This window comes from Macrotis lagotis, chromosome 1 (genome assembly GCF_037893015.1).
Source record: "Macrotis lagotis isolate mMagLag1 chromosome 1, bilby.v1.9.chrom.fasta, whole genome shotgun sequence".
NCBI classification, from domain to species: domain Eukaryota; kingdom Metazoa; phylum Chordata; class Mammalia; order Peramelemorphia; family Peramelidae; genus Macrotis; species Macrotis lagotis.
In genome coordinates, this window is record NC_133658.1 from 347,000,467 (window position 1) to 347,288,824 (window position 288,358).

The 288,358-nt window shown below is 36.9% G+C and overlaps 1 protein-coding gene across 3 annotated transcripts; it reads right to left on the reverse strand.

Annotated features, from left to right (window-relative positions):
- Window positions 1-2,600: 2,600 nt before the first annotated feature.
- On the reverse strand, window positions 2,601-222,167 carry CTNNBL1 (catenin beta like 1). Of its 3 annotated transcripts, none has more exons than XM_074211917.1 (16): window positions 222,099-222,167; window positions 176,286-176,480; window positions 170,397-170,503; window positions 167,340-167,481; window positions 142,730-142,825; window positions 136,170-136,263; window positions 133,770-133,861; window positions 118,802-118,874; window positions 118,465-118,523; window positions 117,142-117,290; window positions 95,248-95,429; window positions 49,504-49,601; window positions 48,018-48,098; window positions 16,435-16,572; window positions 15,960-16,032; window positions 2,601-2,825 (listed from the first exon to the last, which is right to left on the reverse strand). In XM_074211917.1, exons 1-16 carry the CDS (start codon window positions 222,126-222,128, stop codon window positions 2,737-2,739), a joined length of 1,698 nt encoding a protein of 565 aa, XP_074068018.1. In that variant the 5' UTR covers window positions 222,129-222,167; the 3' UTR covers window positions 2,601-2,736. The 3 variants fall into 3 exon arrangements, with proteins under 3 accessions (XP_074068018.1, XP_074068019.1, XP_074068020.1); XM_074211918.1 differs by having other exon boundaries at window positions 2,603-2,825; window positions 176,292-176,480; XM_074211919.1 differs by having other exon boundaries at window positions 2,604-2,825; window positions 222,092-222,123.
- Window positions 222,168-288,358: the final 66,191 nt, after the last annotated feature.

A 288,358-nucleotide genomic window follows, 5' to 3' on the forward strand; every position in this document is an offset into this window, starting at 1 on the left:
CAAGTGAGCAGTACCCCATGCATAACAAATGTTTAACAAATATTTGAAGTCTTCTAGAGACAAAGAATGCCATATTGGGATTTTGCCCCCCTATATACAGGACCTTTGGAAACCAAAGAACATGCAGGGCCAACCTTGAAGTTGTTTTTCAATTGGTGTGCTCCAATGTGAAGAGCTTCCCAGGGTAGAGTAGCAACTATTCAACCCAGGAGGACAGGCTTCTGGGTCTGTGTAATAATGGACTACTCTGTGGTAGAAAGCCATGGTCCCTCTCCTGGCAGTAGATTATCAGAATCAGTGCATTCTCCCTGTGGTAGATAGAGAGTTGAAGGCATTACAATAGAAACTTTTTTTGTTCTGTACTGGTGTAAAGAGATTCCTCAATTTGGAGTCCTGGGCTGAAGGGCAGGAGAGATTAGAAATTATAATAAATAGCAACTCATATTTTCTCTCCTTATAGAGAATTTATTAAGTTTATCAAATTCTTTCAGTTTCCATTCAAAATAATACTGTCTTCAATACACTAAAAGGCCTATTTTCACAATGCTCTTCTCATAAGAATCCCATGATGGATTTATGCATAGTAGGTGGATAAAGTTTATCATATTGAATTAAGGCAGTAGTACAAGTGCTGTCATCATCTCCATTATATAAATGAGGAAAGATTCACATAAGTGAATTCACATAAGTCACACATCTGATAGATTCAGCATTAAGGGATTTGGACCCAAGGCTACTACACCAAACTATCTCTCCAGTACAGAGAATTGCCACCTTTATTACCTGACCCAAGGGGTAAGCAGAGTGAGAAAACTGTGTTAGGGATTTTTGCCTTTAAGGAAAGTTAGCAAACTGTCATGAAGTTGCTCTTCTAATAGTAGAAAATGCTAGCCAGGTCACTGGAGCCTACTTGTGCCCTATTTGAATGAAGCCTTTAAGCTCCCCTGATGATACTTTTTTCTCAGAGATAAAAAGTGCAAACCTGACCTGCACGCAAATCTCTATAAATGAGACAAGGGTTATCTTGCTCTTACAGTATTAGGTAGGGTGGGCTCACTGCTACTAAATCCAGAGGGAAGATCTAGAGATAACCATTCTTCACTCCCTCTGAAGTCAGTGCACAAAGAAAGCCATGGATATTTTGGGCTCTCCCAATTCTCTGAACAACAAAATAAAGGGATTGGTCTCCCAGAGAAGTGAGGCTGAAAAATAAAGGTATCATTTACTATGAAAAAGAAGTGCTGGGTGAATAAGTTTATAGCAGGCCATGGACACTAAGACATTAACTCAATTCAACAAATGTTTATCAAGGGTTTACTATGTGCAAGGCAATAAATGTTTCCATTTCGAGACTAGTGATCTAATGGACAACTCAGAAAATAATGCAAGGATGACCTTTGTTGGAAAAAATCAATAAGCACTCTTTCCCTGACAAAAGAGGTAATTATAAAAGGAAGTGCTCACTGGGTTGAAGGGAGGAGGGGAAGAAAGTGTTAATGAGGTAATTAACATTTCTCCTACTATGAGGAGCTATGAACACAATCAGCAGCTTTGAAGAAATCCTAAAAAAGACCATCAAGTGGTAGAAACATGCTGATTAAAATTTAGTGACAAGGGTACTTAAATTATACTTAGGAGTTTCTATTTCTTTGCTTCTAACTTACATTTCCTGTTTTTAAAATTCAACAATAAATGTCTGAACGATATGTATTTTCATTATAGGAAAAACCCACAAAAACCTCTTTTATATAGAGAAAAGGCAAAAACAAATGACCCAGGATGAATTAAAACTAGAATGCCATTCACCCACAAAAACCCATGGTTTCAGGAAAATATCCATATTAAGTTATTAGACAGGGATGACAGGACTTTCTAGAAGAGAACTATATTTGAGAAATGCCTCTAGTTCTTCACATTCCCCACCCCTCAGGTAACTCTTCTCTTTAGTCATCTCAAAATATGAAGTACGTTTTACCACTCCTGGATCTGAAGTAATCATACCCTCAGAATAGATATTCATTTATCCTTAGGATGGTGCTTTTACTCAAAATATTTTTGCATCTTCATCTTGGAATTGCCCTCAAAGTCTATATATAGGATATTATATTTAAACTCAACAGCAAATTTTTTTTTTCATCTGTTAATGATGATGGATTTAATTTTTGGAACTAGATGATATAAAGTCACAGCTAGTGAGTAAGGAAAGTAGTCAAATTGGAGCTTATTTTAAGTGAAGAACAAAGTTATGACTATAAATCTTGGAAGCTAATTTTCTCACATAGGTCACAAATGGGCTCTGAAGGTAATTTCCAAAAATGTTTCTGAGCAATGACAACCTTGCTGGAAAAAGCATGAAGTCACTAAGGGTGACTATTTTGATTGATAACACTTAGTTGAATGTCTTCTTTTTTATATACTAATTAAATTAGTGTCAGAATCACATTCTATATTCTGAATGTTACAAGAATTAGATGGTTAGAACTCTAGGAAACATTACAGGTTTAGTCCAATCCTCTCATTTTACAGATGGTATTGTGAGACAGCATAAAAACTCACCATTCTTTTGATGAAAGGTAATCACACACAAACAACAACACAAGACCAGTAATTCCAAAACTAACTTTAATGAATCCAAAAGCCAAATTAAAATTCGTGTCCTGGAAAAGGCAAATCAGGCTGAAGGGACCGGAAGCAGCCATGGAACTCCAGGCTGAGGGGTATAAGAAAAGAGTGGGACTAAAAATTCTCCAGCAATTCCAGAATACGCTTCTGTTCATTCTCCTGGAATTCTTGGTTCTTCCCATCACCAATGTTTTCTGCATATTCTGAGAAAACAAAAGGAAGAAGAATAGTAATTAGTACATGGTGGACTTTGGGGGGGGGGGGGTAGGGGAGGAAGGTGTAAGGAAAGGTTTAAAACTTGGTTGCCTGTTTATGTGTCAGAACTCGCCATGGGCAGTGTGCTGGCTATGTTTCATTTTGGCCCTGAGTGGGATGTATCTAAAAAGTGAGCAATGGATTTCTCTCTCTCAGGTGGTGAAAAGCTTTTGCACCATTAAAGCATCTACTGATCCTCAGTGGAAAAGCACTTGGAAAAGAGAAAAGAGAAAAAATAACCTTATTACAATTTGGAAACAATTCTGCTACTGCCACTTTCTGTAATTCCTCCTCTTACTCTATATTACTACAGACATCTGCAGGAAAACATGATCTAGGCTGCAGACTTAGTCCAGCTGTGCATTTTCCACCTGAAACCATCATTCCCTTATTACAGACTTTTGCCACCTCAATGGCAAACAAATGTGATACTTGATATTAAAGAACCTTCAGGAACTACAGAGGCAATAGGAAGCAAGGAATGAAATGGTTAGAAGAGAGAATCAGTGAGTGATATATCATCCTCATCTGCCAAGAATGCTGTCACATCCCCAGGAGAGAAAGAACCATTAAGAAATAGTGTGGTGTTAATAGCCTTGGGGTACTTTCTTATGGCAAGAGTCTTAATGAAATAAACTAATACTTTGTTCCTTTAATGCTTTGTGAACTATGAGGGAAGGGAGGGAGAAGAGGCTGCCCCTCTGATGTGGCCTTCCCATAAGGAAGCTGACTTTCCTCTAGGACCCTATCACTTCCAGGGTAAGTGCAAAAGAAAAGGAAAACCAAAGTCTGAGACAATTTATTTGCTGAATAATCTCCACTAAGATTTTTAAGAAAACACTGAGCACCCTAAAAGAGAGGAAGGAGAAAAAGAGACAGATCTAGACTTGCTCAAAATTGGAGGTACCTCCTTGAAGGCAATGATTGTAGGATCTGTGCCTTTTGACAAATAGGCTTTAGGCTTGTTTTTAAACACAGGGCCAGAATAATTCCTCTTTTCTTTAAAGAGCATCCCAAAGCTAGAAGATTCTACTTTGTCTAAATATTCCTGTAAATATTGCTGAAAAGAAAAATCAACTTTAATAGATTTTTTAAATTTTATTTTAGAGTTAGGAGAACACTGCCCTTGATGGTTCTAGATGGCTACCCCAGTGAGTCCTTGTAAAGTACACCCTCTGACAAATCAAAGTCCTTCAGTATGATAACCATCTTGAAGAGGGACTTCTTAGGTTCTCTTAGTTAAAGTGCATTGAGTGTTTAAAAGAAGCAAAACTCTTTCAGGCTCGCTAGATGCAATGTCCTGATAAAGGGACAAACATGTAACAAGAATAGTTCTGAGCAAAGTTGCTCCAAGCATCAAGGGAGTTTTAAGTTGCAAAGTCCTTCCTTGGCAATCACCCTAAAATAAGCCCCATCCTGTCCACTGCTGTGGACACCAACCTGATTCAAGGCTTCATTATCTTTCTCCTGGAATATTAGAATAGCCTTCTACCATTATTCTTGACTACAGAGTCAACTCATCCAATCCATTCTGAACAGCTTACTATGTAAGCTTCCCTAAAGCAGTGATTCAGTAAACAATTATGAACCATTTATTTGTGAAAGGCATTATGATAAGCACAGTGGAATGAAAAGAAAGACAAAAGATAATCCTTGTTCTCAAGGAGTGCACAGTCTAATGAGGAAAACAACTAGCAAAAGACTATGTACAAGGAAACTACTTACAGGATAAATTGGGAATAAATCAATAGAGTAAAGAGGAATTGGGAAATGCTTTCTATAGAAAATGGTATTTTAGCAGGGACCTGAAGGATACTAGTAGGCAGAAATGAGAGTGGTGTAGGCATGAGGCGAAACCAGTGCAAACATTGAAGAGTGGTGGTGGTAGATGTGATATAATTGTAAAAAGACTGGAAAGGTGTTAGTTCGGGGGAAGATTATGAATGTCAAGCAGAAGATATTCATATCTGATCCTGGAAGCAGTAGAGGCCAATGGAGTTCACTAAGAGGTGGCACGGTTAGTTTTAGGAAAATCATTCTGGCATCTGAGTGGAGAGTAGTCTGGAGTAAGAAGGTGCTTGTGGTAGGGAGACTAAGCATGAAGTGATAAGAACTTGCACCAGGTCAGTGGAAAGAAGGGAGTGTATATGAGAGATGTTATGATAAAAAAAAATCAATAGGCCTTATCAAGATATTAAATATGGGGAATGAGAGAAAGCAAAGTCAAGGATGACACTTAAGTTATGAGTCTGGGTAAATGGGAGGATGATAGAGACCCCAACGATAACAGCACAGTTAAGTAGGTGGTTGGGAGAAAGGTGATGAGTTAACTTTTGGAAATGCTGAGTTTAAGATGTTTATGGGATATTTGGTTCAAGATGTTTAGCAGGAATTCAAAGGAGTGGTTAAGGCTGGATAAATAAATAGATTTAAAAATCATCATCAGTATGATGAAAGTTGATGAAAGTTGATGAAATCACAAGATGAAATATTATAAAGGTGGAAGAGAAGAGAGCTCAGTATTAAACTGTAGTGTGGACACCCATACTTAGTAAGTGTAAATCTGGATGTGAGTGGTGATGGGGAAGAAGAACCAGAGATAACTCTAAGGTTTTATGACAGGTGACCAGAAGATTAGTGATGTCAAAAAAAAAAAGACAAAAAAATCCCCCAAAGTTAGAATGAGGGACAAGTTTAGAGAAGTTAAGTCACAGATATGGTCTGAAGTTCAGGGGAGGTCTAGGTTGGAGACTTGGAAGTTATCCACAGAAAGGTGCTGCTTCTTCAAATGGCATCCCTTATAGGTAGAAATGACCTCTTAGGCACTGCACACACATTCACAGACTATCTGAACAGACTTTATTTCAGGTTCTAACACTGCTGCCAGAACTTAAATGGAGCTTTGTCATCTTTAAACAAAGATATATAATAATGTCAAAATGTGAGCTAACATTTATATGGTGCTTACTAAAGGCCAGACACTATATTAAGTGTTTTAGATATGTTATCTCATTTGGGCCTCAAAACTATGCTGGAAGGTAGGTGTTATTATTATTAGCACTATACAGATGAGGAAACAGGCAAACAAGTTAAAAAGAAACTTGTTCAGGGTCACACAGTTACACAGTGTTCTGGCTCCAGCCCCAGTGCTCTCTCCTCCATATCACCCACGTGCCTATGACAGAGACTCAGTGCGTGCCTGTTGAAAATAACTCCATCATTTGGTCATTGCACAGATGGCTGAGGATTTCTTAAGTCTCTCTGTGACCAGTCTTCTCTGTATCCTATTTCCTTCCCCATGGAAATAGGAGAAAGTACCGGTTTTCCATTTTATCCATCATCACCCTTTGTTTCCACAGTACAATCTTATTTGCAGCAAATCTTGGTGGTGCCAGCTAGCTCTGGTTATTATAGCTACAGTAGCAGTTTATAAATATTAAACAGATTTCTCCCAGAGGTCTTGGGGAAAGAGTTCTCTTTGCTTTCTGTGTGTGTTGGGAGGAGGGAGGAAAGGAGGGAGGAGAGATGACTCGAGGAGAGGGGAAAAGGGGAGAGAGGGAGGTGGTGGTAAGGCAGGATGAGTCGGGTGGAGAGAGAATGTAAGAGATGGCATACACATCAGCAGCTTCTCTACTTCCCCAGCCTTTTCAAATGCTCTTATAATAAAAGCTTTGATGGAGCTCAAAACATGTAGCAGTGCTGAACGCATAAATATTAAAGCAAACTTTCGACAGCAGGTTTACTATTCAGACACTGAATACAAGCTGTTCTGTTTATGTTAAGAAAGAGGGAGGAGGGAGAGATGAAGATGGTGGATGGGAAAATGCTTTCTTCCCAGCCAAACATTTACAAGAAGATCTCACAAATCTTCCTCAGATCCTTGGGACTTCTAGATCCAAATTCCTACTCTCTAAAGGGGCACAGTGGGAAAGGAAAGCAATAATATTTTTGCTTACAAACTACTAATGATTATGGAAGAACCCTGAAGGAGCCAAAGCTATCTTTCTCCCAAAGCTATAAAGAAGACACTCTAACCTTAAGGAAAGTTAGAAAAATTTCTACTGAAAAAACAAAACAAAACAAAACAAAGTTTTAGATCATGGAGTAGAGAAGTCTTAAGGATTTTGTCAAACAGAAAGTACATTAAAAAAAATTCTTAGAAATTACATATCTTAAGAAAGAGAATATTTTAGTCTGAATAAGAACAAGTGAAATAGCAAGGAACAGAATGAAAATTCAATGGAAATTTCATGAAAACAAATCACTCAACTCACTGAAACTGGAGTTGTGGTTACCACTATGCTGGTGTTTGTGTGACCTTGGTCATGGCAGCAAAGAAATAATCCTGAAGGTCTGTTGTGGGGTTTTGGAGGTGCCTGTGTGTTGGGAGAACAGCAGGAGGAGGAGGAGGAGGGAGAGAATTTAGCTTGTGACAAAACATTTTAAAACCAAAGTCATAAGATTTTTTTTTTTTTTTGATACTGGCTTGTTAATGGAGGCAACACAAAGAAACCCAGACCCTTGTCCTAACTTCTGAATTGAGATCTAGGACGAGCTGACAAGACTCCTTGACTTGTTTTAAGACTTGACTGCTTCCAAATGCAGATATGAGCATTTCCTTCTCTGAAGTTTAAAGAAGAGGCACTGTGCTACAGTAGTGTCATCTTCAGGCTGAGGATGATTGGTATTTAAGGATGAGTTGGGATTCTAACTGGCTGCCTTTTCTCTTTCCTGGCTCCTTTTCAGTGGTCAAATATTCAAGAGAGTTTGCCTGAAGCAGCTGTTCCTTGCAGCTCCCTAAGCTGTGTATGTTGCGTACACAACAAAGGATAAACCTATTGGCTTCTGTAGCATTAAAAACCCAGAGGAAACACACTGGTTACCAAGTGGACAAAAATCAATATGAAAATGCTTGTTTACAGGGATCTAGGAGGATATTTCAAACCACAAAGAGCACAAGCAAATTAAAGGGCGAAGGGCCAATTTCTAAAATAATTTTACAGTCCTTATATCTTTCTGGCTCACTACTGATTATATTTGCTTCAAAAATCTTCAGTATTCTCTGCAAAATCACCTAGACCCCCTTTATACAATAGTTGTTTCCTCCTAATAATATCTGGGGATAGATTCCATCTGTAATTTTCACTTGAGATTTAAAAGTTTTTAAGAAATTCCTCCATGTCAACAGTTCAGTGGAAAGAGTCTCAGAAGTCAGAAAATCTGAGTTTTGGTTTCATTTGCACCACTACTAAATGTGCAATTTTGGCTAGTTCACCTGATCTGCCAAGGCTGAGCCTCCTCATCTGTAAAATTCTGTTAACATATTTGCCATGAGCATTACCTATTCAGAAAATACTTACTGATGACCTACTATGCACAAAGCACTGTTTAAGCAATGCTGGGGATATAATGAGGTGATCCTACCCTTAAGGAGTTTCAGACTGCCAGGAAGAATGACACATGTACTCAACTATTAATAGAATGAAGGGTTCAAATAAAAAATTAGGAAAGTACTGTAGAAGGGGAGAGGGGAGGGGCAGGCCACAGTGAGTAGTAGGCAGTCAGAAAAGGCTATGAAAAAGACAGTGATAAACAAATCTAAGGAATCATCATTAACTTTTGCTAGCAACATTTTAAAACTTTAAAAAATTCTGAAGAAGTAATTCACAGAATCCTAGAGTTGTACAAAACCTTATAGTGTGGTTCATCTATCCCCAAACACAACTGAACAGTGCAACTTTTTTTACAAAAAGACAACCACTAAATAGAAGCAGTTATCTCTTCTCCAGTGATGAGAAATCTAAGGATGAGGAACTAGTTCTTAAGGTAGCCTATTCTTTTTAACAGCTCTAATTATTGGAAACTTTTTGTTATAATTTGCCCCACTGTAACTTCCATTTCTCTAAGTTCTGCCAAACAAAAAAAAAAGTCTAAACCTCTTTGAGCCCTTGCTCTCCTAAATTTTCATTTTCCATAAATCTTGGGATTCTCTTCCATTTTTTTCCCCCTTATGGCTTATAATGATGAAATAACTAATCAAAATGACTTTCCTTGTTGCAAGATGACAATTAAACATGGCAACACATGGCTCTCAATCTACAATTATATAAACACTGTGAATATGTACAGAGATGCCACCATGTCAGCACCTGGCCCCTGATTAAGATAGGCAAATAAACTAGTACTAATTCTCAATTAGTCTAGGTAAGTACCATTCATTCCTCTGAACCTACCAGACATCCAGCAAGAAGGGAAGCTGTTCTCTGGGCACATAAGAAGCTGTCTGCAGAAAGGGGCTTTAATGAGCCATCAATTATTCCCAGTTTGCTTGGCAACCCCAATGTAGGGAGGGAGGAACCAAAAAATAAAGGAAAAAAGGACCCTGCTGTGTTTGCATCATCAGCGCTTTTCTGAAACCTCAAGGGATACATCAGCTGTCATGCTGCCAGCAAACCTTAGAAAATATGTAGGCCATAAAATCAAAGTCAAAAGCTCACATCTAATTAGTATGCAAACAAAATGAAATAAGAAAGCAACCCGAACTGAAAAACAAAATTAAATGTGAAGGACAGACTGATAAGCTGGTTCTCTTTATGAGCTTTTGTTTTCAGTTGGATTTTTGGAGGAGGGAAGGAACAACAGATGGGTGCTACACTTCAGGAGCTGAGCATGCTGCTAAGGCCCCTGGCTCCCCCAAGTATATCACTATCACCTTTTATTTACCACCTCAATACACTCACCCACTCAGTCCCATTACATTTACATTTGTTTCCTTGGCAGTATTCTATGCAAATATACCAAGTTGTCCAGATACAACTTGCATTGGACTGTATGGTAGAGACTGTAGACCACTGACATCACCCATCAAGGTGGATGAGATGAGCCTCCACTGTGCTCAGAGCTTCACCTGACTTTTCATCTGTAGCTTATTAGGGTATAGAAAAGCAGAAAATTCTAAGATGCTATCTTGAGGTTAGGATACCAGCAATGTGGTACTTCTAGCACCTAGTTTAAACATTCATGCATCAATAAACATTTATTAAGCATTCTCTAATGTACCCAGTATCTAGGAGGAAGAGAACAAGAAATGGACAAGATGACTATAATAAAAACTAGGATGTTAAGCATATAAAAAGAGTTAAGTCTGATAAGATGGCAGCTGGGAAGAATGAAGTATGTCTTCTGCAAGATATTCAGCTTAGGAAGAGGAGGTGAAACAGAGTCTGCTAGGCAGAAGTAATGGTATGAGCAAAAGCATGATGGCATGATATTTGGTGAACTCAGACTGGCCAATATGACCAGAAAAGACAATGATCATTGTTGGAAGCGTTGTGGGAAATCTGGGACACTAATACATTGATGGTGGAGCTTTGAACTCATGCAACATTTCTGGAGAGCAGTCTGAAACTACACCCAAAGGGCAACAAAAATGTGCATATTCTTTAATCCAGCAATACCACTACTGGGTCTATACCCTGAAGAGATCATGAACAAGGGTAAAAACATCACTTGTACAAAATATTCATAGCAGCCCTGTCTATGGTGGCAAAGAATTAGAAAGCAAGTAAATGTCTCTCAAATGGGGAATGGGTTAGCAAACTATGGTTTATGTGTGTCATGGAACACTATTGTTCTATTAGAAACCAGGAGGGATGGGAATTCAGGGAAGTCTGGAGGGATTTGCATGAACTGATGTTCAATGAGATGTGCAGAACCAGAAAAACATTGTACACCCTAACAGCATCATGGGGGTGATGATCAACCTTGATGGATTTGCTCATTCCATTAGTGCAACAATCAGGGACAATTTGGGGCTCTCTGCAATGGAGAATACTATCTGTATCCAGAGAAAGAACTGTTTAAACAAAGACCAAGGGCTATTACCTTTAATTTAGAAAAAAAAAAAAAAACCTGATATCTTATTGTCTGATCTTGCTATCTCTTATACTTTGTTTTTTCCTTAAGGAAATGATTTCTCTCTCATCACATTCAATTTGGATCAATGTATAACATGGAAACAAAGTAAAGACTGACAGATTGCTTTCCATGGCGGGGGGAAGTAAGATTGGGGGGAAAATTGTAAAACTCAAAATAAATAAAATCTTTAAAAAAATGTTTGGTGAATTGTTTAGTTTAGTTGGAATACGCAGAATATCAGTGGATGCAGTATGAGATAAGGTGACCCATCCTTCTCCCTCCTTTTACTTATTAGCATTTTGCACTTTGAGAACTTATCACACAGAGGCCATGTAGACCTTTTAATGAATGTTTGTTGAAATGAAATGAAAAGAAAGGCAATTTGGAGTAAACTGTGGAGGGCCTTGAATGTCAAGTCATTGAGGATAGACTTTACATGACAGGCAATGGAAAGTCACTTGAGTTTTAAATAAGGGAATGGTGTGATCAGTCATGTAGCAGGAGGGGACTGTCCACCATGCAGGATGGTCTGAAGGAATAAGATGCTAGGCAGAACAGTTAGGACGATTACAGTTGTCTGGAGGAGAGTTCCTTCTTTATTCTACTCTCAGAGGAAGAGAAGCTTCTTCTACTTGCCCAGTCCAATGATTTTTACTTGTATTCTCAACTCCATCTCCACCATGTCTCATCTAGTAGCTGATGCTCACAATGGTTTCTTTTCTCTCATCTGCAGTCTCTCCCTACAAGCATGCTCAAGTCTACCCCCATCATATCACATCTTTTTGTCTCTCTTTCTCTCTTTTCTGTTTCCTTGACAAACTCCTAGAAAGAACAGAACCACATTCATTGTTTCTAATTTCTTCATCATCTTCTCATTTTTCACTCATGGCATTTTGGCTTCTAACCTTCATCACTCTACTGAAATGATCTCTATGAGGTTATCATTGATTTAACTGCTAAATCCAATATTTGGATCCCTTTTCAGTTTCTCTCTTGCTTCACCTCTCAGTAGCTTCGGATACTGCCGATCACTTGCTTTCTTCTTCCTTGGCTTCTACAGCACTGCTCTCTCCTATTTTCCTTTTACTGATTGCTTTTTTTCAGTTTCCTTTCTGGGATCATCTTCTATCTCCTGCTCTCTTACCATGAATTTTCCCCAATGCTATATCTTGGGTCTTTTTCTATCTCTATAGTTCTATGTCTATCACCTTCTGCTCTCATGGGTTCAAATATCAACTCTATACACATAATCCCCAAATTTGTAAACATAAACATAATCCTAATCTCTCTCCTAAACTCCAGATCTGAATCAACAAAAACCTGCTGGATATCTCCTTCTAGAAGTCCTGTATTATCTCAAACCTAACATATTCAACCTGGTCTCTTACAACTGGCTCCCTCTAAATTATCCCATTTGTGTCGAGGGCACCACCATCTTCTCAGACATTCAGATTTATAACTTTGATCATCCTTGACTTTTTACCAACACTACCTGTTCACAACCAGAGAATTATCTTGTCAATTCTAGCTCCACATTATTTTTCATATGCATCCTCTTTCTACTCATATAGAGTAAGGAGACTAGTTCAGGCTCTCTTCATCTGGACTACAGTAAAAGCCTCATTAGACTGCTTTTAGTCTCTTCCTTCTTCCATCCACCCATCTCCAAAAAGCTGTCAAAATCATCTTTTTTCAGGTTCTTCACAATCTTACTCCTGGCTTCGACTCCCATGTGTGAACCCTACTATTTGCCAGCCAAACTGGACTACTAGCTTTACCCTGAACTTGATGTACTATCAACCACACTTGTACATTCACCCTAAGACCTTTCCATGTCTATCAACAGTCAATCAACCAGCATCTTTAAACACTTACTTTGTGCCAGGGTCTGTTCTGGACTGTGGAGAAACAAAGAAAAGTCTTCAAGGAACTTACAACTCTAACAAGGGAGATAACAGGTAAGTTACTGTCTAAACACAAGATAAAAACAGTATAAATGAAATATAATCTTAGATGGAAGGGATCAGGATCTTGAAAATGCCTCTTGCTGAAAGTGGTGCTTGAGGTGAGTTTTAAAGAAAGCCAGGGAAATCAGGAAGCAGAGGTAAAGAGGAAGAACATTCCAAAATGAGAAGCAAAAGCATGTAGTCAATGGATGTCAAATGCAGAGAAGGGGACATATGTGAGAGCTATTATGAAGACAGAAACAATAAGATGTGGCAATAATTTGGAGAAGTGAGGGGATTGAGAGAGCAAAAGAGGCTCTGAGGATGATGCTGAGGGTGCAAACCTGAGTGAGAACAATGGTGCTCCCGATAGTAACAGGGAAACTGAGATGCTTGGAAAGATAAGAGATCTCTGCTTCGGATGTGCTTAGTTTGAGATGTCTTCAGAATCTCCAGCTCAAGATGCGCCAAAAGCATTTGGTGAGATGATAACTAAATCTAGGGGGGCTAATGACACCATCAAGTAAATGAACACCCACAGTGAACAGGACCTAGATAAAGGTTCAGCAAAGCAGACTAACAAGGAACAGTCAGTCACATAGGGGAAAAAAACCAGGAAAGAAACCTAAAAAGAACAGTCAGATAAAGAGGGTGATTGAGCAGTGTTAACAATGACCTCAGACACTTAATAATTGCCTAGCTGTATGACCTTGGGCAAGTCACTTAACCCATTGCCTTAAATAAATAAAATTAAAAAAAACTGAAAAAAAAAACAATTGCAGAGGCAGCTAGGTGTACAATGAATAGAGCACTGGTTCAAATCTGGTCTCAGACACTTGACAGCAAGTTGTGTGATCTTAGGCAAGTCATTTAACCCTGACTACCTCACAAAAAACAATGATAACAATTTTAAAAAACCACATTTGAAGATTGCAGAGAGTTTAAAAGGTCAGGATGAGAATTGAGAAACCCATTATTCTGACAATTAAGATATCATTGCTAATTTTTGGGTGGAACAGTTTCATTTGAATGATGAGGATAGAGGCTAGACTTCAGAGAGTTTAGAGGAAAGTGAGAGATGTGGATGGCTTTCTTGAGTTTAGCCATGAAAAAGAGAGACCTATAAGATGACAGTTTATAGGGACTGTCAAATTAAGTGAGGGTTTTCTTAAGGAAGAGGAGAGTCATGGGTACTTTTGTAGAAAGTAGGAAAATAACTTGTAAATAGGGAGAGAACAAAGATTTATGAGAGATTGGGGAGGATTGGGGGGAGAAGGGATAGTTTGGATTCCAAAGTTAATTTTGATTATTAGGATATAGAGACTAGTAAAAGAAAAGATAGGTGGGGTGGAATGGGATTGCTTGTGTGTAGAAAGGTTTGTTTTGCAAGAGAAAAGAATGAGATGGGAAGGTGAAGGAAGAGAAGGGAGAAGAAATCTGTGTGATGTGACAAGAAGTGGACAGAAGAAAAATGGAGCTCTTGGCAAATGCTCTTAATTTTTTTGGTGAAACATGAGGCAAAGTCCTCATCAGAAAAAGTAAAGAGTTAGTATGTGATTAGATGGGGGAGACAGAAGGGAGGAAAGAGTAAAACATTTTGCCTTTTCCACTCACCCATCAGCTAGAAGAAACCTTTATCTCTTTTATAGATACCATATCTAAAGTAAATAGGCCAGGGTTGGTTTTAACATCAAATACAACCCCCTTTTATTATCTAAAATGCACCACAGAGTAGTTGGCATTAACTTTTTTAACTTATTACCCTAGGATACTTTAGAACACTGAGAACTGGCCCAGATAAGGACCTGGGGGCTCAAATATCTACCATGTATTCAGAACACTACTAGGGGTTATAAGATACAGAAAGATAAAAGTTACTGCCTTACAGGAACTTTCAATATAGTGGGGGAAAGTCAGTCACATTAAGCCAAGAATATCATAGAACAATCATGTTTAGAAGTTTAGTCTTCAAGTACTTCAGATCAGGGAAGTCTGCAAGGTAGATGCTGTTGTTTTTGTTGTTTGTCCTTCTTTCTGGAAAAAGACCATGACATCAGAGAGGTGATGCCATGACAAGCACATGAACTGAATTTGAGTGAGGGGGGACTGTGCTCCAGTTACCTGCCTCACTTTCTCCTCTGGAGTCATCTGGGTTCAGTGGCCAGATATAAATAAGAATGACTGGAGATGGCCCTGGATGTGAGGCAATCAAGATTAAGTGATTTGACCAAGGTTACACAGCTAGTTACACAGCCAGAGTTGAACTCAGGTCCTTCTGACTTCAGGGCTTGTGCTCTGTTCACAGCTGAGCCTTGAAGACTTCATGGTAGGATTTGGATAGCAAGAGGGGAAAGGTGTTCTGGGCTAAGAATAAAACTGAAAATGACCTTGGCAAATGTATGAGGCAGTGGAAGCCAAGATAATTAATGTTAGAGAAAAGTAGGGGTTCCATATACTGGTTTAAAACTGAGTACTTTTAGAAGTTAAGGATATCTATCCAATGAAGGGAATGAGGAATTCAGAAAAGGAAAAACATCCTGCCTATTTTGTGATAACTTCTCTTAAATATACTCATTTCTTTCCTGGCAGATCACCAAATCCATTCTTGCTATTCTGACTACAAGGGTGGAGGTGCAGGGAAAAAAACGACTACATGAAGAGGGAGCTGAGGATAATAAAAATTCTAATTGAACATGTGGGCATTAAAGGTAAATGCCATTTAAAAGATAAAATTGCAAATCACAATAGCTACAATTTCAAACTGAAGAATAGTATTTTAATGCAATAATCCACATTCATCTAGTATAGGAGAAAGATGAATACTCAGTGGACAGGAATGTGCTACAGGTGGTCTTGAATCAGGCTATGATGATGGAGGACCATTTGGGTTTAAACATACACTACACTTCTTCCCCAAATCTGATTTATGTGAACTAGAGCTGGTGTTACTTTTCAGTGTATATTTTGTTTCTTACAAAGGAGACTGCATTTTAAGAGTGTGGCCTACATTTAGGTCAATATAATGGCTACACTTTTCTGTTTGGCACTGTGAAGAAGGTGTTAGAAGCAGGCAAAGACAAGAGACAGGCAAAGACAAGAGACAGGGACACCAATTAGAAGGCTCTCGGGATATTCCAGTTGAGGGGTGATTAAAATTTAAACCCAGTGCTAAATTGGAAGTGTAGCCCTGTTCTCCACTGATGATTGTAAAGAGCTCACCTTTGATGATGTGTCGAACAATCTTGATGGAGCTTCCACGCATGTTTAAGATCTGATGTACCCTTTGGCGAATCTGACAGAGAAGGAAAAAAAGAAAAAGAGATTAAATTAACTTGGTAAACTATCTTTCTCTTCCAGTCAAAGTGTTAAGGATGGTGCCTATGGGAAAGTAAGAGTAGTACAAGGATGAAGAAAGGATGGGAGTAGTCTCAGTATTCTTCTTCTTCTTCTTCTTCTTCTTCTTCTTCTTCTTCTTCTTCTTCTTCTTTTTAGGATTTTGCAAGGCAAATGGGTGACTTGCCCCAGGCCACACAGCTAGGTAATTATTAAGTGTCTGAGGCCAGATTTGAACTCAGGTACTCTTGACTCCAGGGCTGGTGCTCTATCCACTGCACCACCTAGCCGCCCCATCAGTATTATTCTTTTGAGATGATCTACACAAGTCAAAAAGTAAAAAGCACAGAAAAGACTTTACCTGAGGAACATTGGCATTACAGATCTCTGCCATGATGTAACAGATATGCTGCAGAACAAAGAGTCCAGCATCTAAGCGACGGAGATAGAATTCATCTTCTATGTCATCATCTATGATCTCTCCTCGTCGTACCATGTCCTGGAAACAAATTAAAGTCCAAGAATAAGCACAGGGATGGAAACAGGAACAAAAAATAATTCTCCTACAAACAAACCATTCATTCCCCTCTCCCCAATACCAAAACAGCTAATCTTTAGGTCATTTCTGATGTTCTTTGACAATTAATTTTCAACTGTATGCATAGAGTCCCTAGTACTGTGTTTAACAACAGTTATCAAACCTTTTTGGTCTCATGATCCTTATACTCTTAAAAATTATAATTAACCCTAACCCTAACCCAACCCAAGAGCTTTTATTTATATTATATCCATTGATACTTCCTGCATTAAAAATTGAAACATAGTATTATTATGAAAAGTTTTTACTTCAAGACCATATTGTGAGAACTGTTGATGTTTGTTATTATTTTACTTAAAACATCTAGGTGAAGTCATTCACTCCTATGGGTTCAATGACCAACCACACAGACAAATTTAATTATTCCAAAGTTATCATTATTCTTTCTCCACTCAAATTCATCCTGCATAATAGTCTCTGATAAGATACCCTACTGTGTCACAGTAGCTAAAAGACAACAACTGAGACAAGAAAAGGACTTAACAAAAAGGTTATATGGGCTTAGGTTTAAGATGGAAAAAAGTTAAGTCCCTAAAAGAATGTCCATTTAGGCCAGCTCATATTCAAAATGTGTGTCATCTTTAGCTTATAAAGAGAAAAGGGTCGATAACAGATCACATTTATTTAGCATTTTCATGTTTGCCCAGTAGTTAAACATATTCTCTCATTTAATCCTCACAACAAGCCCATAAGTATTTATCATCATCATCATCATCATCATCAACATCATCATCATCATCATACTGGCATTTCTAGTACCTAGACAGTGCCTGAACAAAGTACAAATTTAGATATACTTATTGATAGACTTACTGACTGATTTCCATCTTACAGAGAAGTAAACAAAGGCTCAGAGAGATTAAGTGATTTGTTTAGGGTCATGGGGTTATTAAGTATCTTGGACAGAATTTGAACTCAGAATTTCTTGTCTCTAAATTCAAGGCTTCCAGTCACTAAACCTCTTGAAAAATGAAATGAATTGCAGACTACCTTCCAGAAAATAGCCATAAGAAAAGGCCTTAAGAATGTAGTATCAGTAAAACCCAGGACCCAAAGACAAACCCAAGATGAATAAAAAATGAACTAAGACTCCTTTCAAAGTCCACTTTTATTTCAAACTTTTCATCAAGTTTCTTCCCAAGTTGAGGTGAGAAACTCATATCTCACAATGAGAAAACTGAGGTCATTTGCTGTTAGCTTCCTCTTCCCTTTAACTTCTTAAAACTCCCTAACATTATCCTAGGCTCTTTTTCTTTTCCTTCAATCTTTTTTAAAAACAATATTTAATTTCCTTTCCCAGTTATATGTAAAGACAATTTTTTTAACATTCATTTTGAAATGAAATTGAGTTCTAAATTTTCTTTCTCCTTCCCTCATCTTCCCCTTTCCTGAGATGGTTCAATCATGTGAATATTAACATATCAGTCATGAAAAACAGACATAAATTAAAAAAAAAAACCCAGAAAAAATGCAGAAAGTGAAAAATAGCAGGCTTTGATATTCATTCAGATTCTATTAGTCCTTTCTCTGGAGGTAGATAGCATTTTTCATTGTGAGTCCTTTGGAAATGTCTTTGATCACTGTATTGTGAGAATTGCCAAGTTATTCACAGTTGATCATCATTCAGTAGGGCTGTCCAACCTTACTTTTAAAAGGTTTTGTTGAAAAAAATAGACAATCTATTTTGATTTGCCATTTTAGTGAGAGCCCTGCAGTAGCTCAGCTTCATTCACTAAAAGCATTTAGTAAACTCACAGGGAGTAGGTAGCATAAAATTCCACTGTAGGTCACATGCATTTTGGACAGCCCTGCTGTTACTGTGTACAATGTTATCTTGGTACTGTTTACTTCATTTGTATCATTTCATATAAATCTTTGCAAGTTTTTCTGAAATCAGTCTGTTCATCATTTTTTATAGCACAGTAATATCCCATTACAATCAAATACAACTTGTTCAGTCATGCCCCAATTGATGGGCATCCTCTCAATCTCCAATTTTTTGCTACTATGAAAAGAGCTACTATAAATGTTTTTGTACAAAGATTGTCCCACTTGCCTCAAACAATCTTTCTATAAATGTCATTGATTCCATATTCTCTCCCCTCCTGGCCTCTAATAGACTATTCCCTCTTTCACTTCTCCCTATTTTCTCATTAATCCCTTCCTTCTCTATTGCCTTCAAACCAACCTAAATCCTTTATTCTGACAATCCCTTCTCTCTACTCATATAGTCATTACTTTATTAGCACTGACCTTCATCACTTCTCTCTTAAATTACTGAAATAACCTGTTAAATGTTTCCCTACATATCAAGTCTCTTCTCATTCCAATTTATTCTCCACAGAACTGTCAATATGATTTTCCTTAAGTGAAAATCTGAACATGTCACTCCTCTATTCAAATTCCAATGGCTCCCTATTGCTTTTAGTATAAACTTTACTTTTTGTACTTTAGTGTCTTTACACATTATTTTCTGAACTCCACAATCCAGAAAAACTGCCTTTCTTTTTGCTTCTTACACTATGCTCCAATTCCTATCTCTGAATCTTTGTCCTAACAACCCTCCATGTCCGGAAATGATCACCTTGTCTCCTCCCCAATCTCCTCATTTCCATTTTACAGAATCTTTTTCCTTCAAGATTTAGCTCAAGTAACTTTTATATTGCAGCCTTTTCTACAGTGCGCAACTACTACTACATTTTCTCTCTAATTACCAAGTATTGAAATGCCTTGTATTTATTCTATCTATACTTATGAACATGTCATCTCATTCACTAGGATTGAAATTTCCTGTGAGGAAGAATTGTTTCATTTTTTTTTGTCTTTATATCACCAGTACCTCTCACAGTGCCTTAAACTTAGGAGATGATGAGAAATGCTTGCTTACTATACTGGTGCAGTAGGAAGATTACAAAAAAAAAGTGATCATGGACTCATAGTTGGGTCAGCAAATGCAGTAAATAATCAAGGAGAAATGGCATCAAGGAAAAGGAGAGAGAGGACAGACTTTTTAAACTGATACCTTTTATTTTTTAATTTCGTATTCATTTCTATATATATCTTCTCTCTTCCCTCCCCCCCCCAAACCCCAAACAACTAGGTGGCACAGTAGATAAAGCACTAGGTTTAAATTCATGAAGACTCACCTTCCTGAGTTAAAATCTGGCCTCAGATGCTTATTAACTGTAACACCGGGCAAGTCACTTAGGCCTGTTTGCCTCATCTTTAAAATGAGCTCAAGAAAGAAATGACAAACTACTTAGTATCTCTGCCCCATGAAAACTTCAAAATGGATCACATATGACTGAAAAACAACAAACACCAAACAACCCAGTGAGCTATCTCTTCTAATAAAGATCAAAAAGGAGGGAATAAAAAATATACTTTAGCAAATCAGTCTGACTACAGACAACATTCAATGCCTAGATTCCCTTCCTCCTCCCCTGAACTTTCTGGCTTCCTTCAAGTTGAGCTAAAATCTTGCCTTTTTTCAAGGAGTTTTTCTCAGTCCTCCTTAATGTTACTTTCTATCCTTTAAGAGTATCTTCAATTTAGTTTATATATAGTGTTTTGAGAGTTTCCAAACCTGATTCATTAGAAACCCAGGGAAAATTTTACCCATTATATTATAAAATTGGGGATCAAAAATACATAAGATTAAAAACATACATTTATTAGTACACTAAAGAAGACTGCTTGGGCTGGTAGCAGCTTCAACTTTTTAATAGTACAGATTGGATTTTTATGCCTTTTTAGGCTTGCTTAGAGTACAGTGCCACTTAGTGGCATTCTGTGGCAGAAGTGGGGAAACATGCAAGTCTTGAGGTCATGAGAGCTGTTAAAGGTCAAGTTTGTTCCTGTGGGAACATATCTCTTGAGGTGAGTCTCATCAGAAATCCCTATATAGGCAGGAAATCTCTAAGATGGTGGAGGCCTCTTTTAAAATCTACTCATTCTGTCATTAACAATAAGAAAAGAAGTACAAATCCTAGAGCTCAGTTTCTTTGGTCTCAGAGGTTACTCTATCTACTATAAACAATTTTGGTTTTTTTTCCAAACTCACACACCCAGGTTTATTCATTTCCTCCATAACATCTTTCCCTCATTGGAATGTGAGGTCGAGGGTAGGAACTATTTCTGTTTTTCTGGCATATTAATGAAGGCTTAATAAATAATTAGTGCCTTGAATATTTCATTTTTTGGGGCTCTAGCTTCTGCAATGAGAGGATGAAAGTACATCTTCTCAACTCCTCTCCAAGGTCAACTTTGGTTAAATGATGTTCAGTTTTATTTACATAATTGTAGTCATTGTATATATACTGTTGTCCTGGTTCTGTTTATGTCAGACTGCATCAATCTATGTAAGCCTCCATATTTTCCCCTAAGGATAATATTCTATTATATTCATGCATCACTTTTTCTTTAGATATTTCCTAATCCATGGGCACTTTGTTTAAAATTCTTTGCTACCACAAAAATCCTCCTATATTTTGCTGTAAATGAGACCTTTCTTTCTGTTTTTCACTTCCTTAGAATATATACCTAGCAGTAGGATTTCTGAGTCAAAGAGCATGAACATTTTAATCATCTTTTAAGCAAAATTCAAATTGTCTTTAGAATGGTTGGACAAATTCATAGTTTTACCAATAATGCAATAGTTTGCCTATCTTCCCACAGCCTCTCTAATATTCTTTCCATCTTCTGACCTCTGTGCCAACTTGTTGGGTTTGTGGTGAAATTTCAGTGCTGTGTTGATTACTTTTATTATTAGTGATACAGAATAATCTTATAGGCTATTTATAGTTTGTAATTCTTTATCCACTGGGAATGACTCTTGTTCTTATGGATTTATGTTGATTTTCTATGTAATAGTGGGCATCAGATCCTTGCTGGAAATATTTAATGTACTGGTTTTAATCATGTGAAAGAAAGTTTTTCAATTTCATTAAATTGAAATTATCTATCATTCTCTTTTTGATATCAAGGATTTAAATTTTCTTATATGATGAGATCAGTCAATAGAAAGTAGCTTCATATATAAGAGCATCTATCCAGAAGAGGAGAAAACCCGAACAATCCATGCACATAAAAGTCATTCTTCATACATATTAACTAAAACTATGCAGGCTCATTAAACCATTTGTTTAAATCCAGGTTATATCCTAAGTTCCTCTTTACTGTTAGAAGACCATGTGAGGTGCCAGAATAGCCTAGCTGTCCCACTGATAACTCTATTCAAATTATATATGGTGATAAATCATCTGATTATCCTATCACTCCTCACAAGCAATTAAAGTGAACTTTGACTTGTCAAAATAGTTTATATACATATATTTATTTAGCTGCAAAACAGAATGGGGGGGAGCAGCTAGGTGGCGCAGTGGATAGAGCACTGGCCTTGGAGTCAGGAGTACCTGAGTTCAAATCCAGTCTCAGACACTTAATAATTACCTAGCTGTGTGGCCTTGGGCAAGCCACTTAACCCCATTGCCTTGAAAAATCTAACCCGCCCCCCAAAAAACCCAGAATCAGGGCCTTTCACAATCTATGGACACTAATTTTATGGACTAACTTCATATTAGTTATATATGTCCACATAATTTTCATTTTTTCTTAGCATTCTGTCTTGGTGCCTTTGTTCACAATTTTACCAGTCCTGAGAATATCCTCTCTCCCCTCTTTTACTTACTGAATTTCTACTTATCCTTCAAAGGAAATGAAATATCAGCTCCTTCCCTGTTGATTGTCTTATTCTTTTACCTTACATCATAATTTGATTTGTACTTCTCTAATGTGCTTATCAACTTACATTGTTAAACAGGTAACTGTGTCTGTGAATCTTTTACCTACTAAACTTTAAATACAATGGCAAGAAATTGTTTAATCTAAAATTCCTATCACCTAAGAATAAGCATTATAGTAGGTACTTAAAGTCTATTGAATAAATTAATGAAATCACAGAATTTCAGAGGTAAGGGAAGACTTAGACTGCCAAGGTCAACTAGCCCATTCTGTACTTGAATAGGAATGTCAACCTGTCAGCAGACAGAGCCGGTCTCTGTCTGCTGGGAAAGGAGAACCCATGATTTTTGGACAATGCTAATTATTTTTAACTTTTTCCTAAATTGAACCTAAATCTGTTACTTTCCAGTTTCTACACACTCTAGTGACTCTTGTTTATGACTGTACAAATTTAGTCATTCCTTTTTCTTTAAACCAGGGCCCATACAGAACAATGGTAATAAAGAATCTCTTTCCTAAATTAATAGAACTTCTTCCCATGTACTCTGTCTTATCATCATTCTCCTTTAGTTTATACCAAAGCCAAAATTATCTTTTCCTAGAATCCTTGAACTATACCACTTTTCTGCCTTAGAATTCTGGAAGGTAGGGTACCTATCACTATATTATTAAATCCCAGAGGATTGCTCATTTATATGTCACTTCATTCATGAAATATTTCCTGTATCCCTGCAAACTCTTACTCTTCCAATTTCTTGTAACTATTTATTTATAGCTCCCCTATAGCACTTATTACACAGCCCTGTGTTGTAATAATGTGCCTCTTTCTCCCTAGACTCTAAGTTTCTTGGGGGAAGGAAATATGGCTGCTAATTCATTTTGTATAGTAATCAGCACAGTGGTCTGAGAAGACAGGCTCTTAATAAATACTATCTTAAAATAAATACTACCTCAGAATTCAATTTAGTTCACATATATTTGCTGTCTATTAGGTGCAAGACTGTTGAGTACAGGAATAAATAAGATATGAGATAATGATAAAGAAGAGATATGTCTCTACATATAAGAAAGGCAGTATGGCAAGGGAGACAAGGCATGTATATTAACACAAATAATTGATACATTCAATAACAGGTGTATAGAAGGGGCACAAAGTGCCATTAGAGATATGAAGAAGAAACAACTAATGACTAGGAAAGAAGGAAGGCAGGTTGGTTCTCATCAATTGGCATAAATTGATATAAGTGAGGATGGTAAACAAGGGTTAGGAAGATGACATTCTAAGCATAAGGAACAAATATACATAGCTGGAAGGTAGGTCAACTTTGGGAAATGTGTTGTCACCAATTTCTTAATTCTAGACTGTTTTTCTTTCCTCTTCTTCAATGTGGTCTTTTATGAAGAAACCTCTCTCTTGGGGATCCTATTATTTCCCTTTGCTTCCTATTCTCCAAACATTCCAACGAACAGATATCATAGCCATCAGTCATCAACAAGGAGTCCTGGGAGGCTGTTAAGAAGCAGATAGTGCTGTTCTTTATTTGCCCAGGGGGGCAGCCCATAGCAATTCAAGTTGTTACTTTACTTTTCCTTCCTAAAAGACTTTACTCTGCTGCTCCTAGTCTTAAAAAGCAAGAGATTTGCCAAACTTCTGGGCCCTGGACTGCCTTGCAGATCACCAACACTAATTCCCAGCTTCATTTAGTAGCAAATTGTATGATCATTTTGTAATAGCAGTAACACTCACATGGCAGTCTTATAGTATAGTTCTTGAGATCCAAAATATTTAAAAATAAGAGGGCCTCTTTTGTTTCTCATTTATGTATAATCACAGCTTCCTGCTTCAGGACCCCTAAGAGTCCATAAGCATGGGGAATTGACAGGAAAATATCTCATTTTCAGTGTCTATTTCTAAGAACCTAGTTATAGAAAGGGATAACTAGGTGCTAGAGTGTTATGGGGGAACAGGAGGAAGTACCTCAAAGAACTGGAAAACTCTGTCTTTGTCCTAGAGTAGTTTGCAATCTATCTGGGGTGACCATGAATGTACATAATACAAGAACAATAAAATACAACATATCCTTAAATAAAAGTGAACTTCCTAGGTCCCACAGGATCCAAGTAGCTATAAAATCAGTATGAATTAATCTTCCGGAGCTTTTTGGAAGAAATGTTTTGATTTAGTTATTGATCTGATATTCACAGGCATGGACAAGAAATTAGTGAACTGTGTTCAAATTAGTTTGGATGGGACAGAGCTACCACACTAAGGAGTAATTAACTATGATGTCTGATAAGTGGAGAAGAGTCAATTGATAAGGATACTTTGAGGAATTTATATTTGAAATAATCTTCCAAAAAGGTTTATGATCTGGAGAGAAAGGGATGGAATCACAAGAAAAGCATTATCAGAGCAAGAATATTTATACCAGTCGTTGGAAGCAAGTAGAGGTAGGGAAATAAGCTAGAAAGTAGCTCTACAAGTTTGGATATTAGGATCTAGTTATAAGGTTGTGGCTGCGAGATTTGTAGCCAGAGGGTAGAATTCAGAAACATGAAAAAAAAAAAAACAAAAACAACTGGTAGGACAAAGAATCAAAATCTTAACAGCTTGGAGGGACCTAAAAGATTATCTAGTTCAATCTTTCTTGTTTTTTTATTTGAGGAAACCCAGGTAGAGACACAGTTATAGTAGATGTGGGAAAGAAAACGAAATGAGGAAAATAAAAAAAGACCCTCCAGGTAAACACAAGGGCTGGTAGATAGTTAAGCCACTAACAAAAACAGATTTTGGGATGGGATACAATTTTGGAGTAAGCTCCGATTTTGATATGTTAAATATCAGTTATCAAAAAGACTGGAGTTATCAAGTAAGTAAATGGGGAAAAAAGGGCCCAAGGTCAGAGCTGGACTTAGAAGTCAATTAAGCATTTATTAAGTACGTAACTATTACATGTTAATGCTGATGATATAAGTATAAAAACCAAGCAATTTCACCTCACCAACAACTTAGATTCTAATGGTGAAGACACGCCACACGTGTAATATAAAGTAAATATCAAAAAATTAAAAAAAGGTATTTTGATGGGGCAGCTAGGTGGTGTAGTGGATAAAGCACCAGCCCTGGAGTCAGGGGTACCTGAGTTCAAATCCGGTCTCAGACACTTAATAATTACCTAGCTGTGTGGCCTTGGGCAAGCCACTTAACCCCATTTGCCTTGCAAAAAAAACCTAAAAAAAAAAGGTATTTTGGGAGACAGGACACTAGTAGTTTGAAGGGCAACAAGAAAGTTTCTGTGTGAGTTTCAAAGGTGATTTTGTTGTGCAGAAATTCATCTTTCTGAAAGATGAAATCAATGCTGAAACTCACAGCTTCCCAGAGGCCTGCTTCCCTCCCTGCAGTTGGAAAAGATGGAGGGTGGACATCAGAGAGTTCCAGCATTTAAGAATAGTGCTGTGGACATTCCCCTCATTGTTTCCTACCCCAGCTGAGCCCCTGGACTTCATGATCTCCAAAAATTCATCTTTCTGGAAGATGACAACCACTCTATAACTCACACCTGCTCAGGTAATCTCACCCCCACTGAAGGACTTCATCACTCCTGAAACAAGTAATCATCACCTACTTCACCCTTTCATCTTATTTTTTGTGTTGTCTTCCCCATTAAACTGTGAGCTTCTTGTAGATGGGAAATTGTCTTGTGCTTCTTGTATCCCCATTACGTAGCACATGGCAACTATCTACTGACTAGTTGACTCACACAGAAGAGTAGTGTCTGAGTCTGTCGTCCCTTGTTCCTGAGAAGACTGAAGCTGGTGGATCCCTTGGCAGTTCTGAGCTGCTCTGGGACATGATGATTGGGTGTCCTTCTAAGATAGGGATCAGTATGGGGAGTTCCTGGGAAGGAGGAGCCAATGGGTCATGCCAGCAAGAGAGCAGGTCAAAAAAAATTTTTTAACCCAAAAGAGAGACATTGTTTGAGTCTGAGTTGAGGAGGGAATGTACTCCAGTGTGGTCAGCATAAAGGCAAAGATCTAGGAGATGGAGTCTGGGATGATTCATCCCAGGAAGGGAAGAAGCCTGGAAAGATCTGGGTGGGGGTCAGATTATGAAAGACTTTAAAAGCTGAACAAAGTAGTTTATATGTAATGCTTCAAGCAATAGGAAGTCAAAGAGAGTTGATTAGAGTAGGAAGCCAAGGAGTCTGATTTAAAGACTCCAATAATATAGTCAAGGTAATAATACCTGATTTTAATTTTTAGCTGTCTAAGTATAAGGAAAGATATGAATGTGAATTGTGGTAGAAATGGCAAGATTTGGTAATTGGATATGTAGGCTGAGAGAAAACAAAGAGTTGAGGATAGTGACAAACATGAGAGACAAATTATTGTGGTATGGTCAATAGATGTAGAGAAGTCTGGAAAAGGGGAATATCTTGGGGAAAAGATAATGCATTCAGTTTTGGACATGATAGAGTTGTTATGTGACTAGAACACTGAGTCTGAAAGGACTAATGGGTAATTGGTGATGTGAGGCAGAGTTATCTACATAGAAATGATAGTTAAAACCATGGGAGGGAGAGAAAGGGAGATAGAAGAAAAGAGAAGGAGCAAGAGTGAGAGAAGAAAGAGAAAGGACTAAGGAGAGAGGAGAAAAGGGTCTAAGGCAGAATTTTAGAAATCACCTGGAGTGAGGGAGCTTGATACAGATGATGAACCATCAAAGAAGAAGTTAGACAAGTAAAAGACAAATCAGGAGAAGATAGAATCATGAAAACTGAAGATAGAAAAAAGTATCCAAAAGGAAAGGAAATATAAAGACTGAAAAAAAAAAGACTATCATATTTTGCAAATAAGCAATTGATCAATCATGACTTTGGAGAGAGCAGTTTCAATTGAGTGATCAGATCAAAGTCAGATCACAAAGGGTTAAGGAAGTGGGCCAAAAGACAAAGTAGAGGCAGCAGGAGTAGATGGCTTTCTCTATAGACTGAAAGTTCAAGGATAGGGACTGGACATTTTTAAGAAAGGTGTTTAGAAGGTTTTAAAACATTTTAAGAATTGTTTAAAAGTCATATAGAAGGAATCATCAGAGAGTAAAAAGACAAAGATTTTCTAGAAGGGATGAGATTGTAAACATAAAATAAAAAAACTGGAGAAGATGTATGTATAGGATATATGTATAGGAACTAGATTAGGCAATGAGAAGAACCACTTAGGGAGTGAGAGAGAGGAAAAAAAGAACAGGATGGTATAAAGGATTTTTGAGATGAAAAGAATGGAAGAGGAGGACACTCATGTCAAATGGCTCAAATCCCTCAGTAAAATAGGAATCTAAGTTCTTAGCTGACAGAAAGGTGACAAAGGGAGGGTAGGGGAGAAGTGAGGAGGAAAGAAGAGAAGATTTAGAATGGCTTTTGTGGGAAGTGAGATACATAGTTAGGGAGGAATAAAATGACTACCTTGCTGTAATGAGTGCCCAGTAAAGTTGGATAACATGAATTAATGATGGAATCTGTGAGTATGGAAGTCCACCAAGAGAATAAAAAAGGGAGAGCAAGAGACTAAATCTAGCTAAATTAAATTAAGTTTCTTCAATTAGGTCAAAAGTGTCCCTGGTGGCTTTTTCTTTCACACAATTTGATCTTTCCCACAACAAGGCAACTGAGAACTGTTCTCTAGGATCTTTCTAAATATGGACCTTGAAAATCAATAAGGTAAAGTCAAAAGTGTAGGGCTAGACTCTACCAGGTTTCTTTTTCTTCATAACTTCTAAACTCTGACAAAGCACAAGCAGACATACTGCTTTTAGACACATGGCAGTGAGTGTGTATTCAAAGGCTACATTTTAAAATGCATATCTCAGCTATGACTACAAATCATCATCAAGAAAAAGATCACTGGAGGCACATTAAGCACAGAGAAAGATGAAACAGATATTGGCTGCTGACAGCTCAAATTCAATGCTAACACTTGCAGAAGAGCCCCAGAAACTGACATGAAATACAACCTGCTTTTGTCACAAAAGCAACTTATCTACCCTGTTATAACTCTGCAGCTTAAGATGCTTATTTTTGAAGGGCCTCAAGGGTGTTGAGCACATTGCTATACTGAGTGCTTGGAGTAAAGGAAAAAAAAGAAGTGGGATGGTTTATGTATTATTTCAATGAGAGAAAAATGGAAAGGTTTACATAATCATTTTCAGCAATTCCTCAAAAGGAAAGGGCGGGATAATGATTATAATAACAGGTCACATTTATTTAACATTTTAACATTTATACAACACTTATGTTTACTCATTAATCTGATGCTTATAACAACTCTGGGTGGAAGTTAGAGAAGGTATTTTTATCTCCATTTTATAGCTGAGAAAGTTGAGTTAAAAAGAATTGAAAAAAAATTATCCAAGGTCACAAATGGTTGGCAAATAGCATATTATACTCAAACCCAAGTCTTCTCACTTCTACCTTTTACAACTTGATGGTTTCAGATACTTTAAAAAAAAGTGAGATAAGTATCTATCTCATTTCCAGAAAGATCTGAGTTGAACAATACTGGCTTCATCAAGCAAAGGTCATGCCAGTCTACCTCATTTTTTCTATCTCACTGGATTACTATACTTGCAAATCAAGAGAATGCCAGAGATATAGTTAACCTAGATTTTCATGATGTCTTTGACAACATCTCTCATGTTGACAATGTAGAAAAGGTGGAAAGATGTGGGATAGATGGAAAAATGACAGTTCAGTTAAGTATATATGGAGCTGATTGGATGACTGAACCAAAAAAAAAGTTTACAACTTTGATAGCAATTTGGAAAGAGTTTTCAAGTGGAATACCTGAGAGATCTGGGTTTGGCTCTGTGCTATCATTTTTATCAATGATTTAGATTCCACATTTGTCAAAGGTGTGGATGACACAAAGCAATGTTACCTAATACAATGAATAATATATAGTTGTGATTCAAAGAGGTCTCAAATTCAGGTTCTATGATAAGTACTGGGGATAGTAAGAAAAGTTAAAAAAAAAAACACAAGTCCAATGACTCAGTCCAAAGGGGGGAAACAAAATGCAAACAACTATGTACAAACAAGACAGATACAGGATACGTAGGGGGTTATTTCAGAAGGAAGACACTGAGATTAAGACTGGGAAAAGACTTCTTGGAAAAGGTGGGTTGTCAGGAAAGCCAGGAAGCAGAAATGAGGAGACAGAATGTTTCAGGCCAGTGAAAAATGCTCAGAGTCAGGAAATAAAGTGCTCCAGAACCTATGGAGGGGAATAAGTTATAGGAAGATGGGAAGGTAAGGACAGGGTCAGGTTCTGAAAGGCACTAAAAGTCAGAGGATCTTATGTTTGATTCCAGAAATGATAAGAGAGCCACTGAATAGGAGGATGACAATTAGATATGCATTTTAAGAACATTGGTTTGCCAGCTGAGTGGAGGATGGTGGCAGGGAGAACAACCAAAAGTCTATTGGAATAGTCCAGGCTTGAAGTGAAGAGTTTGCAGTAAAGGGGTGACTGCTTCAGAGGGGAACACATATGAGAAATATCACAAAAGATAGATACAACAGTATTTGACCACTGGGGTTGGACGTGGTGGATAAGGGAAGGCAGAGGTGCTATTATCTAGATTCTAAGCCTGGTGACTAGGTGGATAGTGGTAACCTCAATAGAAATTGAAAAATGGAGAATTTGTAGGTAATGAGTTCAGTTTCAGATATGTTGAGTTTAAGATGTATACGGAACATCCAGCTTGAAATGTTCAATGGGCAGTTGGAGATTCAAGTTTAGAAATCAGCAGAGAAGTTAGGAATGGATAAATGGATTTGAGGATGAATCCATGGGAGTTGATGAGATCATCAAGTAAAACAACAATAGAAAAAGAGAAGATGGTCCAGGACGGAGCCCTCTGGAACACCCAAAATTAGTAGGCATGACTCAAATGAAGATCAAGCAAAGGAAACTGAAGATTGGTCAATTATCAGCAAAATCAGGAGAGAGTAGTATCACTAAAACTTAAGATGAGAAGAGCGTGTCAAGAAGAAGGTGATCAACTGTGTCAAAGGATGAAGAGAAGTCAAGAAGGATGAGGATAGTAAAAAGGCCATTAGATAAGGCAATTAAGAGATCATCAATTTTGGAGAGAGTAATTTTGGAGCCTTCACAAAGGTTAAAAATAAGAGACAAAATAATAAAAGACAAAAATACCTTGACAGGCTAAAACATTAATAGAGATCATTGTCAAGTCATATATTTGGGAAATATTAGAAGAGGTGCTGCTGGGTAACAGTTCTTCTGAAAAAGAACTAGGTGTTTTAGTGGACCATAGGCTCAATAAATCTACAGAGTGGATGTCAGGAAAATTAATATAATCTCAGATTTTTTTCAGAGGCATAGTTTTCAGGATTGAGGAAGTGATAGAATAGGATTCTATTCTATTCTTCCTCTGATCAGACCATATCTAAAATATTGTTTTCAATCCTGAGAACATTTTAGAAAGGATAATGACAAATTAGAGAGTGCCCAGGGCAGGGCAAATAGAATGGAGAAGAACTTCTAATTCAACGAACAAGTCTTTCAAAGGTACTGGGATGTGAAACCTAGAGAAGATTTAGGAGGGACACATTTGTCTTCAATTATCTGAAAACACTTTTTAAAAATTAGGGTTCTGTAGAAACCAGGAGGGATGAGAATTCAGGGAAGCCTGGAGGGATTTGCATGAACTGCTGCTGAGTGAGATGAGCAGAACCAGAAAAAAACACTGTACACCCTAACAGCAACATGGGGGTGATGATCAACCTTGACGGATTCGCTCATTCTATCAGTGCAACAATCAGAGACAATTTGGGACTGTCTGCAATGGAGAATACCATCTGTATCCAGAGAAAAGAACTGTGGAGTTTGAACAAATATCAAGGACTATTAACTTTTTTTTCTTTTGCAAGGCAAACGGGGTTAAGTGGCTTGCCCAAGGCCACACAGCTAGGTAATTATTAAGTGTCTGAGACTGGATTTGAACCCAGGTACTCCTGACTCCAAGGCTGGTGCTTTATCCACTACGCCACCTAGCCACCCCTACTATTAACTTTAATTAAAAAAAAAACCTGGTATTTTATTGTCTGATTGTGCTATCTCTTATACTTTATGTTTCTTCCTTAAGGATATAATTTCTCTCTCATCACATTCAATCTGGATCAATGTACACCATGGAAACCATGTAAATATTGGCAAATTGCCTTCTGTGGGGGGGATGGGGGAGGGAAGTAAGATTAGGGGAAAAATTGTAAAACTCAAAATAAATATAATCTTAAAGAAGTCAAAAAAAATAAAGTCATTTCCAACTCTCAAAAAAGAAAAAAGAATTAGGGTTCTAGGGTGGCTAGGTGGTGGAGTAGAAAGAGCACTGGCCCTGGAATCAGGAGGACCGGAGTTCAAATCCAACCTCACTTAATGATTACCTAGCTGTGTGGCCTTGGGCAAGTCACTTAACCCCATTACCTTGCAAAAACGAAAAAAAAAAAATTAGGGTTCTATGTATTTTGCCAAGATGGCTACATGAATGGGAGACAGTCTATCTTGCTCCTACATACCCATTCCTGTAAAGCTCTAGTCTAAAGTCTGCACCAGACCTAAGAAATCCAATGAGAAGCTACAATAAATGACTTCTTAAATCCCAAAAGTCAGTTAGGTGCTTAAGGGCAATAAGAAAAGGAGCCACTTAAGCAAAGCCCCAGTGACTAGTGTTGGCCAGGGGCATATATACCAACCCATCCAAAAGCTCAACAGAGAGCAAACCTGGTCCTAACACACAGCTTCAACTCAGGAACTAAAATTGTAGTGATGAATGAAATCAAAGAAAACAAAGAAAGTACCAAAAATTATTACAAATCTGATTCCATAAGAACTGCAATCAAGAGACCCAAATGAAATACATTAAAACCTAGAAGAAATTAAATAAAAGAAAAGAATTAAAGAAAAATATGTAACTTTGAAGAAATAGTAAGCCTTACCCAAGAAATGAAATTTCTGAAAATTAAAAGAGATCAAATAGAAATAAATTATTCCATCAATATTATAACAAAAGATTAAGTAAAAATATCTGAAATAAAAAACAATTGATTTGAAAAAAGGTTAAGGAAAAAACTTAATTGAATTTTTCCAAAACAACAATAAGAAAATAACAAAAGATTAGACACAATACTTAGGAGGAAAAAAGGAGTATAGGGTGAGGTGTTTGGTGGTGAAAGTGGAATACAATAGTATAGAAGGGATGAAGAAAGGGTCAGAATTTCCTTCTCCTATTTTGGAACTTCTAATAGCAAGAATATACAAACATGGAAGGGTCAGAGGAGTTGGCATCAGATCAATCTTACTATTATTATCTGACATGGACAAAGTTGGTATTCTACACAGTTTCGTGTACAAATATATAAAACCAACAGGACAAAAAACCGTGTAAACGAGAGAGGGGATTAAGAGAGAGCATATATATTGGGGAGGAGAACCAAAGCAGAACATACTTTCTGTTCCTGAATGGGATCAAAAGGGATAGAAAAGAAAAAGAAATAGAAGCAAAGAGGGAGAATCTTTAATTTCCTTTAAGATAACTAGGGAATGTCTGAATAAATTGTAATATGTGAATGCAACAATATTATTTCACTGTAAGAGATGATTTCAAAGAATCTAGGGAATATGAACTAACATAGAGGAAAGTAATCAGAAACAGGAGGGCAATACACACACACACACACACACATATACACAACATTATAAAGACAAACAACTTTGAAAGACTTTCTCAAGAATTTGGATCAATACAGTTACCAAACTTGCATCCAGAGAACCTATGATGAAGCATGTAATTCACCTCCTGGCAGAGAGATGAAGGGGGGAAAAAAGGGTTTAAGATTTTTTCTAAACATGACCACAGTATGGATTTACTTTGCCTAACTACATTTTCTTGTAGTAAGGTGTTTTTCTTCCTATAAATGTTATTTTTGAAGTTATTTCTCCTTATTGGAGATACTGAGTGGAAAAAGGGAGAAGGAGAAAGGGCAATAGTTATGTGAAAACACTTTTTAAAATGCATAAAAGAGCTAAGCCCATAGGGAAATAAAATTGTGCATTATCTTTTGATCCACTACTAGGTCTACATCCCAAAGAGATCATAAAAAAGGGAAAAAGACCCACATGTATAAGAATATTTATAGCAGTTCTTTTTACAGTGTCAAAGAATTGGAAAATTAAGAGATGACCATCAAAGGAAATGGTCAAACAAATTGTGGTATATGAATATGATGGAATACTATTGTTCTCTAAGAAATCATGAGTGACCAGACTTCAGAGAAGTCTGGAAAGACTTGTATGAACTGATGCTGAGCAAAGTGAGTAGAACCAGGAGAATACCGAACAAATCAGGAGCAAAGCTATGTGAAGATCAACTTGGCTCCTCTCAGTAATAAAATAATCAAAGACAATTCTAAAGGATTTGTGATGGAAAATGCCATCCACATCAAAAGGAAAAACTATGTAGTCTGAAGGCAGACTAAAGCATACTATTTTCACTTTTTAAAACTTGTTTTATGGTTTTGTTTTCTCATGGTTTTCTCTCCCTTTAATTCAGATTCTTCTTTCACGACATAACTAATATGGAAAAAAGTTAAACATAATTGTACATGTATAACCTATATCAGGTTACTCACTGTCATGGGGAAGAAGGGAGAGGGGTAGAAAAATGTGGAACTTTAGAGCTTACAAAAAATAGGAATATTGAAAACTATGTTTGCATATAATTGGAAAAAATAAAATAACATTCAAAAAATTTTAAATACATAGAAGAGAAAGATGTTCTGAAGCAGCAGATAGGATGTTTTGAAAGCAATATGTAGAATTACATACTTTTTAAAGCAAAAGATGAAATGAAGATTGTGATTTCATATAGAATCAAATTGTGTTCTGCTGTTATAGAACTATTATTTCACTTTTTAAGTATTTAAATTCAGAACAAAAAAATCAGAGCAATAAACAAGTAGAATGTGCTGCTTGCTTTGATCTTAATAATAATAATAACAATAATAATAATCTTAATCTCTTCACTAGTAGAGATCTTCAAAGAAAAGCCAAGGACCACTTGTCAAGCATGTTGTATAAAGGAGTGTGATTCAGGCATGAGCTAAGTTACAAAGCTTTGGTAAATTCTTCCAACTCATAGATTATATGATATCTTTTCTCCCATTTAATTTCAAACATTTCTGGTACTGTAGATCAAGAAGTCCAGATTCCTATAATTCTGCTACATATATCCAAAACACAAAGTCCATGGTCCTATCTGCAGCAAAGAAAGTCAATAAACATACTCATTTACATTCTTGCCCCTGACATTACAGGCAGTGTTCTTTAGTGGTTCCTAAGCAACTTATCAACATCACTAATGTCAACTAAATACTATAGGCATGATACTGAAATGAAAGCAAATTCATAATCAAACTCTTGGCCTGAAAGGACTGGAACTAGTTTCTGTTACTGCATCCTAATAACATTTTTTCTAAGTACCAAAATTGTACACATGGTCTAAAGCTGTTGGCTGATAAATCACAAGGAGGGTTGTTTGATGCAAAAACAATTCCAGCCTGGAGCTGTTCACAGATGTCATGCTAGGAATCTACAGGCCACAATGATAATCAACTTACCTTCTCATCAAAAAACTGAATTTCCCTTTGGCAAGGAGATCTAGCCTTGGATGTGTTTCATCATCCTCACTGTTTCACAATGACCTGAGAATCTAAATCAACCCCAATTCGTCAAGAACAGAAATTACCTTAAGTAAAACAAAGTCCAAGAGTCAAGTGGGCTGCTTTTTTTTTACACAACATTTCCATGAAAATTTAAGATGCGCAGGAAGTCAGCAATGCAATAACAAAATTGTGCATCAATTTGGGAAGAGTGAAGCTGAACAATCATCTTTACATCATGTAACAAGTTACGTTTATATAATACATTTTATTTTTCATAATATTTTCCATGTAGTAATTTCTGAATTCTGAATCGGAACCTCACAATAGCTTTGGTTGAGGCAGATACAGACAATCACTAATATTCTCATTTTACAGATGGAGGAAGTGAGACACAATGAACTTTGGTCACTGAACTGATGTCACACTATGAGTCATTGAAGGTATTAGGATCTGAATGCAGACCTCTTATCTGCAAGTCTAATTGTTTTTTCCACTACATAATCTTACCTCAATCCTTCACTATGCCAAGAATCGTAGAATCTTAGAGATGAAAAGAACTAAAAAGCTATAGAGGAGATTGTTGGCATTCTGCTATTTTAAAGAAACACTTAAGAAGCATATAGTCAGGGGATGGGGGAAGGGAGATGAAAGTACAAATGCTTTTAGGGATATTAGTTTTTTCCTTAAATATGATTCTTTCATTTCTATTCTTGAAGCTTAGGAAAATAAAGATGAGATTTTCTTATCACATATACAACTATGAGCAAAGCAAAAACATAATATGTAAAGTCATCTGGATTTCACTATATATTATTCCCAATGAATTAATACTTAAAAAAAAATCTAAAATGAAAATCTAGTACAGGATGGGAAAATGTCTTGGTGAAAGAGGAAAGCAAATGGATAAACACTTATGATAGGTTTGGTTTTGTAGATTCCACAAGAAAAGATAATTGAATAAAACCTTAGCTGATAATTCTATGATGGTAAATAGACTGCAGTTCACAACAAGAGAAGCCAACTTGGGTCTGGTAAAATAAAGAAAACTCCCAATATGCTTAAGGAGGAGGTATGAGCAACATCAAAATGCCATTTTTGCAGTGAGGTCCCCCCAATCACATCCAGATCTAAAATGTTGATAGAACATCTTTTGAAGCAATATCAAATAGTCACCTTTATGTTTGCCTCTGTTTCTAAGCTGTCAAGTTGTGAACTTCCAAACAAGTACTCAAATGCTATTTTTAATATACCATGCTGTCCCCTTACTAATGGAAGGAGACAACTCTAAGATGGGTTGTTATGGAGGTAGCATGAATTTTTCTTGCATTAATGAAGTGGGACATGATTCAGAAACTAAAGATGAAGACCAATCTGTGTTCATCACATAATTTTGTCTTCAATCATGTAAGAAAATGACATTTTTGGCAAGCTACTCAACATTCTGAAATTTTCTGGTTACTCCTCTCCCAGAGAGGAACTGATGCAACTTGTGAAAGTTATGAATGATGGCATCAGTTTACTTGATGTGTAAAGTTTGATCTCAAACATAGGCCATAAAATCCACCCCCCCAAATATATACCTTACCTCCTAAATCATTTAAATGTCTCTAGTAACAAACATAATAATGCCCAGAACAATGTTATTTATTGACAGAAATATTAATAAATTGTCATCAACCCCAAAACTACACATAACTCTGCTAAAATTGTTTCTAAGAAACTCAGTGCCCATTGTGAAGTTATATTGCACATTTCGGCATTTTTTAGTAACCAATTAATAACATTGGGAAGAGGAGTTGTGTACTGATTTTACTATCATAAGGTTTACCATTATGTAATCTAAATTTAAAGTCCAATGTAGTCGCAAATATCTTCTTCCAATTGGATATATAACCTGAATCCATATAAAGATATAGCCCCAACCCTTAAGATAACATCATTCTTATTCCACAAATGCAGATCCATATAGATGCTTATACTAAAAAAAAAAAAAAAGAATTATTTCATTATCTTTTCTTTTGAGCCTGAATTTGAACAGCATTACTATAAGGAGAGAGTTATTTTATAAAATACTATCTTTAGGGGCAGCTAGGTGGCAAAGTGGATAGAGCACCAGCCCCGGAGTTAGGAGTACCTGAGTTCAAATCCAGCCTCAGACACTTAATAATTGCCTAGCAGTGTGACCTTAGGCAAGGCACTTAACCTCATTGCCTTAAATAAAAAAATAAAGAAAAAAAAATTTCTGTCTTTGCTAAGTTGGGTGAAAGAGACAGAAGGGTAAATGAGACTCTCAGTAAGTTTAAGTGACTTGTCTGTGATAATTTAACTATTAAGTATTTAGGACAGAATTTGAACCTGGTTCTCCTGTTCAAAGTACATCTCTCTAACCCTTCTGCCATGTTGCCATTCATCTTTAGTGACTCCCTGTTTATGTCCAGAACATAATATAAACCCTGCATTTGATATTTAAAGACATTCACAGTTTGAATCTAGCTTAACTTTCCAGGCTTATTTCAATTTACTACCCTTCACAGTCAAATAGAACAACAAACTCAGCATTCCACCTCCCATCCCCATGTCTCCAAACTGACTAACTTCCATTCCTTAAATGGATTATTCTTTTCACAACTATCTCTTTGAATTCTTCTCTTTATATAAAACAGAGAACTCAGGTACCACTTGCTATAAAAGGAATCTTTTATTTGTAGTTTCTCTTTCCTTAAATTATCTATTTATTAAACTATAATATTTTCCTTCTCAGTAGAATCTAAGTATCTTGAAGATTGTTAATTTTTCATTTTTGTATTTTGAGGAATCAACACAGTGCTTGGCATAAAGTAGGAGCTTCATAAAGGTTTGCTGAACAGCAATGAAAAAAGATTAGGGAGCCTAGAGGTTTACATGGTCTTGAAATGAACCAATAACTAAAGGAAAGTATAAACCATGAATCTCACATCCTATTTTAATTCAACTGATAAGGAAGAATAAGTGTACAATTTCATTAACTATACTATCAGGGATGGAGAAAAAAATAGGGAAGGAGGAAGCTACCAAGAGAATACTGAGATTGAAAATTAGACAATAATCAATTTATTTCAGATCCTAAATTAGCATAAGGTGATTTCAAGCCCATCACAATGGCTCTTAAAGAGTCATGATGAGGTAGGTTATAATAATGACAGGGCACTGTTACAACTAAATTAAAAAAAACTAAAATTCAGGATGTTATAAATGAAGTATTCTGTTGCATTATTAAAATCTGACTTTCTTAATAGGTAGCAGAGTGATGGTTTAGGAGGAATAAGGGGAGCAAATGGAGAATTAATGGAAAGAATTAGCAAAATCTCCTATAACACAGAAACAGAGTTCCAAAAGGATTTCACCAAACCATAAGGAAGGTTCTGGTAAATTCATGTTGAGGCCAGAAAGGAGCATTAGACCCCATATGGTGTTAATAGGAGAAATGTGGCAACTCCTACTTAATTGAAACCATGATGCTCTAAGGATATGACAAGATGTGCAAAGACTGAGCACATGGACAAAATGAGGAGATGCCTTTTTAAAAAAAATTCAGAAGTCTTTCAGTCAGGCTGACACAAAAGATACACATCATGCCGTATATTAACAAAGGAACTTTGGAGAAACATGTGGGAAGACTGAGAAAGCTCAAGATGCCCTACTCTAGACAGAACATCAGGAATACATCTAGGTTTTGTCAACAGTGGCTTAGTGCTCAAAAATACGCACAAGTTAAAAATGACCTAATTATTCTGAATAATTATGTCTGTTTCTTAGATGTTCAGGCAGACTTATGCTTCTGTTATGAGGTGGACAGATCATTTTGTGATAGCTAAATATTATGTGATTAGTCATAATATCCAACTTTCTCAATTAGGAAACAGAAACTAAATGTTATATACCTTATACCTTAATAAGAGTAAAGAGGGAAATTGTTCAGGAGTTTCTGGGTTTAAACTTGGGCAGGGCTACTAAAGGTAGAGCTGTTTTAACTAAGTCTTCTCCAAGAGCGAGGTAAATAGAACAGAAGATGAACTTTATATGAGGAAGGATGGCACATGCTATAAAACGCATATTAGTATTATCATGATATTCTTGGTGGGTTGCATGTTCTCTTAGATTATATGGATAGATGTGTATGTTAGACCACACATACACACACACACACACACACACACACACACACGCTGGAAGTTAGGAAAGGAGGACAAACATGAATGTGTGGTTGGAGGGAGGCAGGAAAAAGGCTGCTAGTGACCTGGCCGGCCATGGGGGTCCCAGTTAGGTCACAGATAAACCACACTCTGAAATTCACTTGGAAATACTGGGTTAAAGAATGGATGAATCTCACTAACAGCAGGATGCTCTTTGAAAGTTTGCTTCAGAAGCATTGAGAGCAGTTAGCAAAAGAATTGATGATAGCCTACACTTATATCAGTCTACATCCTATCTAAGTGCTCCCAAATCAGTCTCTCCACTCATTAATTCCCTTGCTCCACCTCTTTTCATAAAAATCAAACCATTTTAAACTAGTTTCAAATGTCAGGAAAATATTAAAAGGCTGTTTAAGACATCAAGTTCTGTGGACATCATTTCAATACAAGGAGTCCATCTTTCCTTTTCAAGGATAAAGCCTGAAACGATTTAACTGTAGCACAATTAGCATGTAATTTGTAAGTCATTACAGTGCAAAGTATGTGGTGAGAACACTTTATTGAATAAACCTGCTGAGCATAATTTTCTCAGGAACTAAAAAAAGGAAAATCTTTTTCTTGGCCTTTCCTCCCCTTTTTAGAAATTGCTGCCAGTATCTCTATAATTGTGTCTCCTTTCAGACAGTTAGGAGCCAGGGGTGATCTGTACCTCTGCCTAAAAGGAGCATTAAAGGGCAAAACATCTTCCCTGCAATGTAGGGTGTATATTCTGGGTTTCATTTTGCTGAGCATTTGGATGAAATCTGCTGAGACAAGCACCCCTGAATATTTACAGACTGAAAGAGACCACTCAGTACAAGAGTCTTAAGAAATACAAGCCCTTTAAAAGTTTGGGTCAAGTTCCTTTAACAAAAAAGCGTAGGGGGACTTGTCCAGATTCTTCTGTGACTCTGGGCTTTGGCTGAGATGGAATGACTTTAAATTTGATTAAAAGAAGTGGGCTATTACCTATGACATGAAAATCTTTGTTAGCCAAAGATTTTTTTCAACAATTTTGACACTAACGTATAAAATGATTTGCCAGTTATGTTTTATAAGCTCCAGATTAAGATGGATTTTCCTCCTCAACATGCATCCTTACAGAAATTTACCCTCATAGGCCAGGACTGTGTTGGATTTGTTTTAACAATGCCACTACCAGGGTGGCTAGGTGGTGCAGTGGATAGAGCACCAGCCCTGGAGTCAGGAGTACCTGAGTTCAAATCCGGCCTCAGACACTTAATAATTACCTAGCTGTGTGGACTTGGGCAAGTCATTTAACCCCATTACCTTGCAAAAAAAAAAAAAATGCCACTACCATAACAGAGAAGAAAACTACGGGGTGGGAAAGAAAGTAGAACTTTTCACATAAAACATGCACATCCAGTTATTCATATACACTATTCTTCCACCTCTACTCCAGTACAAATATCTAACTTATATGAATGACCCAAGTTTAAAGGAACCAGAAACAGGGCTAACATTACTGGAGTAAACCCTCTGCTCAATTGAGCTATTTGTAATTGTACTCTCCACTTTTCCATCTATATGCTCTGGCTGTGAATGTCAAATTCTCATGTGCCATCCTTCCTTATTTATCTCCAGACTGCATATTAGACTTTCTCTACCCTGCCCTCTTCATCTTAGAAGCTTATTTTAGCCATGGAAATCACAAATTCCAATCAACCTCTAATCCTGTCATCTGTCTTTCTGATTGGATGACTCCTCCCATGATATCAATTTAAGGAGGTTGCCCAAGTAGTCATGTCTCATTCTTCTCAAGGACTGCCTCATAAGCTAGGACCCTTAACCCACTTCCCACTTCTTTCAGCTTCCTTTTGGGCAAGTACTATCTTTATTTCAGTTTTATTCCAAAACTTAGAATAGTATTTGTCACCTGGTTAAGTGCTTAATAAATTCTTATTGACTGACTGACTCTAACTTCAAAATCCTCTTTATACTTTTCAACTCAATTTAGATCCAATCAATTTCATAGACATTTCCTTAAAACCATATGTTTACAACCTTTCAAACTTTGGTTGAAAATGAGCTCTTTCTCCTCTGAATTTCTGTGGTACTTGGCAATTAGGTAGTAGATAGTGCTCTGGGCTTTAGTCAGAAAAACCTGAGGTCAAATCTGGTCTCCAATATTTACTAGTTGTGTGACCCTGGGCAAGTCATTTCCCAGAGATCAGTTTCCTGCCACTGGATTGTTGAGAGAAGGGATAAGTTTTGTAAAGCACTTAGTAAAGGATCTGGCTCAAAGTAGGCTCTCCACAAAAATTTATTCCCTCCTAATATGGCACTGAACACTTTCTGACTTGGTTTGTAGTTACATGTGTACAAATCTTATCTGCCTAGACTCTAAACTACAAGAAGGACTGTGCTCCTTCCAGAGCAAACCCAGGGTTCTTCTATAAATATTTGCTGAATGATGACAATCTCACTCAAGTTTTCTACCATAATTTTAATCAACTTCAAAATATGGATACTGACATCATATTTGTGAAGAGATCAAAAATGGAAAATTATGCATGGTTCAATGAAACTTGACTTTGGATATGCTCTAGCAATGACTGATCTGAGTCTGATTATGGTTTACTTACACTGAAAATTTCATAAGGGATAAAGAAAAAGAAACCTGTGCCTAATTTTATAGTTAATCACATCTGTTCTTTTACAAACAGCTACTACAAATACAAATACAAATGTAATGAGAAAATTCTGATCAGAAGGGGGTAAGGTGGAGACAAAGACAGCAGGGTCAAGTCGTTTTGCTCTAAGCCATGCTACATTTGTGAAGCAGCAGCCGTCCATATGGAGTCTGAATGCTGGCGGCGAACTCAACTCACAAATTCATCCCTCACCCATGTGTCTCTTTGAGCAGCAGTGAAGCTGCTGAGTACTAATGGTCTTGGAATGTTTGCCAGTGCCCAACAAAATGGCCTTGGCATCAAAGAGACAGATGTTGTCAGAAAATGGCAGGGGCATTGGAGCCCATGGCACATGGGGGCTCCTTGTATGCTGGGGAGAGTGGCTGTAGTGATTACTTCCCGTCAGTGCTAATCAATTTCATACCCTCTTCAATGCTGATACAGATAATCTTGTGGGAAGTGGGCCAAGCTTACAAACAGTTCAGCAAGCTGCTTCCTGATTCCCAACAGCTTACTTATTCTCTCCTCAAAACTCTATTCCAGCTTTACCTCAAAGAAAATGTTAGTTAGTTTCAGAACTCAAAACTCCCAGACTTGAAGTTAGGGGTTCTAATGCATGAGAGCTCAACTCCAGGTTCAGTATTATCTAGTTAATCTGAAAAATGTCTCCCCTTCAATGAAATAGACTTCCCAAAGGAAGGTGAGAAAGATGAGAAATCAGTCACCAATTGCCAATCACTGAATGTTACATTGTTTTCACTTTTTTTAAAACAAAATTAAAAAAAAAACACAGAAAAAAATGTTAAAGATTAACTACAGCCTTATCCAACAGAAAGTGCCAATTGTGCTAGTCCCATTCAGCTTACTGCTAGAACCTTGCATAATTCAATGAACAATTTAATTTGTTTGTAATTATGGAATCACTATAAGGGAATACAAAGGACATACAGTTTGCCCTCCTACCTTAAAAATGAATATCCTCTCAGAATATGAGACAAGTAAGTAGGCATAATTCTGAAAACATAATTCCTCTTTCACATAAATTTTTCAGGTACTTGAAGGTGTTGCACCTTGGAAATGCTAGACAGAAAGTAAATGGTTAACTTCTGTGTCTTTCTATGATTACTGTATAGCCTGAGAAAATATGTTCTTGTAACATTTCTTAATACCATTTCTTTCTTTTTTTTTAGGTTTTTTTTTTTTTGCAAGGCAAATGGGGTTAAGTGGCTTGCTCAAGGCCACACAGCTAGGTAATTATTAAGTGTCTGAGACCGGATTTGAACCCAGGTACTCCTGAATCCAGGGCCAGTGCTTTATCCACTACACCACCTAGCCGCCCCTTCTTACTACCATTTCTGAGAATAATCCTTCTCTATAACCAGACCTTAAATTGATAACAGACACCTGTGTACCCTGTTTCTGCCAACTACTTGGGACCCATCTCTGGGAGGAGTCTACAAAGCCAGGGAAACAGAGGCAAAAGCCCAACATGATGATAAACTGTTACTGCTTTGTTTCCTAAAATGAGCCTTTGTTATCCCTGAATACCCTGACATAATCCTTTGTACTACACCTGCGTCTACTCTTCTACTTTTTCCAGTAGGTAAGCCAATTTTAGCTTTTCTCCTCCTAGGGACTCTTTATCTAAGGGATAAGCCTACATGCAATAACCTTGCACCCACAAAATAAAAACTTATCTGTCCTTTATCATCCTGAATCATGAGTCTTTGTGAATTATTTTCACTATTTAAATTCTAGTTCATCACCTGAACCCCAAACTCCATCAAAGGTAATGCCAGTCTCTCTCCACTCTCAGTCCCCTTTTCAGGCTAAAATATCTCCAGTTCCTTCAATTATGCCTCATCTGACATCTCCTCCAATTTCCTTACTCTCTGGTTTACCCCATAGGGGATGTGCCCCCTTTGCTGATATCCCTCTTAAAATAAAGTAGCCAAAAATGAAAGCAAACCAACAGGAGTGATCCAACCATGGAAAGAATTTTCAAAATGATGCAATATATCATTTCAGATTTTAAACAACCCTTAAGTGTTTAACCATTTATTAAATAAGAATATGTAGAATATAGATACAGATATACATAAAAGTAATGTAGAAAATGAGTCTGAGATTTACAGTTCAGATGGTGGAATGAATGATAGTGAAACAGTTTAGTTTCTAACCTACTTCAGCAAGGACCAAAAAAGAACACCAGAAGGAGTAATAATCAAGAAATCCAAGTAGAAACAATTCTAAGTGCCTTTTTCTAGTCTAAGTCTGCACAAAAGCATAACTAGAAATCTGCAGGCACTAGGGAAAGGGTACAGGCAGCAATATCTGGAGACTGTAAGTACCTAGAAGGCAGATAGAAGCCCAGGCTAGGGATGAATGAGAGAAAACTAAAGTCTGCAGTTATGTCGCATTGATATCACTCAGTGTTTGGGAAACTGCAGAACTTAGAGCTGAGGGGAGCTACTATCAGAAAATGCTCTAGATGAAATTATGCCTTAGAGTTCTACAAGGATAGCTTGATGACCTGAGTTCCTTGAAGAATATCAGTGTCCAAAAAGAGGAACTTATATCAGGACCAAATAAGGTAAACATTCCTTTTAGAAATGTGCAGAGTCTAACTCTGACACAAAGTTCCAATTAAGGAAGTAAGATTGGAATTGCGAATAAGCAGAAGGCATTAATGATCTAGACACAATCCCAGAAGTAAAGATTAATTCTATAAAAAAATCATGAGGGACAGCTAGGTGGTGCAGTGGATAAGAGCATGGCCCTGGAGTCAGGAGGACCTGAGTTCAAATACAGCCTCAGATACTTGATAATTATGTAGCTGTGTGACCTTGGCCAAGTCACTTAACCTCACAGCCTAGCAAAAAAACCAGAAAATAAATTTAAAAAATAAAATCATGAGCAACAGCACAAATGAAAATGAATCTGACCAAAATATAAGAAATAAGATCAGAAGAAAATATCTGAATAGTATCTAAAGTTCAATTTTAGAATTTGTAGTCTTATATAGTTTATAGCAGATTAGAACTTTTTTTCTTAAGACATTTTTAGGAGTAGCTTAGGTGAAGAATGAACAGAAAACAGATGCACCAATCCAATTTGAAGGAGGTATCTCATAAGACTACCCTCAAATGAGAGGCCAAAAATTCCGTATAACAAGAAAAAGATATGGTTATTCTGACAGAAGAAGAAACAATGAACATAAGGCAATATATACTGGTATTTGGTGGCTCTATGTTCTTACTGTGTCAAGTACTGACAGGTATAAATCAATGAAAAAAAGAAGAAAAAGATCAGAGCATAAAAATCATTGTTAGTCAAAAATGAATAAATCATCATTTGAAGACTCACTAAGTATGAGTACAATAGGGACATTTAAAAGATTATAATCAATGGGCAGCTAGGTGGCACAGTGGACAGAGAACCAGCCCTGGAGTCAGAAGGATCTGTGTTCAAATACAGCCTCACACATTTAATAATTATGCAGCTGTGTGACTTTGGACACATCACTTAACCCCACTGCCTTGCAAAAACCCCCCCAAAAAAATAGTGCATATGACAAAAATACCACTGGAGCTATTACTGGATTGTAAGTTCAATGAGTCATGTGTGATAAAGAAACCCCTAAAACTGATCCAATCTTGAGATATATTAATATTAGTTTTACATCAATTTAGTTCCATTTTATTTTGTCCTGGTCAAATCACATCTGGAATACTATGTTCAGTTTTGGGAATCATATTTTAAAAAAGACCTTGACAAGCTAAAATACATCCCAAGAGAGGGTTACCAGGATGGCTAAGGGCTTTCAAAATCATATTTTATGAGCATCACCTTGAGGAACTTAAAGTCAGGAGTTGGTCACATGAAAAAGAATTTGACTTATTTCACATCATCCTGATGAGTAGAACTGGAAGTAGTGGAAGTTAATTGTAGGGAGGCAGACTTTGGTTCAATATGAGAAACTACCTAACAATTAAAGCTGTTCAAAAATGGCATGAGATTTCCCTGTAGAGAGTCAGTTCCTTATGACTAATCTTTAGCGACAAGTCATGAGGGATGATATGGATGATAATGATGATAACAACAACAATAACTATATAGCATCTCTCTATCATGATTTGGGCACTGGACTAAGCATTTACATAATCTCATTTGAATTGTACAACAGTCCTGGGAATGGTGTGGTTTTTTTAATCCCTATTTTATAGTGAAAGAAACTGAGGCATGGCTAGGAAGTGTTTGTTTTCCTGACTCTGGCCCAGGGCTCTATAACTGCATCATCTAGCTACCTCAATGCTAAAGAAAAGATTAAGGTGAAGACCTGAAGATCATTCCAAGCCTGCAATTCTATAATTTTAAGTTACAAAATGAAAAGGGTCTAACAAAATAGAGACAGTGTAAGATGCAGGACAAAATTGTGGTTGGAGATAAAAAAGACAAGTGATTTGACAGTACCCCAAATGCTTCATCATCTGCCTATGTAGCAACTTGTACCTTCCTTTTGCTTTTAAAATCTCTGCTATACTACCGTTATTATATTTCCCAATAGACTATAAGCTCCATTAAGGTAGAGATTATGTCTTAACTATCTTCCTAACTCCCCAAGTACCTAGACAGTGCTTTGCACATAGTATGTGCTTAATAAATGGTTGCTAAACCTGTTTAATGAAATATGGCATACAAAGTGGCTCAGAGAAGCAAAGTATGTAATAGGCTTGTTGGATGAATTATTCATTTATTGCTTGCCCCCCCCACAACACACACACACACACACACACACACACACACACACACACACACACGTCTACTTCAAGCACGTGTAACAGCAAATTGGACTACTCCTGCTAATCAAAAGCTTACAACCAGGGGTCAAAAAGACTGATTCCAAAGACTCAGACACAAGACCTTGAAGTGTACACTTAAGAGATAGCAAATGACAAATGGGATGATGCAGCTATGAGAATGACAGTTTAAAAGTACAACCAATGATTAGAATAAGGAATTTCATAGAAGTCATACTATATGTGAAACACAAGAGATGAAAAAAATCTAATCCTAGTTACAGCAAGAGAAGAAGAAAATGACAGAAGTCAGTAATCAATAAGGAAGACCTAAATACCCATGATATAGATTTGCAAGTTATGAGATAGCCAAGAAAGGCAATCAGAAAGATTTTTACCTTTCTCATAACAATCTGTATCTTTCAGCAATTGAACAAATCTAAGCCATATAAGCTATGTAGCCTTGATCTCACTTTATTTTTTGAGGCTCAGTCCCTTGTCTGTAAAATGAAGGAATGGACTAAATGATCTTTAAGTTGTTCAGGGATTCTAGGGGAGAGATGCAGGGCAAATGTAAACAAATTGCAACACACATAAATAAGAAACTATAAAGAAGAGCCACAATAAAGGATAAAGATATCCTCAAAGAAATGTATGATCATATAAGAATATGAGCTGAACACATGGAAAGAGGTGAGGTCCAGTGTGTGTGTTCTACTGGTATCCTTCAGATATAAGAACAAGAGGAAGTCCTTTAATACATTGGGTGGATCCCTTGTGATGGACTAGTAGGATGACAGACAGAAATAAATACAGGCTCTTTTTCATATAAAGAAACATCCACAATTATTCCCCTATCAATTGATTCTATGTTTCAGTGAAAAACAATGGCAATGAAGGCCTGAGTAATATATAGAAACCAATATGGCACAAAGACACTGACCATAATTTTTATAATAGTATTTAAACTTAAATTCCACTATATTTTGACCTCTAATATTCATATATGTATAATCCATAACTAGCCTAGATCAATGACAAAGATTGAAATTCCTATCAGAAGAACAATGAAAACATCACAAAAATCTATTAAGTGCTCCTCAAATCATACCCAAAGTACTTCTTCCCCTTTCTATCCCAAAGTATGGAGTAAAGAATTAAAGTCAATATAGCAGTAAAAAGTCAGTAAAAAATGCTTACATGTTTTTCTCCTTCGATTTTCTTGTCAGCCACCTGCATTGCATCCAGATATTTAAAATGCAACTCCATTAGTCTGTCAACCTATGAGAGAAAGAAAGATACACAGACATGAGTGAGAGGGAAAGAAAACACCAAGAGAAAGGAGCAATTCATTTCCTAGTCATTTCTAGAAATTTCTTGTATCCTAGAAGGCCTGTTCTCACAAAGGAAACCATGCACTTTAACTCCTCACATCCATGAAATTCTCTGATTGGTAACACCTTAGAGAAAAATTAAAGAAAATGGACAATGAAGAACAATGTGAACACTATACATACATACATAATATGTATCTATATAGATATATCTATATATAAATATATCTATATAATATATGTATGTGAAAAGAGCCCCTGCCCCTCTCTGCAAAGAAGAGGAGCTTGAAGCCATATACTTGGTTTTCACTTAGCACTTTCCAGAGGTTTCTCCTTTCAAATGGAAACCTTCCATATTTGGGAATTTGCCCCAAGGCTGATCTTGTTTTTTTTAAAGTATGAGAAAAATTGCTTTCGTTGATTTTTGATTCAGGAGAATAAAAGAAAAATCCTATGGCAGCTTAAAAAAAAAGAACCCTGACTTTTGCTCAGCAATAACTCAAATATCAGTTTTCAAATCTGGAAAAGCAATGCTTCAAACTTGGCCCTGAGGAACCCTCTGGAGGTTTGAAAAAGAAAAAGTTTCATTTTCTCTAAGAAATCTAAATGATTGAAAAATCATTTTGAAGAGTGCCCAGAATACTGACCTGTCTGTTTATTAGGTTAGTATCATCAGACTCTTGACTGCTCTGGTATTTATCCAAGAGTTGAATGAATAAGGCTAACCTCAGATGTGATTTTTAAAACACCTACACCCAGCCCCTGGGAATGTTGTTTAAAGTTATAGCCTTTCCAGCCTAAGTCATGGCCAATGTGAGTCAAAAGAGAGGGCCTCTTTTCTCTTTGGAAGATGAAGACAAATGGCATAACTATGTGCTCTGTCATAACATGGGCAGAAAATGTAATCCCAAAAAGCCTACCTGGGGTGCTCTGACCCTGAGTGATACATACGGCAATCATGGATAAAAGGCTGTCTATGCCTAATCTACATAAATCTTTTATTCTGTTTTTCAGATAAGAATATACTGCTTGATCATACTTATATCTTATACCACAGTTCATAAGCAGCTGGCCCAATGCAATATTATGAAGTAGTTAGTGATATCTACTTTCATTAAGGGTTAAGCTCCCTTGTCCTGACTGTTTTCCCCTCTCAGGGCTCCAAAATATTATTCCCACAACACCTCATCTTTTGATTTCCTCGTAAGGAATGAACTGCTTATTGAATTTCAGGAATTAGGCAACCTCCTATTCAGCATGTCCTTATTTACACCAAAGGACTCAGTTCCATTCTGGGTCCTAAACTGGTCACCTATCCTGGAATCACAGCCCAAAAATACTGAAGTACTCACCTTTTCACTATCATTTTCAGTGAATTTGTTTAGCAATCGAGTTCGTTGCTGTCCTCTCAAATTCCTCAGAAGGGAGGCCAGGATTGAACAGACATGTTCTGGGTTGGGAAGAAGAAAGAGAACATGTTGAGATCAGAAGTTAGATTATTACTCTCCTTATTTTTGGTCTGATCCTTCCAAAGGAAACTAAGAGGTCTTTTTTTGACTCCTATTATTGACTAAGTAAGAACCCAATTGTTTATCACTTGGGAACCAAGGATCTTTATTTAATGAACAAGAAATATTAATTCCAAGAGAAAACTCTTTCCAAGAGCACCTTCAGAATCAAAATGAGTTCAAACCCAATTCTGCCTCACATTGATAGTCAATTTTCCTACAGCATAACTTCAAATAAAAAAACCCTTATTTACAGAAATGATCTATGAATAGACTATAATCCCATCCATTAAATATGAAAATAATGAATAAATAAGATTGATTTTACCAAATTCTTAATTCATTTCATAAGTTTTCTAGGTAAATATCCAAGAACTGAAAAAAAAAACATGTCAGGGTACCATTTCGACAAGTTAGAATGATTATTCATACACAACTAAAATCCTAATTTCAAGTCAGAAAGCATTTGGACCATTTATAAACCTCAAAATCATAGGAACAGGGATTAGAACCATGATTTGGATCTAGTACAGGACTCTTGATAAGAAAACTTCCTCTACCAAACCAAATCAGCACCTTTTCTGCAATTTATAATCTTAGAGTACTACCTATGTCTCTGAGAAGTTAAATGATTTGTCTAGAACACAAAGAAAGTATATGTCAGAAGTAAAAGATGAACTTAGTTCTTCTTGGCACAGAGGCTAGCTCTCCATCTCTGCCAAGCTGCTTCACAAGTGCATCATATCAACTGGGCTTTAAGAATGAATCATTATTTTTCTTTTAGGCAGATAGGTGGTACAATGCAAAAGTCCCCAAGACCTGAATTTGAATCCTGTCTCACACACACTAGCTGTGTGACCCTGTGTCTCCGTTTTCTCATCTATAAAATAGGTATAACACGTTTCTTCAATGGGGTTGAATATATTGTCAGCTGTTATCTGGTTAAAGGTGAAAAATTAGAGCAAAATTTATTTTAAACACACGCTAGTTTAAAGGCATTGGGGCAGCAAGATGGCACAGTGAATAGGGCACTGATTTTTGAGTCAAGAGGACCTGAGACAATGACCTGAGGTCACAAATGTGACCTCGGACACCTTATATTTACTAGCTGTGTGACCTTGGGCAACCTGAGAACACCCCTTTGGAATACTCCAAAATTACCCTTAGTTTCCTTTATAGTCATTCATTCAACAGTACTAAGGAAATCACAATTAGGCAGCTTCTCTCCTTGAAATGGCTCCTTTTACCTTCATTTTAGCATAACTTCATTTCATAAACTGAAAATGTGCATACACAACAACTTTGCTCTCCAAGGCAAAGGTACTCAAATCGATTTTTGTAAATTCTATGTTTCATTAGGCAGGGATAGAGAACTTAGTTTTAAGCACCTTGTAGAAATCTTTTTTTTTAAGTATCTTGTAGAAATAGACCCATTGCCTAGGAGGGGACTTAGAAGTAAGTCATCAATCCAATCTCTCTATTTCATAGATAACTGAAGAAAATGTGGTCAAGTTTATTCATGAAAGTATTCAAATGCATATCTTCTGACTACAAATCTATGGTTTGTTTTTACTACATTCTATTACATTCTTCATAAATCCTTCTTAACAAAGATGTGCCTGTGCATAAATGCATTGAATGGTCCTGTGTCCATGTGACTAAGATGGTTAGTTCTTTAAATATGATAAAAACCTAAAACAATCTTCCAGACTTAATGGAAATTTGTTTTCTTTACTTTTCCTTTTCTCTAATTTTAAAGGCAGGATGACACATCTGAATGTCAGGATGACACAAGGATCTTCTATTGGATGTTATTATGTTTATTATAAAATGCTTATTATAAAAAACAGGCAAGGTCAGTTGCCTTTCTTACCAATGGTGTGGATGTGTCAGTAGGGTGTGAATGGTTCTTAACAATTTTCTATATTTGAATTGGATATATGTATAGGGATTCTATGTTGATAAAAATGACTTAGGTGTTAACCAACTGGTTTTCTCCAGCAAACTTTTGATTGATAGAAGAAAGGGAATATGACATTCTTTGCTGGATATGTAATGTATTCCAAGACTGACCTCTAAGCAAATAATTTAGATGTAAACCACAGTGTCATATGGAAACCAGAGTTTTTCCCTTAAGTAAAAAAAAAAATAAGACAATGTGAGTTATTTCTTGCTTATATAGATTACATAAGCACGCAAGATTTTCAAATCTTGGGTTTGACTATGCTGTTTCCATTTAAAACCAGATAATAATTCATTAAGTATGAAGAACTTAATATCCGGAGTCAGAGGAACTAGGTGTAAAAACCCTAGCTTTTTTATTTACTACATAGGTAATCCTAGGTAAGAAACTGCCTCTCCAAGCATGCCAGTTTTCTTAGGGGTAAAGTAATAAGACTAGTTTGGAAGATCAAAGCACTGTCTATAAGATCCTATGAAACTGTTAAAGATAGGGAAACAACTAGCCAGAATTATAAAAGGTTTGAAAATGGAAAACAGCATAGCCAAAATAGGCAGTGGATAAATGTGCAATTTTTATCAAAAAATAAGTTTTAATAAGATTTTAAATGAGGCAATTAAAAGAAACATATGGAAACTGCATTAACTTTCCCCTTTTATAGAATCATCCTTTCCAAATTAAGAAAAAACTTCAGATTCTAGGCAGTTCAACAGACACTGAACTGGAACTTTTCAATGACTTCTTTTCACTAATCTACAAGATTAAGATTGATAACAAAAAGCTGCAATAAGGCTTTCCTCTTGTATCTCACCAAGGAATGGGGAGAACAGGGCAAAGAATTTGTTACTGTCACCAAGGAAAATGTAACATATATATATATATGAATCATCTTTTCTGGCATCAAACTATATTAGCATGTACTTCCTCAGTTCCTCCTAGCCTCAGGCATGAGACACCTTGATCAACTGTAGTGGTATACTAAGAACAAATGACATTTCCCTATTTATTTTGGACTTTAAGTAGAGGACAAGTTGTCAATTTACAGTATGCTGAAGCTACCTATATATCTGTCATATATTCTACTAGGGATGTTATTCCTTTTTAACTTACAGGTTACCTATCTGCCAAATGGAAAAGAGGCTATTTTAACCACCAAAATAACATGCACACAATTTCATTAACTACTAATAAATGTAGCTTCCTCAGGAACAGATTTCAGCCCAAGGTGGTGTCAATTTTTCATGCACCAAGGAGATGAGGAGAGCTGCTGGCAGGAAGAGCAGGGCAGATAACAGGTTTATCTGGTGGCCAACACGATTCAGCTGCTCTGTCATTTCGACAGAATAAAATGGAGGTGAAGGATGACTATGGATGTGTCAATGCAGACTGAGTGAATACGGCTTGCACTGCAACCTCTAAGAGAGTGGCAGTATACACAAACATTACCTGTTCCTTTCATTAAATAAGTTAATGTAAAGGAATTAACATGGTTTCAGGGAAGTGAAATCAAATCACATCTATACTTGCCAGTCACTAGTAACTTACTAGAGTCATGGCATGCCAAGTTATTTTCACTGTGCCAGTGCAAATCCCTGCCATGCCCAGATGAGCTATCAGATCACTGGCTATTCCAGATTCTAATTATTGAAAGTTGTATGAAAGGGTAATCTGATCATACTCCCTCAAAAATAGATTAATGGATATTTAAGTCTTTGAAGAGGGCTACTCTTTCAGATTTACCATATTTCCCCATGTATAAAATGCATCTTAATTTTGGGGCCCAAAATTTGAAAAAATATAATTACATAAAGGTATTGAACTCAAGTTTTATTCATTATAAAATTCATACAACTCCTCATCATTGTCAAAACTCCCATCCATTAGCTCATCCTCATCTGTGTTTGATGAAAATCACTGTCTTAGAGAGGCTCTGACTCCTCTCCTGCCTGTGCTCTGATCTGGGGTTGACCACAAGCACTCCCTGGGCAAGTCTGGTGCGTGGACCCATACTTAGTCCATTCCATTTCAAGAACCCAAAGCACCAATTGTGTCCTCCTTTGAAACCAGTCACTTCTTTTTCATCAGCAATTCTTCTTGCCTCCTGCTGAACGGACACAGGAATTCCACTTGCCCTTTGCTCTTGAATTCATAGCTTCAATTCCCTCTCTACATCAGGCCATTTTACTGACTTGCCTCTCATGACTTTCTTCTCCCTCAGCATTTTCATTAGGCTTTCTTCTTCCCCTAGCCAATCTTGGATTGTTTTCTCAGTTGGAGGAGGACCAAACTGACTAGGCAGAAGGATTTCTATTCACTTTTGAAAACTGGATCACTATGAACTTGAATTCAACATAAGAACATCTTTTCTGAGTCATTTCTGGGTAGAATATGGCAAATTTTTCAAAAGAAAAAGGTATGTCTTATACATGGACAAATATGATATTTTAGATATGTGGCATTAGTTGGATCAATAGGTAGAAGGTCAGTACTAAGAAGAAGCCCACTGGACTTATTCCACAAACATTAAGCATCTCCTGTGCATCAGGTGTTGGCAGAGGTGAAAAGCTTAAAAAGGACATGATTCTTATCCTGTGAACTTTGCTCTCTTTTTTACGGTCACAGAGAGTAATCCCAAACTTTGGTTGCCTTCTTAACTGATGCATGCTGTTTGTGGGGCATATAAAGGGAGAAAGAATGTGACCAGATTAATATAACCTATCCCCACCACTCAGTAAACACCAAAATATTAGATTTGGGTTTTGCTGTTGTAGTTGTTTTTGAATATCAAAGAGTTACTCTCCCAAGAAGTCAGGCCAGGTTCAGCTATTTCTTAGCATCTCTGTTTCATAAACACTGGTGGGTAGAGAAAATAATTCCATTTTCTGTATAATTAGTGTCTTCACAGCTATTCTCACACACATATATGTAAAATATCTATAGCATTTGCTATCATTTTTCAAATATGACTTTTTTAATTAAATAGTCAATCCTATTATGTACATGTTCCTATAAACTCATTTATGTTTACCTGGTCCCTACAGATAAAAACTGGTGTTCAGACCACTGAATGTTCTCCTCTGGTGGCTTCACTTTTTGTCACTGAGGATTTGTTGTTACCCTAAGATAGAGCAAGGCCAATTCCATTCTTACTCTTTAATCTCTTAATATATTAAACTAAAGGGTCTGTGTGACAGCCAATAAAAGCAAGATACCAGACTCAACATCAACTAGCCCTGGGGGCAGAAGTGGCAATTTACTAGCAACCAGAGGGTCACTGCAAATCTACACAGAAATAACCCTATTGTTTAATAAAAATAAATGTATCTGACTATGGTAATCACCTGCCCTTTGATCCTGCAACAAAACAGAAGCTGCACTTCATGATCAGTACAGAAAAAGAAAAGTATCTTGAACTTTAGACTACAGTACCTAGTCAATAACAGAATAACCCAAGGCCATAATGCTGGAGGTGGAGAAAAGTAAGCTGATTTTTGAGGTATGACTCTTATTCACAACCCTAAAATGTAAAATCCATGGAATAAAGTCTAGAACTATTTACAGGATTCCAAACAGTTCACATTTTCATAATACTTTAATATTTTCAAAACGTTTTTTTCACAATAACCTCGTGAGATAATTAGTCTCATTTTAAGATGGACAGACATAAGTTCTAAGCACTAGGTCTTATGAACTAAAAAAATTATAATAACCATTTCGATATTTGTTTCATGTGTAATTCTATGTTTTTTATATAAACATGTATGAGAAAGGCTGGTTTCACCAGTCAAAGAGCAGGACGCCAAAAAGGCTAACGACTTCTAAAAGATAGCCCATGGTCTATCAACTAGTAGGTATTGGAAACAAGATGCAAACTGTTATTCTTCTTCTGAGTCTAATGATTTTCTAAAAATACACTGTTTTGACACAAAGTCACCTTTCAATAAAGGCCCTAATGTTCTTTCTAATAAACTACACCGCAGTAAAACAGCAGCTCCTTAATTCATCGAACATTAACCCCACTCTGTTCTTAGGTACTACCTTCCTCTTCTCACCAATTGAAATTTTCCTTGAACACTTTTTGCCTGAATCAGTCTTTTGCCCCAATATGCCCCTATCTTATATTATATTATTCTATGTATAAACTGCTTTCCTGTCTATTTCCACCAGGAGAATGTCAGTCAGCTCCTTGATGGCATAGATGATTACATCCAGAGTGCAAGATTAAATGTCTGCTAATATGGGGAGCATTCAACAAGTGCTCATTGAAAGAATGCATGCATGCCTACATGAAAGCTTCCTACAAATGTGTACCCAAGAAGATACACAAATTCTAGAAACTCCATCTTCTTCTTCCCTTTTAGAATTATCTAAATTCTCAACATACTTTTCTCACCATAACATACCAACATGATGCCTCCTAATCCCTGAAGAGAGCTATTTACATCACTGAGTGAATTTCTATTCACTATCTAATGTGAAAGCTGAATTCCAAGGGAAGGAATTGTGGTAGAAAGCACTAGAAACTACATCCCTGACAAAAGGAGAGGACATCCAATTAGCAGAGTGGAACAAGATGGCATTGACAAGTGATTATGGGATGTTCTATACTTAACCAAGAAGGTGGAAAGTAACCAGGAAGGAACACTAAGACCTGAGCCCCTGGAACCTAGCTTGTGTTTCTTGAGACCTCGGTTAATTGCTCTGTGAAGGGGTATAACCATACAAGTTAGGAAAGCAAAGTTTAGCTTTCTTTTCCTACCCTGGCTTTATATAATAGACCTGCCAGCTTCTAGGAGTTTGGAAGGACAAAGTGATGGGGTGTATATGGAGAAATGGGGTGTATATGGAGAAATAGAGTCAACAAAAGTTCCAAACTTCACAGAGCACTCAATTCCATCATGTTGGCAAGCTAGACTGTATCCACCTTAAAAGTCAAAGTAATGTTGCAAAATTGCCTTTGTTTCTGTGAATATTCAAGTCATTAGCTCTTTTATTCTAAGGAAATCATACATTTATACAGCTCTGGCGCCAAAATCTTTCATTCTTCAAATTTAAGTGATTTCTTTATTATTTCTGAACCTTGCTGCCTTTCCCACTGCTTCCCCAGATGGACAGACATCCTGATTTCTGGGAAGACTTTTGGATGCAAACAGGGTGTTTAAAATACCCTAATTAGATCGATCTTGACTTCAGCAGTGGCGTGCTGGAATACAGATTAATCTGTTCCATGCTTGGCACTGGCAGCTGTAGCAGCAGGAGGTCCTGTCAAATCAAGCCATAACATTACACTCCTCTGCCTTTTTTATTATTTTTTTCCTTTTTTACATTTCATTATAATGGACATCTGCCTAGCAGGGTACACAGCAACCCAAGCAGAGTCACACATGTGAGTGCTGGCACTCTAGGTGAATACTGATGTGAGTCAAGCCAAACACTGTCCCAAAAAAGAATGAATGAATGAATGAATAAATGAGTGTGTGTGTGTGTGTGTGTGTTGTTTCTGACTGGACCTGTGATTGTTATCAATATGGGGAGGGACCAATAAAGACCTCTCTCTACCCATGCAGATCAATACTTGCTCTGAAACTTAAAGGTTTAGAGCCTAAGAAGTTAAGTGATTTGCCCAGAGTCACAAAACTGGTATGTGTCAGAAGAATACCTGCTGTTCAAGTATCTATTGCCTCTCATATACAAATACTCTCACTTATATAATAGCATGCATGTTATATGCACACACCATACCACATATGATCATAATGTATACATGTGTGTGTTCACATTTAGATCTCACAAGGGTCATGATTCACTAATAATGTCACTGTGGTGACCCCGGACTTGAAACTTTTGCCAGTGAAGCTCAACTTCTGCCTGAACCTACTAAGCCAAAGAAGCTTCAAAGTCCAGCCCAGTGATGGATGGGCTATGCAAATGTCTCTGAGGACTGGCCTCTAAGCTCAGAGATGTTTATCATCAAAAGACTGGCTACAAAACCAATCCTTAGTGTGTTTTGTTTTTTTAAGTCACAGCAATTCATGAATATCCTCTTAATTAAGTAGTAGAGTAAAATTGTGATCCTCATCTGGAGAAAGAGCATCCAAACTGAAAAAGAAAAAAACAAAAATTCTTGAAATAATGTTGTTAGTATCTTTGGATATTCTCTCAGGATTCTAAATGATTTCTAAGTAACCTGAAAAAGTTAATGATCCTTCAACAAATAATTCATTTGCTTCCTTTCTCAGCTGTATGAGTCATGCAAGCATCTGAATCTGACGCCATTCTCTACCTAGCCATTATACCAAGTTGGAATCTTAAACATACAGACAGGGGCGGCTAGGTGGCATAGTGGATAGAGCACCGGCCCTGGAGTCAGGAGTACCTGGGTTCATATCAGGTCTCAGACACTTAATAATTACCTAGCTGTGTGGCTTTGGGCAAGCCACTTAACCCCATTTGCCTTGCAAAAAAAACCATACAGAGAATCAGGGGCAGCTAGGATAAAGCACCGGCCTTGGAGTCAGGAGTACCTGGGTTCAAATCTGGTCTCAGACACTTAATAATTACCTAGCTGTGTGGCCTTGGGCAAGCCACTTAACCTCATTTGCCTTGCAAAAACCTAAAAAAAAAAAATACAGAGAATCTTCAAGTAGTCAATTTGGAACTCAGATGTATGTTCTCATGTTACAAATATTAACTAGGGTTAATATTAACAAGGCAAGGCAAGGCAAGGCTAAGGCAAGGCGAGGCAAGGCTAAGGCAAAGCAAGGCAAAGAAAGCCTAAGGCAAGGCAAGGCAAGCCAAGGCAAGGCTAAGTGAAGGCAAGGCAAGGAAAGACAAGGCAAGGCACCAATGAAAGACTTGTGACTTCCAATGATATATTGGAATCTCTTTTTTAATCTCTTATGAGTTGTCTTTTTGGTGTTGGCCAACCAGAGAGGAGACTCCAGAGAAAGGATTCAAGCTAGTTTTCAGATAAAAACAGCACAAAACTCATGCTTGTGAACACTTAATAGAGAGAAGCTATCATAGGACTAAAGATCACTACTCTAAGGTAACTGACTATACTGGAGGATTTAATCTGATTTTAAAAATCTCTTGCTCCTTCTCTTTCATTCAACGACTTTTATTGGACACCTGCTGTGCTCAAGGGTCTGATCTCTCTACTGTCACTGACTTAACATGATCTTTTTCTTCCTTTTGCCATAATACTTTGGGTTTTGTTATGGGTTTAAAGGGCAGCCTGGGAATTAAGATTCCACTTATGACAATGAAAAGTTATATTAGAAAAATGTGTTCTTCCAAAGCAGATGCTCAGGGAATATTCCTCTCTCTAGGGTGGAGAAGGGGTGAGCAAAGAAGAGCTGATAGAGCCTAGTCAATGATGCATTATGAATATATGTAACTCAAGGGGTTTCTGGTATTTATTAACCTGCCTCTGGGCAATATAAAAAATTAACCTGTGAAGAGCTTTGAGATTAAAGGAATAAGGCAAGAAAGTGAGAGGTTATAGCATCTTTGACTTTAGCATTAAACTACTGGAAGTGTACACCTAAGCAGTACTCTAGGGGGCTGTGAAGAACAAGTGTCAGAAAACATGGAAAAGGTTTTTTTTTTTTTTGACTTTTTGCCAGATTGATTTCTTTAAGTAAGTACTCATTGAAGAGGACAGTTTTACGACACAATGTGGCTGGTTCACAGGGTTAGTTTCCTATAGAAGATCATTTCTAGATGCCATGAGAATTCTGTTAATAGAAATTCATTTCAACAGACTCCTTGGTGTTTGGTATATCTTGTAGTGCCCAAGACAAACTTGAAAAATGCAAATATCTTTAAAGAAAATCAAATCAACAATAATTTTATTTTTCAAAGCAATTTCTATTGCTTGCTTCTTTCTATCTTTACAACCAGAAACACATAGCACAGAGTAACACTCTGCTTATAACAGCATACCAGGATTTTGATAAGTCATATATCAAAACTTATATCCACAGCATATGCATACGATGCTTTTACCATTTTTCAAATTCAAGTCAATTCAACAAACATTTATAAAATATTAACTATATATAAGGAGGTAAGAGAATTAGAAAAGTAATTGGCACCTTGTCCCTTCCTTCAAGGACTTTGTGGTCTAGCAGAGGAAATTAGACATATAAAGAAGTCTGGGAAAAATACTGCTTAAAAGGAGGGAAAAGACCATTTCTGGCCAGGGATGGGGTGCAAGGAAGGTTTCATGGAGGAGATAGTATCTAAGATAGACTCTGAAAGATAGGAGGGATTTTCTACAAGCAGAGTTTTTGAGGAGTGATCATAGGTAATATGAATAGTCAAATCTGACCATCATATGAAGTCCATAAAGAGAAGCAGTAGGAAAGAAAGCTGGAAAGGTTGACCAGTACCAGAGTGTGAATGAGACTTTGCATACTAGGCTCAGAAATTTGAACTTCACTGGACTATGTGTAATAAAAAGATTTTGAGCAATAGAGCAATAATATGATAACAAATACATATTAAGAAGATTAAAATGACTGCTATTGTGGGAGTGAGAAGCAACTGGTAGAAAACTATTTATAGTAATCCAAATGAGAGGAAATAATGACTTAAATTAGTGTTACAGCAATGAGAATAGTAAGGATAACATATTTGTAAGGGGTTATTACAAAAGCAGAATCAAAAGGATTTGGTAATTGATTAAGTGGGAAAGAGAAAAGAGCAAAAAATTATTCATACCTGAATGACTGGTGCTATTAACAGGAAGAGGAAAGATGTAAAAAAACAACAGGTTTGGGGGAGAAAGATCATGAGTTTTGTTATAAATATGCTGAGTATGAAATATGGTTAGAACATGTAGTTGGAAAAGCCCAGCAGACATTTGGAAAAATTGATCTAAAGTTCAAGAGATAATTAGAAATAGAAATTTAGGAGTCATTCCAGCAAAATGTAAACTCTTTGAAGGTAGAGACTGTTTATTTTCTATCTTTACAATTCCAAGACTTAGGTACAGTGTCTTGCATGGAGAAGTGCTTAATAAATATGAGTTAAATTGAATCAAGGTGAAGGAGGACAGAGTGAAGTCAAATGAGTGTATTAGATTGGCAAGTGACACTATAGAGCAGAGAGGAAAGCTAAGACTAAAGTAGGGAAAAATGCAAAAGTGACAGTACAAGAGAATCAAGAGGGTATAAAGTAATGAAATTCTGAGAAAGAAAAGATAAAAAAATAAAGAACATCAGATGCAGTTGGAGCTTTTCCATCTATTTTTATATACTATTTTGTTTTATTTGTTTATTTCTTTTATTTTATATACTATTTCTTTTATTTTCATAAACATCCTGTGAGGTTGACTAATGCAAGGCAATGATGCATGATGTCACATGTCACAGAACAAATCAGGAATCAGAACTCAGGTCATATGGCTTTTTTCTACTTATTCATGATGTTTCTATTCACAAAAAAGAACTTGATAAAACATGATCATTCTATAAGCGATTATAAGGAACATAGCTATGATGATGATGCTTGTTCCTTCATTCTTTTTTTTTAGATTTTTTTTTTCAAGGCAGTGGGGTTAAGTGGCTTGCCCAAGGCCACACAGCTAGGTAATTATGAAGTGTCTGAGACTAGATTTGAACCCAGGTACTCCTGACTCCAAGGTCGGTGCTCTATCTACCCCTGTGCCCCTTCATTCTCAAAAAAGACCATGTCATGAGGGAGATGATGCCATGACAAGCATATGAGTTGGATTTGAGTGAGGGGGAGCTGTGTTAAGTCATCAGTCTTACTTTCTCCTCCAGACCAATCTGGATCCAGTGGTCAAATATGAATCAGGATGACTGGAGATGATACTGGATGAGAGGTAATTAGGGTTAAGTGACTTGTCCAAGATCACCCAGCCAGTAAATTGAGTTTGAGGTTGGATTCAAACTCCTGTCCTCCTGACCCTAAGGTCTGTGCTCTATTCACTGCAACACCTAGTTGCCCCAAGGGACATAATATTTAGGACCCAAAGGACCTTTAGATATCATCTAGTTCAAGGAATTAGATCTAGACCTGTGATTTCACTGATATGGAGAGACTTTGGTGAAGAGATTCGTTTAACAATACAGGTCCAGAACTTCTTAGAAACTTAGGAGTCTGAAAGAGTTGCCTACAAAACTACACTGAGAAGTGAAATGACCTTATGAGCTACCAAGGTCACATAGTCCATACAAATTGGAGGTGGGGCTTCAGCAATTTTTTCTGACTCTGAGGCTAGCTCTATTTACTTTAACCATGCTACCTTTCTCATCTAGTCCAAATCTTCCATTTTTATAGATGAGAAAATTGAAACTCAGAGACTATTAAATAGAAGAGGCTGGATCCAAACTCGGGTCCTCTGAACTACAAATCTAGAACTCTTCAGTTTTAAATAGTAGGAAAGTTAAAAAGAAAAACACCATACATAGCTAAAATCTCCCATTCATTTGCTCCCAAATGACTTTAGAATACAAAATTGTCAGCCTTAGAATACAAAGTCCTCAGTTTGGAAGCCCTTCAAAGTCAGGCTTTTTTTTTTAAGGTTTTTGCAAGGCAAATGGAGTTAACTGGCTTGTCCAACGCCACACAGCCAGGTAATTATTAAGTGTCTGAGACCGGATTTGAACCCAGGTACTCCTGACTCCAGGGCCGATGCTTTATCCACTAGGCCACCTAGCTGCCCCTAAAGTCTGGCTTTGACTAACCTTTCCATCTATAATTCACACAATACAGTACTTGATGTTCTAGTCAAGGTGCTTTACCCTTTCAATGTACTGCCCCTGTTTCAGGGCAATGATAGGGATGGATTTTCTCCTCCTCTCCATTTTTCAGAATCCTTAGCTTCCTTCAAGGCTCAGATTAGGCTCCAGTTTCAATGATTCCCTTAAATGGGAATGCTCTCCTCAAATGTATTTCAAAACAGTGAAATCTCTTTGAAGTTGGGACTATTTTTTGATTGAGTCTTTGTTTCTCAATGCCCAGTATGGGACATTACATGTTGTATGTATTAAGAGCTAATGCACAGTCTCTTATGAGTTGGAAGGAAGCTGGAAGATCATCTCAACTAATAAATGGACATTTGTCAAGTGCCTATTATGTATCAAGTACTACAATGCTAAGCAATGAGGATAGTCAGTCAATAGATGTTCCTACTATAAGCCAGAGCTTGTGGTAAATTCTGGGGTAACAAATAAAGGCCTGCTCTCCAAAGAGTTTACAGTCTAAGACCTACAGAGGAATGATCTAGGCAGGGATGCCAAACCAAAGGGAACCCTGTAGGCCTGTCAGTCTGAACCAGCAGAACTTCTAACAGGCTCTAATAGCTGAAGCTGGCACTACTCAGACCCACACCAATGTCATGGAGGAAGGAGAGGGAGGGGAGGAACTAGTACATAACTCAGATCACTTTTGGGAGCACTAGAATGTTGAAGGTCACCAGTCTGAGCTGTACGGGAGATCCTAGACCAACAAAACACTCAATACCCCAAGAAAGTAGCAAAAGTATTAGCCAAGTCCCTCTCTCCAGAAATGCACAAAGCCTGACCCTAATATCAAGTCTGAAGTCAAGAAGTAAGATGGAAGAACAAGAAAACAAAAAAAGATGCCTATTATAAAAACGTATTATGGTGGCAGGAAAACTCAAAACCAAAAAAAAAGAAGAAGAAAATTTCTCCCAACTACAAGGAAAACCTCAAAAACAAATATAGAGGGTAAAAATTCAACAGGAATTCCAAGAAGAAAAAAAGCAAGTCTTAAAAAAATGTTTTTAATTAAAAAAATGAGTGCTAGAAGAAAAATATGGAAAAGAAATGAGGGCAATGGGGGTGGCTAGGTGGCGCAGTGGATAGAGCACCAGCCCTGGAGTCAGGAGTACTGGAGTTCAAATCCAGCCTCAGACACTTAATAATTACCTAGCTGTGTGGCCTTGGGCAAGCCACTTAAGCCCACTGCTTTGCAAAAAAACCTAAAAAAGAAAAAAAGAAATGGGGGCCATGAAAGAAAAAACTGGAAAGGGAATTAACAATTTGCCAGAAGTACAAAACCTTGCCTAAGCCACAAACTCCCTGAAGTTTAGAAGAGACCAAATAGAAGTCAATGATTTCACGAGACAATAAGAAGTACTAAAACAATATCAAACAACTGAAAAGATGAAAGAAATCATTGGACTAGGGAGCAGCTAAATGGCAAAATCAAAGACAGAGCACTGACCATGGAATCAGGTGGACCTCAGATATTTATCAGTTGTGTGATCCTGGGCAAGTCAATGGCCTCAAAAAAAAAGAATTATTTTACTATCTGAATGCCATACCCACCCTCACATCCCACCCACCCCCCCACGCCCGGCCACAAAAGAGCCTAGAATAATATTTCAAGAAATCTTATAAGGAAACTGTTTAGACTTCTTAGAATCAGAGGACAAAATATAAACAGAAAGAACCCAACAGACTTACTTTTCCTGAATCTTCAAATTAAAAACTCCCAGGGACATTAGGACAAAAATCTCGAGTTTACAGGTCAAAGAAAAAAATTACACAAGCAAACAGAAAAAAAAAATCAAATACTAAGGAATCACAGGATACACATGATTTAGCAACTACAACTATAAAGAAGCAGACAACCTGAAATAAAATAATCCAGAAAGCAAAAGATATAGAGGATTACAAACAAAGCAACACACCAATCAAAACTAAATATAATCTTAAGGTGGGAAAACAGATCTTAAATGAACTTCCAAGGGCTTCCAAGTATTTCTGATGAAAAAACTAGAGCTGTGTAGAGACTCTGACGTTCATAAATAGCAGTTAAGAGAAACATAAAAAGATAAATGCAAATGAATAATCCTAAGGGACTAACCAGGGATAAACTGATTACATTCAAATATGGGGAGATGATACATGCATTCCCTCTGAAGTCTATCATTATCTGGAGTCACAGAGGGAGTCTAAAAAAGAAAAGAGAGAGAAAGAGGACATTCTAGACAACTAGACAAACAAAAAGGAAATAGGGATGGGGGGAAAGAAGCTAACACTTGAGCCTCTTTCTTATTTGAACTGGTCAAAGGAAACACAAACACACGTAGAAGTGGTATGGAAATACATTTCATTTAACAGGGAAAAAGAAGATGCAATGTTCCTCAGACATTAAGGGAGAGATTAGTCCTAAGTAAAACAAACTCTAACTATGAGTGGACAAAAACATTTGTAGTGTCTCTTTGAAGTGACAAAAAATGGAAATCTAAGGGGGTGCCCATCAACTGGAGAATGGCTGAACAAGTCATATTATATGAATATGATGGGATATTATGCTGTAAAAAATGAAGAGAAGGGAAGACCAAAGGAACTGATGGGCAGTGAAGTGAACAAAACCAGGATAACATTTTACACAATGACAACAATATGATAAAGACAATTTTTAAAGAATAAGGAATTCTGATCAGAGAAAGGACCTATCATTCTAAAGTTAATGATAAAACATGCTATCCACCCTCCTGACAAGGAGGTAAGACCAGTGTCCGAAAAAACTCAGAGAGACTTAGAGAATCAAGGAGAAAAGATTGATTAATAGTGTCAAAAGTTGCAGAGAAGCCAAGAAGGATGAGGATTTACAAGAAAATGGCTACTGGATTTTGTAATTAAATAAGGGATTATAAATGAAAAGCATAGCCAGGCAAGCTGTGTCATTATGAAGAGGTCAGGTCTTAGTAAGTGAAAGAAGATGGAGGGAGCAAAAAAGAAAAAGGTTTTTAAGATGAAACTTAGGTTGTTACCTAAATAGCAGAGCTAGGGTTTGAGTAGCTAATTTAAAGAGTGATGCTGGGGCTGGAGGGTGTGGGGGTGAGTGAAAGAGATGGAAATAAAGGAAATATTGGGGGAGATGGAGAACTGGTTTTCTTTTCTTTTTTGTTTTTGCAAGGCATTGGGGTTAAGTGACTTATCCAAGGTCACACAGCTAGGTAATTATTAAGGCCACATTTGAACTCAGGTCCTCTTGACTCCCAGACTGGTGCTCTATCCACTGCACCATCTAGTTGCCCAGAGAACTGGGTTTTTACAATGGTAGTGGCCACTGGGAAGTCACAAACATTGAACTGGATTGAGTACAATAGGGTAGAAGTATGTTTGGATAGGTCATCATTATCCACAAGGGTTCATCTTCAAGTGGAGCTGTACTAGGGAATTTTTGGAAAATAGTAATCAAATCAAAACAGCATCTCTGGAAGGCAAGTATTAGTTAAATGATTCCAACCCCCCATTCCACTGACTTGCTGGGTCAAAACACCATTCCCTGACCTTTACTCTCCTATATGTTTTCTTCCAAATTAGAAAGTAAGCTCCTTAAGGACAGGGACTGTCTGGTCTGTTTATATTTGTATCTCCTCCAGCACAAGTAAATATTTAATAAAAGTTTATTAACTGATATTTTTTCACTCACTCTCTTAGCCATTCATATTCCTAAAATTACAGGTGTGAACATACTTTGTATTCTCTAAGATAAAATATAAATTATTTTGTTTAGTTTATAAAGCCTAGGATTCCAGGTTTCATTTCCAACCATATTATTTGCAAATGCGAGCATATCAAAATTCTCTCTCTCTCTCTCTCTCTCTCTCTCTCTCTCTCTCTCTCTCTGTGACTTCACAATGTTTGTCCCACTCATCTAGAATCCCATCTTTTAAATCCTGTGATTTTTTTCAAAATCTTCTCAAGCAATACCTGTTCCATGAAGCCTTTCCAAATCATCTAAGTTGCAGAATTCCCTCATCCTCGCTGCAAAGTTCAGAAATATAGAACAAAGGGGACCCAAAGATTTTGTCTCAAAAATTCATCTGTAATGAGGGGTGGTTTGGAACTTGGAATATATGTTTTTACAGAAACAATATATGATCAGTCATAAAATTCTCAATAATTAAGTCTAGAATAAGCTTAAGTGTATTGCAAGTAGTCTAGACTCCATGTGAAAAATTTGTTGACATAAAGCAAAACACAACAAAATACATATGTATCATGATCCTAATCATCCTGTCTTTTCTCCAACAAAATATGCAGCATGATTCAGTAAAATAAATATACTTCCTATAGATTCAAACGTATCTCATATGCATGTACTATTTTTCATCACTACAATATTGCTGTTACTGTGTACAATGTTCTCCTTTGTTAAATGTATAAAGATGATATAATGGAATATAAATTTGTTTAAAAGTGTTAGTGAGTCCCAGGGTCTAGCTCTGCCACTGATGCCTGTGTTAGTCTTGTGTAAGTCCCTGAACTTTATGAAATGCCTTCTGATGGCTCTTCTGGCTGATGAGGGAGGAGGGGTAAAAGGTCGATGAAACCTTTGGCTGAGAACCACTGCTTGAGAGTATAACTGTCAAAGGGCTGATGAGGAATGCCAGGATGTATCTTTGATCTCCCTCCCCTTCCCTATCCACAATGAAGGATCCCCTACCCCCCACCCACACTCTCTACCTTTGAACTTGGAACAGCAGCAACAAGGGACACAAAGAGCAGGGAATGGGGGAATAAAGGGAGAATAAGAGAGGAATACAAGAAGAATCAACAGGGGTTGTAGTCAAGGACCTATAGGGAGCCTAGTCTACTTTTTTTTCTTTCTGCAGTCATACCCTGATACTTTAGAATAGAATTTCTCTCTTTTCCTGGACTGTAACAATAATATTAGCTGACATTTAAAATTTAAAAGGTATTTTGCATGAGTCATTTTAGTTAGTTGTCAAAAAGACTCATTAAGATAGACAGAGAAGTTGAAGAAACTGAGGACAGAAATAACTAAATGCTCATGTTTGATTGTTTCCCTCTTAGGAATGGCAGAAATTTTTTAGCTGATGACTGAATTCAGGACTGTTATGTATGTCATTTGGAGTTAGAATTTGAGATCCTTTGCTTTCTTATTATATTATGCCTTTTCCTTCTGCAGCTTTTCAGGGATGCAAAATGATCTTGGGTTATTTGAATTTCCATTTCTTCATATTTGAAAGTCTTTTGGTGACTTGCAGAATTTGTTGCTGAAATTGTTAAATTTAACAATTATGTAACTTGGAGCTTTAAGGGCAAGAGCTTAATGTGTTTTAATTTTTGTTCATTTGTTTTTAACATTAATTTTTAAGTTTGGAATTCTCTATCTTCCCTCTCACCCTTTCCCTATTTATTGAAAAGGAAAGGGGAGGCTAGGTGGCATAGTGGATAAAGCACCGGCCCTGGAGTCAGGAGTACCTGGGTTCAAATCCGGTCTCAGACACTTAATAATTACTTAGCTGTGTGGCCTTGGGCAAGCCACTTAACCCCATTTGCCTTACAAAAAAAAAACCCTAAAAAAAAACAAGAAAAGGAAAGCTATATGATATGAATGAATACATGTAATGAATGATCATGTAAAACGTATTTCCATATCTACCATGCTTCAAAAAACAAAAAAGAAAAAAATGAAAGTGTGCTTCTATCAGTTCTCTCTCTGGAAGTAGACAGCATTTTTTTTTTTTTATCACAGATCCTTTGCAATTGTCTTGGATCATTGTCCTGGTCTGAGTAGCTTAGTCTTTCCTTCTTTTTTAAAATTTTTATTTATTTAAGGCAATGGGATTAAGTGACTTTCCAATGTCACACAGCTAGGCAATTATGAACTTTATGAGTTTGGATTTGAACTCAGATCTTCCTGACTCCAGCGTTGGTGCTCTATCCACTGTACCATCTAGCTGCCCTTAGAGTAGCTTAGTCTTTCACAACTGATCATCACTACAATATTGCTGTTACTGTGTACAATGTTCTCCTTTGTTAAATTCATTTCACTTTGCTTCAGTTCTTATGGTTCTTCTCAGAGTTTTCTCAAAACAATTACTGAGTTATTTTCTCTTATGAATTATGGTATCCAGTTTGTAATTTTATTTTTTTAACTTGATATAATATTCTGGGAAACATATGATTCTTAAACTGTCTCCATACCTATCTCTGAGGGTCAATACTTTGGCTTGTATAGAGTTTATATCTTTGTTTAATTTTGTTGCTATTTTTCTTTTGCTTCTCCTTTGCTGGATTTTTCTCTTCTTCAGCATTTCTGTTTCTAATCTGTTAATTTCTTTTTTTGATTCTTTAGAGAAATTCTCCATTATGCATTACATTTCTTCTCATTTGCTAACTAACCTTTTAATTCTGCAGAGAGCTATAAATTCTGACCTATATGTTCTGTTAATTTCTTAATTTCTCTTCTAGGGTTTCTTGTCGTTCCACATTCTCTTGGAAGACTACAGGATTTCATCAGGCAGTTCACTTTCCTTTGTCCTACAGTATTTAAGAAGAGTTTGAATTATGTTTAAGGATTTATTATTCATCCTTTCCACTATTTTGTGTTCTCTTTCTTTCTTCTCTAGGTTTTGAAATCTTTACCCCTTTTGTGTGTGTGTGTGTGTGTGTGTTATCTGATCATTTTTTTGTATTACCTCCCTCTTTCGCTGGCTTCAAACATTTCATACTGGGGAATATAGGATTCACCAGTTTGTATTCCCAAACTTGAGGGTATCTTTTTTTTTTTCAGACAAGACCAGGAATTATTAAATGGTAGCAAGATATACTGCACCTCATTCTAAGGCCTCATACTGACCTCATATTCTCTTAACCCTTTGTGTTATAGTACTACTGGCAAAAGTGGGTAATTTTGAGAATTGAAGCATTTAAATTAACATTTCAGGTGTTCTTTGGTAACTAAACTTGTTGGAGATCAAATTTAAAATAAACTTAATTCCTGTTGAAACTAATATGCTTCTGATATCATTAGGGGAAGTCAACATATAGGCAAAGAACTTGTTGGAAGAAAAGTATAAGGAATTATTATCTGAGGTACCCAACTTCGAGGGACAAAGTCATTAAGAAAAAAGTCAACATAGCAATTTTATTGTTCTTCAGTAATTTCATTTGTGTCTGAATTTTTTGTGATCCCATCTGGGTTTTTTTTCTGGCAAAAACATTAGAGTGGTTTACTATTTTCTTCTCCAGCTCATTTTACAGATGAGGAAACTGAGGTAAACAAATGACTTGCCTAGGGTCTCATGGTAAGCATATGAATCAGACTAGAGCTCAGGAAGATGAATCTTTCTGACTCCAGACCTAGGGCTCTACCCACCGACAATGAAGTATGGACAAAATAACCATAACTGACTTTACTATAATGTGACCTTATTCTTCAACTTCATATAAAAGTCATCTTACCTAAAATATTATATATGAATACACACAAATACATAACCCAAACATATAGATATGTAGCTTCCACATAAGGCAGATTTTAGTTCTTTCCTAACATTAATATTATACTTCATCAAAAATATGAAGTTACTGAATTATGGTAGGTTTTTAAAAACTAATTAGCTTTATGGTCTTTCCTATCTAACTCTAGATGATTTATCATCTAGATGGCTGCTAACTAGGTTTGTGAATATTGTTTTTCCAGATTTACTTGCCACTAGGCATACTTATGAGGGACATGATTTATAAGTAATCAATATATTTAAGAAAGTCACAGGCATTTTTATTATTAATTATCAAAAGAATATATATAGTTTGATTTCAAGATTTTGTTTCATAAAAATATTAATCCTTTTCTTTCCATTTTCTGACCAAGGGAGTGAAAACAATTGTATACTTACTAAAAAAAAATTAGCTTGAACCCATGTTTAATTTTAAATGGGAGAAGAAGATGGAAGTGTAGGTCAAGAAATGGAAGTAGATTAAGAGAGATTTAACAAAAAAGGATCTGGGTAACTTACAATCAGAATCATAGTTGCTGGGATGCAAGTCTTACCCTATGACTCCTCCAAAGCATGTACTTTTTTTAAAATGAATATTTACCTAGAACTTTAAAATCATTATAGAACATACATATTGTAACAATCTGAAATATAAGATGGTTGCTATATAAAAAAAAATCTATTTCTTTTAAATGATAGCACCCAAGAATGATTTTTACTTGAGGATTTTTTGACAATATGGAAAGGCTGTTCAGTTTCTTTCCACTGCTATGCTATTTGCAGCTATTAATATCTGGATACCGAGAAACAAATGCAAGTCATAGTGATGTGGTTTGCTTGTGTCTGCATATATATGTAATATGTAAGCATATACACGTCATTAAAAATGTAACTAACTACATGAATTTGAACCTAGAGTATTTCCCTAATATCCCGAAACCTACAATGTTATATAAAAAAATCTTCTTTAGTATTAAATAGTCCAAAAGGTAAAAGAAAATTATTCCAATTTTTAATCATATTGTTTAAAAGCAGCAGATAAATTTTATTCATCCTATTCTTTTCTTCCTATCTGAAATCAAGAAATTAAACACCTACTATTCTCAAGATATCATATTGTTGGTAATCAAAATTTTAAAGCTAAAAGGACTTAAGACCATCTTCTTAGTTCAACATCTCATGTTATGTGTAAAGATATTGAGGCCCTAAAAAAGTTAACTAGTAGAGATCTAATATCCTGACTATTGGGTTATTATTGTGTTACCTTTTATTCCTATATACAACCAAATATTTTCACATTTAAAAAGAATCCTTTAAAAAACATGTCTCCTTGACCCCTTTTGCTCAATAATCTAACCCAAGAGGGTTTTCTTTCTCTCAATCCAGTATTTACTCCATGATCTCATTATTCAATTTAGAAATCATTATGGTTTCCCACTATGCCATCTTCTGTAGTCTTTCAGGGGTGTTTTTTCCCCCCTTATCTATGCTGATAATCCTCTTCTTCCTTAAGGATCTCAGACTACAAAAGATACAAAAAAGGAATTACTGGATTTCCTGTTCTTGGATCCTGTTCACTTCACTCTACTGTGAAAAAGAAATAGAATGGAGTTGTACTTAGTTTCACAACTGAATGTATATATACATAAATCAAATTTATTAAATTCAATCAGGTTTTAAATTTATTAGGGCATAACTATTTAAAGGAAGTCCCCTGTGAAAACATTTGTGAAGAGAAAAATCCTTTAGTGATGCAAGTACCTATCAGCTAATTTAGTGATTCCAGACTTCTCATAGATTCAGTATCCTTAAAGTTTGCCTCACTTATTACCATGCCCAAACAAACCCTGAGCTTTTCTCATAACCTAAAATGAATGGATTAATAAACCAAGGGGTAAGAGAATTTAAAGATATCTGGAAATTGTTTCAACAGAGCTTGTAACTTTTATACAGAGACATATTTTCCTACATTGCACAAACTATTTCTTTCTTTTTTTTTGGTCTTTTTTTTTAGGTTTTTTTTTTTTGCAAGGCAAACGGGGTTAAGTGGCTTGCCCAAGGCCACACTGCTAGGTAATTATTAAGTGTCTGAGACCGGATTTGAACCCAGGTACTCCTGACTCCTGGGCCGGTGCTTTATCCACTACGCCACCTAGCCGCCCCTGCACAAACTATTTCTATACAATTCAACCTAAGTTTTAAATGAAAATCATTCATCCTGATAAAATGATAAAAATATTAGTAGAAATTTTTATAATCAAAGTAAGAATTCTACCTCTGAACAGAGAGAGCACATCTTATACAATGAGAAACCACAAACACTAAATATGAATCAAGTTTCATTAATCAAAATACTTAAATAATTAAACTGGTATTACAGAAATGATTTAAGAAAAACTTCGGTAACTTGTTTGGTTCCTCTTTTGAAGCACACAAATAAAATGGAATTTGAGGAAGTTGTCAGGAGGAAGAAACTTTTAGATAGAGGAGATTTGGGACACCATTCAGGCAGAGAGGAATTTTAACAAGGTTGGCATTTAAGTGTTTATGATTTAGCTTCAAAGTTAACAACTCATCAAGATAAACAGTATCCTTTCATTTGGTTGCTATTGTTTTTAGTCCTATTGACCCAATTAGGTCATGCTTCATAGACTAATTTCATAAACATAAGAATAAAGTCATTAATATTTCACACTTAAAGACTACTGTTGAAAGAGTTCTGTTGCATGTGGAATAGCTGGGGAAAGAATGTTTGGTATGGAAGTTGGAAGTTCTGATTTGTTCTAACATAGGTGTCTGCCCTATGTGAATTAGAAAAGTCATTTGATTTATTCATTCAACAAATATTATGTGCCTACCATATGAAAGCCACTGGAAATGTACAGAAAAGGACACATTCATTGCCAGGAGCTTAATGAAAAAAAGTACAAAAGAAGGTGGCTTAGCCCTACCTGATCTAAAATTATATTATAAAGTATCAGTCATCAGACCTGTTTGGTATTGGCTAAGAAATAGAGTGGTGGACCAGTGGAATAGACTAGGTGTAAAAGCAAGAGATGATTATAGTAATCTGCTGTTCGATAAACCCAAAGAGTCCAGCCATTGGGATAAAAACTCCCTCTTTGATAAAAACTGCTGGGATAATTGGAAGTTAGTATGGAAGAAACTTAGATTAGACCAACACCTAACACCCTTTACCAAGATAAGATCCAAATGTCAGGACTTAGACATAAAAAACAATTCTATAAGCAAATTAGAAGATCAAGGACTAATTTACCTGTCAGATCTATGGAAAGGGGAGCAGTTTATGACTAAGGAAGAGTTGGAGAACATCACTAAAAACCAATTAGATGATTTCGATTACATTAAATTAAAAAGCTTTTGCATAGATAAAACCAATGTAACCAAGATCAAAAGAAATGTAGTAAATTGGGAAACAATCTTTACAACTAATGATTCTGACAAAGGACTCATTTCTAAAAGATATAGAGAACTGAGTCATATTTTTAAAACAAAAACCCATTCCCCAATTGACAAATGGTCAAAGGATATGCAAAGGCAATTTATAGATGAGGAGATAAAAGCAATCCATAGCCATATGAAGAAAATGCTCTAAATCATTAATTATTAGAGAAATGCAAATTAAAGCTTCTCTGAGGTACCACCTCACACCTCTCAGACTGGCCAATATGACCAGAAAAGATAATGATCATTGCTGGAAGGATTGTGGGAAATCTGGGACACTATTACACTGGTGGTGGACCTGTGAACTCATCCAACCTTTCTGGAGAGCTATTTGGAACTATGCCCAAAGGGCAACAAAAATGTGCATACCCTTTGACCCAGCAATACCACTACTGGGTCTATACCCTGAAGAGATGAGGAAAAAGGGTAAAAACATTACTTGTACAAAAATATTTATAGCAGCCCTGTTTGTGGTGGCAAAGAATTGGAAATCAAGTAAATATCCTTCACTTGGGGAATGGCTTAGCAAGCTGTGGTATATGTATGTCATGGAACACTACTGTTCTATTAGAAACCAGGAGGGATAGGATTTCAGGGAAGCCTGGAGGGATTTGCATGAACTGATGCTGAGTGACATGAGCAGAACCAGAGAAACACTGTACACCCTAACAGCAACATGGGGGTGATGATCAACCTTGATGGACTCGCTCATTCCATCAGTGCAACAATCAGGAACAATTTTGGGCTGTCTGCAAAGGAGAGTGCCATCTGTATCCAGATAAGGAGCTGTGGAGTTTGAACAAAGTTCAAGGACTATTCCCTTTAATTTAGAAAAAAAAATTTATCTTATTGTCCGATCTTGTTACCTCTTGGACTTCTTGTCTCTTCTTTAAAGATATGATTGCTCACTCATCACACCCAATTTGGATCAAGGTACAACATGGAAACAAAGTAAAGACTGACAGACTGCTTTTCGTGGGGGGTGGGGGTGGGGGGGGGAAATTGTAAAACTCAAATAATATCTTTAATAAAAATAAATTAAAAAAAGAAAAGGACACATTCTCTGCCTTCAGAGAGCTTACAGATCAATTGGGATACATAAGACATGCATACAAATGACTCTAGTACAAGACAGAATGTGAAAATGGAACAAAAAAAAAAGGACAAAGTTCTTTCTGTATTTCAGTGTCCTTTTTTTTGCAAAATGATGGCCAGGAACCAGATGATCTCTAGAATCTCTTTTAGATCTATGATTAAAGAAGGTAAAAGAAGTGGTTGGAATATCCTTCTGAAAAAACATTTCTTTTTGACAATAAAAAGTTCTACTGCTGAAATGCATTCCTCATTTACAAATAAACAAGAGTGAAGAAATTTCTCCCTGTAAAGTATATGTGGATTAATCCTTTCCAAGACTTTAACCAATTAGCAAGCCAGATCTCCTCTAGCCTGAATTTTGACAAAAGTTTCCAAATTCAAATACAGTGTGCATTTCAATATCCTTGTATTTCTATCATCCTGAGTCAAAAAATAAGGGGGGGGGAGGAATTGATCCAGAAACAGTTCATTTATAAGGTTTTCAAATAGCAACAAAAACAACAGCAAGACATTTTAATCCTTGTTTTAACATAGTGTCTGCTAGTAAATGGCTTAATGCTATTCTTAAACTTAAATACCATTCACTCTTTACACAATTCATTGTTCCAGCTTCTGCTGCCAAAATCCCCTTTGTAATTTTGAAGGTTTAAGAAAATGAAAATAGAAAAAATATCATTGGTGTTCTTGGGTAGGTTATGGTAAAAAGGGTCAGGGAGGATAAAAGGATACACTAGGGACTCCCTGCTAACCAAGGATTGCCATTACTTATAGCAAAAGAAATATATGTAGGAAAATGACCATGAAACATCTATTATAAATGGTAAATACAGGGGCGGCTAGGTGGCATAGTGGATAAAGCACCGGCCTTGGAGTCAGGAGTACCTGGGTTCAAATCCGGTCTCAGACACTTAATAATTACCTAGCTGTGTGGCCTTGGGCAAGCCACTTAACCCCATTTGCCTTGTAAAAATAAACAAACAAAAAAACTAAAAAAAAAAAAAAAATAATAAATGGTAAATACAAGGATGATCATCCTGCACTACAGCAATAGCCCTTCCTGGGAAAGCAGGGAGTATAAAGCACTTTAACAACTCACTAGTGTTTGAGACAGTATGGCTTTGATTTATAAACTTTAAGATCATACAAGGCAGAAAGGAAAAGCTAATGTTTGTGATGATGTAAATATTATTATTATTCTAGCCAATTAGTCAATTCCTGTCATCTACATTGTTAACTCCTCTAGATAAACTTGATTCCAGTCACCTTAGAGAATTAGGCTTTATGACAAAAATATAGCACAAGATATGAGCACTTAGCAGTTAAAGTGGGCATCTAAAAATCTGAGAACTTCTTTATTTTACCTTCTTCCATTATACCCAAATTCTTAACTTAACAAATATCATTTTGCATTTGTAATATTTCTTTTAAGTGTTCTCAGGTTGCTTTCATTTATATATATGCCTGTTCTAATTAGAGTAAATATTCTCAGAGCAGGAATCTTGCTATTTTTTTCTGATGCCCTCTGGGTATTTGGTATATGACTACTTATTTCATATCTTCTAGGAAATCTGACTGAATTTTGCTCATTGTGTGTTTTATTTAGGCTATGCTTGAAGATCCTTTGGAATCATTTGCTTCTGAGTTAATGCTAGTACCTCTGTGTAACAAGACTGCTGAGACCTTTGCTGGGTTCCTCATTTACCTTTGGTGTCTACCTATCACTCACCTGTGTCTCCAAGAAGTTTAGCATGTGGTTACACCCTGATAAAATCATCTTGACAGATGGGCTAAATAAACCAGGTTGAGGAAACCTGAAGGGGCTTAAATCTGTCAGACATGTGAAGACTCTCCCCACAGAATGGTTTACCTCCTACTTAGAATTTGATCAGATCTCAAAGATGCCCTAGTCATACACCACATTCTAGGTCATTGCCAACCATCTTGACTTTTGTCTTGCCACTGGACTTCGATGACTCTGGAAAGAGTGAAACTAACAACTCTGCAGAACTCTGCCACACTTAAATCTAAATGGTGCACAAGTAAGACATCACTAGTAAATGTGACACGTGCAACTTTAAAGAAAGAAACCTCCATTCCAACTGTTCAAACTATGTGTCCTCAGCCTGTGAGTGAGCTTCTAAGTTCACATTGGGCAGATCAGCCACACCTGAACACACTGTATTGTGACCCCAACAGTGTGATATCATTGATCCTTTTCGAGTACAAAGGGCAAACAGCCTTCTACATAGCAATGTGTAAGTTTCTAAAAAGTTGTTAAGTAGATACTTTTGAAGTTAAGAAAATCACTACCTTATATCTTATCTTCTTTTCTCTCTACCCCCCCCCCCCCTTTCTACTTGGAAAAAGGGCTAAAGAGTTTTCTTTCTGTGTTCCTAGTTAGGTAATAAGGGGAAATGTACAGTCTTTTGGGCATAATTTGGTATCAGAACTATCATTTAAGAGTTCTTTGAAGACAGAAAGAGTGAGAACCCACAATGGTCATTCAATAACTTCTGAAGGGATTTTTAACAAGACAAAAGGTGCAATGAACCACATTTGCACACTTTGCATACTCTTCTCAGCTTCGTCATTCACAGAGTTAAAGCTCTTAACAGCCTCCAGGGAAACCATGTTAAAACAGCTCAATTAACTTGAACTGCTACAAGCTCAATAACTCACCTACCTAATGAAGCAATACAAGGAAAATTGGACTTATTTTAATAAGATTTTTTTTTTAGGAGAGACAAGAAATAAAGGTCAAATACAATTTCTGGATTCCATATCTTTGCTTCCCTCCTATTCTGAACTAACACTAAGGAGACAATATATTCTTTATAAAACCAAGGAAGTAATCAATCATAATACCATATCCAATGACAAACTATTTCTCTCTGACCCAACCCAAATTCAAGTATCTCCTCTGATATATTTCTAACAGTTTTATTTTGCCAACCTGAAAGGATTTCAATTTCAACATTCCTTTGATAACCAGCTCCCAAACAATCACATATATAACCCTGGAATATGTGGGCTATTTGTTTTCCTCTCCCCCTTTAGTTATACCACAACTACTACAAGTTTTCTCCCTCCACAATCTATCTTTTTAGTTCAAGAACCACTATTCCTTCATAATCTAAAATATAGCACACTCTTCAGAACACTTCTATATGACAGTAAATGGTTTATCCTCTTCATTAGATAATTTGTTTGCTTGTTTTTGTTTTTTTGCAAGGCAATGAGTGTCAGTGACTTGTCCAAGGTTACATAGCTATGTAATTATTAAGTGTTTGAATTTGGATTGAACTCAGGTCCTCCTGACTCCAGGGCTGGTGGTGCTCTAACCACTGCACCACCCTGACCCTAGGAATGGGAGGAAGGGATTTCAGAGAAGGAAACTGGAGTCTATCCTGTCCTCAGTTTCAGACTAGGAAGGTCACCGGGGGAATCCAAATCTCTTCTCTCTTCTCCCTTATTCCTAGGTAGAAGTCTAAGCATCAGACTCCTACCCATTCACACCTTTTCTGACAATTCACATTTCTAGATCTTGGTAGATTCTGAGGATGAGGAAAAAGCTAGAGCACAATCCTGGAAGCTACTAAACCTAATAATCTGGTGGGGTCCAGGAAAAAATGACCATGGCAGCAGCAAAAAGCAATTCATAGGGAAGGGTCTCACTAAGATGATCAAGAGAGATGGTATTCTGAAAAAAGGACATAAAAATTACTGGATAAGAAAATTGATTTCCTATCTATCACTTTTAATGAGGAGGTAAGAATCAAAATGATATTGTTACAAAACACTCTTTCCTAAAACACAATACCTGGCATATAGCAGATATAAAGAAAGTATTTGTAGAATTCCACAAAACTCAACATGGTTCAGGTTAAGAAGGCTTAGTTAAAAGTAATGAGATGTTTCCTCAAATATCACAAACTATAGAACTTTATAAAAAAGAGAAGAATGGCTAGTAATACTTGTGCAACACTTACTTCTAAATGCACTTGGTCAACATTGACCAGTGCAGCCCCAGAGCCAGCCAGCAGAGCTCTCTCTTTACTATGGTATTCAAGATTCACAACTCATTCTCAAGAGCTATCAGAGCCCAAACATGCCTTGCAGGAGCTGTCTTACCAAGCCATTGCCCTCACTAATATAATGTTATCCAATTTCTAATGTGAGTGCTCTAAAGCAAATGTACTGTTACCAGCACACCACTGACACATTTTTCAGAAGGAAAACAGCTGCTCACTGAATCTGTCACTTTTTCCCCTTCTAAAGAACACATTCAAAATAAGATCCTGGTGAAGTCTTCTGTTTTTCACTCTTGCCTCAGTACCTCTGAATAAAAGTCTGAGATCATAGCTGACCAAAATATGGCCTTTACTTATTTAATTCTAGTTTTTCAGAGTACTGAGCATAATTCTTCTAAACCTGCCATATTTTCTGCCTTCTCTAAGAATTCTATTTCACCATACAGTATTTGAAGGTGATTGCTAAGGAGACTTATAACACATATTCTCCTCCAAATCTTCATCAGTTTTTGGCTGCCACTAGCCTAGGCAAATTAAAAGCCTGATCAATAATAAAAAATGCCAGGTTGCATGAGAATACTCCAATAGTTCTCACATTCTGGAGAAGTTATTTATGGAGAATACAGAAGTCTCTTTAAGCCCTTATTCTAATAAACAATTGATGGTGGGTGAAAGAGTCAAAATGGCAAAGCAAAGAGTCATAACTGCCAAATTTTCCCCAAAACTTCTCCTACAAAATGACAGATTTGTGAAACGAACACTGGTGGTGAACCTGAGAGAATGCAGTTGCAGCAGCATGAGCATCAGGAACACTCAATACAAAAACATTAAGAGGATTGAATACCTGGTCCAAAAAGGATTCCAGGGAATTCTGATTCTAGCCCTGGGGGTAAGATCAGGCATGATGACATTTCAGGTCCCAGTCCTAGTTCCTGAGCAGAGAGAAGTTGTGGTTCTGACAAAGCGGAGGTCTGACATGATTAAAGACTAGAATGTACACCAGGAAGATCCTGACTAGACTTCTCCTTATATCACATTACCATGGAGGAACCAAAAATCTACAGGTCCCCAGATCAAAATATAGAAGTTCAGGCTAGTCATTCCCCTCTGGATCCCCACCCCCACTTAGAGGTGAGCAGAAATTAACTCTAACATAAAATCCAAAGATAAATATGTTGGAACAAGGGGAAAACAAGAAAAAAAAACTAGAACATACAAAGAATCAATGATAAAAGAATGTCAAGACTCAAATTTAGAGGACATTAACTTGAAAACATCTAGAAGCAAAGTCTCAAAGATAAAAAATGCAAGTTGGACACAAGTCTAACAAGAATTCCTAGAAGAACTAAAGAAATTTTTAAAAATCAAATAAGAATGTTAGAGAAAAAATTTGAAAAAAGTAATGAGAATTCTGCAATAAAATTATGAAAGAATTAACAGGTCAGTAAAAGAGGTCCTAAAAATACTGAGGAAAATAGTCCTTAAAAAATAGAATTGCTGGACTTGGAGCCAAAGTAGCAGAGGGAGTAGAGAGGGAGCTCTCTCCCAAACCCCGACCAATGCTCTATAAACAAATTCTAGAGCAGCAGAACCCACAAAAAGGCAGAAAGAAACAATTTTCCAGCCCAAGGCCACTTAGAAGATTGGCAGAAAACAACTATTGGACCAGGTGAGAGAGGAGTACAGGTCCAGTGCAGGCCATGTGAATGGAGACTTGGTCCCAGAAAACCTGAAGCAGACCTAGGGAGCCACTGAATGAATCAGCAGTGGCAGAGGCTGCTTTAGGTCAAACAACTAGTCAGAAGGAGATTATGAGGGTTCTCTTTGCAAGACTGTTGCTTTGTTCATCCTCAGATCTGGGTCACAGTCCTGGGTGTCCAGTGAAGCAGGGATTCTCGAGACAATTCCAGGACAGAAAAAGACTGCCTGTGGTTACTGACAGTGCAGGAGAACAAATAAACACCTCTCCTTAGATCATACTACCTTGGAAGAACTGAAAATTTACAGGTCTCTGATAATGGCTGTACTAACCCACAGTAACTTGAGATAATAAGCCCTCCATTCTGAAAGCAGAGCCCTACTTTAATAGTTAAAAGTCATGTAATAGGCTGATAAATGAGCAAATAGGAAAAATTCTGACTATATAAAGTTACTATGGTGATAAGGAAGATCAAAACACACTGAGAAGATAACAAAGTCAAAGCTCTTACATCTAAATCGCAGGAAAAATGAGTTGGTTTCAGGCAATGAAAAAAAATTGAAAATCAACTTAAGAGATCATAGAAGAAAAACTGGGAAGAGATGTGAGAGTTATGCAAGAAAATCATGAAAAATAAATCAACAGTTTTGGTAAAGGAGACAAAAAAATACCAGAGAAAATGACACCTTAAAAAACAGACTAGACCAAATGATAAAAAGAGGCACAAAAAGTCAATGAGAAGAATATTTTTAAAAATAGAAAAGGTACAAAAGCTCACTGAAAAAAATAATTCCTTAAAAGTTAGAATCGAGCAAAAGAAGCTAATGACTCGATGAGAAATCAAGAAACAATAAATAATGAAAAAATAGAAAACAATGTGAAACAGCTCAATAGAAAAACAACTAACCTGGAAAACAGATCCAGGAGAGGTCATTTAAGAATTATTGAACTACTTGAAAATCATGATCAAAAAAAAAGGACCCTAGACATAAGTTTTCAAGAAATTATCAAAGAAAACTGCCCTGATAGACTAGAATTAGAGTAGAAAATGGAAATTGAAAGAATCCACTCATCACCTCCTGAAAGAGATTCTAAAATGAAAACTCCCTGGAATAGTATTGTTAAATTCCAAAGCTCCCAAGTCAAGGAGACAATATTTCAAGCATATGGAAATAAACAATTTAAGTCTCATAGAGCCACAATCAAAATAACTGAAGATTTAGTCAATCTGCACTGAAAACTTGGAATATGATATTCCGGAAAGGAAAAGAGCTTGGATTACTACCAAGAATCAACTATTCAGCAAAACTGAGCATCATTTTTCAAGGGAAAAAGATGGACATTCAATGAAATAGGGAACATTCAAACTTTTCTGATGAAAAGAACAGAGCTAAATAGAAATCTGACTTTAAAATACAAGACTCAAGAAAAGCATAAAAAGATAAATGGGAAAAGTAAATCATAAGGATAAAACTAAATACATTGCTACATGAGAATATACTTGCAACTAATTAGAACTTATTAGGACACTTAGAGAAGAAGTATATATAGACAGAGGGCACAGATTTGAGTTTAATATGAAGGAATGAAAATAAAATTAAAGGGTAAGAGAGGAATGTAATGGGAGAAAGTGAAAGGAAGAGGCAGAATGGGATAAATTATCTCACATAAAAAACGAGGCAAGAAAAAAAGTGTAGGGAAGAAGAGGAGAAAAGGAGAAGTGAATAACCTATACAGTTAATTAGGCATGGAAATCTATCTTACCCCACACAAAAGTAGTAGGGGAAGAGGATAAGAGAAGGGGGTGGTGGTGATAGAAGAGAAGGCATACTGGGGAGGGGGGTGCTGTCAAAAGCAAAACACTTTTGAGGAAGGACATAGTAAAAGGTGAAAGAGAAAAGAATGAATGGGGATTGGGAGAAGAGAACGGAGCAATATACAATTAGTCACTGTAATTCTTTTTTCTTTTTAGGTTTTTTGCAAGGCTAAGTGGCTTGCCCAAGGCCACACAGCTAGGTAATTAAGTGTCTGAGACTGGATTTGAACCCAGGTACTCCTGACTCCAGGGCCGGTGCTTTATCCACTGCGCCACCTAGCCACTCCTAGTCATAGTAATTCTTAAAAAAAAAAAAAAGAAATCTGAAGCAGATTTCTTTGATAAGACTTCATTTCTCAAGTTTATAGAGAACTGAGTCAAATTTGTGAGAGTAAGAATCATTTCCCAATATGTGAGCAGTTTTTGGATGAAGTAATCAAGGCTATCTATAATCCTATGAAAGAATGCTCTAAAACTCACATTGATTAGAGAAATGAAAATTAAAACAATTTACCTATTAGGTAAATAGGACAGTAAAGGAAAATGGGAGTGGATGTTGGGAATGTTGGGAGTGGATGTGGGAAACCTAGGGAATGGCTAAATAAATTGTCACATGTAATTGTGAGGTAATACTATTCTGTTGTGGGAAATAAGCAGGGTGTTCTCAGAAAAACCTGGAATGACTTTCATGAGTTGATGCAAAGTGAAATATACTGGGTACAAACTAAAAGCAATAATGTAAGATGATCAGCTGTGAATGATTTAGTTGTTTTCAGCAACACAGTAATCCAAGGCAGCTAGGTGGCACAGTGGATAAAGCACTTATCTTGGAGATAGGAGGAAAGGAGTTCAAATACAGCCTCAAGACACTTACTAGCTATGTGACCTAGATTAAGTCATTTAACTCTGATTGGTTCACATTCAGGCTATCTCCAGTCATTCTGATTCATATCTGGTCAGTGGATCCAGAAGGCTCTGGAGGAGAAAGTGAGTCTGGTGATGTAGCACAGCAGCCCTTCACTCAAATCCAATTCAAGTGCTTATCATGGTATCACCTCCCTGAGGCTATCCATCCTCCAAGAAAGAACTGATGGTATCTAAATACAAACTGAATCATATTTCTTTTTACTTTATATTTCTTGAGGGTTTTTTTAAAATTATGTTTTCTTTTATAACATGATTATTATCAAAATGTTGTGCTTGACTACAGGTGTGCAACCTTTGTTAGCCTTTTCAATGAGGGTTATGAAGTAGGACAGGAGAGAAACTGGAAATCAAAGTTTCAAAAATGAATGTTAAAAACTGATTTTATATGTAACTGGGAAAAATAAAATACTAAATTTAAAAAATAAAATGAAAAAGACTTGGAGTTGGCTAAGTGAAAGCAAATGACTCCATGAGATATCAAGAAGCAATAAAAGATAGGGGTGGAGCCAAGATGGTAGCAGGAAAACAGCCTTTCCTAGGAGCTCTCTCCAAAATATTTCAAAAACATTGAAATTATGACTCTAAATTTTTGAGAGACAGAACCCACAGTAAGATCCAGTGAGGCAATTCTCCAGTCCAAGGTAACCTGAAAAATCATGGGAAGGCTCTGTTCCACATGGTTAGAGGGGGCAGCAGTGTCAGAGCAAAGGAAATCCAGCCATCCAGGAACAGCCTGTAGGGCAGCTGGGTCTCTGGGAGCCCCGGCTCCTTGCGGCAGAAGCAGTTTCCTGACCTGCCAACCCAGGGAGTACCAAACACAACTTGGAAGATCAGTGGGAAACCTCTGCCAGAGTGAACACGAAGCCTAAGCCAGCATGGCCCTTCTCAGCACAGCATGCAGCCATGGTCCTCAGGGCAGCCAAGCTCCCAGGAAAGGGAAGCAGACCCACAGAGCCGCCAAGCAGCTGCTCCCTGAGCACTCAGCCTATGAAAGGTAAGGGAATGGAAGGAGACTGTTGCAGTCTCTCCTTTATTCCCTGGGACAGGACTCTGGGGCTTTGTGCATATTCAGGCCCTGGTCACAGTCTGGGCTCCCATACTGTCACAGAGCAGGGACATCTACAGATCAGAGCACAGGCAGGAGAGCAGCCAGAGCCTCCCATAAGACCTTGTAGAAACTGAGGTCCTTGTGGGGGTGTCCCAATAATACTCAAAAGCTCAGGAAGCACCCCAAAACCAGGCACAGGCTGGGGAAATGAGTAAACAGGAAAAAAACCCCAATTACTTTGGTTCCATGGAGGATCAAAACACACAATCAGAAGTTGAGAAAGTCCGGCTCCAAGAAACATAGAAGCTGGGCTCAAGTTATGACAGAACTCAAAAGATTTTGAAAATAAAGGAGGTAGTAGAAAAATTAGGAAGAGAAATGAGAGAGATGCAGGAAAAACATGAAAATGAAGTAAGCAGCTTAGTCAAGGAGATGTAAAAAAATGCTGAAGAAAACATGTTAAAAACCAGTTTAGGTCAAATGGGTAAAACAATCCAAAAAATTAATGAGGAGAAGAATGACTTAAAAGTAGAACTGGACAGATGGAAAAGGAGATAAGAAAGTTCTTTGAAGACAACAAATCCTTCAAATGTAGAATGGAGCTAAAGGAAGTCGATGATTCTGCAAGGAATCAAGGCATGACAATTCAACACCAAAAGAATGAAAAAACCAGAAGAAAATGTGAAATATCTCATTGAAAAAAAAAAAACAACTGATCTGGAAAACAGATCCAGAAGAGGCAATTTAAAAATGATTGGGCTACCTGAAAGTCATGATCAGGAAAAGGGCTTTGACTTCATTTTACAAGAATTTCTGCAGGAAAATTGCCCTGATATCCTTAGATGCAGAGGGCAAAATAGAAATTGAGAGAATCTACTGATATCCTGAAAATGATCCCCAAAAAAACCAACCCCCAGGAATATTGTAGTCAAGTCCCAGAATTCCCAAGTCAAAGAGAAAATATTACAAACAGCCAGAATGAAATAATTCAAATATTGTGGAACAATAGTCAGGACTTAGCAGTATCTACTTTAAGGGCTCACAGGGCTTGGAATATATTTTGGAAGGCAAAAGAGCTTTCAATGCAACCAAGAATCAACTATCCAGCAAAACTGAACATCCTTGTTCGGAGAAAAGATGGACTTTCAATGAAATGGGAATTTCAAATATTCCTGATGAAATGACCAGAGCTGAACAGAAAGTCTGATCTTCAAGTACAGGACTCAGGTGAAGCATAGAGAGGATGGACAAGAAGGTTAATTATGAGGATTTAATGATGATGAACTGTGTGTATTCCTGCATGGGAAAATGATACTGATAATACTCATATGAATCTTCTCATTTAATAGAGCAGGTAGAAGACAAGGCACAGGAGAGAACTGAATTTGAAGGTATAATATATTGTAAAAATGGAGTCAGTGGGTAAAAGGGAATGTACTGCGAGAAAGAAAAAGGAGAGGTAGAATAGGCCAACATATTTCATGTAAAAGAGTCAAGAAATAGCTTTTGCAAAGGTATGGAAGGGGGGGGGGAGTGAGGAGGAATGAGGGAGCCTTCATTCTCTTTGGAAATGGCTCAGAGAGAAAACAGGGGAGGGCACAGGGGGAGGGGAGGGGCAGATGTGACAGAGGAGAGGGTAGATCATGAGAGAGTATAGTCAGATATAACGCATTTTCTTTTTTACTTTTTGTGAGGTGGTGGGATTGGGTGGCCTGTCTGGGACCAAGGGACTGATAGTTGCTGGGTCCCTGGGATGGGATGTAGACTTGGGGCCTCCTGGCCCCAGGGCCAGTGCTCTGTCCACCGTGCCACTCAGCTGCCTCACAGCACATTTTTGAAGAAGGACAAAGTGAAAGGAGAGAGAAAATATAATAAATGGTAATGGAGAGGAAAGCATGGAGGGAATTACAATCAGCAATAGCAACTGTGGAAAAATATCGAAGTAATTTCTCTGATGGAATTATTACTATAAAGATTGTGATCCACTCCAAAGATAGAGCTGATGGTATTGGAACACAGACTGAAGCATGATTTTTTTTCTCTTTCTTTCACCTCATTTCTCATGAGGTTTTATATTTTTTGTGAGGAGAGGGGGCATTATGATTACTCTTACAACAAGAATATTTTAGTAATGTGTAAATAAATAGAAAATAAAGACAAAAAATAAAGTAAAAAAGAAGCAATAAAATAAAATCAAAAGAATATAAAATAGAAGAAAATGTAAAATATCTCATCAGAAAAGCAACTGACCTGGAAAACAGATGGAACAATAATTTAAGAATAACTGGACAACCTGAAAGCCATGATCAAAAACAAGATCCTAGACATCATATTTCAAAAAATTATTAGAAAAAGTTCCCAGATAACTTAGAACCAGAGGGCAAAGTAGAAATTTAAAGAATCCATTAGATTACCCCCTCAAAGAAATCTTCAAATAAAAACTTTCAGGGATATATTATGGGCAAAATCTAGAGCTCCTAAGTCAAGGAAAAAATATGAAAGCATCCAGAAAGAAACAACTCAAATACCATGGAACCACAGAAAGCATTACACATGATTTTCCAGAAGGCAGAAAAAATTAAGATTACAACGAAGAATAACTTATTCAGCAAAAATGAGTGTAATTCTATAGGGGAAACATTTATTGAAATAGAGCAATTTCAAGTATTACTGATGAAAGACCAGAGTTAAACAGAATAAAATTCAGTAACAAGACTCAAGTGCAGTATAAAAAGGTAAACATGAGTGGAAAAAATCATAAGAGATTTAACAAGGTTTAACTATTTATATTTCCTTATGGGAATAATTTCTAAGAACATTATCATCAAGGCAGTCTGAAAGAGTCTAACTAAATGTATGAACATGAGAGAACAATATTATTTTGGAATAATCTCAAAAGAAGAATGGAAGAATGAGGAAAGAGGAATGCACTTGGAGAAAGGGAGAGAAGGAAAGAAGACAGTAGAAAGTTATTTCACATGAGAAGTGTGCAAGGAGATGTTTTCACAAAGGAAGGGATAATGGGAACTATAGGGAGAGTAGGCAACATTCAAACTTCAATCTCATCTGAACTGGTTTAGGAAAAAAAGATGCAATAGAGAAGAGGGGAAGAGTTCAGAGAAAGGAGGGGGGTAGGTAACAAGGAGCAGGATAAAAAAAAGAGAAGGATTAACAGAAGAGAAAAGGATAGAGGGAAATAGTAATCATAACTGTGAATGGAAACAGGATGAATTCACTCATAAAACAAAAAATAGTGGAATGAATTAGTAAATCATAATTCAACATCATGTTATTTACTAGAGTCACACTGGAAAAAGAAAAGGACATAAAAATTAAATAGGGGGCTAGGGCAAAAATTATTATATTTCAGCTGAAATAAAAAAGGTAGAGACAGCTAAAAAAGATAGTTTTATTTAGACAAAAACAAAAACAGACCTAATTAAAAAAAGAATTAATGGGAAGAATAGTGCTACTTTGAATAAAACGTTAATGAAGATAACATAAGAAGGACCTGAGTTCAAATATGGCCTCAGACACTTAATAATTACCTAGCTGTGTGACCTTGGGTAAGTCACTTAACCCCACTGCCTTGCAAAAACAAAAAAATATTCATTAAACTGTAGGATGTTAAACTAAAAATATTAGTAGAGACAATGTTACATTCTGAACACAATAAATAGCAATTTACACCGAATTCAAATAACTGGGAAAACACAAATAGCCAGAACTTTTTTTTGATATTCTACTTCCATGACAAAAAATATTGAAAAATAAATATCTGCTATGAGATTCTTCTTAAAAAAAAAAACAACTTTCAGGAACTATCACATTTTCAGTAATAATTCAATTCATTACCATAAATCTTAACATTTATAACAACTGATGTCCAAAATGATGAGTCTGAGGTATTCATGATCTTGAAAGGCTTTATGAATTCCCAGTGATTAAATTATCTTCAATATAATTTGAGTATCAAGACTACCTGAAAACTGACCATCCAACTATGGCACAGATCAGAATATGGCTACCTTTTAAATAGTGTTTGCAGAGGTCTTGACCCCTTTCTACCTGATCTGAATTAAATCTCAAAATCCTCTTCACAATCTGGCTCCATTATCTATTTCCCTAACACACATTCATGCCTTCTTTACATAGTCTATGTAGCACTCAAATTCACCATTTCTTGAACACATCTCTCCATTTCCCACTTCTATGACCTTGAACACAAATGATTACTTGTGGCTAAAATGCCCTCCCATTAGCCTGGCAACATTCTTGCCAATTAAAATGCTTATCCTAAGGCTTACCTAAATAAATGCCACCTCTTATGTGCAACCTTTCCTGATCCTTTCACATAGTAATGATCAGAGGATTCTGAACTAGAGGAAGCTTTGGAGATTCTCTAGTCATAGGATCACAGATGATAATTAGTTCAATGATGTCAAATTAAAAAAGAAATGGGGTCTACTAATCTGGAGCAGATAGGTAGCACAGTGGATAGAGTGTTGGGCCTGGAGTTAGGAACTAAACTCAGGAAAAACAAAGTTCAAATCCAGCCACAAACATTTATTAGTTGTGTTACCTTGGGCAAGTCATTTGACCCTTTTTGCCTAAATTTCCTCATCTGAAGGTGAGCTAGAGAAGAAAATGCAAATCATTTCAATATTTTTTCCAAGGAAACCCCAATGGGGTCATGAAGAGTCAGACAATGAAACGGTTCCACAACAATCTACACAAAAGGATCCCTATGAGCTGCATAATTATCAGGTTTTAAAATGTGACCCTATCTATTTTTCATATTTTAAAGTATTATCCAATCATATTTTAATCTGATTTGAATTACATTCAAGGTTTGACACCTCTGCTCTAGTGCACCCATTCAATTTATATATAAAGGCCACATAGATTACCTGACTTGAATGGACAATGTTTCAAGAGTAGCAGAATCAGGGTTCTATACCAGGCTGTCTTTTTTGCCTCTTCACTCTATCTGTCCTTCTATTCAGCTAGAATACACTTATCCTTTCCTATTCAAATTCTAGATATCATTCTAGAGGAGTTGTATCATGTGTTCAAGAAAGCCTAGTACTTCTCATATGAGGGCTGCTTTCCACCTTTGATGTCCACCTGAACTACCTAACTCTCACCTGTAGCTCCATAGTGGAGCGGCCATATCCTAGGTAAACCATTTCACTAGATGAGCTAAATAAACTAGGTTGAAGGTAACTAAGGTGGTCTCAAACCCATCAGTGAGTTGTGGGGATGTCTACTCCAAGCATGGTGGAATAGGTGGATAAGAACAATTTTTACCAATGGCCATGAAGGCAAGTTGAAGTAGGAGCTATGGGGCACTTAGAGCTTAATTGGATACTGAATATGCAAAGGTCATCTACTGCATCTAGAGCCATTATATTACCACTTTTCTTGACTCCATCTTGCCACTGAGCTGTGATGACTTTGGAAGAGAGAGTAAGGCTGATGACTTGATGTAACAAGGCCTCACTTCAATTTACACACAAATCAAAAGACATCACCCAAACCACTTTACCATCCCTTCTCAAAGTTCTGTAGTGACAGGAAAGTGACAAACAGCAGATGCAGACACACTGGAAGTTGTAGTCACAACACCACACAGAAGTGGCTCAGGACATAGGCTCATCTCACTGGAAGCAGCAGTGAGATTCAGCAGCCCTCTGGGTGTCTGAGAAGTCTTTTAACGATTGCACTGCTCACCTCCTGGTAAGCCCTGAGGAAGGGGTGAGAAAAGATGCCCTAATTATTGTCTGCTTACCCAATTCAGTCTGATTACCAAGACAGGTGGGGATCCCACACTGTAGGTTGAAACACAAAAAAAAAAAGGAAGAAAAATTTCTTCAAAGATGATTCCACTTACTATTGGTACTTGGAATGTGCGCACCCCCATAGACAACACAAGATTCAATAGACCTGAAAGATAAATAACTCTTGTTGCAAGATAACTCAGCAGGTATCATAATCAAATAGCAGTCCTGAGTGAAACGAGGCTGGCAAATGAAGGCCAGCTTACTTAAGTCAGAACTGGATACACACTTTTCTGGAATGGCTGCAGGGAAGAGGAGTGCTGTGAAGCTGGGAAGGTTTTGCAATCAAATTTGCAAACAAGGCTTGTATGCCTACCAAAAGGAGTGAATGACAGGCTCATGACAATGAGATTGCCACTTGCGGGGAAACAGCATTCCAACATCATCAGTACCTATGTTCCCACCATGACAAACCCAGATGAGGTCAAAGAAGAATTTTATGAACATCTAGAGACTCTTATCATCAATGTACTAAAAGAGGACAAGCTTATAATGCTGAGTGACTTCAATGCTAGAGTAGACTCAGACTGCCAGATCTTATGGCAGGGAGTCCTTGGGAGGAATGGAATTGAAAACAGCATGGTCACCTACTACTGAAGACTTGTACATCTCATGATCTTCTCATCACAACCATTGTCTTCTGTTTTCCAAAATGCAATAAAACTTCCTGGATGTACCCTCACAGCATATACTGGCACCTAATGGACTAAGTGAGAGTCATGAAGGCAATGTATGTGATGCAGGGTGCTGGGCTAAGCACAGATTCATACTTTCCAAGCTAAATATTTACATTCAGTTTTATGCTGATAGTAACAATCTAAAGTGCTTTTATGAGCCCCTGAAAGCTATTTATGAGTCAAAGAGCCTATGGTGCATCTCAATTACTTAGGGCTGATGGAGCCACATTGATTAATGATTAATGATAATTGATTAATCATTGATTAATGATAGGGACATTATCCTAGTGAGATGGAATGAACACTTCCATAGTGTTCTTAACAGACCATCATCAATCAATGCTGATGATCTTTTATCTCAAGCTGAAGTCAATACTTCCCTAAATGAAATTCCAACTGAAGAAGAGGTTTTGAATGCCATTAGGCTCCTTTCAAGTGGCAAAGCACCTAGTGATGATTGTATTCCAGCTGGGATCTACAAGGTGGTGGTGGTGGTGGGGGCGGTCCATTGCTCATCCAAAAGTTGACTGAAATTTTCCAGGTTATATGGCATGAAGAGGTTATCCCCCAGGAATTCAAGGATGCCTCCGTTATCTGCCTCTATAAAAGTAAAGGGAATAGATTGTCCTGTGATAATCACAGGGCTATTTCTCTCTAAGTCATTGATAGTAAGATTCTTGCCAGAGTCCTTCTCAATAGGCTGATCCTTTACCTGGAAGATGGTCACCTCCCTGAGAGCCAGTGTGGGTTCAGAAGGGTAGAGAAACAATCAATATGATGTTTGCTGTCCGACAACTCAAGGAAAAATGCCAAGGGCAAAACAGTTGTGTATACAGTATCTATAGATCTGACCAAGGCATTTGATACTGTCAGTCATAAGGATCTATGGAAATATTATGTCAAAATTTGATTGCTCAGAGAAGTTCATCAGTATTGTACTCCAGGGGGCGGCCAGGTGGCACAGTGGATAGAGCACTAGCCTTGGAGTCAGGAGTACCTGAGTTCAAATCCGGCCTCAGACACTTAATTACCTAGCTGTGTGGCTTTGGGCAAGCCACTTAACCCCATTGCCTTGGTGGGGGGAAAAGAGAAAAGTATTGTACTCCAATTTCATGATGGCATGCTTGTCAAGGTTTAGGGCAGTGGAAGATGCTCTCATGATTTCCCAGTCATCAGTGGAATGGAAACAAGGCTGTGTTCTTGTTCCCTTGATTTTTAATATGATGTTTTCAGCCATGTTATCGAAACTCCTTCTCTGAGGATGAATACAGCATCAAGGTCAGCAACCACACTGATAGTAAATTCTTTGACTTGAAAAGGCCAAGACCAAGGTAGAGGAGCACTGGTGCATGGTCTTCTGTTTGCTGAGATGCAACAAAGTATGGAACAATACTATGCTGCTTGGGCTAATTTTGGCCTAATAGTTAACACCAAAAAAGCATAGGTGCTCCATCAGTCAGCACTACACCATTCTTATGTGGAACCTCTGGTTACAGCAAATGGAGAACCTATGGATACTTAGTTCACTAACCTTAGTAGTGTCCTTTCCAGGGAGGTACACATTGATAATGAGGTTGACACATGCATTGTTAGAGCTAGCTCAGTATTTGAGAGGCTCCAAATAAAAGTGAGGGAAGAAGTATGAGACCACCAAACTGAAGGTCTACAGAGACCTCATTGTATGCTTGTGAAACCTGGACATTCTACTAGCTCCATGCCAGGAAACTAAGTCACTTCCATTTAAATTATCTTAGAAAGATTATGCAGATCCCTAGGAGGAGAAGATACCAGACACTACAGAGAGTATAACTTCAATGGGCTGGTCACGAATGCCAAACATCCACAAAAACACAATATTTTCTAGAGCACTTACAGAGGGCAAACACTTATAGGAGGGTCAGAAAAACTGATACAAGGACACTTTCAAGTTCTCTCTTAAGAACTTTGAAACTGAGGGGTAGCTAGGTGACACAGTGGATAGAGCACCAGCCCTTGAGTCAGGAAGACCTGAGTTCAAATCCGGCCTCAGACACTTACCTAGCTGTATGACCTTGGGCAAGTCACTTAACCCCACTGTCTTAAATAAAATAAAAAAACTTTGAAATCAATTATGCAACATGGGATACATTGGCATAGGACCACCCATCATGGCATGCCCTCATGTGAGACTGTGCTGTATTCTATAAGCAAGACAGAATTGAAGCAACTCAAAGGAAACATGAGTTGCTAATTTTAGTGTATCCTGTCCTATGCTAGAGCATTCTGAGCTTGTTAATGGTCTGATCAATCACAGTCAAATATATTCTAAATTGACAAAAATCATAGTGATGTTATTTTGATCTTCTTCGATAATGAAAGACAAGAACCAACCACTCCTTCTAGGCATCAAGCTGGCATCACCATCCTTCAAGAACCATTTCCCATCTATTCCTACCTTTTTTCTTTTTTAGGTTTTTGCAAGGCAAATGGGGTTAAGTGGCTTGCCCAAGACCACACAGCTAGGTAATTATTAAGTGTCTGAGGCCAGATTTGAACTCAGGTACTCCTGACTCCAGGGTCGGTGCTCTATCCAGTGCGCCACCTAGCCACCCCATATGCATTCTCTAAGGACCATATATTTTCTACAATATTTTTTGTACCCTTGCCACTTTTCTTATCTCAATAATGCTAAACCAGTTTCTTCAACTTCAAATATTTTTTAAAATATGTAATTTTATCCAGGTGGTAACTTCCATCATCGATGAAGATGACAACTCCTTCATACTTTAGGGAACAATTTCATGAGTTGAAGTGGTCAGAAGAAATTTATCACCCAATGGACAATTTTTTCATTCAATCCTCTCTTTTTAGTAATAAGGAAATGGATTTGAAGAGGTGAAATGATTTATCCAAGGTGAAATAATTAATTAGCAGAGCCAGGGTTCAAACGCAGGTCCTCTGAATCTCAAACACAGTACCCTTCCCCTTACTTAGCAATATATTCTCCATCTTGGGACAGTTAGGTGGTGTAATGGTTAGAGCACTGGCCCTGGAATCAGCAAGACCTTAGTTGAAAGCTGATCTTAGACACTTGATACTTACTGTGTGACCTTGGGCAAGTCACTTAACCCCATTGCTTCAAAAAACCCAGTATTTTCTCCATCTTCTACATTCTTATATCAACTTGTTTATGCTTATCACACCCCTCGATATTATATTTGTGTACATTTTTATTCACTCTCCATAAATCCATTACTTGAGGATAGAAACAAAATCTCATCTTTTTTCCTTTGTGCCATGACTTTTAATTAATTTTTAGAGTCTTGCACATAATAGGCACTCAATAAATGTTGCTCTAGGGAAACTGAATGTAGAAAAGGGTACCAATTTTGGACTGACTTCCAACTCAAAGCAAATACTAACAACCAGTCACTGTGATATAGTTTGCCCACTCTGGGCAAACATATATGTGTGTTACACATATAAAAACTCCCAGTTAATCAAAACATCCTTTTTTCTAATAGTTATCAATATATAGGAATTACTATATGGATCAATTCAGCTAACTTGAAACATACTTGTTAATGGTTCACTTTCACAAATATTGTAATTAAGGACCCTTTGACTTCTCAATGTTCTATGGAACTCACCAAATATAATTCAAACATCTTTACTTCAAGTGATATAGCAAAGGACAAAAGACCAAAGTACTTAAGAATCAAGAAGATCCTGATCTTGGATAAATCAGCGAAACTCTATTCAGTGATAAAATTGGACTAGATCATCTCTAGGTTTATTTAAACTTCTAAGAGTTTTAGATTTTCAAGGTTCCCTTACTTTAGAAAGATTTGTGGGCCATAATTTATGTTGTAATGCTATAGCTCCTACTTGTCTCCACCTTCCAATTTCTTATACTGCTCCAATAACCTATATCCCCTAGAGAGGTACTTGGCACAAATCATGAACAACACTGCCAATGCTTATAAATTCCCATCCCTCCAGACTATGGCAGAAAGGGACTAGCCCTACACAAACTATTCTGGTTACAGAGTCTCAGAGTACAACTGCAATTCATGGAAACATTTTTCAAGGAATGTGTTCCATTGGGGAGGAAAAACATAAAAAAAGGAGAATTTGGGCTATAAATAGTTTATTCCTGCAATTCCTGATGTTAGTTGAATCATACTTTAATGCAGAAATCCATGAAAGTACTACTTTGGAGATGACATTTGTTATCACCTCATAACTCTTTTCAAAAGGGTATTCCATCAAACAAACACCCACCTACAAATTATAGCTAAGAAAACAAAACTTCCAGACAGACTCATTAACAGGTCATAAGAAATATCACTAAGACTCAGGTAAGGGTAAAAGGGCTGCCACATCAGATGTCAATATATCTAGTCTTAACAACTTAGTTTTACAGATGAAGAAACTGAGGCACAGACAGGTGATGTACTTTGTTACACAGTGGGTTAGAGACAGAACTAGGATCACATCTCTCGACTCTGAAGATAACGTTTCTCATTGCATCATGCTATAGAGTGGATTTTTCATGTGATTGAATGGATAGTTAAAAATCAGGCTGTTTCATTGTCAGTCTTCCTTCACTCATTTGTTTCTAAAACTCAGCTAAACCAATTGAATATACATACTAAGTTCTAATAAGTATGAGTCACTGTGTTAAACAAACACTAGATATAAAGACAAAATGAAAAAGTTTTTGCTATTGTAACTTTTATGTTTCACATCTTATTGGCCCCAATTCCTGGGCTGATCTTACCTTCATGTTCCTTTTCTGTGGTTCCTACTTTTTTGATTTTCTTGGGAGATTTCATGAAGAGAGGGAAGATGGTTCGCAAACCTAAAATATCAACAAACTTATGGCAGTTGTCAGTACCCTCAGGTCCAATCATAGCATGATCCAATACCTTCAGGGCACTACTTCGAGATATCTTCTTTTCCCTAAAGAAAGAAAGGCAAGAAAAAAAGATAATCAATCTGAAGTGACCAAATAAAAATGCTCCAACGAAGATCACTAAACATTTACCCCATCCTCTATTCAAAGTGAGAGCTGCCTAAACATTGTTCACAGAATGAGTCTGCAAAATATTTGACTGTTCACAGACCCAGAGGAGGTGACTGAAAGAATGTTACATCTCTGAAGGGTTACCTTATTTCCCCTTGTATAAGATGCTCCCATGTATAAGATGCACTTTAATTTGGGGGCCCAAAATTTGAAAAAAAATGTATTACATAAAGTTATTGAGCTCAAGTTTTATTTGTCATGAAATTCAAGGACCTTCTCTTCATAGCTTTCAGGAATTTTTTGACAAGTCTGGTGCATGGACACATGCTTAGCCCATTCCATCTCATGTACCTAAAGCACCAATTGTGTCTTTCTTGGAAATCAGTCACTTCTTTTTCATCAGCAGTTCTTCTTGTCTCATGCTGAACCCTCTTTGTGGACACAGGAATTCCAATGGCCCTTTACTCTTTAATCCATATCTTCTATTCCCTCTCTAAATCAGGTCATTTTGCTGACTTGCTTCTCATGGCTTCCTTCTGGTCATGGAGTTTTCAATAGGGTTTCTTCTTCCTGTAGTCAATCTCAGACTATTTTTTCAGTTGGAGGAGGACCAAACTGACTTTAGGCAGCAGGATTTTCATTCACCTTTGCAATCTGAATCACTTTGAACTTGAATACAGTACTGAGCTATTTCTGGGCAGAATGTGGCAAAAGTAACCTAATATACTGGTAACAAATGTGAAACAACGAATGCAAAGACAAGTGCAAAAAAAAAACAGGAAATATAAGTAAAATAACTACAACAATGAATGCAAGTAAAAAAATCTATAACCACTTGGATTAGATGCTCCCAGTTTTTAGATCCCAAATTTTTCTTATATATGGGGAAATATGATAACTTGATAGTTACTCAATAGGTAAAGGTATGGCTGGTGCTGAGATTCTTTACCCTCAAGGAATTATGCAGAAGGAGGAAGAAGATGTTAAGAGATTGAAAACAAGAGAAGGTGAGTCAGTCATTTGGATTAAGGGAGGAATAAGTGACAGACAACATGAACACCATATGTTCCCTGGCAGAGTGATGGGATCAACTTTGCACAGTGTAAGAAGATGTAGTTAGGTCATGCTTTGTACTACTGGAACAAGTATCTACACCCAGGAGATCACCAATTCAACAATTAAAGTATACAATTAAGTGTTAAATGGTATAGTATTATCTCACTCTAGGAGCCAGAATAATCACAGAAAACTCAGTTAAGGAAGGATTTAGCAGGCAGTCTCCTGTAACAATACTAAGAGAGCATGTTACAGTTTTAGAAGTTTATAAAAACTTCATTTGTTCTTTGCAGGAGAATTACTGTAATTTTATAGATGAAAAAACTGAGGCTCATAATGTCTGACTCCAAGATCAAGCAGCCAGCAAGTGGTAAAATTGTAATATAATCCTAAATCTCTCCAAAACTGCTCTTTTCAACACATGAGGGCTGCCAAATCAGCCAGGTCAATGATTTATCCAACAGAGCATTCTTTCTCAGGAAAGGCAGCAGGCAGTTTGCGAGTGGGCAAGGATAACTATGATAGCTGACCCTATCTGAAATCTAACTTTTCCAACTTCTCTTTATTAGTTCAATATGGATTGATTAAAGTAATCAATCAACACTTGATCATGGAGCAGACTTGGAGTTTAATCTTAGTTCCATCATAAACTACATGTGTGATGTTGGGTAAAGTGACTTCCCTTCTGTGAAATTTTATGTAGGAGATGAACTAGAAGTTCTCCAAGGGTCTCCCAATGCTGCTATTCTATTAATTCTTGAGTTTCAAAAGTTTAGTACAATATAGACAAGGTTCTGAATTTAGAAGAAAACATGGTATGCCCCAAGACACAACACAAATGAAATTCTAACTTGAAAGCTGATTAAATTAATGTACTCAATCCTACATACAACTCTTGTTGTTCAGTCACATCAGTCATGTCTGACTCTTCATGATCTTAATATGGGTTTTCTTTAGCACCTGGAGTGGTTTGCCATTTCCTTCTCCTGCTCATTTTGCAGAAGAGGAAAATGAGGCAAACAAGGTTAGGTGGCTTACCCAGGGACACACAGCTAGTAAGTGTCTGAGGTAAGACTTTCTCATGAAGATGAGTCTTCCTGATTCCAAACCCAGTGCTCTCTCCCACAGTACCTACCCTCACCTGCCAATCCCATCCCCCAATGCAATTAGTTTAGCATTTAACTTGATATGAGCTAAAATACTATTATGTCCCTAAGTTATTACCCTAGGCAGACAGTAAACAAAAATTAATAAATTGGTATGGTCTATTATCCCCACTGTCCTCATTGTTTTCCCGTGGGCAGACACCACTTGAAATGAATGCCTATCACAAAATAGGGTACTTTCAGTTACATGTTCACATACAATCACATGTTCACCACTCCATGAACAACTTAAACTTATTGTATGCATTAAAATGAAAACCATCCATCTTGTAAAGTTTCTTTATTTTTCTGCCAAATTTACTGAAAAAAAAAACTTTAAAAGCAATGCCCTTTTCCAAGGGGGCAATATAAGGAACATATAAAGGGACAGTGATTGTATATTGATCACCATTTAGGCAACCTGCAGAGAAGTGTACTCTGGAATATTCATTAAACAAGTTCAGGCTTTTAGCGATCAATAGCTGTTTGGCTGAACTATCATGGATTGATTTTATCTGAAATATTTATTCTACTGGAGAACAAGCAGTTTATCTTAGTCTCATCTAGGTTCATCAAGCTGTCTTTCACTCAACTACCAATTCAGATGCCAGCCTAAATGACTTGTGGTTATTGGAGAAATATCTCAGAGAAACATTTCACTGATGCCTGTTTTTTTTCTTATTATACTTTTGGAGGAAAAAAAGTTCATTTTTTTCTGACTGACCTGTTCTAACTATATCATGGTCTCTGCAATGAACCATGACTTCTTTTTTTATATCCATTACTGTGATGCTACCATGTCTCACAGTTGACCAGTATTTAAGAAGTGCAGACAACAATCTTTGAAATTAGTCTTCCTGAAAAAACATGTCTTTTAAAATTTACAAGTAAAAGGTGTCTTTCATTTTAAGATTCTAAAACACATCATTTGCCAGGCAGAACATCAAGAGTTCAGCTGAACCAAGACCACAGACATCTACATACAAGTATAACAGGTTTCTGATTCTTTTTACCAATAGGTTCCCCTTTCACTTGGTTGAGAATTAAGATTATAAGGAAGGCTCATTATCAAGAAAAATAGTTGGTTCCAAATCACTAAACCTTAAATCACCCCCTCACCATGAAATTCTGATACTGTAACTTTGTCTCATAACCACTGCAGTTTCTCATTTGTGAAATGGCTAAGCAAGCCTCAAGGGCTGTTGGAAGGATTACTTTGCATTTGTGAAGGGTTTTCCTGATTTCTAGCAAACAGGTGTAAACTATTACTATCCATCTAGGAAAGATGAGAGCTCCTCAGCTTGGGAAAGGGGGGGTGGGGAGAAGAAAGGCAACACTTGTTGTTGGTGGAACAAACAGACCTGTGTGCACAGCTTGGCAGACAGAACTGTTGAGAGTCCCATTGGGAAGAATGACTCACTTCAGAGAGGTTTGGACAGCAATTTAACTTGTGTACCTGAATCTGGAGGATGGGAGACTAGAAAAGAAAAGGCCCCTGATTTTTTTTTAAAGAAAACATGACAAAAAAATTCAATACAGCAGCAACCTAGCTTGTAGCTCATTCAAAAGCAAGACACCATAAATAAAATCAAATAAAACCATACAAACCAGGCTAAACTTCTTAATACTAACCTATGTGCTGACAGAATCACACAGTTCAAAACAATGGGAAAGATTTATTTTGTGTATAACATACTCAGTTTATTTGTTTTTCCTCCATCAGAGAGGTTTTTTGAAAGTTTACAAAAACAACACAATCATCTCAGAACCACAACAATAACAATAATAAAACCCCTGTCAACCTCAGAATGGAAGTGCTGAGTCTTCTTCTTACCCTTTTTTGCTTTTAGTTAATAACTGAGGCAGGTTCACTGCATTTATGCTATATAACCCAAAGATGCTTCTGTACACATCCCTTGGGAACACAATCATCTCTTCTCTCTCTAACTGGAACAGGGTTTTACAACAAAAGTAATAAGCCTCATGTCAACATTTTCAAGGAAACTGACAGTATAATTCTTCAGTCCCCCCCCCCCTTGTTGCTTTAAAAATACAAACAAAAACAAAGCAACACCTATTTTGCTTCAAGGGCACATTTTTTAAAAAGCGTTTTATGTTTGTGAGGATTGAGTGACTTGGGGAAAACACTTTAATTAAACCCAGCATTTCTGAACCTTCTCTATGTGGCAACTATATTAAAGAACCATCATGCTGGATTTGGGGTCAGGAAGAGCTGAATTCAAATCCAGCCACAAATACCTATTAGCAGTGGGCAAGTGACAGCTACTTTTTGCCTCAGTTTCTTTTAATTGTAAAGTGGGAATAATAATAGCACCTACTTTATAGGTCTGTAGTGAGATTCAAATGAGACATTTGTAAAGCACTTAGTATATACTGCCAGCTAGAAGAATGCTTAATTAAAGGCTCCATGAAGGGAAAAATGCATCTAGCTCCACCCCAGTTTCATTCAGTGGTTTGATCTCTGGCAGCAACTCAAATGCTATTGTCCTCCTTTGTCTTCATCTGTATCTTTGCTTTAGTCATTATAATAAGCCCCTGAGGTTTGGGGGAAGTTTTTAAAAATTGCAATCTTAATGTTCCCCCCCCCCAATGTGAATACTCTCCCCAATCTCCCACTTGCAAAGGTACCAATCAGTTCTTCCCTACTATGTGGAGGCATTCCTAGATCTTTAGCCAGTCTAACTTCTTTAATTTTTTCCTTCTTGCCCTAACTTTCAAATTCCAAAGACAAAACAATAACTGAGTTCACTGATACACACAAAAGAGGATTACATCCATATACTATATTTCCCCATTAATAAGATGTACCCATTTTTGAAAATTTGGGGGTCTAAAAACTGGAAGCATCTTAAACAGAGGTAATAAATTTCACTTGCATTTCCTGCTTTTTTGCATGTCTTTGTACTCATTGTTTCACATTTGTTATCAGTATATTAGGTTACTTTTCCCACACTCTGCCCAGAAATGGCTCAGAAAAGGTTTTTCATATAGTGCTGAATTCAAGTTCAAAGTGATCCAGTTTGCAAAAGTGAATGGAAATTCTGTTACCAAACATCAGTTTGGTACTCCTCCAACTGAGAAAACAATCTAAGACTGACTATAGGAAGAAGAAACCCTACTGAAAAAACATCAGGGCAGAAGGAGGCCATGAGACCCAAGTCAGCTAAATGACCCAGTTTAGAGAGGGAATTGAAGAGATGGCTCAAAGAACAAAGGGCCATTGGAAATCCTGGGTCCACAAAGATGGTTCAGTATGAGACAAGAAGAACTGCTGATGAAAAAGAAATGACTGATTTCCAAGGAAGATATAATTGGTGCTTTTATGAAATGGAATAGACTAAATAAGCATGTGTTCACACACCAGACTTGCCAAAAGATGCCTAAAAGCTTTGAACAGAAGGTCCTTGAATTTCATGATAAAGAAAACCAAAGCTCAATAACTGTAATACTTTTTTTTTCAAATTTCAGGCCCCCAAATTAAGTGCATCTTATACATAGGAAAATACAGTACCTTGTTACTCACATATACACTTCATCAAAATAGATCTCAATCCCTCTACTCCTTAAAAAAGTTAGCTTCATGAGTTACTGTAGGCAAAAATAGGCATCTGTGGCCAGCCAGTCTTTAGGGGTAAGACTTTAAATTGAGCCAGGCTTATCCATCTTCTGATGATACATACACAGTGTATCACCAAATTGGTACTTTTTTGAAAAAAGTGTTTCACATTGTACATATTTTTAGACATTTTGATATTATTTGGTGGGGGGTTTTTTTGGAATAATTCACTTTTGATTTTTTGTGTGCTCATTCCTTCCATTTATATTACTGCAAGTCATTATGTTTGCTATTTTCTTAACTCTACTTATATTGCTGTATCAGTCCAATTAGTTTTCCATGCTTCTCTGTATTCATGTCATTTTTTATAGCATAGTAATGTTCTTTTACATCCAAGTCCCACAATTTTTTTTAGCCATTCTCCAATTGATGGGTACCTACTTTGTTTTCAACTGTATCTCTGCTATCACAAAAATTGCTGCTAGAAATATTTTGGTACATGGGGATTTTTTTTTTTTTTGCTTATCAATAGTCTCCCTGAGATATAAATCTAGTAACAGAATCTCTGGGCTCAAAGGACTTGGACATTTTAATCACTTTATTTACAGAGTTTCCAAACTGCTTTCTATAATGGTTGTACTGAATCACAGTTCTACCATCAGTGCACCAATGTGTCTTATTTACCCTCAACTACTCCAAAATCAGCATGCTATCTTTAGTTATCTTTGAAAATTCACAGCTGTGAGGTAAAACCTAAGTGATTTGTATTTCTTTTCATCTTGGTTACCTGGCACATTCTTTCATATAGTCCATAATAGTTTGCAATTTTTTTGTTTGTTTTTTTTGCAAGACAATGGGGTTAAATGACTTGTCCAAGGTCATTCAGCTAAGTATTAAGTATCTGAGGCGATCTGAGGCTGCACCTGTAATTTGCAATTCTTTTTAAAAACTGTTCATATCTTTTGACCACTGGGGAATGGTACTTACACTTAAAACCTTTCTAAGTAGGACCAGACAGAGCTTTTACTTTGCTGTTCTGGCTTTTGAAGGTCTAGAATTTTCTCTATGCCACTAGAGGTACCTGGAGATGCTAATAATGAAGAGAGAGAAAACTACTATATAAAAAAATGAACTTGGGGTGGATAGGTGGCACAGTGGATAGAGCACCGACACTGGAGTCAGGAGTACCTGAGTTCAAATCCAGCCTCAGACACTTAATAATTACCTAGCTGTGTGGTCTTGGGCAAGCCACTTAACCCCACTGCCTTGAAAACAAAAAATGAACTTGCTGTGAAACACACAACTGAAGAGAATGCAGAGAGTAAAAATGGGAGGGAAGTAGAGAATGGAGAGAGAAGACTGATCAAGTGCTGTGGTATACAGATTTATCCAGAATAGACCCAACCATGAATGACTTCAAAAGCATTTAAAGTATTGCTTATAAACAAAGCCCAGTGGGGCTGGCTATCAGAGCCTGTGTAAAGGAAAACCAATTAGAAAACAATGAGGTCACAAATCAGATTTGTAAAAACACCATATGTATATAACCACTGTGCCACCTAGCTGCCCCTCTCATTTCATTTCTTTTTTTTTTGTTTGTTTTTACAAGGCCATGGGGGATTAAGTGACTTGCCCAAGGTCACACAGCTAGGTAATTATTAAGTGTCTGAGGCCAAATGTGAACTCAGGTCCTCCTCACTCCAGGGGCAGGTGTTTAACCACTGTGCAACACAGCCACTCCTCTCATTTCTTATGTATAATGCATTATCTGAAGACACATAGGTTCCAAGGGGATGTTTCCTATCCTCTTCTCATTTGCTTATATTCCCATGTACCTATAATTATTTCCAGTCCCCAAGATATTCTTCATACCTGGAACGACTTATGTATTACTTTCTTACTATCACCCTCTCTCTTCTTCCTCCTTGTCCCTCTGGCTTCTTTATACAAGAACTCTTTTTTATAACAATTCTTAATCTCTATTACCCCATCGACATTCTTTTTGGGACACTAATATCATTTTAAATATCACCTCAGTAAACCTTTGTGCTTTTCCTAGATCTCTTCATCTCTCCTTCTATCTTTAAAAACAAAATCTAGTTTTCTTATTATTGCTCCCATCAAGGATTCTGAAATCCAGATACTCTAAAAGATGAATGAAAATAAGCAGTCTGACAAATAAAATAGTGCCTAGGGGAGAGGTGTCCAAAGATGGTGGAGGAGAGATAAAATCCTGCAAGGCAATAATCAAAAAGGATCCCTGAATAGAAAAAAAAATACCCTAAAAACTCAAAAGTTACATATATAAAAGTTATAGGAAATAAATAGCTAAACTACAAAGTAAAAATATTTTTCCACATCTTAAATATAGGTGCCTCCTAAGGTTCTGCCATTGGTCCTATTCTCTTTTTTCTAGACTTTGATTTCATCTACTCCTTCGGCTTCAAGTATCACAACCAACTTCCTCCTAAATCTTGCTCAATTGTGTGCTGAAAACTTCAAACTCAACATGTTCAAAATTGAACTTATCATCCTTGGCCCTCCCCGCAAAATGCCCCTCACTCTACCTGCTATCTCTTTTAAGGGCACATTCATCTTCCCAAATCATCAGGAGACTGAAACCTCAATCATTTTTGACACTTCCCTCTCTGAATACACCCATTCAGTTGGCATTCAAAGAGTTCCAGGATCTCCTTTTTATAAATCTACTTTCACATATTCACAGACTCTATATTTCAAACAAATTGGACAGTGGTAGTAGAGTAGGTGGTATAGTGAATGGAGCTGCAACTCTGGAGGAAGGAAGACCCAGGTTCAAATAGAGCCTCAAGACATTTTCTAGCTATGTGACACGATGCTCTGTTTGCCTCAATTTCGTCAATGAGGATAACAACATCAACTATTTCCCAAGATTGATGTGAGGATCAAATGAGAACTCTGTAAAAAAACATTTAACTCAGCACAGTATCAGTATATAGTTAGGGTTTCAAAAACATTGGCTATTATCCTTATTCTTTCCCTTCTAAACTCTCCCTTCTCCATCTTTACCTCCCTTCAAAATTCTCAAAAGAACTTTATTGGGTCTTTTCTTTTAAACTAAATTCCGTAGTATCAGAGTGATTTGCACACATCACTGCACCCCATACCCTAGAAACCATTCAATTACAAACTCCTACAGACTAGGGTCTGTTATATATCCTAGGACAGTGCCTCACACATAGTGGATAGTTAAGAAATTACTTGTTAAATTGAAGAGGCATAGGCAGAAAGAATAAACTTGAACTTTTAGAGAGAACTCTGAAATCCAAAGGAGGTAGATCCTCAAGAGGAGATATACTGTAGTTTAATTAGTCTTTCCTAGCAACCAGCTGGTATAGTTACTAGAGCACTGGTCTTGGAGATAGGAGGCCAGGAGCTTAAATCCAGCCTCAGACACTTGATTCTTCCTAGCTGTGAAACCTTAGGCAAATCACCATAACCCTGATTACCTAGCATCCAGTGCCCTCTCCAGTAGTCTTGATTCATATCTGGCCACTAAACCCAGAAGGCTCTGAAGCATCCCCCTCACTCAAATCAAATTCATATTCTTGCCATGGTATCACTTTCCTGAAGTCAGGGTCTTTGTCAATAATGAACGACAAACCATGGAACACCACTGTTCTATTAGAAACCATGAGGGATGGGAATTCAATGAAGATTGGAGGGATTTGCATGAACTGATACTGAGTGAGATGAGCAAAACCAGAAAAACACTGTACACCCTGACAGCAACATGGGGGCTATGATCAACCTTGATGGACTTGGTCATTCCATCAGTGCAACCATCAGGGACAATTTTTTGGGCTGTCTGCAATGGAGGATACCATCTATATCCAGATAAAGAGCCATGGAGTTTGAACAAAGTTCAAGGACTATTCCCTTTAATTTAGAAAAAAAATCCCTGATATCTTATTGTCTGATCTTGTTATCTCTTATGCTTTTTGCTTCTTCCTTAAGGATATGATTTCTCTCTCATCACAATCAATTTGGATCAATGTACAACAATGGAAACAAAGTAAAGACTGACAGACTGCTTTCTGTGGGGTGGAGGGAGTAAGATTGGGAGGAAAAAATTGTAAAACTCAAATAAAATCTTTAATAAAAAAAAATGAAGGACAAACAATTAGTTTTTCCAGCTTAGTAGGATCTGCCAGAGCTTCAATTCAACAAACATTTATTAAATGCTATTGGTTAGAAAAAAGATTGTGGTTTTAAGAAGATTCAAAATTTAGATAAGATACAATTATTACACTTGGAAGCTTAAAATCTGGTGAAAGAATAAGATAACAACATATAAATATATAATTAAAATATAAAATAATCCAAATGAAAAGTTGATTGGGGGATGGGGCAGTGTATCAAAGAGAATCCTGAAGTCTAGCACTTTACATTTGCTTGGGACAGTCTTCAAGAATCCAAAACAACTTCAATATCTTCAAGGAGGAAGGTTGCAAGATCAGCCTGACTGAGTGCAGAAAGGTTCATTTACAGAAGAATCATCACTGGCCACAGAATAAATATTTTTTTTCAGCCATAGCAACTAAGTAACATTTACTGAGGTGTAACAGATTTAGATTTGCACTGATGATGAAGAAGACACCCATACTGATTAAATCACAGGTCTGTGAAATATTATTGAAATACAATTGGAATGATTCCAGCATAAGAAACAGGATATTTTGCTTTAATTAGAAACTTGCTTTCTCAGAAATGACTGGAAATCATCTTAATTTGGCATTAGTTTACACATCTTCTCTCAACCCAACCACTGGGATTCTGGAAGATTATATATTAACTTTCATATTCTGCTTGCCACACTCTACTCCATACCCCCAAACTGCCTAGCACAGTGCTGAACACATGCTATACATTAAAAAGATTGGCTAAACAAACAAAACTAAGTTTTTAAACTCCCAAGTCTTTTTTAAACTAGTGACCCAAAAGAGTAAAAAAAAAAATCCTATAATCTAAGTCACATATCTTAGGGATACATGATGTTTCTGTCCTTCATTCTTAAAGAAGACAACGACATCAGGGAGGTGATGCTATGACAAGCACATGTACTGGATTTAGTGAGGGAATGCTGTGCAAAGTTACCAGCCTCACTTTCTCCCCCAGAACCACCTGCATCCGGTGGCCAGACCGGAGAGGACCCTAGATGCAAGGCAATCAAGGTTAAGTGACTTGCCCAAGGTCATACAACTAGTACGAGTCAAGAGTATGAAGTTGAATCCAAACTCCCATCCTCCTGACTCCAAGGACAGTGCTCTATCCACTGTACTACTTAGCTGCTCTATTAAGAGACATAAATACACACATTCTTAATAAATTTGGAATACAAAGTCTTTTCACAAAACCCTATGTGACAGCATTTTAACAATTGATGTTTGAATACCACTCTGCAAGTTGTAAAGTACTATATTTATACTTTTCCCACTAGATCTTTACAATAACTTTGTGAGCTTGATGCAGATACTGTTTTTTTTTGGTTTTTGGTTTTAGGTTTTTCAAGGCAACGGGGTTAAGTGACTTGTTCAAGGTCACACAGCTAGGTAATTATTAAGTGTCTGAGGTCACATTTGAACTGAGGTCCTCCTGACTTCCAGGGCTGGTGCTCTATCCACCTAACTGCCATGCAGATATTTTTTTACAGGTAAATAGTTGTTCAGAGTGCCCAATGACTCGCCCTTGGTTTTGTATTCAGCTTTTTAAGTGCCATAAATGACTTTGGACCTGATTCCAAAACTACCACTTTCTCCCGTACCACACTGACTTTGGAAATAACCTTACCTTCAAGTCTGCAAGAGCAAAAACATTATACAGTCTACTATCAGCTCCACTATGAGTTGCTTCTAAGATTATTTAACGTCTTCTGATTTAAGAAAATATTCAGCGTGTCTCAGTCTGTGAGGGAGGTTCAGATTTACTTAGCCTTAGTTTCCTGTGGAAATTGATTAAGATGATGACCACAGTCCTTTTCCAACTTTTGTTTCTAAATTGTTTCCCTGAAAATAACACTTTCAACCTACACTACAATTAGTATAAAAGGTGTTATTAGCAAACAATTTAATCCTGCAACAGTGTGAGAAACAATTCATTAGGTATAAAACTAAAATCTGCACCTATCTAATGTACCTATCATGTTTGTATTGCTGTACATTATAGTTACCTGTATATGTCTTATTCCTCAATTAAATTTTAAGTTCCATGAAGTGATAGATTGTGCCGTCATGATCTCATAGATCTTTTCAGATCTAAATGTGATCAAAGTGTTCAATGACATTTCTCTTTTTCCTAATTTTTTAAAAAAATAGTTTTTAAATTTTAAATATATCTTTCCTGAAAATGTCTCAGGGAGTTAGCATCAAAAATTTTAAATTAACACAGATAAATCAGAATACTTTCACAATTTTAAAATATGTTAAAATGTAGTCTTCCAAGATTTCATTCTCTTATGAAAAATTTTATTGATGGTTTTTGGTTTAACATCATAGACATTTCTCAATATACCAATTGCCTACTACACTCCCATGATAAGCCTTGTCATGTAACAGAAAAAATAGGTCAGAAAAATCAACCCTACAACATCACATATGACAACATATGCAGTACCGCACTTCATATAACCTGGTCTTCCCACCTCTCCAATGAAAAGGAAAGTGGATACATTTTCATATCTCTTCTTAGAAGCTAAAACTGATCATTAATAGTTAGAAAATATTCAGCTTTCTTTCACTGACATAACCATGCCTTGAGGGTCTGAAAAAACAAACTAGCTGTTTGTTTTGTTTTTACTGGGGAGGGAGAGAATGAAAAAGAGAAGGTCTCCAGTTCTCCACACTTCAGATTTGCTAACAGTCAGCTACAGTAAAGTTTTCCTAATGATATAAAAAGAAGAAGAAAATTATCTCAAACATAGCAGTCCAGGTGCAAACATCAAAAGATATGACACAGGGGTTGGGGGAAGGGAGTGGAAAGGCAAAGAGTGATGAAAGGGGGAGGTAGGAAGGACTATGTACCAAGTACTATACTAAGAACTTTACAAATATTATCTCATTTGATCCTCATAAATAGTCTGAAAAGCAGATTCTTCTATAATCCCCACTGTAAAGTTGAGAAAATTGAAGCAAGGAGGGCAGAGCCAAGATGGCAGAATAGAGGCTAAAATTCCCAGCCACTCCAAATAACTTTAAATAATGACTATAACCAAATCCTAGAAAGGCAGAACCCACAAAAAGACTGAGCGAAACAATTTTCCAACCCAAACCAACTTGGAAGATCCATGCAAAAGGACTGCTGTACCTGGGTTATAAAAGGCCTGAACAAACCAGCTCCAGTCATCCAGGAATAGCCCACAGGGTGCCTGGGTTCATGACAGTGATGACAATTTCCAGACCTCTAAGCCCAAGGAATGCCAAGGACAACTTGGAAGATCAGCGGGAAAACTGCCTCACCAGGGTGAGAGGGGAGGGGAGGGAACCCCATCCAGCCCAGGCCTCAGTGCAGACCCAGAAGCAGGCCTGAGGAGGCACCCCATAAGGGAGTCACCCAGCAGCTGCTTCCAGAGTGCTCAGCCCACAGACAGTAAGGGGGACAATGGAAACTGCAGAGGTCTCTTTGCTATCTCTGAGGCAAGATGCTGTTGCGTTGCCCATATTCAGATCCAGGTTGCAATCTGGGGTTCCAGTCTAAGGAAAAGGAGCAGGGACCCTCTTCATGGTTCCAGGGCAGAGGGGAGTGCTTGTGGTCATCCACAGACCCAAAAAGAGGTCAGGAGAGCAGTCAGAGACTCTCATAAAATCTTGAAGGAATTGTGGATCCAAGGAAGTATCTCTCAAAAACTCTCGAAAACTTGGGACCACCCTGGAAGCAGAGCCCCACCTTAACAAAGGTTAAAATCAAGTCATAGACTGGGGAAATGAGCAAACAACAGAAGAAAAAAGTCTTATGGAGGATCAAAATACTCAGAAGATAACCAAGTAAAAGCTTCTGTTTCCAAAGCCACCAAGAAAAATTTGAATTGATCTCAGGCTATGGAAGAGCTCAAAAAATAATTCTGACAATCAAGGGAGGAAGAGGAAAAATTGGGAAGAGAAATGAGAGCATTGCAGAAAAATCACAAAAACCAAGTTAGCAGCTTGATGAAGGAATAACAAAAATACTGAAAAAATAACATCTCATAAACTAGTTTGGATCAAATGGAAAAAGCAGTCCAAAAGGCCAACAAAGAGAAAAATGCAGAATTGGTCAGATGGAAAAAGAGATACAAAGCTTTTCTGAAGAAAATAATTCCTTCAAATCTACATAGAATGGAGCTAAGGGAAGCTGATGATTTTGTCAGAAATCAAGAAGCAGTAAAACAAAACCAAAAGAATGAAAATGTAAAATATAATCACTGGAAAAACAACTTACCTAGAAAACAGATCCAGAAGAAATAATTTTAAAATTATTGAACCACCTGAAAATCATGACAAAAAAAAAAAAAAGCCTAACATCATTTTTCAAGAATTAATCCAGGAAAATTACCCTGATATCCTAGAAGCAAAAAGGTAAAAAAGAAAATGAAAGACTCCACACCAATCACCTCCTGAAAGAAATGCCAAAATGAAAACTGCCAAGAATATTATAGCCAAATTCCAGAACTCCCAAGTCAAGGAGAAAATATTACAAGCAGTCAGAAATAAACAATTCAAATATGGTGAAGCTCCAGTCAGAATAACAAAAGATATAACAGTCTCTACATTAAGGGCTTGTGGGACTTGGAATATGATATTCCAGGAAGGCAAAAGAGTTTGGATGATAACCAAGAATCAACTACCCAGCAAAATTGAAAAGAAAAAGATGGTTATTTATTGAAATAGGGAACTTGCAAACTTTTCTTATGAAATGACCAAAGCTGAACAGAAAGGCTGATCTTCAAGTACAGAACTCAGGTGAAACATAGAGAGGGTGGATGGAAAGGGCAAATTATGAGAGATTTAATGATGTTGAACTGCTGGTATTCCAGCATGAGAAGAGGATGCTGATGACTCATATGAACCTTTTCATTTATTAGAGCACTTATAAGGAGTATTTATAGCCAGGAGTTATTGGGAGAGAAAAGAAAATACTGGGAGACAGGTAAAGGAGAGATAGAATAGGGAAGATATTTCACATGAAAGAGGCAAGATAAAGTTTTTGCAATGGAGTGGAAGGGGGGAAAGTGAAGGGGATGAGTAAACCTTCACTCTCATCAGAAGTGGCTCAGAGAGGAAATAACATACATACTCAACTGGGTATAGAAATCTATCTTACTCTAGAGGAAAATAGGAAAGGAATGGTAGAAAAGGGAATGGGCGGGGGGGGGGGGGGCAGAGCCAAGATGGCAACAGGAGAGGATCATTTCTTAGGTGCTCTCACTCAAAACTTATAAGCTAAGGACTAAGGACTCTAAATTTTCGAGAGACAGAACCCGCAGAGGGATGCAGTAAGGCAGTTCTCCAGCCCAAGGTAACCTAGAAAAGAAAGGGAAGGCTCCGCTCCATGGGGTTGGAGGGGCAGCCCACCAGAGGGAAGGAACTTCAGCCTCCCAGAGGCAGCCCCAGGGAGCTGGAAGCTGTGGCTCATGGCAGCGGGGCAGTTTCCTGACCTATACCCCGGGGAGGACCGGCACAACTTGGGGGATCAGCAGGGGGACCTCTGCCAGAGTAAGCATGTGAAGCCCAGACCTCAGGGTACACGGTGAGCAGCGTGGTCTCTGCAGCCCAGATCCAGAAACCAGAAGCAGGCAGAGCTGGTAAGCAGGAGCCCCCAGACTTGAGTGCTGAGCCTAGGGAGGGGAGTGGAGAGAGACTGCTGAGCTCTGTCCTCTGCCCCTGGAACAGGACTCTGCGGTTCTGACCTGATTCAGATCCTGATCACGGTCTAGGCCCCCCCCCACCCATAGAACAGCACCCCCCCCCACTTCAGCCCCGTGGCAGAGGGATGTGCTTGTGGCCGTTCACATACCAGGAGGGGAAGACAGAGCCTTATACATGGAGATCTTTGTGGGGGTGTCCCAATAATACTCAAAAGTTCAGGAAGCACCCCAAAACCAGGCACAGGCTGGAGAAATAAGTAAGCAGAGAAAAAAGAGAAACACCATTGAGAAATACTTTGCCTGTGATTCCAAGAAGGATCAAAACACTCAGTCTGAAGATGAGGAAGTACAAGCTCCTACATCTAAAGACTCTAAGAAAATCAGAAATTGGGCTCAGTCTATGACAGAGCTCAAAACAGAAATCAAGTGAGGGAGATAGAAGAAAAACTGGCAAAAGAAATGAGAGATGCAGGAAAAACATGAGAAGGGAGTCAACAGCTTAGTCAAGGAGATCCAAAAAAAAAAAAAATGAAGAAACTAACATGTTAAAAACCAGCATAGGTCAAATGGATAAAACAGTTCAAAAAGTTATTGAGGAGAAGAATGCTTTAAAAAGCAGAACTGGCTAGATGGAAAAAGATATAAGAAAGCTCTCTGAGGGAAACAAATCCTTCAGGCAAAGAATGGAACTGAGGGAGGTTGCTGATTTTACGAGAAATCAGGACACAATATTTCAAAACCAAAAGAACGAAAAATTAGAAGAAAATGTGAAATATCTCATTGAAAAAACAACTTATATGGAAAACAGATTTAGGAAAGATAATTTAAAAATTATTTTAATACCTGAAAGTCCTGACCAGGAAAAGAGCCTTGACATCATTTTCAAAGAATTACTACAGGAAAACTGCCCTGTTATCCTAGAAGCAGAGGGCAAAATAGAAATGGAGAGAATCCATCGATCTCCTTGAGAAAGAGATAAAAAAAAAAACAACCCCCAGGAATATTATAGCCAAGTTCTAGAACTCCCAAATCAAAGAGAAAATATTACAAGCAGCCAGAAGGACACAATTCATATATCATGGAACTGTAGTCAAGATCACACAGGACTTAGCAGCAACTACATTAAAAGCTTGGAACATAATATTCCAGAAGGCAAAAGAGCTTGGAATGCAACAGAATCAACTACCCAGCAAAACTGAACGTCCTCTTCCAGGGAAAAAGATAGACTTTCAATGAACCAGGGAAATTTCAAATGTTCCTTTTGGAATGGCTAGAGCTGAACAGAAGGTTTGATCAAATATAGGACTCTGGTGAAGCATAGAGAGTGGAGTAGAAGGGGAAAATGAGGGATTCAATAACGATGAACTACATGTGTTCCTGTATAGAAAAATGATACTGAGAATACTCATATGAACCTTCTCATTTAATAGAGCAGGTAGTTTTTACAGATGAAGCACAGGAAGGAGAAAGCTGAATTTGAAGATATACTGTGGTGTAAAAATGGAGTCAATAGATAAAAGGGGAAATGTAATGTGAGAAAGAAAAAGGAGAGGAGATATTTCATATAATAAGATTTTTCTTTATTACAATGAGCTATTGCAATGATATGGAAGGCAAGGAGGAATAAGGGAATCTTTGCTCAATCTTTTGCATCAGAGGTGGCTAGGAGAGGAAACTATATATATATGTATATATACATACACAGACACACACACACACACACACACACACACACACACACACTCAATGGGGTATAGACATCTGGAGTAAGAAGGAGAAAAGGGGGACAGGGGGAAGGGTGGGATGTTAGTGATGGAGGAGAGGATGGACCATGGGGGGAGAGTGCTCAGATATAACACATTTCCTTTTTTTACTCCTTGCAAGGGGCTGGGAGGCTGGGATTGGATGGCCTGTCCAGGACCATAGGGCAGGGTGGATGCTGGGCTTAAGGGGTGGTATGGGGCCTCGGGACCTCTTGGCCCCAGGGCTCGGGATCTGTCTGCTGCAGCACTCAGCTACCCTACAGAGAGACAGAGTGAAAGGAGACAGAAAATATAGTACATGGTAGCAGGGAAGTAAGAATGGAGGGAGTTGCAATCAGCAAAGAAAACGGTGGAAAAAAAATGGAACTAACTTTTGTATTGGACTTATCATAAAGAATGTGATCCACCCATGACAGAGCTGGTGGTGTTGGAACAGAGACTGAAGCAAATTTTTTATTATTCTTATTATTGGGGGGGGGGGGGTTGCAGGGCAAATGGGGCTGGGTGGCCTGCCTGGGGCCACACATCTGGGTGATTGTTGGGTGTCTAAGGCCAGATTTGGACCCAGGTGCTCCCAACTCAAGGGTCAGTGCTCTGCCCACCACCCAGCTGCCCCCTACTATTATTATCACTATTTCATTTTATTTTGGGTCTTTTTTTTTTTGTTTGTTTTTTGCAGGGCAATGGGGTTGGGGTGACTTGTGTGGGGTCACACAGCTAGCTGATTGTTGGGTGTCTGGGGCCAGATTTGGGCTCCGGAGCTCCTGGCTCCAGGGCCAGTGCTTCATCCACTGTTCCACTTGGGCGTACCATTTTTATTAATTTTAATTTTAATTTTTTTCCTCTCCCCTTTACTTTATCGCTCATGCAGGTCTATATATTTTGGAGGGGGTATTATATTTACCTTTAAACAAGAATATTTTAGTAATGTATAAAAAATTATTTGTACAAAATAAGAATAAATAAATGATTTTAAAAAAAGGGAATGGGGAGGTGGCTAGGTGGCTCAGTGGATAAAGCACCAGCCCTGGAGTCAGGAGTACCTGGAGTCAGGAGTACCTGGGTTCAAATCCAGTCTCAGACACTTAATAATTACCTAGCTGTGTGGCCTTGGGCAAGCCATTTAACCCCATCTGCCTTGCAAAAAACCTAAAAAAAAAAGGGAACGGGGGAAGGGGCATTTGTAGATGATAGAAGAGAGGGAAGATCATGGGAGAGGGTAGTCAAATACAACACAATTTTGAGTAGGGACAAGGAGAGAGAGAGAGAGAATGAATACATAGGGATGAGGAGGAATAGGATGGAGGGAAATACAACTGGCAATAGCAACTGTGGGAAAAAATATTGAAGCAATTTCTCTGATGGACTTATGATAAAGAATGCTATTTACCCTAAAGAGTTGATGGCGTCTGAATACAAATTGAAACAATTTTTATTTTTTCCTACTTTTCTATTTTTTTTCCTATTTTTCTTGAGGTTTCTCTTTCTTTGGGGCTGAGGAGGGTACTAAGCTTATTTTTACAATTTGACTACTATAGTAATATGTTTCATGTCTACACATTTTTAACCTACACCAAGTAAATGGCTTGATCAATGCAGGGAGTAGGGTGGAAAGAGGGGAGAGAATTTGGAGCTCAAGGTTTTGAAAGTAAATGTTGAGACTTGTTTTTGTATGTATCTGAGGTAAAAATAAAAAAAATTAAAAGAAAATTATCTTGACATGTCATTAGAAAAAATTAAATCAAAACAATTATATTAAAAAAAGAAAAAAGAAAATTGAGGCAAACAGAGGTTAAGTCACTTGCTCAGGGCTATTCATCTATTAATATCTTGAGTTCTACCTTGAATTCAGGTCTTCCTGATTCCAGCACTCAAACTACCCACCTAGCTACCTCAGTAGTTCAAACTGTACCAAGATATGATTGGTGTCACTAATAAAGTTTAACAGTCAGGCAATTTAGTCCTTTAAAAGTTATTTCTGTAATAAGTCAAACTAAAGGGAAAGGCATATCCCTTAAATTCAAGTCAAATGCTACACAAATAGAAGAAGCCAGAATTTGCAAATGTGAAGGTAAAACAATTTCTGGATGTCATGACCCATTTTAACTATCTCTTCCTTTATAACATAGATTATCTTTGAAGAACTTCCTGACATGTGTGGTGATCACGGGGTGCAGTGGAATCCATTAAACTTGGGATTCAGATCTTTGATCTGCCACTTACCAATAGTGTGACTCTGGAAAAGTCACTTTACCTCTCTAGGCCTCAGTTTCCTTATCTTAAAATTATACAGTTGGATTCAGGTCTAGGTTCTCTGAAAAGAATTTAGTGACTCTCTCTCTCTCTCCCAGTTAGGCATGATATAATTATTTTTTGTTAAAATCTTTCACAATTAAACCTTCCATTTCAGATGCTGAAGAAGAAAAACAACCAAGACCAAAAGAGAAGAAAAAGAAAATACTGAGTCAGGCAATTCAGTTAATTAGGGTTTCAAGACAAACAGCATCAACTTTAAGCATTTAAAATTAACAAGTTGAAAGATTTTGTGAAATGGAGTCCTTCATCCTTTTGATTTGGAGCTTTGCTTTATAATTATCTTCAAGGAATTTCAACATTCCTGTTTGAATAATGTCTATTTCTGGTGCACTGCTGCACAATATGAAGCCATATGCTTCAGGAATGCATCATTTCCTATTGGCACACAACAGTTGGAAGACAGTGGCAACTTAGCACATTGCAGACAATATGGAAAGGTTCCCAAAGAAGACAATTTTAAGGTTAGAAGGTCCAAGAAAGAGAAAGCATCTTTTTAATTTATTTTGAATGGTCATTTCAACAGACAGAAGGCAATTAGAGTGCTAAAAGCAATAAATCCTCCAGAGGCTTTAGGAGAAAATTATTAAAAAAGAATCAATCAAACTAGAGGTCTTAAGAGTCACATTTTATCTATTTGCTTTTGATATTACTTCATCAGTGTGGTTCCTTCTAACAAGCATTTATCACAGTCTCTCTACTCTTACTCATACTATGTGACCCTTGCCCATGATTTATTAAAAATTTTCCAGTGTCCCTAAATAGCAACTCATTTTATCCAAATATCATTAAAAAAAGGTCTTTTCCCATAATTAGCTTAATTACTTGAGCATGGGACCATAATTGGCCACTTTGGATAAATAAGCCTTTTGAGAAAGATTTTTAGAAATGTTTTCTTTAAAGTTGACCTCAAGGTTAAAGTCACAGGGGAGCATACTGTTCAATTCATTATCTGCTATTTAACAAATGGAAGGTGTAGGGACACTCTGGGAAAGACATTAGACAGTGCCTGGAATTTAAATCTTGGCACCATCTCTTACTCACTGTTTGATTTTGGTTAGTAACTTCCCCTCTTTTGTCTTCTGTTTTTTCATCTGGAAAATAAGGTATTTGGAAAAAATGAACTCTAACACCTATCCACAAAGTCCATGAATCACTAGAGTTATGAGAATTGGGACAATAAAAGTAATCAACTAGAAGTAGGAGAACTAGCTCAAGGACTCTAGAATAAGGGATTCCTGATTAAATGTAGTCCTGGAGAAAATGACCAACATGACCCCTTTCAACTCTGAAGTCATACAATCTTACAAAATATAGTTAGATGTAATAATAGAAGCACTGGAGGTTAACTGGAATATGTTATTAGTGGCAAAAAAAATTCAGATGAGAACACTATAAGAAAGATGTGGTCTAATTAAAGGAGTAAATAAATTACTGGAATTTTCAAACACCACTGTATTAAAGAAAAAAAAAACACCAAGTAACACCAAAGCTAATAGAAGTTTAACAAGAATAAGATGTGATAACTAGTTCAAAATGACTTCAGAAACTATTAAATGAAGCTCAACCATTAAGATGGGGGGGGGGGGGGCGGCTAGGTGGCGTAGTGGATAAAGCACCGGCCCTGGAGTCAGGAGTACCTGGGTTCAAATCCGGTCTCAGACACTTAATAATTACCTAGCTCTGTGGCCTTGGGCAAGCCACTTAACCCCATTTGCTTTGCAAAAACCTAAAAAAAAAAAAAAAAAAAAAAAAAAAAAAAAAAAAAAAAAAGATGGGGGAGAGGAAAGAGATTACTTTTAACATGTTACAAGGTCAAAGAAGTTTATGGTTCAAAAAGACATTAGTTAGAATGCTTGGATGTTTATACTGATAGAATAGTGGGGGAAAGACGAAAACCAGATCAGCCCAACGCACCTGAGCATGAGATTCATCAGTTGTAGACCTTCTCCCTTCAAGAAACGCTCACGATTGGAACTAAGCATTAAACAGGAACAGAGTGAATCAAACAAGTTCTCCATCATTTCCTGCTCTTCTGCTGTACCAGGATTGTGCCGTTTAAATACCTGCAATTCCAAACAGCAGCAGAGACTTCATGCTCATAATGAAAATTTCTTTCGGTAAATAATTATAAAAGCTTAAGTTAGTTTCAAATGTATGGCTTCACAGCTTGATCACCTGAATCTGCCACCTACTATTAACCAATTTCCATTTTAGAGAAACTGATACTTATTTTGTTTTGCCTGTTGATTAGAAATAACTAGGGGAGGGTGGCTAGGTGGCGCGGTGGATAGAGCACTGGCCTTGGAGTCAGGAGTACCTGAGTTTAAATCCAGCCTCAGATACTTAATAATTACCTAGCTGTGTGGCCTTGGGCAAGCCACTTAACCCCATTGCCTCGAAAAATCTAAAAAATAAAAAAAATAACAAGGGGAAAAAACTTCAATAATGTATATACATTCTCATGATCTACTACTGATAAATCTAAATCTGAAAGGAATATGACTGAGCACTTCAAAACTGTGAAATTCATGGAAATTTAGCAGTTCTCCCTTCACAATGAAACCAAGTCCCTAATGTTGCCAGCACCAAAAATGGAACTGTATGCAAACTCCCAAGGGAAACCTAACAATTCCCCATACAACATTTCATCCAAAAAATCTTTTTCAGTTCTGTTTTCAGAGTACCTTAGATAAGACTTTCCAGAAGAAATCTTTACATTATTTGGGAACTATTTGTTCTAAGGCTGTTTCAAATGTCTTTCTTTTTCTCGTCTAACTATTTACAAGTTGCAATGACCAACTTATATCATTCCACAAATACCATCTTTTCCCTACATCCCAGTCCCATCCATTTCCATTTAAAATCCATCTTGGTGAGAAGGAAGAGTTGAAATATGAAAATCAGATCCATAGTAAATAAAGACAATGTGGTATCTTAGCCAGATTTTCTGGCAGCTGAAACACAACTCTTTCCTTTTGTGCATAAGTTTCCTAGCATATAATAATCAAAATGAAATTCAGGGAAGTTAATATAACTTATGGAGGAAATGGCTCAGAGGTAAAGACAAACCATGTGCCTCCAATGGGATTACAACAAACAACGTCCAGTCTGCCAACACATCTCCAAACCTGCTCATAACACATATCATAACTCTCCTGCCACTATTTCTGGCCCCACCCCCCATTTAAACTAGGTTGTGTATCTTAATGGCAGGCAGGAAGCATAAGAATTACTCACAGATAACTGCTGAAGAAGCACATCGATTCCATCCAGTTCCCCAAGCAATTCCCTGTTGTCTAAAAGGGGAAAAAAAAATAATGGGAGGAAAAAAATGAAGCTAACTGTCAGATTTTACAGCCGTCTAACACTGATACATCAGCAAAGAAAATCAATACAGCCTGACAGGGTACAATGCTGCAGAGAGAGCAAGAGAAAAAGCAAAGGGGACACCAAAGACAGGAGAACACAGTCATGATTTGAAACAAGTCTTGTTCCTAACCTAACAGAATCTCAATATGGTAGAGGGTGGGGAGTTGGGGGGGAGGGGGTGGAGAGGGAGATAACACCACCTTACCATCATTATCCTGGAGCAGAATGGCTAGCACCTCACTGCAGTAGAGCTTGTTGGCATCAAAAGGCATTTTTGCCTATTGGGAAATATGGAAAATGAGAAAATCATAACTGGGATAACAAGGTAATAGAATGAATTTTTCCACAACTGCCAAAATCAATGCTTGGAATAAGAAGAGGAAGAGATATTTTAAGGGCTGAGGAACAGGCCACCACTGCATTATCATTCACTATGTATCCAATGCTAGATGATAAATCCAAGAATGATGAAGAAGTTATATATTTCATAAATAGGGTTTTGGTGAATATGGGGTAGGAATTTGGGACAGGGGGAGAGAGAATGGCAGGCACCTAAGAAGCCAGATAAAAGATGACATTGGTCAGTAAAAGGCAGTAGATCACATATCATTCCTTTCTAGCAACCTGAAGTTCTTTAAGATTACTAATGTCCATATGACTTGAGTGCTTAAAAAGCACAGCACTTTCATTAACATAGGTACTACTCCCTCTTCCATACCATAACAAGTGATTTTGATGACCTGTGAAGGCCCATCCCCCCAAAAAATCACCTGGTAGCCAACCTTCTTGGGATGAGTTTTTTTACATTAGCTAAACTAGACTCTTAGGACAAGAGATACACAAGCCACTAAGTCCATTGAAGCCCTTTCATTTGCCCTCAGCAATAGAGTCACTCCCAAATGACAATAATTTGGAATAGCACTGTAGTAGAGGAATGTCTTGCCTAAATCATAAGCAGTTAAAAATACTTTTTAGTCACTCATTCATTCATTCTACTGGGCATATAAGAACTAGATCTATTGGCCCTTACCATATAACAATACCATTCCTCTTAGGCAATCAGAAAAGTATTAATTCTTACAGATCAGGAGGGACTAGACAATAATTTAATTGAGTCAATCAATCAACAAGAATGTATTAATCACTATGTGGCAGTTATTATGCCCCCAGGGATACTAGGACAAAAAATGAAACCATCCCTCTACTCAAGAAGTTGACATTCTATTAGAATAGAAAATATGTACATATATAAGTATATACAGAATGAATGCATGCAGAATAAAAATGGTTGAACAAATTGTGGTATTTAAATGTTATGAAACACTGCTTTGATGTAAGAAATGATTTCAAAAAGACATTGAAAGACTTGCATGAACCAATACAGAAGGAGCTCAATAGAACCAGAAAAATAATTTCTACTCTATTCTAAATATTATTCTAAAATGTTCATTATAAAAAGGAATAATTTTGATCGACTTAATTGATAAAGAATGAAGTAGGCAGAACAAGTAAAACAATTTATAAAATAACAATACTAAAAACAAACAACTTTGAAAGCTGTAAAAATTATAATTAATGAAACAACTACCCACAATTTCAGAGGACCAATGATGAAATATGTGTTTCATCTCCTAACAAAGAGGTGATGAAGTCGGGTGCAGAATGAGATATATTTTTGTGAATGAGGCCAAGTAAGAAACACCTGTTTCTTAAAATGAAATGGGGAGGTGGGATGAAGGAACAAAACAAAAAAAAAAAATAAACTTAAATACAAAAGAAGTACAAGGCAGTGAAGGAAGGCAATAGCAGTTGGTTTTGGGAGAAAATCAGGAAAAGCATTGCTTAAGAGGAATTTGAGGGGTGGCTTGATGCTTAACTATGAAGAAGAGATGGGGAAGGAATTCATTTCAGGTATTTCAGTTAGTGCAAAGTCATGGGAGATGAGAGATAGAAGGCTAAATGTGGAGAACAGAGAAGAACATTGTAGCTGGAATGTAAAGAACAAGATAAGGGCTTAATGATAAGAGTATAACCAAGTCTAAAAGAACTTAAAAAACCTAGGTTAGTGCCTGGAAAGATAATGGTTACGTAGAAGTTACAAAGAAGGGAGGTATCAGGAGGAAAAGACAAGTTCTTTTTTTAGATATATTGATTTTAAGAAATCTAAAGAACATCTACTTTGAGATGTTAAGGCTGAACAAGGAGATCTAAAAATAATCTGCGCAGTGATAATAACTGAAGTCATAGGAATTGATGAGATAACTAAAGGAAATAATATAGAGGACCCAGAACAGAGAATTGTAAAATATCCACAGTTAATGAGCATGACTAGGACACAGATCCAGCAAAGGAGACAAGAGAATTAGTGGTCAGGGAAGAGAAGAACAAAGTGACCTAGGAAGATAAGAGTATCAAAGAGTAGAGAGAGGGAAATCAACAATAACAAAAGCTGTGGAGGTAAAAAAGGAAAAGGACTAAGAAAAAGCTTTGGCAATTTAGTGATTTAAGAATACTGGAGAAAGCAATTTAATTAAACTATTAGTTTAGAAGTTAGTCTACAAGTGTAAAAAAGAGAGACTAAGGGAAGATTGTAAATACCTGTTGTAGTCAGCCTTCTCAGGGAGTTCAGCCACAAAAGGGAGAAGAGATATAAGAGGTGTTTTTGAGGATGGGGGAGACATGTAACAGTGGGAAGTAGTCAAGACCATGAGCAATTGAAGACAAGTGAGAAAGTGTAGATGACAGAGGAGGCAATCTGTTGGAGAAGATGGGATGAAATGGGATTCTGCATGTAGGGTGAGGGGTTTGTCTTAGCAAGGAGAAGAATTACCTCTTCACATGAAATATAAGACGAAGGAGTCACTGGCAGAGGACAGAAGGGAAGGGGAATTAGGGGAGATTTAAAGAAGGATGAAAAGGACTAGAAAATTCACTGTGAATCAAATTGTAAGGTATAAATTAGAAGATTGTTGCGATGACCCAGCCAGCATAATTTTGTGATTTTTCTCCAGCTTCATTCTATAGCCAGTGAGAAGCAGCAAAGGCAGCAGATGATGAGAGAAATACTAGGCAAGGAGCTGAAAAAGCAAGATCTTTGAAAGGTGCAGAGGTACCAAGATAAAGAAGGGTGTAGCCAGTGCAGAATTGATAGCCTGAGAAAGAACTGAGGGGTAGAGATACTGGAAGTGGTAGTGAAATAGAAGAACAGGATTTGATGTTGAAAGGCAGTTAAATCTCAAGCAATTTTAATCCCTCCCTTTCCAGTTTTCAAAGGTAAAACTAATTCCCGTAACTTAAAAACAGTGAGGGAAGTAATCACTTGAGGGCTAGGTTCTCTTACAAGCTTGTTCAATTTTCAGTAATGTCCAATTCTTTATGATCCCATTTGGGTTTCCTTGGCAAAGATAATGGAGTGTTCTTCCTTCAACTCATTTTACACATGAGAAAACTGAAGCAAACAGGTTAAATGACTAGCCCAAGTTCACAAAGTTAGCAAATGTTTTTAAACCAGATTTGAACTTAGGTCTTCCTGGCTGCAAACCCAACATTCTACAAGCTTAATGTTGTTTGAAACTCAAAGTTCAATAATTTATATTAAGGAGAAATGTTCCATTCTTATACCTACCCTACCAAAAATCCCACATCCTGTCCTTTTTCAGTATTCTTGGGACACTTTCTAAATCAAATACAAGTGTACCCCACTGAGTTTTCAGTAGGCTGATCAGGAGTGACCCAGCTTAACTTAAGAGAGCTATAAAACTGAAAGCTGACATGAACTGAATACTAGGATATCCCTAGGTAAGCTCATAACTTTGCACAAGGAAATTTTCAAAAGGCTAAATTTGACTTGAGATATACCTTTGAGAAAATCTGATTTCTAACAAAAAGTTGAAACATAAAAACTGAACCACTAACAATTTCCTAAATATATACCCTGACACAAATTTTTAACCTTCTAACTTCTGGTTCATTGTTTGTTCCCTATTCCTGGAAAACTGACCCTAACATGTCAGCCCACTGAAAAAAAAAATCACAAAATATTTTGGGGCCCAACCCAAATTCTACATCTATAATGAAGTCTTTATTTAATTCTAAGTCAGAAATTACTTTGCCCTCCTATAAACTCTATAGAATTTTGTAACTCCTACCTATAATCTACCCAGATAAAATTATTTGTATACATTTTGTGCATATTGTTATATATACACAAGTAGACCATAAACTTTTTTAAAAAATATTTTACTTATTTTTCCAACTACACAAAACAGCAGTTTTCAACAACCATTTTTTGCAAGGTTTTAAGTTTTATATTTTTCTCCCTCCCTCTTTTTCCTCCCCCCCAACAGAAAGCAATCTAATACAGATCATACATGTATAATTATGCTAAACATAGATCCATATTATGTTGTGAATGAAGATTCAAATTGATTAGGGAGAAAAAAATATAATGCCTAAGACAACTTAAAAACATTGAAGATAACCAGCTTTTAGACCATGAACTTTTTTTTTTTTGCAAGGCAAGTGGGATTAAGGGCTTGCCCAAGGCCACACAGCTAGGTAATTATTAAGTGTCTGAGACCGGATTTGAACCCAGGTACTCCTGACTCCAGGGCCGGTGCTTTATCCACTGCACCACCTAGACACCCCTAGACCAAAAACTTCTTGAAAGCAAGGGTTATCTATATAATTAACAGGCACTTTGATTTTGTGAAATAGGAGTTAACTTGGAAAGATTTATGCAAAACTGTGCATGACTCTGGGAAAATCACTACCTCTTCAACAGATACACAGATAAGCCAAGTGCTCTAGGGAATCTTGTGGGGGACAATCAAGGGCAAGGTGGGAAATGGAATAAGAGAATGCCATCCAAAGAGGTGGATTTAAGCTGACCCCAAAACATGGAAATTATTCTGAAAAGGCAGAGGAGGAAGAATTATATTCCAGGTCCTTAAGCACAAATGCATGAAGAGATGATAGTATGAAAAGGTACAAAAATAGTTTTGAAATTTAATTTTGGCTAAAACAGAAGGAGAATAATATGAAATAAAGTTATATTATAGGCTAGAACAAGATTGTAAAGGGTCTTGGGTGTCAAATAAAGGAGTTTGGATCCACTTTACAAACAACAGGACAGCAATGATTTTTGAGTAAGAGTGTGACATGTACTTTGTACAAGCACATTTGTACCTCTCTAATAGACTGGAAGAAAGAAAACCAATTAGTTAGGAGACTAGATCTGAGGAAAGATAATGATAGTCTAAAAAAAAATAAGGTGATAAAATGATTAAGAAGAGATGGATGAGAGATGTGGAGATAGAATTCAAATGATCAACAAACAACTGATTATATATGGAAGGAAAAGAAAAGGGAACGCTCCAATAGATTTAGATTCTCAGTTAAAAGAAATAGGAAAATAGCAAAAAGGAGTTTGTGGAGAACATGATCAAGTTTTTGACATGTAGTGGTTGATGCTGGAGAAGATTCTGGTGGAGATGTCTAACATCTTGGAGATGAAAGACTTCAATTAAGAGAAATGAAAGTTGAATACAGAGTTTTTGTAGTCATCTGCCTAAAAGAATATATAAAGAGGAGGAGAGACAGATACAGTATAGCCTGGTTGGACACTTAAACTAAGAGGTCAGGAAATAGATTACAATTTAGCAAAGAAGACCGAGAAGGAATATTAAGATAGATGAATGAAAAGAGAGTATTATTACAGAAAACATGGGGAGAGGGTATCTAAGGTGGTCAATAATATTGAAAAGTAAAGAATGATTAAAGATAAAGAAAGAGTAATGGGATTTAAAAATGATAACCACTAATTACCTTAGAGGACTATTGTCTATAGTAGGGTTAGAGGACAAATTGTGACATTAAAGAGAAATCTTTCATTAAAGATTCTTAGCTATAATATGATGATAACCATGAGATTTCTTCAGAGATTTCACCATTGATGCTACAATGTGTGTTTTAGGGGTTTTTTTCTGGGGGGGGGGTGCCAAAGAGAATGTTTTGTAGTTAATTTTTATTGATGCTTTTTTTAAAAATCATTATTTTTTGGTAGTTAATCTTTTCATTGAAGCTGTTTTTTTAAATCATCATAATTTCCTCCAGTATTTATTCCCCTCTTCATGCATACATAACAAAAAGCACTTTTAAAATAAAAAAAAGTATGATTGATTACTATATCACAAAAATCTGAAAATACATACAATGTACTACATGTGTGGGCTTCCCCATCTTCACAGGACAGGTGGAAGTGTTGTCTTCTACCTGTTCTTTTGAGTCATACTTGCTTTGTAATTTTGATACATTCATTTTTGATTTTGGTTTTTTTTACTCTTGTTATTTCACTCTGTATCAATTCAATTAGCTCTTTCCATCCTTCTCTGTATTTGTCACATTTGTCATTTCTTACAGCACAGTAATGTTCCATTACATTTGAGTATTAAAATTTCTTCAGCTATTTCCCCAATCAATGGGTAACTACTTAGTTTCAATTCTTTGCTATCACAAAAAGGACTGCCATAAATACTTTGGTGTATAGGTATACAGGTACTTTCTTATCAATGGCTAACTTGAGGAAAATGCTAAGTCAAAAAGTATTTCAGTCACTTTATTTGCCATATTCCAAATTGTTTTCCAAAATGGCTGTACCAATTCACAATTCCACCTAATATACAAATGTGCCTATTCTCCTACAATCCTTCCAACACTGACAGTCTTATCTTTTGTCATCTTAGCCAAATTGCAGATTGTGAGGTTCAAGGTTTTGATTTGCTTTTTTTCTCTTATTACTAGTGAACTGTAGCATTCTTTCATATGGTTGTTAACTATCTGTTCATATCCTTTGAGGAACGGTTTATCTACTAGGAAATGGCTTTTAGATAGACAGATATTTCATTTCTCACTAGGCTACAATGACCCAGAAATGTCTTCATCCTGAAACTCAAACCTTGGAAGTACCCTCCTTTCCCCTGTGGAATCCCCTTCTGTTTGGAGGACTGCTCCAAAATTCTCCCTTTAAGGAGGGGACCGAGACCAGTCATCTCTTCATTTCTTAGCAGACTGTACTCTGGTGCCTCTTATCTGGGAATCTTTTCTCTACTTGCCTCCTTTTTCAGCTTCTTTTATGCGTTGTCTTCCCCATTAAAATGTAAGTTTCAATAAAAACAAAATGTAAGTTTCTTGACAGAGACTAACTGGCTTCTTGTTTGTATTTGTATTCCCTAGGCTTACTGTCATGTCTAGCACAAAATAAGAACTTATTAAATGCTTTCTGCCTTACTATATTTAAGCTATTAAACTTTAAAGACACTCTAATATATCTGTGATACTATGTATATAAGTGTTAATACATCTTGGAGGAAACTTATCAGAAAACTTAGATACTATGATTTTTCCCCATATTCTACCATTTCCCTTTTCATCTTAGGTACATTAATTTTGTTTCTATGAAAGCTACCTAAGTTTCACATAATCAAAATTATCTATTTCTTTGGTAATTGCTGCTATCCCTTGTTTGGTTAAAAATACATTTCTTGGGGCAGCTAGGTGGCGCAGTGGATAAAGCACCGGCCCGGGAGTGAGGAGTACCTGAGTTCAAATCCGGTCTCAGACATTTAATAATTACCTAGCTGTGTGGCCTTGGGCAAGTCACTTAACCCCATTTGCCTTGCAAAAAAAAAAAAAAGAATACATTTCTTACTCATAGCCATGAAAGGTTATATGAATTGGTTCTCTTTTAACAATTTTTTTAGACATAATCTCCAAATACTACCAAGACTAGAACTGAAGACCACCTTGAGGGTCAAAGATGTGTCAAAGTGACATAGTAAGTTTCTTATTTCTTATTCTTAAATCAAAGAAAACAGGATGAAAACTTTTATTTAAAAATAAAATCAGAATAAATTTTTTAATTATGTTATTGGTTCTTCTAATGTTAATGTTATCCATTTAGAATTGATCAGTTCCTCAAAATCATTCTTAAAACAATATTGCTGCTCATTTTACTCTACATTATTTCTTTCTTTTCTTTTTTTTTTTTTTAGGTTTTTGCAAGGCAAATGGGGTTAAGTGGCTTGCCCAAGGCCACACAGCTAGGTAATTATTAAGTGTCTGAGACCGGATTTGAACCCAGGTACTCCTGACTCCAAGGCCGGTGCTTTATCCACTATGCCACCTAGCTGCCCCTACTCTTCATTAATTCAAGAAAGTCTTTCAATGTTTTTCAAAGCTCAATGAACTGATCACTTCTGACAGCATGGTAGTATTCTATACACCACAACTTATTCAGTCATTCCATTTTTCCCAGTAGTTTTTAACAAATTGGGAGTTTCTCTAAATAACTGATGCTTTTTGGTTTATCAGTTTGCAGTTGAGTTCTACTGCCTCTGATTTTCCCATATCTATTCTATTTGACAAAGCTACCTCTCTATTTTTTAAACTATTAGCAGACATTTTGATAACTTCTGCTTTTTTGAGATCCCAAAATGTTTTCTGCCTTTGTCCCTATCTCTTTTCATTATTTCTTGGATATTTTGGAACTTTAATTTCCCCCATTTAATTTCAAGTTTGACAATTTTATAAAGCTGATAATGTAATTGCTATAGCATTAAAATAGAAATTAACTTTGACATTATTGCCATTTTTATTATATTGGCACAGCCCAGTCATGAACATGAAAATACTCCCAGCTATTTATGCTATTCTTTATTCTTTAAAGAATACATTGTAACTGAATCTATATAACTATTTTGTGTGTTTTCCCATATATTTTATATATTTGGAATGGGATTTCCCTGTTATAGCCTCATGATTTTTCTTATAATATAGATGTTGTTGATTTTTGAGGATTTATTTTGTAACTGAAACTTGGTGAAACTATTTTCTCAATTAGCATTTTTGCTAATTTACCTAAGATTTTCTAAGTAAACCATCACATCAGTAAAAAGGGGTGGTTTTATCTCTTCTTTTTCTAATTATTTTTTGTCTTATTGCTAGTAATAGCATTTCCAAAACTAAATCAAATAATAGTGATGAGAATGGGAATTTTTACTTTAATCCAGTTGTGGGAATGGTTCTAAAGTATCTCCATTGCATATGGAATTTCTCTTCTATTGAATCCTTATATCAATCTTTCCCTCTCACATGGCTCATTTGCCACTGCCTAGGAACATGTCAGTATCTCCCCTATCCTAGGGGTAAAAAACCTCACTTGATCTTGCCATCTTTGCTAACCATTATCCTATCTCTTCTGCCCTAAGTATGGCTAATTCCTTGAAAAGTCCATTTACTTTTTTTCCCTTCTTACCCTTCTTTACTTCCTACATAATTTGGCTTCCAACCTTATCATTTCACCAAAACTACTCCCTTCAGAGTTACTATTGACCTCTCTTTTCTCAAATCTTCATTCTCTTTGACATCTCTGCAACCTTTGACACTATTCATCACTCTCTCCTCCCTGATACTTTTTTCTCTCTGGGTTATCAGAATAACACTCCTTTCTCATGGTTCTATTCCTATCTGAATGCTCTTACTCAGTCTCTTTTGCTGGATCCTCCTCCAAATCATGCCCTCTAATTATAGAAGACCCTTAACTGAAGTGGTCCTGGGTCCCTCTTCACCTTGCATTTTATATTACTTCCTTTATCAACCTCAGGGATTTAATTACTGTTTCTATATTGTTGATTCTTAAATTTACCTTTTCTGACTCAGTCTCTCTGATGACCTCCAATCTTGCATCTCTAACTGACTTTTAGACACCTCAATCTAGATTTCAGCAGAAATCTTAAACTCAATATATCCAAAACAGAACTCATTATTTTTCAACCTAAAGCCTACCTCCTCTCCTATTGTTCAGTTATCTCAGTCATGTCCAACTCTTCATGATCCCACTTGGAATTTTCTTGGCAGAACTACTGAAGTGGTTTGTCACTTCCTTCTACAGATCAATTTACAGAAGAGGAAACTGAGGCAAAACAGGATGAAGTGACTTGTTCAAAGTCACACAATTAATAAATAAATGTCTGAGTTCAGATTTGATTTCAGAAAGATGGGTTTTTCTGACTCCAGGTCTGACACACTCTCCACTGTGCCACATAGCTGTGCCCTACCTCCCCTCACCACCCCTTCTACCTTCCCTATTAGAGGGCAATAATCATCCTCTCAGGCCTTCAGGCTCACAACCTAGGAGATGTTTTGGATTCTTCAACATGTCTCACTACCCCACCCCTATCCAAATTATTGCCAAAACCTACTGATTTAACCCCTGCAACATTTCTTGAATATATCTCCTTCTCTCTTTTGCCTAAAACAAATCTAATCAACTCACACCTGAATAATAGCAATAGTCTCAAGATGAGACAACTTGACTCAGATTATCTTCTCCCCATTCCAATCCATCCTCTATTTTCCTAATATGTATATCTGATCATGTCATAGATCCCTACTCCCCAACCTATTCAATAAACTCCAGTGGCTTTGTAGTTAACTCTTGGAGGCCATAGGAAGCCACTGGAGTCAGGATTAAATAACTAAATAACTAAATTTGAATTCAAGTTCTCCTGACTGCCTCACATCCAAGTCCATCTTCAGTCATGATTCATATCTGGTCACTGGACCCAGATCGCTTTGGAGAAAAAAGTGAGGCTGGTGATGTAGCACAGCATCCCCTAATTCAAACTCAATTCACAAACTTGTCATGTCCCTAATGTCATGGTCATCTTCAAAAACAAAGGAAAAGTATCATCATCATCATCATCATCATCATCATCATATTTATTCAGAACTTCAAGACATTGATTTCTTGCCACTGCTATATTACTATTAATGTCTTTTGTTCATTTTTCTTTTATGAAATTTTTTAAATTCCTTTCAGAAAAATCATAGTTTCCTTGTTTATTCCATTTTGTGTTATAAATATTTGGTTTTGTTTGATAATATGACTGCAACTGTTTTAGATTCATTTGATGTACAGAAATTTTTTTCCAGCTCCTCATTCTCACTTAATTTATGATTTTCTTTTTTAAACTATTTCTTGTAAGTAACAGCTTGTAGGATTTTTTTCTTATTCAACCTGATACTCTTTTTCATTTTACTGGACTGCTTAAACTATTCATTGAAAATTAAGAGAATTCACTCTATATTTTTCCCATTTATCTCTAATCTTTCTTCCTTCTTCCTCTGAAATGATGATACTATGGCTCCTAAATTATTTTGGTGTAAACTTTAAGACAACCCTATTCCCAATTGTTCACTACTCACCTTCAAGTCACTTCTTTGGTGCCCTTGTAACATCTAATATCTCTGGTATCTCTGTCCACACACACACACACACACACACACACATCTAGTTTTGAAATTTTGTTTAACTTATTCTTTTTTCCCCTTTATCTAGCTCTTTAGTTCTTCCTACTCCCCCCCCCATAAGATCCAGTGAAATTTCCCCCATCCTTTCCTTTCCTTTAACTTAATTTATTATCAGTTTATTTTTTGTACCTTTATTTATTGAGTTAGTTATTTAGTTTTTGCAAGGCAGTGGGGTTAAGTGGTTCATCCAAGGTCAAACAGCTAGGTAATTATTAAGTGTATGAGGCCACATTTGAATTCAGGAGACTACCCTGCACCACCTAGCTGCCCCCACCTTTATTTAAAAAGCATTTCCCCCCTCATTTATCTCACTAATTTGCTCTATCCTATTCCTTTTTCTTTGATTCCTGGTGTTTACATTATTTAGTGCTTCTGTAGTCTCTACTTTTCTAATGGAATTAAAACTTCCAAGGTAGATATTTTGGTTCCCTTTTTTAAATAGTTTCTATATTACAGCCATATAGATCTTGCCCCCAGCAAATTTTATTCTGTTGTGCCTCATTCTTGTAAGTTATAGAGGATACTGCTCCATTAATAAGGGATTTTCTTATATCCCTGACTGTGTAGTTTATTATTAATTATTATTAATCTTTACCTTTACTATTACTCTTTACCTTTTCCATGCTAATTTTCTTTCCATTATTTTCCTCCCTAGGTCCATACAATGAAATAAAATCACAAACACTGCTGAAGAGGTCAACTACAAACCTCAAATGGGGCCTCACTGTGGCAAAGCAATCCTTTCACTAACTGATTCACTATATCACTATATCACTCACCACAATGCCTTTTTCAAATCTTTTCATCTTTTCTCAAAGCTCCCACAATTATTCCCTTCTCATCTCTCAGCTGAGAACCTTAGCTCATATTTCACTGAAATCACTGAGATCATTCGGAGCATTCCCTCTTCTCCCTTGTTCTTCATCTCACCTTACTCATATGCCTTCTACCTATATCTCCTTAAATCACTCCTTTCTCCTTACCGTTTTACTTCCTCAAATTCAACCCCTTGCCAAGGCCCATCTATTTTACTTTTCTAACATCTCTGGCATCTAGCCCCATCTGTCCACACACACACACATCTATTCACTACAACCCTGGTACTGCCCCTTATCACCTTACATCTGGATTACTACAATAGCTTTCCAGTCTGCTTACAATAGCCTTCTGGTCTTACCCATTCCAAGCAATCCTCCACTGAGCTTTCAAAGCGATCTTCCTAAAGCAGAGGTCTGACATGTCACTTCCCTACTTAATTAACTCCAGTGATTCTTAATCACATTCAGGATCAAATATAAAATCAAATGTCTTTTATAATCTGCCCTCCTTCCCACATAAATTCCTTTTCAGTCTTACTACACATTATTCTCCCCCCTTCCTTCCTGGCCACATACTCTGTGATCCAATGAGACTGATAATGTAAATATTATTCAAATAAGATGTTGTACCTCCTGACCCTGGGCATTGTCACTGGCTAGTCTTCAAGTGTAGAATGCCCACCTCTCTTGACTTTTCCTCAAATTTCAACCAAAACTTCTACAGAAAGATCTAGTGCTTTTCTTCTTATTGATTACTAATTTATCTTCTGTGTTCCTCAATTCTTTGGTTAAGTGCTGCTGTAGTATAGTGCTGTCATGCTGCTGTTTCAGTCTGTGCAACAATATGCCTTTTGGTTTTCTGCCACTGAGAGAGTACTGGAGATGGGAGAGGGTTAGAGTTTTGCTAACTGTGAGTCAGCTTGTGCCACCCAGTTGTAAGAGCACTATGGATGAGAGGAGAGAGGGCAAAAAGTGAACATGTTAAGGATTAAGAATTAGATTTCCCTGATGTCAGTTCATTGATTTACTACCTTTTAGGGTTTTTAGTGCCCTAAATTGTGAAGACAGTTGAAATTTCTTTATCTCTGCACATAACTTCTCTTTTGGACAGGTCTGTGAGTTCATGAGGACTGAAGAAAAGTTCTAGTTCTCAGAACCTGTTGGCTCCATGAACCATGATGCTACAAGGTTTTCAAATATCACTGAAAAAATTAAATGAAGATCCAATTTCTGGTTTGTTTTTTTTAATACACACACACACACACACACACACGAAGTGATGAGAGAAGTGGAAAGTGTCATGAAATCCAACAATGGTAAGTTTCTTCAGTCCAAAATGGTTGGTAAATGCTACCACAGATGAGAAAAAAAAAAAGTAAAACTTGCATCTGAAGGGGAATAACTGTAGATGAGGATGATAAATCATGATCCCCACTTCCTACTCATTATTTTTCAATATGACATCCTAGCTAATGGGTAGAACAAGGAAGGTGGCAAAAATTTTTTTCAAAAAATTTAAAGGAAGATGGGAGGCAGAAAAAGACCATCTTTTCCTGAAGTACTGAAAGCTCAGATTAATAGAGAGATTTTATTAGTAATAACAATTTACAATCAAAAATGACTATAATTCTGCTTACTTAACACTTAATACCAGTTCCCAAACCATGAAGACATTGTATCAGAAATTGGAAATAAAAGTACTTAGTCACAACAGCTTGGATTTTACCATATTTACCAAAGATACTTTGAATTAAATGAGTTTTACCTGGTCCTGACTCTTTAATGATATTACCTGCTCATATATTAAGTCAATTAATTCAATCATCTGGCCACAGTTGGATAAATTAGCCAGGTTCATTGTGTGAATGTAGAGTTTTACCTACAATGTGTATATTGCCACTTAAAAACAACACTCCACTTCTCAGAGGGCTCCTTTAAGATAGAACTTCCTTCTTGCAGAGCCTCTCCAGGTATTGTGAGATAAAAGTGTTCCATCATTGGTGAACAAACAATGAATATTAAATTAAGGTGATTCTGAGTTCTCACAAGTTATTCCAGCAGATTACAAATGCTTACAGGTTCAAATGAGCAGGAAATCAGTCTCAGAGTCTGAGAAAGTAGGCTTGCTAAGAATAAAAGTAATCTCCACAAGAAAGTTGAAGATCAGGTTTCATATCCTGTCTCATTTTTCAGTCTTGGCATCACATCAAGTGTGAGGCAGCACAGTTTGTGTCAGTGGAGATAAATTATATCCAGAACCCTGAGGTAGACAAAGTGTTACTATGTCTATTTTACAGAAGAAGAAACTGAGGCTGAGTGATTCAACCAAGATCATGTAGTTCATAAGCAGTAGAAATAGAACTACAAGACAAATGCCCTTCTCTCAAGCATACCCTTGTGGATGAGGATGATAAATCATGATCCCCATTTCCCTACCCATTATATTAGGCATTTTTATGCCCCAAGCAGCCAAAAAGATTGCCAATAGTCCCTTCTTTCTCCCTCTTTCCTACCATCAACAACTTCTACATCCAAAGATTTCAAGGATTTTTGGGGAAAAAAAGGTTTCCCTTGACAAAATGTTTGGGGCTCAGGGCTATGTGATCTTGGACAAGTCAAAACCCCATTGCCTTGCAAAAATTAAAAAAAAAGGTTTGGGGCTCCTCCCCTAAGAACTCTAAGTGATTTATGCCACCAGTTTCAACCTCCTCAAACTAAAGCCATGCTGAAGCAGCAACAGAAACAGAATTTAATTTCATCTCTTGTTCACCCTCTGAAAGAGGCTATAATGTACAACAAAATGGTCCAAAAGATGAAAAGAAAAAGCAAAAACTAAGAGGCACAAAATGAAAAAGCAGTCAAAGAATCACTGCAAGGTGGCTACATTTCCATTTGACTAATTCTTGATGCCACAATGTCTGAAGCAGGGGTGGGGAGATAGTGTTCATCAAAGCCCTTCAAAAGTTATACCAATTAAAAACTTACCTTCAGTCTCTTCAGCAACCACTGCATGAGGCCCTGTTGGGCAGCTTCTGTGCACATTTCTGGTCGGAACTCAGCCATATTTTCTACAATGGCTGAAGGAGAGAAACCAATCATATGCAAAAGTAATTTTGCTTTTACTAGTAAGTACACTAACTCACTGTATTATCCATGTTTTTCTTTCTTTTGTTCCCTGAACCCATCACTGACAGTCAGATACTATAGGCATTTTCACTTAATCCATGGTATTCCTAAAGTTTGGGTTGTTTTGTTTTGTTTTTTTAACTTCAGTTATATTTGAAGCAAAACCTCACAGAAATAATATAAGTCAAAAGAAATTAAGTATGTAGTAAACATTGGGGTTTTTTATGCTCATGGAGCATGGTCTTAATCCAGAAAATAAAGAATGAAAGACAACTGTCCTAAGACTTTCCTCTCTTCCATGTGCCCAGTTCAAGCTCTTCAGTATGATACCGGGCCACTAGTTATTATGAAGTAATCAAAAGAAAGATTAAGAGCCTTTCTAACAAAGCCTTTTCTTTACCTGTCTAATCAGTTCCTTGCTCATTCCTTCTTTTTTGCATCATTAAGAAATATGGTCACATTAAAGTAAAATATAATATTTCTCACCTAACTAAAACAATTTTTGCACAAGGGGAAGAAGGAAATAGTTGAGGGGACTATCAGGCACACAACTATAAATATTCATAGACTTACTACCTCCAAAGTCCCATTTTAAAATTATTTTAAAATATTTATCTGATGGTTATCAGAAAGACTATCAAGGCAATAATAACCTACTTTTTTTTTTTTTACCATTTTTCTGAATCCTTCATATCTATCTGTCAGATATTAAACTATGAAAGGGCAAAAAAAAAGTAAAAAATAAAGCTGGGAGTTTGGAGGGAGTGGACAGTGAATTGAGAAGAAGAGGAAGAAGAGGAAGTTTTGAATTATAAGAGAGAAATAAGGTAAGACAAAAGAAGACTAGAAAAATTCATTCAATCACTAGCTGTATAATCTGGGCCAAGTTACTTCAGATTATTCCCATAGTTCTCATTATGCTGAGACTCAAGGGAACTTCAACCATAGCTCCTCCAGAAAGGGAAGGAAGGATGGTCACTTATAAAAAAAAAATGGGACTTGATGCTAAGTTTTTATATTTTCTTCTCCTTTCTCACTGAAAGGAGAAGAAAATCAATTCATGTAGTTGCCATTTCCATGTCTTTAAGGTTCAACACTTTGTTGTCCTATTCACTACTTTCACTATTTTGGTAGAAACTCATTTTATTTCCAGTGAGTCTACTTTATTCAAAGGTATTTTAATGTGTCATTTTTTGATCAAATTCTCAGGAAAATAGAGGTAATAAGGAATCAAAAAGATCATCTTATCCAGTTACCTTATTTGACAGATGAGTAAGCTAACACTCAATAGGGGGAAGTGACTTGCTTAAAGTCACAAAGCTAATGAGTAACAGAACTAGGACTAAGGTTCTGACTGTCATCAAACTACTTTTTTTCATAGTGCCCATCAATTATTATTGCCAGGATCATTTTAGGATTGCTATCCAGATAAAATTCTCCAGTGGGGTAGAAAATGTCAAAACTAAAAATTAAATCTGTCTAGAAACAATTAGAACTAGCATTTCCATACTGTAATACCCTCCTTTCACTTAATTCTCACAACTCTGCAACTTCATTTTAATAATTCCTACTGACAGATTCTGAAACTTATGAGAAAAATCAATTACAAGCTGAGAAGAGGAAAATAAAAACCTAATTTCGTTAAATTTCTGTTTCTCTGGGATTTCATTTATTTCTCAGACTCTGGTTATAGGTCATAGAGATGGGATAAATCCAAGGAAAATGAGGATATATACTGCAAAGGAATCTCCTTAAATGAACACAAAAGAAAGAAGTAGATAAGTAAAAAGCAATATTTCAATTCCAAGTTTGTATAATAAATTATACATAGAGAGAAACAATGAAGCTTTTCTAAATAAAATGCCCAATAAAGAAGCCCAATTACTCAAAAGTTTACCGTTCTAGTGAAGGAGAATCAGAAAAAAAAAAACTAATACATTGAGGGAATAAAAATCACAAAATGAATACTTTCCAAAATCCCAAAATGTCACCCCAGCAGAGTCCTTCCATCAAAACTGGAATTTTCCTGGAGGTCTACTAAAAGGAATCTATGATTTCAGTCTAGGAAGGTTACCTATTTAGTGGATTTCTGCTTTATTACCTGCAAGCTGAATCCAAGCTGCAGTTATATGAAATTTACACAAGGGTCTTTATTTCTGAAGAGGCAGTTTGGGAGCAGGAGGAAAAAACATCCGGCTGCTGACTCTATTATAGAGAAAACAAACAAAGCAAAGAGATAATATGTGTGCATCCCCTTACCCAGAGTGTTATGCACTCCATCCGCCTCTTCTTTCACAGATTCATCTAGTCGCTCTAAATTCTGAACAAGCAAAGCTGCCACCTGACCATCCACCTGCAAGATCCAGAAAGGAAGCAAAACAGACATGATGAAAAAGACTGAAAATTCCCTCAAATGGACTATCATCTCTCCTCTGCCATTCCCTACCTCATCTAAATGAAACCCTTCCTCATATCCATACCCATGGGTATTTTCTGAAGAAGAAGCCTCTGGAAACAGACAAAAACAATCAAAGATCATAGAATTAGAGCTGGAAGGATCTTCAGAGATTACATCATATAGATTTAGAGCAGGACTAGGAGAGGAAACCCTTAAGTCATTTCTCTTTTCTGGATCTGCTTACCTATCTGTAAAATGAGGGTGTTGGACAAGAAAACATTCAAGATCACTTCTTACTCTGACATTCTATAAGTTACTACACATTATTACTTGGCATCATAAATTATTGTAGTACTTAAGAAGATAAGAAATCTCAACCATACAATTGGTCTAGCATTCTCTCTCTGGTAGCTACACCAAATGATGTTTGGTAGAAAAACAAAATGGGTCTTCTCCAAACATTAACCTCAAAAGCCTAAGTTCATAGTGAAAAAACATGCCTAGCTTCTATAACTTAATCAGAACCTAATATATAAATATTTCTTGAGTTTAATTGTATCTTAAGAGTCCCTTTCATTTGTTCATTGAACATGGAAATATCAGTTAGTGAACTGAATTTTTTGTAACTGGCAAACTACCTTCACATCCATTGTCACATTTCAACTTCAAAACAATCCTTCCTCATGGATAGGAGGGAAGGTATGCTACTATCCTTATTTTACAGAAGAAGAAATTCTGGCACATTCAGTTAAAGTCATGGACTATTGAGTCATACAACTAATTAATTTTAGTTAAGACTAGAATGAGGTTCTAATTCCTAGTGCATAGTTTTCCTAGTATACCAATTTTCAGGGGCTGTGGTGCTTAGATTATTAGCACTTACTTGTGAATAGGATCCTTATATTTTATATTGTCAAAGATACATATAGTCTACAACACTTTGAACCTTATGTTTAATGAATTGAATTGACTGATTTTTGGTGGCTTCCATGTTCCAGCATCTACTAGAAGGGGCTTAAATTAGTTAATTTTTTTCTATTTCTTAGAGTCTGAGGAAGACTACAAATAAGGGTAGAAGTTGAAACTACTGATAAATATTATTGGTTCAGTTTCACTTTTTTCCCAAATTACAGATAACACTGATACAAGTATATAATGAGTGTTCAAACACAAAAAGAAAGATTATGGGATCATGCATATTTAAAGTTACACAGGTCATGCCATAGGTCATCTAATCTAAATCTCTCATTTTAGAGATAAGCAAATAGGATCAGAATTGTTAAATGACTTGCCAAAGATCAGAGAGGTATTAAGTAGAAGAATGGATATTCAAACTCAATATAGTGCTTATTCTACTATTTATTAGAATGGTTTCCACCTCTGAATGAGGACAAGTCTACTGCTCTCACATCTCATCACCATTTAACAAAGGCTTCACCAAGTTTTTTTTATTTAATTGCATAGTTTTGGTATTTTGAGACAAAATGGAAAAATTTCAGGGGAAGGAGTCTGAAGCTACCTACCACAAATCATCTTGCTTGATTTATAATCTCCCCGAATTCTGTGGTAGCAAACCCTCCAGCTCCATCAGATATTGCTCACTTGTCAGTTCTCTAAGCCACCTCACCAGTTTCAATTCCTCATTGCTGTATTATCTGCATTTCCCCCCCTACTTTTTGATTCTTAGTTATGTCTTCCACAGCTAGTAAAAAGTAGCAATGGCAGTGACAATGACTGTGAAGGATACGTGAAAATCTAAGAGCTACACTATTAAAGATGGGAATCACACTGGGAAAAAAAATCTTAGTTCTTATTTTAAAAATAGAACTTTTAACAGTCTGCTTTTTTATACTGGTATTATATAAGACTTTATGTTTAGTTAAATATAATTTTATCTATGATGAGAATAAATGAAGTCAAAATGCACAAAGCTCAAAAGAATCCATAGAAAATTATTCTAAGTATAGTCCTATAAATCTGCTGGTAAGCAGCACAAATTGGTATTCTATTCTACTCCCTTAACCCCTCCTGTTCACCCCACCCCATTTTCAAGGCTTGTGGCTAAGACCCATACCAAAAAACCAAATCAGGCCTGGAAATTAAACTACAAAGAAGAAGGGAGGGGCGGCTAGGTGGCGTAGTGGATAAAGTGGAGTCAGGAGTACCTGGGTTCAAATCTGGCCTCAGACACTTAATAATTACCTAGCTGTGTGGTCTTGGGCAAGCCACTTAACCCCATTTGCCTTGCAAAAATCCTAAAAACAAACAAACAAAAAAAACAAAAACAAAAAAAAACAAGAAGGGAGCAATTCTGGTTTGCAAAACTAGGCTGAATTTCAGTCAGAGGTGTTCTACTAAGTTTACAGATTATTTCCACTTGCTAACAGATCTTTCAAATGACACTCCAGCAGCCTCCAATGAGACAAGAACACAGTCAGATTACTTTTCTATTTGTTCAAAAAGGGTAAGGAGGTAAAAAGTAGAAAAAAGAAAATAGAAGGATTCTTTATGAAACATGGATGATCTAGCAATGAACTTTCTCTTTTCTGTCTAGACCAAGGAATAGCAAATTCTGTAGTCATGAAAGTCAAGATCATAGAATGAAAGCTAGAGACTTTCAAAGAACATGCAGACCAATGTTCAGATTTTTAAAAACAATCTGTGAAATTTTTAAAAATCAGAATCCTGAGCAATAATATAATTCTAAATTATACATATGTTTATTTTAGATTGTAGTCCCTTAAAACTGTTAAGGGAAAGAGGCTTTCTGAAATAATAAACAAACAAATAAATAGATAAATAAATCATTGGCTAACAGCATTAGTGATGAAAGTAGTAGAGGTTCTAGGAAAACTTATCAATTATTTTTGTAGTATTTGTTATTCTTTTCTAGGAAAACAAAAGTTATATACATCTGGCTCTGAGAAGAAACACTTGCACCTCTTTGGGTTCAGAAACGGTTTCTTCTGGGATCAATGTAAGGCCAAAGAGAAAGCTGATCAAGTCACTCTACTTCTCTCCATCTCAGTTTCCCCATGAGGGTGTTGGTACTGGTAACTCCTAAATTTTCCTTAGGCTTTAAGTAAGTAATCCCATGAATTTTTAAATACTAAAAGAAATGGATTCGGAAAAATATCCTCACATAGTCTAAATACATGGAAAAATTCAAAGTCATGAAAATACCTAAATCTTCTAACATGAGAGGTAGTGAAGTTTAATAAAGCACTAAATGTATAATCAAGAAAATGGGTTCAATGAGCACCTTAGATTCAGATTTTCTGTGTCACTAGAAGCAAGTCATTTAAACTTCATTACCTCATCTGTAAACAGAAGTTTATCATACTTATATCACCTTCATTCACAGGTTGTGAAGAAGCATTTTACTTTCTTTAAAAGGAAAAAGTAACAGTAAGGGCTGGTTTTAAAAAATGCACAGGTTAGATTGAATGATGCTTTTCAGTTTTAATGATTTATAAGTTTATAAATATTTTTGACTGAATGAATGAAAGACTAACAACTAACATTCTATAAAGCACTAGTTTTTTAAAACATTAGGTTTCTTAAGAACAGTCTAAAAAAACCCCATTAATATGGACAGGATTTTCTCATTTTTTTTCTCTTATTTAGGAAGCTTATATTGTTCCTAGTCTTAGAAGTCTTCACATAACTAGAACATTGACCTCCAACCTGTATCTTAGTTAAGAATTGCCTCTACAAGTTTCTGACAAGTACTCATCCAGCATTCCCCTGAAAGCTTCTAATAATGGGGAATCTACCATCTCCCATGGAAACAAATTCACTTCTAGATAGCTAATTTTTTTTTTATCAAATTTTTCCTTATAGTCAAACTCTGTTTCTTTATAGCTTCCACCCATTAGTTGTGTTCAGGCACAAAGCAGAACAAGTCTAATTTCTTTTACATATGGTAGCCCTGCTACTATTTAATGATGACTGTTTAATTCTGATTTTGTGTAACCTAGATAAAAAACTGAAGGAACTTTGAGAATGCCAATACTGCACTCTTTCCCCCAATAGGGCTTTTCTATAGCTTATAATTTCCAACTGGGGAAAAGATAGTAGCAATAACTACAAACTGTATCTCACAATAAATTCTACCAGATGCCCTCTAGCTGCTGCTGTTCATGCCATTTCATGCCTTTGATAATGGCCCCAAATTAAAACTACAAATAAATTGATGTCTTTTTAATATTAAGAATCTTTAAAAAATTGTTTTCTAATTAAGAATAAAAATGGAGAAACAAAAGTACATTTAAGTCTACTTTTCCAAGTATCTTCCACTGGTACAGACAAGCAAATAATCCATACCAATACTGAAATTTTCAGTTCCTTGTGATACATATAAATCCCACTGGAATAAAGAGATTAAATCATGCCAAAATATTAAAAAATAATAAGAATAATAAAAAACTAAAAGCTCCTAATCAGGAGCTACCTAATGATGCCCCAGGCTGTAGATGAACTGTTTCTTTCTAAGTGTACAATAAAATCTGCAAGACCCAGCCTTTGTTAGTGATTTTGGCAACACAGAAAACAGAAAAGGGGCTTTTGTTCAAATGACTGTTTCCTGGTCCATTTTTACAAGCTGCAGGCGGGCTACCTGCTCCTTTCTCCTCAATCCTTTTCATGCAACAACCTTCTAGGCAAAGAATGGTAATTAAAAACAGCATAGGGACTACGCGGGAAGATGCATTCAGGGCCACTGCAATTAACCTTTGGAAGGTAAGCCTGTTTGGATGACACCACAGGGACTTGATGGAAAAGCAAGTGCAGCTGCCTTCCCCCAACAACCCTCCAAACAAAAGCCCATCTGATTTCTTTTCTCTCAATACAATCATTCCAAAACCCAATAAAAAAGAAACCCTGTGTTCTACAAATGTGGCTGGTCACTCCAGGAAACAGCTAGAAAGAATAATGGGCATAGGAATTTTCATCATACTCAATTGTTATTGGCTCTGCTGACACCTCTTTCTATGTAAGATACAGTTCTTTGTATTGACTCAGTTTCTGACCCCTCCACTCATTCCAAATACCAGAAACCAGAGTGCATGGGAAAAGTCTACTATACAGAGCAGAGGAGAAAAGGATTGGGTCAGTGAATCTGACACCAAATCTGCTCACAGATAAGGACCTCAACCAAATCACTATTAATTGGAAGTTTTTAGAAAAAAAAATGTATAGAAGAGAAAATACAACATGCCAGAAGTCCAAGGGAGCTGGATCCTGATGCCTCTACCATTAACCAGCTATGTGACTTACCTCAAATTTCTTAACTACCCTGAGTTTCAGATTCTTCATAGGCAAAAATGATCATACATTAAGGGTCAGAAGGAACCTTAAAATTCAACAAAACCTAATTCCCTCATTTTTCAGATGAGACTTAGGGAGGTTAAGAACCTCGTCATGGGTTATCCAGTGGAATCATAAGAATGAGAACAGAAATTCTCTGACTTTAAATCCCTTACCTTTCACAGTGCCGTGAAAATATGGATGTTGGAAAAAGCTAGAAGGGACTTTAGTGCTATTTTAGTCCATTATACTCCTTTTACAATAAGGGAAAGTAAATTGTCTTGACTTGTCCAAGAACAAATGAGAAAGTCCTTTCCATATTCTCTCAAAACATTCAATTTTGATCGATGCATGGCACAGAAACAACGTAAAGAGTATCAGATTGCCTTCTATTGGGGGGGTGGAAGGAAGGGAAGGTGTGGGGGGAATTGTAAAATTCAAAACCTTATAAAAAAAAGATGGGTAGAAACTACTATTGTATATAATAGGAAAACAAATAAAGTATTTAGTAAAAAAAAAAAAATTAAGTCCTTTCCAAGGAAAAATGCTAGAAATTTCAATAATTTATATTTGTATTCTTTTGATATTTAGTAAAGCAGGTGTCAAACATATAACCCATTCCCTAGTAATGCCCAAACCAAATTAAAAAGTAATTGGGAAATTTTTAACAAAATAAAAGAAAAATACAATAAAACAGATAATGTTAATATGTAATTTTCTAAGTCCCTATGTACCTTATGGATGGTTTAGAGGATCCCATTTACATTTGAGTTTGACACCACTGTAGTGGAGGATACTCTCAAATTAATCTTAATAACAAGTTAAATTCCAAAGTATAGCATCCAGTATGATGACACAATGGAATTAATGTACACAGTCCAATGTCCCATAATTTCAAAATTGATTCACTCTAAAACCCCTTTCTTCTGGAATCAAGTTTTCTATAGAAATAGCCCTAAATTTGCATTAACCCAATACTGAGTCACCTTGAGCTTGAAGTTAATATAAATCCTTAAGTAATTAACTTTATCATTAACTGATTAAAATGGCAGTGATAGCTAAATTCATTCATTAAAAAAAAAAATCAAAGGAATTCAAAGACAGTGCAACTTACCAAGGCATCAATGAGCACTTCAGCTCCCTCTTCACTCTCATGGAGTGTATCAATATCTGTTAATTCCTGTAGCAAATCAACTACAGCGATGGACACATGTGAAAAATGTTAAGGGCATTAACTACATACAGAAATACTACAGACATATTTTCAAAAATTTGATTCCTTTCGGTGTCCTAGCTAATCGTTTCATCACTATCTTCAACAGCCCTTGGCCCACAGTGGGTATTCACTAAAAGTTAAATGACAGACTCACTTTCATTCTTTACATCACCTTCTTTAGTAACTTATTCCATATGTTCACTACACCTTCATAAATTTCATAACTTCAAATAAACCAGTTGGAAGTCTCTTTTCAGAGTGATCTAAGAAATAGGCCAACACCCTTAACCTTAGCCCATAATTTAAATTCTTGAAACTCAGTATAATCTTAACTACTCTGTACAGTTCATCTTCAAAAGCAGTAATGATTTCTGTGATGTGATGCCTGGTGCTTCACAAAGAATTTCACTGAGGTCGATGTGGTAAAGAATGGATTTAGGCTAGACTAGGATGAGAAAAAATAATTGGAGCGCCCCCCCCGCACCTGTCCTAATCAAATCAATTTTCCCCCCTCCTCCTCCACCCTCCAACATACTTTGTACATTAAGAGAAGTGGACTAAGAGAGAGGAGTAGGCAAAAGTATAGGGAAGAAAGAAAAAAACACAACCTAAACTTTCTAAGACTCTGAGACATGAGACATATGGTTAAAATCATCAAAAGTTAAAAAGCACTGCTCCCCTCTTGTCCAAAATCAAATCAACAAATATTTACAAAATACATACCTACAGGCAAGGAATTGTACTACTATATGTAGGAAAAAGAAGTACAGGGAGTCTCAAGAAGTTTAAAACTTAGCTGGGGACATAAGACACCTAATCAAAAAAGCAAGTATGTATTTATAGATAAATAAGTAGTGTAGCAGGTGGAGTTTCAGACCTAGAGCCAGAAGACCTGAATTCAAATCTTGACTCCCAACAATTCCTAGTTAAGTGATCCTTACAAAAGTCACTTGACCTTTCTCAGTCTCAGTTTCCTCTACTGTAAAATACCGATAATAGCATCTTCCTCCCAAGGTTGTTGGGAAGATCAAATGAGTAAACATGTAAAGCACACTACAAAGCTTAAAAAGCAATAGTTGTAAGTGCCCTCTCTCTGTAGCACACTCTGGCACCAGAAACAGTCCTTGACCTCAAAGAGCTAATTTTCAAATGGAAAAACACCATGTACATAATAGGAAAATGCAAGGTAGCATGAAAGAGGAAAACACTTGCAACCGAGGGAGTAAGAAAAGCTGCCAGTACAAGGAGACAACTGAGCTGAAACTTAATGGAAGCCAGGTATTCCAAGAGGAAGACATGAGGAGAGACCATTTCATGGAAGACAGTCAGGAAGACAGGGATGGGGAAGTTTGGAGGAGGAATTAGGGAAAAGTAATAAATTATTTTTTAAGACAAACTGAGTTTAAGGTATCTATTGGACCATCTAGCTTGAAACGTCCAAAAGACAACTGGTAATGTGGAACTGAAACTCAGTAGAGAGACCAGGGATGACTATCCAAATCTGGGGTCATATGCACAGAGATGATAACTGAACACAGGAGTAGATGAGAACAATAAGAGATAATGGAATTTAAGTAAAAGGGTCCTGAAAAATGAGAAACAACCAGTTAGGTGTGACATGGATGAAGCTGCAGCAAAAGAGTCGGAGAAGGAAAACTCAAACAAATAAGAGAACTAAGAGAAAACAGTGTCATGAAAATCAGAGAATAAAGTATCCAGACAAAAGGGATGAAGATCAAGAAAAAAAAAATCAAACAGTTTAGCAATTAAGAGATCATGAGATCATATATCTCATGAGAAAGGATGTTAAGCATTCAATGAATCTAATCCAATTTACAGATGAAGAAACTCAAGGATATTAAGTGATTCAATGTCAAGAAAGATCTGAACCCAGACCTCCTTAACTGCAAGTCCAATTCTCTAAGCTGCAGCACATTTAAAGGAGGACATCCAGCATGGTGAATGGTTCTGTAACCACCCCATTACAAGGAATAGATAAAAGATGTGGGATACTGAGCCTGGAAAAGTTTTTCTTTCTTTTTATTTTCCGACTGAACCTGTAATTTCATCAATACAGAGAGCTCCAAGTAAGAAAACATGCTCTAATAAGGTCAAATAAGCAATACTCTGAAACTTAATTATCTGAGAGATTTGCCTGATGCATTGAGAGGTTGAGCAACACATCCTGCATCATGAGTCAGAAAAAGGACACAAATCATGTCTTTCTGATTCTTAAAGCAGCTCTTAATCCATTGTGCAATGGTATCCCTTATAGAAGATTTACAGAGGAGAGAATGTCTTCAATTAATAGAAGGGTTATTTTGTGGAGAAGATATTAAACTTGTTCTGCTTAGTCCCAAAGGACAGAATTGGAAACAACAGGTAGAAGTCACAGAGGCAAATTTATGTTATAGATAAAGAAATATTTACTTCCAAGATGGAGAGATAAATTTGGATCAAGTCACAAAGGACCATGAATGAAAGGTTAGAGACTTACTTACTAACTGGGAGTCAATGAATGTTTCTGATTAAGAAGAAATAAATTGAAAGATTAATCTGACAATGGCATGAGTGATGAACTGGATAGAAAAGAGAACAAAGACCAAAATAAAAAATCAGAGATAGTCACAGATAATATGAAGATAAAATCAAGATGTGACTGATGAAGTCACAAAAAGATGTTCACTAAAAGAAGTATAATTGGTTAAGGTTCTCTTTCTGGACCTACAAGTGAATGACCAGCTATCTTAGAGTGAGTAAATTCTTAATTTGTGTGCCTTTATTTTGTTCCACAGGAAAAGATAAATCAACAATGCTTCCCTAAAACACAGGGAAATTTGGACTACTTAATATGTGCAAAGAGCCTGAAGATCTTAGTATGAAATCTCTTTCATGCTTGTGGTACTTATCAGAAAAGCAATCAAAAGGCTGCTAAAACAGAAGATGATCAGTCTTACCTGACAAGTTGTAAACCACAATATATAAGCCGCTTGAATCACTTACAAATGGGTCACATAACCTTGAAATTAAGGACATCTCCTGAATAAAAAGTGAGTATGTGCAATTTCTCCTCTCTAAGATTCAAACACTTATTGATGGAAAAGGGGAGTACACAGAAAGGCTTAAACTAGACCAAATCCAGAATAGCAGGTATAAAGACCCTCCTATATCTCTAAACTGACACTTATTTCCACCACAAACTATCAGACTTCCAAGGGGAAATTTGAAAATTAATATTCTCCTTAACCCTACAAAAATTTGCAGAACTTCTAACAAACTACTGCAACACACACACACACACGCGCGCGCGCGCGTGCGCAAGCGTGCAAATGTGTATACTTAAATTGTACATACGCATGAGGTTAATTTTTCCATTTCCAGTATGCTTTTGCATGCTTGTCTACGACTGACTTGCTGCCATGGAGAATCACTAAGGGCTAAAAAAAAGATGGATTTTGGCATCTGAGAACACCCTAAGATGATCATAAAGTAAAGGACAATTTTCTAAATGCAATCCAGCCCGCTGTTCTCTTACCTAGTTTAGAGTCTAGGTCACTGCTTGTTCAAGACACATGTATTCAAAAGACCAGCCTCTTATTGCATAGAACTGGTTACTACAAGGGTTCTGCAAGCACTGCACTTCTACTGTGTCAGTCATTACATTAAACTCTTTGACAGATCAGAAAACATTTTAGAAGGTTTTACAATACTTCAGGACCTGATGAAAATGAGCACAAAGACATCTACACAGAGTACCCAGAATGAAGGAGGAAAGCAAGCAGGATTGCAATTGGGACACATTGCAATTTTAATACCCCAAACTTCTCACTGACACAAAGATCCATCAACTAAACAACAACATTCTTCTAATGATGCCACCATCACAAATCACAGTTGATATACCAATAGTATAAATAATATTTATTCAGTGCTAGGCCCTGTTTTAATTATTGAGGCCATAATACAAATAAAGAAACAATTCCTAACTCTCAAAAACCTTACATTCTATCAACAAGGGAGATAATCTGTGTGTGTGTGTGTGTGTGTGTGTGTGTGTGTGTGTGTGTAGATATACAGTATATATGGTATATATATATATACTGATGTAGATAAAGCTGAATGCATATAGCACATATACACAAAATAAATATAGAGAGAATAAATACAAATAAATATAAGGTAGGTAAATATAAAAAAGTAGATTGGTAGAAAGGACCTGGAGCATTTTGTGGGATGTGAAGGCTTGATTAGGAAAGGAATTGGTTAGAAGAGGCACTGGAGCTATATAAGAAACAAAAAGATACATTCTATGAGGTGGAGGTGAGGAGGTACATCATATATTAGATGTGGGAATAAAGCAGGAAAAGGGAATAATAAACCCTGTTTCAGGCATATTTAGTTTAAGAAGCTTTCAGGATATCTAGTGCGAAATGTCCATTAGGCAATTAGTAAAAAGAAAATGAAACTCAAGGGATAATGGGGCCATTTATATAGACCTGAGAATCAGTTCATGAAGATGATAATTAAAACCAAGTAAAGTCATTCAGACACTGAAAGTATATAGAGAGAAAAGTGCTCAGGCCAGGGCCTTAAGCAACATCTAGAGTTAATAGTTGTGTAATATGAATGATTAGCAAATAAATGAGATGAGAAGGAGCTGCGAGAGTGGCTTATTTGACAAAAAGGAAAAGCTTGGATGTTAAAGGAGATGTGGGAAAACTGGAACATTAATATACTGTTGGTGGAGTTGTGAACTGATCCAAACATTTTGGAGAACAATTTGTAACTATAGCCAAAAGGCTCTAAAACTAAGCATACCCTGCAATCTAGCAATGCCATTATTAGATTAAATATCCCAAAGACATCCAAAAAAGAAAAAAGGACCTATTGGTTAAAAAAAAATATTTACAGCACCTTTTTTTTTTGGTGGCTAAGAATTGGAAATCAAAAGGAAGCCTATCATTTGAGTATGGTATATGTAATGGAAGACTATTGTGGTATAAAAAATGGCAAGCAGGATAATTTCAGAAAAAAACTGGAAAGACTTACATGAACTGATTTACAGTGAAGTGAACAGAACCAAGAGAATGTTATACACCATAAAAGCAATGTTGCTCAATGAAGAACTGTACTAATCTCAGCAATAAAATGATCCAAGACTATCCCAAAGGATGGCAATGCATACTACAAATAAAGAACTGATACTGACTGAATATAGATTAAAGTTTCCTATTATCACTTTCCTTCTTTCATTTTTTTCTCTTTCATTCAAGTCTTCTTGTACAAAATGACTAATATAGAAATGTTTCACATAATTGCACATGTAGAATCTATATCTGATTATTTACTATCTTGGGGAAAGGAGGGAAGGAGGGAAAATTAGATTCCAGAACTAAAAATTTAAAACAAAAATGTTAAAAAAGGGGGGGTGCTTATGAGTCAGATATAAAGAGAAAAAGGAGAGAGCAGCCCAAAAAACAGAGATAGGAAAACTATCTAGGAGGAAAGGGTGGAAAGTATTGTCAAAAGTAGCAAAGATGTCAAAAAGGCTGAAAAAAAATGAGAAAAGACTGCTTAGATTTGGCAATTAAGAGATCACTGGTACAAAAAAAAAAGAAGAAAATTTAAAAAATACCAAAACCTACAAGGTAGAGTTATATGTACACACATAGAATACCTTCAAAAATATAAAATACCTATAATGATACACTACCAGTAAAGATCTTAAATAATTCAAGGGCAGTTAGGTGGTGCAGTGGATAGAGAATTTGGATAAGGAAGGATGAAAGCTTGAATCCAACCTCAGACACTTGATTCTTACTAGCTGTGTGACCTTGGGCAAGTTACTTCACCCTGGTTGCCTTCCATCCAGGACCATTGTCCTGATTCCTATCTGACTACTCAGGTGGCTCTGAAGGAGAAAGTAAGACTGATGACTTAGTACAGTACCCCCTCACTCAAATCCAATTCATGTGCTTGTCCTAGCATCACCCCCCTGATGTTGTGGTCCTCTTTGAAAATGAAGGATAAAACATTAAATAATTCAATCTCAGAAAAGGAAATAAAACTAGATATAAGTTGTTAAAGGGGCAGTTAGGTGGTCCAGTGGATAGAGTATTGGCCCTAGAGTCTGGAGGACCCAAGTCCAAATTCAGCCTCAGACACTTAATACATTTAGCTGTGTGACTTTGGGCAAGTCACTTAACCCCATTGCCTGCCAAAGAAAAACCTTCTGGTCCTGATGAATTTACAGGAGAATTCTATCAAACTTTTACAAAACAAGTGATGAAAAGAATTCTATTAATCCCCTTTTATGAGATATAGTTCTAATACCTAAATCAGGGAATGAAAAGCAAAGAATGAGAACTGCAGACTTAATATCATTGATGAATGTAAATTCAAAATTTCCAATATGGCAAATCATGACAAACACAGCAATTTGAAAAGAAAAAAAAATTATAATCAAGTTTGATTTATGCCAAGGATGGTTTAATATAGTATAGGATTAGGAAGATTTTAAAGATGACAAAAAGTAGCTAAAAATAAAAGCAAGTACTAACTATCCACAATTTGGAAACATAGAAGCTCTCTCAATAAGTACAAGAGTAATGCAAAGATTCTTAATTTTTTCCACGAGAATTTGATACAGTTCTAAAACTGCTAGCAACAGTTGATGAACTAAAGAAATGATAGATCTCCTGATGACTCCATTGTTTAATTAGAAAATACTAAGAAACTGAAACAATGCAGAGTGTCAGCAAAATTGTAGGCTACAAAATAAACCCAACAAGATTTAGGAGACAATAATAGAAAATGAAGTCTTATTCAAAATAATGACAAAAATGAATATAAAATATATGGGAGTAAATCTATCAAAGTATACTCAATACTTATATAGACTCAATTACAAACTGTTCTTTAAATAGCTCCCTGAACAATTTAGAGAGCTAGACAAATATTCTGTACTGGTGGTCAGACAATATCAATATAATAAAAATGTCAATACTAATAAAATTAATTTATAGATGTACTGCTGCTACATGAAAAAACCAGAGAGATATTTTACAGAGTTAAATAAATTATAAAATTCAATTAAAGGAACAAAGATCTAGAATATCAAGGAAATAATAAAAAGGTAGCAATGAATGATATTCTTAGAGCATATAAAAAACATCAATCATCAAAACAATTTGGTAATGATGAAAAAATAGAAAACTACATTAGAAACATATTAGACAAAAGAAGAATAAGAAATATCTAAACTCCATAATCTAGTGTTCACTAAACCTCAAAACATAAATTACCTAGAAAAGAACTCCTTGTTTTTTTTAGTTGTTTTTTGGGGGCAAGGCAATGAAGTTAAGCGACTTGCTCAAGGTTACACAGCTAGGCAATTCTTGAGTGTCTGAGGTCAGATTTCAACTCAGGTCTTCTTGGACAAGGGCCAAGGCTCTATCCACTGTGCCACCTAGCTGTCCCAGAATTCCTTATTTTATATATACTAGGAAAACTATTGAGCAATATGTTGAAAATCACTTATAGAAAAATAGAGAGCATATTCCACAATAAATATTATTAACTGATATTAAAGAAAAATAAAAAAGTCAAAGAACATACCATAAAAAAATTAGAAGATAAGCAGTTTGTATTCTTTTTACAGTTACAAATAGGAATGAATTCTTAACCAAATATGAAATAAAGGCAATTACAAAAGATGAAATAGGATCATTTCATGAAAATAAAAAGTTTTATACAAAGTTAATAAATCAAAGATAGAAAGTAACTGAATGAGGAAAGTCAGTTAACAACCATTAAACATTAAGTGCCTACTACATGTCATGCAATGTGCTAAGTGCTAAGGATACAAAAAGAAAAAAAAGACAATCTCTGCCATCAAGGAGCTTTCAAAATCTAATAGACAACAAGAAAACAGATATTTACAATAATAACAGGAAATAAACGAGAGGGAAGGCATTAGAATCAAGAGAAGTCAGTAAAGGAAGCTAGTAGGCAGAGATGAAAAAAAAAAGAGCATTCCTAGGCAAGGTGACAATCAGAGGAAATGCTTGCAGTCAAGAGATGGATGTCTTCTTTATGGAACACCCAGGAGGCCAATGTCACTGAGTCAGAGTACATGGTAAGGTGTAAGGTATAATAAAATGGGCATGGTACGAGAGGGTTAAGACATAAAGGGCTCTGAATACCAAATGGGTTTTGTGCCAGACAGAAAACCACTGAAATTTAGTGAGAATGGGAAGGAAATAGACTCCATATCAAACATCTCTAAAAGCGCCTAGTATCTAAGATATATAGACAACTAACAGAAATATCTAATGTTAAAGGCCATTCTCCAATAGAGAAGTAGTCAAAGAACAGGTTTCAAAAGATGAATTGCAAGATATTAACAATCATAAGAAAAAAATGTTCAAAATCACTAAGAGAAATGGAAATCAAAAGAATGCTGAGACTTCAATTCACATTCAAAAATTAGTCAATGGGTGCGGCTAGGTGGCATAATGGATAAAGCACCGGCCCTGGAGTCAGGAGTACCTGGGTTCAAATCCGGTCTCAGACACTTAATAATTACCCAGTTGTGTGGCCTTGGGCAAGCCACTTAATCCCGTTTGCCTTACAAAAAAAAACAAAAATTAGTCAATGTCAGAAAAGGCTGGCATATAACACTGTAAGGCAAGCTATAAATTTGTATTCTGGAAAGCAAAGTCTCTACCCTTTCAGCACAAGATTCTATTGTTATACAAAGACCTAGGTGCCTGGGTCATACAATGGATAAAGAAGTAAGTCTGGGACTTCTGGCCAAGATGGCATAGAGAAGCCAGGTCCTGTCCTAAGGTCTCCTGATCTTCCCTCATAAACAATATGAAATAAACCTCTTGATGGAAGTCTTTTGGACAAAACCCAGAACGAGATGATAGGAAAACTACACATACTTCAAGGTCTGTCTTTGGGGATCAGGGGTGTGGTGAGTGCAGAGTGCCCACAGCCAGTGGTGGAGGGGTGAGAGCAAGCAAATCTAAGATCAGCCCCAGCGTTTTGGCTGTGGGAACCACTTTGCTCTAAGAAACAACCAGAGTGGAGGCGTGGCCATGGGACTGACAGTCTGGGACTTGCAGAAAGGGCTGGAGAGTAGTTTCCAGGCTCTAGCACCCCCTACTGGCCGGGAGGAGATATTACATCCAACACCCCCTTACTAGCCACTCAGTGAGCAATGCCTCCAGTACCCCCTACTGGCCAGCTGGAGATATTACACTCAGTGAGTAAAGCCTCTATGAATCTCAATACCAAACCTCTGTGAACCAGGCCCTCCCCCAACACAAGAACTTAGGAAAATGAAGAAAGGCCAATGAAAGGGGGTATCATAGAAAAATTCCTAGAAGAAAAAGACCCTAATTCAGAGAGATAGAGAACCCCTGAGGAGAATATGATTTGGTCTCCAGCATGGAAAGACTTCCTTGAATAAATAAGGAAGGAGTTTACAAATCAATTGGAAAATTTGGGAAAACAAACCCAAGAGAAAATTAACACCTTGAAACAAGAAAACAAATCCTTGAAAAATACAAATGCAAAGAGAAAATAATTCTCTCAAAACCTCAAATGAACAAAGGAAAAACTCTTACAAAAATAGAACTGACCAGTTGGAAAAGGAGTTGCAAAAGGTAAATGAAGAAAATTCTTCCCTAAAAAATAAATGGAGGCTATGGAAACCAATGACTTCATGAGATGACAAGAATTAAACAAAACCAAAAAAAATTGAAAAAATAGAAGAAAACGTTAAAATACCTTGTCAGCAAAACCAGTGACCACGAGAACAGATAGAGGAAACATAACCTAAAAATTATTGGTCTTCCTGAAAACAATGAAGAGGAAAAAAGCCTGGACTTAATATTACAGAATTTAATGATGGAAAACTGCACTATCATGGAACCAGAGGGCAAAATAATTATTGAAAAAATACATCGATCCTCTCCAAAAAGGGATCCCAAAATGAAAACACCTAGGAATACTATAGTCAGATTCCAGAACCATTAGATAAAAGAGAAAATCCTGCAAGCAGCCAGAAAGAAACAATTTAAATACCAAAAAGCCACAGTAAGGATTACACAGGACCTGGCAGTATCAACATTAAGGGATCGAAGGACCTGGAATGCAATATTCCAAAAAAGCAAGGGAGCTTAGAATGCATCCAAGAATACAATATCTGGTAAAACTGAGCCCACAACCTTGTTCTTGTAGCAAGCAATCTCAAAACGCTTCCCCATGCACTTCATGAGCACCACATCCATGTTCGTCAGGGGGATCTGGTTGGTGGGCGGGAAGATCGAAATGGTGGCAGCCAGTGCCCACTGCCAGATGGGCCTGCTAATGGGCGCAATCCTCCCAGGAGGGCTAAAAGCAGAAACCCAAGTTGCCATCACTGCCCCAACCTCCACCGGGCATCCTCAGTGCACAGGCCACTCATAACCTTTCTGTGACTCAGACAGAAAGACTTAAATCTTATTACATTAAGAGGTACAAAGGACTTATTACAATAGAGGGGAAGAAGGGAGGGGGTGAGAAGCACCTAAATCTTACTCTCCTCATCAGACTGGCTTAAAGTTACCATACATACATTCAGTTAACTTAAGAAACTTATCTTACCTTTAAAGTGTTAAAAGGGGAAAAGGGGAGGGGGGGAGGAAAGGGGGAATCAACAAAAGGAAGGAAAGAAAGAAGGGGCAAAGAGAAAGGGAGAAAAAAGGGGGGAGGGGGGTTAGCTATAGGAGGGCAAACACACTGAAGGTGGTGGTATTCAGAAACAAAACAGCGGAATATGGATAAAGGGGGGAAGGGGGGGAAATACCAACAAAAGGAAGATAACATGGAAGGCAATGTGAATGGGATGAACTCTCCCTTAAAAATGTAAGCAAATAGCAGAGTGGATTAAAAACCAGAATCCTACAATTTGCTGCTTAAAAGAAACTCATCTGAAACAGATACATATAGGTAAAAAGGTTGGAGCAAAATATATTTTGCTTCAGCAGAAGTGAAAAAAGCAGGGGTAGCAATCCTTATCTCAGTCAAAGCAGCTGCAAATATAGATATTATTAAAAGACATAAGGAAGGAAACTACATCCTCCTAAAAGGTACCATAGAAAAAGTAATTTCAATACTAAATATGTATGTACCCAATGGCATAGCATCCAGATTCTTAGAGGATAAGCTGAAGGAGCTACAGGAAGACAAAGACAGCAAAACTCTACTAAGTAGGAGACCTCAACTTCCCACTCTCACACTTAGATAAATCTAACCATAAAATAAACAAGAAGGAAGTTAAGGAGGTAAAAAGATTGTTAGAAAACCTAGACATGATACACATATGGAGGAAAATGAATGGGGATAGAAAGGAATATACCTTCTTTTCAGCAGTACATGGCACTTACACAAAAATTGACCACATACTAGGGCAAAAAAACCTAATCAACAACTGCAGAAAGGCAAAAATACTGAATATATCTTTCTCAGATCATAATGCAATAAAAATCATGTGCAATGTTGAGCCAGGGGGATACAGACTTCAAACTAACTAGAAACTGAATAAACTCATTTTAAAGAATGGATCAAACAATAAATTGTAGAAAAAATTAATTATTTTATCCTAGATAATCACAATAATGAAACAACATACCAAAACCTATGGGAAACACTCAAGGCAGCTGTCAGGGGATATATTATATCTTTAAATGGTTATATGAATAAATTAGAGAAAGAAGAAATCAAAGACTAAATATGCAACTAAAAAAACTAGAGAAAGAAGAAATTAAACCCCCCCCCCCCAGTTAAGGGGTAGCTAGGTGGCACAGGATAGAGCACTGGCCCTGGAGTCACGAGTACCTGAATTCAAATCTTACCTCAGACACATCATAATTACCTAGCTGTGTGGCCTTGGGCAAGTCACTAAACCCCATTTGCCTTGCAAAAAAAAAAAAAAGCCCCAGTTAAATACCAAATTAAAAATTCTAAAAATTAAGGAGAAATTAATAAAATTGAAAGCAAGAAAAATAAATAAAACCAAGAGCTTGATTTTATGAAAAAACCAATAAAATTGATAAACCTCTGGACAATTTGATTTAAAAAAAAAAGAAAGGGGCGGCTAGGTGGCGCAGTGGATAAAGCACCAGCCCTGGAGTCAGGAGTACCTGGGTTCAAATCCGGTCTCAGACACTTAATAATTACCCAGTTGTGTGGCCTTGGGCAAGCCACTTAACCCCATTTGCCTTACAAAAAAAACCTAAAAAAAAAAAGAAAACAAAATTATAAATGAAAAAGGTGAACTCACCACCAATGAGGAGGAAATTAAAGTAATCATTTGAAATTATTTTGCCCAACTCTTTGCCAATAAATTTGATAATTTAAATGGAATAGATGAATATTTACAAAAATATAAGCTGCCCAGGTTAAATGAAGATGAAATTAAATACCTAAATAACCTTATCTCAGAAAAAGAAATTCAACAAGTAATTATTGAACTCTCTAAGAAAATATCTCCAGGGCTAGACGGAATCACAAGTGAATTCTAGCAAACATTTAAGGAACAACTGGTTCCAATTCTATATAAACTATTTGGAAAAATAAGCAAAAACAGAACTCTGCCTAACTCTTTCTATGACACCAATATGGTGCTGATACCTAAACCAGGAAGAGTTAAAACAGAGAAAGAAAATTATACACCTATCTCCCTGATGAATATAGATGCAAAAATATTAAATAAAATCTTAACAAAATGACTACAACAAGCTATCACTGGGATAATAATACATTATGACCATGTAAGACTTATCCCAGGAATGCAGGGTTGGTTCAATAATAGGAAAACTGTCAGTATAATTAATTAGATCAATAACAAACCTGTCAGAAATCACATGATTTATAACAATAGATGCTGGAAAAGGTTTTAACAAGATACAGTACCCATTCTGACTACAAACACTAGAGAGCATAGGAATAAATGGATTATTCCTTGGAATAATAAACAGTAACTATCTGAAACCATCAACAAGCATTATATTCAATGGGGAGAGGCTAGAGGCATTCCCAATAAGATCGGGGTGAAACCAGGATGCCCACTATCACCACTATTATTCAATATCATATTAGAAATGTTAGCTTCCACTGTAAGAGAAGAAAAAGAAATCAAAGGAATTAGAATAGGGGAGGAAGAGACAAAAACTCTCACTCTTTGCAGATGACATGATGGTATACCTAGAGAATTCCAAAAAATCATATAAAAAACTACTAGAAATAATTAATAACTTTAGCAAAGTCACAGGATATAAAATAAACTCTCATAAATCCTCAACATTTCTATATATGACTGGCAAGATACAGCAGAAAGAGCTAGAAAGAAATCCCATTCAAAGTAACTTCAGACAATATAAAATAGCTGGGAGTCTACCTGTCAAGGCAGACTCAGAAACTTTTTTGAAAACAATCACAAAACTTCTCTCACACAAATAAAATCAGACTTAAATAACTGGGCAAATATCAACTGCTCATGGATAGGCCAAGCTAATATAATAAAAATGCCAATTCTACCTAAATTAAACTACCTGTTTAGTAACCTACCAATCAAAATTCCAAAAAATTAATGAGTTAGAAAAAATTGCAAATAAATTCATATGGAGAAATAAAAAGTTCAGAATTTCCAGAGATTTAATGAAAAAAAGTACAAAAGAAGTTAGCTTAGCCCTACTAGACCTAAAATTAGATTATAAAGCATCAGTCATCAAAACTGTCTGGTATTGACTAAGAAATAGAGTGGTAGATCAATGGAACAGACTAGGTACAATAGCAGGAAATGATTATAGTAATCTGCTGTTTGATAAACCCAAAGAATCCAGCTACTGGGATAAAAACTCTCTCTATGATAAAAACTGCTGGGAAAATTGGAAGTTAGTATGGAAGAAACCAACACCTCACACCCTATACCGAGATAAGATCAAAATGGATACAGGATCTAGACATAAAAAACAGTATTATAAGCAAACTAGGAGATCAAGGACTAGTTTACCTGTCAGAGCTATGGAAAGGGAAGCAGTTTGTCACCAAGGAAGAGATGGAGAACATCTCTAAAAACAAACTAGATAATTTTGATTACATTAAATTAAAAAGCTTTTGCAAAGACAAAAGCACTGTAACCAAGATCAAAAGAAATGTAGTAAATTGGGAAATAATTTTTACAAGTGTTTCTGACAAAGGACTCATCTCTAGAATATACAGAGAATGGAGTCAAATGTTTTTTAAAAAAGACAAGCCATTCCCCAATTGACAAATGAATGACAAAGAATAGTCAAAGGCAATTTACAGATGAGGAAATCAAAGTGATCTATAGTCATATGAAAAATTGCTCTAAATCACTAATTACTAGAGAAATGCAAATTAAAGCACCTCTGAGGTACCATCTCACACCTCTCAGAATGGCCACTATGACCAGAAAGAACAATGCTCAATATTGGAAGGGATGTGGGAAATATGGAACACTAATACATTGTTGGTGGAGCTGTTAACTCATCCAACCTTTCTGGAGAGCAATTTGGAATTATGCCCAAAAAGCAACAAAAATGTGTAAACCCTTTGATCCAGCAATACCGCTACTGGGTCTATACGCTGAAGAGATTATGAAAAAGGGTAAAAACATCACCTGAACAAAAATGTTCACAGCAGCTCTTTTTTGTGGTGACAAAGAAATGGAAACTGAAGGTATGCTCATCAATTGGGGAATGGCTTAACAAACTGTAGTAATATGTATGTGATGGAACACTATTGTTCTATTAGAAACTAGGAGAGATGGGAATTCAGAAGCCTGAAAGGATTTGCATGAACTGATGCTGAGCAAGATGAGCAGAACCAGAACACTGTACACCCTAACAGCAGTGATGATCAACTTGAATGGACTTGCTCACATCAACAGGGCACCAATCAGGCACAATTTTGGGATATCTGCGATGGAGAATGCCATCTGTATCTTGAGAAAGAATTGTGGAGTTTGAACAAAGACTTTCTATGTACCTTTAATTTAATTTTTAAAAATTGTCTTATTATGTAATTCTGCTACATCTCATACTGTATGTTTCTTCCTTAAGGATATGATTTCTCACTATGGGAATGATATAAAGACTAAAAAACTGCCTTCTGTGGGGGGTAGGCAGAAGGAAGCAAGATTGGGGCAAAAATTGTAAAACTGAAAATAAACAAAACCTTTCTAAAATGTAAAAATAAAATAAAATAAATTATTTCTGTCAAAAAAAAAAAAGAAGTAGGTCTGGAATCGAGAAGACTTGAGTTCATATCTGACCCCAAACTAAGTGTGTGGCCCTAAGCAAGTCAACTAATTCTGCTTGTTTCAGTTTCCTCAGCTGTAAAATGGAAGTAATAATAATAGCACCTCCCTCCCAGGGTTGCAAGTGAGGATCAAAAGAGACATCATTAGTAAAGTGCTTAGCACATTATCTGGCACATAACTGATGCTATGTATACTATTATCAATATGCCCCAAAGAGGTCACTGACAAAAAGAAATGCTCCAAAAATACAAAAATATTTATAGCAGCATTTTTTGTGAAAGCAAAGAACTAAAAACAAAAGAAACATCTATTAACTGTGGAATGCTTAAACAACTGTGCTTGTAAGAAGCTATGAGCATGATGAATATAAAAAAAGCAAGGAAAGACTTACATGAACTGATGAAAAGTAAAGCAGAACCACAAAACAATAAAACAAAATAAATTGAAAGAACCCCACAAAACAAACAAAACTGAATACTGCAAAATTGTAAAGAACAAATTCTCATAGAAGAACAGTGATGAGATATCTCTCTCCTGCTTCCTTAACCAAGTGCCAGGACTTTGAGTGTGGAACCCTGAATGTAACACTAGATTCTCTCCATGTGTTTATCAATTTTTACTCTACTACTTTTCTTCTAAGTGAAGGCTTTCTGGGAGGGAAGAAAGTTATAGGGGCAAATATTTTTTAAAAAGTCATCTATTTTTACATGAATTATTCGTAACTTTGGGGGGAACAGTTTTAATACAGTGATGAGGTGGGAGGGAGGTGAAGAAAAAAGGAAGGGGGAGGGAGAGGGGAAGAAAAAGAAAGAGGGACAAAAGGAACAAAAGAGGAAAAGAAGGAGGATGAGAGGGAGAGAGAAAGAGAGAGAGAGGGAGAGAGCAAGAAAGGGCGAACGGAAGGGAGGGGAAGGGAAGGAAGGAGGGAGAGAAGAAAAAAGGAAGAAAGGAGAAAGGGAAGAAAACAGAAGAGATGGAAGGAAAGGAAGCAAGAGGAAGGGAACAAATGAGGAAGAGAACAAAAGAGGGAAGATTTATTAAGCATCTGTAATGTTTCAAATATTGTGTTAAGCACATCCTCATTTTACAATTGAGAGAACTAAGGCAGACAGTGGTTAAGTGGTTTGACCAGGATTCCATGGAAATTAAGTGTCTGAAGTCACAGTTGAAGTCAACTCTTCCTAACTCCAGGCCCAACACTCTATCCACAGAGCCAACTAGCACCTCATCTAATGAAATTTTGTTTTTTTAGGAAGAGAAGCTATGGGGATGTTAGTAGGCCTGGAAAACCAAAGTCTGAAGAATTAATTTAAAGCTCATCCAAAGGATAATGAGAAATATTGGCACATGAGCAAAAGGCACCTGAGAAGCACGAGTAGATTGTAATGTATTACTATGTAAGAACTGTGAATTGGAAGTAGTATAAAAGCTAATAGAGAAATATACGACAGAAGGGAAAGGTAGACAGGTTATTGCGAGAAAGCAAGTAGCCAATGGACAGCTTATTATATTTCAATGGTAGTCATTTAATATCAAGAGATCTGGAGCTCAGAAGTTAACTGGAGCTCTGACATGGATTTACCAGTGAATCATCAAATGACAAAAATGCAAAGAATGAGAAGGCAAGGACAAGGCATAGATCCCTCAAGACATCAAAATACGTCAATACCTGCCTACATCTAAAGGAAAGGTTCAGCTTTAGTATAATGCTCAACACACATTAGCAGGTACTAAAATATCAATGTTATCCTCCTTGTATGCAATGTTATAAAGCCTCATTCTCCACGAGATTCTTAATAATAATTACTAACTGATGTCTAGCTTAATTGTAGCTCTTTCTGGGCAGCTAGGTGGCACAGTGGGTAGAGCACCTTAAACCTTAAAAAAAAAAAGAATTTTAGCTCTTTCTATTCTAAAATTTTTACCTCATAGTTAAGAATTAAGGGTAAAAATATCTATCACTTGTTCATTTTCCTCTAAAGTCTCAGAATTCTAAAATGCAAGTTAGAATAGTAAAAATGAAGAATTTCCTTCATTCTAAGTCACAACAGATTGGAAAATTTTTCTAAGGAAAAATTTTGCCCTAGAATGCCCCAGTGGCTGTCTCCTACCCAATTTCCTGACCTCAAGTTAGAAGTTAAGACATCAACTACCCACTGTGCCTAGCAAATTTCTAATCAATCCCCCTCCTAACTATTCTCACATAAATTCCCTAAGCTCCCAAACAGAGCTTCAAAAAGACAGCAATTACTCAGTAATTGCAATCACCAATTCATGGATAATGTAATCTGACCCAGAACAAAGGTCATTTGGAGATGATCAAGAAAAGAAGTGAAAAATCAGACAAAAGGTTAAAAAACTCTCAAACATGAAAGAGAACACTATAGTTCCCCGACAACCTAGCATGTCTCTATAAGCAGATGTGGAGCAAAGGTAATAGGCTTTGCCACTGTACTTACAGTTTCATCTCTTAAAGTAAAAAGGCTCTCCCAGTCATAGATAATAGGAAAACCAAGAGCCTGTCTCCCAGCCAAATACTAAAATACAGCTTTGGAAGGCTTTTTTTTTCATTTCAGATAAAAAGGCTACACCACTCACTCCTCTACTAACTTATCTACCACTAGGGCAATAAGCTATTATAATAATAAGTGAGAGAAAGAAAAGATGAGTTCTACCCAAGTGTTTTATACAATGTCTCTTGGAAGCAGCAGAGATTTTTTCCAGTTTTTTTTCTAAATACTTGACTTTGTGAATGATATCATTTAGAGTCTCTGTACAAAAACTGAACATTAATCTCAAACACAATGCAAAGTGTACATAAGGAACAATGTTTCTTTAAAAAAACAAAAAGATGAAATAAACAGATGGTTTATACAAAGTCATAATGAAAAAGGTTTCCTTGAAAAAATGAACCCCCTTGGTGAAACAACTAATCCAATGCCACAAATTTTCTTTTATTACCAATTTCCTATGAAAATGACACAATTTGGGGGTACCTAGTAGGTGCTCAATAAATATAGCTATCATACTTTGTTTTAGAGACCAAAGATGGTCTCCCTCGCAAATATAGAACTGACTATGTCACATAATCATCCAGATTGGATCTGGAATCTATTTTTGACCCTTTTTGAAGCAATTTATAGTTTAACTAAACTAGAGGAAGAGATTCAGGGTAGTTACTAAGATATCCCCAGAAGATGTGCTGCCTATGAACCTAAATTGATAACTTGAACTTTCAAACATGAAAGTCATATGAAATTCACAAAAGGGTTTTAAACAAAAAGAATTCAGGAGACAAGTACCTACATACAAGACAGTGAATATATACCATGATCTGTTTTCTTGAACTAACATTTTACATTTTCCTACTGACACTTGCCTTTCATCATAGCATGTTTAATTGGCTAATGACTTGCTCAAGTAAAATGAGCTACTTATCAATGCATAGTGTAACAGCTGTTTAAAGACTGAAGAGTACAGTGAGAGTACATTTTATTCCAATGCAGTGTTAATATAAGAAACATTAAACTGGAAAATAGCAACTAGGTCTACAAATGTTCATCATAAGCCTTGTTAGAAAAAGGTACATGTTATAGGAAATGACTCATATAATAACCCACTTTCTGTCAGCCTAAATAAGAGAGGAACCCCAGAGGAGTACTGTCAATCCAATTCTCAACTGTCAATCCAACTGGACTATGTAACACAAACCTACCCCGAATTCCCAAATAGCCAGACATAAAGCCTTCTTGCTAAGGCCTTTACCATGCTCAGACTTAAGAAAAATAACCCCATAGTCTAAGAGAAAAAGTTCAAATTAAAGTATTCTAATAATTGCTTTAAAATACTTCATTACAAATCACAACTGTATTAGTTTTACCAATTTTTTTTTACTTTCTCTAGTGTGGTATATTTAGGAAATGACAACAATTCATGTTGAAATAGAATTCTAAGTGCTTTCATCACAACCATCAAGTAAGATAACACAAAGTATTATTATTCTCATTTTACATAAGAAGAAACTGAAACACAGAGAGATTAAACGGCAGGCCCCACACCATGCAGTTAAGAATCACAATTTCTCCTCAAAGATACTAGAAGATACAAAAAACCCCATCTATTTCAACTCCAAACTAACAAGACTCCCCCCCCCCCACTTTACAATATCACCAATAAGAGTGTTACTGAACTTTCACTGCAAGACTTCACTGACTGCTTTAGGAAGTTTTTCCTTACCTAAAGTCAAAATAGAGAGTATTGTTCTTTCCTACAACAAACACAAAATTATTAAGAGTAGGAGGCAAGATTTCTGATTCCAGAATTTTTCTTTTCCAAAATCTATATCGGGCTTCCCCACTTAGTAACAAAGACTAAAGTAAAAGCAAAAGTCTACTCTCTAATTATCAGAGACAACAAAGAATGTACCAAAGAATAAAAGGTATCTACTTTGCACTCTTCACCGAAAACACCAACAATATTCTTCCCTCTTGAATATTTTCCTTGTAACTTTCAAAAGTACTGGTTACCTTCAGAAATCAAAATTAAGGCTTCACTAATTTGAATCACAGCAGAATTAAGAGAAAAAACAGGCTGCCTAAACCAAGTTTAAATTATCCAATATTCTTATTTAAAAAAAGAATCAAGCACCTAGTCAAGTGGGAAAGATTACATGCTTCAAATTTTGTCATTTTTGTATAAAGCAATAGACTGCTTAATGGGACAGTACCATATATAATCAGGACAGGTCCCCTTGGCTTATTCATCAACTTTCTGGGAAGGAAGTACCCAATTCTTTCAGAGAATCAATCTCTGATAAATTCAGAAATGATCAGGCCACATGTTAGCACATTTATTTGACATCAAGGGCTTCATGTTTCCATGGTTATTCTTGGATTTGACCATCAATAATTAAATGGAAATTTTCGAAGATCTGCAGACTGTGGCAAATCACAGACAATATGGAAAAAATTTTTAGTAAGTCATAAATGCATAAATACTGCTGTTATTAATCTATTTTATAATTTACTATCATAAGTATGCAAACATAAATTTATTATAAAATTAAATTTTGTTAAATGTTTCAGAGAGTTAAAAAGGACATACTCTTTTTGTCTCTCTACAATACAAATTCAGTTATATGATTTTCTCTTGCAATGAACTTTGATTTTGTTGCTGAGTTGTTTCAGTCATATCCAACTCTCTCTGGGATTTTCTTGGCAAAAATATTAGAATGGTTTGTCATTTCCATTTCCAGCTCATTTTACAAATGAACAAATTGAGGTAAGCAGGGTTAGGTGACTTGCCCAACTAGTATCGAATCTGAATTCCCTGAGTCCAGAGTCAGTATTCTATGCACTACACCACCAGTTGCCCCAGTGGTCTTTGTATTTTTCACTTTTTATGAAAGGAAATTTGTGAAGCAGAACTTGCAGCTACTTACACAGGCAGCAGGCAAAGACTCTGCAGCAAGGTACCAGTCCCTCTCTCAGAGTTACTAATGTTTCATAGAAACTGCAACTTGTGGGTGCAATGTGTTTTATTTGTTTTGTGTGTTAAATATATATGATCAAAATGATCAAAAATAAGGGTTTGGGGTAGAGTTTAGAGTTATTCAATGTTTTTCCTATTCATGGGGTCCTACACCCCTAAAGCTCCAAAATGTCTTCTAACCCCACGTACTGTCACAATTCAAATTGCATTAGTCATTCACTGGTCATCCCCAGACTACTGTGATCATTCCCTCCACTGAACTCCTGTAAATCTTATGAGTGCCACTTATATAATATTTACCCACATCCTTCCTCATACTGCAATTTGGAGTTTTCAAAATGCTTATCTGATATTGACTCTGAAAGGTAGAGTCTAAGATGTATTATCCATATTTTTCAGGTAAAGAAAAAGCTCACAGAAATGAAAAGATCTGCCCAAGTGAGAGAATAGTTGCTACACAATAACTATTTATAATATATGTATCACATAATCCATATCTACAGATTATAACACAATATAATAAAATATACAAACTACATTAATACAAACTACATTAAAATATTGTGTTTATGGCATTACACAAACAACTTGATACAACTTCCCACTGCAATCTATAATATGCAAGATGAGCACAAGACTTCTACATTTTACTTCTGTGTTATCTGGGCCATTACTATCTCTTGTCTCTCATTACATCTCTCTTACTAATTAGGTTCTTTCTAGTTACATTAAATCAGAACAACTATTTGTTTAGAATTACCTTATGAGAATACCTTAAGATGCATCTTTGCTTTTATCATTTGGTAAAAGCACCCCCAAGGTTCACAGAAAGGGAATAAATGAATCCAAATGAAACATCTTAAAGAAAAGAGAAATTGGTTGTTTAAAACCAGCAATATTTTTAAAAGGCCAAAAGATGCACAGTTCTCTTGTGCCAGGTTCCCTCTCTATCCAAAGAGGAGTCATGAAAAATTTGTTAGTACATTTCTCACCCCATCTCCTACCCCTGTGGTTAATTTTCATACTCTAAAATCCTATCCTAAAGCAAAATGATGACCGAGTTCCATTCTTCCCAGAGGAGGGGCCAGTAACAGAAATGCTGACAATTCAACAGCAGCAGCAGCAGCAGTAGTAGTAATGCAGAGCGACAGAATACACTGAAGCAGTGTTTCATGGTTGATAGGACAAGACACAAGCTGTATTCCTATATTCTTTAGCTCTTAAGGTCACAACAAATCAGTCCTCTGATACCAATTAAAAATCCCTGCAGTTCGTTTCCACTGAAAAGGACAGCACCAAGCTGACCTGTGCCTGCTGAGAACATAACCAGCCATGTACAGGCCTGGTTGAAAAATGGAAGAGTTAAAAAAAACTAAGCCATGACTGCCATGAAATTGTTTATTCATGGTAGGTGTTTCAGGCAGTTATAGCTGTACAACAGTAAACTGTTAACAACCGTTGCCTACAAAATCATTTCCATTATAGATCAGGGTTTAGACAAGGAAAAGGTTATGTCAGAGGGAAATCAAAAGGAGTCCCCTTTCTGTTTTCAGAAAAACTGCACTTTGTGATGAGATATATACTGATTGTTTCATCTAATTATAAGATTAAAGCAATTTAAAGAATCCAACTAAGCTTTAAATGTGATAGAGAGAATGATTAAAAATCAGATTTTCAGAAAAACAAAATGGTATTATGGCAATTAGGAGAAGGTTAGAACACAGGGGAGGGAACAATTCTGCCATCAGAAAAGAGGAAGAAAGCAGCAGTCTGTCAAAGTTATTACAGGATAACTTTTTTTCCTTTTTTAAAGACTAGAACTTAACAACTCTGAACATCTGTGCCCTTGCCTTTCCTATGAACAACAAAATAGAATGGCATTTCCTAGATCAGTCTTTTTCCCAGCAGGAACCAAGTTGGTGAATCAGCAAAATGTCATTGTCTTCAGAAAGCCCCTATCGTTACTTGGAGTTCACAAAAGTAGGGAATGAGAACCTTCTGAATCATATTTCTAAGAACCACTCTGACATTACTTGTGATGATATACAGGTCATCCAAGGAACTAAAAGCCTTTTGAGATGCATATTTAATTTTCTAAATTTATTCCTTAGAAACAAGAAATCACAATAGATAAGTTGACAAATAATCAGAACAGAACCTTTCCATCACAAGTCTGTAATAATAGTTATTTAAAGACAGATTCTAAACTATATTTCCTATTCCAGATAGCCTCAAACAATGCATCCACAGCTACAGGTTAATTTGTGTCCATACTACATTAATACTGATTTCACCTAGACAACTATTTCACACTAGAATGAATTTAAAGCCAGAGGACCTAGTTCAACTCCTGGGTTCACTTAGTCAAGAAGGAGCTGAGCTAAGTTAATTGTCTTGCTTTTGGGGCTTCAGTTTCTGATCAGTAAAATGATCAGAGAAGTGGTATGAAACTCAAATGGAAATAGAAACCACTAATTCATACATTAGGATCCTTACAAGCAGCATGTTGGCTTAGATAATCACATAATTAACATTATCTATGTCCTATTATATTTTTATTTATTTTGTTAAATATTTGTCAATTACATTTTCATCTAGCTGAGGTCCTTTCTGGAGAGTTGAGGCATGCATGCAGCATGTTTAACATCTTTTGACTACCAGCCCTCTAAAGTCCCTAACAGTTCAAAATCTATTAAACTAGATTCTATAAGCATAAAAATACTTGATACTATCACATTAAAAGTCTGTATGAGGGGTGGTGGCTAGGTGGCACAGTAGATAGAGCACCGGCCCTGGAGTCAGGAGTACCTGAGTTCAAATCTGGCCTCAGACACTTAATAATTACCTAGCTGTGTGGCCTTGGGCAAGCCACTTAACCCCGTTTGCCTTGCAAAAACTTTAAAAAAAAGTCTATATGAAGCAATACAAATATCTTAAGATCACTTTCCTAAGAAGTTTCTGTTAGAGTAACCACTGATTTATTTCATTGAGAATTATCAGTCAGGAAAGAATCTATTTAGATATACTCTCATGAGAGAGATTATCAGAAAGATGAACATAACCTGCAGAAGTAGCAGATACATCCAAGAATATTACTCAAGCAGACTAAGTACTCATTTCCCACCTCAGGAAATCAGGATTCAAGTGTAAATGGAAAAAAAAATACAATTTCATGAACTTTTACTTAATCCTTAAACACAAGTCTGTATTTTTAAAAACTACCTGAGGGTTTTGCACAATTATAACTCCGTTCTGCATAGGAAGATGAAAAGCAAACAGCAGAGTTTCACAAGGCAGGCACCATAAAAGAAAATGAATACAAGGAACTAGCACAGCAGACAGAGGAAGGCAGCATCTTGGTGGGTAGATAAAGAACTACAAGTCTGTCTCACTTGTCTCTATTATGAATCCCCAAATCCTAACAATGAAAAATGAAGCTAGTTATCACTAAAAAGATGTGACAGAAAATCTAAGAATGGTGATAAATAAGAGAAAACATTTTTAAGATTTATTAATAGACTAAAAATGAACAAAGAACTATGTAAATTTCAAGATAGGAGATAATTAATATGGAAATAGAAAACTAGATTGTGAAAAACAGGTAAGACATACAGGAAAGGAAGCTAAATTTGCCACCTCAAAAACAGCCAGTTTCCCCACTAAGAACAGAAATGTTAGGATATCTGTATTGTCATGTCCAAGCAGTCCAAGAAGAGACTGCACAGCATTTAGCTCCACTAATAAGTGATATAGATCTGGCATAGTTGCCACCACATGCATCTCTTGAATGATGTCATTTAAATCCAGTTCAGATTCCATAAACCTGTGGATGAAAATAAAAACATACACATTAGTGGAAAGTCCCAGCAAAAAGCATATTCTATTACCCATATAATATAGCAAAAGATCTTTAAGTACTAAAGGAGAAATATCTGCATAACCTAAAAAAGAGAGAATATGTCATAGTGTTCACAACAGACCAACCAAGAAGTATACTCAAACAAACATCATACTGTCACACAATTTTGTTGGGAAAAAAAATCAATCCTGGACTCAGGTCTCATCACATCGCAATCCCTGTTCCCACAGTCACAAACAGTCCTTCAAAGCATTCTATAATATAAATGAATTCATATTGTCCTGGGAGATGGCTATCATTATTCTACAAGGTAACAATCTGATACATTATCTTGAACACAAATTACTTGACTTACCCACTAACTTTCTGTTCCCTATCTTACAGTCTTATGAAAGAGCTGCATCTGAGTAATAAAAGTTACAATCAGGTAAAGAGATTAAGAATATATTTTTCCCTAAATATATGATCTAGTGCTAAAAACTTAGAAATTTAACAAACTCCTAGAAAAATAAAAAGTAAACATAAAAAAAAAAGTTTACAAATTCATAGCTAGCAGTGATTTATTCTTATGTGTACTCAAATGTGCTCTGCTCGATGGATAAAGTTTTCTTCCATAAAATCCCTTCTTTGGACTGTTCTCCTTCTGAGAAGGCTGCCATTCTGGGTCTTAGGCATATATCTGATAATGGTGATTTGCCACAGAAGGGCTAAGTGAGAAGATTATGGCAAAACAACAGAATTACTTATTACAACAGTAAGCCAGGCCAATGACTGCCCATTATGACAAAGAATATGTCAATTGTCTGTTTCAAAGAATTTCCTTCCAAATGCCTTGATCTAATCATAGATCAAGTGTCAGCACTGAACAGCAAAGCAACTGCAATGAGCAAGTACTAGCTCCAATAACAGAAACAAAAATCACTGTAAGGACTTCTGACTGACTGGAGCTCACTGCATCTAACCAAATAATCCAACTATAATCCTAAAAAAAGATAAGTAATACACAGAAAAAGAGAACAACTTGCCCAAAGTTTAACAGCAAATAATGTATCCTTGGGGAAAATGGTATTGGGTGTAAAGGGCACAGAGTGAACACTGATGTAGCATGAGAATTGTAAATTGTATTTTTAAATGCAGTCAAATGAAAAGAGGCATTTCTGGGTATGTGATCAAAATGACAATTGCATCTATGGAAAAATAAATTTGAATGTTTCCAATCTTGATCGGAGAGGTTCATTCAAATACACTCCAGCAATTTTCATCTTAATTGCACCTCAGTGAAACTACAGAATTACCAAAGACACTGCACCAGTAGGAATTCAAAAGCTCAAGGTTAAAATACAATATAGTTTCTGAACTGCATTTAACCATCAAAAATATTTCTCACATTTACATTTGGTCTTCAAATGTTTAAATGCCTAAACAGAAAATACATTATATGAATGGAAAGGGTATGATTTTTTTAAAGGTCTTTTTCATTAAAAGTAATTTCCTTTAAGTGTTGTATATAACAAATGTAGAACTCTCCTTATAGCCCATAAGATGTCAACGGGGCACTCCCCTTCAAAAGCAACACTAGACTAAGTCAGCTAAAATATATTAAGTTTAAGTAAAGTGGTGAGCACATAAGATAAAATTTGAAGGCTTCCAGTTTTGACAGCTAAAAGTAAACCTGGGGCAGCTAGGTGGCGCAGTGGATAGAACACTGGCCCTGGAGTCAGGAGTACCTGAGTTCAAATCCAGCCTCAAACACTTAATAATTACCTAGCTGTGTGGCCTTGGGCAAGCCACTTAACCCCATTGCCTTACAAAAAAAAATGACATAGTCAAAAGTAAACCTATACTAAAGTCTCTTCCAAATTCTACCTTTCATGTGCTGAACTATGGTATATGCAAGATTGCGCTATAACCAGATGCTATGAGACAATTTGATGTGGTAGGGAGACCCTAGACCTGGGAATGAGAAAAATCTGGGATTTTGGTTCAGTTTATACTGTATCAATGAGTCACATCTTTTTTGCCATGGTTTCCTTTTGTCCTTTGAAAGAGTCAAAATCTCATGATAATGGTTCTCCATTAATTCATATCACAATTCCTCCATATTTCACTAGTTGCTATCACTTTAAAATTATTTATCTGGTGGTGAACTATTATATGATAAAATTTCTCCACACTTAGCTAGATGGGTCCTCTAACAAGAAATAGTTTGTTGGACTTCTACTTAACTTTCAAGCAAGCAAATCTAGTTAGATGAGGGCCAAAATATACCTTAGATTACATCAAAATTCACTCTGCTAACAAGTTATGCTATAGTGAGCTGCCATTGTAGGAAAATGGATCACTGGTAATAGCTAAACCAAGGGTCTCCCTAACAGCTCCAGTTGTGAATTACATCATTATGACAGTGATATAACCAACATTAACAGTTGCTGTTCAGTTGTATCAGTCATGTCTGACTCATCATGACCCTATTTAGGGTTTTCTTGGCAAAGATACTAGAGTAGTTTGCCATTTCCTTCTCCAGCTCACTTTACAGATGAAAAAACTTCTCAGGTTTATGTGTCTTACCTAGCATCACAAAGCTAATAAATGTTTGAGGTTCACATTTGAACACAGGTCTTCCTGTTTCCAGGCTCCTCTACCCATTGAGCCACCTAAGTTCCCCACCATTAATAGTAAGCTAGGTAAAATTCCAATTTTTAAGTTAGGAAAATTCAAATAAACCTTAAAGTCAAAGAATACCAGGGATAGAGGTCTCATTAGATAAAAACTTTGAGTGAATTAGAAAAGCAAACACATGGAAGGAAATAAATGATTGGGGGGTGGGGGTGGGATAAGGATATAAAGAAGCTGTAACAGTAAAGAGAAGGACATCTTACTTCTCAGGATTGTCTGGAAACTTGATCCGTAGCTCTTGGTTTTTATAAGATCTCTTCTCAAATGTGAGAATCATTTTCTTCACTGAGCTTTCATCTAGTGGTTCATCCTGGTTTAAAATAAACACATAAATAAAAATCAACAACTTCAGTACTCAGTGATATCTTTTTCTACTCTGAACTCTTCATTTATTATCTATCCTTCATTTGGTACTTATATCATGCTTTATACTGTTGGATGTCTAGTATCTTATCTCTGAAACTAGAATGCAAATCCTAGAGGCCAAGACTCAAGTCATAAATAATTTTGAATTCCTCTAACCATATTAAAAAAAAAGGTCTGTACACAGAAATGTATTAAATGACTTAGATTAACTAGAAGAAAAGAGTTGGAAGAAAATTAAAGAATTGTTTAAGATTTGCTCAAACCAGGAAGGAGCCAAGTGGCAGAGTAAAGGCAAAATCTCCCACAAGCTCTTCTCCAAATCACTCCACATATTTTAAAATAATGACTCTAACACTCAAAAGACTGAGTAAAACAATTTTCCAGTCCAAGACAACTTGAAAGATCCACAGAAAGGATCTGCTGCACTGAGGTTAGAAAGGACCTGCAGTATAGCCTGTAGTGCTAGAGTGAAGGGGCTCCAGGCATACAGGAACAGTTCACAGGGCGCCTGGGTCCATGAGAGCAATGGCAATTTCCAGACCTCTTAGCCCAGGGATTGCCAAGGACAACTTGGAAGATCAGTAGGAAAACTCTGCTTCACCAGGATGAGAAGGGTGCAGACCCAGGAGCAGGCCTGAGGAGGCACCCCATAGGGGAAGCCACCCAGCAACTGCTTCCAGAGAGCTCAGTCCACAGAGAGTGAGGGGGACAGGGGAAACTGCAGAGGTCTCTGCTATCTCTGAGGCAGAACTCTGTTGCTTCATCCATATTCAGGTACAGGTTGCAATCTGGGGCCCCAGTCTCAGGAAAAGGAGCTTTACTGCCAGAAGCAGAGCAGGGACCCTCCTCATAGTTCCAGGGCAGAGGGGAATGCTTAAGGTCATCCATCCATAGATTTGAAAAGAGGTCAGGAAAGCAGTCAAAGACTCTCATAAGATCCTGGAGGAACTGAGGTTGCTTGAACAGTTGTAAAAACCCTTAAAAACTTGGGACAATGCATCCTCCACACTGGAAGCAGGGCCCCACTTTAACAAAGAGTTAAAATCAAGTCATAGGCTGGGGAAAAGAGCAAACAACAGAAGAAAAAAATCCAACCATAGACAATTACTTTGGTCCTATGGAGAATCAAAATATACACTCAAAAGACCACAAGGTCAAAACTTCTGTAAAAATATAAATTGATCTCAGGCTATGGAAGAGCTCAAAAAAGATTTTGAAAATCAAGTAAGGGAGGTAGAGGAAAAACTGGGAAGAGAAATGAGAGCGATATGGGAAAATCCATGAAAATCAAGTCAGCAGGTGAAGGAATTACAAAAAGTACTGAAGAAAATAACATTTAAAACCAGTTTGGATCAAATGGAAAAAGCAGTTCAAAAGGTCAATAAAGGAGAAGAATACCATAAAAAGCAGAATAGGCCATATGGAAAAGAAGATACAAAAGTTGTCTGAAGAAAATAATTCCTTCAAATGTAGAATGGAGCTGACGGAAGCTGATGACTGTGAGAAATCAAGAGACAACAGAACAAAACCAAAAGAAGAAGAAAATGTGAAATATCTCATTAGCAAAACAACTGACATAGATCCAGAAGAGATAATTTAAAAACTATTAGACAACCTGAAAGTAATAAACAAAAAAAGATCCTTGACTTCATTTTTCAATAAATTCTCCAAAAAAAAAATTGCCCTGATATTCTAAAAGCAGAGAGTAAAATAGAAATTAAAAGACTCTACCCATCACCTCATCCCAAAATGAAGATTGCCAGGAATATTATAGCCAAATTTCATAACTCCAAATTCAAGGAAAAATATTACAAGTAGCCAGAAAGAAACAATTTAGATATTGTGAAGCTACTGTCAGGATAATGCAAGGTTTAGCAGCTTCTATATTAAGGCCTCTTGGGGCTTGGAACATGATATTCTGGAAGGTAAAAGAGCTTGGATTATAACTAAGAACTAAACATACTCTTTCTCTTTCAGGAGAAAAGATGGACATTCAATGAAACAGGGGACTTTCAAAATTTCCTGATGAAATAACCAGAATTGAACAGAAAGTTTGAATTTCAAGCACAGAGAGGGTGGATGGGAAGGACAAATTATGAGGGGCTTAATGATGTTGAACTGCTTCCATTCCTGCATGGGAAGATGATACTGATATCTCATATGAACCATCTCATTTAGTAGGGCAGTTAGAAGGAGCATATATACACAAGGCACAGGAGGGAGTTGAATTTGAAAGTATAATATAATAAAAAGATGGAGTTAATGGGTGTGAAAGGAATGTACCCCATTATGGGAAGGAGGTAGAATGGGGTAAGTGGCAAGGAAAAGCTTTTGCAATGGAGTAGAAAAAGGGAAGGTGAGAGGGAGTGAGTGAGCCTTTACTCTCACTGAAGTAGCTCAGAGAGGAAATAATAAACACACTCAATTTCTATAGAAATCTCTCTTACCCTAGAGGAAAATAAGAGAGGAAAGAGATAGGAGAAAGGGGATAGCGGGAAGGGAGGAGGATGTAGGTGATGTGAGAGAGGGTAGTCAGATACAACATACTTTTGCGGAGAGACAGGATGAAAGGAAAGAGAGAATAGGGTAAATGGGGGTGGGAAGAATAGAATGGAGGGAAATACAGCTAGCAATAGCAGCTATGGAAAAAAATACTGAAGCAATTTCTCTGACAGACTTATGATAAAGAATGGTATCCACCCCAGAGAAAGAGCTGATGGTATTTGAATACAGACTGAAGCATACTTTTTTTTCCTACTTTATTTTTTTTTGAGGTTTCCCTTTCTTTGTGTGTGTGTGTGTGGGGGGGATTATTTCACTTTTACAACATGACTGTTGTAGTAATGAGTTTCATGGCCACACATTTTTTTTTTTAACCTATACCAAGTAACTTGCTTTCTCAATAGAGGGAATAGGATGAGAGGAAGGGAGAAAATTTAAAACTCTAAGTTTTAAAAGTAAAAGTAGCTTGGGTAATAAAATTAAAAACAAAAACAATGAGATGTGATCTGAGTAGGGAAAAAAAAGATTTGACAAAACCCATTCCTAGTCTTCAGATAACAATCAACTCTAAACATCTCCCTAACACCTAACATTGTATATATTAAACAGAGCAAGTTAAGTGCTCAAAGAGGAAAGAAAAGATAAAATAATTAAAACTATTTACTTCTAATAATAAAATTCACAGAACCAGAAAATACAAGGGAAGAGAAAACTCTAGCTTCATCTTATATCTGAGGAAACTGAAGTTTAGTAAGGTTTGTGACTTGTCCAAGATCATTCAGATAATGAATAGAAAAGCTAGCACTGACACTAAGGTTTCTAACTCTCCTATTGATGCTCTACTATCTGTCTCCTATTATAAAGGATAAAAGCTAAGGTGCATTCAAATTTCATATTCAAAATAAACATAACTATAAAACCGGTTTATCACTGCCTATTGTTTTCTCCCCAGTTGTCTGCTAGTCATAGTGCCAAGAATCAAGCCAAGAAACATGCCCTAAAGCAGCCTCAAAAGCAGAAACAGCTGAAAGCCTATAAAGGGAACACTTAGAAAGATGGGTTTCTAAAAAAGGTAGACAAATAGAAATTGTATAAATTGAACAATTTCATCAAAGATGAACATTAATATTTCAGAGATTACTTACAACAATTTCATCTTTGTTTTTATTTCATTTTAATTCAATTCATGTTAATGTTTTTGGGTTTTTTTCTCTTCTAGATTGTCCTTCACTTCTATATATCTGCATTGCCAATCTACTTTCTCTTATGTTTTTTTGTTGAGATTTGCTACTGTAAACTTTAGTTTTGCTATTATGACAGGGATGGTGTGATGTGATACTTGCCATGTTATCCTCATAATCCATAAGACTCTGTCTCAACAAGTTTTGGATAATTTCTCTTTGGTTTGCAGTTATTGTTTATTCATAGACACCTAAATTTGTTTACTAGATCAAGAGGTCATTTTTCATTTTTTTGTTAATGTTTTCCAGGCTAATTTATCTGCCTATGTTCAAGGTCTTTGAGTTTTCTTCATTTTGAGATCTTGGGCAATTTCAGTCTTTTTTTCCTCTCCCTAATTTTTCTCTCTTCATTTTTTAACTTTCTTCCCTCTGATGGGAGTTGGATGTTAGAGTGTCTCAGTCTCCTCCCTCCCTGGGCTATATGGTTCACCAGTCTAGGTCTCTAGCCTTAAGTGATTTTGAGATGGTCAGTACTGGCACCAGTTAGATGCTGTGTGTCCCTTAGGCTCAGTGGAGTGCAAAACAGCTGCCCTTTAACTTCCTTCACACAGAGTCTAATCCTCCCTCCCAGAAGTTCAGAGAACTGCTGTCTGCCCCAGCATCAACAAGCAACTTAACTTTTACTAAAATTAACTGGATTCATAAAGGAAGCTTAGATTATCTTCAAGCTTACAGGTCTTCCCAATTCCTAGCTTTTCCAAGGCTTCTGCTTTCCTTCCTCCTTTAATTTCTCTCAAGCAGCAGAGGAATAGTGAATTATCAGTCTCCACCATCAGCCACAACGGCATCACCAATAGCTCAAAATCAGAAACCAGAGGGAGATTTCAGAAAGATGAATGTTGGTGATGCAGTACAAAAAGGACAATAATATTTTACAAGGTCACATGACTCTACAGTGGCAAATATCACTTGTTTTTCATCAAATAGGACTTTGGTGGCAGGGAGAAAATAACTCCTGGACTTGTAGCCATCCATGTGTCATTTTTACAAAATGATCACTTTTCCCCATCCCTTAAGAAAAGGGCTAGTCTCATATTAGATTTCTGTCTGTAGGCTTGAAACCACTTATCCATGACAGTTACTATCCTAATCCTTTAGTCTGGACCTTGCCCTACATGGGAAATATGTCTGCCAATTAACTGTTGCTGCAGGGCTAACAGATTGAAGAGGAACTAGGAAGGAGGCAGGAGAGAAGAGTACTACATGCCAACTAAATCCTCACAAAGCTGTTGCATTTTGAAAGGACTGTGAGAAGCCCAAAAACATTTCACACTACACATTTTCAACATGTCATCCCTGGAGAGTCAGGACCCAAATTTAGGACCAATGAAAGGTTCTTTTTTTTTTATGAGACAGTAAATAAAAATGAAACTGTTTCTGTAGTTTAGTTTTTAGTTTAGTAAATGGGATAGTTGAACCAGAAGTCCACAAGGCTCTTCTAGCTCTAAATCTGTGATCTGATAATCCCATGATCCAGAAAAATATCTACCCCTCAAAGCCAACTCCACACTTTATGAACTATAAAAATGAAAGCTATTATGTCTTATTCCCTTCTATGTTAGGTTCCTTGAGGATAGGAATTGTATCTTAGTATCCCATCCAAATACCTAGCACAGTACCTCACTCATAGTAGAAGCTCAATAATAATAATGAAACCTAAGTTTAAGAGAACTCTAAAACAATTAGTTTTCATATTTCAAATTGAGCAAAATATCAAAGAGGAATAAATACAAACTAAAAATTAAGTTTGTAAAAAGATCTGTTTTTGTTTCATTTTTAATTCACTGATGTATTAATGTTAAAACTAATAACAGTAGAAAAAGTTTGGAGTTTTCAAAGAACTTTAAGAGATACAAATAGAAAACACAACCATGTCTCAAAAAAAAAAACTATTTAACAAATACTATTCTTGTTTATCAGTGAATTTCTGAAGATAAGGCTCTCCAAGTTCCCACCAACCCTTACCCTTACCCTTACCCTTACCCTCACCTCTTCCTCTTCCTCTTCTCCCTCTTTGTCAATCATCTGAAGCAGCTTCTTTTTGTCATCATCAGCTTCTTCCACTGCTGTCCCTTCCTCCTCCCTATAGCGACTTCGTTCTCGGGCTCCAGCTTGCTTCCGCCGTGTCTTCAGTTCCTCTTCTTCATCATCTCGGGGCCGTTTTGTACCCCTGTTTGGCTAAGAGAAAACAGATTCACAGTATGTCAAGTTGGAAGGGAATTTAGCAATTGCCTAATCTAACCCCTCATTTTACTGATGCCAGATCAACAAAGGGATTAACTTAGTAGTAGAATTGAAACTAAACCCCAGGACTCTTGATTCTTGAGTCAATGCCCATTCCATTCCCCTAAAGCAACAAAATTTGGTTTTTGTGTTCTATATGCCTGCATATCCTGTTGATCAGATCTTTTTTCAATTTTAAAAGATGGAAGATGGTTATTCATAAATAACATGGATTAAAATGAGATTTATAAAGCCAGAAATTTCCTTACATGTGGCAACTGATATGGCTCTATCCATCTTCCCTTACAAAATTCTTAATAGTTCCCTGTTTCATCCTGAAATATTTACTAATGTGGATGCCTGTCAAGAGGCTGCTAGGTACTAGACTACCAACAAACAGACGATGTCATGGAAGTTTCCAGTCAACTAGGTGATTTGATTTGATAACAGAGAAAAATTTCCATTGTATATATCTTAAATATCTGACTTGTGGCTGCCTACTCAGCTGACAGATCTCAATAAGCCAGGGGTGAAAGGCTATACCCCTCTATAGCTAAACTTCTGGTGATTCCATATACCAGGTGCTTCAGCTATTCTAAGCATATGACATTGCTTAGCAAATTCAAATTATACAATTTGGTTTGTAGGGCACCACCTGCTTTTCTGCACTCTATTCCCAGTCTCTCCAGGACAGATAATAATTTGATTTGATCACAACCTATTTCCATAAGTATAAAAATCCACTACAGGCATTATAGATCAACCCTAAAAAACTGATGGAAAAATGCCAATAATTTAAGACTATTAAAAAGTAGGAAATCATTTCCACATCAAAAAAAAAAAGAAAGAAAAACTTGCTTGATCCCATAATAATGTCTTCAAACTGGAAATCTGCAGCTCCCCAGCAGGTAAGAACTTCAGCCCCTCGGGAGAACTAATTCTTTTAGGTTCATAAAACCAGACCTGCTGTGATTCTGATTAGCGTGAGCTTGCTGCAGCAGCCAAGTTAAAGCAGACTCGCCATGAAAAGTAGATTTCAGGACTGTTTATTCATTGGGGGCAGAAGAAAAAGGCAGTGGACTACTATTAAAAGGAAAAAAGAAAACAGTGCCATAACCATGAAATGTAAAATGGATGCCAAGTGGCATATATCTCCTAACACACATATAAACTTGCTCCTTTGAAACATACATCTCCTTTGAAACATACATTATAGTCATACCCAGGAAAGACTCTCTACCTATAATAACATCTAGTGAAATAGCATCTTCCTCTGAGGGATCTAAAATAGGTCCTTTCATCTTTACCATAATCCTGGAGTTTGTATCATCATTTCTATTTTACAAATGGAGAAATGGCATATTCAGGTAAGAATTACTACAAAGATCCAAGAGTTTCCAATTACTATGTCTGCTTTGTCCTGATCTGATGGGTCTTCCCAAGACAGCAGTTTTTAAAACTCTTGAAGCAGTTTTTGTTCTCTAGAGAAGGCTTGAGCACCAATGATTCTTATAATCCATAATTACAATAGATTCTGTGCAGAACATAAATTTGAGAGGAGTGGGAAGAACATAAACACTCATTAGTCAATCAGTAAGCATTTATTAATCCCCTACTAAGTGCTGGAAACTAGGAATACAAAGAAAAAACAAGAAACATTCTCTGACCTTGAGAAACTTACATTTTATTAGAGGAAACAACATGAATGAATATAAGTATATAAAATATATACAAATAAAAACAACAATCAGGAGAAAAGAGAGCACTAAATGGTGGGGAATTTGGAAAATCTGCTGTATATCATAGAAATATAAACTCTGTCATAACCTGATCAAGCTATAAAAAAGGTCAATCAAAGAGCTAAACAAGGCCTTAAGAGACAGGATCATGAGTCCTACCAGACAATACATAAATCACCTTTTAAGAGAATTATCTTCTTTATACTGTTGAAAAAAAGTATCCATTCAAGGATAAGTGTAGGCAGAACATGACTCCACAACCATTCCTTCTTCCCTCTGCCCCATCCCCACACCAGTGGGATTCTGGTTTATTTGGAATCAACCTTCAGGATTATGGAGAACATTCAACATTAAATCATGGGAAAATGAAGTAGTATAAAGGAAAGAGCACTGATATGGAATCAAGAGAACCTGAACTGGAATCTAATTCTTCCCCTTACTACCTGTAAGACCTTGGGCAGCCACTTTAATTTTCTGGATCCTAGTTTCTTTATCTATAAAATGGAAGGACCTGTTCAGATCTCTAAAGTCTTTTTCTAGCCTCAAATTCTTTTATATTATGACTCTTATAGTCTAGTCTTAACTACTGGAGAAGAGTTTGGGGCAATTCAATTCAAGACACATTTATTTAACAGCTACTAAATACATAGCAAAGGACATAGTTCCTGCCCTAATGAGTTTACAATATAATGGGATTTTATATTCTAAGATCTATTACCTTCCTTCTCTGAACCTATTATCTGTAAACTTAGAAGGTTGGATTTTATTTCTAACTCAATAACATTTTGTGTTCAATCCCCATCCCAATCCCAAAAGAAAACTACTCAGTAATTAACAAAAGCAACCTGAACAAGAAAGGTGTAACAAAGTACTACTAACCCAGAAGCCATCTTAAAGAAGTACCAGTTCCAAAAGACAAAGAAAAACAAGTGTAGCAGGAAGCAAATATCAAACTATTTCTCACTAAAAGAGATCCAAAAAAGGGTGGATGGCACTAATATCTTTACTTTGCTGCAAAAGGCCAATCCCCAAAAATTTACTTACACCATTTTAGCATAGTGAGAAGAGAGATTATTTCATTCTTTATAGTTGTATCCCCAGGTTCAAGTACAGTATCTGATACATAGTAAGTATTTAAATGCTTGTGATTGATTCATACTAGTCACACCTTTGAGAATTTATTTTTGGTATTTTGTAGCATTTGAAAACCTTCAAGATAAAGAAGTGTCAGGAGAAATTACTTTTAATGAAGTCATCTTTTTACTTCTGCTGCTCACAAGACTAGAAAAATAATCAATTGTTAATGTCTATAATACCTATACAAGAGTCTTAACTCCCTATTTTAGGATTTTTAAAGAGTGAGAACATCCGCTAACTCTGTATTGGGTTCCAAACACAAAGTTATATAGATATAAGATATATAGATTTCCAAACAGATAAAGTTTATGAGAGGTTTCATAATTGCTGGAAAGTAAAAGTATTTTTTAATATTCCCATTGGAAATGGAAATAAGGTTTCTCACATGTAAGTCCTGAAAGAGTTAAAAATTAAATAGGTATTTATTTGCGTAAACTACTCCTTTATATACCCAAACATCCAATTTAAGCTTCAGAGCTCTCTCTCTCTCTCTCTCTCTCTCTCTCTCTCTCTCTCTCTCCCCTCCCCTCCCCCCCTTTTTAATTAAAAAGCAGTGAGAGGCTATAGCTATAATGAGGGGCTATGGGAACATGCAGTTATATTGGGTTTAAAGTAATGTACCATAGGAAGAAGCTACATCACCAGAACGAATTCTAAATTAAAACTCCCCTAAGAAACCAACTCCATTTCCTCTGAGCATGCAATCTATATTATCAACATTTACGATCTGTTTTGACTCGATTACAATTTGGGGTGAGAAAGTATGAAAAGATATTTCTATAATATGCAATAAGTATCATTATGAAAATACACAGAATGTAATTATTAATACAAAGACTACAGTTGTATCAAAATAGAACTATATAAGTAATGGAATGGAAGAATGAAGATAGGAGGAAAAGAAGACCAAAACTGACCTGATATATACAAACTTATAACTTCCTTTGATAAAAGTGTTTATAATATATAATCAACAATATATTTAAAAATCACTAAGTCTCTCCTTAGATAATAGAATGCTGATTTTGATTTATATGAATTCTACAAAAAAGTTTTTAAAAGAAAAGTTTTTAATTTTATCAAAAAAGGCAGAAATAATTTTTAAACTTTTATTTCTTATTCTGAATTTTAACACCAGATAAAATGGCATTTCCATACACTAAGTGTAACAAGTGAATTGTACTGTAAAAGTTCAGGTCTCTGCTATGTACAGTTTATCTTTTAAATATATAATAAATTCAACATATACCTTTCAAACCTACCTTTGGCTGCAATTCTTTCTGGCCTTCCTTGTAATCTTTCAGTATGTATGTACATACACATACACACACACACACACACACACACACAGTTTTTCAGTGATTCTCTTTTTGTTTGCTACCATATATCTGTCTCCCCCACTGCCTGACATTTCACCCTGGAATGGAAGGAAAAAAAGAAAAACATATTCTTCTAACAATGTACAATTAAGTAAAAACAAATTTCTATATTGACCATTACTGAAAATATCTGTATCTTGAGTCCAGTCACTCTCAATCAGGAGGTATGGAACAGGCTTCATCATTAGGAGCCTGGAATTAGGCACAGAGAAGAATCTTTCAAAATTGTATTTACAAAGTTGTTGTTGCTATATAAACTGTATTCCTGGATTTGCTCATTTTATCCTGCATTTATATAATATGCCTTCCCAGGTTTTTCTAAAAACTATCCCTTCACCAGTTCTGATAACACATTAATATTCTATTACATTCATCTACCTTAAGTTGTTTAGCTATTGCCCCAGTTCTGAAATATAACCAAAAAAAAAAAAAAAAGGCTGCTAGACTTTTTATTTACAAGTTTTTAAAAAACAATCTTTTGGGGAGTAGAGGCCTATAAACAACAGTGTTGGGACAACAGGCATATATAGTTTTTTGACTTTTTTTTAGCATAATTGCAGGCTGAAAAGTAGAAATAATTGTGAAGTGACTCAAATTAAATGTGAACTGTTTGCATTTCTGCCATGGCCAGCTGACAACTATATTCAATATTGTCTCAGGCAATAAGCATTATTAAGCATCTATTACATGTCAGATGGTACTAAGATATAAAACAGTCTCAAAGAACTCACTGTAAGGGGGAAAGCAACATGTAATCTATATACTATCAAGAAATATAAAAGATAAATTGAACATAATTTTTTATTTTAAGATTTTGCATCAATATTTATTAGGAAGATTGGTCTATATTTTTTCCCCTCAGTTTCAGTTCTTCCTAGTTCAGGTATCAGCACCATTTTGTGTCATAAAAGTAATTTGGTAGCATTCTTCTTCATCTAGTTTTCCAAATAGTTTATTTAATAATAGAATAAATTGTTCTTTAAATGTTTGGGAAAATTCACTTTTAATTCCATCTGGCCCTAGAATTTTTTTTTAAAGATTTTTGCAAGGCAAATGGGGTTAGGTGGCTTACCCAAGGCCACACAGCTAGGTAATTATTAAGTGTCTGAGACCGGATTTGAACCCAGGTACTCTTGACTCCAAGGCCAGTGCTTTATCTACCACACCACCTAGCCGCCCCCCCCCCTAGAATTTTTTAAAGAGAGTTCACTGATGGCTTGTTAAATTTCTTTTTCTCTCTTCTGTTAATCTGGGCAATTTATAATTTTGTAACTATTCATCCATTTCACTTAGATTGTCAGATATATTGGCACATAGCTGGGCAAAATAGCTCTGAATTATTGCTTTAATTTCCTCTTCATTGGTGAAATTAAACAATCAATAGAGTGAAGATACCATCATTAAGGAGGCTGGGCAAATTTCCTGCAGAAGGTGAAATTTTAGCTGGGACTTGAAGGAACCCAGGAGGTGGATATAAAGAGGGAGAGCATTCCAGAAATAGAGGAAAATAAAATATCAGTCAGAAGACAGACTATCTTGTATAGAGAACTGTGTCACTGTGATCTCAAAGTATATGAGAATGAGGTGAAGAAGGGGGAGAAGGTCAAACAGAGAATTTCATTTTTGATCCTGAAAATTACAAGGGAGTCACTGGAATTTGTTGAGTAGGATAAAAGGGTGGAGGGGAGGGTCTTTGCTTTGAAAAGCTCACTTTGATCACTAAGTGGAGAATAGAATGGAATGGGGGGGGGCACAAAAATCAACCACCAGGCTAATGCAGTAAACCAGGAGGGAGGTGATGAGGGCCTGTACCATGATTGTAGCAATGACAGAGGAGAAAGGGACACATGTACATGTGTGTGTGTATGTGTGTGCATCTAGATAAAAATATATGAGAGATGTCGGGGGGAATAAATTAGGGATACTGATAAAAACCAGACACACTAACTCTATTAGTAGAGCTATCAACTGCAATTAGTAGAGCTATCAACTGCAAATGCACTTTTTAAAAAACTGACTAATGTGTCTATAATCAGAGACGTCACTGTTAAAAGGACCTTTCTTTGTGTGCATGTGCACATACACACCAGACATCCCCCCACACACACACACATATCCCCAACAAAAGTCAAAAACCAGAAAGACCCTATACACTAAAATATCTATAGTTATACTTATTTTGTATTAGAGGACTAGAAACAAAGCAAATGCTCACCAATTGGGAGAATACCTAAACAAGTTGTGGTGCATGAATGGCCTGGGATACTACTATGTCATAAAAAAATTACAAATATGAAGAATTCAGAGAAGGAACTAAACCCCCCAAAAGTAACAAATACTGCACTTGGGGCTTATGATTCAGGGAAATATAAAAACACTGTCTCTCTGCCCTCAAACAGCTCACATTCTAAAGGAGAAGAAAACATGCAAATAGCAAATAAGCAATAAGTATATAATAAATACTTACAATGTGTTAAAAAGAATGTAACGTGCTGGGGACATAAAGGTGAAAAGAAAAACAAAAACAAAGGCATGTACAAGCTTATATATATAAACATGTATGTATATATACATATATTAATATGTTTACATATATAAAATTAAGTATAAATCTAGCATGATCTCAAAGGAAAGGCACTGGGAAAGGCAGAGTGGGAAGAGGAAGGAAGGAGTGGAGGATTGGAGGGGAATTTTGAAGAAAGTCAGGGAAGCCAGGACTCTGATGGGAAGAGGGAGAGAATTTCAGGCACAGAAGTGGCATCAAAAAGAAACAAAGCGGAGTGAGTATCATGTGAGAGAATTTCCCTGTAAAGATGGAAATCATAGGTATATGCACGTTCTTTTTTTAAAAAAAATAAAGGCATAGATGGTTTCTTTCTTTTTTTGGTGGGGGGAGTGATTCAGTTGATATGTCAGATTTGCTCAACTGTTTTTGCTTTCCACATTTTTTAAATTATATGTTAAAAGGGATAACTGCGTTGGGAGAGAGGAAGAATATATTTGAAAAAGAAAATAAAGTAAAAACAAAAATATCAGCAACAATTTAAAATAAAAATAAATGGCAAAGTGCAGTCTATCCCTTCTACTTAAAGGAGGTTCTTCACATTCCCCAAAGGGGGGATGGGACTTAATTGAGACTTCAATGTAAAAAAATATATATTAAAAGGATCACAAGAGGCAGAAAGGAGATTAGGAAGTAGAAAAAATATCAAACAAGAGGAAGAAATTTAAAAAGAACAAGTTAAACATTTAGAGCTTAAAAATGACAAAGTTTAGCCTTCTGTTTCAATTCTCTGAGGAGAAAGAAGTTCTTCAAGGAATGAAGTAGATTCACCAGTTCTGTCCAGGAAAAGATCTTTCAGGAAAAATGGAAAACAAAAGAGGAAGGGGGAGAGGAAGGAGAAAAGGAAGGGGGGGGGGGGGGGGGAGAAAGGTCAATCCCTGCATTCAAGGAACTACAGTGATGGGGGATTTAAATTATCCAGACACCTACAGAAGTGCATTCTATCTCTGTTTCTCCCTCTCTTTGTCAAAGACTAGGGTAACTAATATTTCTTTTTTACTTATCTTAGTGATCATTTCATCTTGCAAAAGGTAGAGAAACCAATAAGGGGGAATTCTATTCTGGATTTTGATAAACTTCAAAGGAAAAATAGGAATAGATTTTCACAGACTAAAATCCTATAAAGAAAACTCAACCTGGGGAAGGGAAGTTTTCAATAATGAGATAATGAACATAGTTAAAAGAGGAAAATGAAGGACCACAAAAAATGGGTTTTTGAGCATGAGGGGAGAAATGAAGAGGGTCAAAGTAGAGATAAGACTGCTACTCCACATAAATGGAAGGAAGGATGATGATAGCTCACAACTGAAGAAGATAGAACAGCCCATTTCTTATTTTGCTCCTGTTTTTCCTGGCAAGGAGTCTGACTTTTGATTGAGAGAGAACCAAAAATGATTAATAGTAAGTTGACCCTCAAGCTGAATATAGGCATACACCCTTGAAAATTGCAGTCATCTACCCTCAGGTACCAAAGAACTAGTAAATAGGTACTGAGCCTATCTGAGATATCTGAAAGATTATGGAGAACTACAGAAGTATCTCAAGAGTAGGCAAGGGCTGGGGCGGCTAGTTGGCGCAGTGGACAGAGCACTGGCCCTGGAGTCAGGAGTACCTGAGTTCAAATGCAGCCTCAGACACTTAATAATTACCTTAGCTGGGTGGCCTTGGGCAAGCCACTTAACCCCATTGCCCTGCAAAAAAACCAAAACAAAACAAACAAATAAACAAAACAAACAAAACAGTAGGCAAGGGTAAATGTCTTGAAGTTTTTAAAGGGGGGGCATGAAAAGAATGGAAACCACAAATTATGAGTCAGTGACCTTGACTTTGACTTCTGGCAAAATTCTAAAGGCAGAAGCAAGGGGAAGGTAAGAAAGCATCTAGAAAAGTAATCGAAGATCACAAAAAGTCAGCATGGCTTAATTAAAACAGGTCATGCCAGAATAACTTTATTTCCTATTTTGACATGGATACTAAACTGGTAAATCAAAAGAAGGAGGAAGATATAATCTATATAGATTTAACAAAGTGTTTGTAAAAGTCTCTCATGCCATTCTTATGAAATAAAGATGGCAAGCTGTGAACTAGATGACAACATAATTAGATGAATTTGAAACTAGTTGAATGACTGATTCCCAGAATCAGAAAATTTCACAGTCAGAAGAGCCTCCAGGACATCTTGTCCAACCTAAACCTTAAAAGTATCCCCTCTACAATCTGGAATTATGCCCAATACCCTTAGATCCAGCAATACCACTATTGGGTCTATACCCTGAAGAGATCATGAAAGGGGGTAAAAATATCACTTGTACAAAAATATTCATAGCATCCCTGTTTGTGGTAGCAAAGAATTGGAAATTGGGTCCATCAGTTGGGGAAAGGTTGAACAAATTGTGGTATATGTATATTATGAAACACTATTCTTTTATTAGAAACCAGGAGGGATGGGGATTCAGAGAAGCCTGGAGGGATTTGCATGAACTGATGTTGAAGAAAATGAGCAGAACCAGAAGAACGTTGTATACCCTAACAGCAATATGGGGTTGATGATAAATCTTGATGGACTTGCTCATTTCATCAGCACAACAATCAGGGACAATTTTGGGGTATCTGCAATAAAGAATGCCCTCTGTATCCAAAGAGGGAATTGTGGAGTTTGAACAAAGACCAAAGACTATTACCTTTAATTTAAAAAAAAAAAAGTATCTGGGGCGGCTAGGTGGCGATGTGGATAGAGCACCGGCCCTGGAGTCAGGAGTACCCCAGTTCAAATCTGGTCTCAGAAACTTAATAATTACCCGAGTTCAAATCTGGTCTCAGACACTTAATAATTTACCTTGGGCAAGCCACTTAACCTCATTGCCTTGCAAAAAAAAATTTTTTTAAAGTATCTTATGTAATTTTGCTATCTCTTATAATTTATTTTTTCCTTAAGGATATGATTTCTCTCTTAACACATTCAATTTTGATCAATGTATAGCATGGAAACAATGTAAAGACTATTAGAGGGCGGCTAGGTGGCATAATGGATAAAGCACCAGCCCTGGAGTCAGGAGTACCTGGGCTCAAATCCGGTCTCACTTAATAATTACCTAGCTGTGTGGCCTTGGGCAAGCCATTTAACCCCATTTGCCTTGCAAAAACCTTAAAAAAAAACTATCAGACTGCCTTTGGGGTTGGGGGGGGGGGAGATGGGAGAAAAATTGTAAAATTCAAAAAACAATTAAAAAAAGAAAGAAAAAAGTATCCTCTCTATAACTTAAGTGGCATGTAGTAGATTGTTCATGTATTAGATAGTGGCAAGCTTAGCACCTCCTCTAAAGGCAGCCTGTTCCACCTACTGTGGGATAGATCTAATGATTGGGATCTAATGATTTTCCTAATATTAAACCTCAATTTAACTCTTTGCAACTTCTACCTTCTGAGCTCAGCTCTACCCCAAAGGAAGCATGGTGTAACAGAGAAAGACATTGGTTCAAATTTGTATGTGCCTGGACCAACTGTATGCTCTTAAGCAAGTCATTAATGATCACAAATCCTTTGGTTGGATTCAAAAAATCTTTAAAATCCCTTCCAATTCTAAGTGATTCTACATGATAGCAATCTGAGATCATTCACCATACTGGTTGTTCCACTTCTGGTACAGGGTGCTTAATAAAATGCAGGGCCTAGAATACTGGTGATATAATCTAACTAGGGCAAAGTACAAACTTCATTTCCCTGAAAACTATCATTCATTTAATGCAGTCTAATATTGTATTTATTTTCTTGGTTGTCATTTCATACTGCTAAATCACATTAAGTCTAGAGTCCATTCAACTCCCAGATCTTTTATAAACTATTGACTCTCCATGTCTCCCTATCTATCTTACTTATGCAGTCAAACATTTTAAACTAATTGTAGAAAAGTCCACATTTAAGTCCATTCTAAATTATTTACACTGTTTCAAAGACTAACCATTAGTGGTCTCATGGCAACTTGAAAGGAAGTTTTCAGTGCAGTATCCCACAGGGTACTTGGTTCTGTGCTATTTAGCAATAGTTTGGACAAAGGTATAGATGCAATGATTACCAAATTTGCAGAAACACAATGTGATAGCCAACACAGTGAATGACAAAGTCAGATCAAAAAAGAACTTGACAGCCAAAAGATAAAGGGAATTAACACAATTATCTAAGACCAGGAATCTTGCATTCCTAGGGGATAAGATTCTAAGGATATGAACAAGTATTCACAAAAGAAATGCAAACCATTAAAAAACATACGAAAAACTGTTTCACATCATTAAAAACAAAGGGAAATTCAAATTTTAAAAAAACTTCTGACATTTTATCTCATATCCACAAACTGACAAAGATGACAAAAAAGCTGGAACTAGTCCAATGACCTGCAGAGACCAATATACTGCAAATCAATACAATGGTGATGTTAAGTTAATCTAACCATTCTGAAAAGCAGTTTGGAATTATACTATAAAAAAGTGACTAAATGTCCAAACTTTCTGATCTAGAGAGCCTAATGCTAAGCATATATTATTATTATTACCACCACCTCAACAAAGCATAGAAAGGATTCTTTGTTATTTTGACTACCACCCTAGGAAATAAAAAACAACTATCCTATATAAACTCCAAGATATTTATAGCAGCACTATTTTAATATCAAGAACTAGAAAAGGAAACAGATATCCACTGATTGAGGAAAGGTCAAACAAATTGTGGTATATGAATGAAACAGAATATAACAGCTGTAAGAAATGCTAAATTAAAAAAAAGCATAGAGAAACATGGGAAGACTTTTATGGAGTCAAAGAAAGTGAAATAAGCAGAATGAAGAAAACAATATACACAATGACTATAAAAGTGTCAATGGAAAGAACAACCAAAAAAATCAAAACTGAGTGTTGTGTAATTATAATGACCTAACATAGTCCCAAAGAAAAGATATCAGAATATAACTCTTCCTTTTTTTTCCCCTAATGTCCCAATAACTGAAATTTTGGGGGTTTGGGTTTTTTTTTGGTAAGGCAATGGGGTTAAGTGACATGCCTAAGGTCACACAGCTAGGTAATACATCTAGCTGCCCCAAATGTACCTCTTTCTTTACAAAGTGTTTTAGAACTATGGGAATAGAACACGGGATTTTACTGGATTTGTGTTGATCAGATTTGCTGAACTATTTCTTTTCCTTCGGTGTCATAAGGGTTAGTTCTCTGGGTGACTAAGCGGGAGAGATATATTATACTGGAAAATGAAATTTATGTAGAAACAAAAGATAGTAACCAAAATATTTTTTAAAAGAAAAAGAACATCTTGACAGACTAGAAACTGGACTGAGTCCAATGAAATTTAATTGGCATCAGCTGAAGACTTACAGTTCACAAAGGAGATTTCACAAATGAAAGATGGAGGAGTTAGGGCTAGATGGCAGTATGAAAAAGATAAGAGAAATTTTAGTGGACTGCAAGCTCATCTTAGGTCAACAATGTGTAGTATGTTCTCAGATTACTTCAAGAAAAGCACAACTTGCAGGAAAAAGAAAAAGACTGTCCCCACCTCGTACCTTTCCCAAATCAGATTTTATCTGGAGTTAGGCATTTGAATCTGGAATTCATATTTTAGGAAAGACAAGTAGATGAAGAATCTCACATTCATGCCATTTTAATAAGGATCAATTTAAAAAATTGACTATGTTAGAACAACACTTCTACTTGGTGCTAGTAGGGAGAAGTAGAAACAATTGGTGGATAGTGGAAAGAGGCAAATTTAGACTTGAGTTGAAGGGAAATGTCCCAATAACTGAAATTATTCAGAAGTGGAATAAGGACCGTCAGAAGTAGTGGACTCCTCTCATTGGGGTTACTTAAGCAAACAACAGATGATTACATGTCATATATGCTTTAGAAGAGAACTAGAAGATAACCTTTATCTAATTACTCGCTATCATGAGGAGTGAAGAAGAAAAGGGAAAAGGAGGGAGGAAGAAAAATGTAGAAATAAAAAAATTTCAAAAAGACAAATGTCAAAAACTATTTTTGCATGTAACTAAAAAAATAAAATAACATTAAAAAAGAAGAGGAACGGATAATATATAATGTATTGGGTTAGATGACCACTAAGGTCCTTTAAAATTTTGAAATTCCATAATTACATGTGAAAATAAACTCTCTTCTATGAAGAAATCAGGAAAAAAAAATTTAGTATACAAAGGTCTCCCATGGTCTTACAGGATATCAAACAACTTCAGAAAAAAAAATTAAAGGAAAAAAAGAAGCAAATACTAGAAAATAAGATTTGTTTTGTTTAAATAACTGAGAAAAACTTTTGAGATCATCTAGTTTAACTCTTACATTTTAGCAATTAGAAATGGAATGCCCAAAGATGCTGAATGATTAAGATCATATACAGTATGTTCAGGAGACTACAGTTTCCTTCGTGCTCTGTAAATGCTCTTTCTGTTAGATCAAACCACCTCAAATTAAGGAGTTGAAAATTAAAGTTCTAATAAAAAGAGAAAGATTTTTAAAAAAACTTATAAAAATCACAGAATTATTTAAGTCTACAAGAGTTGAGGGTACATGCTAATACTCTGAGAAATGAGTTGGAAAAAGATGCACAATCTCTATGAGAAGGCAATGAAGATAAATTTTTGAGTTTTTCATGGAGAATCTTTAATTTTTTTGTATTTGTTACACCCTCTTATCATTTGATTTACCAATATCCCTGAAAATTCAAAAAGAGGCCATAAGGCATAAGACATATGAGAAAAATGTATATGAATATGTATATATATATATATATATATATATATATATATATATATGTATGTATACAGAGAGGGGGGGGGGGAACATGTGAATTTAAATCAATCCCTGATTTGGAAGGGTAGGGGTGGGGTGGGTGGGGAGAGAACAGGATTTTTTGCTTTTAGTTTCCAGTCATCCCTTGAAATAAAAGAAGCTATAAAGAGTGACACAAATAAATGTTTAAGATTCACTGGGCTGACAAAATTTAAAATACTCACAAACCATTTACTGTTAACTTTTCCTATCATCATTTGTCAGACTAAAGTAGAGGTTACAAACATTCATTTTATCAGACTGCATTGAATGCCCTGACCCAAAAGTTGTAAGTGATCTGCAATAATGAGTTTTCCCTTTCCCTTGCTGCTTGTATTCACTGATGATATTTTGCAACAAGGACTTCTGACTTAATAAATATTTGCTGTTAAAAGAAAAAAATCATCCTAAGTTAACTATCAGGGATCCACTGCAAATTTGCTTAAAGTACCAAAAGTAAAAAAAGCAAATAGTCCCTAATGCAATACAACCAGAGGCCCCAAACTTAAGCTTACAATAGGAAACTTAAAGATAGCCAGGAAAAACCCAAACTTATTTAACATGACCTTAGTGAACAGTTATCTACCATATATTCAAATGCAAGTGTGCCTTTCTTCTAAAAAGTTTGAAAAATAAATAACAGAAAGTTAAAGGCATTTTCCCCAATTTCTGTACTATTCACTGAACAAGGATTTATTTAACACCTATTATTTTCATAGTAGATATGAAATTAGTCACTAAAAAGAGACAAAAACATGACACAGGAGGAGGGAAAAAGAAACAACCGACCATCCCAAATGCCCTGAATCACAAAAACAGAACCAAGGTACAAACTCACTATAAGTTTTAAAATAAAAATGCAGTTTTTAAAATATTCATTCCTATATGTTGTATACCTGAGAGCTCTGATTGCTCTTCATGGTAAGAGACTTAATAGTGTCTAGACTAGTATACAAAAAAACCTGATATAACCAAAATCAAAATTAAAGAAAGATTTAGATAAAATATGTAATATGATGGCTAACATTTATATTAAGATTTATGCTTTATAACAATCTCTAAGATTGCAGTATCAATTTTTTCTCCCAAAACTACATTTTTAGTGTTGCCATGCCTTAATTCATATTCTTCACAGCTAGAATACCACTTTCTTTTTTAAAAGGTACCCACTACCCATGTTAAAAAAAAAAGGTTGTTTAATTTATCAAAACTAACTGAAGCACATCTTCCATCAAGTTCTTCCTCTGATTCCTCAACAACGCATAGAAAGGATTCTTGTTCTTTTGACTAAGTTAAAGCTGGGTTGAAATGATCCCAGCCCCCAAAGGCTTGGTGCTTTCTGTCCCCTAAAGTTTAACCTGTCTTCAGAGGATCATTACCAGAGAGCTGGCTATTAATGGATAGGGGGAAAGTAATATGCATATTTTTTGGTCAAAACAACCTAAAAAAACTGACACCAAGGTTCTAAAAAGTCATGTTAAAACCACCAATGAAATAGGGTTCCTTTCAAAGTAAAGTGAAACAGATAAGATCACCAAAAATAAACCATGACAACATTAAATATCCATGATCCATCTGGGTATTCCTTCACAATATTTCATTATGCTACTGTGGTCAAACAGGTGACCTAGGTCCAACCATCTGATGAAGAGCTTTCCAGACTTCACTAGGCTGGTCTTGAGGGAACAGACATTCACAGCCCATTACTCTTCCTTCCCATCCCATTAAGATTTGTCAGAATTTGTGCTTTATATGATTTTTTTAAGGACATGTATTACAAGGGTAAGTCTTTACCAAAAGTCGTCATGTATACTTTGGGAATATTTTTTGTCAGCTATATCAGGCTATAATTATCTTTCATTCAAAAAGTTTTTATTGAGCAATGCTCTTATAAGGTCCTATCAGGTATTTGGAATTGTCCATAAAACATTATAAAGCTTTATTTGATTAATCTCCAGGCAGAAATGTTCTCTTTCCTTGAAATTCAAAGCACTTTATACACTATGCACTAATGGGTTTCTAATTTGCATTCAAGTTATCTGAGACACTCTCATTGTAACCCTGAGTACAGAGTCTACATATATACTTGTGCCCACACACAAAGGGTGCTTAAAAAGCGAATGAACTGAATACAAAAAATTATCAGTCTCAACAATATATGACTAAAATAATAAAAATAAAAGTTGTTTAAAATCACACTTCTAAATTCCAGATATGTTCCTTAACTAAGCAAATAAAAATATTTTTAAAACAATTACATATTTGAATTTTAATTACTTATTACTTATAAATATGAATTATTAAAGATTTAACATATAACTTTAATAACTTTAGTAAGAACAATATAAGAAATATCAAATAATGCATTATGTTCAAAATACCAATTAATAGATTATGTTCAATCTATCAATTCCCATGACCTATTCCTCAACTCCATCTCAACTCCACAGAGATATTTTATTCCTATGTACCCAAGTTCTGAATGGCACAATGGAGAAAGCACTGGGTCTAGAGTATGGAAGAATTGGTTTCAAATCCACACTTGCAAACTTCATAACAATGGGCAAATCCCCAATCTGTCTGCCTTAGCCTCCCTAACTATGAAATGAGGATCACAACAGTACAGCTATTTCACAGGGTTATCACAAAGACCAAAGAATACACAAGGTCTGACACATAGGGTGTACTTCATAAAAACTCATGCTTGTCTCTTTTATCAGTTCATCTTTTTTCCCCATGTTTCATAAGCCAATGACTGTAAATCCTGTTCTTTGTCCCTTCCTTCCCCCACACTCCCCACTCTATCTTCACCTTCTCTTTTCTTTACCTACTACCTCTCTTGGCAACTTTATTAGCTCTCCTCTGAACTCCATTTCTAATTACCTCTTGAGCATCTTGAAGTGGGATGTTAGATAGAATTTTCAAATTCAACATGTCCAAGGTAAAACTCATTATATTTTCCAAAACATGCCATGAGTCGAAACTTGCTTGGGCATTTGTCAATGGCACCACCTTCTCCCAGGTCACCCCAATTTTGTGTCACTCTCAATACTTCACCCCCCCCCAGCAAATCCTATCATTTCTACCTTCAAAATATATCTTCTACCCCCTCACATAACCACCACCTTAGTGCAGCATAGAGGGGCCAGCTTCTGTGGAGTTGGAATGCTAGTATCCCTGGAACTAAGGTCTCAGAGATCAAGCATGTATTCTTGCTCATGAAACACAAGGGTTGGCTCACCAAAGAACCTTGGCCTAAACATCTGCTGAGCTCAAAGTGTAGTGGGAGAATTCTGATAAGGAATTCCAAAAGACATAAAGGCACAAATATCATAAATATAACTAGGGAAGTCATGCAGCTGGATTTCATCTGACTTGTCATGTCTAAGTTTTGTTATAAGAGTCTGGATTTCAACAATAAAGTCAAGAGAAAGTTATTCACAGCATTAAGCTCTTTGTGGCTTTTTTCTTCAACCTGGCTTTTGTCAATATCCAGGCCCTCACAGGATCTATTGCTGGCAACAGTTCAGTCCTTCCCACCCCCCCACCCCCATCTAGACTTGCTTTCAAATTTTCTTGCCTATCTTAAGTCCCTTTCTACTCCAACTCACTCTCCATACAGCTGCCAATGATTTTTTCTAAAGTGTTTTAAGTGTAACCATATTACTCTCCCTCCAAAATTGGTTCCATTGGGCCCTTAATACTTGTAGAATCAAATATAAAGTTCACAGCTTGGCATTTAAGGCTCTTCACAACCTGCCCCTTTCTATTTTTCCAGTTTAACATACTTTATTACCTCCATTCTTTCTATAATCTAGCAGTGCCAGGCTACTTACTACTTCTGCAAGGCAAAAACTTTTGTCATCTTTGCACAGATTTAATTATTCACAAGTTGAAAGCAGTAACACCTTTGGTGTTTTTGCCTTTTTTTGTATCCCTAGCACCTGTTACATAGTAAACAATGAATAAATTACTTTTTGACTGATAGCATCTGATAGTTGCTATTTTTAAAGCTTATTTATTATATATATAGAGAAAAGGAAAAGATAAAAGCTATCCCACTTTCTGAATTTCCAAATGATTCCTAAATTTATAGTAAATCGGTTCTCAAAAGGTAAGAAAACTATTTTGGAAAGGCTGTTGGTGTTCTAAGCTGATTCTCACTTCCAAAAAGTCCTAGTACCTAAATATCTGGTACCCAAGTCCATCTTTGATATGACAATCTAACCTCAGTTGTGATTTTGTCATGCTTGTTACTGAAGAAAAAGATCCTCTCTCTAACTTCCTCCTAAGTCAGGGATTTATACAATGACTTCATTATTCTATTTGAAGTGGATTCCCAGAAGACCAGATATCCATATATATTAAAATGTACAATCAAACATCCACAGTCAACTAAAAATAACTTGTGAGTTGTCTGCCATTTTAGATTATCCAAGGTTTGTTCTCTTCCATTAGTATATAAACAAGTATAAGCAATACAACAAACATAAAGTAGTGCTATGCAAATAGGTAGAAATTAAGAGGAAATAAGCACTTATTAGTATGTAAATATAGCATTTAAGTCCCACTCATCCAATTACATAAGCAGTATACTATTGTGAGTGACACCTATGAACCATTCATGGGACACAGCTGTCCTATGTAAGAAGAGAACCAAAGGATACTGTGTGGTAGAACTTGGTAGCTGCCCTTCATGATACTGTCCTCAAAGTTAGAGATATGATTCTGACATCTCTTTATAGCTAGTTAAGGAATCAATATCCAAAAATTTCTTCAAAAAGAAACAAAAAACCTCCAGGTCCCCTATATTTCATCAGGGTGAGCACTCTGTCCACTGATACATATCACAGCCCATTGATAAGTAAACAGTCTTAGAGAATTGGTTTTAGATTCAAAATTCATGCCCATGTAGTCAACTTGATGACAGATCATTTGGATTAGCTACCCAGTGGTCCCTGGAAGACAAAAGTTTGGTGGACCTAACACCAAACTTACCTTCTGTCAGAAAAGCCTTGAAGAATCCAACAACCACCACCACCACAAAGACATCTATCTTCAAGGCTGCATTACATTATTCAATAAGAAATTTGTGCTTATTATATGCTAGTTGAAGAAATAAATTGTTGATCAGTTATAACATAATATAACAGATTTATTTACAGGAAAGAAATCTAAAGCATTTCTTACTAAACTATGAGTGACTGAGCCACTGAATCTCTGGCAGATTAAATGCTTGTCAGCAACCCAAAATTCCCTTTTTAATTAGGTAGAAATGCTGGGTATAGAATCTTCTTGACCATTGACCTACAGTTTTTTTCTGTTCCTTAATCGTTATTCAGGTCTCTAAAATTAAAATGATAATGATAATGATAATAATAACAATAATAATAATAATAATGATAAGCAAGCTCATCTAGGGATCCTCAAAACATTTCAGAATTTGAAAATTGGAAAAGGGATCAGAGGGGTGGCTAGGTGGCGCAGTGGATAGAGGACTGGCCCTGGAGTCAGGAGTACCTGAGTTCAAATCTAGCCTCAGACACTTAATAATTACCTAGCTGTGTGACCTTGAGCAAGCCACTTAACCCCATTTGCCTTGCAAAAACCTAAAAAAAAAGGGGGGGGGGAACGGAGGAAGGGGCATTTGTAGATGATAGAAGAGAGGGAAGATCATGGGAAAGGGCAGTCAAATACAACACCATTTTTGTCTTTAATATTTCTTATCTCATTGAGTCACTAACTTCTTTTTTGTATATTCTGATTTCAAGGATACTTATTACTTGGGTAAGGTTTTGCATCTCTTTGTAATCTTTTAATTTTCCTTTTAAAATCTTTCCTCCATAGCTCTCATTTCCTTTTTTTTTTGCAAGACATTGGGGTTAAGTGACTAGCCCAAGCTCACACAAAAATAAAATAAAAAGTAGGTAAATAAGCATTTATTAATTACCTATTATGTGCCAGACCTGTGCAAAAAGTGGGATATAAAAAGAGATAAATGACAGTCTCTGTTCTCAGTGAATTCACAATCAAATGGGGAAGACAGCAATCAACAGGAAATAATTAACAGAAGGAAGGGATTAGAATTAAGGGGGTTTGGGAAAGGCATCATGTAGGAAATGGGACTCAAAAGAAGTTAGAGAAGTCAGTAGGTGGATGAAAAGAGAAAACATTTCAGGCATGGAAGACAGACAGAGAAAATGCCCCGGAGTCAAGAGACAGAGGGTCTCATTCATATACAAACACACAGAGTAGCTTCTGGAGGAGAAAGAGAATTTCATTTACATAACATGGCACATAAATAAGTACTAAATGTTTTTTTAAAAATAAATTCTTGATGACTGACAGTCCCTCAGTGAGGATTCCTGGCCCTGTATTTCATTCTGTTTGTCTATTATATAACCAATCAGCTTTGGATTTAAGTTATGGATTTAAGGCCAGGCAACACAAAGCAATAACCAGCAGTTGAATGGCTTTGCCCAACACTGTAGAGCTAATAAGATCTTTAAGGCTCTCCTGGAAGTCAGGGAAATATTTGATTGTTCTTTTAACAGAACATGCAACACAGTTCTTTCCAGACTTATGGAATCATCCAAGTTAGGGTAGTACTAGTCGATCAGCTTAAGGAACCACAGATGATAGACCCCAATTACAAGTAGGGAAAGATGGGATTTTTACCATTAGCCAAACTCAATTATTTCAATGTTATGAATACAGTACCAGCAAAATTTACATGATAAAACAAGTATCCCATATACACACAGATTTGAGTAACAAAGCTGGAAGGATCCTTGGAGTTTATCTAGTTCAATCCCATAATTTTACAGATGTACCAAGGATTAAAACTCAGATCTTCTGACTCCTCATTTGAAGCTTTTGTCCAATAAAGTACACTGCTTCATCTACAACAGGCTAAAAATGACTCCTGGAATCCATTATTTGCTAAGAAAAAAAAAAAGATTTAGCTCAGAACCTATAATTTGACTATTAAGGCAACTGGGACCTAGAGAAGATTGGTGACCTGCATAAATCACACATGGGAAGTATTAAGAATCACATCTTTACTTAGTGTTATGAAGAAAACTATATGAGGATCTAATCATATTTCAAAAGGAAGGAGACTTCAAGATATGAGAAAAAAATTATACAGAAATCTTTCTTTACCCTTACCAAAGGTTTTCTGCTTTCTGAAGTAAACCTGAGTAAAATCTTAAAGCTCTCTAAACTCCTGGATTAGGGCAGAAGGAATCAGACTTTAGAAAGGAAGATTATCATCTTTCTTATACTAGACCTGATTGAACAGTTTAAGAAAAGTATGCTGAAATATCTGAAGGGGGCTACTATTGTTTTGGATAAAGTAAAGCTTTTACTAGACTTTCACAGGAACTTAGTCTAGTTCTTACAGGAACTGTTTGGTCTTTCTATTAAATTTTGTCTATCAAATGTGACTTCATATAGGATGTGTATGGATTTCTGACTCTGTATTTTCTGATTTCTAAGTAGAGATGCTTATAATTAAAATTAAAACAATTTAATCGCAAATTCATCCCTGACAGGTTTGTACCTAAAAACTCAGTCATGAAGCTGTTTTTATTTTATAAACAAATATTATGTGCCAAGACCAGTATTCAAACCCAGCTCTTCAGGCTTCATTAGGCATAATTACCACATTTGTAAAATAGGATCTATAATGATTATAAAAGTGATTCATAAAATTTGCTATAAGAACCAAATGTAATAATATATGAAAAGCAATACATGCTTTATTTTCCTTCCAAGCAAATCATCTTTTTTCAAGACCTAAAAACTTATATAAAAATTTAACTTGAACATCCTTTTAAAAATAATATTTTTAAATACTACAAGAAATTCTTTAGATTCTGAAAATCTAAAATAACTGCATTAATTTCGTTTCCAATACATGCATGCTAATTTGCTTTTATTTCACTAGGTTAAGCAAGTGTCTAACAATATGAAACTACAATGCATCTCTGTAATCAAGAGAGATGATTTTGCATGTCAACTGTCACATTTTACTTTCCATGATATCAAAGGGTTTTTCATTTATGCAAATTCTATCAAAGTCAGCAAAACAAAAACAGATTCAATGATACTACCAGGCATATGTTTCTTGTCCACCTACAAAGTCTTTCAGTCATCACAATTACAATTCTTTCTCAGGAAGAAATCATATAGTGATTTTGAAGTGATTACAGATTAATGGTTTCTCACTTCCACAACCAAAAATTTCTCAACTATTCTTTATTAGAGCAGTAATATAATGCATTGGCAAGAACAATTATCAGAATGCTCTCTCTTTGGACAAATCTGAAAAAAATAGGGAGGGGAATTGCTTTTCTTAGGATCTTTGAAGAATTCACCTTCTCCAACTCATTTAACAGAGCAAGTATCAAATGTCACACCTTTTAAAGGATTTTCACACATTAAAGAAGGGAACTCTAACATGACATTCTGTTTCATCACCTAAATGTGAGTCATTAGGTGTCATGACATTTACTGTTAGTAGGAAGACAATGTGGTCATGCTTAGCTGTGAAGTAAAAATGCCAAGCTACAGTTGTGGAAAAATATTGTTGGAATGCCAATTGTGACCTTAGAAAGAGCTGTATAACACCCCAATGCCACAAGAAAAAGGTTTGGCAATCCTCTTAAAACAGCAAGACAAAAGACAATAACAATAACAAAGAGACTTCTCTGTGTAAAAACCTTCATTTCACAGGATTATAGACTTAGAACTGAAAGGAATCTTAGAAACCATCTAATAACCCCCTACTTTTGCATAAATGAACTTGGGGGTGGAAGGTGTTACAAGTACAAGGCTACGCAGGCACTAAGTACAAACATGAGATTTGAACCCAGGGCCTCTGATTCCAATTCCAGGACTCCTTCTGCTGCTTCACATGCACTCTTTTTTTTTTACAAGGCAGCTGGGTTAAGTGGCTTGCCCAAGGTCACACAGCTAGATAATTATTAAGTGTCTGAGGCCAGATTTGAACTCAGGTACTCCTGACTGTAGGGCCAGTGCTCTATCCACTGAACCACCTAGCCAACCCTTCATATGCACTCTTAAATTCTCCAGTTCTCTACCTGAATCAAGCTGATAAAGAAATTTTTATACCAAGGTTTTAAGGGTAGAAGAATGAAAAAAATTTTTGATTTAGGTAATCTATCCATAAAAATAAAAACACCAAAAACCTGTTTCTTACTCTATCACTCTGAGTAAGTCACTTACCTCTAAGTCAGTTTCCTCATCTTTACAAATATCGCTATGTTCTGTTCCAGTTCTAATTATTTATGAACTTATAAAATGACACCTAACCTAAAACTACAAGCAAACAATGAATAAGATACAAAGATACTGAAATGTTGTTATCACATGGGGGTGATGATCAACCTTAATGGATTTGCTCATTCCAATGTGCAACAATCAGGCACAATTTTGAGGTATCTGCAATGGAGAATACCATCTGTATCCAAAGAAAAAATTGGGAGTTTGAACAAGGACTAAAGACTTTTATTTTTAATTTAAAAAAAACCTGTAATCTTATTATGTAATTTTGCTCTCTTATACTTTATTTTTTTTTCCTTAAGAACATGATTGCTCTCTCATCATATTCAACTTAGATCAATGTATACCATGGAAACAATGTAAAGACTGGCAAATTGCCTTCTATGGGGGGTGGGAAAGGGAAGTGAGATGGGGGGGGGGAATTCTAAAATTCAAAATAAACAAATTTTAAAAAATAAAATAAAATAAAAACAAAACCTTGTTATCAGAAGAACTAGGCATTATTTGTTAAAGGAATGAAAAGTAAATCTTCATAAACAACAGTTTCCTCTGTGGGTAAATCTCAAGTCACTTTCAACGATCTGGAAAGAGTCATCAAGGCAAACTTCCCATTAGCTGTCAATTTAGAATGACTTGAGAAAGTAAACCTCAGAGCTCTAGTGATATCTTTTCAACAACCTCTTAATCTTATTTCTAACACCTGTGTTAAAGCAGCCTGACATGAATCCTACTGTAACTCAGACATCTCTGGTTGAAATTGCTTAGGAATTTGAGTCGTAATAAAATATGTACAAGACATACTGAAAATACTCTACACAAAGGAATTCACTTCCATTGCTTTGGAATGGCAAGTTAGTCTAGCAGGGAGCATGAATGGGGAAGATTGGAAATCCAATCAAATAAATACTTAGCAGGTTTCTTAAGAAAAGAACCCTGGTGCCAACCTACCCTTGCCCTGCCTGATGCTGAGGCTCTGCCTCAGCCCTAAATGGTAATGTTCCTTAAAGATTACATAAACTATTAGGAAGCTTCAAAATTAACTTCTATGAAAAGAACGCATATGTCAGTTAATTCACAAAATACAAAAAATGTAAGAAATAGATCTGGGCCTACCAAATAAATAAGAATGCAACACATAAGAACAAAAAGTGATTTCATAGTTCTGTGTTGCTTCAGTCTGATGGGGCAGCTAGGTGGTGCAGTGGATAGAGTTCTTACTCTATCTATTGAGTTCTGTGGCTGCCATTGATGAAACAAAGATTTTTTTTTAAAGTCTCTGCCTTCAAGGAGTTGCAGTATAATGGAGATGAGATGCTATACCGTGTATGTGAAGTCAATAAAAAGTAGAATATGGTTAGAGGCAAAGAAAGATTCAGACCATGGTCTTAAACTAAAGACAGTTTGTTTTTAATATTGTGATAACTATTTTTCCTCTGCAATCCTGGACCTTTTATTTTATACATTTTAAAACATTATTCTGAGTCCAGAGGTGTCAAAAACAGTTAAAAACCCCATCTAGACAAAGTATACTTTAAAAAGGAATTACCTGGGGGAAAAAAATCATTAAAAATCATTAACAGGGGGCGGCTAGGTGGCGCACATAGAGCATCGGCCCTGGAGTCAGGAGTACTTGAGTTCAAATCCAGCCTCAGACACTTAATAATTACCTAGCTGTGTGGTCTTGGGCAAGCCACTTAACCCCATTGCATTGCAAAAAAAATTAAAAAAATCATTATCAGAGAAATGCAAATTAAAACATCTTTGGAGTTTTTGCCTAATATCCACCAATTTTTTAAGAGAGTAAACATGGAAGATTCAAGATTGGAAGGGCTATGGGAAAAGTTACTAATTCACTGCTACTAGATCATTCTAGAAATAATTTCAAGTTGTACAACAAAATTTATAAAATTCTTGATATCCTTTGACCCACTTATCCTCCTGAGTTTCCACTACTGGATACCAACAGTCAGAAAAGATCTCTACATACACAAATATCAGTAGTAACTATATTTGCAGTATTTGTAAAAAGAGGCAGTATGGCCTAGTGGCTAAAAGGGAGCACTGGAATCATTTAGAACCAGGCTCAAGTCCTGCCTGTGACAAAGACTGGCTGTGGACAAATCAATTAGCTTCTCCAATATTCCCTCATCCCCTACCCCTCAATTATCCAGGATTGTATGTAACAAAGCAGTTAGTAATCTCCATTAACGGGGGGAGTTTCTACACCCATAAATTACCTACACACTGATGAAATCACAGGTTGTGAGCAAAAATTGATATAGGTTTAGTAGCAAAAAGTTAGGAACAAATCTGTGCCAAAAGAGTAGTAAAAGGTTCGGGGGGGGGGGGGGGGGGGAACTATAGTATATGAACACAACAAAATAATATTGAGTCCTAAGGAGCAGCAAATAGGAAGAATATTTTTAAATGTGAAAAGATATATGGAAAGTAAATGAAACCTGAAGTCAAAAGACCAGGGTTTGATACCTACCTGTGTGATTTACTCTTGGGATGACCCTGAGCAAGTTTCTTGCCTGGGTCTTGGTTTCCTCATGTGTAAAATGATGAGGTTGGTCTAGATAACCTCTGAGGACTTTTCCAGTTCTATATCAATGATTCTTTGAAGCTTCAGTGAATTATCCATCCTAGAGTATAAATGGGCCAATTCTGAGACAGCAAACATGTCTGACTCCAACAATAATGACCAATACCAACAATTCAATTCAACAAACGTTTTTAAGCCCCAACTATGTGAAAAGGCACTATATTTAACCAGAAAACACACAGAAAAAAAAAGCCACAACAATGTCTCTGACCTTAAGAGGCTATTCTACTAGAAGGATCCAATATGCAGAAAAAATAAACAAAATAATTTCAAAAAGATGAAAATGCAAACAACCAGGAGAAATCAGAAACTCTTTCTCCTTTCCCCACTAAAACTTCAGTGGCAATACTCACATTAATATCCCAGGCACCACCTCCTATGTTAATTCTACTGTACTGCCTCACCTATAATGTTTACAGCATGCAGGATTTACCTAAAGCAGGCTTTCCCATAAACACTGCCTACCAGACTGACACCCAGTTGCATCTTGATCCACACCCAATAGAAGCATAGGTAGGAAAGACAATAATGGGAAGACACTTGAACTGGCCAAGACCAGTGTGTGGCAGTAATAAAAACAAGAAGGCTTAATGAACAACAGATAGATGCAAAGATAACTTACACAATCCATTGAGAACTGACCAAACAAAATAATAGGCAGAGTTGTCAGAAAACACAAGGATGAAAGCAAATTAAAAAATCCAAGTGAAGCTTAGTTAGCTTCAAATTAACGTAAAAGAAATGAGCTGTGAATGTACAGAATATAGTAGTTGGCTCTAGGGGAAGTGCATCTTAGCTCAGGTATGATTCTTGTCCTCATATAGTTTACAGTCTAATGTCTGAGGAATATAAAATATACATAAATAAATGAACAATAAAATTATTAAGCACATCAGAAAGGTGCAACATGCTATATGAGCTCTCAAAGGAGAAAGGCCATTATTTTGGGAATGGGGAAAGGGGGGAGAAGCAGGGATCAAAGACAGCTTCATGAAGAACATGGCAACTGAGCTGAGTTTTGGTTTCTAAAAGCAAGAGAGTTGCATGATTAACTCTTAAAAGATGCAGGAAAAAAAATATTTTCTGAGAAAAAAACTGATCTCAGAATACAGATGATATTCTGAAGATAAGTTTGGTTTTAAATCAATTACAGGATGCTTATTAAGATCAACCTAGAAGATCAAGATCAAGAAATCAAAATCTAGTCAGCAACAAGAAGCAGTATGGATTGCTTCTCTGAGTATCTATGAAGAATTCATATTCATCAGGATTCTGATCCTGGCTCTTGTTATTTACAGCTGTATTGCCTAGGACAAGTCACTTTCTCTTTCTGGACTCAGATGAGGGGGCTGAGTCAAATTACAATTTTTCTCAGCTCTAAAATTCTAGGAAATAACAACCAAGTTCCTCTACAAGGGTACATTGTTACCTGTTTCCTTAGGGCCATCAGCATTGGATCCTACTCTAACAAATCAGTTTACAGCTATGAAACTAGGGGATAGGGTTTGAAAGGAAGGAGGACTCTGAAACAACATAATATCAGTCCAAATCCTAGGTCTTCATCTGAAATCTCAACACATGATTTGCTGAACAAAAGAAAGAGTATTTCCTTTGGAAGTGTAGTCTTACTTCTCCAGCCAGTCAATTTCATGCCAGGAGAAAAAAAAAACATATCAATACAATTGAAATAAAAACATCAATATTTAAACAATGGTTAAATGCAGTATTATGATCAGGAATTATACCACTATCTAATATATTACATGCACTACAGACTAATTCCTTCCCCCTCAATTTCATATAATCTATAACATCTTTATAAACCTCTTCAACCCATTTACAAAATCCATAAACTGAAGGACAGATTTTAGAATTTGCTATTAATGCAGAGTAGAGTTTCATACCTAGCTATACACATCACACAATATTTTCCTATTAGGTTCATTGTCATGCTCCAGAAGAAGGCTATACTCACTGCTCTCCATAATCAGGGAGTTCACATGGTCAGAAGTGCCTCATCTGACACACACATAATCTCTACTATTGCTAAAAATTGCTTTTTTAATTAAAATGAGACTTTCTTAACCTCCTGCTGACAATCTCAACCAGAGTGTGGGAGTCCAGTAAAGAAGTGTTAAGGAGAATTCATCCTGCACTGATAGTAGTTTAACACTCAGAAGAGAGAGAGAAACATTGCTAATTTAAACAAAATGTTTAATCTTCCAATCATTAGACAGGCTCTTCAAGGTTGAATTACAGTCTTCATTATCAGGTTCCCATTTGGCCACTGTCATAAGTCACGTTAGGTAGGAAACTCAGAAAATCTTTCTGTCTGAAGAATCTTTCTCTCTGCCCTTAGAGATTTTGTGGGAGTGGACAATGATAGCCTTTTGGCAAAAATAAGCAGAATTATGATTCCTGCTTTCCTCACTTCATTATAATGACTGAGGTATGAAGTTGAGAAATTAATGTGGTATAATTTCATGGTATTTAATACCAGTAGATTTAGTAGCCTGAGGTATTTTCAAACTTTAAAGGACTCTTTAAAAAAAAAAACCATCCAGGTCAAGTGTTTGCAGAAAATTCCTCTATTACCTGTAAAGAGATTCACCAAGGTATTAAGGTAACCCCACAAATGCCATCTCTAGTCAGAAGGAAATCTATTCTTCAGCACATAGGCTTGTAACATTTTCTAATTTATGTTATCTCTGCCCATTCAGAGTGTCATATGCCTACTCAAGAGAAAAATCCATTGCCAAATCACCTTGACAAGTCTGAAGGCAGAACACCTATCTGAGATAGCAACCCATACCAATTATTCACTTTCATTAGAGACCATTCTTTTAAAGTCAAAATTTTCAAAATAAAAAATGGTCATCCAGAGCCCTTGTTTATCACATTTGCATTTGCAATTGGCAAAAAGTAAAATCACTCCTCAGCCAAATGAAAGAGATGTCCTGGAAGTAATAGGAGTTGGCGCTGCCCCTTTAATTACCCACTGGAATGTAAAACCAGACACTGAGGGTATGGCCACAGAGGTTCTGGGCAAAACAGCAGCGATATTTAATCATCAGTTCAGACCATCTGCAATTGTTAGGCAGTAGTGCAGAAAGTTTACAGATTCCACAGTTCCCTTACAGATTGCCAGGTGCTGGGGTCAGCTGCATTGTTTTCTGTGCCATGAGGGGTTGCTTTCTCCATTCTCTAAGGTTCAGGGTGCAAAATGAACGGCACCATGCCCACATTTTCTATGCCAAGTCTGGCACTAAGGAAGCTCTGCTTTTTGATTAAGCCAGAAAACAGATTAAATGTTTAGAACTGGAGATTTTGAAAACAACCTAGATGGGAAAGCAATTATCTGTGGTAGAGCACAGGCTTCAGCCAGGGGGTTTTGCAGCACCACAGATTGTGATAGATTCTGTTATTTTCAAAAATTAAATGGCCCAAAAGTTTCAGATGGTTTACTACAATGGAATTTATGTAAGAGCTATAACCCTGGTCCATATCCAAATCAATTCAAATCTATGGAGTACCCATTGAGGTTGAAGTCAGGTATTCAACAAGCAAAAAGAAATATAAAGGAAATGCAAAAACAAGATGTAAAGTACTTTCAAGTACTTCAAGTTTTGCAGAAGGCAGGTGGAAAAGTAAGGAAAAAACCCAAATAATCTGTATATAAAGCAGACCAGAAGGCCTTAGGAAAGGGTAAACAGTATCCCTTGAGTTCAAAGGAGGAAGAATCATCCAATTAAGGATATAAAAAAGTCTTCAAGAATCATTTCTAACTCCATGTCTTTTATGGATTGATTATCACAAAGAACAGTCCAGGCAGAAGAAAAACAATATACCAAACCACTGGAAACAAAGAGTTTGGAGAACAGTGATTGGTGCAGTTTGGTTGGAGAAAAGGGTATGAATAAGAAAGTATGGGGGAGCAAGGGAATATTATGAGATTATACCAGTAAATAAATTTGGAATCCTAAACTGAAGGGTTGCAACTTAATTCATAAAGGTACCATGAAATGATCTGACTTTAATATGAAATCAGATCAGAAATCTGATTTGACATCAAAAGACTTGAGTTCAGATCTAGATTCTGCTATTCATTACCTATGTACTTCAAATTCTCAGAATTCAAGTTTCCTTATTGTAAAATGGGGGGGGCTGGATAGGGTCTAAGGTCCCTTCTAACTTTAAAGCTAGTACTTCCAACTGAATACCTACTAAGAACTAACCATATTGGTCAGTCATTTTTCAATTCTTAATGACCCTACTTGGGATTTTTCTTGGCAAACATAAGAATGGTCTGCCAATTCCTTTTCCAGTTCATTTTACAGATGAAGAAACTGAAGCAAGCACTGGTAAGAGACTTACCCAAAGTCACATAGCTAGCAACTGTCTGAGACCAGATTTGAACTCACCAAGATAAGTCTTACTGATTTTAAGTCCAATGCTCTATCCACTTCACCATATAGCTGCCTATGATCAGGAAGCAATGGCTTTTGAACAAGGTGTAAGACTGAAGAAATAAAATTTACAATATATTTAAGTAAGATTGTTACCAAAGATTTAGAGCTGGAAATTACCTTAAAGGCCATTAGGTTCAACCCTATCACCTTTACAGTTGCAGAAACTAGGATCCAGAAAGTGACTTTCCCAAGAGTCATCAAGATTCTTCTCAACAATATGTGCTGCCAGGCAGCTAGATGGTACAGTGAATAGAGAATCAGTCCTAGAGGAAGAAGGACCTGAGTTCAAATCTAGCCTCAGACACTTAATAATGAGCTAGCTGTGTGATCTTGGGCAAGTTACTTAACTTCCACTGTCTTGCAAAAAACAAACACACACAAAAAAGAATATGTGCTGCTCCTATATATATTTGAAATCTAAAACTTGAGTTTGGCAATACAGCATTTCAGAAGATTGCACCAATGTTTTAAACAAATCTTTCTTTGAAAATAGGGAAAGAAATTAAACATAATCACTCTTGGGGATTTTTTATATCACATATTATATCACAATTATTATTCAACAAAATGAGAATCAGATCACTCAAATATAACTACTTAGCATCAGAAACTTAGATTTTTAACAAAAATAGATCCTTAGGTCTCTCTTTCCTCTGTCTCATTTTCCTCCCCCCCCCATTCTTGTCCCTCCCACAAATAACATGTTAAATATTTTCATACAAGATCAAAAAGAATTTCACTATCTTTAAGGACCAAAGTCTTTTATTGAGGTCAGGAGCAGAAGACAGAATTTGTTCTGCCTGCCATTTTGGGGTCTAAGAATAACAGGGATTTTGCAAATTTTATCTAGGTCTAATCTTTTTTAGTATTTTAATCTTGAGTAAAGTTTGGCTTCAGAAACATCAGTACTTACAACTATGTCTTCATTTTATTCATATAAATCCCTCGGTTAGTCAGACATTATGGTCAATGGTGCCACTGTCCCTTTCGGGGGGGGGGGGGGGGAAGCAATGAAACAGTTAGAAAAATCTTGTCAACACTTTCCTACCATTCATATATAACTACTTAGGATCAATGCAGTAGATGTATGTGCTACTTAGAGTCACCATTATAGATTCAGTATTTCTCTAAAGGGCACTACCTAAAAACAGCCTGATAATACAAATTCATACTTCATACAAATTCAAGTATTAAGTCACAGGGCAGATAACTCTGATTCTTTCTACCACATCACAACTCTTGGTAGTACTAACTTGTCAGATTAAACTGGAGGGAACAAATAAGGAAACTCAAATTACTAATCCCAACAATTTGAACTGGCTCAAAAGTCAGAAGGGGGCATGGAAGGTGAAAGTACCTAGTAAACTGGCAAGTATACACTGTTTACCCAGTAAAGTAAACAAGAGTTTTGCTATGCTTCTTAGCCATCACTTGACAAAGGACCAGGAAAAACACTGGTGATGGGAGAGAGGAAGAAAAGATCAAAAATATGGAACTGCATCCAAGTTTCTGGATAACAGATGAAGAGTCTCTCTTCCCAAGTGATTCTAAGAAAGCTCATTATAGCATGACTTCAGGGAAGTAAGGGGAAAATAACTCTTTACTGCAGTACTACATTCCTTTAGAAACTCTAAATTTAGAGGGCAGTGGGTTGGAGGTATTCTCCTGCTTAGCATTGAGATGTAAATAAATTAGAAAAACTCTACTACTCCTGGTTATACTCTCCTAAAAAAATGAAAACATCCTGAAATTCTTTTATCTTCCTTAATAGAAATACACTAAAGGAAGGGCCATGTTAACTGTGCATCTAAGATAGGTATTAGAGCCATTTTAATAGAGTAATTGAAATTTTTCTATTTCAAAGACATCTCATGTAACTAAGAATAACATAATCCAAATACAGTAAAAGTTCATTTACCTAGACATCACCTATCTGACAACAAAAGACTAAGACTACCATTGAGAATTGGAAAGGAAGCAAAATTCACATACTTGGCTTATTGCTAAGTCCCTCATAAAGTTTCTCTTAGGTTTTTTTTTTATAAAGTTTCTTTTTACTCTTATTTTAGAGAATTTTAACTAATAAATTAAAAATTAGCATGAGAGGAGAAGAAGGCTATTAGAAGAAGGCATACAGAAAGGTGAGTGACTTAAAATAGCATGAGAGAAAAAAACCATAAAAATCAGACAGAAGAATTCAAAAAAGCACAGTAATAGGTCATTTATCCGAAAAAACCAAATAGTCTCACATACCTCAATAAATCCTGAAAGCATCACTTTATCATGCTTGTAACCAAGATAAAGTGCTAGATAAATTTAAGATGGTATTATAGTCTCATTTATGTACACATGGATTAATCTATTTTGGAGATTATTTGTGACAAATTTAGTGTCTTTTCTATCCTATCTGACATCATCCTCAAGAGGGCTAATCAAGGATGGATTGGAAAAGATTTCAGACAAAACAATTTGCAGGAAGATAGGTATATCTGATGTCTTATCATAACTGGCATTCAAAACAACAACTTCAAATCATCATGAAAAACTAAATATTATTTAATATATTCATCAAAGACTAGAGGTAATCGTGCGGTCCCTATCCTAGCAAAATACTTGCTTTAGCCAAACCCTACTAATCTAGAAAGGTTCTCCTATGAGTCCAGCAATGGATTTTATGTCTGTCATCTAAGGACAGGCCTAACTAAAAATCAGAGAGGTTCACACAAGCTTAGCAGCAGGGAGATGGATTTTTCAGCCATCCGTAGCCACTCTCAAAGATCACATGTATGATCTTCTATATGCCATTTAAGAGCTGTGATCTGCATTAGTAAAAAAGTGTTTACATCAAAGAAATCCTTGAAATACAACTATTTTGTGAAAAAAATAAGCAAGTATGATACTTTTGAGAACTAAAGGTACTTCGTGTGGTAGAGTACTTAAGTTGAATTTAAGATTTTAGGACTTGGGATTCAAAAAATGGCTTTTCTAAGTTGTAGGATTAAGGACATGTCACTTATCTAAGACTCAGTTTCATCAGAAGGAATTTGAACCAAGTAATATCTAAGGTTCATTCTGTTTCTGACACTATCTTTTAAGATTCCTTAAAAAAATAGCTTACGATTCTATAGTACTTTAGAACTTACAAAACATATTCCTCAGAACAATCCTGTGAAACAGGGAAGAGATTAGTATTAACCTCATTTGGGGGCAGCTAGGTGGCACAGTGGATAGAGCATGGGCCCTTGAGTCAGGAGTACCTAAGTTCAAATCCGGCCTCAAACACTTAATAATTACCTAGCTGTGTGGCCTTGGGCAAGCCACTTGACCTCACTGCCTTGCAAAAAAAAAATACTAACCTCATTTTACAGGAGAGGAAGCAGGCGTCAGAGAGGTGACATGACTTGCCTGCAAATTTCAGAAATTAGGATTTGAACCCAAGCTCCCAGCTCCAAATGCAGCATTCTTTCTATTACTATAAATTGCCTATGATATGCTATAATTCTATAAAACTGTCTTAAAATAAAATGTTGATGTTTAAAGGTTAAAATTTTGATTCAGTAAAAATTCACTCATTTTGAACTTCAAGGTTCTCCAATTGGAAACTGGAGAAATTAAAAAATGAAATATTACCTTAACTTCATATGACCCTCACCCCCTTGAAAGAAAAGAATTTTTTTGAGACTTCTTTCCTCATCCACCCTCAATAAACTGAATGGCTTGACCCATCTTTTCCTCATTTACTGCTAAGCTTTTGCATTTTGTTGATTTCCTACCTCTTTTGAGGTCAGAGCTGCTACCACACACACACACACACACACACACACACACACACACACACACAAACACACCTGCCCTCTCTGGTCCTCTGTATATGAATAGCTAACCTTGAAGCTTCCAAAGGTGTCATTCATTCTGAAAAGCTATTATCTAATCCAATGGAAGCATTAATGTTCAGAGAGATGGCCAGAAAACTTAAATAAAGCATCACAACCTGTAGCTGGAATACATTTCTTGATCAAAAGCTTAAAGAGAACTTAAAAAAGGTAGGGGAAGGAGGAGCATTCCATGCTCTACCCTAATAAACAAGACTGATATACTCCAATATTGAATGTGTTAAAGATATAAAACAGAAAAACATGAGTCCAATGGACCTTAATAAGGACGAAAAGACATAAAAAAAGAAAATTCATTTCAATTCTCAATTAGTTATATTAATAGAAAAGATATAAATGGCTAAGAATAACCATAGATAATTTTAAAATAATTACATCTAGTTTTTTATCTTATTCAAAGATAAATCTCAGTCATGTATGCTATCTTTTTACTTCTATTTCAAAATCCCAGGGTACCTGGACCTAAGTGAGAAAATAGGAAAAGCCCAACCTTCCAGCTATGGAAAATTCATGAAGTATAATTAATGGGTAGATAATTCATTTATAACACATCTTAATACTTTTTTCATTACAAAATATTTTTACTTAATAATTTTATTTAATAAATGTCTGTGAGGTGGGAGGACTATATAATCATCCTTTTCCTTAAATTAAGAAACTGAGGTTCAGAAAAATGAAGTTCTTACCCTCTCAGCTGGTAATGTTATAATCAAGACCAGATTTTATCTATTCTTCCCAATCCATGGCAGAGGTGAAGCAGAAATGAACCCAGCTGAACTCTCCTAACATTCCCTTCCAAACAACTTTAATATAATGCCTCAAAAAAAACCTTTAAAATAATACATCAAATCAAATTTTGAAGTTGCAGAGTAAACAGAAGGTCAGAGTGATAAATTTTCCAGCCTAAGATCAACTTTAGGAGGTAGGCAGGTGAGGTAGATAATATTTGTGTGAGAAATAGTCCAGGGTACATGCAACAGCAGCTTTAGGAGCTCAGAGGGGCTAAGGGAGTCAGACAAGTCAGAAAGAGATTGGGAGGTGGGAGGACAGTTAGGTGGCACAGTGAATAGGGCACCAGCCCTAGAGTCAGAAGGGCCTGAGTTCAAATACAGCATCAGACACTTAATAATTGCCTAGCTGTGTGACCCTGGGCAAGTCACTTAACCCCACTGCCTTAAAATAAAAATTAAATTTTAAAAGAGAGACTAGGGGCAGCTAGGTGGCACAGTAGATAAAGCACTGGCCCTGGAGTCAGGAGTACCTGGGTTCAAATCCAGCCTCAGACATTTAATAATTACCTAGCTGTGTGGACTTGGGCAAGCCACTTAACCCCATTTGCCTTGCAAAAACCTTTAAAAAAAAAGATTTAACAGCTTCCAAAGCAGCAAAAGTTTGAAGCAAGTTATTCTAGAAGACAAAGAATCTAGAATTACAATCAAAAATAACTTATCCAGCAAAACAAAGTATAATCCTTCAGGAGGGTAAATGGATATTTAATGAAACAGAAGTCTTTCAAGCTTCCTGATAAAAAGACAAAAAGATCATGTTGGAATAATACTGTGTTATAAGAAATGAAAAAATGAGGATTTCAGAAAAAAACTGAGAAAGGCATTAACTGATGCAAGTAAAATGAGCAGATCCAAGAGAACAATACATGGTGATAGTAATATTGTACAATGAACTGTGAATGACTTGGCTATTTTCAGCATTACAATGATTCAAAACATTTTTAAAGGACTCATGATTAAGGATGCCATCCACCTTCAAAGAAAGAACTGATATGTCTGAATATTATTTTCACTTTCTTTCTTATTTGAGTCTTCTTATTAAAAAAATGACTAATAAGAATATGTTTTACATTATTATTTTACTGTATATCAGATGGCTTACCATCTCAGAAGGAAGGGATAAATTTGACCCTCAAAACTTAAAAAAAAGTTTTAAAACTATTCAAACATTTTAAAAATTGTTCTAATTGTAATTGGGGGAAATAATATAATAAAAAATATTTTTAAAGACTTCAATATGTTCTTAAAGTCAGAGCCTCATAGTTGCTACTTGCTTCTCTACTTGTTCATTACTCATCCTAGAGTCCATAACTAAACCATCACACTTAGACACAGGTCCTTTCCTCAAACAGACCTGGATCTGTGACTAGGTAATAAGTGGCAGAGGTGCAAGCTGGTACTTTTTTCCTCTGAGCCATTTTCAGGACCTTTTCTCTGCCTGTTGCTCAGTAATAGATAAGTCTTCATTCAGTTCCTGCAATAGAATGCTGCACAACCACTTTTCTATACACCCCATTTAAATCCAGAGATGGCTCTATCTTCCTACGCTGACCTGGGGCTGTGATTTTTTTTTCCTTGGATTTTCTGATCAGGACAAAGTCTAGAGATCTTTGTGTAGTTGTAGGCCAGAGATCAACTACATTCATTTCTTCCACTCCATCATCCTGAGTAGGTTCCTCACCATTCTATATCTGTTTCAGTTGGTATATTTTGTACCCAACTGCAGGATTTTACATTTATTCCTATTAAATTTTATTTTATTTTTTAGGTTTTTTTGCAAGGCAAATGGGGTTAAGTGGCTTGCCCAAGGCCATACAGCTAGTTAATTATTAAGTGTCTGAGGCCGGATTTGGACTCAGGTACTCCTGACTCCAGGGTCAGTGCTCTATCCACTGCACCACCTAGCTGACCCTATTCTTATTAAATTTACTTATTAGAATTGACTCAGTTCTAGATTGTAAAACTATTTTTAAGTCTTGAATCTGTTATCTAACAACATATATTAACTACAACTTCCAATTTTGCATTAGCCACAAATCTGCTAAGCCATGTCATCTCTGCCTTCAAGTGACTGATGTTGCAAAACTCAAAAGCCAAAAACAGATCCTATGAGAAGTCCTCTTGAATATTCCATTCCTTAAAATTGTCAATGGCCCACTAATGACTCAACTTAAAGTTCTATCAAACAGCATCTTAAAAAGCAGTTCAGACAAAAAGAAAAAATTTGGATGAAAATAAAAACGGGGGGGGGGGGGGCGGAGCCAAGATGGCAACTAGAAGGGATCCAGTCTTAAGGAGCTCTCTGATAAAACTCATAAGCTAAGGACTCTAACTAAACTTTCGAGAGACAGAACCCACAAAGGGACCCAGTGAGGCAGTTCTCCTACTCAAGGTAACCTGGAAAAGAGCAGAAAGGCTCTGCTCCCCAGGGTCAGGGTCGGAGGGGCGGCCCCCCAGAGGGGTGGCCCGCCAGAGCCAAAGAACTTCAGCCTCCCGGAGGCAGCCCCAGGGCACTGGGAGCTGTGGCTCACAGCTGCGGGGGAGTCTCCTGAGTTGCACCCTGGGGAGCACCGGGCACAAAGTGGGGGAACAGCAGGGGACCTCTGCCAGAGAAAGTGCGTGGAGCCCAGCCCTCAAGGCACACAGCCAGCAGCTTGGTCTTTCCGCAGCCCAGACCCTGAAACAGAAGCAGGTGGAGCTGGTAAGCAGGAGCCCCCAGGGCATGAGCCCATTGAGCTGAGGGAGGGGAGTGAAAAGATAGACTGCAGAGCTCTGTCCTCTGCCTCTGGAACAGGACTCTGGGGCTCTGACCACATTCAGATCCTGATCGCAGTCTAGGCCCCCCCATGAACAACAGGGCCCCCCCACCTTGGCCCGTGGCAGAGGGGGGCGCTTATGGTCATTCACAGACCAGGAGGGAGGACAGAGCCTCACACAATGAGACCCCTGTGGGAGTGTCCCAAAAGCTCAGGAAGCACCCCAAAACCAGGACCAGGATGGGAAAATGACCAAGCAGAGAAATAAGAGGAAGATTATTGAGAAATATTTTGCAAATGAACCCAAGAAGGATCAAAATACTCAGTCTGAAGATGAGGAAGCACAAGCTCCTGCATCTAAAGACTCCAAGAAAAACAGAAATTGGGCTCAGGCTATGACAGAGCTCAAAAAAGACTTTGAAAATCAAATGAGGGAGTTAGAAGAAAAACTGGGAAATGAAAGGAGATGCAGGAAAAACATGAAAATGAAGTCAGCAGCTTAGTCAAGGAAATCCAAAAAAAATGCTGAAGAAAATAGCATGCTAAAAACCAGCTTAGGTCAAATGGACAAAACAGTTCAAAAAGTTATTGAGGAGAAGAATGCTTTAAAAAGCAAAATTGGCCAGATGGAAAAAAGAGATAAGAAAACTCTCTGAGGAGAACAAATCCTTCAGACAAAGAATAGAATTCAGGGAGATTGATGAATTTACCAGAAATCAGGAATCAATACTTCAAAACCAAAAAAATGAAAAATTAGAAGAAAATATGAAATATCTCATTGAAAAAACAATTGATATGGAAAACAGACTTAGCAAAGATCATTTAAAAATTATTGGACTACCTGAAAGTCATGATCATGAAAAGAGCCTTGACATCATTTTCAAAGAATTACTACAGGAAAATTGCCCTGATATTCTAGAAGCAGAGGGCAAAATAGAAATGGAGAGAATCCACTGATTCCCCAGAGAAAGAGATCCCAAAAAACCAACCCCTAGATTATAGCCAAGTTCCAGAACTCCCAAGTCAAAGAGAAAATATTACAAGCAGCCAGAAGGACACAGTTCAAATATCGTGGAGCTGCAGTCAGGATCACACAGGACTTAGCAGCAACTACATTGGAAGCTCATAGGGCTTGGAATACAATATACCGGAAGGCAAAAGAGCTTAGAATGCAGCCAAAAATGAACTACCCAGCAAGGCCGAATGTCCTCTTCCAGGGAAAAAGATGGACTTTCAATGAACCAGGGGAATTTCAAAGGTTCCTTTTGGAATGGCCAGAGCTGAACAGAAGGTTTGATCTTCAGATACAGGACTCAGGTGAAGCATAGAAGTGGAGGAGAAGGGGAAAATATGAGGGACTTAATGATGATGATGAACTGCATGTATTCCTGCATAGAAAAATGACACTGATAATACTCATATAAACCTTCTCAGTTAATAGAGCAGGTAGAGGGAGCTTTTATAGTTGAAGCACAGGAGAAAGCTGAATTTGAAGATAAAATATGGTGTAAAGATGGAGTCAATAGAAAAAAGGGGAAATGTAATGGAAGAAAGAAAAAGGAGAGGGGAATAGGCCAAGATATTTCATATAATAAGATTTTTCTTTATTACAATGAGCTATTGCAATGATATGGGGGGGGAGGCAAGGGGGAATGAGGGAACCTTTGCTCTCATCAGAGGTGGCTAGGAGAGGAACAGCAAATATACTCAATGGGGTATAGACATCTGGAGTAAGAAGGAGGGGGGGAGCAGGGGGAAGGGGTGGGGATGTGAATAAAGGAGGGGAGGATGGACTATGGGGGGAGAGTAGTCAGATATAACACATTTTCTTTTTTTTACTTCTTGCAAGGGGCTGGGATTGGAAGGCCTGTCCAGGACCATAGGGCCAGGTGGATTCTGGGCCTAAAGGGTGGTATGGGGGCTCAGGGCTTCTTGGCCCCAGGACCAGGGATCTGTCTGCTGTGCCACTCAGCGACCCTACAGCAGAGTCAGAGTAAAAGGAGAGAGAAAATATAGTACATGGTAGTGGAGAAATAAGAAAGGAGGGAGTTCCAATCAGCAATGGCAACGGTGGAAAAATATGGAAGTAACTTTTGTGATGGACTTATCATAAAGAATGTGATCCACCCATGACAGAGTTGTTGGTGTTGGAACAAAGACTGAAGCACATTTTTTGTTATTATTATTTAGGGGAGGGTGCAGGGCAAGTGAGGCTGGGTGGCCTGCCCGGGGCCACATAGCAGGGTGATCTTTGGGTGTCTGGGGCCGGATTCGGACCCAGGTGCTCCTGGCTCAAGGGCCAATGCTCTGTCTGCCACCCAGACACCCCTACTTTTATTACTATTTTATTTTATTTTGGGTCTTTTTTTTTCTTCTTTTTGTTTTTTGCAGGGCAGTGGGGATCAGGTGGCTTGCATGTCACATGGCTGGGTGACTGTTGGGTTTACGAGGCTGGATACGGACTCGGGTGCTCATGGCTCCAGGGCTGGTGCTTCGTCCATTGTGCCACCTGGCCATACCTACAATTATTACTATTATTTTTTTTAATTTTAATTTTTTTCTCTCCCCTTTACTTTTTTTGCCCAAGCAAGTCTATCTATATTCATGGGGGGAGGGGTATTTTGTTTACTTGTAAACAAGAATATTTTACTAATGTAAAAAAAATTTGTACAAAATGAGAATAAAAAATAAATTTAAAAAAAAGAAAAAAAAACTTAAAAAAGTAATCCTTACCAAAAAACAGGTGCCTTCCTGGACTTTCCCCTTGTCCTTCTCACTACTACCCATTAAAGGAATATTGTTTACTTGGTTTGTCAAGGTTCATAATCTGAGCTCTATGAACTTTAAATATATATATATATATATATATATATATACACACACACACACATATATACACACACACACACACATTATATATGTATATATTTGCATACCCTTTGATCCAGCAATGCCACTACTGAGTCTATACCCTGAAGAGATCATGAAAAAGGGTAAAAACTTCACTTGTGAAAAATAATCACAGCAGCTCTGTTTGTGGTAGCAAAGAATTGGAAACTGAGTGAATGTCCACCAATTGGGGAATTGTTAAACAAATTGTGGTATATGTATGTTATGGAGCACTACTGTTTTATTAGAAACCAGTAGGGATGGGAATTCAGAGAAGCCTGGAAGGATTTGCATGAACTGAGACTGAGAGATGAATGGAACCAGAAGAACATTGTACACCAAAACAACAACATGGGGTTGATGATTGATCTTAATGGACTTGCTCATTTCATCAGTGCAACAATCAGGGACAATTTCAAGGTATTTGCAATTGAGAATACCATCTGTATCCAAAGAAAGAATTGTGGAGTTTAAACAAAGACCAAAGACTATTACCTTTAATTTAAAAAAAAAAGTGATCTTATTATGTAATTTTGCTATATCTTACATTTTATTTTTTCCTTAAGGAAATGATTTCTCTCTCAATACATTCAATTTTGGTCAATGTATAGCATAGAAACAATGTAAAGACTATCAGACTGCCTTCTGTGGGGGGTGGGGGGAGGGAAACAAGATTAGGGGAAAAATTGTAAAATTCAAAAAATATACATATTGAAAATATATTTCAATATAATTGGCTTCCTTCACTGAAAAAAGAAAATAAAAACAGACACTTAACTACATATTAAGACTGAAGACATCCTATATAATGACAAATGGCATAACAAGTCCTAGAATTTATATATGACCAAATCCACAGATCAGTAGAAGTTCAATTTATTAAACATACTATAATATCAAACACCAAGAAATGGCCACTCATTCAATATATACTGAATTCTTTTAATACAAAACTTCTGTAGTAAGAACTTTTTTCCTGCTTTTGTGGAGTTGGTATTAATGACACTGCCCTGGAGTTCATAAACATGCCCATGCAGCAGAAACTCCATTCAAGAAATTGCTGAACACATTTTTGATGAGATTTCTAAACCTGAAGGCATCAAAAAGTTAATTTCCACAAAGTGAAGTATCTTCTTTTTAAGGTCTTTTTCTTCCTAATCACAATATACCACTACAAAGTTACATATTCTAGTCATTGCAACAGAATATTAATATAAGTCAGAGATAGAAGAATATAATGTCAGAGTTCAATGGGATCTTAAAAAGCATCTAGTCAAGCCTTCTTAAAAATGAGGAAACAGGCTGAAAAAAGTTTAGAGACTTACAAAAGATAATCTATCTAGTACAAGTCAGAACCAAGACTCGAATGTAATAACTGACCTCAAATCCAGTACTCTTTCTACTACACCACACTATCTTAGGGTGCTTCTCTTCTAATTTAATTCCTGTAAGAATTAAACCTCAATAATAAAATAAAGGTTTCGTCAGCAATGGAATTCAGAAAGCATACTAAGCACTCCAAAGAGTTTAAAGAATTAGAAAAAGATTTCATATGTACAAAAATAGGTTTTCTTTTTAGTAACCAAGAAATGGAAACTAATAAGGAAATAATTGAATATTGTATAGCATGTAAATATAATAAAATACTATAATACAAAAGAAATGATAAAAAACTTCAAAGAAATCTGAGACTTGATGATGCACAGTGAAGAGAACAGAAGGAGAAAAATTTATAAATAATAACTGTAAAAACAAATACTTAAATTCATAAGAATCCTCATCAATGTGATGACCACTCAAGCAAGATTTCAATAATGAAAGCAATCTACCTATCTCCCAACAAAGAAATGATATACTCTAGGTGCAGAATAAGACATATTTTTTTGGACACAGCCAATACAGAAATGTGTTTTGATTGTTTACATATATTGATTACAAGGGTTTTAGCTTTCTGTTTTTTTTTTTCTCCCCTAATGGTAGGGGTAGGGAGGAGGAAGAGAAAAACAATTTTTGTTCACTGAAAAATAAAATTCAATATAAATTAAGTTTTAAATTATGAAAATGAGAAATTCAGAGAAACCTGGTAAGATGTACATGAACTAGTGCAGAGTGAAATAAGTAAAACCAATAGAACAAAATACATAAATATCACAGCTTAAATGAAAGTATCACTAAAAACATCATCAACTTGTATACCATGGACTCTTAGTTCCCTTCACATCTGGTCACCATCCTTCTCTGCAAGCTCCAGCTTAACATATCCTTCCTCAAATGTGATACCCATAACTCAACAAAATACCACAGATGTGAACTTAGGGCAAAATACAGTGAAACCATCAACTTTTTTAACATAATTCTTCTAGTTTAATCCAAGACTACATTATCTTGTCATCTTGATCACTAAGACCCTAAGAATTTTTGATAAGATCCATTGTCTTGCCATTCCTCTTCAATCTATTTAAGACGATTTTTTTAAAAAATTCAAGTCTAGGACCATAATTTTACCTCCAGAAATTCATTTTATTAGATTCAGACCATCATTCTGGCCTGCTGCATTGTTGCATCCTCTCATCCAATTGGCTTTCTTTTGCAAATTTTTGCTATCTGTTAATTTAGAAAGGAATAAAAACCTATGCTTTCACCCAGATCATTGATGAAAATGACAGAAAGTATAAGTACAAGGGCAGATCCCTAAATTCCATTAGACTTCCTTCCAAGCTGACATCGGCCCTTTAACAACTACATCTCCCAATCATTCTACCAATTTCATATTCACTACAAATATAGTAATAGTTTCTTTCTCCTTTCCTAACCTTCTGACCCATTGATATCAAAGAAAGAAAAGGATTCATGTGTAGAAAAAGACTTATGACAGCTCTTGTAGCAGTAAAAGAAGTGGAAACTGAAGGGATGCCCATTAGGCATATGATTGCAATGGAATACTGCTGTATCTAAGAAATTAGGAAAGGAACAATTTAAGAGATTCTGGAAAGACCTGTATGACCTGATGCAGAATGAAGTGAGCAGAACCAAAGGAACAATTTCTAGAACAGTAGTAACACAGAAAGACAAACAACTCTGAATGATCACAAACTCTGATCAATGCAATGTCCAACCTGGTGGTGATGGACTTCAGAGTGCAGTATAAGACATCAATTTTTCAGACTTGGTCAATTTGAGAATTTGCTTTGTTGGAATATGTATATTTGTTACAAGGATTTGTTTTTCTTTTTTCCCCCCATGGGGAAAGAGGAGAAAAAATATTTATATTCTAATTGGGAAGGGAGGAGAGATACAAATGTACACAAATAGATTGTAAAATAATCACAAAGAGCAAGGACAACTAGAGAAGATGGAGATCAGAAAAGGCCTCCTGTAGAATGTGCTTCTAAAGGAAGTCAGGGACTCAGTGAGGCAGCGCAGAAAACAATACATTTTAGACATGGGAGACCACTTGTACCAAAGACAGAGAGTTGATAGATGAAATGTTGCGAACAATACAGACAGCAAGTATATTTGACTGATCTGGAGTATGAGAAAGAGAGGAATTTAAAATACTAAAGGAAAGATGGGTGTGAAGTACACCCTACCATGGAAGGTTTGAAATACCAAACTAAGGAGATTGAACTTTGTTCTAGGAACAAAAGGAAGACACTGAAGAGCCCTGATTAGGATAATGACATGGTCAGTGCCAGAAAAATCAATTTAGTAGAAGTCTGAAGGATGGATTGAAGAAGTTGGAGGCAAGGATCTCCTTGCCTAATCATTCAGGGGCCTAATCCAACAGTCTCTATTATAGGTATTGAACCATATGGTAGCTATGTGAGGGAAGAGAGTGGATGTATTTGAATTAACAGTCAGCAAATCAAACATTAAGCAGTTACAAAATGCTTACTACATATTTACTAAATATCTACTTTATTCCAGCCACAGTACTATGCCCTGAAAATACCAAGAGAAATCATTTATCAAGTAAATACAAGGTAACTGAGGGGTCCTTTTAAGTAGGGGAGGGGAGAATATAGTAAGGTCTTACATAGCAGGTGGTGCTTCAGCTGAGTTTGAAAGGAAATGTGATTTAAGAGGCAGAGGTGAAGAGGAAGAGAATTACAAACATAGGGAATGGTCCATGCAAAGGCATTTAGTGAGGAGAGGACTGTCCTATGAGCAAGGCCAGTGTGGAGGCAACATAGGGTTCATAAAGGGGAATAACCTGTATTAAGCCTGGAAAAGTATGTTGGACATTTTTAAAAGTAGGTTTGGTATTTAAAGTCTTTGTTTATGAAGGTCTTTAAGTGCCCCCCCCCAAAAAAAGGCATTTGTATTTTAAGATCTGAGGGTGCCACTGAAGCTTCCTGAGCAGAAATGGGACATGGTCAGGCCTATGCCTTAGGATTACCACTGGCAGTTCTGTTAAGGCAGGACTGGAGAGGGGAAAGACTGGGTACAAGAAGACCATTTAGGAGACCTTCTGAATGGTCCAAATCAAGAAGTGATAAGGGCCTGAAACTGGGATGGCAGCCATGGGAGTGGAAAGGGGAGAGGAGGGGCAGAATGGACAAGACTTCCACATCTACCTATACACTGGGGCTGAAGGAGAGAGAAGAGGGAAGATGCCTCCCAAGTAATAAAACTGGGTGTTTGGGAAGTTGGTGATACCCACAGTTTGCTGGAGGGATGAGTCTGGGACTTGGGGAGTCTGAAGTGCCCACAGAACATTCCATTAGAAGTAGGGCTCAAAGGTGCTTTTTAAAATAGGAATCATGGAATGTCTTGGTCCTAAGGGGCCCGAAGAGGCGGCGAGTCAGGGCAAGAAGCGCCTCCTCATTTCTCCGTTGCTGGGAAGGGAGGAAACCGAGGCGAGGAGAGGGAAGTGAACTGCCCAAGGTCACACATCTTGTTAAGTTGCACAAACAGAACTCGAGGCCACATTTCCTAAATTTTAAATTCGGCTCTTTGCACTTCGCCATTTCTGAAAGCGAAATGATGCTCCAGTCCTCCGAGGGCCTCCGGCGGGCGGGGGGGGGGGGCCTGGGCCTCCCTCTGCGCTTGCGCCGGGGCTGGAGGGAAGGAGCCGCCAAGGCGGGGGAGGTCCCAGGCCCCCCTCGGAGGGGAAGGGTCGGGTCCCTGGGGGCCTCCTCCCGGACCAGAGAGGAGAACCCGGCGGCCCGCCCCTCGCCCAAACCTCCTCTGCGCTGACCTCTCACCTGGTAGTTCAGCAGCTCGCCTACGTCCATAATTTCCGCGACCCTCCTCCTCCTCCGCCTCCTCCTCCTCCGCCGCCGCCGCCGCCGCCGCCTCCGCCGCTCTACACGTTCGGTTGGGAGTTCCTCTTCCGCCGCTGCCTTTGGAGCCACACTGCCGCAAAGCACGCTGCCGCCGCACGCAGGCGCGCCACACTGCCGTAAAATTATGCCGGAAAGCGCCGCTTTTACGACAGCGCTGATCCACTTAGAGAGAAGGGAGATGATGGAGGCCCGGGTGCTCGTCGGTAGCGGCGTTTCCCCACCTTCGGACGTTTCTGGCGGAGGTCTAAAACGCCATCTGACTCGGTCGCCCCTCCCGGGGCCTTATGCATCCTGTATCTAACACGATCGATCCGAACAGGGCGGGCCAGCCAGCCAGCACCCCGACGGAGGACAGAGGCGGCCGGAGCCCGCAGCCTTCCTGCCCGGCCTCACGCAGGACACTCGGGGCCTAGACCCAGGGGCCCCCCGGGACCGGCATTCTCCCCTTCACCCCCGCACGGAAAGCACCCGCTGCCCCGGGCAGGCCGAGACCGGCAGGAAGAAGGCTCGGCTTTGCCCCGAGCCCCGAGGCTTGTGCGGGTGCCCAGCAGCCGGGGCAGCGGGGCTGCGTCCCCTGTGGGTGACCAGCATGCGGGACAGCGCCTGGCACGAGCTGCACGCCTCACTGCTTCATTCACCCTAACCAAACACCCCATTTTCCGCCCTAGCCCGGGCTGCCCCCTGTCAGTGGTGCGCTCCCCTTCCCCTCTGTCTCTCAGAACAGCCAAGTTCTATCAGAAGCACTTCTCTATGTTCTTTAAAATGTGTGATTCCCCCATGACAGAGGCTCTCATTTTTTTTATTTTTTTTTATTTTTTAGGTTTTGGCAAGGCAATGGGGTTAAGTGGCTTGCCCAAGGCCACACAGCTAAGTCATTATGAAGTGTCTGGGGTCAAATTTGAGCTCAGGTCTTCCTGACTCCAGGGCCGTGCTCTATCCACCTAGCCACCCCAGCTCTTTTATTTTTGTCATAGTGTCTGACATACCTCTCAGATTCTGTTAGAGACAGCCCAGGACCCTGAGCCCAAGCCTCAGGAATAGTAGTGCCTCTAAACCAACAACCTGGCTTTCATTACAACTTCAGAAGCCATCATCCAGGGAAACAAGCCCGATAGAACTTAGCATCTACCTCCTCTAAGGATGCCGCTTGCTCCACAACAACCACAGCTATTGAAAACCTGGACTCAAGTTAATAAGCATCAGGCATTGTGTTAAGGCTGGAGATAGAAAATTCTTATGACTTTGAGCTTGCAATCTAAAGGGGAAGATGGACTGCAAACAACTACATATATATATATAGAGATAGATATATATAGATATATATATATATTATACTAGATAAATTGGAGATGATATTTTGGGGGGAGGAACTAACATTAAGGGGCCTTAGGGAAGTCTTTTTGCAAAAAAAAATAAGAGTAACAGAGACCTGAAGGAAGTTGGGAAAAGAAAATGTTCACCAAAGGCTTTGGCACTGTCAAATTTTTCAACCTTATAAAAAAAATCTACATAGTTCTTTTCAATGAAAATTATATTAAAGAAAATACGTTTCTATCTACTTTGTCACTGTACCCTAAGGACCAGGGAGCTTTTTCATATGATTTGCAGCTAAAGCCTCCTATATAGAGATTATATCCATCTTTTAGCATATGAATTCCTTGAGATAAGGGTCTGTCTTGCTTTTTTCTATTTGTATCCCCAAATCTAAAAGCATCCTGGAGTCAGGAAAACCTGAGTTCAAATCCAGCTTCAACCATTTAACTAGCTATATGAGCCTGAGAATATGATTTATCACACTACCTCACAATGATCTTCCTGCACAAATCTGTGTAACATTGAAGAGAATCCTATTCCCTGCTAAATTCAAACTTCTTCACATGGTGTTAAATGCCAATGGCAACCTTGCACCTCATTACTCCCTCACCAAGAAGGACAAACTCCAGCAAACTCCAGACTATTTGCTATTTCCCTTATCTACCTTAATAACTTTGTTAAAGACATTCCCTCTGCCTAGAATGCCCTTCCTTCCCCCATTTACCTGTTGAACTCATCTTTGAATGCCTTGCTCATCTTTGAAAAATTCAACTCAGATTTTACTTTATTAAGTCTTTCCTCATTCCACATATGTAATTTGATAATGACTTTTACTTCTTTGGATCTAACCTGTCTGCATCCATCCAATTAAATGTTGGACAAGCATTTATTATGAAGAACCCTAAAGAACCCAAAAAATTATAAAGATTAAAAAATGTGTTACAAAGACAAAAAATCCTTGTTCTCTAGGACCTTACATTCTAATGTGGGGCTACACTATATGTACACCAAAATAAAAGAATATAAACCGGGAAGGAAGAGGGCCTGACCCCCTGCAGAGAGGAGAAAAGGCTTCATAGAGGAGTTGTCACCTGAGGTGAATCTTGAAAGAGAAAAAAGAAGATATGAAGATGAGCAGGGAGATAAGGAGATGAGCATTCCAGAAATGGAACGGTTTCATCTAATGCCAAAGGGAAAATGGAAAGTTTAGTAGCCTCTGACAAAGATAATAAGGTCCTGAATTGTGGTTGGGATTTAATTTTAAGTATTGAATTAGATTGACTTTTATTTGTGTCATCTCCTGACTAGACTATAAGCTCTATGCTGGGCAGGTACTTTCTTTTCTAAACCTCTCTCCCCTGAGCCCAGAACAGGACTCTGCATATATTCAGCAGTCAAAGCTTTTTAGAGCTTGGATTGAGCACTTTTCAGGTGGGAAGGAGGTTCTTTTTTAAACAAGTTTCTAGGGGGCAGCTAGGTGGTGGCTAGGTTGCGCAGTGGATAGAGCACTGACCCTGCAGTCAGGAGTACCTGAGTTCAAATGTGACCTCAGACACTTAATAATTACCTAGCTGTGTGGCCTTGGGCAAGCCACTTAACCCCATTGCCTCACAAAAACAATAAATAAATAAATGAATGAATGAATAAATAAATAAGTAAATAAGCAAATAAATGAATGAATAAATAAATAAATAACTGACTGCAATAACTGTTACCACTTTCTCCAATTATCAAGCTACTTGCCCAAAGTCCTTCTAAAGCACCAACATTGTCCAGAAGTTGGCTCTAAAGAAATTTTTTTTCCTAGCAGTCATGAAGTCAGGCATTCCTCATTCCCTGGATTTTTTTGAAATGTTTTGGAAGTACTCCTTTCATGACATCAACAATTCAATAAATCAATCAATAAGTATCTATTTAGCACCTACTATACATAGAGTACTACCCTAGTCATTCAATTTAATAATATTTACTATGTGTCAGGTATTGTGCACTGAGGAGCCAAAGAAAGGGAGGGAACTATCCTAGCCTCAAGGAGTTTACATTCTAATGGGAGTAATGCAAATAATTGTGTGTATGTAAGATATAAGTATAAGAAATGGAAAGTAATCTAAGAGGGAATGAACTAGCAACAAGGAGGGACAAAAAGGACTCCTGAAGAAGGTAAATTTGAAACAAATCTTAAAAGAAACCAGAGAAGTTAAGAAGTCAAAGGAAAGAAGGAGAACATTCCAGACCTGGGAGACAGTCAGTGGCAAGATACAGGGAGGACTTGGAGTGTTGTGTTGGAAGAATGGCAAATAGGCCAGTGTAACTAGATTGTAAGGTATGTGCTGGAAATAGAAAGTTTAGATTAAGAAACAACCCTTTCGAGGGATGTTCAACTCTCCAAAAACTTGCAATGTACTTTTAAATTTTATCTTAATTATTAACATTTTCTCCAACATTTTAAAACTATAAAAATAAAAAACCAACATATAAAGCCCTGATTTGTAAAATTGTCTAATTCCAAGGTATAAATGTTCACATTAAAAATTTAATTGACTCTCAAAAGCTTGTATGTGTTTGTACTAGCACACCCTTGACCTCTTTGGAACTCACATTCCATTTGTAGGCTAAGACTCTAATACAGTAAACTATGCATTAGAGATGTAGAAACAATTTTAAGGTGAGGGATGAGAGTTGAAAAGTCACTATCAATGTAGGAGGATCAGATAAGATTTTCTGCAGGTAATAGACTGGTCTTTAAATGATGAGCAGGAATCCAATAGGCAGAGAGAGAGAGAGAGAGAGAGGAGAAAAGACTTTTCAGAGATTAGGAACAGTTCCAGTAAAGACAAAAATGGGCAATGAATATTTGGTTTGGGGGACATGGAGTGGTTGAGTTTGGCTCAGGCATAGAATGAATGGAGTGGAGTGATATGAAAAAAACTCAAAAAATAAGGTGGATCAAGATCCTTGGAAGGCCTTCAATGCCAGACTGAATTCTAAACTTGAGGCACTTGAGGGAGCAACTGAAGCATGATACAAGAGAGAGAGAGAGCATTGATATAGAGTTAGAGGACCTAGGTTTGAATCCTGACTCTGCTTTTTTACTAAGTAATATTGGGGAAGTCATTCCTCTTCTATGGATCTCAGTATGGATATTAACTATCAAATTAAGAGGCAAAAATAGATGACCTTGCATGCTCTAAATTCATGCTTTTAAGTTTTGTTAAGTAGATCAGATCTATACATATAGACACACTTTTTAGATTATATTCTTCTTCTTCTAGGTAAAGCTCTATACTAGACCTTGGGAATAAAAGATACATAAAAATGGTCCCTGCATTCACAATCTTGGGGTGTAGATAGAAAAATAGTATATACAAATGCTTAAATAATGATCTAAGAGAGTACTACTAATTGGCATAAGAGAATAAATTCTATGGAGGAAAAGATTATTTTCAGGTTGGTGGATTCAAGGAAGGAGTCATAGAAGAGACAAGGCTAGAGCTTGGCCTTAAAGGAAGAAAAAGATAAGTAGAAAGAGCAGGTGACCTACAATGTACCTTAAGGAGCTCTGGACTTTATTATCAATCCACTGTACACTTAGGACTTATCTCAGCTCTTCCCTCCTAAAACAGAAGAATCACATAAGAGAAACAATCACCCACTCCTTGTCCTGCATTCTGGGTTCCTGAATTTCACTCAGACTATATTAAGACAGTTATGCAGAACAACATAAGGCAAATCAAAAGACCAACATACTCAATGACTACAATAAATAAAAATCAATATTAAGCACCTATAATTTGCTGAGCACTATGCTAAATCCTAAGGATTCAAAGAAAAATAGAAATAGTCACAAAAAGATAAGACATCAGAATTCAGATTATATTCAACACCTAATTTTAGTATCAAAAAATTAATCATGAAACTTCCCTCCTTTACATAGAGACAGTGGTCTTTGGATTTGAATTGCTGCATATATTGCTAAATGTAGTCTCCTTATTTTAAGTGTTTTTGATGGGGGGGGTGGGAAATTAAGGACTTGACATTTTCTTTGTAATTAGAGAAAGTTCTATGGGAGGGAGGATTATTGAGTAGAGACAGTATACAGAAAGCATCAATAAAAAAAGAATCAATGAGATCTTTTAAAAAGGCAAAAGAATCTATTGGACTTGAGTGAGAAAATCTGGGGTGGGGGTGAGGGAATGCCCAAATTCAGGTCCTGACACCTACTGTGTTAACTACCAGAAGCAAACTATCCTTTCTAAGTGTTAGTTCTTTATATGTAAAATGAGAAAAATAATATCCATATCTTAGTTGTAAGGAAAATGCTTTGAGAAACTTAAAGTAATAGAGAAATGTGTATTCTCAATGAGTCTAAATGCAAACCAGTTAAAATCTTCATGCTAGGCTGAAACCTTGATTAAATAAATTTCTATAGTGGGTCAGGAGACTTGGGTTCAGTGATAACTCTGTCCTTTACTAATTCTGCAACCTCAAACAAAGTCATTTATCTTCTCTGATTCATTTCTTCATCTATAAAAAGAGAAGGTTGGACTAAACAATCTCTAAAGTCCTTTCCCCCTGTAAATCCTAGGACCCTATGTTTCTCCTCAAAATGGGTTTTTGAAGCATTTTTAACACCCTAGGTGCTAAATCAAATTTAAGCTAGTTTCTATTCAGTGGAATGCAAGTTCCCTGAGTCCAGGAACTGTTTCATTTTTATTTCTGGATATTCAAATCATAGTGCCTTGAAAATAGGAGACACTTCATTCTTTCAATAAATATTTATTAAGCCCCAACTGTGTGCCAGACACTGTACTAAGTGGGGAGGTGGGGGGGTGGAGAGAGGCAAAAGACAGTCCCTGCCCTCAAGGAACTTCTAATAGGGGAGACAACATGCAAACAAATACATTAAAAAAAGATATATAGAAGATAAATGTTTTTGTCCTTCATTTCTGAAAAAGACCATGACATAGGGGAGGTGATGCCATGACATGCACATGAATTAGATTTGAGTGAGGGGGAGCTGTGCTAAGTCACCAGTCTTACTTTCTCCTCCAGAGACTTCTGGATCTATTGACCAGATACGAATTAGGATGACTAGAAATGGCCCTGGATGCAAGGCAATCAGGGTTAAGTGATTTCTCCAAGGTCACACAGCTAATAAAAGTCAAGAGTCTGAGGGTAGATTCAAATGCTCATTCTCCTAAATCTAAGGTCAGTGCTCTAGCCAGTGTGCCACCCAGTTGCCCTACAGGATAAATAGGAATTAAAAGAAGGAAGGCCCTAGAATTAAAAAGAGTTGGGGCTACTATATGAAGCCAATGAGGTCAGTAGTCAGAGATGAAGAGGGAAAGTGATCCAGCCATGGAAGCCATCTAGAGAGAACGCCTGGAGCTGAGTGCTAGAGTATTTTATTCTTGGAGCTGCCAAGAGTTCAGTGTCATGGAACACAATAAATGTTTATTAATATTCATAAATTTTCACTTTAATTAAAAGGTATATAGGAGCTTAAAGAGAGAAGAAACACTAGAGATCACTAGACCCAACTTCCTTCTTTTCCAGAGAGGGAAACTGAGACCCAGAGAAGGGAAATAATGGATACATGGTCACACGGTTGTGACAAGGTGAAGGCTAGAGTCTTGGGTTCTTGACTCCTACAGTTGCCATTCATTTTGAACCAAAACACTGTGGCAAAATATTAATAAAAATAATAAAAAAAAAACTTTGACCACACTTCCTTATTGCACTTTTGGGGTTAAAATGAACTTTTCTCACAGGCACCCTATAAGGTTTCAAAATGTTATTATCTCCATTTTCTAGCTGAGTAAACTGAAGCTCATGGAAGTTACCTGATTTTCCCATAGGCAGTGGAGTCGGATTCTGAATACAGGTCTTCTGATTCCAGGATAAATACTTTTACCATTACATCATACAGTTGTTGCATGATGAGTATTAAAATTTGTTTCTGATGATCTGGACAATTCAACAAGCTAACGATTCACTAAATGCCTTTGAGATGGTCCCTGAAGAACTATAACTATTTTCATACTTGTATGGCTTATGACTCCAACATTGTGAAACTTTTTGTGAGGCCGGCAGGGTTGATAGTCAAGAGCAAAAAAGAAGCAAACCCAAGGTTAAAAGGTTAGAAACTGGGATGGCTAGGTGGAGCAGTGTATAGAGCACCGGTCCTGGAGTCAGGAGTACCTGAGTTCAAATCAGACCTCAGACACTTAATAATTACCTAGCTGTGTGGCCTTGGGCAAGCCACTTAACCCCATTGCCTTGCAAAAACCTAAAAAAAAAGTTAGAAACTACCAGCTCATCTTGCATGGAAATGCCTCTTTGTACTGTTCCCCTAAATATTTCCAGATCACACTTGCTGAGATCCTTGGAGTAAAACCTCTTTGTCCATGTTATTTATATTTTCCAAGCTTCCAGATACTACTAGTGATTCCTTGTTGTCCTCATGCAGTTCCTTCACAACTCTGGGGTTGTTTCTTTATATGAAAATGACAGAATTGTACTAGGTCCTTAAATTCCTTTCCAGCTCAGACATTCCATTTTCTTTATCATCATCTTAGCTAACCTTTATATGGCACTTTAAGGTTTGCAAAGCACTTTATATGTTTTATCTCATTTGATTCCATAACTTTGGTAATGCAAAGGTTGATTTCACAAATCTTTACTGGATTCAGTTGTTCTTCTCTTGATATAATGAGTGTATTCAAATCACCTAAGATGAGAACATCCTGCTTCTGGGAAATGATATTCTGCATTCCCCTACCATAAGAAGAATGTGTTTTTTTTCCCCCCATTAACTGTGTCTTTAAAACTACCAGACTGGTAGAGTCTTATTCTCCCTTTTAGATGCATTCAGAATGGATCTCCTTTATCCATGGTGGGTGCCCATGAACTGAGCTGGTAAGGAGAAAAACTTTCTTACCCCTCCCATTTCATCATCCTTTTCAATTCTAAGCAGAGGCAATAGCTTGCCTAGCCCTAGGAGCCACAATGACCTGAGAATCAGATGTAGAGCCAGACAGCCCAGCATGTAAGGGTGTCTGGAACTCAAGCCCAACAGGGCTTTAGACTTGGAATTTGGTAGGATTTTATAGGATTGAGCTAAACAAAACTTGATCCTTTTCTTCTCTTAGAGACTTAGATGGGGCTAGGGGAGGAGAGATTATGCTGCCAGGTGTTAGAGATGATATTTGTTATTGCTATATTCTTTGGAAAAGTTAATCCAACTATGACTAAATAAAATTGTAGTTCAGAAACCCCTTAAAATTCAAGGGGAACACTATCATTGAGGATTGAAGTCAAGAGCAGAGTCAGGTCTCCCTTAAGGGTATTGGAGAATGCTAGGAGGGGTTGAAAAGTAGCATGCCTGGCTTTCAGGTAATATGGGCCAGAAGAACCACTGCTACAAAAATCTATCAGGTGTATCTTGGCCAGAAATAACATTCTTGCCTTGGCTGAGAGCATGCCCACAGTGATGTGATTATTATCCCAGGGAAAGTGTTTTGCTGCTGGCCAGGATACTGATCACATCAGTATTTGATAATATGTTGCCCAATACAGACCCTTCATACATTCCCACTTGCATAGAATCTTATAAGTATTTTTTCATTTCAAAATCTTTCTCCCTCCCTTTTGAGAAGGCAGAATGATTTATTAGTAAGAAGGCTGAAAAAGAAGTCTAGAAGCCCTGGATTTTAATCCACCCACTCACAAGTACTAGCTGTGCAACCACAAGCAAGCCTCTTTCTCTGAAACTTAGCTGCTAGATGGAAAGAATATAAATTGTAATAGCTCCCTTACAGTCTTGTTTGAGAATCTGATAAAGTAATGAGAATTTCTTTACTTGGAAGCTCACTCTGGTCCTGGTTTGTACATGCTGAAAGTAATTTAGGAGTAAGTCACTTAGCCCTACTGCCTTTCAAACCCCCCCACCCCCCAAAAAGGAAAGAAATACAGAAAGTACTTTAGGAGAGGTAACTAGGTGGCACAGTGACTAGAGCATCCTCCCTGGAGTCAGGAGGAGCTGAGTTTAAATCTGGCCTCAGACACTTGATACTTACTAGTTGTGTGATCCTGGACAAGTCATTTGGCCCCGTTGCCTTGGAGGGAAAAGTACCCTAGGTCCCTTCGGTCTCTCTGATTGCTTTCTCAAAATCTCCATTTTAGGAGGGTGCAGGGAAGGGTAAACTCACCAATTGAGATAACTGGTGAATTTTCAGTGTGAATATTTACATCATAGAAATCAGCTAATATCACAAGTCAGGGTTTAATTTGTTGTTTTAATGATTGACTAGACTTAAGAAACTGATGGAGAAAATTGTTAATGCAAATTAAATTCATGTGCATGTTTTCCTGCAGTTTTGCTCTTCCCCCTTCAGTTGTTATATATAAACATTTATCAGCACACTCTAGGAGGCAAACTAACCATTTCTTCAGTTCATCCTTCTGCCTCTCTGAACTTTCTATCCCTTTCTATGCCTTTCTATCTCTCTGCCCTTCTCCAACCCAACCCCTCTCTTCCTCCATTTCTCAGCTTCTTTTTATGTATTGTCTTCTTCCATTAGAGTGTAAGTTCTCTGAGGGCAGATACTATCTTTCTTCCAGCTTGTATTTATATCCGCCCCCACCCCAAGCTCAGAACAGGGCCAGGCTCACCCTGAAAGCACTTTAAAAAAGTTTATTGTTTTGACTTGTAGACATCTAAAGATTAGGCTTCTTACACAGTCATAGCCTCAAAATTTGTTTGGAAGGACTTTCACCAGTAATCCCAGAGAGCTAAAACATACCAGATAGGTGATCATCCAGCCTCTGCTTGAAACTACTGCCTCTTGAAGTAACTGATTCCATTTGTCAATTATTGTATTAGGTTTAAAATGGCTCTTGGTGACTTCTACAAATTGCTCCTGATTCTGTCCTCTGGGACCAAAGTGAAAAGGTCTAATCCTTCTTTCATATGTAGGCCCTTCAAACATTTTTATTTTTGTGGTTGTTGTTTGGTTTTCCCAGGGGTTTAATAGTATAGGCAAGATTTTAAATGATTTTTACCATTAAAGAGAAAATATGTTTTCAATTACATTAAAACCCTCTCCATAAATATGAATAATTGATATGCTAATTATAAACTTTATTATCTTTTATTTAAACTGGAACAAAAAGGACTTATACTTGCTACTTAGTGTAGTAGCTATGTAGTCTAGAGGGAAAGGAAGGGAATAAATATTTATATAGCATCTATTATATAGCCACTACTTTATATAATTTATATATACATTATATAATAATTACATTATTATATAGCAATTACATTACATAGCCATGCATTGTACCAAACACTTTAAACAAATATCTCATTTGAGCCTCATAGAAAACTTGCAAGATAGGTGTTATTACTATCCCCATTTTGCAGTTGAGGAAACTGAGGAAAACAGCGTTAAGTGACTTGTTGAGGGTCGCACAGCTAGTATCTGAGGTTGTATTTGAAATACAATCTTTCTGACTCCAGAACTAAAACTCTATGCTACTCTATTAAATCTAGCTTAAACTAGTTTCAACTCCAAATACCTGTTAAATTTCATCACCTGGATATCCCATTGCCCCCCATCTCCCCCAAGCCCAAGAAATCCAAAATTGAACATATCATCTTCTCTCCTAAACCCTTCCCTCCTCCTAGTTTCCCTATCATTTCCCTCCCCTACTCCCATCACCCAAGCTAGAAACCTTAGAAAATCTTTGACTTTTCCACCTCACTCTATAAATACGATAAATTGTCAAGACCTATGATTTCCATCTCAAAAAAACCTTTTTTTTTCTATTCTTTCTTTCACCATTCTCTAATAATATCTATATGGTACTTTAAAGTTTGCAAAGGCTTCATATATATTATCTCATCTAAGCCTCACAACAACCCTGGGAGGAAGGTACTATAGATGTTACTATCCTCCTTTTTCTGAAAAAAAAAAATAGGTACAGAGAAATTAGGAAAACTGGTACAGAGAGGTTAAGTAAATTGCTTGAAGGATGTGGAAAGGTGTATTCCTGACTCCAAGTCCAGTGGTCTATCCACTATGTTATGCTGCCACTAGATTCAAGTCCATAACCTTTAAGAACTTTGTATTCCAACAATTTTAAGTTTATTTTTTTAATGAATAAAATCAATTTTTACTCCCTCCTCTCTACTCCACATTGAAGGAAAAAAACACTAATAAGAATGCCTAGTCAAGTTACATAAGTTCCTGAATTGGACATGTTACATGTGTTTATGTGTATATAGATATAGATATAGATATAGATATAGATATAGATATAGATATAGATATAGATATAGATATAGATAGATTTTTAGATATATACATATATATTTGCATGTGTGTGTTTGTATATATGTTTTCATATATATATATATACACATATATATATATATGTGTATATATATATATATTACTCTGTACTTTGAGTCCATCACCTCTCTGCCAAGAGTTAGGTAACATGTTTCAACACTGGTCCCCTGGAATCACATTTGGTTATTTTGTTAATCAGAATTTTTAATACTTCTAAAACTGTTCTTACAGTATTGGTATTATTATAAATTCTCGTTTTGCTCACTTCATTGTGTATTTGTTCAGACTAGTCTTCCCAGATTTCACTGAAGCTGTCCCTTTTGTAATTTTTTTGTAATATGATCTTATTCCATTATATTCATTTACCTTCTAAACACTTGAAGATACCTATCTTTCTCTCCCCCCCACCCCGCCACCAATCTTTACATCTTCAGGCTAAACATACCTATTTCTTTTAAGAATCATCCAATAACTTTGACTCAAGTTCTCCAGTCCTTACATATCCTTCTTAAACTATGGCACCCAGAACCAAACAGATTATTTTAGCAGTGGTCGGAACAGGGCAGAACACAGAGGGGATTAGTATCACTTTCTTCCTAGGAACTCTTGCCTCTCAATGCAGTCCAGGATCATGTTAACTTTTTGGACTGCCACATCACACTACTGACCTATATTTCTCCCAAGTCCACTAAAACTTCTACATCTTTTTCAGACAAACCACTATCCAATTATGCCCCCTTAACTCATAAAGTTAATTATTTGGATCCAAGTATTTTATTTTCTCATATTCAGCACAGTACTCTAGCCTAATGAGATGTTTTGGGTCTTGACTTTGCCACTCCCTATGTTAGCTCTAACTGCCAACTTTGGAAATTTGGACTACTATACAGAAATTTAATGAATATACTAACTATATCTTTATTCATGTTATTGGTAAAAATGTTATTCAGAACAGGACCAAGCACAGATTCCTGGGGCACTCCACTATAGAATTCTTGATAATAACTACCATTGAAGCCAGTCATTTAACTAGCTCTGAATATATATAATTGCATTGTTATTTAGTCTATAGCTCTCCATATTTTCAGTTAAAAATAGTATGAGATGCCTTATTAAATACATTGATTAAATTTAATTATTTTATATCTATACATTTCCCTCAGCAGTTGAATAATTATCAAAAATGAAATATTAGCCTATATGATTTTTTGAGAAAATTATGCTGGCTATTTGTAATTATTGCTTACTTTTTTTCCTAGATGTGCACTAACCATTTCATTAGTGATTCATTCCAGAATTTTCCTAGGTCAATTTCATTGGTCAATAGTTTTCAGATTCAATTCTCTTCCTTCTTTTGAAATCTCATTTGTTTCCCCCAGATCCTCAAATATTACTGGCAGAATTTCTTAGCTTCACATCTGCTACTTCTTTCAGTATTAGAGGAGATGATCCATCTGGACCAAGTGACCTGAATTCACCAAGAGCAACTAGATATTCTCAGATGATCTCCTTAATTATCTTGGATATCAATTATCATTTTTGTTCTGTGCAAAAGTCATTCACCCTTGTTAGAGAAAACAGACGTAAAATGATATTAATAATAATAATAAAGTAGCTTTGTAGTCTCTGTGTTGACAGTTATCCCTGTCACACCAAGTACTATTCCTATCCCTTCTCTGATCCTTCTTTTTCTCCCCAAATAGATTTAAAAATAAATATACCTCTTTTGATTGTTCTTCATTTCTCCTGCTTGCCTCAGCTCATTTTAGACTTTCACAAAATGATATCATTTTTACCATTTACTAATACTCTCTTACATATCTTGTTTTCCCTCTTTTGAATATCTTCTTTCTCTGGCATCTAGTATACTGAAGTTCTTCTTTGAAATAATTTGATTCAATCCAACATCAACCTACCAAAACTTGCCCAAGATACTGACAATAGAAAATAAAAATGAAGTGGTCCTCACCCCTAAGTAGCTTTTATTCTATTGGGAGAGGGAAATTATAACACATACCTAGAAAATTAAACCATATAGCCAAAGTAACTTCCAAAAGGAAGGCACAGTCTAATATTGGGGCAGATTGTTAACATTGAAATGAGAATTCTAGAGGTAGAAAAGAAGAGCATAATAGAGTGGTATAGGGATGGGTTTGACATGAACAGGTTTGAGAGAGCTTGAAGTCATGACCAGGGAAGAGAACTTTTATATAGCTAGCCAAATGGTGGAGACATAATGCAATAGGTTGTGAGAAATGTCATTCTTTTCAGAAAGTAATAGTCATGTTAATTGGCTATCAATCAGTAAGTAAGAAATAGAAAGGTGAAGGAAACTGTTCTTGCTTGAAGAGGAGAGCCCCTGGTCCTACCTAGCAGTCGAGAGAAGGTTAGCAAAGTCCTGAATCCAGGCATTTTCATTAGCTGTCCTCCAAGCTTGGAGTGTTCTCCCCACCTCACCTCTATCTCCTGGCTTTCTTGGCTTCTTTTCAAGACTCAAGGTCTTTCCTTCTGCCAGAGGTCTTTCATAATCCTACATATCACTAATGCCTTCCCTTTGATAATATTATTTATGCTGTATGTACAGATTTTTGCACGTTGCCTCCCCCCATTAGATTGTGAGTTCCTTGGGCGGCTAGGTGGTGCAGTGGAGAGAGCACTGGCCCCAGAGAACCCGAGTTCAAATCCAACCTCAAAGACTTTACAATTATCTAGCTGTGTGAACCTTTGGCAAGTCACTTGACCCCATTGCCTTGAAAAAGATGTGAGTTCCTTCTGATGCTGAGTGAAGGAAGCAGAACTAACAACAACATTGTGAGCTGATCAACTTTGATGGATGAATCTCCTCTCAGCAATCCAGAGAACTAGGACAATCCTATTATATCGGCTATGGACCATGTTATCTACATCCAGATGAAGAAAAACAAAACAAAACTACAAAATCTGAAAGAACACTGTGTTCACTTTTTAAAAATTTCTCTTATTTTTTCTTCCAATCTCATGGTTTTCTTTCTTTTCCCTTAGTATTAATTTTTCATACATAAAATGACTAATCAGTAAACATGTTAAACAGGAATATATATGTACAATGTTCACTAGACTGTTCGATGCTGATGGGAAGGGTATGAGAAGGGAGGATGGAAGGAAATCATGTAACTTATAAATATACATATGCCTGTGGATAAATGTTGAAAAGCTTTTATAACATGTAATTGGAAAAAAATAAAATATCAATTGGAAAAATAGGGGGGAAATATGAATTCCATGAGGATGGGGACTATTGTGGTCTATCCCAGGTATTTAGCACAGGGTCTGGTCTCTAATAAATGCTTCTGACTGTTTTGCCTGGTTTGATAAGTTGAGGCACTTTGGAATGACTGGCCCTTAAATCAACAGCCAATCAGCTGCCCAAGAATCATTCCAGCCTTAAATACATTGTTTTCCACAAGATGGAAGTCTCAGATGGTGCCTTTCATTCTGGACTGGCTACCCTCCAGGAAGAAGGAGGTAGGACATATAATAAGGGTGACCAGGCTTGTTGTCAGGGTAACACCACTAACCAGAATCCCTACCTCCTTTTAATTTCAGCTTGAATCCCAGGAAGGCTATACATTTTACCATGTGATCACACCAAAGCAAGACTCCCATCTCAATGACATTTATTTATTTATTTATTTAGAAGTGACTATTTACTTCAATAGAAAGCACGAAAATACAGAACTATCTTCTTGAGATTAACATTAAAAACTTTGTAATGATAATAATAGTGGCAACTATTTACAACTGAGAAAATCACAGAAAATAGAAAAGCTCATAGAGTGTATCTTTGCCCATCTTTGTTCCAACTCAGTACAGGCCTTGAATTCCAACCTATTTTCTTTGATAAAATATGCTTATTGCTATCTTTTGTTTTTATATCATCTACAAAAAATGCTGCTACAAATATTTTGTTGCACATTCAATCTTTCTTTTTGATTTGATCTCCTTGGATCATAAGCCTAGTGGTAGAATCTCTTGACCAAGGGCCATGGACATTCTTGTCACTTTCCTAGCATAATTACAAATAGTTTTCTAGAACTATTGAACTAACTCTGTACAATTTGCAACGTATCTCATTTGGTCCTTATAACTCTTTGAGGCTAAAAGTGGAATGATTATTATCACTTGAAAATGTGTGAGCAGGGCAACTAAACAACATAACTAGATTGGGTACTCCTATCTGTTTGTAGAAAGTAGAGACATGCCCAATAATACCTCATTGAGATTGATGACATTGTCTTGATGAGAGTTCTTACTGATCCATTCACACTTCATTGTGAAAGATTGATTCAATCACATGGCCTCAGAAAAAAGGGATAGCACATGATGCAAACACTATAGGCATGGCAGAGTTCCTAGAGAAGGGACAGTTTTATACACTGCTTGTTCCTGAACTAAACCTCATAGGGAGAAAAGGAGCAAGCCTGTGACCCTGGAGCTGAAATATCAGAAAACTACAGACTGTAATGAAAAAACAAACCTGGACTTCTCTTACTCAGAGTTATTTGGACTCTGCAGGTACACTGGGAATGGGGTTGTCTCTAACAAGTTCAAGTACAAAATTTCTTTTCTAGGGAGTACCATCTACTGAAAATGGTTCCATATATCTGGAGGTACAGTGAACCCTGGAGAAGATTGAACTTCACTAGAAGATGAGAAATTAATTTCCTAGCAACCTCAAGTTGTTCTCTACTTGACGTGGAGGAGTCTGAGCTCTGCATCTAGAGGAATATTATTGGCCTCTGCATAGGAGGAGAAGAGAAGATACAATTGAGTCACCAGAGAGGAAATCAAGGCTATTTACAAGAGTTTATTGCATTTTTCCCCGGTCTTTCAGAGGGATTAAAATAAAAGCAATCTTGGTATTTTTTTGATTGCTTACACACTTTTGAAGGGTTAGCATTCTTGGGACAGCTAAGCATCAAAGGGGATAAAGTACTGGCCTGGAGTCAGGAGGACCTGAGTTCAAATCCAGCCTCAGAGACTTGATACTTCACTAGCTGTGTGACCTTCAACAAATCACTTAACTTCATTAACCAAAAAGAAAGGAAAATCTGGAAAGAGTGAGCACTCTTTTTTTTTTTTGGCAAGGCAATGGGGTTAGGTGGCTTGTCCAAGGTCACCCAGCTAGGTAATTATTAAGTGTCTGAGGCCAGATTTGAATTCAGGTACTCCTAACTACAGGACTGGTGTTTTATCCACTGCACCACCTAGCCACCCCGAGTTAGCACTCTTTATCTAAATCAGTGGAAATCCACAATTTTATATTCTGATAGTTTCAGGGCAAGCCTGCATAGAAATAAAAGGAGGCAAATTCTGAGTATCCCAAAGGGAAAATATGGAGGGTGCCCAAACCCCTCCCCCGCAAAAAAGAATGATTTTTGACAATCCTCCAAGATTGAATCTAGTTTGTATATGTGTAGAATTTGGATCTCAAGACCTATCCCCTTAAGAGTTGAAGAAACAATCTCAAGAGAGTTGAACTTGGCTAGGGTCACACAGCTAGTAAGTATCACAGACAGAATGAAAACCCAGATCTCTTCTTAATCTTCTTTCATTTATTATACATGTTTCTATTATCTATGCTGTTATGTGTATATATATATGTGTGTGTGTGTGTGTGTATGTATGTATTTTTTCATAGGTGGGCTACTAGGTAGAAATTGTTAAATGGTATAATGTGGATAAAGCCCTGGGCCTGGTGTTAGGAAGACCTGATTTCAAATTTGGCTTTAGACACTAACTAGCTGTATGATCCTGGGCAATTTATTTAAATGTTGTATGCCTCAGTTTACTTAACTGTAAAATGGGTATAATAATAGCACCTTCTTCCCAAGATTATTATATTTCTTAAGTGCCTGGGATATAGTAGATGTTTAATAATGTTTGTTTCCTCCCTTCTTTTAAGACTGTAGATGCCTCTAGGGTTTGGTCTATGTTTATTCTACTCTGCTTGCTCCTGGTGTTGACCACTCCGATGCTACTCAGCCATGTTTCGGTGTTAGAGTTGCAAGATAAATAGATGGAATGCTCTAACACAGAATTCTGCCTGCTGTACTCACTCCTAAGCTGGAGAGAAGCCACATGCTGGGCTGTAACCTTTTTAAAAATGTAATGTGGAAGAATTATCCCTTCCCAAAAATTTTTAAATAGCTGTGGGCTGCCTAGAGTTCCATAAACTTCAACATTTAGATGCTTTGAAATGCAGCCTGAGCATTTCCCCCATCTTTCACTGCCCTAGTAAATTATTTATTGGAACAGCCCTTAAGAAAATATCCTTAAAAAAACACTCATAAAATATATTTATCACCAATATTGAGCTTCTACCTGCAATCTTGTGTTGATTTGAAACACAGCGATCTAGTAGAAAAGATTACAGCTTTTCTGTTTGAGAAGGTGATGGGGGTGGCAGGGGGAGAGAAATTGGAAGGGGGAAGGAGAAATGCTTTGCTAGAAGCCTAGAAAGAGCCCTTTCCTTGGCCTCTCCCTCAGTAATCCAGGTCCTTGACTCTCCTCATTCTGACAGAGAAAATGTGATACATTTGAAAGAACAAAAGATTGGAAGTCAAGAGATATGGATTCTAGTCCTGTATCTATCACTAAATAACTGGGTGAATCACTTCCCTCAGTAGGACTCAGTTTTCTAGTGTGTAAAATAAGGGAGTTAGACTGGGCTACTTTCCAACTTTTTGACTTCCTGAGGTTCCTTTCAATTCTGGGATCCTAACTCCTTTTTGTTTCCAAATGATCTTCAGCAGAACAGACCATCAACTGATGTTGTCCACATAGGGGTAGTGGGAAATCTATTGAACTTGGAATCATTAAGGGCCTGGGTTCACATTCATAATTTGACTCTTTTTTCCTTTTTTGAACATTATTTTATTTTTCCAATTACAAAGATAATTTTCAATTCATCTTTTTGTTAAGCTTTTGAGTTCCACATTTTTCTACCTCTTTCTCTTCCTTCCCCCTTCCCCATAACAGTGAGTAATCTGGTATAGGTTGTATATGTACAATTGTATTTAACTATTTTTATTATTAGTCACATTGTGAAAGAAGAATCAGGACTACAGGGGAAAATGAGAAAAAGGAAAAAATATAAAACAAAATTCAAAAAGTAATCTGCATTCAGAATTCAGTTTTTTCCCTCTGGATATGGATGACATTTTCTATCCTTGATCACTAATCACTGAAAGGACCTAAGTCCATCATAGCTGATCATCACACAAAGCTACTGTTAATATGTACAATATTCTTCTGGCTCTGCTCACTACATTCAGCATCAGTTCATGCAAGTCTTTCCACTTTTTCCCACTCATGATTTCTTAAAGAACAATAGTACTCCATTGCATTCATATACCATGATATTCATTCATTCCCCAACACAATCTGATTCTAAGACCTTTAATATTTGGACTATTCACTAGAAGGTCAATAAGGAAGCTGAAGCTTAAATACTTTGACCAAATGAGAAGACATGATTCATTGGAAAAGAGCCTGATGTTGGGAAAAATTGAAGGCAGAAGGAAAAGGAGATGGCAGAGGATGAGCTGGATAGATAGTGTCATGGAAGCAGTAAACATGAGCTTGGACAGACTTTGAGAGATTGTGGAGGAAAGAAGGGCCTGTCATGCTGTGGTCCATGAGGTCATGAAGAATCAGATACAATTGAACATCAATTTCCTTGAATAAGTGATACCATCACTGAATTGATGTCCTCATCTGTAGATTGTGAAAAGAGCATGAATAGGAAGCCTGCCTTGGAATCAGAAAGATTTAGTTACAAGTCCCTGGGGTGAGTCACTTTGATCTCTCAAAGCCCCAAGTAACTTGCTCAAGACTCTTAACTTATACAGCAGAAACTTAATTGCATTGACTGTTTTCTTCATGGGAGTGAAGACACAAGCAAGTCCAAAACCAAAATCTATATTTGTGCATTAAGGTCATTGTATGAAAAGTGTTTTCTAAACTTTAAAAAGTTAAAGAATTGTGAATTGAATATTCATATTACCTAGAATTTCTTTATTCCCATGCCTTCATCCCTCTATCCACTAGCTTTTCAACAAACATTTATCAATTGCCTATACAAGGCACCTCAAGCAATATATAAAGTGCTTCTCTTAAGAACACTCCTTGGCATGCAAGTAAAATTATCCCTATTTTATGAGGAAAGAGAGGCACCCAAATCAGGAGAAGATTATTCAAGGCCACAGAGAACCTAGGATTCAAGAATCCAGATTCCCTTTCATTGTGCAAAATCAGGCCAAAAAAGGAGTATCAGAATAAATTCTAGAAATGCCCAAAGCAATGTCACAGCTATCCAGGCAGGTAGTTTGTAACTACTAGGGTTTCTTGGACTTATTCCCATCTTCATAAAGTGATTGACCTCCGAAACAACCTTTCCACTGTCTCAGAAACTGCTGTCTTCTCCTGCAGGGCTGGATTCAGTAAGAGAGTGTTCTTATCCAATAAAGGGAGCCTGAGCATGGGGACAAAATATTGAATTAAAAACAATACCAAAAACAGTGAAGTCAAGGAAGATTGCAGATGCCCATCAGTACCATGAGATAGCAGCTAACCTGCTGGGTTCTCTCACACATTGCAAATAGGTAGCCAAAACCCTAAGGAAATGATTCACTTGATTCAGTGGAAATTCTTTGTAGGGTTGTAATGGGTAGGAGTGATATAAGGTCCAGTCAGAGCTGATTCTTGGAAATGAGTGAATGAGTATTAGAGAAAAGCAGACTATCCAAAAGGAACACCATCCATTCACATCTCCTTGGCAAGAACCCAGAGTGGTATAGGATAGAAATAAAATCTCTATAGATGTGAACTGTTAACTGTGATAGTTTGGTCAATGGGATAAGTATAAGGATCAAAGAATTTTGCTGCTATACCCTTAAGGGTGTGTGTGTGTCTGTGTGTGTGTCTGTGTGTGTCTGTGTCTGTGTGTGTGTCTGTGTGTGTCTGTGTGTGTGTGTCTGTGTTTGTGTGTGTGTGTGTGTGTGTGTGTGTATGATGTAATGAAAAAATACTGCATCTGAAATCAGAAGACTTTAACCTGGGTTCAAATCCTAGTGTTTCCACTCTGGTTTTGTATAATCTTGGGCAAATAACTGCTCTTCTCTAGACTTCAGCTTCCTCTCTAAATTCAAGGAGTTGGGCTAGACTACCTGTAAAGTCTCTTCCAACTCTAAAACCTACAATCCCAATAATTGCCCTTCTGATTAAAAGGCAAGCTATTTGAGGGCAGAGTCTATATCAGTTTTCATCTTTGCATCAATACAACAAACATTATCCTTTCAACAGAGTCAATCAATAAATATTTATTAAGTGTCTACATTATGCCAGACACTGTGTTAAGTGCTGAGAAACAATACAAAAGGAAGCAGCAGTCCTTGCCCTCCAGGAGCTCACAGTCTAAAGAGGGAGACAACATGCAAACAAATGTATATAAACAAGCTCTATATGGGATAAATAGGAAGTAAATAATATAAAGGAGGCACTATAATTAACATGCTTACTGGACATTTGTTGAGTGGAATAGAAGTGCATTGTGTAGTAAAAAAGAGCTATTAATTTGAAATCAGATAACCTGGGTTGAGTTCCAGCTCTGCTTTTTCCTACTGTATCCCTAAGAATAGATGGGCTGGTCATACTAGTTGTGTGATCCTGGATAAGTCACTTAATCTTTGCCTGCTTCAGTTTCCCAAACTATAAAAAGGGTATAATAATTGTACCTACTTCCCAGGGTTGTTATGAGGATCAAATGAGTTAATATATGTAAAGTGCTTATATAGCACAGTTCCTGAAACAAATGCTTGCTTGCTTCCTTCCATGATTCTAATGATAAGTCTTAGGGTATTGGTTGCAATACATTATAGGCCCTCTATGACATGCCTTCAAATTTCTTGGAATACACAGAAGAAGCTGTCCTCTTTCAGCCATTCATGGATTCAGCCATCTGTCCATTTACATTCATTCCCCAATCATGATACAAATTCATAACCCTACGAGAGGAATTAAAGTGTATTGGAGCAAATAATGACCTTGAAGTCAGGAGAACTAAATCTAAACCCTAGATCTGATGCCTATGAGTGGTAAGACACTTAGGATTTTTGAGCCTCAGTTTTCTCTTCTGCAAAATGAAGAGAATAATTCTAGCACTTGCTACTTTTCAATGAGATACTTTTAATGAGATAATGTCTACAAAATATTTGACAGAATCTAAAAGGCTATATAAATGTGCATTGTTTATTATAAGAAGGGAGATCATCAAGTCTGATCTTTTCATTTTACATGTGAGGAAATTGGGGTTCTAAAAAAGTGAGTGACAGTGAAAGTTGCAGAATCAGGATTCAAAGTCAGATCCTCTGACTCCAAAGTCACGACTCTCATTTTATCTCCTCCTCTTTCCATCTTGGTCAACTCCAAGTTAGTAAATGACAAATGGAAGTGAAGAACCAAGAATATCTGGAAAGACCAAAGCGTGTGTTAGGCCAATTTTGAAACAATGGTCTAGAGTGAACAGACATAGAAAAGAATTTGGAAGTCCTCAGCCTCATCCTCACTTTCAAACTCATCCCATCCCCTCTGTTCTCATGACAGTTGCTATGGAAGAGGTCCTTATCACTCCATAGCTTTGCTATGACTGTAGTCTAACTGTTCTTCCTACTGCTAGTCTCTCCGCCTTTAACCCTTTCTGTTCATCAAGCCAGTGACATGCAAAGGAAAAAGCCCTGAACCTGGAGTCAGGACACTTGGCTCATTTCTATCCTGGTTCTGACAGTTGTTAACTGTGTATTACAATGGAAAAGCTATTCAATTTGTGGTTGGAGGCATGATTAGAGACGACTAATTATGAAGCATTTCTATTGACTTGGGGTCAAAAATTATATCTGCATACATAATGTATAAGTATGCATGCAACTATATATCTATACAAATATACACATAAAGTATAATGTTTATATGTGTATGTGTATGTGTGCATATATATATATTTAGCCAATGAAAGAATTTGTTTTTCTTAATGATGCATTTTGTTACAAGAGTTGTATTTTTTCATCAATGGGGATGACAGGGAAAGAAAATAGATTTTTGTTTATTAAGAAATAAATTTAATTTAAAAAATTTGGAGTTGGAGGACCTGGTATTGAGTCACAACAACATGGCTATTTACCACCTGGGCTTCAGCTTCCTTATCTATAATTTAGGGGGAAGAGTAAATAAATGATTTCAAAAGTACTTCAGAATTCTAAATTATATTATCCTGTGACCACTAAGAAGTCACTTAGCCTGATTTTTTAGGTTTTTTTTCTTTTTTAACATAGTAATAAAAATAACTAACTCTCTCATAAGGTTCAGAAGGCAATAAAGCATTATAAATGTTCTAACTCCTAGACAAAAGAAACTACTGCCCAAGATGTGCAAAGCTTTACCAGATAGAAGCAAGGAGTTCTTCCTTTCCTTTCCCTTGTCACAGCTTTAGCCAGTGCAGCAAAAGCATAACCCTGCCTGTCCAATAATGATTTCATTGCCTATAGAACAAGGTTAAAACACATATAAAGATCCATTAAGGAACACAAGACCTTGTTGGTTATCTTAGTGCTATCTGCTGCCTCAAGATCATTTGGGAGACTTTTCTCAAAGCCATGACATTAATGGCTGATGCTATGAAGGAGCCCTTAAAAGAATGGGATGTAAGGAAGTAATAACTCCTCCGACAACTCTGGTTCCTTGTCTCCAAAAATAGGTCATAGGACTTACAGTTCTAAATGACCTTAGAAATCATTTAAATCCAATGCCCTCATTTAAAAAGGAAGAGACATCATGCTTGTGTGTTTCTGTATGTGTACCCATGAGGACTTCCCACTGCATACTATACCCTGCTACTGTCCAAAGTTCTGAACAATGGTATAGAAATCATGGATCCAGGCAGCATTGTTTTATATTTTTTCTCATCATATATGTAAAAAAAATTTCTAATATTTGGGGTTTTTAAATTTTGAATTCAAAATTCTTTCTTTTCTTCCCTCTTCTCCCTTCCTCCTTGAGAAAGGCAAGCAATTTGCTATAGATTATATATGTGCAGTCATGCAAAGCAGATTTCCATATTAGCCAACAACATATGCTTCCACATTCCTATATGATTCCATTATCTAGACAAGTTATTCTCCAAATTCTCCCCAGCATTTGAATGTTTGCTTACATTGATAGTTGTCAAGTTAAAATACTTTTTTAAAATTAAGGAAAAATCAAATGATCCACAAAGCACAATATCCACATTTCAATTCAAAGCCTTTGTTCATACTGATCACAGAATGTCAGAGTAATAAGGGTCTTTTGAGACAATCTAATCCAGTCTTCTCATTTACAGATGAGCAAACTAAGGTCTGAGGAGTCTAAGTGATTTGACCAAAGTAGCATAGCTGATGAACAACAGAATTCATCTCCTAACTCACATGGTAGTGCTATTTTCATTATATCATGGTGCCCAGAATGCCCTACCCCCTGATTTCCATCTCTCTATATTCTAGTTTCAAGGAGGCTTCAAGGAGCAACAGAATTCTACCTTCTTTATGAAGCCTTTTCCAACATCTCTAGCCCACAGGGATCTCCCCCTCCTCTGAACACTGTGATAAAATATGTATCATTAATCTTAGCTTTTATTCCCTTATTGCACAGTTGTTGTTTTTAACTGGCTCATATTTTTGTCATCTCCCAATTTATTCTGTGAACTTATGAAGGATGAATTCTTATATACATGGCAGCTTGGAATAAAAGAAAGAGTCTTGAATTTGGAATCAGAAGACCAGGTGTCACAGTGAATAGAATGCCAGGCCTGGAGTCAGGAAGACCTGAATTCAAATCCTGTCTCAGCCATTACTAGCTGTGTGACCTTCAAAACTTCATTAAGTTGTTTACTTCAATTCCATCAATTGTAAAACAATGATAATAATAGCACCTACTTTCCAGGATTGTTGTGAGGTTCAAATGAAATAATATTTGTTAGCACTCAGCACAGTGTCATTGCAAGTCCCCTTCCTGGTATCATGTCCTCTTTGAGAACAAAAGACAAACCACAGGCATGTAGTAGGTGCTCTTTAAATGCTAGCTGTTATGATTAAATCCCAATTCTGCTGCTTACTTCCTGTGAGACTCAGAGCAATTCATTTCACCTCAATTTTTCTTATATCACAGAATCATAGATTTGGAGTTGGCAGGGACCTTAGAGGCCATTTAGTCTAGATTCTTCATTTTACAGAGGAGGAAATAGAGGCCTAGAGAGGTTAAGTAATTTGTCTAAGGTCACAGAGGCAATAAGTGTCAGACGTGAAATTTGAGCCTGGGTCCTTTGACTTCATATCCAGTATTCTTTCCATGGTCCCAAGCCGCCTCTCATTTCTTCTCAATGGGGCACGCAGGGCTAAACCCAGAGCAGATGCTCACCAAATACTTTTGAATAAATGAGAAATAATTATCTGTACCACCTAGACACTCTTTTCCTAAACTAGAAAACAGGCTGCTTCCCCAAGATCAGTAGTTACCCCTAATGCATCAGAAGCAGATCTGGGCTACAAAGGAAGGTGATTACAGATGTAATTAACACCCAGACAGACCAAACAAAAGGAAGAAAGACTAGCAAAGACTGGCCTAGCTCCAACAAAGGAGCCCCTACCAATAATAATAATTATGATAGCTCACATTTCTATAGCATTTTGTGTTTTGTAAAGAACTTTTCACAGAACTCTTGAGGTAAATATTACTATTCCTGCTTTAGAGGGAGAAAACTGATGCTGAGAGAAAGTGACTTGCCCAAGGTCACACAGCTAATAAATATGACCCCCAAATTTGAACTCTAAAATTCCAACCTACAATGCATTTTCTTTCTGGTTCTAAGATGTCAGTGTCAGTCTCTCCCTCTCTCTCTCTCTCTCTCTCTCTCTCTCTCTCTCTCTCTCTCTCTCTCCCCTCTCTCCTCTTTCCTTTCTGCTTTTTTTTTACTTTTTTTTTTCTCTTTTCTTTTGAGACTAAATCCCCCTATATCACCCAAACTGGAAGTGCACTGGTCTTTCACAGGCCTATTCCATCTGTCTAATTTAGGTGTAGGGTGTGTTTAAGGAAGATTGGTGCCTTTGGTGTGAGTCCTGCTGAGCCCTTTTTAGGGCTGCTTTCCATCTTTGATGGCCATCTGAATAACTTAACTCTCACCTGTGGCTCCAAGAAGCTATAACATGCACAGCAACCACACCCCAGTAAATCATTTCAGGAGATGGGTTAAATCAGGTTGAGGGTAACCAAAGGAGAATCAAACTCATCAATGAGTTGAAGGTGGAGGAGTGTCTACCTCAGGCATATGAAGACTTCTACTGTTGGAATGGTTAAATGAGAATACTTTGTTTCAATGGCCATAAAGGCAGCTGAAGCAGGTGGTGTGGGCTGCTTAGAGCTTAGTTAGACATCAAACACTAGCCAAGGTCATCTGCTGCATCTAAAGCCATCTCTAATTGTCTTGACTTTATCTTGCCACTGGACCTTGATAACTTTGGAAGCAAGGCAACCCTGACTCACTTAAATCCAATTTGTCCACAAATCAAAAGACATCTCCCAAACAACTTTACCATTCTTTTCTCAAAGACCTATGGTGACAAGCAAGTGATGAAGCAGTATGTGTGGATACACTGGGAACTGTAGTCACAATCCTGCACACAGGAGGCTCAGGACATAGGATCATCTCCTCACTGGAAGCAACAGTGGGATTTGGTAGCTCCCTGGTTAACTGAGCAACCTTTTAAGGATTACACCACTCACCTCCTGGTGTGAGGAAGGGCTAGAAAAGGTGCCCTTAAAACTGCTTTACCTAACACTGACCTAATTATCACAGCAGGAAGAAATTCCACCCTTTGGTTGGAACACAAAAGAAAAAATGTAGAAAAACTTCTTCAAAGAAGATTCCACTCACCACTGGTACATGGAATGTATGCACATTCATAGACAACACAAGATTTAATAGACTTGATAGAGAAACAGCTCTTGTAAAAGAACTCAGCAGGTATCACATTCAAATAGCAGTGAAGGAAGGCTGGTAAATGAAGGACAACTTACTGAAACTGGAGTTGCATACACGTTTTTCTGGAGTGACTGCAGTGAAGGGGAGTGATGTAAAGTTTGCAATCGGGGCAGCTAGGTGGTGTAGTGGATAAAGCACTGGCCTTGGAGTCAGGAGTACCTGGGTTCAAATATTGTCTCAGACACTTAATAATTACCTAGCTGTGTGGCCTTGGGCAAGCCACTTAACCCCATTTGCCTTGCAAAAACCTAAAAAAAAAAGTTTGCAATCAAAATTAATCTAACCAACAAACTTGCATTACTACCAAAGAGTGAACAGGCTCATACAATGAGATTGCCACTTGCAGGAAAACATCACACCATCATCATCAGTGCCTTTGCTCCTACCATAATGATGAGGTCCAAGAAGAACTTTATGAATACCTGGAGACCCTCATCATCATCAAAAAGAGAATACACTTACAATTCTGGATGATTTTAATGCTAGAATAGGCTCAGATTTTCAGACATGTTAAGGAGTCTTTGGGAGGAATGGAGTTGAAAACAGCAATAGCAATGGTCACCTACTGCTGAAAACTTGTGCACTATATGATCTTCTCACAACAAACACTGTCTCCCACTTAGCTAAATGCAATAAAACTTTCTGGATGCACCCTAGCAGCAAGCATTAGCATCTAAGAGACTGTTTGTAAGAAGAAGAGACAGCAGGATGTGAGAGTGATGAAGGCAAGATGTGGTGCAGAGTGCTGGACTGATCACAAACTCATCCTTTCCAAATTAAATATTTCACATTCAACCAAAGCAATGGCCTCAAGGCAAAATAACTACCAAAAGAATTAATGTCAATCCTTTCTAGGAGTGGGAACAATTTGTTGCTAATTTATATGAAAAATTGAATCAACACACAGTTGGCAACAATGGATCAGAAAAAAATGGGCAGCTTTTAGAGATTTGTTGTACAGTACTATATTTGCTCATCTAGGTCAGAACATTCACAAAAATCAAGACTAGTTTGATGAAAACAAGGGGAAATACAGAAGTTGCTAAATGAAAAATGAGAACTCTATAAGGGTTTACCAGCAGGATAGTTCATTCAGTTCTAAGAAGGCAGCATTTAATTCAATTAAAAGTAAAGTACAAGTGAAGCTTAAGGAGATGCAGAATTCTTGGCTCAATAAGAAAGCAGATGAAATTTATCTGAGAGTAAAAATCCAAAGTGCTTTTATGAGGTCCCTGAAAGCTATTTATGGGTCAAAAACTTATGGTAGGGGTGGCTAGGTGGTGCAGTGAATAGAGTACTGGCCCTGGAGTCAGGAGTATCTGAGTTCAAATCCGGCCTCAGACATGTAATAATTACCTAGCTGTGTGGCCTTGGGCAAGCCACTTAACCCCATTGCCTAGCAAAAACTAAAAAAACAAAAAAAACTTACGATATACCTCAATTATCCAGGGCTGATGGAGTCACATTGATTAATGATAGGATGAGATCCTAGAAAGATGGACTGAACACTTCCATAGTATTCTAAACAGACTATCAGCAATCAATGCAGAAGTCATTGATTCTTTGCCTCAAGTAGAAGTCAATCAGTCCCTAACCAAAATTCCAACTGAAGAAGAGGTTTTGAATACCTTTAGACTCCTTTCATGTGGCAAAGCACCTGGTGATCATTCTAATCCTACCTCCATTGTCCATCCCTATAAAGGTAAAGGAAATAAATTGTCCTGTGACAATCACAGGTGTGTTTCTTTCTTAGTCCTTGCTGGTAAGATTCTTGCTAGAGTCTTTCTTAATAGGTTAATCCTTCACCTGGAAGATGTTCATCTCCCTGAGAGCCAATGTGGCTTCAAAAAGGATCAAAGAGCAGTTGATATGGTGTTTGATACCTAACAACTCCAGCAAAAATGCCCAGAGCAGAATGGAGGTCTGCATACAACATTTGTAGATCTGACAAAGGCTTTTGATACTGTCAATCATGAGGGCTTATGGAAAATTGCATCAAAATTTAATTGCCTGGAGAAGTTTTTCAGTATTGTACATTAATCTCATGATTGCATGCTTATCCAAGTTCTGGATACTGGAAGATGCTCTCCAGATTTCCCAGTCACCAATGGAATGAAACAAGGATGTGTCCTTGCTCCTATGCTTTTTTTAACATGATGTTTTCAGTCATGTAATCAAATGCCTTCAGTGAGGATGAACATGGCCTCAAGGTCAGCTATTGTACTGATGGCAAATTCTTCAAATTGAAAAGGCTATAAGTCAAGACCAAAGTGGAGGGACTGCTGGTGAATGATCTTCTATTGGTAGATGATTGTGCAACCTCTGAAGCTGAGAAGCAACAAAGTTTGGATCAGTTCTCTGCTGCTTGGACTAATTTTGGCCTAACAATTAATACCAAGAAAATACAGCTAGCACCACACCATCTATATATATGGAACTATTGATTAAAACAAATACAGAAGTTTTAAATACTGTGGACAAGTTCACTTACCTTGGTAGTGTTGTTTCCAGTGCACAATGATAATGAGACTGACATAAGCATTGCCAGAATTAGCTCAGTATTTGGGAGGCCCTAAAAGAAACCATGGGAGACAGAGCTATTAGACTGACTACTAAATTGAAGGTCTATAGAGCTGAGGTGCTGAACTCATTGCATATGCCTGTCAAATCCAGACAGTATACCAATGCCATGCTAGGAAACTGAATCATTTCCATTTAAATTGTCTTAGGAAGATTCTGAAGATCACCTGGCAGGAGAAGATATCAGACAATGAGGTCTTTTCTCAAGCTAAACTGCCAAGCATTCAAACATTGCTACATAGAACACAACATGATGCTTTGGCCATGTTGTTAGAATGCCAAACATATGCTTGCCAAAAATACTATTTTATGGATTACTCACCCAGGGCAAGTGCTCACAAGGGGGTCAGAAGAAGCAATACCAGGACACCCTGAAGGTCTCTCTTAAGAATTTTAGAATTGATCGTGCAGCATGAGATACATTGGCACAAGACCACTCAACATGACATGCCATTATCAGAGAGCAAGGCAGAATTGAAACAGCTAAAAGGAAATGTGAGATACATAAGTTTAGAGTAAATATCCCAGGTGTTCACATGGACTATTTGTGCCCAACTTGTGATAGAGCTTGTATCAGTCTGATCAGTCACAGTTGAACATACCATAACTCATCTCTGCCATAGTGACATCGTTTTGCTTTTCTTTGATAATGAAGGACAAGAACCAACCAACCAACCAACAGCTATCTAATGGCATGGAAGTCTTTTTGTGAACATCTAATCCACTTTAGCTGTACTATAGATCAGAACTCCCAAGATCAAATGATTCACTTAACTGTGTTGTTCTCATCTGGAGTGTTCCATAACTTCTCCATACAAGACTTACAGAATTTGATAAAAATATTCCTCTTGTTTCCTTTAGCAATCTATCTCTTAAAACCTTCTCAATACATGATTTGTTATTGTTGTTGCTGCTGTTGCTGTTGTATTGTATTTTTCAACTGTGTGCAACTCTCTGTGAATCCATTTAGGGTTTTCTTGGCAAAGATGTTAGAGTAGGTTGCCATTTTCTTCTCCAGTCCATTTTATAGATGAGGAAACAAACAGGGTTAAGGAACTTAGCCAGGGACACATAGCTAGTAAGTGTCTGAGGTTGGATTTGAACTCTATTCACTTTACCACTTAGCTACATGATGAGTCCATCTATTTCCTGGTTGTCTATGTCCTCTCTAATATATTTTATACACTTCTTGGGCAAATAAGCTTTGGATATATGCACATAAAGAATCTTCCCATTGTCCTTTGGATCATGTCCTTAAGACAGAGTGATATAGCAAACAGAATACTGGTTTTGGCACAAGATAGCCTAGGTTTTACCCCTTAATACTTGTGTAACTTTGGGCTAGTCATTTAACTTTCAATGTTTCATTTCATCTTCCAACTCTATAGCCATGATGCTAGGACTGGTCCTTTTGTTCCTCCTGAGAATCTAGTGTTCTGTGCTTCTTGCCCATTTAGCATCACCAGGGTTTATATGCTGATGCTGATTTTATTCCTAAAGTCATAGCCCTCACAGGATTTAGGGCTGGAAGGGATCTTAGCGATCAACTTGTCAAACCTCTTACTTTGACAGATGAAGAAACTGAGGTACAGAAAAGTTGTGTGATTTACCCAGTCATATGGGTAATAATAATAACTCTACAAAGCTTTTTAAAGGTAATAAGTAAGAACCAAAATTCAAGTCCAGCTTTAAACCTTTCTTGCAAGGATGTTGAACAAACAGCTAAGGCCATGTTCATCCTCAGTGAAGGCATTTGATAACATGACTTAAAACATCATGTTAAAAAAGCACAGGAGCAAGGACATATCCTTGCTTCATTACAAAGTCATGAAGCTCATGACTTATACTCCATTCCCTATGTTCTAAGAGTACCCCTAACCAAACCAAAGTGGGGGATAGGAGGTCCTAGTGGGGGCAGAGGGTAAAAGGAACAGAGGTAGGCAGGGGTAGGGGATGAGACAAGGGGTACTCAACTGTGACTCAACTTTGCTGGAGGCTGATGGGGACAGAAGATTCTTAGCTGCTAAAGGAGTTAACAGTTCAGAATTAAAAAGACAGTAATTAGGCAAAGAGGCAAAAATGCTTCTCTTTGCATCTCAAGAGACCTGTCCCAGAGAAACAACAACAGCTGGCTCAAGAAACTCATTCCATCCACAAGGCTGGGAGTGGGGAGATAAGGAGGAATGAATATGGCAGAACCTTCAGGTCTACAGTGAGACAAATTTGGCAACCAGCCCTGTCACTGTCAATAACCAAGGCTGTAACCAGGGATGACCCAGGTAAGGATACCTAGACCCTGAGAAAAGTATGCAGAATCTTTTCTTACACAGGATCATCATTTTTAGAAAATGGGGAAAGTGAGCTGACCAGGGTATCATTACAATTCAAAGAATCATAGAATCATAGAATCTCAGAAATGGAAACGAAAAGCTCAGCAGCCTTCTAGTCCAAGCCACACCTGAACAGGAATCCCCTCATCAACCTCCCTGACAGATGGGCATCCAATCTTTGCTTGAAAACTTCCAGGGAAGAGAACCTACTTCGTCTGAGGATATTCATTCCACTGGTGGATACTGCTTATTATCAGGAAGTTGTTCTGAGCCAGGCATGGCTCAGGATGGTGGGATGGTTCAGGTTTCGGATGGGTATGATATGGAACACTGAAGTCATCAGATATTTAACCAAAAGAAGTTTGCTTAATAATAATAATATGAAAAGGATATTAAGCAAGGTTACAGCACTGATTCATTTGGGTATGGCTCCCCTGACTCCACCATGGTCAAAAGAGTATGTCAGACATGTTATCTGTCCTTTATTCCTGAAGAAGACCATGATATCAGGGAGATGATGCCATGACAAGCACATGAATTGGATTTGAATGGAGGGGGTGCTGTGATAAGTCACCAGCCTCACTTTCTCCTTTGATGTCATCTGGGTTAAGTGGCCAGAATGGCTGAAGATGGCACTGAATGTGAGGCAATCAGGATTAAGTGACTTGCTCAAGGTCACACAGCTAGTAAGTGTTAAGTGTCTAGGCTGAATTAGAACTCCTGTCCTTCTGATTACAAGGCCAGAACTCTATTCACTGTGTATGTCCAACCTAATACTTAGACCACAAGTAAATAATAGCAGTTCAAGTTTAAGTCCCCTGGATGAATGAAGTGTCAAAAACAATTTCATTGTCCTTTAATTAAGAATTAGCCTACCTACCCTGTATAATCAGGACCTTAGCAGAAATTGGTTTTACTGCAGGTTTTCCTAATGTCAAACTAAATTGATTGCCTCATAGCTTCCACCCATTGTTTTTGGTTCTGCCCTGGGAGGCCAACAGAATTCTCACTTCCTTTCAAATATTTCAAGACACCTCCCTCACATCAAATCTTTTCAGACTTAACTATAGAATGGACTCACCATTCTGGTTGCTTTTCTACAAAAACTTTCTAGTTTATCAATCTCCCCCCCACCCCCAGTATGGCCAGAACTAAGTGCAATGCTCCAGGGCAGAGTGCTAGAGAATCTATCCTCTTCATTCCTAAATGTCATATTTCTCTAAACTCCTTTGGGGGTGGGGTGGGGAGCAGGATAGAAAAGATGGGATAAGATGGAACTCAGCATTGTGTGGTTAAAAAAAAATACTGGGTTTTGAGTCAGGACATCTGAATTATACTGTTGACTTGACCACTAATTTGTTGTGTGACCTTACTGAAGTCACTTTATTTCCCTGGTTTTCAGTTTCCTCACTTTTAAAGAGAGGATTTGACTAGGTGAGATATTGATTTCTTCCAGCTCTGTCTTTATATGTGCTGACTAGTGAGACCACTTTATCTAGCTGATCCCTGTTATGCTTCAAATGTACACTCCTTCTATCTCTTGCTTCAAGAATAATACACAAATTAACCACCAAATTGCTCACCATCTCTGTGACTTCATCCTTCCCTGGCAACCATCACACTATATGTATTATCCCTCTCCATTAGGAGAGGTAGAAATTGTCTCTCTCTTTTTATGTTTTCAACTCCAGCTCTTAGAACAGTGCCTAGCACATAAGAAATACTTAATAAATGATTTTTCATTCATTTTCATTATTTATTTATCCATTCTATGTTCTAAGCATTTTAATGTTCCTCTCCCAGCCTTCCTATTCTGTTCTAACATGTCTTACAACTTAAATGTTCCATATTTTAAAGCCTGTCATCTCTAAAATTCTATATTATATATTCTAAAGTCTCTTTCAGTTCTGATAGTTTATATGATATATTCTAAGGTATCATCTCATCCTTGTATTCCATAGTCTAATATTCTACACCTCCCCCAACTCCTGCCTGAGCTCATTTCCACAAGAGGGTGTCCAGTTGGCTATGTCATCTTATTCCCCATCCTTGTTCTGGTCAGGAGGCCCAACAGTCCTCCCTTACATAGAGCAGATGAAGATCAGCCCCCACCAGCCAGAGCCCCAGTCATGCAAGAGGGGCAATCCAAACACTGCCTTCTCTGTCCCAGACCTATTCCAGAAGAATAGATCGGGTAGATGCCTGCTGTCAGCAGGATAAACAGAAACTACATTGAAGTGCTGGCCACACAGCCTCTTTACCTTCAAATTTTCTTTCCCTTGCTCCTGCTGAGAAACTCATTTGTCATCCCCAAAGTCATTTGGCTCTCAGAGAAGAGAGAGCAGGGAGAGTGTGTGTGTGTGTGTGTGTGTGTGTGTGTGTGTGTGTGTGTGTGTGTGAGAGAGAGAGAGAGAGAGAGAGAGAGAGAGAGAGAGAGAGAGAGAGAGAGAGAGAGAGAGAAGCTTTGCTGGGACTTGCATTGTGCCCCTGGTCTTGGATAATCCATCACTTGGTGACAAGAACTCACCTCCCACAAATAAAGTTATGACAAGCATCCCCAACCCATTCTTTCAACTGTCACATTCCCATTTCCATCATCTCCAACATTATAAGCCATCAGCTAAGCTGTTTGTCATGGCCTCTGACATGGACTTGGTAGAGCCAGAAAGGGCTGAGTTGAGATACATCTTGGTCTTGGAGACAGTTTGAGGGGGAGGAGAGAGACTCATATCTTGACCTTCAAATAGATCCTAATCTCAAAAAGAAAATCAGGCAAATTCCTGGCAAAGCAGCATTTGGTATGTTGGATAGTGTACTGGATTTATATTCAGAAAGATCTGGTTCTTTTTCTGCTTTAGATATTTGTTAGCTGTGAACCTTGAGCAAGTTGTTCCCTAAGTTTCCTCATCTATATAATGAAGATAATAATACTTGCTTCACAGGATTGTTGTGAAGATTAAATGGAATATATATATATATATATATATATATATATATATACACACACAGAATAATTTGCAAACCTTAAAATACTATGTTTCTCTGAGGGGATGCCCATCAATTAGGGAATGGCTGAACAAATTGTGGTATATATGATGGAATACTATTATTACATAGGAAATGATGGGGGGGGCTAGGTGGCACAGTGGATAGAGCACCGGCCCTGGAGTCAGGAGTACCTGGGTTCAAATCTGACCTCAGATACTTAATAATCACCTAGCTATGTGGCCTTGGGCAAGTCACTTAACCTCATTTTCCTTGAAAAAAAAACTTAAAAAAAAAAGAAACCATGGCGGGACAGAATTTCAGAGAAGCCTTGAAAGACTTGCATGAATTGATGCTGAGTGAGATGAGCAGAACCAGAAGAATATTCTACATCATGACAGCAACATGGGGGTGATGATCAACTATGATGGACTTGCTCATTCCATCAGTGCAATGATCAGGGACAATTTTAGGGGGATATGTGATGGAGAATATCATCTGTATCCAGAGAAAGAACTGTGGAGTTTAAATGAAGACCAAAGCTTATTATTATCTTCAATTTTTAAAAGTTATTTTATGTATTATGTAATTTTTCCATCTCTAATGTTTTCTTTCTTCCTTTTGAATCTGATTTTTCTCTCACAGCACATTCAATTTCAATCTATGCTCATCATGAATGCAAATGTAAAGCCTATATCAGATGGCCTTCTGTTGGGGGAAGGGAGGGAAGGAAGGGAGGGAGAAAAATTGTAAAACTCAAAACGTAAAAAATGAATGGTAGAAACTACCATTGCATGTAACTGAAAAACAAATAAAATATTTATGAAACAGTAAAAAAGTGGTCAGAGAAAAAACACTTTCTTCTTTTTATTATTATTATTGTTATTATTCCTACTACTATATATTGGTTTATTCTTTTCTTTTTTTGTTTTTTTGCAAGGCAATGGGGTTGTGACTTGCCCAAGGTCACACAGCTAGGTAATTAAATGTCTGAGGCTGGATTTGAACTCAGGTCTTCCTGACTCCAGGGCTGATGCTCTATCTACTGTGTCACCTAGCTGCTCCCACACTGGTTTACTTTTGACTCTTACCTTGCTTGAGAAGCCTTCCTATCTTTTCCCTTCCCTTTCTTTTTCTCCTTTCCATCCATCCAAATCCTACCTAACTCAATGATGTCAAATCATGTTACATGGAATATAAAAGTTATGAGAGACTCTGAACATCAGAGCTAGAAGAAATCTTAGAGGTCATCCAGTCCAATCTTATTTTTACAGATGAGAGAAGTGAGGTTCAGATAGGGTTAGATAACAAACTTCAATTCCACAGACTTTTTAAAAAATTAAACACAAGTAAATGTCAGGTGCTGAGCATAGAAAGACAAAGACAAAAACAGTGCCTGTCTTCAAGGAGATTGAAATGCACTAACTGAACTGGTAGTAAGTTGTAAAACTAATATTTAGTAAATATTTGTTGAATAGAATAAAGGCATGATAATATGGGTATGGGTACAAAGTAGGTGACTAATACATATTTTTGACTGGTTGAAGATGATTATGTTTGTGTGTATAATGAATTCATATAACATTTTAACTGAAAACTATAAGTGAAGACACTGATTCATACACTATATTAATTAAAATATAGTTCCCTTAATATCTCTTTGAAAGAGGAAAATTATATATTCATATATGTGTATGTTTCTAGATAGATAGAGATATGATTATAGGCCACACTTGGGTTTTATACAAGCTAGATTTTGAATAAAAAAAATACAATCTAAATTCAGTCTGATTCGACACCTGCATAAATGTTATTGTGATGGACACTAAACCTTTGGTTGACAAATATCACGAGCAAATCTTTCTGTGAGGATTAGAACAATCCATCCGAAAGATGGGTTAGGGCCGAGGGCCTTCCCAAGGGTAACATGAATCAGAGCACAATACTATACAACAAATATGTATTAAGTACCTGCTCTCTGGAGAGGACTATGCTAGGAGATATAGTTTACATAATAGTAAGTGATACACTGTATCCTCCCCTTTCCTCCCCCCATATCCAAACATAGAACTTTGCAAATCATTTCAGTAAATGAGTAAGATATGGTTCCTGTCCTCATGGAATTCACAGTTTAATAACAGAATAAAAAGACAAAGAAGGTAACTATAATACACAATATTTTGTAAGTACATTAGAAAGGTGAAAAATGTTGTTTAGGAACTCAGTGCTGGTAATGAGAATGTTTGGAGAGCTGGGAAAGAAGTGAGTACCTAGGACAGAGAGAGTGGAGGAAGAGTAGGGGGGAAGGAAAACAGTCCTTCTACACTCTCATTTTATATTTACTACACTGTAACTATTAGATAAATCAATTATGATTGCAACTTTGCAAGAATGGAATACAGGATAACAGCTAACAGCTGTCCTGTCTGCATCCCTCCTCCTCCTCCCCCTGCACTTCACTGCTTTTGCCTAGATGAAAAGCCTCAATCCAGGGATGAGGAGCAGAAAGAGGATTCAGGAATCTTTGTCTATCTAAGGGAAATTAGAATACTACTCAAACTTCAAGGCTAGACTGAAATACCACTTCCCCATCAAGTCCTCTTCGAGCCCTTATACAGATCTGATTTTTTTCCCTCTTGGAACTTAATAGCAATTCTTTTTGTTGTAAATATGTATTGTGTGTGTGTGTGTGTGTGTGTGTGTGTGTGTGTGTGTGTATGTATATGTGTGTGTGTGTGTGTGTGTGTGTGTTTTATCCCTTTAGATCTTGTGTTTATTGAGGGCAGAATTCAATTCTGATTCATTTCTGATCCTTGAAATGAGAAGGAAAAAAGGAAGGAAGGGAGGGAGGGAAGGAGGAAGGAAGAAAGTTTGGATGAGCCATTTTTCCAATCATGTCCTATGCTCCTTGATCCTATTTGGGGTTTCTTGGCAGAGAAACTGGAGTGATTTGTCATTTCCTTTTCCAGCCCATTATAAAGATGAAGAACTGAGGCAAATAGGGTTAAATGACATAGTTAGAGTCTGAGGGTAGATTTGAACTCAGGAAGACGAGTCTTCCTGTTTAAAGGTCCAACACTCTATCCACCTAGCTGCCCTTGGAAAAGGAGTAAAGGAATAAATTTAAAACGAGATTAATGAAGTATGAACGCATAAATCTGGTGTCTCTTTTGTGGATTTGCCCGGGACCCAGTTCCATATTGACCCCAACTCTCCCACTATCTCTGGTGATTGACACCATTTCCTGCTTCAGGGACCAGAACTGGGAAAAAATTCAGCTGACTGGAGCAGAAGAACCTTGACTCAATATCTTACTGGGAATTGATTCCAGTCAGTTCCACCCAACCTTCATAAAAACTCAGCTTTTCTAAAGAGCCCTCCTGGGAGGCAAGGGCAGACAGGCAGGCAGATAGGGAGACAAGCCTCTCGTGAGACAGGCAGATAGAGAGACAGAGGAAAAGACAAACAGGAAGACAGGCAGTCGGGGGAAGAAAAAAGACAGAAGAAGACAGGAGGACTGGGAGCTGGGCTAAAAAAATGTACCAGGAACAAGCCATGGGGCAAAGAGAGTCCCAATTTAATTGTATTCCTGGTTCCCTTTTTCAATCCAGATGCCTCAAGGTCTAATTCCGAATAAATAATTGTACTGAGTAGCCCAGGTCCCCTGGTGATTAACTAAACACACTGAGGCGGGGGAAATTGAATTAGTGCAGTTCGCTCAGCCATTATTACCCGCCCCATCTCATGAATATTAATGAGGGGTTATTAAGGAATGTAAATGCTGCCTCTGGAGGTGGGCATTGGGGGAGGGCGGGAGGGGGCACCCTGGGGAGGGGGAAGTTGAGGTGGAGGAAGGCCAAGTTGAGCTGACACTCCATTAGAAGAGTCTGATTGAAGGCACTTTTTAATTATGGCAATCCTTTCTCTTCCCGGGCCCACGCCCGGATGTTTCCGGATGCTTTCGTTTTTATTAAAAGGAGGAAAGGGGAACAAATTATAATTGGAATACAAAATTAGCGACTGTTCAGCACCAGGACAGCCGCAGGGAAATATATTTTGCCTGGGGGTGGAGGGGAGGATGGGGTGAGGAAGGCGCAGCGCCTTGACAGACGGCTCGGTCCTTCCCACTGCAGATCTCTGGAGCCAGAGTAAATAAATTAATCCCAAAGCTAAAGACAACGAGCAGAGGAAGCCCCGGCCTCTTCCCCCTCTGCCTCCTTATTCCCCCTACAACTGAGATGGGGGTGGGGCAGCTGGGGCTTCATAAACTCTTACCCAAAGGAGCTGCAAGCTGGGTGGGGTAGAAGAAAGAATTCGGAGGGGGGAGCCAGGAACTCTACCATGAATTGACTGTTGTAACCCAGCCTTATAAGGCCTCAGTTTCCCTATCCGTAAAATTGATGTGGTGGACCACAACAGCTTTGCCGGAAATATGTTGTGGGAGCCCTCTGCAAGAAGAGAAGGGTCTCTGAGAGAAAATTTTCTTAAGGATGCTATTTTTCCCCCCTCTAAAATATTATTTCTAAAACGTTTATTGAAGCAAAAATTGTGACATTCAATACTAAAATGCACTTAATTTTCTCTATTTTGCTCCAAAATTTTCTCAACTCCCTTTTGTCAGCAGGGTATTCCAGAGATCTATGATTTCAGCGAATGGGGAATTCCTTCCAGATGTGGGCCATCATATGAGATTTTTATCTGTTATTCCAGAAATTTGCCATAGCATAGGAAGTGGCCATTGATATATTTCAAATCCCTAAATGTTTCACTGTCAAATTGGTTTAAGATTTCTAAGGTCATTTCCCAAATCTAACCTCCCTAGGCCTGAGAATCCTGAAAGCTCTGATATTCTATGTGCTTTGTTCACAAGTCCAGTCTAGTTCTGATATTGTGTTGAGGGCTGTAAGAATGTTTTAGGTGCACCATGAGGGAGTTTTATTCTCAAAGTTGCCCAAGTCAAGGATTTTAGTCTCTTCTTGTCTTCCCTGAATCTATGAATCAACAGATACTGTTCTTACAGTCCCCCCCACCTTAAGTCTCAATGCTCCATCCTGTACAGCTATCAGATTTATTTTCTCTTTACACTATTCTCATATGGTACCTACCTTGCTCAAATTGACCTCCTGGGTTATAGCCTGTAGGACCTCACACCTTTTTAGTCTCATCTCTCACTCCTTTTGACTTGGACCATAGGCTTCAGCCAAACTGAATTAATTATTATTTCACTTTAATGATGTTGAATAACTGCATTTCTTGTTCCTGCTTTTCTCATGCTATTTCCCTGCCTGTACTTTACTATCCATATCCAAACCAGCTCCTTTCTCTTCCAAGAATTCTTTCCTGAAACCACTCTTCCCAACCCACCCCCAAAACCTACTGGAAAGAAGCTCAAAAGCACAGTGAGCTCGTCGATTTAGAAATTCCCACCAAAGAAGCAGACTACAAACCATCCTTGATGATCTGTCCTGTGTAGTGCCTAAGTCTTCCCATAAATTTATCAAAAAGGAATCTATCCTATGTGGCTGAGGGCTTCCTTGAACACTGAAGGGGTGATAATAGAGCACTGTGGGTGGTTGGCCACCTATTATCTTGACAGTGGGTGAGAAAGTAGATACAGCAGTGGATCTAGAATAAGAAAGATCTAATTCAGTTCTTGCCTCAGACAGTCAGGGTCATCTGTGTGACTAAGTCACTTAATCTCTGCCAACCTCAGTATCCTCATCTGTAAAATGGGGATAACAGCACCTACCTCCCAGGGTTATTGAAAGGATAGAATGATAGAATATTTGTAATGAACTTTGCAAATCTTACAGCACTACATAAATGATTTATTATTATTATACTCCACTGTGACCAGCCCACCTTCTCTTTTACTATACATTTCCTTGGTGACATTTTTCACTCCTGATCTTTGAAGTTCTTTGTGTAGCCCTGCTCACACCTGCCTCTCATTTCCACATTGCCCTTTCTTTGATGCCCTCTTCTGATTCTTCAGAGAATGTTGTATTTCATGTCTTAAATCCATGAAGCAATTTGCTGCTGGTACAGAAAAAAAAAAAACGTTGGTGACAACAATAATAGTGGCTCCCTACTGCCAAAAGGATAAAATATAAATTCTTTAGTATGGCATTTAAGGCTCTCCAGAGTCTAGTTCTCACCTCCCCTTCCAGTCCTATTTCACAGTAATCCCACTTGTGTCCCAATCAAGCTGGCTCACTAACTGTTCACCACACTTGACCTTCTGTTTCCCCCCATGATGCATTCCTGCAGATCATTACCTATCTCCTTGGCTCCCTCCTCATTCCTGATTACTGAAAAACTGCTCTCTCAGAGCCAGTTCAGGTGCTCCCTCCTTTGTAAAGCCTTTCCTGCTCCTGTTAGCTGAAGATGTTCTCTCCCTTCTTAAGTATTCCTAAATCATCTTGCAGTTTTTCTCATTTTCTTTTCTATAATTATGAACTTAACAGTCATCAACAATTATGAACATTTTAACACACAAAGAAGAACCAAAAGAAAAAGAGGATTATATATGAAACTGTGACTTCTTAATACATATAGTTTGGTATTCAGAATGTATATTAAATTTAAGGAGCGTGTTGGATTTAAAGTTAAGAAGACTTGAAGTGAAATCCTGATATGGAGACTTCTCAGCTATGTGACCTTGGGCAAGTCACTTAACTTCTCTCAATCTCAGTTTACTCATCTGTAAAATGGTGATACAAATAGCATCTGTCATGCCGAGTTATTCTGAGAATACAATGAGAAGAGATAGTCAAGTACTTAGCAAGTTAATAGTGAGTAAAGCCCTTTGCACATCTTAAGCCAGTATTAATAGCTATTTAATTCCTATATCTAATTTTGCTTCATCCAGTTAGTAGCATTAAATAAAATGACAATAAAAATTGCCCCATTTTTGTTTTCTTAGTGTACTTTTAAAATGTTTTCTTGAAGCCCTTTTTTTGCATCTTTTTTTCCTAGCAAAAGAAATAAAAATTCATCAACTAGCCCTGCACTTGTTGGAGTGGTGTTTTGCCTTTTTAAAAAAATTAAATATTTTTCACACAAAGATCTGCCTTCTCTCCCTTCCACCTTCTCCTCCATACTTCCACTAAGAAGTCAAAAACCCAAACATCTATAGTCAAGCAAAGCAGAGTCCCAACTTGCCCATGTCTAAAGACAATATATCAATCTCATCAACTTACACATTCCCCAGACTTCTGATTCTGTCCCCTTCATCATTTCTTACAGAATAATAGTATTCTATCACAATTATATACACCATAACTTGTTCAGTCATTCCACTTTCTCCCCTTCCCTACTCCCCATGTTGTATGGGGAGAGTCTGAAAAAAAGAGCCATAACAGATCTTTTGAGCAAAAAAACCCTCCACAGCAGAGGGCAATAGCAGCTCAGGAGAAAATTTCATGCTCTTTGGCAATCCCATCAACCTCAACCTCAGTTCTCCATCTCTTTACTATGTTCTTACTCTAATCAGAGAGCAGAAACATATATCCTAAAATCCTGATTAAAGGAAAAAAGGATTTTTTTCAGTTCATTTAAGTCTTTCCTATTTATTCCTCTCTTTGTTGTAATGGAACTTCTCTGACCTCTCCATCATGTAGTCCTCCCCCTAATGCTGAACTTCTTTTTGCATCTTGTCTTCCCCCATTAGGGTGTATGCTCCTTGAGGACAGGAACTTTCTTTTTTCACATTTATATTCTCCAATACTTAATTAGCAGAGAACCTGGAACACTAGGCTCTTAATAAATGTTTCCTGGTTATTGACTATTACTGCCAGAAGTCCTAGCAACCTTAGATAACTAGCAGCTGGTAGAAACAACTCCTTAGAAGCAGAGTGGATGGAGGCACAACCAATTGTTGAGGGTCAGAGGTAGTCTGTCAATAAACATTGATTAAGCACTTTCCATGTATCAGATTCTATGCTAAGACCTAGAGATACAAAGAAGGCAAAAGGCAGTCTTTGCTCTCAAGGAATTTGATGCAGGGGAGAAAGGAAGAGAATTGTGATTGTAGAAATTGGGTAGAGATGAAAATTGACTACCACCTACTCGTGTGATGTTAATTGACTACCATGGAAAAGATATAAAGAATTATGATTATAATAGAAACAAAAATTGTTTCTTAAAGGCTGCTAATCTTGTCAAATTGGGTGGAGATCCCTATTCTTGATGTAAATCTGCTACCATTGATTCATTCATTGTTTAATGTAAAATTTTTATCTGGATCTCCTTAGGCTTCACCCTCTACCTAATTCCAGGTCCAGTAAAGGGGAAGGGAATCTTGCGCTCAGGATAAGGACAAGCCTATAAAAATCTGGGTGGGACCTCTGCTCAGGGCCAGTCTTCTCTGACTCCCTGGCCAAGTCAGCTCTGCTTGACTGCTCCTTTGTCTCTGTCTTACCTTACCTACCATTTTCTTATGTGTTGTAACTTTTTTTTTTAGGTTTTTGCAAGGCAAATGGGGTTATGTGGCTTGCCCAAGGCCACACATCTAGGTAATTATTAAGTGTCTGAGGCTGGATTTGAATTCAGGTACTCCAGGCCTGTGCTTTTTCCACTGTACCACCTAGCTGCCCCTGTAACTTCTTTTAATAAAATTTTTGTTTTATTTCCACCCTTGCTTTCCAGAGTCTGAATAACGATTTCTTATAGGCAGAACCAAGTCTGAATAATGATTCCTTATAGGCAGAACCAAACTCAAGTAGCCAGTGGCTTCATAATGACGAGACAGCCAGGATACTCTGCCTAGACTTGGGAAATTGGATAGTTCCACAGGTGAGAAGCATACCCCCTTTTTTCAGATCCTTGCCTTTTATAACAGTATGAAAATTATTGGACCTCTAGCCATCCTTCTGTATTTCCCTTTTTCTGGAAAATGGAAAAAGGTTGAGTTTTGTGGGGTGTCAGCTAAGCTGACCCCATGTGGTGTTTTGAGGTAGCCCTGGTCTGGATGTGCCTGTGTGTTCTGTTCAGACTGACTGGTGTAGGCAGTTCTGAGGTGTGTTTGATTTATACCCCACTGTGGAGTGAGGGTTTTTAAAGAAGGAGGTTTGTCCAGTTGATAAATTGACTGAGAATTAAAATATTGGGAAAATTTGGTACCAAAGACCCCTCCCCCCCAGCTGTGTGCTAGCTCCTTGAAAGGAATTACATTTGACAAAAGCAAAACATCTGAGCTCCTGGAAATTATCTTTGGGTGGAACTCTCTTTCTCTTGAAATGCTCTCTTATTCTCTGGGGCCCCCAACCTCTGCAGGGGAAGTGGGGAGGGAGAAGCAAAAATCTTCCATTTTAGAACTTAGAAACTCAAACCTGTCTCAGATAGAAAGCATGCTTCACTGCAGGAAGGGTAAGACTCCCCCCCCCCCAAAAAAAAAACTTGTTTTAGAAAACAGGGGACTTCCATGCCTTCTTCCTAGTTTGGGGGAGGAGGGGGGCTTGGACACTTACCAAGCCCCATTGCCTAAAGTTATAATAAGCTGAGCTGAGAAAGCCTCACCCTTGGGAGGGGAAGGGGAAATAGGCAGATTGACTGAGAAGTCTGGTGGTCAATTAAAGAAGGAAAAAAAGGGGGAAGATAACTTTTTCTGGGATTAGGAAATTCAGATTTCATTTTTTAATTAAGCCTGTGCTAATAACTAATATTTCTGTAATAGAGTAACTGGATTTGAACTTTATAAAGTTACTTAAGAACACATTAAACTTTAACTATTGGTTGACTACTTCAACATCTTAATGATTATATATGAGACTCCTCAAGAAATTCTGATTGATTCTTTTTTTTTAGGTTTTTGCAAGACAAATGGGGTTAAGTGACTTGCCCAAGGCCACACAGCTAGGTCATTATTAAGTGTCTGAGGCCGGATTTGAACCCAGGTACTCCTGACTCCAGGGCCAGTGCTCTATCCACTTCGCCACCTAGCCACCCCTGATTGATTCTAAAAGTTATTTTTTGACTGGTCTTAATTGATACATTCAAAAAATATATAAAAATATATGTGTATTTAAACATCAATGGAACATTTTCACATCTCTCTACTGGCCTGGAGAAGTGGTAAAATGTTTCTATATTCTGAGATTTGGTACTGGCCAGGGTATCAATCTCACTTTGATAAATTTGAAACCTTTATACAAAAGGGTTGTGCCTGTGTCTGATGTGTTTGTGTGTGTGTGTGTGTATGTATGTGTAATTCAAATCTGAAATAGTTACAGTTACTGGAGTTAAATTTTATTCCTTTTAGTTTGGGTTTTGAATTTAATTGCTTAAATAGGTCTAATTTTAATTAATTAATGAAGTTGGGAGCTGAGCCTATCCCTTTATACCATTTGTAAAGTTTGTAAGTGGCAAAGTTTGTGAAATGACTTCAGCTGTAGCTATTTGTTAACCTAATATTGATTGAAGGTGGTATTCAACTTAGGTTCATTGAGACTTTAAGCATTAGTAAATGTAGACTTCATGCCCTCAAGAGGCTTTGAAAAGAAGGTAGAAAGAGGGGGCTAGGTGGCGAAGTGGATAGAGCACTGGCCCTGGAGTCAGGAGTACCTGGGTTCAAATCCGGCCTCAGACACTTAATAATGACCTAGCTGTGTGGCCTTGGGCAAGCCACTTAACCCCATTTGCCTGGGGGAAAAAAGTGGAAAGACCTTTGATAGGGAAAAAGTCACCACCTTGTGTCTTAAAAAGAAACTGAGAGCTAAATAAGAGTAATTTAATCACTTTTGAAAGTTTTGTAACAAGTCTTGAGAATTTATATGTGTTATTAAGAAGGAAAATATAATTGGGATAAATTGTATGTCAAAGGATTTGGCAATATTGAATCATATATAATGTGATTTTGTGAAATATTGTATTAAATTTTGTAATCTGATTTGTTTTGATGTTAAACAGATATTAATAATTGTCAACAATCTCACAAGGTCTTTTCTCTCTTTTCATATATGTATATACACACACATACATATATATGACTAAAAGTAAAATCCCCTTAACATCTGTTATTTGAAAATAAGAAAATGTATTAATATTGTCTAGCATTTATAGCATTTTGCTTTTGTTCTAAGGGGAATGAGATGTTTAAATAAGAAGCTTATGTACAATGTAAAATTAATAATGCATGCTTAGTTTTAAAGAAGTCAAGAATATGGACTTTCTCATGGTAACTGCACACAGCTCTGACTGAACATAGCAATTGTTTGATTCCTATGTAAGGTAACTTATTGATGAATAGGATGTATTTATCAGTTATGTAATCTTTTGTAACTTCAAAGAAATCATATTTAAAGTGTTTGGTTCTCTTGTGAACATGTAAGCTATTTGAATACTGTAATATTAAAGTCTGGAATTAACATATGATTGTTTTGAAGGGGTGGTAAGGAAAATATCACAAATTATGACCCCCTTCTGGGATACATATGTGAATTCATGACTTGAATGCCTGATTGTATTTACTTGTTTAATTGCATTAGAATCAATAACACATGTTAGAAACAGTTACCTATTAAAGAATTCTGAAAGTAATAATTTATATTTTGAAGATGGCTAGTAGTTAAAAGTTTATGCATAGAAGTTTCTAGCTATATATGTAAACTGGGACTAAACTGTGGTTATTTGCTTTAAGGGAAAAGCACCTATGCAGCATGAGGAAGATAAAATAATGATGATTTGAGATTTTTTTGTGGCAATCTCTAGTCTATTGTTATGTAAGAAGTATGGAGATGATGGACAATCCCCTAGCCTGAAAGAGATGTTTAGTTATTTTAAACAGATAATAACTAAATGGGCTCATTGCAAAAAGTTGACTTTATAAAAAAATATGAATTAGGGTTATTGCATTGTTTTTACATCTCAAAATCTGTTTATTGCATTTCATTTACAGCATTGTCCTTAGGTACATGAGCAGCAAATGAATTATAATTTTTTCCCTGTAATTCTTATACCAAATTATAACCTGACACACTCCTGGTTCTCCTTAGTACTCAAGTCACCTAGAGTTCTGATTATAGGTAATTGTTAATTACAATGTGTTGATAATTGATCTGTCTGATATCAGGTATGTTAAAATAGAAAGACAATATACCAATGAATCATTAGCTCTATGGAGTTTGATGTGAAATGCTGCAGATGGAGAAAGTGACCTTTGAAACAACAACCCTAGCCTCAACCGGGGTAGGATTCTCTTAAAGGAATCCCTCATCTGGCTCATTGAAAAGGATTGTCTGTATGACTTCATAAAGGAACATATTCTCATGTCCTTCTCTGCTCTGCAATAAGAAATTGCCATGATCATTCCAGGTACACTATAATTAAATATGAGAGTGAGCCATTGGAACTCTATCTTCTAAATTTTAAATAATTGGCAAGTATTTTTGTCTTGGTCTTTTAACATAGATTGTGAGGGGCAGCTAGGTGGCATAGTGGATAGAGCACCAGCCCTGGAGTCAGGAGTACCTGAGTTCAAATCTGGCCTTAGACACATAGTAATTACCTAGCTGTGTGGCCTGGGGCAAGCCACTTAACCCCATTGCCTTGCAAAAACTAAAAAAAAAATAGAATGTGACCTTTTTCCCACAATTCCCTTAAGGAAAAGAAATATTAGTATGGCTGTTTAAATCAGGATAATACCTTTTTGATATATATTTTTTTAACTGCTTTAAAAGAGAGATCCATTCTTCAACTAGAATTTTTGTTCATTCTAAACATGGCCAAAGCAAAATAGAAAATTTTGTTGCAAATTACCTTTTGAACACATGCAGTTTTAAAATGCTTTTTCAGTATATTTGTTTATATATTTGAGCTTTTATTTGTAATTTATGTGGCATCCATCAATGAATCTGTGTTATAATGGAACCCATGTTCTTATAAAAAGGTATTTTGATACTGGCTTAGGATCATAAAGTATAATTTTTGCCCCTTATAGACTTTCTACTTTTCCCTCTAATTATTGGACCTCTGTTAAATAGCCTTCTCTGTTACAATATCTCTGGTTTTTGCTTGCTCAATTTTTTCCCTTGAATTTTGTTTCTCTAGCTGAGTATCTCCAAAATCAGGTTCTGCAGGATGCCAACCAACTGTACCAGCCAATCATTCTCTGGACCCTGACTCAGTGAAGTCCTTACCAAATAGACTCTGAAAGGTCCAGAAGAATCTGGGTCCTGAATAATTTTGAGGGGGGGAATGATGTAGGGGAAAGATGAAGAGAATTGTGAATGAAGAAGTTGGGTGGAGATGTAAATTGACTACCATGGAAAAGATATAGAGAATTATGATTTTAACAGACACAAAATTTGTAATCTCAAAGGCTTCTAATCTTGTCAAATTGGGTAGATTATGTAAATTGACTACCTTTGATTCATTGTTTAATGTAAAATTTGTATCCTGATCTCCTTAAGGCTTCACCTTCTACCTAATTCCAGGTCCAGTAAAGAGGAAGGGAATCTTTTTGCTCTCAGGATAAAGACAAGCCTATAAAAATCTGGGTGGGACCTCTGTTCAGGGCCAGTCTTCTCTGACTCCCTGGCCAAGTCAGCTCTGCTTGACTGCTCCTTTGTCTCTGTCTTTCTTTACCATTTCCTTAAGTGTTGTAACTTCTTTTAATAAAGTTTTGTTTTCCTGAGTCTGAATAATGATTCCTCCTAGGCAGATCCGAACTCAAGTAGCTAGTGGCTACAAACTCACATTCTAAGGGGAAGAGGAGTAAACTAAAAGCAAACAGATAAACACACACACACACACACACACACAACAAGTCATCTACAGGATAAATAGGAAATACTCAATAGAAGACACTAGATAAGGAAGTGGGTAGACTTCTTCAGAAGGTAGGATTTTCATTGAAACTCAAAGGCAGCCAGGGAAACCAGGAGGCAGAGATGAGGAGGAAGAGCATTTTATGCATGGAGTTCAACTGGAGAAAATGGAGATAGGGTGTCTTGTTCCTAGAAGGTACTCTAACTCTAGGAGGTGACTGGGAAGGGAAGGGAGGAAACTTCTACTGATTGTTTTTCCCTTGTTATTCACTTTGCTATTCTGCAATCATCAAATGAGATAATATTTGTAAAGCATAGTACCTGGCCCTAGTCAGTACATAATAAACGCTTATTCCTTTCCAGTTTCCCTTGTTATTTGATCCTTTTCTGACCTATGGAGCATAGAAAGGAACATTGTAGAAATTAAAAGAATAATATATTTATTTGTAGTTAGAAGACTTGGTTTCCTGACTGACTCCTCACTGTGTGGTATTAGACCACAGGTCCTAACCTTTTTTTTTTTTTTTTTTGCATTTGGGATCTATTTAGCAGTCTCATGAAGTCTAGGAACCCCTTCTCAGAAAAATCTTTTTTGAATGCATAAAATAAATTACATAGGGATGCAAAAGAAGCCAGTTATACTGAAATAAAAAAAAATATGAGCTACAGACCCAAACAATCATTGAATCAATCAGTGAGCATTTATTAGGCACTAGAGATACAAAAATGAAAGTCTCTACCTTCAAAGAATTTACATTCTATGAGGACAAATAACATATTTACATGTAAGGCAATAAAAGGTGAATATAAATTTGAGGGTCACTAGCAAATAGGAGAGAGGAGGGTCAAAAAAGTCTTATGTGGCACTAGAAAGGCATTTTAAAGAGAACTAGGGACTCCTAAATAGTCAGGAAGGATTGCATTAGTTCTAGTTAGGAGGGAAAGCCAGTGTGACAACACAGTGTTGAATGTTTTATAAAGTTCCTTTACTGGTGCAGAAAGTGTGAAGGACAGATAAGCTTAGAAAACTTTTTTTCTTTCAGAAAGTTGGCAATGAAAAGGGACAAAAATATGATGGCTGTATGAAATGTCTTTGGATATGGGAAACTTAAGGATATCTTGATAAATACCTTTGCCTCTGTGGAAGGAAGGAGAAGAAGGTGGTGATGCTGAGAAGTTTGAACTATAGAGGAAGGGATTTGAAGGATTTTATCTTGAATGTCCTAAGCATCTGAGCTGCAGTCATTAATGAAGGAGATGACTAAATTATTTGATGTGTGACGAGTACAGTTTGTAGTTTAATAAAGGAAAAGGTTTAGAATAGTGATTGGGGAATGAGAGAGTGAGTTACCAATGATTTCTTTGGATCTCAGTTTTGTCATGTGTTAAAGGAGTGGGACTTAAAATTCTTTCCACCCAAAATCTATGATCTGATAAATGCACTAGGTGAGAGCTTAAGCCATATTTATAGCTATGCTACCCCATAAATGTATCATATTGAATAGAGGGTAACGAGGGATTCTGGAGTTTTGTGGGGCTCATGCTACATTTAAATTTTTTTTCCCCTCCAGTAGAATGTCAGTTCCTTCAGGGTAAGCGCCAATTAATTTTTCATCCTTTGCAACCTCTGGGTCCAGTGGCTTGCACTTAGTAGGCACTTAATAAAATAGCACTTATGGTTTGTAAAACATCTTTATACATCAACTCATTTGATCCGATCTCCTATAACCCTTACCAACTATCATTCAGTGGATATAAATTGTCTAGTTGGTATTATGATCTTTTCATATGCATGAGTCTTAGCTATCAATGAGAATAGCAGCCAGATTTTAACAAATCAATTAAATAAACCTTTTTAAGTGCCTACTATGTGAAATGGTTCCTGATAGATTCTGGGGACCCAAAGATAAGAAATACAGTTTCTGCAAAGACCATAAAAGAAGAAAATAATCAAGGTGGAGAGGCTGTCTGTAGCCAAGCATGATAATATTCTAGTTAAGGATCTGTGAATTGGTTTAACCATTCCAGAAAATAATTTGGAATTATGTGAGAAAAGTTACTAAATTATTCATACCATTAAACCAAGTAATCTCATTAAGAGGCATGTACTCTAGGCAAATCAGAGACAAAAAGAAAGATACCATATATGCTAAAATATTTATAACAAAAAATTGTCAAAGCAAAAAACTAGAAATAAAATAATTTGGAAGTTGTAGAACATATTGGTTAGGTTGTAACAGAATATTATTTCATTGTTTAAAAAAAACCAACCAGGGCAGCTAGGTGGTGAAGTGGATAGAGCACCAGCCCTGGAGTCAGGAGTACCTGAGTTCAAATGTGGTCTCAGACATTTAATAATTACCTAGCTGTGTGATCTTGGGCAAGCCACTTAACCCCATTTGCCTTGCAAAAAAACTAAAAAACCGCCCCAAAACAAAAAACCAACCAAACTTTCAACATAATGAATTTAGGGAAATTCTGAAAGCCATGTATGAACTGAGGCAAAATGAAGTAAGGTGAACCAGAAGAACAGTAGACATAGTGACTATGATAAGTTCTTTTTCTTAAAGTACAAAAAAGTCACAGAATTTAGAATAAATACAAACACTACTATTGAACTCAAATGTCTACAGATGCTGAATGTGACCAGTTTGGATAGAGAGTGGGTCTATGGGGGGTAGCTAGGTGGCGTAGAGGATAAAGCACCAGCCCTGGAGTCAGGAGTTCCTGGGTTCAAAGCTGGCCTCAGACACTTAATAATTACCTAGCTGTGTGGCCTTGGGCAAGTCACTTAACCCCATTTGCCTTGCAAAAACCTAAAAAAAAGAGAGAGTTGGTCTATTAGCTTTACTTGACTTTTTAGTTTTGTTATGACAAAAGGATGAGCAGGAAAATGATTGTGATATAAAAAACATAAAAACATAAAAACTCTACAATTCGGAGAAGAATGGAAAGACTTATGTGAACTGATGAACAGTAAAGTGAGCAGAACTGAAAAAGCAAATTGGCTGCAACAATGTAAATGGAAGGAAAAGAAGAAACTGAAAGCTATATGATTATACTCACCAAACTAAGCCCCAGAAAAGAAAAGAGAAAATATATCTCCCTTCTCTTTTTTCAGAGGTAAGGAACAATGTGTTGATTAATTTTTCTGAAATGCTATTTTTACCTTTCTTTTTACTTCTTTGTTTCAAGGAACTGCTGCTCCATAGGGTGGAGAGAGTGGTATACTTGGAAATAAAGGGGATGGTTTTAAAAAGTATTAATAAAAATTTATAACAAAATTAAAAAAAATTAAACAAATAGTTCTTACCCTGAGGGAGAAAGGTATAAATTCCTCTGTACTAGAGGGATATGAATCACAGTACATACAAATATCTCTGATAAAAATTAAAATATGATGAAGGCAAATCCTAAGAAAGGGCTATGAAAAAGTTGAAGGTGAGATCAGTTTCACCTTAGGGAAGGGAAGTGAGATCAAAAAGGGAGTCATGAAAGAGGGTTTATTTGAGGTTAAAGGAAAAGAGGGCTGTCTTCATATGAGATTGGTATGGGATGGTTTGTTCATTACAAATATGGGTAATAGTGTGAACAAAAACACAGAAATTGGAAAAGACAAAAGTGAAAGAAAGTAATTAAGTTTAACTAGAATGGACAATGCATGGAAAGGGAGTAGTATGGCACAAGGATGGACAGGTGAAAGGGTGATTTTTGAGGGGCTTAAATGTGAGGATCAAGAATTTTAATTTTGTTCAACAGGCATACCATTTGAAAGTTTTCTGAGTGAAAGATGAGTGATATGAGGAGTTATGAAGATTACTCAGATAAGAGTATGGAGAGTAGATTGGAGAGTAAATTTACTGGAGACAGGAAAAATAGACTATAGCTCAACAGTAGAAAGAAATATGAGTATGAATGAGGGTGGTTACAGTTAAAGTGGAAAGTATAAGATGTTGGGTAAAATCTGAGTTCCAATTTTCGACTAAATATTTTCTTCTGGACTCCTACAAATTTCACTTCTGCAGATTTAACTTAGAGGAGGAGCATGGACTGGGAGCCAAAAGAGTCCACAATAATTACAATTTTTTTTTTGCAGCCTTATTTATTTTATTTTTTTAATTTTTTTATTCTCATTTTGTACAAATGTGTTTTTTTTACATTAATAAAATATTCTTGTTTAAGAGTAAACGAAATACCCCCTCCCCCATAAATGTAGACTTGCTTGAGCGATAAAGTAAAGGGGAGAAAAAAATTACAATTAAAAAAATAATAGTAATAATTGTACGTATGGCCAGGTGGTGCAATGGATGAAGCACCAGACCTGGACCTATGAGCACCCGAGCCACATCCAGCCCCGTAGACCCAACAATCACCCAGCTGTGTGACATGCAAGCCACCCGATCCCCACTGCCCTGAAAAAACCAAAAAGAAGAAAAAAAAGACCCGAAATAAAATAAAATAGTAATAATAGTAGGGGTGGTTGGGTGGTGGACAGAGCATTGGCCCTTGAGCCAGGAGCACCCGGGTCCAAATCTGGCCTCAGACAACCAATGATCACCCTGCTATGCATCTCCAAGCAGGCCACCCAGCCCCATTTGCCCTGCACCCTCCCCCAAATAATAATAAAAAATGTGCTTGAGTCTTTGTTCCAACACCAACAACTCTGTCGTGGGTGGATCACATTCTTTATGGCAAGTCCATGGCAAAAGTTACTTCCATATTTTTCCAACGTTGCCATTGCTAATCACAACTCCCTCCTTTCTTATTCCTCCACTACCATGTACTATATTTTCTCTCTCTCCTTTCACTCTGACTCTGCTGTAGGGTAGCTGAGTGGCGCAGCAGACAGATCCCTAGTCCTGGGGCCAAGAGGCCCTGAGCCCCCATACCACCCCTTAGGCCTAGCATGCACCTGGCCCTATGGTCCTGGACAGGCCATCTAATCCCAGCCCCTTGCAAGAAGTAAAAAAGAAAATGTGTTATATCTGACCACTGTCCCCCCATGGTCCATCCTCTCCTCCTTTATTCACATCCCCACCCCTTCCCCCCTACTCCCCCCTCCTTCTTACTCCAGATGTCTATACCCCATTGAATATATATGCTGTTTCCTCTCCTAGCCACCTCTGATGAGAGCAAAGGTTCCCTCATTCCCCCTTGCCTTCCCCCTTCCATATCATTGCAATAGCTCATTGTAATAAAGAAAAATCTTATTATATGAAATATCTTGGCCTATTCCCCCTCTCCTTTTTCTTTCTCCCATTACATTTCCCTTTTTTCTATTGACTCCATTTTTACATCACAATATTTCTTCAAATTCAGCTTTCTCCTGTGCTTCAACTATAAAAGCTCCCTCTACCTGCTCTATTAACTGAGAAGGTTCATATGAGTATTATCAGTGTCATTTTTCTATGCAGGAATACATGCAGTTCACCATCATCATTAAGTCCCTCATATTTTCCCCTTCTCCTCCACTTCTATGCTTCACCTGAGTCCTGTATCTGAAGATCAAACCTTCTGTTCAGCTCTGGCCATTCCAAAAGGAACATTTGAAATTCCTCTGGTTCATTGAAAGTCCATCTTTTTCCCTGGAAGAGGACATTCAGCCTTGCTGGGTAGTTCATTCTTGGCTGCATTCTAAGATCTTTTGCCTTCCGGTATATTGTATTCCAAGCCCTATGAGCTTCCAATGTAGTTGCTGCTAAGTCCTGTGTGATCCTGACTGCAGCTCCACGATATTTGAACTGTGTCCTTCTGGCTGCTTGTAATATTTTCTCTTTGATTTGGGAGTTCTGGAACTTGGCTATAATCTAGGGGTTGGTTTTTTGGGATCTCTTTCTCGGGGGGATCGGTGGATTCTCTCCATTTCTATTTTGCCCTCTGCTTCTAGAATATCAGGGCAATTTTCCTGTAGTAATTCTTTGAAAATGATGTCAAGGCTCTTTTCATGATCATGACTTTCAGGTATTCCAATAATTTTTAAATTATCTTTCCTAAGTCTGTTTTCCATATCAGTTGTTTTTTTCAATGAGATATTTCATATTTTCTTCTAATTTTTCATTTTTTTGGTTTTGAAGTATTGATTCCTGATTTCTGGTAAATTCATCAATCTCCCTGAATTCTATTCTTTGTCTGAAGGATTTGTTCTCCTCAGAGAGTTTTCTTATCTCTTTTTCCATCTGGCCAATTTTGCTTTTTAAAGCATTCTTCTCCTCAGTAATTTTTTGAACTGTTTTAGCCATTTGTCCTAAGCTGGTTTTTAGCATGCTATTTTCTTCAGCATTTTTTTGGATTTCCTTGACTAAGCTGCTGACTTCATTTTCGTGTTTTTCCTGCATCTCCTTTCTTTTCCCAGTTTTTCTTCTAACTCCCTCATTTGATTTTCAAAGTCTTTTTTGAGCTCTGTCATAGCCTGAGCCCAATTTCTGTTTTTCTTGGAGTCTTTAGATGTAGGAGCTTGTGCTTCCTCATCTTCAGACTGAGTGTTTTGATCCTTTTTGGGCTCATTTGCAAAATATTTCTCAATGATGCTCCTCTTATTTCTCTGCTTGCTCATTTTCCCAGCCTGGTCCTGGTTTTGGGGTGCTTCCTGGGCTTTTGGGACACTCCCACAGGGGTCTCATTGTGTGAGGCTCTGTCCTCCCTCCTGGTCTGTGAATGACCATAAGCGCCTCCCTCTGCCACGGGCCAAGGTGGGGGGGGGGGCACTGTTGTTCATGGGGGGGCCTAGACTGCGATCAGGATCTGAATGTGGTCAGAGCCCCAGAATCCTGTTCCAGAGGCAGAGGATAGAGCTCTGCAGTCTCTCTTCACTCCCCTTCCTCAGCTCAATGGGCTCATGCCCTGGGGCTCCTGCTTACCATTCTTCCTGCTTCTGTTTCTGGATCTGGGCTGCTGAAAGACCAAGCTGCTGCCTGTGTGCCCTGAGGGCTGGGCTCCACGTGCTCACTCTGGCAGAGGTCCCCTGCTGTTCCCCCACTTTGTGCCTGGTGCTCCCCAGCTTGTAGCTCAGGAGACTCCCCCACTGCTGTGAGCTGTGGCTCCCAGCACCCTGGGGCTGCCTCCGGGAGGCTGAAGTTCTTTCGCTCTGGCGTGCCACCCCTCTGGAGGCTGCCCTTCTGACCCTGGGGAGCAGAGCCTTTCTGCTTTTTTCCAGGTTACCTTGAGAAGGAGAACTGCCTCGCTGGGTCCCTTTGTGGGTTCTGTCTCTTGAAAGTTTAGAGTCCTTAGTTTCAAAGTTTTATCAGAGAGTGCCTAAGACTGGATCCTTTATTGTCGCCATCTTGGCTTCACCCCCCCATAATTACAAATTTTAGACAAAGATGGCCCCTATATGTTATGAAAAGAGGGACCCAGAAAGATTTGACATTCAGATATCTTCATACTGGCCATGAAAATACCTGAAATTCTATCATTAGAGTCGACAGATTATTCCCAGTTTAACTGCCAGGGGCCTTTACATATAGAATGCCAGAGTTAGAAAGAATTTTAGAACAAAAAATGAAAGGGAATTTAGAACATAGAACATGTAATGTCAAAGGGAGAAAAGCTGGAAGAAACCTGAAAAATAATTTCTAGTCCAACTCACTAGTAGGGCCCAGAAAGTTGCAAAGTATAAGTTACTTCACACCTAAATAAGAGATCCTAAAATGAAAGTTTTGGTCATCTGGGAGCGTTATGGAAGCTCTTGGTACCCATGAGGATAGGAGTCAGTGAAGTTCAAATGCCATGAATAAGGAGAATACTTTAACAGTGGGTCTCAGGCCCTAATCCTGCTTTTTGCAATGACACTGGCCAGGAAAGAGTGAAGGTTATAAAACTCATGCATTTTAACAACTTCTTCTGAGAGCTCCCATTCTGGTTTTGCAGGATAAAAGCTGACAGGTGCAGTTGAGTTAATCAGAGTGGATAATAGAGGGAAAGACAGAAATCTCAGGCTAAATTGCCTCAGAAAAAAGAGAGAGAGAGAGAGAGAAATCATAAGACTTGAGTCAAAAGTTATACAATTAAAGTGTGATGACATTTAAAGGACTAATACCATCTTTCTAGGCCCTTAAGAAACTGGCAAAATCTAGATCTTGAAAAAACGAGATTCAGTTGGTCCTATAGAATGAGCTGCAAAGGCTTAAGGTCAAGTTCCATCTCTGCCACTAGCTACCCAGGTTACTTTGAATGACTCACTTGTCTACTCTTAGATTCAATTAGATGGACTATTTCCTCATCTAGACTAAATGATCTTAGTTCTCTTCTAGTTCTAGCATGCTATGTTTTATGTTCTAAGTTCTTTTCCATCTCTGATATTCTGTTTTCCATGTTCTCAGGTCTCTTCCAGATTCTATAATATATATTTCAAGAACCTTCCTAACTCTAATATTTATACTCCATGTTGAAAGTTCCCTTTGTTTTTAACATCCTATGTTTTATGTTCAAAGGTCTCTTTCACTTTGAACATTCTATAGTGGAGGCTCTAAGGTTCTGTTCAGTTTTGACATTCTGTGTTCTGTATTCTAAACTCCTTTTCAGTTCTAACATTCTAAAAACTAAGATCTTTTCCAGCTGACATCCTATGGTTTCATACATTTAGTCTTATATCTATCTCTTCCAATCTAATCCAGAAAATACTCCTTAAATTCCTAACATAAGCCTAACATGCCTTAAGTGCTGGAGATAACACAGAAGAAAAAAACAAAAAACATTTGGTCTCCTTGAGGAGCTACATTGCACTAGAGAAAAACAACATGACACAGATAAATAAAAATAAAATAGATAGAAAATAAACACTAATAATTTTCCTCCTCAGGGAAGGTTAATAATAATAGGGAATCTTTTATAGGAAGTGGCACTTGAACAGAATCCTGAAAGAAGCAAACCAGGGATTCTAAGAGCAGGAGATTAGGAGGAAGTATATGTGAGTAATCATCTATGCAAAGGCATGGTAGTGGGAGAATGACTGTTGGGTAAAGGAAAGCAGTGATTAGACCACTTTGACTGGACCATTGAGTGTATGATGGGCAATGATGTGTATTCATCCTGTAAATAAAGTTGAGTGAGGATTGCAAAATGCTTTAACTGTCAGAGGAATTTGTATTTTATTCTATAGCAATAAGGAACCATTAAGGTCAGAACTGTGTTTTAAGGAGATCAATTTGGCAGACAAGTAGAGAATGGTTTAGAGTGTACAGAAACCAAATGCTTGAAGACACAATAAGAGGCTGTTGAAATATTTTGAAAGAGACTGAAATAGGATGGTGCCTATACAAGAGGAGAGAAAGGTTCAGATTTGAGAGATGCTGTGGGAGACATGGCTTTTTGGAGATAGAGTGGGATGAAGGAAAGCGTGAAAGAATCAAAAATGTCTTCCAGGTTGAGAACCTGGGTGATTGGGAGACTGGTGGTGCTTATTTTTTTTATATATTTCATTCATTTATTCAACAATATGCAAATGACTGTTTTATTTTATTTTTTATTATAAAACTCTGGTCTAAATAAGAAATAATCTCTGCCTTCAAGGAGCTCATAATCTAGTAAACACATACACAGAAGAAAAAAACACTAAATAAGTATAAAAAAATAAGTGCTAAAATAAGAATTAAAAATAAAACATAATACTATTGGGTAACTAAGACCAATAATTAGAAACATAAAGAAATCTTGAAAAGTTTTTTATGAAATAATGAAAAAGTGAAAAAAGAAAGAATAATATGCACCCTAACTACAGACAATGAATATAAAGGAAAATGAATGGGGAACAATGAATAAATAAGAATCCTAGTGGACATAGAGTGGACAGCAGCAATCTTAGGCTATTTTACATATTGAAATTAATTGACTTAAATATAGATAGTTACTCAGAAAGTTTGATTAGTTGTATTGTTCAGTATTAAACTTTTATAAATTAAAAAATTATAAGCATATTAGGATATAAAATGAAATGTTGTGACACATGAAGGAGAAGGTCAATACGGCATGGAATAAGAAGGAAGGTTTTATGGAGAAGATAATATTTGAGTTGAATGTTAATGGAAAGTGAAAAGAGGGAGAGATGGTACTATAAGTATAGGGAACCAGGGTCTATTTTGACCAAAGAGTCAATGAAATATTTTAAATATTCATTGATTTTCCTCTAGTGGGGCACAACTAACTGGGGGAGGGTGTTTTTGACACAAATAAGATCATAAGGGGGCGGCTAGGTGGCGCAGTGGATAAAGCACCGGCTCAGGAGTCAGGAGTACCTGAGTTCAAATATGGTCTCAGACACTTAATAATTACCGAGCTGTGTGGTCTTGGGCAAGCCACTTAACCCCATTGCCTTACAAAAACTAAAAAAAAAAAATAAGATCATAAGGAAGAGGGAGGAAAGGGATAGATATTTGAATTATGGTTTGACAGTGTTGAGTTTGAGATGTCTATTGTACAGCCTGATAGAAATGTTCAATAGGTATTTGACTTGATTCTTGACTGACTCAAACTTGATTTATTGAGAGGGTACAACCCCCAGGTAGCCTTGAGCCACCTTCTTTCTCTCTGTCCTCTTTTTCAAATTCAATTTCACCAACCCAACCTAAGCATCCTGGTGCTAAACTATGAGGGAGAAACCAAGTTTAAATAAGGCATGTTATTATCTGACAGAAGTTATTTTCTGGTATCATGAATGATACTGATACTAATTCTTATTTTAAAGGTTAACACTCTCTTTCAAGGATGGTTATTAGTTCACTTTATAACTTTTAGACTCAAAAGGCTCAAAACAGAGAACGTAGACTTCCCAAATTAAAAGACATAGAATGTATTTGGATTGGTGCTTATGGAAAGTGAAGGTGATAATAAAAAATATATATAATGATATTAATAATAAATATCAGATGCACTGACACAAAAGATCTGACTTCATTTGAGAGATTTCTTCTCTGACTTGCTGCTCACACCAGATAGAATATGGGAACAGTATCTAGCACCTTCCCAAGGGTAACCAACAAATCACCTTAAAAGCACTCAATGTACTTCAAGGTTCAAGACAATCTAGATGTATTTACAAATTAAAGGAGGAAAAAGGTACTTTTATTTGAGTTCAAGGTAATAATAATAATAATAATAATAATAATAATAATAATAATAATAATGACAGTTGGGTGGCATAGTGGATAGAGTGCTAGACACACAATCACAAAGATTCATCTTCCTGAGTTCCAATCTGGCCTCAGACTCTGGCTATGTGATCTTGGACAAGTCACTTAACCTTATTAGCTTCAGTTTTCAACAGCAAAATGGACTGGAGGAAGAAATAGCAAACCACTCTGGTATCTTTGCCAAGAAAACCCCAAACAGAGTCACAAAGAGTCAGACATAACTGAATTTACTCAACAATAACAAAATAATAATGACAAAAATAACAGCTTATAGTTTGAAGTCTAAAAAAACCTTTTCCTCACAACAACATTATAAGGCAGGTAATACAGAAATTATTGTCTCTCTTTACAGAGGAGAAAACTAGAAAAAGTTTGAGGTAAGATTTGAACCCAGGTATTCTGATTCTGAGTCCAGTATTTTACATGACTATCCTATTCTATCTCTCAGGCAGTGATCATAAAAATCCAGGAGAGCTTCAACAAGAATAGATCTACGTTAACTTCATTTTCTTTTTGATATTATTTGATATTAAACTGGTAAATCAGGGAAATACAATAGTTATATTTATGTAGATTTTAGAAGAGTATTTGAAAAAGTCCTGTGATAAAGGTGGAGAAATCTGAGCTAGGTAATGTTAGTTAAATTGATGGACCCAAATTGTTGTTGTTGTCATCTTTCTGTCATGTCTGACTCTTCATGACCTCACTTGGGGTTTTCTTGGCAAAGATAATGGATTTGTTTGCCATTTCTGACTCAAGTTCAATTTACAGATGAGAAAACTGAAACAAACAGGTTAAGTAAGTGACTTGTCCCAGGCTGCATAGTAAGTATCTGAAGCCAGATTTGAACTCAGGAAGTTGAGTCTTCCTGACTCCAAGCCCAGTGTGCTATCCATTGAGATACCTAACTGCTCATCCAAATTGGAGTTTTTTATAATTCAATGTCAATTTGGAAGGAGGTCTCAGGGAAGTGTCCTTTGCTCTAGTTAACATTTTTATCAATGACTATGATAAATGCATATATGACATGCTTATCAAATTAATATGACACCAAGCTAGAAAAGATAGCATTCACACTGAGTGATAGAGTAAAAAACTTGACAGGATAGGACATTGGATTGAATGGAGATAAATGTGAAGTCTTTCACTTGAAAAAGTCAACTTCACAAGTACAAGAAGGAATAAACATGACCAGACAACAATTCATGTGAACCAATTGTGTTAGTTTGGGTGGACTGCACAGTCAACATGGGAATCATTGTCATGTGACAGCCACAAGAGCTTCTTCAATATTAAGAGAGGTTGACTTCCAGCCAAGATGGCAGGCACTGTGCTAAAGATAAAAGTAGTAGAGGAGAAATAGATGGAAAAAAAATGAAAGAGATGCAAAATGTATTAAGAAAAGAGAATTAACAACTTAGTAAAAGAGGCACAAAAATACTGAAGATAATTCACCTTAAAAACAGAATTGGACAAATGGCAAAAAAGGCACAAAAATCCACTGAATAAAAGAACTTTTAAAAGTAGAATTGGCCAAATGGAAAGGAAATTTAAAATGTTCATTGAAGAAAATATTTCCTTAAAAATTAGAATTGGGCAAATAGAAGTTAATGACTTCAAGAAACAATAAAATAGGGGGTGGCTAAGTGGCACAGTGGGTAGAACACTGGCCTTGGAGTCAGGAGTACTTGGGTTCAAATCAGGCCTCAGACACTTAATAATCACCTAGCTGTGTGGCCTTGGGCAAGCCACTTAACCCCATTGCCTTGCAAAAAAAAAAACCTGAAAAAAAAGAAACAATAAAGTTAGAAGAAATTTTTATATAAATATTTTATTTGTTTTCCAATTTTATATACAACAGTATATACTATGAATATTTTTGTACAAGTGATGTTTTTTTACCCTTTTTCATGATCTCTTCAGGGTATAGACCCAGTAGTGGAATTGAAGGATCAAAGGGTATGCATATTTTTATTGCCTTTTGGACATAATTCCCAATTGCTCCCCAGAAAGATTGGATGAGTTCACAGCTCCATCAACAATGCATTGGGGTCCCAGATTTACCACATCCCTTCCAATATTGATCATTGTCCTTTCTGGTTATATTGGCCAATCTGAGAGTTATGAGGTGGTACCTCTGAGATGCTTTAACTTGTATTTTTCTAATCAGTTATGATTTAGAGCAATTTTTCATATGACTATGGATAGCTTTGATTTCTTCATCTGCAAATTGCCTTTGCATGTCCTTTGACCATTTGTCAATTGGGGAATGGCTTGTTTTTTTTATATAAATTTGCCTCAGTTCTCTAAGTATTTTAGAAATGTGTTCTTTGTCAGAAATACTAGTTGAAAAAATTGTTTCCTAATTTACTACATTCTTTTGAACTCGTTACAGTGGTTTTGTTTGTGCTAAAGTTTTTTAATTTAACGTGAAGGAGTTAGCTAATATAATAAAAATGACAATTATATCAAAATTAAACTACTTATTTACTGCCCTACCAATCAAAATTCCAAAAAATTAATTTAATGAATTAGAAAAAATTGCAAGTAAATTCATATGGAGAAATAAAAAGTGGAGAATTTCCAGGGATTTAATGAAAAAAAGTGCAAAAGAAGGTGGCTTAGCACCACTAGATCTAAAATTATATTATAAAGCATCAGTCATAAAAACTGTCTGGTATTGGCTAAGAAATAGAGTGGTGGATCAGTGGAATAGACTAGATATAATAGCAGGAAATGATTATAGTAATTTGCTTTTTGATAAACCCAAAGAGTCCAGCTATTTATCTCTTCGATAAAAACTGTTGGGAAAATTTGAAGTTAGTATGGCAGAAACTTGGATTAGACTAACACCTCACACCCTATACCAAGATAAGATCAAAATGGCTACAGGATTTAGACATTAAAAAAAAAATATTATAAGCAAACTAGGAGATCAAGGAATAGTTTACCTGCCAGAACTATGGAAAGGGAAGCAGTTTATGACCAAGGAAGAGATAAAGAACATTATTAAAGACAAACTAAACAATTTTGATTACATTAAATTAAAAAGATTTTGCACAGACAAAACCACTGTAAACAAGATTAAAAGAAATGTAGTAATCGGGGAAACAATTTTTATAACTAGTATTTCTGACAAAGGACTCATTTCTAAAATATACAGAGAACTGAGTCAAATTTTTTTTTTTTTTTTAGTTTTTTGCTAGGCAATGGGGTTAAGTGGCTTGCCCAAGGCCACACAGCTAGGTAATTATTAAGTGTCTGAGGGGGTGGCTAGGTGGCTAGGTGGCTAGGTGGTGCAGTGGATAAAGCACCAGCCCTGGAGTCAGGAGTACCCGGGTTCAAATCCGGTCTCAGACACTTAATAATGACCTAGCTGTGTGACCTTGGGCAAGCCACTTAACCCCATTTGCCTTTCAAAAACCTAAAAAAAACTTATTAAGTGTCTGAGACTGGATTTGAACCCAGGTACTCCTGACTCCAGGGCTGGTGCTTTATCCACTGCGCCACCTAGCCTCCCCACTGAGTCAAATTTTTAAAAAAACAAGCCATTCCCCAATTGGCAAATGGTCAAAGGATATGCAAAGGCAATTTACAGATGAGGGAATCAAAGTGATCCATAGTCATATGAAAAATTAATAAATCACTACTTATTAGAGAAATGCAAATTAAAGTATCTCTGAGGTACCACTTCTTCATACCTCTCAGACTGGTCAATATGACCAGAAAGGACAACAATCAATGTTGGAAGGGATGTGGGAAATCTGGGACACTAATACATTCTTGGTGAAGCTGTAAGCTCATTCAACCTTTCTGGAGAGCAATTTGGAATTATACACAAAGGGCAATAAAATGTACATACCCTTTGATCCAGCAATACCACTACTGGGGCTATACTCTGAAGAGATGATGATGAAAAAGAGTAAAAACAACACTTGTACAAAAATATTCATAGCAGCCCTGTCTGTGGTGGCAAAGAATTGGAAATTAAGTGAATGTCCATCAATTAGGGAATGGCTTAATAAACTGGTATATGTATGTCATGGAATACTATTGTTCCATTAGAAACCAGGAGGGATGGGAATTCAGGGAAACCTGGAAGCATTTGCATGAACTAATGCTAAGCAAGATGAGCAGAACCAGAAAAACATTGTACACCCTAAGAGCAACATGGGGATGATGATAAACCTTGATGGACTTGTTCTTTCCAACAATCAGGGACAATTTGGGTCTATCTACGATGGAGAATACTATCTGTATCCAGAGAAAGAATTTTGGAGTTTGAACAAAGACCAAAGATAATAATCTTTAATTTTTTATAAAAGTTATCTTATTATGTAATTTTGTTTTCTCTTACACTTTATTTTTCTTCCTTAAGGATATGATTTTTCTCTCATCACATTCAGCTTAGATCGATGTGTAGCATGGAAACAATGTAAAGACTAATAGACTGCCTTCTGTGGGGGTTGGGGGAAGAGAAACAAGATTGGGGGAAAACTAAAATTCAAAATAAGTAAAATCTTCCCTTTATAAAAAATAAAATAAAATAGAGATAAGCATAAAAGAACATCATTTGTACAAAAATATTCATAACAGCTCTATTTGTGGTACTAAAGAATTAGAAGTCAAATGAATGTCCATCAATTGGAGACTGGCTGAACAAATTATAGCATATGTATGTTATAGAACACTACTGTTCTATTAGAAACCAAGAAGGATAGGATTTCAGAGAAGCCTGGAAAGACTTGCATGAACTGATGTTGGGTGAGATGAACAGAACCAGAAGAACCATGCACACCCTAACAGCAACATGGGATTGATGATCAATCCTAATGGACTTGCTCATTTCATCAGTGCAACATTTAGGGACAATTTTAGGGTACCTGCAATGGAGAATACCATCTGTATCCAGAGAAAGAACTGTGGAGTATAACAAAGACCAAAGTCTATTATCTTCATTTTTTTTTAAAAAAAAAGTGACATATGTAGTAATTTTCTCCTCAAGGATATGATTTCTCTCTCAACACATTCAATTTTGATGAATGTATAGTGTGGAAACAATAGAAAGATTATGAGACTAGGGGGCAGCTAGGTGGCATAGTGGATAAAGCACTGGCCCTGGAGTCAGGAGTACCTGGGTTCAAATCCGGTCTCAGACACTTAATAATTACCTAGCTGTGTGGCCTTGCAAAACCCTAAAACCCTGTTTGCCTTGCAAAAACCTAAAAAAAAAAAAAAGATTATGAGACTGCCTTCTTTGGGAGGGGGAGGGAAGGGAGGGTGGGAGAAAAAATGTAAAAGTTCAAAACTTTACACAATATGATAGGTAGAAACTATTATTGTATATAATTGGAAAACAAATAATATATATATATATATATATATATATATATATATATATATATATATATATGTAGAGAGAGAGAGAGAGAGAGAGAGAGAGAGAGAGAGAGAGAGAGAGAGAGAGAGAGAGAGATTCCAGCAAGGAAGGAAATGAAGTTTCTCTTTATCATTCCTCACCTTCAAGTTCCCTTCAACCTTCAACACAGGGTCTTTTCCCCAGCAGCTCTCTTCAGAAATCACTGACTGTATCAGATTGGCTAACGTGACAAAAAAGGAAAATGATCACTGTTGGGGAGCATGTGCAAAAACTGAGACACTAAAGCACTATTGTTGGAGTTGTGAAGTGATCCAACCATACTAAAAAACAATTTGGAAATATGCCAAAGGGCAATAAAACCGTGCATACCCCTTGATCCTACAACTACTAGATCTATATCCCAAAGAGATCATAAAAATAGGAGAAAAGACATAGACCAAAATATTTATAGCAGTTCTTTTGGTAGTGGCAAAGAATTGGAATCAAAGTGATGCCCATCCATTGGGGAATGGCTGAACAAGTCATGGAATGTGAATGTAATGCAATACTGCTTTTCTATAGGAAATCATGAGTGGTGGGAACTTGAGAAAAGCCTGGAAAGACTTGCATGAACTGATGCTGAGTGAAGTGAGCAGAACTAGAAGGATATTATATATATTAGCAGCAACTTCGTAAGATAATCAACTATGATGGACAAAACCCCTCTCAGCAGTTCAGCAATCAAGGGCAATCCTGAGAGAACTGTTATGGAAAATGCCATTCATATCCAGAGGTGAAAAAAAATAACTAGAGTCTGAATGCAGAGCAAATCATCCAACGTTCACTCTTTAAAATTTCTTTTATGTTTTTTCTTTCTCTCTCATTTTTTTTCCCTCCTTAGTTCTAATTCCTCTTTCACAACATGACTAATATGGAAATATATTAAACATAATTTTACATGTACAACCTATATAAGATTGTTTGCTGCCATGGGGAGAGGATAGGGAAGGAAGGATAGTAGAAAAATGTGGAACTCAAAAGCTTGCAAAAGAATGAATGTCGAAAACTATCTTTGCATGTAATTGAAAAAAAAAGAAATAAAATTAAAAAAAAAGAAATCACTGGTTACTCTCTGCCTTTAATAGGCCACTTTAGCTCTAGGTACTAGTGGTTACTCAAAAGCCCTATTTACTGTCTTCTATAGACCAATCTTCCATAGCTCAGCTCCTTTTCTCTAGGTTGCATTTCTGCTACCCTT

Excerpts from the sequence above, each read along its gene's own strand:
- CTNNBL1 (XM_074211917.1), bottom strand. The coding sequence starts at position 222,128 with ATGGACGTAGGCGAGCTGCTGAACTACCAG. Across the intron at positions 133,862-136,169 it reads TGGAGTGCATAACACTCTGG|CCATTGTAGAAAATATGGCT; the intron begins GTAAGGGGATGC and ends TCTCTCCTTCAG. Across the intron at positions 118,875-133,769 it reads GGTTGCTGAAGAGACTGAAG|GCAAAAATGCCTTTTGATGC; the intron begins GTAAGTTTTTAA and ends ATTTCCCAATAG.